General features: G+C 41.3%; 1 protein-coding gene across 6 annotated transcripts; it reads right to left on the minus strand.

Annotated features, from left to right (window-relative positions):
* Positions 1–84080: 84080 nt before the first annotated feature.
* On the minus strand, positions 84081–196395 carry CHRDL1 (chordin like 1). Of its 6 annotated transcripts, none has more exons than XM_061177666.1 (12): positions 195971–196395; positions 192295–192443; positions 172369–172481; positions 169704–169797; positions 133655–133800; positions 132122–132215; positions 108706–108773; positions 102220–102388; positions 98561–98770; positions 91785–91952; positions 88960–89049; positions 84081–85814 (listed from the first exon to the last, which is right to left on the minus strand). In XM_061177666.1, the coding sequence occupies exons 1-12, from the start codon at positions 196120–196122 to the stop codon at positions 85684–85686; spliced, it is 1584 nt and encodes a 527-aa protein (XP_061033649.1). In that variant the 5' UTR covers positions 196123–196395; the 3' UTR covers positions 84081–85683. The 6 variants fall into 6 exon arrangements, with proteins under 6 accessions (XP_061033649.1, XP_061033648.1, XP_061033645.1 ...); XM_061177665.1 differs by having other exon boundaries at positions 98576–98770; positions 133655–133797; positions 195971–196339; XM_061177662.1 differs by having other exon boundaries at positions 91785–91949; positions 133655–133797; positions 195971–196339.
* Positions 196396–210241: the final 13846 nt, after the last annotated feature.

A 210241-nucleotide genomic window follows, 5' to 3' on the forward strand; every position in this document is an offset into this window, starting at 1 on the left:
ATTTGAAAAGGCTCAGCGTTTCTAAATTGTCCCAGCTTATTCAGATGGCCCCATAAACCAACAGAGTAGAATTTCTAGTTCTCTGCCATTGAGGGGTCACGGTCCTGGGTTAATGAATTGGAGTCACCGATTTTCCATCATGTCTGATTCATGAGCTCTGTCTAGATTCTGTTTAAAGCCTTTCTTATTCACCAGGGAGACTGTCTTCTGCTCACACAGCAAAAGAGAGAAAACCTAATGAGAACTAAGTGGAAAATGAAGAGTTCATTCTTCTTCAGATTCATTTTGGCTCCAGAGTGAACACACATGCTCGAGGGTGTGTTTTTGTAAACCTCCCTTCCCCCTCCCCCTAAGTTACTTAGTTGGCTTACCCCATAGTTGTGACTAAGTTGGAACAGTCCTCCTGGGTGTGCCTTTCTCTTTCTGGAGAGAGTTCAGAAGAAGCAAGATCAGATCGTTTTGACCTGGAGCAGACTAAGTTTGGGGTTGGGATAACAAATCTTTTGTCTTCTAAGTGCCTTTCACCTTTGAGTATCTGCTAAGATGTCAGAAGACACAGTGAGAAATAGGGGTTTTTATTCCCATGGGGACTATTGTTGGATTCTACAAAATTTGGCTATGTGTCTAGGATCCAGTTGTTATTTGCAGGGCACAGTTGAGAAAAATGTCCCAATAGACTATCTCGAAGCATATATACAAGTTGCTTCACCCGAATAAATCTATTTTGCATTATACGTGTAGTTCGGAGTTGGTTTGCACACTTATTAGTACCGGAGAGCCCTGGAGGACAAAGTGTAACATTTGTACACTCAAAGCAGTTCAAGAAAAATTCAACAGTCCAATTCAGACCTCAAGAAGAGTTCTTTTAATGACTGCTAGTTACTCCTTTAACTGCTATAACTATGACCTGCATTTTCAAATCTCCCCATAGGCCTCACGGCCCTATGCCAGGGTCCTAGGCACTCTCAGACTTTTTCTTGCCTAAGCTGTTTGAATAAGAAAAAGTCAGGCTTCTTTATTCCCAAGCTCCCTTGAGTTTACTTTCCTCCTTCACTTTTCTTTCACCTACATTTTGTCCATTCCAGAATTGGCCATGTGGACAAATAGAGGAAGTAGTTGTGTGCTGTGATTTCAGAGGCACCACCAGAGAGCACCACGCAAGGATTTCCACTGCTCAAACTCAGTGTCTCTTCTAAGAGCCAGACCTACTTTCTGAAATCCTTTCTTCCCTTGTAGCAGCAGGACCCGAAGTCTCTGTTAATTTCCCTTCTTCCATGGCTGCCCAGCTTGGACTTTTTCCCCCTAAGCCTGGTTGCAGAGTTGATGGCAATCGCGCTGGCCCCTCACCTCTGCTGATGCTTCTGGCCCCTCACCCTCCGCCATTTGAGGGTCTAGAGCTGTGGTTGGCAAACTATAGTCCCCTGTCCAAATCTGGGCATTCTGTAAATAAAGTCTTTCTGTAAATAAAGTTTTATTGGAACACGGCCACGCCCACTGGTTTACGTATTGGCTATGACAGCTTTTGCACTATAATGGCAGAGGTGAGTAGTTGTGACAAGAGACTACAGCTGGCCTGCAAGGCTTGAGATATTTACTATCTGATAATTTATAGAAAAAGTTTGCTGCTCGACAGGTTTGAAGGCTAATCACTACAAGAGAACAAGCACAAATAGCAAACGTGGAGCCAAGTTGTAAAATTTACGATTTCTTATGTAATAGTTTCTGGTCAACTGTTTCTGACTCCTCAAATGGAAAACCCAAGTCCAGATGGACTTCAGGTGGTTGCTTTCAATTCTGTGGGTGGGCCTTACTCTCTGCTCCATGCCTTCTTTTTCTCTCGGATGTAGGGGTGGGCAAGTGGATTCAACTCTATAAAGGTCCATCTTCCCAGCATATAGTCTCAAGATGCAATCCAGGCAAAAAATTCAGATGCCTCCTTTATATAAAATAGGCAATTTGTATCTCTGGGACACCTAGACCACGTGACATTTAGGTCCACTAGGTTTCTTCCTGCACTCTGCACTCCCTACCACCAACTCCATCCAGAAATATATTTACATGGGCACTCTACTTATTTCTTATCTTGGATTAAAATATAAATGTGCTCTGGAAAAGGATGACACAGTTAGCCAATAAAACCTTGGTTGGATTCTTTTTATTAGCTTCCTATCAGATGGCAGGACTCTGAGTATCAAATGCTCTCTGCTTCGGAGACTCTATATTCTCCTTTTCCCAGAGCTGAGGCTACTTGCTTTCCTCCTGTAGGCTTCGGCTCCATCTGTTCTCAAGGACCATTCCCAGCCTTGGTCAGGAAGGATTAACAGCCTCCTAGTCTGATACTCTGGGAAAGGGCATTAGGTTAACCTTGTTTTAGGCGAGACCCGACTTTGTGTTCCAGCTCTAACTGCCCTGCAGCCTTATTTCCTGATTACTCATTTTGTCTTGTTTAACTATCTAGTACCTCTAGTTCTACTCTGTCTATGTGCTCTTGGGACAGGAATCCTGTCATAAACCCCTAACCCAGTGGTTGGGGCCCAGCTATCTGCCAACATATATCCTGGATATTGGTTTTCTACCTGGATTTCCAAGTGTCATTCACCTCTGGATAACCAGTTTTTAATATTCTTTCCAGCTGTGGGGCACCCATGATCTCATTTTAGATCCCCCAGTGCCTACGATGGGACCATTAAACAAATGATTACTGAGTCTCTGCAGAAGATTCCTTCTCCTGTTCTTAGAGACTAACATTGATTCAATTAAGGGGTTTCCAGCTCCCTAATGGTTACCCCTGGGCCTTCCCACAATGGATTAGAGCCTTGGAGGTCCAAGGACACCAGCCTTGGCTGTGGAAAGAAGTATCATATAGTCTATGAAAGTTCATGGAACATTTGACTCATCTGACCTTTTTGAGGCTGACTAATGTGATTTTCATGGCTATTTTTTGTTCCCCCTATTTACATTCTTAGTATCATTTTTGCTTGCTTTTCTCACGTTCTTTTTAATGTGTCTCTTTTTAATATTTGTGCACCTTGTCTCTGATGACTGAGAAATCTGATGAAGACTGCAGTGTGAGGGTTTACCCTCTAGGATGGGTTACCCTGGTATGAGTTGTGAGGTTTTGACTTAGAGTTCCAAGGAGGTCAAACTACAGCCCTAATCTCTCCAGCATCTTAACCATGGCATCCAGGAGAGGCGGTCAGAATGGGAGACAGGATTCTGGATGGAGAAGGAGAACCTTACTTTGTCCTCTCCTGAAGCAGCACGTAGCACAACTCCTGACAGAGTATCTACTCATGAAAACATTTGTTAAATGAATAACAGTATGAATTTTTAAAATGCTGACTTAACCCGTTCATTCCGTTAACATTTTCTGTAGGTTGTCGGTAGTGTCTTTTTTTGGCCTCAATACTCTTTGTCTGACTAAAGTAATTAACCTTCATCTCTCTGTTCCCCCAACACAGTGATAAAACACAGCCTATGCAATTGAAGAGCATTTGAATTTCTCCCTAAAAGAGAAGTGTTGCAAGCAACACCAAACCTGAAAACTTTGAAGTGGGGTGACAGCTTATATTTATGGCATTCAGTAAAATTTCTTGCTTGAAAAGAACATCCCCTTCCATGAGAGACTTGGATGACATGCGGGTGAACTGAGATAGTGATAAACACTGGCTTGGCTTTCAACACAGCTTGGGTTCATAAGGCACAGTACGCCTGGCCTTGTCAGATGGATGAACTCTACAGCAGCGGACAGCTCCCGATGCTTATCAGCTACACCTAGTGTGCTGTAACTGTGGTGCGGCCCAGAATTGGCAAAGAAAATGTCCTGCTGTTTGTTTGTTTGTCTGCTCAGACCTTGTCTCAGCCAGTTTTAAGATGTGGTGACTCTTATCTTCTTACAGTCTTTTTGGGATATTTGTCATCTTTTTATAGATGAGGAAACTCAGACTCAAAGAGGTAAAGGGCCCAATTCATCAATCACCCAGCTAGATTTGAGACTAAACTCAAACTTGGCTTTCCTGATTCCCTGGTTCAGGGTTCTTTTGATCTCCCCATGCTGCCATCCTGGCTGTGGTGACACTGGGCTAGCTTGGCTCTATGGCTATCTCCCCATTGAGGTTATATCTGACATTTTAACCACTGATTGAAAAGTAGAAAATAATAGTTCATAAACCCCAGTCACTTAACTAATTATTCAACCAAAATACTACATGTACATGTAAAAACAGAAGTCGTCACTCTCCCTCAAAGTAGCCACCTCTCCACAAATTCTCCATGTAGGGTGAATCAATTTAGCTAATTGTGTTGGAATATTATTTATCAGCCATGGAAACAATCTGATATGTTTTGTTTCTTTAAGTTTGCCTCAGAACAATTCTGAGGACTTTGCTTTCATTAAAAGACATACTCAAGACACTTTATTGACTTCCCACTGACACATAGATAATTAACAAACATTTATTGTTTGCTTCGTACAAGATGCTCTTATAGACACTGTGTGTGTATTGAAAGATAGTATTTCATGAACAACATAACATATGTGGTTCCTGCCTTTGAGGATCTTAGAATCCATTTAGGGAGAAAGGGCTAATACTTATGAAACGGGCACAGAACAATACAAGAGGTACACAGCCAAGTGCTAGTGTAGGTGTTACTGATTATGAAAAGGGAGAGATGTCCTTAGTCTGGGGGCAGTCAAGGAAGACTTTTCAGAAGATATTGGACTTGATCTAGGCTTCAAAAACCTATTAAGATTTTGATAGGCAAAGGAAACAGAGGAAAGTATTTCCAGGTAGAGAAATAGCATGGGAAATATAGTAATGAGAAACATAGAAGTTAGGATGACAATGAGATAATCAGTATAAATGGAGTAGAGAGTGTCTGTGGGAGGGTAAGCTCAGCCCAAACTCCTCTGCTTAGTATTCAAACCCAACATTAACTGCCCTTGTGTAATCGTGCTACAATCCAATGACTTTTCTTCTTCCCAAAGAGCAGGCTAGAGGACCATTATCCTGATAAAATCTAATGTCTTAGTGGTGTCACCTTCCTCCACACCCAGTTGGGACCAAAACCAATTGCATTTCAAAAATTGAGAGGTAACTCCACCAAAGCCTATTAAATCAGTGTGAGCATACAAAAAGCAGATGTAGAACATTGCTCCTTAAATGAATGTTTTGTCCTAGGATGAGCAATGTTGTTAGGGATCATAGGGAAGGTCATGGAAACGGTTTTGGAAATGTTGGATGCTAGAATTAATTGCCTTCAGTTTCAAAAGAGCCTATTTATCTTTCTCATTTACAGTCAAGATATGGTGAAAGGGAAAAGTTGCTCCTAAATAACGGCAGGAAAATACCTAATGTTTTAGAGAATGAGCTGGCTCTTGATGGAATTGATCTACCTCTTGGGCAAGCTGTGTGTGGTGTAAGGTCTGAGACATTCTTTTCCCCAGTGCTCCCATTACAGCTTCAGATTCCTCGTTAAGCCAACAGTTTGGGAGTTTTCTTCAAACAACGCTCCTGTGCGTATTCACAAATAAGCCCCAACTCAGTTCCCTGGTATTTCATCTGAAGATGACCCATCTCACGTGTATTTGAATACATTTCCCACAATTACCCCAAACAGCTGCATTTTGATGATCTGCCTGGGGAATAACTGTAAATTGATAAAATACAGTCAGCTCATCTCACCAGTGAATAATGTGCTCTCTGGTTCCACCAAGTGAAAATGAGCATCTCAGATCCTTTTTGTCTGGAATGATTTCCAGGGAAAGAATGAGTGACTGAGACTGCTGACACTTTGGGGAAGAACTGTCTTTGACAGTTGCTCCAACTGGCTTGTTTAGGGATAGGCTTGTATACCATGTAAAGCGACTGATTCCACAATCATCCAACCACTGTTCCCTTGTCCTCCTGTTTACACACATCAGTGTTGTTGGTGTTTGGAAGCTCCTAGCAGGCAAGGAACATGTTCTTCAGAATTCTTCTCTTCAGACTTCCCAAGACAAGAGCAAAGGATCTTTTCTCATTGTCAAAATGGCCATAGAGTTGCTACAAGACAGATTTGGGGCAATGTGGTTGGCTGTGTCAGGCTCCCAATTCCAGATAGAACTGGAGTGGGTTAGCTAAATAGGAGATGAGGTTAAAAGGAGTAGTAAATGTCCAGATATTTTTATTGGTTTATTTGCCAAATTCTATCCATAACCAATTAGGAAAATGGTAACCTTTTTTTTTATGTAACTAGAGGAAGATTTGGAGAGCAGTTGAGTTTCAAACAGAAGTAGTGCTTACATCCAATGGCAAAATGGTGTTTATGTATTTAGGGGTAGGAATTAAGGTTGCTTTTCCTCTAAAACAAGGATTCTCAACCTCTCCCAGAGGAGGAATTTCTGTGGATAGAATCCCCAATTTCTCTCGTGGTGTGTGCCCTGTGGGAGTGTTGGAGACGTCCTGCTCTGGGTTCTCACCACATAGAGATTTAGGGAACAAGTCACACATGGGACAGGTCCTTGGAAAGCCTATGTTTGAAACTCTGAGGAATGCATATGCTGTATCAATGCAATCTCACTTCTTCAGTGAGGAAGTTCCTTCCTGACTGGCTGACGCAGTCTGGAGAGAATCCTTCCCTGGTGCTCTCCTGATTACAAATTGGTTATTTATTCAGTTGATGCATTCACCACAGCCATTCTCTTTCATTTCTGTAATTTACTGTTGGACATTGTGGTATAGTAATGGTCTCAACTTGTTCATATCTCCCTGTTCCATGCCCTTGTATAATCTCCTTCCACACTCACTCTGGGGTTGGTTGTGTGACTTGTTTTGGCCATTGGAACAAGTAGCAGATGTAATGCAAACAGAGACTTGAAAATTGCTCACACATTGGGACTCGCTCTCCTTCACTGCTTACAGGAATCTGTAAAGGACAGCAGGTGAAGAAGCTTGTGCTAGCCTGCCTAATGAAGAGAAATATGGGGCCCAGTCACCCCTATTGCCCCTGTCAATAGGCTACCAAATGCCAGGCATGTGAGTGAAGCTATTTTAGATCACCTAGCTGTTAGCCGACTCACAACCTGACCACTATACCACAGCATGAAAGAACCCAGCAGAGATCACCCCAGCTGGCTTAGATCAGAAGAATCATCAAGGGCAGGCACTAGGGTGAGGCAAGTGAAGTGCCTAGAGCACAAATTTTAAGGAGGCACTCACTCTTAGGATCATGCAAGTACAGAGTTGACAATTGCACAACCCTATGAGTGGGTGCCTCCTTAAATGTTGTGCCTTAGGCATTTCACTTGCCTCCCTCTAATCCCAGCCCAGTGAACCACTCAGGTGACCCACAAAATTATGAGCCAAATAAGTGATTGTTGTTTTAAGTCATCAAGTTTTGGGGTGATCTGTTACACAGCAATAGATAACTGGTATACGTTGGCTATCTCCAACATTCTCCCCCTCCACTCTCTCTCAAACGGCAGAAACCACCCTGAAGGAATTGAACTGCAAGTCCAACCAAGTTACTGAGATCCTAGAGAGAAGATCTCCTGAAGCAATAGATGAGCAGAAAGTTTTCCATATGAGCTATGGATTTCAAGTCATCACTTGTTCTCGGCATGACTTAGTCTAGAAGTTGATGGCACACCATTCTTCACAAAGTTGGTATTCACTGACTTATTGCTGGCAGGGTGTAGCTGGTTCCTTTTTCTTCTTCTTCTACACCTGGCTCAATCTAATGAGCCCATACTCACACCCTTGTTCTCCTCCACAGCACTCATCAACCTCCCGAGCAAAATTGACCCCTTTGTCTGCTTAGATCCATGGTAATGACAAGGTTTTTTGGCTTAGGTGAATATTTGGGTCTTGTGTGCCCACTCCATGGTCATCTTCTAATGTGAAACTAAGAGCAGCTAGATTAACATAACCCACTACCTTTTTATCTTATGAAAGAAAACCTCTTATTAAAATAACAGCATCAATTATTATCTCTAAATATTCTGTCTTTTTGAGAAAAGATAATATAAAGTAATTTTTTAAAAAACATAAATTCTGCCATACGCTTAGTTCTCTTTCTCACAATAAACTTCAAATAATCTACCCCAGATAGTACTTACCCTGATAGAGAATCTTTCTCACACACATCAGATGTCAGAAAGCTGACCCACAGTTACCTGTTTGCGTATTTCAAGCAGTTCAAGCAACTTTCATGCTCTGATAGCTTTGCTCTGCTTGCACTTCATCAAGTGCTTTGCTTTTATTTCTAATTGCGTTAGTGAAAGTACCTAATGAATAAGCACATCATTACTAATTTCAGGGACTTCAATGTTTCTCAGTTTTTTTAATGGGAAGATTGTATTCTTTTCACATGGCTCTTTCCACCTTTTCCATTTTAGGTGCTTTCTTATATCTTATACTTTTTAGATCCTAACAGAAATACTAAAGAAAAGTCAGCATCCATGACTTGACCTTTATACATGTTGAGATGGTCTCTTTCCAATCAAGCCTTCTCTGGACCTAAAACAGTTGTCTTCCCCAGGCAGGACAGGGGGCTCCTCATACATGCTCCCAAGCACTCCTGGCTCCTGGTGTATATTACATTGTCATACTACATTACTTACTTATGGTCGCTTACTTATATCCTATGCCAGAATGTAAGTTTGTCATGAGTAGAATGGTATCTCACTTTTCTCTGTATCCCCAGCACAATGGCTTACACATAGTAGATGCTCAGTAAATTTGGTAGAATTATTCTATGAATGAATGACTGAATAGGACTAAAAGCTGTGGCCCTTTAAGGCATATAACAAAGAGGATGAGAGCAAAGCCTTTTGAATCAGACTGGTTTCATTCTCTAGCTCCAAATTATACCAGCTGCATGGCCTTAGGCAAGTTACTTAACCCCCTGGTGACTCAGTTTCTTTGTCACTTGACACAATGTCTGGCACATGGTGAATAGGCACTCAGAATGGTAGCCTCTCCAATTTTATACTCTTCCCCCCAAATAAAAAGTTAAAGAATATTCTTTTAGCTTTTTAAGAATTATCTAGTAAGAGATTCATGCTATATAGTTAAAGAATGATTCTCTCTCTAAAAAAATGGTAGCCTCTCTCAATACTGGTGGTAGTAGAAGTAGTAACCACCGAACCCTTTGGGCTTTCAAAATGAGGTCGGCTTTCACTATGCAGGGCTCAGGACCCTGAGAGTGCATTGACAACAGGATAGCTCTGCAATAAGTCACACGAAACAAATGGAGCAATTCCCATAAAGGTTGAATTAAATGGTGCAAATATCCATGGTTAGGTAGTTATTGCACTTAGCAGAATTGGTGGGGCCGTAAAATGAGACTGCCCTTTTGTTGTGTTTTTTATATCAACAGACCAGAACATTTTACACTAACAGATGGGACTCACTTTGAAGTGATTGTGTTGTCCTTCCAAATAACAACCTTGGGGAAACATGCTTACACCAAAGCAGCCACTAGAGTCCAAATATTTTGGACTTTTTGGGGGGAAATGCCTTTAGAATTAGCCTATGTGACACATAAGAAACAAGGTTTTTATATTTTGGTTGTAGTCACACATCCTGTGCGATGAACATACACTCCGGGCATCAGCACTGGCCTCTGGCCCTGATTCCACAGCATAGTTTCCCAAGAGCCCAGCTTCCACTGTGACAGAACTTCTAATCAGTGGGGAGAAAGGATTCTTTCTCTTGGATTTTCACAGAATGGTTCTAGGAACGGGAAAGTGTCATCTGTTGTTTCCTACTAGACCTTGGAGTATTGGGATAAAGTATTTTAAAAGTCAAAAATGCCTTAAGTATTTTCACTTTAATTTTTGCTAACTAAAAAAGGTGATGTTTCCTTCATTATATTAATAAAAATGCTAATATTTTCTACTTCAGAAATGTAATATATTCCACTGTAACAAAAAGTAAAGCATTGTATGAGGAAAAAAATAGTTGTTTCCCCTCTTCCTTCTCCAGTTCTATCTTCCTAATGAAATACGTATTATCAGTTTGATGTATGTATTTCCATACTTTTCTATATGTACAGGCACACGTAAATGCATAGGCTTCCCCCCTTTTTTGGTTTGCAAAAATGAAAGCACACTATATACATTATTCTTTTTTTAAATTTAATTTAATTTTTAAAATTTATTTTTTTAATTGAAGTATAGTTGATTTACAATGTTGTGTTAGTGTCAGGTGTATAGCAGTGATTCAGTTATATATATGTATAATAAAATATTGAGTATAGTTCCCTGTTCTATACGGTAGGTCCTTGTTGTTTATCTATTTTATATATAGTAGTGTGTTATATACATTATTCTATAACCTATTTTTACTTACCAATATGTCATGGACATTCCTCCAAGTGAGTAGTATAGAACTAACTGATTAAAAAAATCTGAAGAATATTCTGTTAAATGGATGTACCTTAATTTAGTCTACCATCCCCTTATTGATGGATATTATGTTGTTTCCATTTTTTTGTGCTATTATATATATATATATATATATGTATATATATAAAATGCTGCTTTACATTCCATATATACTTATGCTTTTAATTCTGCAGAATATATTCCCCACAGTAAGAATGCTGGATCAAAGTATACCTGTATTTAAGATTTTTATAACTACTGCCAGAACAGAAAAAAGTTGAAATAATTCACATTCTCACCAGCAATGTAAGGAGGTGCTCACCAATATTGAATACTAACAATCTTCTACGTTTTTATTTTTACAATCTGAAGGGTAAAAAGTATTTCCTTGTTATATTAATGTGCATTTCCCTGACTGCTAGTAAGTTTGAGTATTTCGTATTGTTGTATATGGCTTTGCCATTTGCATTCTGAGATACTCTGCTGTGATTCTAAGTTAGCAAGTAGAGATTTTCTGCAATGATTAACCTGTTCATCATCTTTGCTGTTTTCTATTGCATGGGTTGTCTTTTTCATATCAGATTGTAAGAGCCTTTAAAAATATGAGGGATATCAACTCTTAATCTGTCCTACATGTTGCAAATATTTTCTCCTGCTTTGTTTCTCTACTGAAAATTTTCCATTGTTTTTTGCTTGTGAATTCCTTTCAAAGGAGCTATTTAGACATCCCTTTATTGTCAAAAAACTTTCCCTGACATTTAACCTAAATTCTTTGTGTTGCAATTTACCTCTCTTTTCCTGGGTCATGGGTCTCATTATTGCTGTCTATATCCCCAGAGACAACTGAGCTGTATCTATTGGAGCTTTCCTATGGACTGAGTGACTAGATTGAATCGACTGACCAGTTTAGTCAAGCATCTCCTTTGACTTACATTTTTTCTTTCCATTAAATTGACTGGTTGTTTGACTGAATTGACCTCATTAGTCAGTGCCTCTTTTGGTACGGTACATCCGTGTGTGTACACATGTGTGTTCATGCACACCCAGTGACAGAACCACTATCCAGTGGTTTCAAATGCTGCTTTCAGTTGAACTGACCCTATGTGATCCATTTACCTGGCATTGCAATCAGCAGCAGGCCCGCAGTGGATCTATATCACTCCAGTTGCCCCACTGGGTAGAGAGAAGACAAGTTTGATTGATTCAACTGAGAATTCTGTTCTGATTCTTCCTCTGAGCATGTAGAGCAAAAGTGTGAAACAGGCCTGTTTGGTTGGTGATGTCTCATCTTTCTGGTTCCCTTCCTGGCACAGTGCTGATATTCTCTACACCTTTCTCTCTCCTCCTGTAACCAAATATCTGTCTTATTTTCCAGTGTGTAAGTTCTTTGCTCAGTGGTTGAAAGTAACCCATTTTCTGGGTGATTCTGGGTGTTGAAAGATGAAGCAGTGAGAACAAGGCAAGGTTATAGTTAAGAGGTTGGTGAATGGGGGAACTACCTTCCCAAAATTGATTCTGCAAGAGACTAGTTCTGTGGGATATAAAGAGGGCTTGTGGGCAGAAAATTTTTGTGGCCAAATATTGCATAGAATCAAATGGCTGGGTTTAAGAACCTTCCTGGTCATGTTCCCACTGCGTGAACTTGGGCAAGTCACCTGGGCCTTGGTTTTGTCATTGGTAAAATGAGAATAAGCACAGCACAGAGGTCATAAGAATGTTTGGTGGATAGAATAAGCTACTGCATGTAAAATACTTAGCACAAGGCCTGGAACAGTACTCAATTAATGTGAACTCTTCTTATTCATAAATACTTTTTGGAAACTCTGAGTTATACAGATTACGTCTCAGAGCCTCTAACATGTTTATGTGCCTAGTGTATCACCACAAGGGGAGTAGAAAAAGAAGAAAATACGTATTATATCATGGAATTCCTCTTTCTGCCAACATGATTCTCAATGAACTTATGCTCTGTGGAGAAAACTTTGGGAAATACCAATGTAGAGAAGGAAGACAGGGTTTGGAGACAGAACACTTGGGTTCCAGTTTGATTTGACAATTACCTCTATTGCTTTTGTGACTTTGGGCAAGTCACTTAATCTGTCTGGGCCACAGGTTTCCCACTTGTAAAATGAGAAGCATAAGACTATATCTTCTACCTGTCTTACAAGGTACAGGGAGAGAGTTTTGTAAGCTGTACCCCACTATACTAACCCCAGGGACCAGGAACAGGAGTGACTGCTGTGAATCCAGGTGCAGAAAGAGGTGAAGAGAGGACTCTTTGTGTGACAAGTTCAAGGGCATGACCAGTGACACCTCTGGATGGCAGTGATTAGGATTAAAGCATGCACACAACAGAGCTCCCTGGAGCTTGCAGTATGAGGCAGGATTTCTAGGCCCCATCCAAGTCTCTGGGACATTTTTTTACTGCAGTTAATCTTCAAAGCAGGGGTACTTTCTCTAGATGGACAGGAGAGTTCTAAAGAAATCCAAACACCCCATGATCTTTGGTCAGGCCCCTGGCTTACATTATTCACTGCTTTCCTCAATGTGAATTGATAAAACCTCTGTAAATCAAATATATGCCTAGTTCATACTAAGATTTCAGTGGCTGGAAACAGTCTTTAGTGTTTTTTTCCAAGGCTCTTTTAAAGGCAACCTCAAAGAAAGGTAATACTTACCTGGAATAGCAGGCTGATGGGAAGATCATCTGAGGCAGGAGAGCCTCTTCAGCACTCCTCAAACCAGATCACAAAGGTGACTGTCTCCTTCCTCTACAAAGTGGACCAGACACAGGCTCAAATTAATTTTTCTTCTGTATTTTGTTTCCAGATACACACAATCCAGTGGAAAGACCATACAAGGAAAGCATGTGACTGACCCTTGTCTGTAACATTTTGGCCAGATGTTAAGCTTCCCTGCCTTGGAACCACCCACCATTTCCTTCATCAGTAACTTTCAGCATGCTTCTTCCAACTGGTCTAGATGTCTGATGAGTACAGTTGAAAGAACACTGAGCTGGGAGTTGAGACCTAGAGGTCCTGTCTGTGCTATGGACTCACTCTGTGACATGGGGGCAAACCATGACCTCTCCTTGAACCTGTTTTCTCATCTGTTGCACAAAGCATTCGAACTGGATGATCTCAAAGTTCCCTTCCAGTTCAGTCTACAGTTTTACTTGTTTTTCTACACCCACAGATCAGAGTCACCCTCATTCCATCTTTCTGTGTGGAGCGTATCCATTTAAGGCTAATTGCAGGATATTGGAGAGCTGTCCAAGAACATATAAAGCATTGTAATATTTGTTTGAAATTAATCAGATACAAAAAAACATGCGGGTGGTTTCTCTTTCCCTTGGACTCCTGGCCCCTGGGATCTTGCCTCCTGACTCCTGGGATCTTGCCTCCTGGAAGGTGTTCACAGGCTCCAGCTGCAGAGCACAGCCTGCAGATTATTGCCCAGAAAAGCAATTTCTGTGAATGGGAGGGGACTTGGTGGTGATGACAAGGCCACTCATTGGGCTCCTTTTCCAGTGGGTAGGGGTGAGAATGTTGAGGGATGGGGTGCAGGATAGGAGTCAGGGAATCCAGACTTACTAACAGCAAGAATTGAGGTCACAGCCTTCATTTTTTGGCCCCTGTCTTGTCTGGGAACTGGCTTGGGTTGACATCATGAAGGAGACTGTCTCATGCTAACCCACACAAACCTCCATATATTTCCGAATATACTGATGCTTGGGATCACATAGACAAAGAGTAGCTTGGCAGTTTTTTCATTTCTCATCAGTGCTTGAATCCCCATGGACCTCCCGCAATCCCATTGCCTCTACTTTTCAGCCATACTCAAGTTGAGTTCTCTCATTGCGGAGGCCTTAGCATATGCTGCCCTCAACTTGACTCACTGTCTCCTGTGGGGAATCCCCTTCAAGACTCATCTCAAATGTTACAGTCTATGAAGTCTTCTGCTATTGCCCTAGACCAAGTTGGTCATTCCCTCCTCTATGTTTCCATAGAATATTGGACACTCCTCTACAGTATTCCCACTAGGCTGCAATCTCCGTGGACCTTGATTTAATTCAAACTCCGGTAAGAGATAAATCTCCAAATCTTAATCTCAACGGCATAACAAAGTAGAAATTATTTCTCACTCCTTTAAAGTCCAGGTAGTGATGGCAGGGTGGGTGTTAATGTTGTGTATTCTGTCCCATGAAGTCAGTCAGGATGCAGGCTGATGGAGGTGCTAGCATCTTTAACATGTGGCTTCTAATGTCCTCTTGAGAACCCATATCCAGCCCATTAATGGGAGAGGAGAGAGAAGATCATACACCTAAAGTGGTTTTTATGGGACAGGTCTGTTAAATGGCACACATCACTTCTGTTCACTTTCTATTGGCTGAAACTCTGTCACAAAACCACATCTAACTGTAAAGAAGGTTGGGAAATATAGTCTAGTTATGTACATGGCAAGAAGAAGGAAAGGATTTTGGTAAACACATAGCTGTCTCTAGAGGCCATAATGCTTTATTCACTATTGAATCCCTAGGACTGAGCACAGTGACTGGGAGAGGGTTACTATACTGGATTGTGACCTCATGATCTAGTATCTTAGTACCTCAATCAAGCATGGACACATAATAGAAGTTTATTAAATATTGGCTGGTCATTATTGGAATTGCAGTATCCAGGGGGTTCAAGGCGATCTTTTGGTATAACTCACCTCCTAAGGACAATTCATTCTCTAGGAGAGAGCTCCTGATCAGGATGGCTCTTCTGCCATTGGTCTTTAACCCAACTGTCTCTAATCACCAGATTTATCTGCTCCTCAAACTTCTTGGAACCAAGATGTCAATTCCTGTCTAGCTAGAGACAGTTTCTGAAGCCCCGAGCCTCTTTCTATGTGATGGCCTGTCTTATTCCCTCTCTTCTCCCTGCCTTTCCCACAAGCATGCACTCCATTTCTGCAATTTTAGTTTTTTCTTTGCCAGCTACAAGTGTGTTTAGCTACTTCCTGCCCCCGTTATTTCCATAATTGGAGGGATAGAGGTGAACGGGTTGGAGGAGATGCTGATATCCTAACCAACCTTAGTGTTATGAATACCTCATAATGCTTGTCTCTGCTCTAGCCTAGTCTAGTCCATCTCAGTCCAGACTAGCTATTGTGGTTTAGCCAATAGGCATATTTTGTTACTTGGAGATACATGTTGCTGTTTCTTAGGGACCTCTTCTCTGTGAGAAAAATAGAATCCACAGTATGTAGGATGGGCAGGATACACCAGTACTTCTGAACAGGTCTGTAGAATCACTTGGACATGACACAGAGAAGTATTTGGCCAAGGAGGGCACAAGATTTGGGATTATAGCCTGCCTAGGGGTGAGCCTGGAGCAATTTTGTGATATAGCCACAGTAGTCTTTTGCCTCAATTTTCACCCACCCCTTACAGGGACCCAGAGCCCTGCACCCCTAGGCTCTCTCCCCTGCTACCCTTGGCCACACCTACTCAGGTTATTTCCATCCCTAGGAAAAGTACTGTCAATATGCCTCCCCCTTTCCCCATACTTTCCTTGTCATGACCTTGTGATTGGGAAAGAAAGGGAGCTAAAGGTCTGACTCAATGACTAATAGGGGATAGTGGTTATTAGTGCCTGGAAGGCAGCTATTCCCTGAATGGCAGCTCTGGCCTGACCCAATTATTTTTCCAGAAAGGAGTCCCTTCACCTCCACAGAATTTGGATCACAGACAACTGGACATGGGACCCTGATTTATTTATTTTTCTTAATTCTGCTTTAGAGAAATATGTGAGAGTTTGTTCAACTGACAGAGGCCCTCAGATACAGAGGTGAAAATTGAGGAGATAGCTCAAGGAAGTCCAAGAAACCAAATAAAGGAAATACCTCAGTCTTTGGGCTCATTGGAGGAAAAAGCCAAGAAATGACCCCCTTCTCTGATACCTTGAGGATGAAATGGCCACATACTGCTATGGATTGGTTGTGGGGTGGTAGTCATAGGGTTTGAGGGGAAGGGAGCTAAGTACAAAACTTGAGTCTACTGAGCAAGATAGCACAAGGTATAGTCATTGGAGCCATTTTTTGAGAAATAAGAACTGGAGAAGCTGGAACATGCGCCTTTCCCTGAAATTTCTATCTGAAAGTAAAAAATAAAAAAACCCAACAAAACAAAACCAGAATTGAGTTAGGGGAGCTTGTGGAGGAAGAGATACCATGAGATGCAGGAGGTAGGGGTCAAGGGTTTGGGAGGGGAGAGAGAGAGAGAGAGAGAGAGGATCTGAAAAAGTTGGCCCCAGATACTTTTTTCCTTTAAAAGAGGAGGGAAATGTTTATCTGGATTAACCAATAAAACAAAGGGAAATCTAATAAACACTGCAAATTCTGCTCCCAAAGTGTTTGCGTCAAACATCTTCCTTCTCTGTGGTATAGTAATAAGGAGACTAGAGAGAAAAAAAATCCTGGGGTTGTTTATTTAAAAAAGTGAAAAAGAAACCCAACAACAGGGAAAAATGTTTAATTTAATCATTTGCGGAAAACAATTGCATGAAGTAGCTTTTCTTACTCTGCTGTGAAAACCCCTTCTGAGTCACCAGAGAGTCCATGATTCCAGTGTGTCACTAAAGGAGAATGTCAGATGGATTTTACACACACATGAATCCTTTTAAGGGTAGCTTGATGAGCAGTATCACTTCTGGGACAGGAGGCTCTGACAGCCACACTTAGAATGTTGATCTTGGAACTTAGACTAATAAGGATTGATCATTACACCCTCTTCTACCTCCACCCACTCCATGGTTCTCAAGGCATTTCCAAGAGCTTTGGCTCTGATTCAATAATCGGTTTTGATGACTTCTGGGAAAGAGACTGTTGTTCAAGTACAAGGACAGGAGAGAGAGAATCCTAATCTTTGTTAAAAGCCTACTTGTTATAGTCAAGTTCCCCTATTTATTTATACAATGATAGAAGCTCATATGCTAAGGAGTTTCTGGTCAGCACCTGAAGGGCGGGTAGCAGACTGAAAAGACATGAGAAATGGTGTGAATCAGTCCCGGGTTCAATTCTCAGATTTGCCCCATACTGACTGTGTGACTTTAGGCAAGTCACTTAACCTCTCTGAGTTTGTTTTTTCATTTGTACAATCAGGCTGATAATAATAATACACATTTAATGTGGACTTTGCAAGAATTAAATGAGAAACAGATGTAAGTGTTCAGTAGCTATTAGGTATAATAATTATAAAATTACTACATTCAAAAATCAATCTATGTAATCCATCATGTCATCAAAGTAAAGAAGAAAATCATATAATCATATCAATGCAGAAAAAGCATTTGACAAAATCCAACCCTAACTCATGGTAAAAGCTCTCAGCAAGTTAGGAATAAAAGAGAATTGCCTCAACCTGATAAGGAGCATCTACAAAACAAAAAAACAAACCCCCCAAAACTCCAGCTAACATCATACTTAATAGTGAAAAACTGAATGTTTTCCCTCTAAGTTTGGGGACAAAGCAAAGATTTCTACACTCATCACTCTTATTCACCATCACAATAGAAGTTCTAGCTACTGCAATAAAACAAGAAAAAGGAATCAAAGGCATACATATTGGAAAGAAATAAAATTGTCTTAATTTACAGATGACAGAACTGTCTATGCAGAAAATCCCAAGTAATCTACAAAAAAACTCCTTAGAACTAAAAAGTGAATTTGGCAAGATTGCAGGAAACAAACACCCACAAATCATTTGCTTTTCTATATACTAACGAACACACAGAAAATGAAATTAAAAACACAAACTATTTACAATCATTCCAAAGAAAATGAATTACTAAGGCATAAATTTAACAAAACATGTACAGGATCTGTATGCTGAAATTACAAGACACTGATGAAAGAAAAAAAGAAGACCTAAATAAATGGAGAGGCACTCTGTGTTCATGGGTCAGAAAATAACAAAGTGAAAATGGCAATTCTCCTCAAATTTGTGTATAGTTTAATACAATTCTTATCAAAATCCCACCAAGATTTTTTGTAGACATAGACAAACTTATTTTAAAATTTATATGGAAAGGCAAAGGCCCTAGAATAGTTAAAACAATTTTGAAAAAGAGAATAAAGTGGAAGGAATTACTCTACCCAATATTAAGGCCTCTATATGGCTATAGTAATCAAAACAGTATAGTATGATACATAGATAGGTGGAATATAGATCAATGGAACAGAATAGGCAACCCACACAATTATGCTCAATATACTGTTCACAAATATGCAAAAGCAATTCAATGGAAGAAGGATAGTCTTTTCAACAAATGGTGCCAGAGCAACTGGGCATCCAGCCCAGCACCCAGAGAACCATTTGCATGGGCACACTTTCACTAGGATCCTAATTGTGGGAATGAAAGGGTGATTTCATGTCAGCCTGACACAAACCTAGCCACCCTGTGAGATATAAGAGGAGGGCAAAGGGAAGACTTTTTCCCCTATGCATTTTAGAGGCTGCATGGCTAAGAATTGTAGGGCTACATGGAGCTCTTTATCTTACTGAGCTAATGTATTCATTGCAGGTACAGTCAACTCCCAGTTATCCTCAGGTAAAATTTCCAAATTACAGCAAATAATTAGACACATTAGTAGACAATGAAGCACTTCATGAGTACTGTCTACTAGTTTCTGCTTCTTTTTAGTCCCTCATGAGGCCTGCAATCCAGCCAAAATGATTATTTACCTCTTTCAAACCAGAGAAGATATATATTAGAAATTCAATAGGTCGAGAGAAAGAAAGAGGACTTTTAAAGAGATCTTTGCCCCAGTCAACCCAACCTCCCTCTCCTTGAAGCCTCAGATGCTATCAAACTTCTTGATTGCTCAGAAGGAAAAGGAACATATCTAGGTGCACAACAAATACATCTCCAAAATCGATCTCAAGTCCCTCCCCTTCCTACTCTTCCTCTCCATCTCTGTTGTCTCCACCTTAACCCAAGTCACCAATCTCTATCTTGCCTGGACCACTGCAGTAGACTCTGAACAGGTAAACTAATACTTTGCTCAGTGCCTTTTGTTGTTGTTGTTGTTGTTTGGCATTCCGATTGCAACTTTATTGTGATTGTCTAATATTTGCAGTTTTTCAAATTGAAAAGCCCAATAAAGTATGGGTAATAAGAGGTTAAGACTGAGGAAAGCTTTACAGAATATTCTGGACAGTTAAGATGCATTAGTTATATGTATAAAATAGTTGCCATTAAGATGTTTTGTTGTCTTAATAGCTAAAACTCCCTTTTCTATCTTCTGTATACAATTCATTGGCTTAGAAATATCTGTGGTCCTTGGATGGGGAAAGGTTAACCTATAATTCTTTCAAAAAGCTAGTGCTTCCTATTTCTTTTCTCTTTGTGACAGAGTATCTTTTAAGAATGTAAATGCAGAAAGGGGTCCAAGATGGTGGCATAGGAAGACCCTGAGCTCACCTCTTCCCATGGACACATTGAATCTACACCTACATATAGAGCAATTCCTCCTAAAGAAGACATGAGGGCTGATTGAACAACTACTGCACATAGAAGGACCACATAGAAATGAGTAGGAAAAGCAGAGACACCGTATCCATGTGAACCCCACTCCTGACTCAGTGACCTGCAGTAAGAAGGAACATTGCTGAGGGACCTGAGTGCAGACTTGCCTGTCCTGGGACACAGCAAAAAAATTCCCAGCAGTTTAAAGGGTACCTATATTACATGAGAAGGAAGTCCATTTAATAATGCTAGAGCTTCTGCCACATGGACAGGGAACTGTTGGAGTCCTCACCAAGATTGAAGGCTCTCTGCCGCTCCCCCACCCCGGCCCCTGCTTGCTCCAGCTCCAGCCATCCCACCAAAGTGGCCTAAGGTGCAGTGCTCCCCAGACTCCCCTGGCCCAAATCCACTTCAGCTCCAGCCAGCTTGCAAAAGCCACCAAGGCCAAGCAATCTACACAGGAAATACTTCCACAGAAGGCCACTCCTTCAAAACCAGGAGAGGTAGTTGTTACACCTAATTCATAGAAACAAAAAATGAAAGTCAAATAAAATGAGGAGACAGAGCAATATGTCTCAAATTAAAGAACGAAATAAAACCCCAGAAAAAGAACCCTAATGAAATGGATACTTATATCCATTTATATCCAAGTAATTTACCTGATAGTATACAAAGAAATGGTCATAAGGTTGCTCATTGAACTAGGGAGAAGAATAGAAAAACTCAGTGAGAACTTCAGCAAAGACTTAGAAAATATAAGAAAGACCAATCAGAGCTGAAGAATATAATAATTGAAAAAAAATACACTAGAGGGAATCAACAGCAGATTAGATGATACAGAAGAATGGATAAGTGATCTAGAAGACAGAAGAGTGGAAAATCAGCCAATTAGAATAACAAAAAGAAGAAAGAAATTTTTTAAAATTCAAGAGAGTTTAAGCGACCTCTGGGACAACATCAAGCGTATTAACATTTGCATTATAGGGGTCCCAGAAGGAGAAAAGAGAGAGAAAGGGGCAGAAAACTTATTTGAAGAAATAATGGCTGAAAACTTCCCTAACCTGGGGAAGGAAACAGACATCCAGGTCCAGGAAGCAAACAGACTCTCAAGGAAGAGGAACCCAAAGAGATTCACACTAAGACATCTTATAATTAAAGTGGCAAAAGTTAAGGAGAATCTTAAAGGTAACAAGAGAAAAACAACTGATCACATACAAGGAAAACCCCATAAGGCTATCAGCTGATTTTTTTTCAGCAGAAACTTTGCAGGCCAGAAGGGAGTAGCAAGATATCCACAAAGGGCTGAAGGGAAAAAAAAATTTATAACCTATAATACTCTACCCATTAAGGTTATCATTCAGTATTGAAGGAGAGATAAAGAGCTTCCCAGGTAAGAAAAAACTAAAGGAATTTATCACCACTAAACTGGCCTTGCAAGAAATGTTAAAGGGTCTTTAAGTGGAAAAGAAAAGGCCACAACTAGAAATAAGAAAATATATGAAAGAAAAAAAGACAAATATATAGTAAAGTGGATCAGCCACTTAAAAGCTAGTATGAAGCTACTACTTAAGTAGTATGATCAACTATAACTATAATAAGTAGTTCAGGGATACACAAAATAAAAAGATGTAAAATATGTTGTCAAAAAATAAAAAGTTGAGGCGGGGGAGTAAAAATGTAGCAAATTTAGAATACCTTCAAACTTAAGTGACTACCAGCTTAAATAGATGGCTATATATAGAGGTCAATATATATGAACCTTATGGTAACCACAAACCAAAAACCTCCAATGGATATACAAAAAATAAAGAGAAAGGAATCCAAACATAACACTAAAGGAATCCACCAAACCACAAGGGAAAAAAACCAAGAGAAGAAGACAGGAACATAGAAGAGCTACAAAAACAACCAGAAAAAGTTAACAAAATGGCAGTAAGTACATACCTATCAATAACTACTTTAAATGCAAATGGACTAAATGCTCCAATCAAAAGACATAGAGTGGGGAATGGATAAATAAACAAGACCAATCTATATGCCTACAAGAGACTCTCCACAGATCTAGAGACACACATAGACTGAAAGTGAAGGGATGGAAAGAGATATTCCATGCAAGTGCAAAAGAAAAGAAAGCGGAGGTAGCAATACACATAACAGGCAAAATGGACTTTAAAATGAAGACTGTAACAAAAAACAAAGAAGGTCATTACATAATGATAAAGGGGTCAATCCAATAAGAGGATATAACATTTGTAAACATTTATGCACCCAACATAAGACCACCTAAATATGTAAAGCAAATATTAACAGACATAAAAGGGAGAAACAAAGAGGAATACAATAATAGTAGGGGACTTTAACACTCCACTTACATCAATGGATAGATTATCTAGACAGAAAATCAATAAGGAAACACTGGCTTTGAATGACACAGGTGAATTCTACCAAACATTTAAAGAAGAGTTAATACCTCTCCTTCTCAAATTATTCCAAAAATTAGAAGAGGAAGGAACATGTCCAAATTTGTTTTATGAGACCAGCATTACTGTGATGTCAAAACCAGACACCACAAAAAAGAGACAATTACAGGCAAATGTCCCTGATTAACATAGATACAAAAATCCACAGCAAGACATTAACAAACCAAATTCAACAATACATTAGAAGGATCATACACCATGATGAAGTGGGATTAATTCCAGGGATGCAAGGACGGTTTAACATCTGTAAATCAATCAATGTGATACACCATGTTAACAAAAGGATAAAAATCATTTGAATATCTCAATAGATGCAGAAAAGTCATTTGACAAAATTCAACATCCATTTATGATAAAAACTCTGAACAAAGTGGGTATAGAGAGAACACACCTTAACATAATAAAGACCATATATGACAAACCCACAGCTAACATCGTAATCAGTGGTGAAAAGCTGAAAGCTTTTCTTCTAAGATCAGGAACAAGACAAGGATGCCTAGCCTCACCACTTTTATTCTACATAGTACTAGAAGTCCTAGCCACAGCAACTAGACAAGAAAAAGAAATAAAAGGCATCCAAGTTGGAAAGGAAGAAGTAAAACTGTCACTATTTGCATATGACATGACACTATATATAAAAACCCCAAAGACTCTATCAAAAAACTATTAGAACTGATGAATGAATTCCATACAGTTGCAGGATACAAAATTAATATACGTAAAATAGTTGCATTTCTGTACACTAATAACGAACTATCAGAAAGAGAAATGAAGAAAATCCCATTTACAATTGCATCAAAAAGAATAAAATAATTTTAACCAAAGAGATTGAAAGACCTGTACTCTAAAAACTATAAGATGTGTACTATCCATTATGGCTTTTAAATATCATTTTCCTGATGAGTTATCCACTATTTAGCACACAGAGCTAAGAGTCAGCCAGTGTAATCCATCCTGGCAGACTTTATAATTCAATAATCCCATAATCAAACAAGGGTACCAGTAGCCATTGGCAGAAGCCTGATTGATTGGCAGGTCAGATTCCACTGACAGGTGTCTTCTAGAAGAAATTTCTCCAAGTCCTTGGAGATGACTCTGGGGAATCAGATAGGTTCTCCTCCTCATCTAAAAGAACACCATCTAATCCCAGGTGCAGATTAAGAAAGAGTTGGCTCTGGGAAGAACTGTGTTGTAGGCAAAACCTGTTGTTGGGATTTCCTCTTTCAGCAGATTTCTTCTGTCTCATGGGGTGCAAACCATTCCCTCACCCCATGTACCTGGTGTCCTTCTGCTGTCCCACTTAATTTCTTTCTCCAGGTGGTACCCTAAGTGGTGGACTTTCCCTTGGCATTCGTTATGACTTCCTGGACTAGTTTTGTGACCATGGGCAAGTCATGACCTTTTGCATTATCTTTATTTTTTTTAACTTTATTTATTTATTCATTTTTGGCTGTGCTGGGTCTTCGTTGCTGTGCGTGGGCTTTCTCCTGTTGTGGCGAGCGGGAGCCACTCTTCGTTGCAGTGCATGGGCTTCTCACTGCAGTGGCTTCTCTTGTTGTGGAGCACAGGCTCTAGGTGCGCAGGCTTCAGTAGGTGTGGTGCGTGGGCTCAGTAGTTGTGGCATACGGGCTTAGTTGCTCCACGGCATGTGGATCCTCCCAGACCAGGGCTCGAACCTGTGTCCCCTGCCTTGGCAGGTGGATTCTTAACCACTGTGCCACCAGGGAAGTCCTGCATTATCTTTAAACTGCAATTGGCACAGGCAGAAAGTGCTATATAGTATGTGAAATAGCCTAGCATAGTGCCTGGCATATACTAGGTATTAAATAAAATATCTCAGGGTGTGTTCCCTGCTTCTGATGATAGCAGCCTGCTGTAGGACAACTAATCTGAATGCTGTAGGACACCTAATCTGAATACTATATTAATTTGGTATAGTTTAGTGTGTTGTCCCACCCCAGGCATTTTCTCTTTGACAACCAATGACTTCTGGTAGTCTTTGTCTGTTGTTTTAACTCCATGGGATGAATCTTCAATGGTAGATTCTGAAACAGTAGCCAGATAATTGGCAGTGGATATTTTCATGGTCACTACCTAGATCTTTGTGTTTGGAGAGCACCTATTATGTAATCTATTCAAGGTTTAACACATATTTTTTATGTCTTCTCTGGTAGACTATATATATTTCAATCATATTTGGTGTTCCTCCCTGCAGTGTCTCTACCTACAGAAGGATAATACTTTTCCACCCTTCTAAAATCAGGCTCTGACATAAGACTTGCCTTGGCCAATGAAATATGAATAGAAGTGGTATGTGTCACTTCTAGGTGGAAGTTGGAAGAACCAGTGCTTGCTTTGTTGCTTTCCCTTTTCTATATGATGTGCTACCTGGCAACATCCCACATGGCTCCTTCTCTATTAGCCAGTATCCCAGAGTAAGGACAACTAAGATCTACTTAAAAATAGAGCTCTCCCCACTGCCCTCCCACCAACCTATTTTGGACATGTAGTATGAGCAAAAAATAAATGTTTACTATAAGTGACTAGAATTTTGAGATTGCTTCTTATTGCAGCATAACCTAGCTTACACTAGCTTGTATAGCCTCCAAGGATGTCGGAAGAGTGACTATAAACAAGTCATGTGCCGTTTTTACACGACAACTGTTCCTTGAACTTGGACTGAAGGGCCAACTTACTTCTTGCTTCAATTCTAGTATAAATATTGAAAAAGTCCAGGCGTGAGAGGTGGCCCTCTAAAAGACAAAGCCTGTTCTGTGACTAAGCACTTTGCCCTCTCTCCCTGGATAATGAGGTAGAACCTCTGGGCAGCACCAGAGGTCCCAGCTCAATGGCTGTCACGACTTTATGGAAAGCATATTATAAATCTTCACTTTCTCTCATCATAAACCAGTGTGAGAATGGGCATCTGTGTTGCAAGTGGAATTTTCTGCTTTTAGTGACTTGACACTTTGGTCCTTTTGTTACAAACCCAGTTTTAATTTTCTTAACATAGTCCAGGCATAGCACATAAACCTCTGCACCCTGGGGAGGCCTATATAGTCAGTTCCATTAGGGGCTAAGCTTTTGATTTTTTTTACTTTGCTTGAATTGATTACAAGTGTTCCAACAAGTAGCCAGGTGATTTCCTTGTCTGAGAGGCTCAGGGGCAAGAGGGAAACCAAGGTGTTGGAGCACACAGAATAATTGGTGAACTTGAGGAAGGTATATTAGTGACCAGATGGGTGGAAAACAAGGCACTGTCAATGCTTTTTCTAGCTTTCAGGTTTGATATCTTTAGAGTCCTTTGTGTCCAGAAAATTGCAAGTGAGAATCAGGTATTCAATAAATATTCAGTGGGCACTTGTCTTCTTATATTACTTGATCTCTCAATCTTCAGCATTTCAGAGAGTTGACCTCTCCCCCCTTGAAATATCCTCTTCTTTTGGCTTCTATGACACTTCTGGTTCTCATCATATCTCTCTAGTTCCTCCTTGATCTCTTTTGCTGGACCTCTACCTCTGCCTAGTTGTTAAATTTTGGCATTCACCATGGCTCTGTCCTAGCACCTATTCTTATTTGACACATTATTCCTGAGCAATTTCACCCATTTCTTTTACTTCAGCTACCATCTCTATATCACCAACAAATTCTCCTTCTAGAACATCATATCTATATATTCAAATGCTACTGAACATCTTCATTTGGATGTCCCATGGGTATCTGAAAATCAACATGTCCAAAGGACCATATGATCTCCTCCTCCTATGCTCCTCCTCCTATATGTTCTTTATATCAATGAAGGCACCATTATCGACCAAGCTGCACAAACAAGAAACACAAATGTTACTCAAGATCACTCTCTCTCTCTCTCTCATCATATCTAGCCAATACTTATATACTGATGACTTCCAAATCTTTCCATATCTATGTTCCCATTGGTTTATAACATCCAAAGTTCCATAGGCATCTTAAAGTCAACATTTTCCAAATATAATTCACTACCTAGTCTACTTCATTTGCTTTACCTCTCACCATGCATAAATATCATCCTCACCATACATGCCATGTGATTTTATGCCTCCATGAATTTACTTATGCTGTCCCCTCTGCTTAAAATGCTCTCCTTTTCTACATCTGGAAATTTCCTGTTTATCCTTCAAAGTCCAGTACTAATGTCACCTCCTCTGTGAAGTCTTTCATAACATCCCTTAGAATAAATCTTATACTCATCTATATTCCCATAACATAACTATATCTGTCCCAAAACACTTACCATGTTATAACACATTTATATTTCATGTTTTTCTCTCTATTAGACTTTAAACTTCTTGGTGGCAGGGACAATGCTTTATTAATCTTTGTTCTCCCAGCACCTAATAGTGTGCTTGACACGAAGTAGGCCCTCAATTCATGTCTGTGAAATGAATGAATGAATTAAATAATATTTTACTTATCTTCATATTTTCAGAAGAATATGAAGAGGATTAGAGATTAATTAGTCTTGGATAGAGATGTTTAAGAGATAATTTCATACATTTCTTCAGGTAATTATTAATCCCTTACATTTATAGACACTGTAAACTATCAAACAATATCAGGCACATTAAACAGTCCTCCCAACAACCTTGGGAGGTGGGTGGGGTAGGGTTGGAGTTATTATCCTCTTATGGAAAGCACAAAATAAAATACTAAAAAGCATCCTGTTAGGTGGTCGTGGAGATGTGACTAGAACCCAGACTTCTACCTAGTCCAATGCTCTTGAAGTGTTAACGTGAGGATGATAAACATGTTCTTCAGTTCTACAATGGTCCAAACTAGAGTAAATAGGCTTCACTATTGTAAAGAGAAAGCATTTAATTGGATGAGAAACTAGATACTGGATTTAGCTACTAGGAGAGGTTGTAGTTCTAGATCCTTGAACAATTTGAGAGCCCATTCAGCTCCATCAGTCTCTGATAATAACAATAGTTACTATCATACTATGTGCCAGACACTGTGTAGGTACTAACTTATTTAATTCTCACAGCAACCCTATGAGGCATCTTCATTTACAAAATAAGAAAATTTAGGCTCAAGGAGGTTAAGCAAGTTGTCCAAGGTCACACTGCTAGTATTTAGCTGAGCTGGAATTCTAGGCCTATCTGATTCTAAAGCCTTTAACTCTTTTCTCTGTATATGTGTGTATGTGTGTGTGTGTGTGTGTGTGTGTGTGTGTGTGTGTGTGTGTGTGTATTTATTTATTTATTTATTTATTTATTTATTTATTTATTTATTGGCTGTGCCAGGTCTTAGTTGCAGCATGTGAACTCTTAGTTGCGGCATGTATGCAGGATCTAGTTCCCAGACGAGGGATTGAATATGGGCCCCCTGCATTGGGAGCATGGAGTCTTACCCACTGGACCACCAGGGAAGTCCCTTCTCTGTATTTTTAAAAGTTGGTGGGTTTTTTTTTGTTTTTTGTGTCTTGTTGTTGTTGTTGTTTTTGTTTTGTTTTACAAATAGGTCTTTTTTTTAAGAGCAGTTTTAGGTTCACAGCAAAATTGAGTGTTAATTACAGAGAGTTCCCATATACCCCCTTCCCCCCCACATACACACAGCCTCTCCCACTATCAACATCTTCCACCACAGTGGTACATTTGTTACAATCGATGACCCTACATTGACACTTCATTATCCAAAGTCCCATAGTTTACATTAAGGTTTGCTCTGTATTGTACATTCTATAGGTTTGGATAAATGTATAATGACATGAACCCACTATTATAATATTTTATGGAATAGTTTCACTGCCTTAAAAATACTCTGTGTTCCACTGATTCATCCCTCCCTTTCTTCAACCACTGGCAACCACTGATCCTTTTATTGTTTCTGTAGTTTTGCCTTTTTCAGAATGTCATATAGTTGGAATCATACAGTATGCAGTCTTTTCAGATTGGCTTCTTTCACTTAGTAATATGCATTTAAGATTCATCCATGTCTTTTCATGGCTTGATAGCTCATTTCTTCTTAGTGCTGAATAATATTCCATTGTCTGGGATGTACCACAGTTTATTTATCTACTTACCTACTGAAGGACATCTTGGTTGCTTCCAGGTTTAGGCAATTATGAATAAAGGTGTTATAAGAATCTGTGTGTAGATTTTTGTGTGGACATAAGCTTTCAACTCATTTGGATAAATACCAAGTAGAGTGAGTGCTGGATTGTATGGTAAGAGTATGTTTAGTTTTGTAAGAAACTGCCAAACTGTCTTTCAAAGTAGCTGTACCATTTTGCATTTCTACCAGCAATGAGTTCCTGTTGGTCCACACTGTTGCTACATTTAGTGTTGTCAGTGTTTTGTATTTTGGCCATTCTAGTAGGTGTGTATCTCACTGCTGTTTTAATTTGCAATTCTGTATTGACATATGATGTTGAGCATCTTTTCATATGCTTATTTGTCATCGCTATATCTTCTTTGTTGAGATGTCTGTTTAGATCTTTTGTCCATTTTTAAATTGGGTTGTTGTTGTCTTATTGTTGAGTTTTAAGAGTTCTTTGTATACTGTGGATAACAGTTCTTTATCAGATAGATCTTTTGGAAATATTTTCTCCAAGTCTATGGTTTCTCTTCTCATTCTTTTAAACTTGTAATTTTTTAGAAGCAGGAAAAAAATGGAAATCTTCAGAGAAGTATATAGATAATAGAATATTTGTGTATGTACCATGAAGAATTTACAAATGCTATATTTTGTGTCATATTTCCCTATCTTTATATACATTAAGCAAATATTACTTTAAAAGTTGATGTTCCTCTTTTCCTCCTTTCATTGTAATCCTCTCCCTTTCTAAATGCAACCACTGTCATAACTCTGGTGTATAGCTTCATAGTCTGATTTTATACATTTACTACAATGTACTTGTACACACAAATAATATGTAATCTCATTTTGTGGATTTAATTTTTTGTGTGTAGGTTAAATACCCAAAAATGGCAGAAGAGAACTTCTGGGCTCTATCCACTCCACTCCACTCCAAAACAAAACAAAACAAAAACTCATGAGCTGGCAAAAACTGTTATAATCAACTTTGCAGAACTCTGGAATCTGGTCAAAAACTTAAACAACCGGGGGAGAACTTAACAAAGAAAGAAGCTGCTGCACTGTGGCATTTAAAATTACCTGCCTATTATCCCTCTTTCCGGAGTGTAGCAGCAGCCATGAAAATGGCAGCTCACACTCCTGGTTCAGGTTGCTAGTACCAGAGAGAGCAATACAGACCTTATTCTCAAAGAACTGTGTTTGTTTCTTGTGACATGATTGGAGGCATCTTCAAAGATCAGTGCAAGGACTTACCTTTGTTTTGCTGACTTGGAGCGTTCCCAGGACTGGGACAGCTTTTATTGGGTGACATCTGCTGAAAGAATTTACAGGAAAAAGTATTGCAGCATCCTGGGGCAAGGGAGAACAGTCTGGACTAGCAATAGACCAAAAAGACTGGGAAAGGTGATAGAAAGAGGTAAAATGGGGTTTTTAAATCTCTCATGTAAGGTGGAGAATCAAGAGGACCATGTGCAAGCCCAGGGCTGGATGCCTGCTCATAAAAGGACTGAGAAGACCCTAAGCTTTCACCTCTAGCTGACCTTCAGGCTCCATGCAAGCAGGAAGTGAAGGCTAAGGCAGAGCTGTAAACAGTCTGGTTAACCATTGAAGGAATGCCCCAAGACAGAACCAATTTGCAAAAAATAGGAAAGTAGTGTTTTTTCCTTTTTCTTTTTTTCCTTGGCTCCAGGCATTTAAGAAAATTCTGTCAAAACACTACCTGATTACTAAGGTAAGAGAACACAGACTTCAGTGGTCACACATGACAAAGTATATAGATTTTACAAAAATAGTTTAGCAAAGACGTTAAACAAACAACAGCAAAGAATCAAGAACAACATACAGCAAGCAGCAACAACAAATCCCAAGTAGAGGGGGAGAGTCTCATTTCCAGAATCTGATATCTAGAGTTGCCACATTATAATATTAATATTTTCCAAGTTTTAACAAAAATTGTGAGGCATGCAAAAAACAAGAAAGTATGCTCATTCACAGGAAGATAAGAAATTAATAGAAACTGTTCCAGTGGAGGCCCAGACAATGGGCTTAACAGACAAAGACTTTAAGTCAAATGTCTTAAGTAAGCTCCAAGAGCTTAACGAAATAATTGGAAAAGGAAACCAAGAGAACAATGTCTCACAAAATAGAGAATATCAATAAAGAGATAAAAATTATTTTAAATAACCAATAGAAATTTTAGAGCTGAAAACCAGAATAAGAGACATGAAAAATTATTAGAGGGGTTCAACATCAGACTTGAAGAGGCAGAAGAAAGAATCAGCCAAGTTGAAGATAAGCCAATTGAGGTTATCCAGCATGAGAAAAAGAATGAAGAAAAATGAACAGAGGGCTTCCCTGGTGGCGCAGTGGTTGAGAGTCTGCCTGCTAATGCGGGGGACGCAGGTTCGAGCCCTGGTCTGGAAGGATCCCACATGCTGCGGAGCGACTGGGCCCGTGAGCCACAACTGCTGAGCCTGCACGTCTGGAGCCTGTGCTCCACAACGGGAGGGGCCGTGATGGTGAGGGGCCCTATTGTAAACACTACTGCAATGAACATTGGGGTGCATGTGTCTTTTTGAATTATGGTTTTCTCTGGGTATATGCCCAGTAGGGGGATTTCTGGTTCATATGGCAGTTCTATTTTTAGTTTTTTAAGGAACCTCCATACTGTTCTCCATAGTAGCTGTATCAATTTACAATCCCAGCAACAGTGCAAGAGGGTTCCCTTTTCTCCACACCCTCACTAGCATTTGTTGTTTGTAGATTTTCTGATGATGCCCATTCTAACTGGTCTGAGGTGATACCTCATTGTAGTTTTAATTTGCATTTCTCTAATGATTAGTGATGTTGAGCATCCTTTCATGTGTTTGTTGGCAGCCATCCATCTTCTTTGGAGAAATGTCTGTTTAGGTCTTCTGCCCATTTTTGGATTGGGTTGTTTTTTTTTTAATATTGAGCTGCATGAACTGTTTATATATTTTGGAGATTAATCCTTTGTCCATTGATTCGTTTGCAAATATTTTCTCCCATTCTGAGGGTTGTCTTTTCGTCTTGTTTATAGTTTCCTTTGCTGTGGAAAGGCTTTTAAGTTTCATTAGGTCCCATTTGTTTATTTTTGTTTTTATTTCCATTACTCTAGGAGGTGGGTCAAAAAAGATATTGCTGTGATTTATGTCAAAGAGTGTTCTTCCTATGTTTTCCTCTAAGAGTTTTATACTGTCCAGTCTTACATTTAAGTCTTTAATCCATTTTGAGTTTATTTTTTTGCATGGTGTTAGGGAGTGTTCTAATTTCATTCTTTTACATGTTGCTGTCCAGTTTCCCCAGCACCACTTATTGAAGAGGCTGTCTTTTCTCCATTGTATATCCTTGCCTCCTTTGTCATAGATTAGTTGACCATAGGTGCGTGGGTTTATCTCTGGGCTTTCTATCCTGTTCCATTGATCTATATTTCTGTTTTTGTGCCAGTACCATATTGTCTTGATTACTGTAGCTTTGTAGTATAATCTGAAGTCAGGGAGACTGAGTCCTCCGCTCCGTTTTTTTCCCTCAAGATTGCTTTGGCTATTCAGGGTCTTTTGTGTCTCTATACAACTTTTAAGATTTTTTTGTATTAGTTCTGTAAAAAAGTGTCATTGGTAACTTGATACGGATTGCATTGAATCTGTAGATTGCTTTGGGTAGTACAGTCATTTTCACAACATTGATTCTTCCAATCCAAGAATATGGTATATCTCTCCATCTGTTTGTGTCAGCTTTGATTTCTTTCATCAGTGTCATAGTTTTCTGAGTACAGGTCTTTTACCTCCTTAGGTAGGTTTATTCCCAGGTATTTTATTCTTTTTGTTGCAATGGTGAATGGGATTGTTTCCTTAATTTCTCTATCTGAACTTTTGTCGTTAGTGTATACGAATGCAAGAGATTTCTGTGCATTAATCTTGTATCCTGCAACTTTACCAAATTCATTGATTAGCTCTAGTCATTTTCTGGTGGCATCTTTAGGGTTATCAATGTATAGTACCATGTCATCTGCAAACAGTGACAGTTTACTTCTTCTTTTCCAATTTGGATTCCTTTTATTTCTTTTTCTTCTCAGATTGCTATGGCTAGGACTTCCAAAACTATGTGGAATAATAGTGGTGAGAGTAGAATCCTTGTCTTGTTTCTGATCTTAGAGGAAATGCTTTCAGTTTTCCACCATTGAGAATGATGTTTGCTGTGGGTTTGTCATATATGGCCTTTATTATGTTGAGGTAGGTTCCCTCTATGCCCACTTTCTGGAGAGTTTTTATCATAAATGGGTGTTGAATTTTGTCAAACGCTTTCCCTGCATCTATTGAGATGATAGTATGGTTTTTATTCTTCAATTTGTTAATATGGTGTATCACATTGATTGATTTGCATATATTGAAGAATCCTTGCATCCCTCGGATAAATCTCACTTGATCATGGTGTATGATCCTTTTAATGTGTTGTTGGATTCTGTTTGCTAGTATTTTGTTGAGCAGTTTTGCATCTATATTCATCAGTGATATTGGTCTGCAATTTTATTTTTTTTTGTAGTATCTTTGTCTGGTTTTGGTATCAGGGTGATGGTGGCCTTGTAGAATGAGTTTGGGTGTGTTCCTTCCCCTGTAATTTTTTGGAAGAGTTTGAGAAGAATGGGTGTGAGCTCTTCTCTAAATGTTTCATAGAATTCACCTGTGAAGCCATCTGATCCTGGACTTTTGTTTGTTGGAAGATTTTTAATCACAGCTTCAATTTCATTACTTATGATTGGACTGTTCATATTTTCTATTTCTTCCTGGTTCAGTCTTGGAAGGTTATACCTTTCTAAGAATTTGTCCATTTCTTCCAGGTTGTCCATTTTATTGGCATAGAGTTGCTTCTAGTAGTCTCTTATGATGTTTTGTATTTCTTTGGTGTCCATTGTAACTTCTCCTTTTTCATTTCTAATTTTATTGATTTGAGTCCTCTTCTTCTTTTTCTTGATGAGCCTGGCTAAAGGTTTATCAATTTTGTTTATCTTTTCAAAGAATCAGCTTTTAGTTTTATTGATCTTTGCTATTGTTTTCTTTGTTTCTATTTCATTTATTTCTGCTCTGATCTTGATGATTTCTTTCCTTCTACTGACTTTGGGTTTTGTTTGTTCTTCTTTCTCTAGTTCCTTTAGGTGTAAGGTTAGATTGTTTATTTGAGATGTTTTTTGTTTCTTGAGGTAGGATTGTATTGCTATAAACTTCCCTCTTAGAACTGCTTTTGCTGCATCCCATAGGTTTTGGATTGTCGTGTTTTCATTGTAGTTTGTCTCTAGGTATTTTTTGATTTCCTCTTTGATTTCTTCAGTGATCTCTTGGTTATTTAGTAATGTATTGTTTAGCCTCCACGTGTGTTTGTGTTTTTTACAGTTTTTTTCCCTGTATTTGATTTCTAATCTCGTAGCATTGTGGTCGGAAAAGATGCTTGATGTGACTTCAATTTTCTTAAATTTACCGAGGCTTGATTTGTGACCCAAGATGTGATCTATCCTGGAGAATGTTCCATGTGCACTTGAGAAGAAAGTGTAATCTGCTGTTTTTGGATGGAATGTCCTATAAATATCAATTAAATCTATCCGGTCTATTGTGTCATTTAAAGCTTGTGTTTCCTTATTAATTTTTTGTCAGGATGATCTGTCCATTGGTGTAAGTGAGGTGTTAAAGTCCCCCACTATTATCGTGTTACTGTTGATTTCCTCTTTTATAGCTGTAGCAGTTGCCTTATGTATTGAGGTGCTCTTATGTTGGGTGCATATATATTTATAATTGTTATATCTTCTTCTTGGATTGATCCCCTGATCAGTATGTAGTATCCTTCCTTGTCTCTTGTAACATTCTTTATTTTAAAGTCTATTTTATCTGGTATGAGTCTTGCTACTCCAGCTTTCTTTTGATTTCCATTTGCATGGAATATCTTTTTCCATCCCCTCACTTTCAGTCTGTATGTATCCCTAAGTCTGAAGTGGGTCTCTTGTAGACAGCATATATATGGGTCTTGTTTTTGTATCCATTCAGTGGGCCTGTGTCTTTTGGTTGGAGCATTTAATCCATTCACATTTAAGGTAATTATCAATATGTATGTTCCTATTACCATTTTCTTAATTGTTTTGGGTTTGTTTTAGTAGGTCCTTTTCTTCTCTTTTGTTTCCCACTTAGAGAAGTTCCTTTAGCATTTGTTGTAGGGGTGGTTTTGTGGTGCTGAATTCTCTTAGCTTTTGCTTGTCTGTAAAACTTTTGATTTCTCCATTGAAAGAGATCCTTGTCAGGCAGAGTAATCTTGGTTGTAGGTTCTTCCCTTTCATCACTTTAAATATATTGTGCCACTCCCTTCTGACTTGCAGAGTTTCTGCTGAGAAATCAGCTGTTAACCTTATGGGAGTTCCCTTGTATGTTATTTGTCATTTTTCCCTTGTTGCTCTTAATAATTTTTCCTTGTATTTAGTTTTTGTCAATTTGATTACTATGTGTCTCGGTGTGTTTCTCCTTGGGTTTCTCCTGCCTGGGACTCTCTGTGCTTCCTGGACTTGGGTGGCTATTTCCTTTCCCATGTTAGGGAAGTTTTCAACTATAATCTCTTCAAATATTTTCTTGGGTCCTTTCTCTCTCTCTTCTCCTTCTGGGACCCCTATAATTTGAATGTCGGTGCGTTTAATGTTGTCTCAGAGGTCTCTTAGGCTGTCTTCATTTCTTTTCATTCTTTTTTCTTTATTCTGTCCACGGCAGTGAATTCCACCATTCTGTCTTCCAGGTCACTTATCTGTTCTGCCTCAGTTATTCTGCTATTGATTCCTTCTAGTGTAGTTTTCATTTCAGTTATTGTATTGTTCATCTCTGTTTGTTTGTTCTTTAATTCTTCTAGGTCTTTGTTAAACATTTCTTGCATCTTCTCAAACTTTGCCTCCATTCTTTTTCCAAGGTCCTGGATCATCTTCACTATCATTATTCTGAATTCTTTTTCTGGAAGGTTGCCTATCTACACTTCATTTAGTTGTTTTTCTGGGGTTTTATCTTGTTCCTTCATCTGGTACATAGACCTCTGCCTTTTCCTTTTGTCTGTCTTTCTGTGAATGTGCTCTTCGTTCCACAGGCTGCAGGATTGTAGTTCTTCTTGCTTCCACTGTCTGCCTCCTCTCAGGGTGACTTTTTTTCCACCTATGACTTAGGGCAGAGACCACATAATTGCTGTCTTCAGGCCATCAATTAGATTTTTTTCAAAGAAGACAGCTTTTCCGTTTCTCTGCTTTCCCCCTTCCCCAGGTATATCAGCTTTAACTCTCTGCCTTACATGGAACTTGCAGCCCTGACTCTTAGTCTCTTTTAAGCATTAAAATTCCAGATCCTAAGAACTATATCTGGTTCACTTATCCCTTTGAGCCTCAAGTCTTCAAATCCTACTCACCATTTTGGGTATTTTCTTTGTTTCTTGCACCTGGATGTTTCTTTTCTTCCTTTCAAGATCAAGTCTACATTTACACTTTAAATTCTGGCACTTCTACATATCTGGAATGTGTGAGTTTGTGGAGTGTGTGTGTGTGTGTGTGTCTGTGTGTATTGGTGGGAACTTGGATTACTTCCTACATTAGCCTAGGCTTTGATCTTGACTGAAAACAAGCCTGTGCTTTTAACCACTAGGCTCTACTGCCTCCCAGTGTTGTTTTTCCTCTTAGGTTTCCATTATTACCCTTGATGCTTCTGTGCATTGTATAAATAAGGAGACAGAATTTGTGACGTGCACTTTCTGTGTACAAGATAAATAGACATATCTGTCACACTTGAAGTTATCAAATATGGAAAACAATTTAGCAAGTTAATTATCCTTTGTTTACTTTCTACATGAACCAATTATTTTCTTAATTAGCTACAGTTTGGCTTTGATTCAGGACCTTAATAAATGAAAATATTATTTGCCTATTTTAGTTGTATACCACATTTCACTGGACCAGGGAGCCAAATTCAGATAGTTTCTTCTTATGAAAGCAAGGTTTAAAGTTTAATGAAGAAACTAAAAATTGGTTCTTGGAACTGAAGTGTAAGCAGGATCCTATATAGATATGCTGACTGTTTTTTCCCATTCCAGACATTCTGCTTTGACTAATATATTTAGAAGATTGAAGATCAACACCTGTTCCTCCAGTAGTTCTCTCTTGTACAGTGACCTTTGCCTCACCCTGTATAAATACACAGGGTGATTAAGCTGTCAGATATCATAGGGGACTTTTTCAGGGGTGAGGACAATGAATCACTCCTGGAATTTCTCACTGTTTATCCCCCAGATGTCTGCCATTCACCTTGCCACTTATTTCTTTGCCCACTTTTAAAAATTAAGCCAGAGTCTCCAAAAAAGTCACCAATGTTGTGGCATTTGAGAATTCTCTATGAAGTTATAGGGCTTGGGCTAGATGATCTATTACTAAGAGCCCTCCCAATTCTGGCATTTTATGGGCTCAAATTTCATTGCCAACTACCACGATTGAGGACAGATCACATGACATTAAGTTTGTGCTTAAGAAAGTGTCAATGCTCATGTTTATTGCTACAACAGGACTTCACACAAAGCCATTTGTAGTATAGAACTCTCCAATGTCCCAGGGCTTTTTTAATTGGTGGGGAAAAAAGGAAGGAAACTAACATTTATTGAGTTATCACATAGCATGTATCATCTGAGTTAAAACTTACTGCCTATGAAAGAAGTTCTATTTCACCCATTTTTAAAGTTGAGTTTGAGAGAATTTAATCAATTTGCTCAATGTTGCATATCTAGTAATTAGTGGAGGTGAGATTTGAATCCAAGTCCTGGTTTCAAAGTCTTTCCACAACTCATGCTTCCTGTCTATCTATCCATCAATTTATTCATTTATCATATATTTATTGAGCACCTACTATGTGCCAGATAGGCACTGTGAATACAGTGGAGAATAAGACAAGGTCCTTGCTCTCCATCAGGGTTCATTTACAGCATGAAATTATCCTGAATATGGTAGACCACAGGACAATGAGCATCCCCATGGCTGCAGAAAGATTCAAAACAGATGACTTGATTGCAAAGATCCTGGAGGGCCATGGTGAGATCTGGTTAACATTGGTCAGGAGAGGGACCAATTTTGATCTGATCATCCTCTTATTAGAACCCCAAAAAGACCCCATCGCTTTTGACCAAAACAGATGACAAGTGGTATGAGGGGAACTTAATCCTTCTTATGTATATAAGCCTCTGAAAAAAACAACTTCATTAAGGTATAATATATATACCATAAGATTCACCCATTTTAAGTATATGATCCAATGGTTTTTAGTACATTTATAGAATTGCACAACCATCACCACAATCTAATTTTAGAACACTTTCATCACCTCAAAAGAGAAACCACATAAACATTAGCAGTCATTCTCCATTCCTGCTGTCCCTCCCTCTCTGCTCCAGCCTCAGGAAACCACTAATCTACTTTCTGTCTCTATGGATTTTCCTATTTTGGACATTTCACATAAATGGAATCATGTAATATATGATGCTTTGTGACTGGCTTCTTTTACTTAGCATAACGTTTTCAAGGTTTATCCATGTTTTAGCTGTATCAGTACTTCATTCTGTTTTATGGCCAAATAAAATAGTATACTACATTTTATCTATCCATTCATCAGTTCACTGACATTTGGTTGTTTCCACCTATTAAGAATGATGTTGCTGTGAACCTTTGTGTCAAGTTTTGTTTAGGCATCCATTTTTAATTCTTTTGAATATATATTGAGTGGAATTGCTGAGTTCTATGGTAATTTTTAATGCTTAAAATATTAAGGAACTAACAAACAGTTTTTCAGCAGAGGCTGCACCATTTTACATTCCCATCAACAATGTATGAAGGTTCCTGTTTCTCCACATCCTCACCAATGTTTTAAAAGCCTCTTTAAAGTACACCATGTAGCACTTTAATAATAATAAGATTATTAATATTAATAATAACGACAACATTAATAGCCAACACTTACTTTGTGTCAGGTACTTTTCTAAGCATTTTACATAAATTAACTCATTGAATCTTCATAGAAACCCTATGATGTAGGTACTATTATTTCAGATGAGGAAATTGAGGCACAGAGAAGATAAATAAATTGCCCGAGTTCACACAACTAAAAAGTTTCAGGGCCAAGATTTGAATATAGGAAGTCTGACTCCAAAATCTGTGCATTTGACAAATAGGTAACATTGTTTTTCTAATGAATATAGCTTGCATTCTAAGTGTTTTACACCCATCTTTTCATCTCACCTCACAAAATGCTATTTTATCACCACCATCTTATACGTGAAGTGACTATGTCAAAGAGAGGTTAAGTAACTTACTCAAGGTCACATGGCTTGTATTTGTGAAACCAAGATGAAAACCCAGGTCAGGCATGATGAGCTCTTTGGAACAAGGCTGGAGTTCAAGCAGCTTCAGTGGTAAAAGTGGAAGGGAAAACAATACCTATAAGCAGTTCCCATGCTTAGGGGTAAAAGCTACAAGAAACAGAATCACCTCAACCCTACTAAATTCTCATTGACCCCTGTTTGCAAATATTTTCAAGTAAAAAGTGAATGCAAAATTAACTGAGAGGTTCAGGTGAGACTCTGTGACATGGGGACCTTTTTGGGTAAAGAAGTGGAACATTGTCCAAATAAGAATGCGTTTCCACTGGACTGTCAACCAGCAGTGTCACTGGTGCCAAAGCAGAAGCACTGGCTATCCTTTAGAATGGTTTTCAATTACACTTTTCTTTAAAAAAAATTAACAGTTTTACATTTAGTATTTTATCTTTCCAGGTAAGAAATCAGTGGCAGGCTCCTTGGATAAGGTACTTGTTCTGATGAATGAAAGGTGGGGGATGTCTTGGTGAGGAAAAATTTGGAAAACATTGGGAAATACCTATAACTCCATCTGTGGGCTACAACTTAAAAGCCTAAGGTTGATTGTTTGCTTTATCAAATTGACAAAGGCTGTGTGGTGGTGAGGATTATAGGCTACTGTCCTTCTGAGTTCTATTCTGGACTCTGCCACTTGCCTCACATGTAACTTTAATCGAGTTACTTAACTTCTCTCTACCTTGGTTTCCCCACCTGTAAAATGGGCATCATAGCACCTATCACATAGAATCATGGGGAGTATTAAATAGGTTAATACATATAAAATGCTTAGAACTGTTTCTGGCATACAGTAAGATCTATTAAGTGTTTACTGCTTGTATAATAGTAGTAATAATAATATTATTATTGTATGTTGTCAAGAAGAGGTAATATTATAAATCTTAAAATGTAAATACCCTGAAATCTCACTTTTAGAGAATTATCCTAAATAAATAATTACATAATCAATTACAAGTATGTTCACCGCAACCATGTTTACATAGTGGAAAACCAGAAACCATCTATTAATAATGTAAACCTTCATGCCTTGACAAGGAATGATCTTTACAACATAAGGCTAAGTGAAAAAAATCAGGCCATAAAATAGTACATTATAATTTTTTATTTCGAAAAATATGTGTATACACACGCTTGGAGAAAGGTCTGGAATATCGATATATTAAACAGTAGCTATGCCTGGTTGTTGGTCATTTTTATGCCCTCCTGGCTATTTATATTCTACTCATCTTTTCTCAATGAGCAAGTATTTGTGTAATTTTAAACAGTCATCTTAAAAAGTCGAAGGCTGCAACGTCTGATCTGCCGCACCCGGCAGCGGGTTTGGACAGTTAATAGATGCAGCCCGGGTTGCATATGAGGTACTTTACATTCTCCACAGCCATCCGGGGACAGAATCTCAATTAGGACATCAAGGTCTGGCTTCTGCGGCCCCTTGCTGTGTCAGTTCCACCTAGGAGCTGCTGTGGATTTGCATAAATTAAACGCCCGCTGGATAGCTGCCATCATCTTGAAAAATGGAATGCGATCAGCATGGGGGAGGGAAGGAAAGGGAAAATTCGCCTTTGTTTCATGGCACCCTCTTCTTGTTAATGCTCATTCAAGACTGCTTTGACCGCAGCTCAGTTGTGGTTTGGTAATTTCCATGGCTTTTTTTTTACGATGGGGGAAACAATTTGAGCAGCATTTTCTTCCGTGAGAGGCACTCCTTAGGGAAGAGATCTTGTACAGCCGGATCACATGCCATGGCATGTGCGTGGGCTTAGAATCATAGAATTTTCAACAGAGAGGTGTCCTACGGACTGTCAGTCTAGTGCTGCCCGCAACCATTATAAGGCCATGCTGACCTTTCAAGAGACAAAAACTCGTGTTCTGTTTGTATTTTGTATCATGAAAGCAATCCTTCTTTTTTTATATTTTCTCTTTGTAATTTTTTTTTTTGGCCACGCCGCAAAGCATGTGGGATCTTTAGTTCCCTGACCAGGGATCGAACCCGCGCCCCCTGCAGTGGAATCACGGAGTCTTAACCACTGGACTGCCAGGGAAGTCCCCTCTCTGTGATTTTTAAAAATTTGTAAATAATTTTTAAACTTGAACTGCATATTTGTAATGATAAAAGTGCTTTTTAAGAGATTCTGATTTTGATATTCTACCCGGGGTTGGGGGAAGGAGGGTTTGTCCACAATGCCCTCACACATAGCAAGAATCATTGGTCTAAGCCAAGCCTCCCTCCCCATAGCCATCTCTCGCTTTCATTCAGTTCATTGAGTCACTACCATGTTCCAGGGAATGTGCCAGCTCATGTTATGTGCCTTCCCATGAAAAGAGAAGCTCCATAGATTTCAGGAGTAAGTCTGTGGTTCAGTGTGAATTAGATTCATTCATCCATCCTTCTATCCATTCGTTGAACAAGTGTTTATTGAGCATCTATTACATCCTAGGCAATGGTCTAGGTTCTGCAGGTAATGATAGTGAGCTGGAACTTACATTCTAGTGGGGAGAGAGGCAATAACTAAATAATATAAAGTCAGGCAATAGTAAGTGCTATGAAGAAAAGAAAGTAGGATATGGGAGTACTCCTTTAGATGGGATGGTCAGGGAAGGCTTCTCTGAGGAGGTGACATTTGAGCAGATAGCTGAATGGAAGAGACTGGAGCAGGATCAGAGGCATTCCTAGGGTTGAAGTCTGTTTTAAACAGTTATTTAGCATCTACTTCCAGAATTTGTTGAGACTCGGGGCAGAAAGTTTCCCCTGATTACAGAATAAGAGATGACCAGGTTCAGGCAAGCAGTGGGAAGCATTCAACAGCCCATATCAGAGTCCTAGCATTAGCCAGGCCACGGTTCACAGAGGAGGACTGTGATGCCCATCACGATGGCCTGTATCAGGAGCAATAATCAGCAGTTGGAACTCTCAGTTCCTTAGGCTCTCAGGCTCTCCGCTTCTGTGATGGGTAAGTAAGTCATGGGTCCCTGCTAACCTCCTCTACTCTCCCTCTATACCCTCACCCCACCCACCCTGGAGGGTAACTGAAAGGTCTGGAGGAGCTCCTAGTTCCACAGAACAAAGTCTTAGAACCATTGGGATTGACATGTACACACTGCTATATTTAAAATAGATAACCAACAAGGACCTACTGTATAGCACAGGGAACTCTACTCAATGCTCTGTAATGACCTAAATGGGAAAAGAATTTGAAAAAGAATAGATACATGTATATGTATAACTGAATCACTTTCCTGTACACCTGAAACTAACCCAACATTGTTAATCCACTCTACTCCAATATAAAATAAAAATTTTTTTTAAAAATAAAAATTTCAGAACACCAAAAAATATATATATAATTAAAAAAAAAAAAACCCATAGGAGTAGATGCTCTGAAAGCCTGCCCCAGGAAGGAACAGGCCCGGTTGTCAGGGCATCCAGGCAGCATGTAACTGAGAGCCTGGGAGGAGCAAACCAGAAGGCCATTTCCGTTCTTGGGAGCAGGGTCACAAGCAATTGTGGGGAGAAAGGGAGAGAAAGCAGGTAAACCCAGACAGGCTTCAGGGAAGACAGTACCAGCAGTAGCTGTGTTTGTAACCTCCCGTCTTTCCTTTTGGTGCCCCGTCTCTGTTTCCAGCACCCCTGATTTAGCTTCCATCCAGATGCTGAGGTTGTTCTCAATTAACTGCCCACTAATCTCCCCAGAAAGGGTAACTTGGAACATCTCTAAGCACTGGGTTATAAACTAATTATCCCAGAGCCCAGGGTTCTGAGGCAGTGCTTTGGGGGCCACTGTGGGAAATGAGTGAGGTTGGCTGAGCATGTGGGCTTTGGGGTCCCCAGCCCCTAAACGGATATTTGTATCTGCTATACATACTGGCTGCTATTAAAAGGTCCAAATTCTTTTTTAAAACCCCATAAAAACAAAACTAAAACTGTCACCTTAAGGTGTTACTTCTTCTGGGAGGTAAGTAGAGTCTAATAGCTAAGAGTTAGGGTCCAGGATAAGGCAACCTGCATTGGATCCCAGTTTCATCATGGCAGTGATCTTGGGCAAATTACTGAAAACTCTCTGAATTGGGGATTTCAGTCATTCTCAAATTACTGGAAATACTTAGTTTCATAAGGTTGTCATGAGGATCAGACACAGTGATAGTGTATGGAGGGTTTTGTACAATGCCACATAATAAGGACATGGTAAAGGTTAGCAATTCTTAGCTACATTTATTAAGGTGTTCTAGAGCCTTGCTACTCAAAGTGTGGTCCATGGACCAGCAATACCAACATCTCCTGGGATCATGTTAGAAATACAGAATCTCAGGCCCCACTGCAGACCTACAGCACCAGAATCTGCAGCTTAACAAGATCTGCTGGTGATTCATATGCACATTACAGTTTGAGAAGCACTGGTCCAGAAGACATTCAAGACCAAAAGGATTGATCTTTAATGGTGGTATTTGGGAGCTATCTGGGAGCCATTAGAGGTCCTTCCTGGTACCCTTCAAATCATACCATGTAGACTGCTACTTTCTCGAACAACAAAGTTGATTTTTCAAGTGAAGTGCCTGACTGCCTCTGGAAAACTCACTCATCTTTCAAGGCACAGCTCAAGCGTTCCCTTCTCAGCACAGCCTTTCCTGACACACCTGTCCCACCACGCACACCCTCATGGAACCAAACACTCCTCCCTTTGTCCTCTTCTTGACTCTGAACTGACTTCTATATCATATTGCCAAAACACATACAGCAGTTATGGAATGTATACTCAGCAACTCAGATGTGCAAAAATGTTCTCTAGAATTGAACCAAACTACCCCCAGGAACTTCCCATCCTGCTGGGTAGCGGGAGAGGAAGTGCAGACACACAATTCATTGTGCCAATTGAAAGAAATCTGCCTCTTTGGATAAATGCTGAGTCTTGCATGTTTTAACTTCATTTCCCCTCCCCTTACATGGGAGGAGTCTAGGAGCTGTGGGGTTGGGGACAATAGAGCCTTGGATCTGTGCTCATTCTTTTGGGTGCTCACTATTTTCTGCTAGGGAGTAGCTGGTCCGGAATAATCCTTCCTCTCCTGTGCCAATGGATGCTGAAGTGCAGTGGGTCCCTTCTGGTCTTTTAGGGACTTCGTTGGTTGCACCTGTTGTTGAAAGCCATAGTCCTAGCTATTTGTTCCTGGTTGCAAAGCCCCCCTGATTTTGTATCTTCATTCCAAACACAGGTCTCTGGTGGCCCACTGGTCCTCTCTACCCCTTTAATTTTGGATTTTCTGCATGCCAGTGGCAGGTTGTGAAGAAACAGAAGTGTTACATCAGGCCCATGAACTTTGAGACCTCCCTCCCCTATCACCCAGATGCCAGATTGTTCCAGCACCAAGGTGAATGCAGGTCTTCTCCAAGGGGGCTTCATATCTTTCTAGTCTGTTCCAGTTAAGAAACAGTCCTCACTGCTTTGGTGGTGTCTACCAGGCTCCTCTGGTATCTGTCCACTTGCTCCTCTCCTTGGTGGCAACTTTCTTTATATCCTAGACTGAGTTCTCTTTACTCTTGGCCTATAGTAAAACCCCAAGCTTTGCTTTGAATATATAAAGGGAGCTTCTGGTGTTTGAAAATTCTTTTCTTCCTTGATAAAACCTCATTTTTAATGACTTTTTTATATTTATTTTTAATTTTATATTGGAGTATAGTTAATTTACAATATTATGTTAGTTTCAGGTGTACAGCAAAGTGATTCAGTGATACATACACATATATCCATTCTTTTTCAGATTATTTTCCCATATAGGTTATTACAGAATATTGAGTAGAGTTCCCTGTGCTATATATAGGCCCTTGCTGATTATCTATTTTATATATAGTAGTGTATATATGTTAATCCCAAATTCCTAATTTATCCCTCCCGCCCACATTTCCCCTTTGGTAAACCTAAGTTTGTTTTCAAAGTCTGTGAGTCTGTTTCTGTTTTGTAAATAAGTTCATTTGTATCATTTTTTAGATTCCACATATAAGTAATATCATATGATATTTGTCTTTGACTGACTTCACTTAGTATGATAATCTCTAGGTCCATCCATGTTGCTGTAAATGGCATTATTTCATTCTTTTTTATGGCTGAGTAATATTCCATTGTATATATGTACCACATCTTCTTTATCCACTCCTTTGTCGATGGACATTTAGGTAGTAAAACCTCATTCTTAAGACTATGGTCTAACAAGGGTTCTTAACCATTTTCTAACATGGTGGCCTTCTGTAGCAGTCTGATGGTGCCTATGGATCCCTTCTCAGAAAAATGTTTTAAATAGATTAAATAAAGTACATAGGATTACCAAGGAAGCCAATTATATTGAAATATAGTTATAAAATATTAGAAAACCATGATAGAATGATATTTGTGCTTCTTTATCAATGCATTTAATGATAAGATCTAATTGCAGGTCTAGTAACCACCACAATTTTGAAGTAATGATGAGGGTAAATAATATTTTGAGATAGCTACAGCATTATTAATTTGGTATGAAAATGTGATTTTTATTGATGACAAAGTCATAGGTGTGGCTAAAATTACTGTGGTTTGTTGCCTACAGTCATAATGAAAGTAAGTGCTGATTTTTGATGAGAGATGTGTGAAAGTTAAAGTGCACTTTGTCCTTTGTGTACTTTTTGTAACTTTAGATCACATGTTTTAAAAAACAACCACACGACTCATCTATAGACTAAAAAAAAAACCCCAAATCTAATCTGACAGCCAAAGCTAAGCAATGACTTACAGTACTATTCTAGTTGGTATCCACTCTTCCCCGAAGAGTGGAAACCTATAGATTCGGTGAACCCCAGGGCATCAAGACTTACAGGGGATGAAAGATCCATTTGCGTAATAGTTTAAAAATGATTATAGCCATTACATTATTTATTGGCACTGATTTGTTTTCCTATCTGTCTCCTTCATTAGACAGGACACTAGTCTTTGAGATCCGGGATTGTGTTTTAGTCATCTTTGTCTCTTAGGAGCTAGCCGGACACATGGCAGAAGATCAATAACTGTCTAACATATGAATGAGCAAATCAACTAGCTTTGCCAGAAAATCGGCAGGACCTATCAGCCTGCTGAGCCATTCATTATTCACCATTCAGCTCCTCTTCGCACTCCAACCATTGCAAGCTCACCCTCAAAGTCTTGCTCACTCATCTCAACTTCAACGCACTCCAACCCTCAGCTTTTAGTCCCTCTTCCCTCCAACACACGTACACAAGCACACACACACATCACAGGAGGATGAGTCACTTAACCAACAGCAAATGCCACAAAACACTGCTACCACCTATTCATTCAATACATGATTATGATGCTCTTACTATGTGCCAGGCTCAGAACACAGAGCTAAGGGTACGGAGCCAGACATGGTCCACACTCCTCCATCTTGAAGTTTATAGTCAAGGGCAGTGACCTTTGAATTGTGTTCTGTAACTTCTTGGGTTCATGGAGAGTCCTTAGAGGCTGATATAGGGAGACAAAACTGTCAGAGATCTGGGTCCCCTTCCCTACTTCATCCAGAGTAGCTACACTTTTTGCCTATTTTACATATTGAGTTTAATTTTTAGAAAGAGTTTCATAGCTAAAAAATATTTGAAAACCACTGCCCTAGTGGAAGTCCCTGGCCATAGCAGTGGCTTGAGGCTCAACTTTTCTAAAACCACCTTCTTGAAATGGTAAAGGAAGAGCTTGTGTGTTCAGGATTTAGCCCAAACAAAGAAAAGTTCCTCTCATCCTAAAAGTCTTCAGGGAAAGAGATTCTAGAAGACAAAGTCCCTGTCCCCTTGGATATCTGGTCATCAGAACCTTTCTGCCTTTGATAAGGGCAGGGGAAGGGGCTACAGGGAGAGCAGCCATGTGGCCTCTGTCCCTAGCTGTGGGCCCCAGCCACAGGACCTACAGGAAGGAGATGTGGATTTTGCAGAGAATGGAATTTCCTGAGTGGTCATGCCACAGACGCCAAGCTGATGCCTTCTCCCTGGCACCCCTCTTCCCTTCTCTGCCTTTATAAGTGAGATGGCAGAGAGAATCAGGAATGCAAACTCACCAAGGCCAAAATGTGGTTAATTCCACTGATGGCTGGAAGTCAAGACCAAAAGTTTTAATACAGAATGGTGCCCGTTTTAGACTGCTTTGTTTAGATGGGGAGTGCAAATTAGAAAAAAATAAAAGGGGTCTGTGGAGACTGTGTTTGGAAGCATATGAAGCACGTGGTGGGAAAACATCTCCCCCAAGAGCTGCCTTCTCCAAGATTGCGTTACTTTGTTTGCTCTTAAGGGCAAATGTGGGAACAAAGAATTTGAATGTGATTGGCTAAGCAACTGCCTCCTTCCACGGCCATCTCACCCTAAGCCTTGGAAAAGGTCAGACTGTGATAGTGGTCCAGTCTGAGTGGTGAGGGATAAGATAGGTGAGGATATAATAGGAGTGAGGCACAATGGTTGGCACATAGTAAGAAAAGAAGCAATGGCTTGCTCATTCATTCATTCATTCATTCATTTCCTGAGAATCAATTATGTGTCAGGTACTGTGTGAGGTGTTGGAAATACAAAGACACAGGCACAGTCTGCCATCTTGGAGCATGGAGAAGTTATCATAGCTCTGTAAATTTTAGTTTACTCATTTATAAAGTCAGGTTAATCTGAGTAGCTCCCTCATGGGGCTGTTAACAAGGACATAGTGGGTTAAAGCTCAAGTATGCTCAACTGAAATATTTTGTAGATTTTATATTAAGAACAGATTTTTCTCTACTCACCTGCTTAAGAGTTTATAAATATTCCAGAAAAAAAGATGAATATGAGGAAATGAGGCAGGAGAGGTCCAGAAATTGTTACTATGGCTATGGAATCTCTCCGTAAGGATTTGCCTCTAGGCTTCAACCTGTGAATTTGGTCAGATTGTGGCCAGGGATCTACTGCCCCAGTTTGTTAGGGGGCCTGAATTTCACAACTCCAGCTGCCTTCTGAACTGATGAAATTCCAGCAGAGTTAGTAGTTTGTTTCCTAATTGATTTTGATCCTCAGGGGCATCATGTCTATGTAATAACTCAAGTCCTGGCTCTACCCAGAAGCTGCAATATTAGTGGTATTTTTCCCAAGAATAAGGACCCTCTGATCCTAAGGTTCCTGGGTCCTCCTTTAGTCAGAGTTTTCCCAATAAGTGTCTCTGTTTTAGTGCCCTTACCTGCCCTGTTGAACTCAGGCATGGCCATGCAACTTGGTTTGACCAATGAAATTTGAGTAAAAATGGCACCTGTCACATTCAGGCAGAGGCTTTAAGAGCCAGTGTGAGGGCTTCCATGGTGGCGCAGTGGTTGAGAATCTGCCTGCGAATGCAGGGGACACGGGTTCAAGCCCTGGTCTGGGAAGATCCCACATGCCGCGGAGCAACTAGGCCCGTGAGCCACAACTACTGAGCCTGCGCGTCTGGAGCCTGTGCTCCGCAACAAGAGAGGCCGCGATAGTGAGAGGCCCGCACACCGCGATGAATAGTGGCCCCCACTTGCCACAACTAGAGAAAGCCCTCACACAGAAACGAAGACCCAACACAGCCAAAAATAAATAAATAAATTAAAAAAAAAAAAAAAAGAGCCAGTGTGAGGTTTGCCACATTCCCTTATCCATCTTCCATGTCAACTGCAATGTTCCAGATAGAGGCTGATCTATTAGCCCAGGTCCTGGAGTGAAGATAACATGGACCAGAGGGTCAGCCAAGCCATGATGGACACATAGCATGAGTGAGAAATAAACCTTTGTGGTTCACAAGTGAGATTATGGAGTTATTTGTTACTACAACATAACCTCACCTATTCTGACTGATATAAGAAGTGCTGAGTAGGTGTTAATTCTTATTATTAAGCAGAAGCTCACTCTTTCTCATTTTACATGAAATCACAATACATCATGATAGTGAAAAATTTAGTAATTCAACTGGTTGCTTTATCTCCACCAATAGTTTTCTGTTTATTAATGAAGGCCCCTTTTCAAATAAAGTTCTATACAGGACTTCAATATATAAAACAGATAAAGGCAGTAGTTTATTAATATAAATTTGATAACCCAAATACATATTTACTTATTATAAAGAAAAAGTAACAGATATGACTTTTTTGATAAACACAAACATTTGAAATAGGAAATTATGATGCAGTTGTATCAATTCATTTGTACAAATGAATTTGTTTTGGCTGTACAGTAGTAAGAATATTCTGACCCATAATGATAAATATTTGCAGATGGTTGTTTGTATTCCCTCATTCAACAGCATGCTATGGACTTATATTCTTTGATTAAACTGGATGGGAAATGAAGTCTATTTTGAGCTCTGCAAAAAAATGAATCACCGAGCAGCTCAAGTAGATGCACTGTTGGTCTTCAATGTGTCATGTGTCAAAATTTGGCATATATAACATTTTTGAATGTGTGTTGTTTTTAGTTACAAATTTTAAGCTGTTTACAATTATCTTTAAACGATATTCAGATTGATGTTAGAATTCCTGGGCCATTTCTTCAGAATCCTTGGAAGGAAACAAAAATATTTACCTACATCAGTATTTTCCAAGCATCACTCATTTATATGCCACCTTCACTATGTTTGCTATTTCCATAAACCACCTGTCCTATTATTCACTTAATATCTTTCATCAAACTGACCCACTTTAAAACAAATGACCTCATCCTAAGCAATAATATTTCTGAAATAATGAGTCTAATATAATATTTGTATTTTTCAAACATATATAAGAATAAATACACAAATTTGAAAAAAAAGTGTCTGTTTACCAGCTTTCACTTTGCATTTGCTATTGGCAATAAATACCACACTTACAGAAATACTGACCACAATCTAAAGCAATCTATTTGACTGTGGGTTTTTTCATATGATTTTGTGACCATTTTTTAAAACAATACTGAATTACTCTGATCTACATCTTGATTTAGTACCACGTAGAAACAGCCTAATATGTTATATTTCATTCAAACTTTTCCTGAAAAAGAACCAGAGTGTAGAACCAGTTTTCACCGGAGTGCAAAAAGAACCAGGGGAACAGATTTTGTGTGTGGAATGGGGCATGAGAATTGTTAGGGTAACTGAGGGATGCCTACTAGGCTTTAGGCTACACATCTAAAAGGAATTCACAAAGTATGTGGTAGCAGTAAAGGACTTAATCTAAGAAAGTAAGCATGTCTTAAGAATTTAAACTGTAGTTTTTTTCAGACCAGCCACAATGCAAGGATGTCATCTGTAGATAAAAGAGTTGCGTTGGTTCCTTGGGTTTTTAAGGACAGCGGCATCAGATACTTTTGAAATAGAGGATGTAATGAATAGAGGCCAAAAAGTAGAAAGTATCTCCATTATAAATTGACTTCAATGATAATATCCACTGATGCTTCAAGACTTTTTTTGCCTGCTTCAAACCCTGACAATTGACAGGCTCTAGGAGTAGCTCTATAAAGGGGGCAGGTGTAAACACATTGAGAAACAGAAAATCTTTGGGAAATGTTCTGAGAGAAAATAAAAACAAACAAAATGGTCCACATTAATGTCCAAACTGGCAAGTTTCTCACTGACTTACAGCCTGAGTCCTCCTCAGAAGAAACTCATAAACATCAGATGCTCTTTTGTCCAGCTCTATAACAGGGCAACAGCAGGAAACACCTGGAGAACAACTTGGAAATACAGGGGTTGGCTAACTTTTCGATTACCTTCTGCCTTTGCACTGCAAGACAGCCTGGGTTTGACTCTACCATCTGAAAGTCTCCTGCCACATGTAATACTTGATGGAATGACATTGCAACCTTTTAGTGTTTTGGTCACTGGGTCTTCCAGGAGGGGACTTTGTTCTTCTACATGTGCCATTCTTATATAGAGTGGAGTTCTATGAACATTGGTGTAGGAGCTGAGCAAAATAGCCGTATTAAATCTCTCACATATGGCACCAGGAGACTGAACCAAAATGTTCATTGCAGCATTGTTTGAAATAGTGTAAAATTGGAATCAGCCTAAGAAATCATTGATCAGTGACTGCATAAATAAAGTGTGGTATATTCTTATAATGGAAGAATATATAGTAGTACAAATGAATGAACTTGAAGTACATGTGTCAACTATGGATCCAACTTGAAAAAAAATTCATAGTATCATGTCATTGATACAAAGGTTATCAACATGCAAAGCAATACTATATATTGTTTAGGAATATGTTCATATGTATACATTCATATGTAGTAAAAGTACAAAGAAAGAACATGATCATCTTCAAGATAAAGGTTACTTCTGGGAACAAAGGGAGGAAAATGAGATCAGGGAAGAGTATACAAAGGGCTTTGACTATGTCTATAATATTTTATTTATTAAGCTAGGTGAGTTCATTACATTTTTCTCTACATCTTTTTAATGTCTCATATCTTCATAAATAAAAAGCATTTTTCAAATATGCTCATTGCAACAGTTCATCTGACAGAGATCCACCAACTTCTAAGGATCACTCATGTGAGCTGAACTGTTCTATGTACTTAGAACTGGAAAATTGTACCAACAAACTTGTGCTGATCCCAGAAAAGGACAGGCTATTTGGTGCTGCTTCCTCAAAAGTGGGCTTTGGATTGTAAACTTTCTGGGAGGGGGAAGCCGTTAACAACATATAACTGGATTAGACAGCCACCTGGCAGGGCCCTGAGGGGGATAAGACCTGAGACATGTTGGTTGGCTTGGAGAGGACAGAGACAATTCTAGAGCAGTGGCTAATCACTTTTTTAAAAAAATGAGGGTCATTTCAGGAAAAATTAAGATGCTTATGAGCCACCTTTGTTTCCCCTTATTTGAAATGAAAAGAGCTTTATTGAGTTCTGACTTGGATTATTCACTTTGTAGAGTAAAACAATGCCAATGAGACCATTGGTTCTGCCACTAGAACATTAATATCCAGTCATATTGAGGAATAGCTACCCGGAGATGCCTTTCTAATATTTCACCTTGAAATTAGGTTGTGTGTTACAAGGTTGGATAGCCGTGTGAGGCCTGTGGGTAACTCATCACAAGTCTAGAGTTCAGGGGATGACAAACTGCAGCTCATGAGCCAAATCAGGTCATGGTCCACTTTTGAAAAGAGTTTTATTGGAGCACAGCTATGCTCATTAATTTCTGTACTGTCTATGACTGTTTTTGCACTAGAATGGCAGAGTTGAGTAGCTGCAACAAGACCAACTGGTCCACAAAGCCTAAAATATTTATTATCTGGCTCTTTACAGAAAGTTTATCAACTAGACTAGACATGAGAAACTGACCAAGCAGGATGGAGCTGAGGGGAGCAGCGGAGGCCCTGGGTTGCAGGCAGCAGAAGGGAGAGGCAGAAGAAGGGTAGCTCAGGACCAGCTGGGTCTATTTCCCCAAACCACTGCCAACCAGCTGTATCTGCAACTGCACTGAGGTCGTTCTAATTTTCCTCTGTGACTCATCCAGTGCAGCCACCAGTGACTACCTTTTCTCCTAGTGCCTCCAGACCTGGGCAAACGAAAATCCAATAATTATCGAACTCTGATGTCCTCCCACCTCTCAAATCTGCTCCTCTACTTGTCTTCCCCATCTCAGTGCTGGCAATTTGATCCTGCCAATTTCTTAGGCCAAAAACATTACAGTCATTCTTGACCTCTAACTTTCTTTACATCATCCACATACAATCCATCAGCAAATGCAGTCAGCTCTACTTTTGCAAGGGTATCAGAATTTTGACCACTTCTCATCTTTCTACCACTACTTCAGTGGCCCAATTCACCATACTCCCCTGCCTGGATCACTACAGTCTCTCCCTAATGATCTTCCCACTTCCACCCTTGCTTCCTTAGAGTCTATCCTCCAAGTAGCAGCCAGAATTTTATTATTTTTTTTATTGAGGTATAGTAGATTTATGATGTTGTGTTAATTTCTGCTGTACAGCAAAGTGATTCAGTTATACATACATATATGTTATTTTTCATATTATTTTTCATTATAGGTTATTACGGGATATTGAATATAGTTCCCTGTGCTATACAGTAGGACCTTGTTGATTATCTATTTTATACAGAGTAGTTTGTATCTACTAATCCCAAACTCCTAATTTATCCCCCACACCTTTCCCTTTGGTAACCATCAGTTTGTTTTCTCTGCCTGTGAGTCTGTTTCTGTTTTTAAAATAAGTTCATTTGTAACATATTTTAGATTCCACATATAAGTGATATAATATGATATTTGTCTATCTCTGTCTGACTTATTTCACTTAGTATGATAATCTCTAGGTCCATCCATGTTGCTGCAAATGACATTATTTCCTTCTTTTTTATGGCTGAGTAATATTCCGTTGTATGTATACACATCTTCTTTATTCATTCATCTGTTGATGGACATTTAGGCTGATTCCATGTCTTGAATACTGTAAATAGTGCTGCTATGAACATTGGGGTGCATGCATCTTTTCAAATTAGAGCTTTCTCTGGATATATGCCCAGGAGTGGGATTGCAGGGTCATATGGTAACTCTATTTTCAGTTTTTTAAGGAACTTCCATACTGTTCTCCATAGTGGCTGCACCAATTTACATTCCTACCAACAGTGCTGGAGGGTTCCCTTTTCTCCAAATCCTCTCCAGCATTTATTGTTTGTGGACTTTTTTTTTTAAGATTTATTTTATTATTTATTTATTTATTTTATTTATTTGTGGCCACGTTGGGTCTTGGTTGCGGCACGCGGGATCTTTGTTGAGGCATGTGGGATCTTTCACTGCAGCACGCGGGCTTCTCGATAGTTGTGGCGTGCGGGTTTTCTCTCTCTAGTTGTGGCGCACAGGCTCCAGAGTGCATGGGCTCTGTGGTTTGTGGCACGCAGGCTCTCTAGTTGAGGCGTGCGAGCTCAGTAGTTGTGGTGCGCGGGCTTAGTTGCCCCACAGCACATGGGATCCTAGTTCCCTGACCAGGGATCGAACCTGTGTCCCCTGCATTGAAAGGCAGATTCTTTACCACTGGACCACCAGGGAAGTCCCGTGGACTTCTTAATGATAGCCATTCTGACTGGTGTGAGGTGATACCTCATTATGGTTTTCACAGAGTTATTTTTTAAGACATAAATACAATTATGATATTCATTTACTGAAAACCTTCCAGTGGCTTCCCATCTCACTCATAATAAAATTCAATCCTTAGTTTATAGGAAAGCCCACCATTTGGCCCCCTGTTACCTCTTCAACCACTCTCTCCTCCATTTCATCATTTCAACCACTCTAGCCTCCTTGCTATTCTTCAGCCACGCCAGGCCTTAGCTCATGGTCTTCCCTCTGCCTGGAACAATCGTCCCACAGATATTCCCATGACTCTTTGCCTCACTTCCTTCAAGTCTCAGCTCAAATATTCCCATCTCTATGAGGCCTTCCTTGATCTAAAATGGTGAACCCCCTACTACCAACTCTGGTATTTCCCATCCTTCCAAACTCTGCTTTTCATTTCTTCATTCATCATCATTTGGCACAGTATTTATTTAATAAGTTATCTTGTTTGTGGTCTGTCACCCCCTATTAGGGTTTAAACTCCATGAGGGTAGAGATGTTTGTTTTGTTCATGGTTACATTCAATCGGCCTAAGAAAGTTCCCGGCATATAGTAGGCAAATTTTTTTGTTGTTGAATGAGTTACTGGGAACTAGTTTCTAGTAGGGATCCATGGGCCTTGAAAATCTCTGAGAACCTTTGCTGACATTAATTACTATGTTTTTCCAAGATAGTTTCTTATCCTACACACCTGTAAAAGTGAGCATCCAAGAAGAAAGGCCCAGGACTTCAGATCTCTGAGCCTAAGGTGTGATGAACCTTTGGTATTAGATACCTCTGGTCAAATGTGACACCTTGCTTTGCTTCTGGAAAGATTAATTAGCTTTGGAGGGACCCTATCATCCTTATTCTCTACTCTCCTTCTCTCCAAGCAGGGAGGTTAGGACTTAGTTTTCTTACTTGATACCCCTCTGCCTTGTTCAGAGTACCCAGGGCAGTTGCCTTCTTTTTCTTTTTTTTTAATAAATTTATTTATTTTATTTATTTATTTTTGTCTGCGTTAGGTCTTCGTTGCTGCACGCGGCCCTCTCCAGTTGTGGCGAGTGGGGGCCACTCCTCGTTGCGGTGCACGGGCTTCTCATTGTGGTGGCCTCTCGTTGTGGAGCACAGGCTCTAGGCACATGGGCTCAGTAGTTGTGGCATGCAGGCTCAGTAGTTGTGGCTCGCGGGCTCAGTAGTTGTGGCACACGGGCTCAGCCGCTCAGCAGCATGTGGGATCTTCCCAGACCAGGGCTCAAACCCGTGTCCCCCGCACTGGCAGGCGGACTCCCAACCACTGCACCACCAGGGAAGTCCCAGTTGCTTTCTTTTTGATTCTATGTGAGCATGCCCCATCAAGTCAGCTGCCTGAGAACAGGAACAGCATATGGGCAGCTGTGGTGGCAAAGCAGTGACAGCAGCACCTCAGGCAGCTCATTAGGTCCAACAAACCCTTTCCCCTGCAACCCCATCTTTCAGCCCCAGGTCCTCCTCTCTCCAAAGGAGCAGGCTCTCTTTTGTTCAGCCCAAGCCACAGTTCCTGGGGGATAAAAGAATCTGTGGCAGCTTGAAGTCGAGGCCAGCATCAAGCAATGGAACAGGCTTAAAATAGCTCTATAAGGCCATAAACTCTTAATGATCCAATCTTTCAGCAGCCCTGGGATGCTGGAGCAAATCCAGCTCTAAAACCCCACTCGCTGGTTGCCAACCCCACCCACAGTGGTCTCTTTGTTCCTCTTATCAGCCTGCAAAATTACACTGTGGCAATTGGGCCATTTCACTATTTCCTTCCTTTAAAGGGCTCCTCAGAGAATGAGTAGGTCAGATGGGCATGAAGTGTCCTCTCACCCTTTTCCGCCTCAGACCTGGCCTTGCCTTTCAGGAATGATTGATTTCCCACGATAGAGGCTCTGCTCAGGAGATGCTCTAGAGGCACTGGTCTCTCTCTAGCTGAAGTTTTCTAGTCCCACGCTCATCACCACCACTTGCCTAGGAGATTGGTTGGAGAGACTAATATCTTTGAACCCTGAGACCCAGAGAAAACATCAAGATACCATGCTGGCCATTCTCCTGCTTCCAGACCAAGGCAAGCCAGATGGGTAAGAATTTCTGTTATTTAGTAAAATTAAAAAAAAAACAAACCTGTTTTGGCAAAAGTGATTGTACAGCCTGCTCTACCCCTGTGTTGATAATCAAAATGGTGTTTCCCTCCAAGAACAAGAATTTCAAGCCCATTAGATACAGCTGGCAGCGATGCTGTCCACTCTTCTCTAAACAAGTCAAGTATGAGGTCAGTTCCAAGCACGTGAATGTCTTTTTTTCCAATGAAATTTAACATTTATCACTGCCCCCCCCCAGTTTTACTGAGCTGTAATTGACATATAGTATTGTATAAGTTTAGGTTGTACAGCATAAAGATTTGATATTTGTATATATTACAAAATGATTACCACAGTAAGTTTAGTTAACATTCATCACCTTACATAGTCATAATTTTTCTTGTGTGAGAACGTTTAAAATCTACTCACTCAGAAATCTTCAAATATATAATAGATTATTGTTAACTATAGTCACCATGCTGTATATTACATCCCCAGAACTTATTTGTCTTATAACTAGAAGTTTGTACCTTTTGACCACCTTCACTCATTTCCCCTACCCTCCACCTGCTACCTCTGGCAACCATCAATCTGTTCTCTGCTTCTATGAGTTAAGTTTCTTTAAATTCTACATAGAAGTTAGATCATATAGTACTTGTCTTTCTCTGTCTGACTTACTTCACTTAGCATAATTCCCTCAGGGTTCATTCATGTTGTCATAAATGGCAAAATTTCCCCTTTTTATGGCTGAATAATATTACATTATATATAATACATATATATGTTAGAGAGAGAGAGAGGTAACATTTTCTTTATCCATTCATCTATTGATGGACACATAGGTTGTTTTCGTGTCTTGCCTATTATAAATAATGCTGCAATGAATATGGGGATGCAGATATCAATTTGAGATAGTGATTTTATCTCCTTCTGATATATACCCAGAAATAGAATTGCTGGATCATATGGTAGTTCTATTTCTAAATTTTTGAGGAAACGCCATACTGTTTTTCCATAATGGCTGTACCAATTTACTGTCCCACCAACAGTGTACAAGGCTTCTTTTTCTCTACATCTTTGCCAACACTTGTTATCTCTTGTCTTTTTGATAATAGTCATTCTAACAGGTGTGAGATGGTATCTCATTGTGGTTTTGATTTGCATTTCCCTGATGATTAGTGATGTTGAGCACCTTTTCATGTACCTGTTGGCCATTTGAATATCTTCTTTGGAAAAATGTCTATTCAAGTTCTTTGCCCATTTTTAATTGGATTTTTTGGGGTTTTTATTTTCCTTTTTTTTTTTTTTTGTTATTGAGCTGTATGTGGTCATTATATATTTTGGACATTAACCCCTTAACAAATACGTGATTTGCAAATATTTTTTCCCATTCTATGGGTTGCCTTTTCATTTTGTTGATCATTTCTTTTACTGTGCAGAAGCTTTTTAGTTTGATGTAGTTCCACTTGTTTATTTTCCCTTTTGTTGCTTTTGTTTTAGTCAGTATATTCAAAAAATCATTGCCAAGACCAATGTCAAAGAGCTTTCTTCCACGTTTTCTTCTAGGAGTTTTATTGTTTCAGGTCTTACATTTAAGTCTTCAACACATTTCAAGTTAATTTTTGTGAGTAGTATAAGATAAGGGTCTACTTTCATTCTTTTGCATGTGAATATCCAATTTTCCTAACACCACTTATTAAGAAGAGATTTATTAAGAAGAGATTGTCTTTTCTCCATTGAGTATTCTTGACTCTCTCGTCAAGTATTAGTTGACAGTATATGCATGGATTTACTTCTGGGTTCTTGATTCCGTTCCATTGGTCTACGTGTAAATATCTTAATTAAAAGCCTGAGTTCTGAACACTGTTGGATGACAATCATATAACAAAGTGAACTTGAAAGCAGATCCTCCCTCAGTTGAACCTTGAGATGACTGCAATTCCTACTAGCATCTTGATTGCAGCCTCAGGAGAAACCCTGAATCAGAACCACCCAGATAAGCTTCTCTCTTGGATTCCTAACCCCCAGAAATTGTAAGGTAACAAACTTGTTGTTTACAGCCAAAAAGTTTTGGGGTAATTTGCTATTTAGCAATGGACTAATTCATGAGTTGAACAGGTAAGGACTTACAGGCAACAATAAGGAGAAATTCTCTAGATGTGAGGTTGTAGATACTACCTCTTGTCCAGTAGGGAAGGTGCAAATTTGGCTGATAGTAGGATGTGGGTATCATCTGCCTTCTGGCTCCACTTGACTTTAGGTTGGTGTTATAAATGTTTATAGTACCATTAGGAAGTAATATGGTCAAGAGGAGATAGCTTGTCCAGGCTCTGGAAGTTTGGAATTGGTGTGTTGGGTTTTAGAAGGCAGCACATTGTTCCTAAGTTTTTCTCAGTCTTCTAAACTATTGTTTCTGGATAGTCCTCAAGACTTTGCAGATGACTTCATCAGATAATGCTGACATCTCATCATGTCAATAAATATATGGTCATTTTATTCCCTTTGGTTTCAATTAAATAGGGTGATTGATTTAACAAGAATTATGAACCATAAATAAAGCTTTTCTATGAAGTCTCTTGGTATAGCCATATAGATCTACATCCAATATCAAAATTCCTGATTTTTTTAGGCCATTTTTAGGTAACTCAGAGGTCTTTTGGGTCACAGAGCAGATGGAAACCAAATCATAGTACATGCAAATGACTGCAAAAGGACACCAGCTGCACCCATAACTATATCACAGAGCCCCCAGCCTGAGCATTGTTCTTCAGATTTTTATCATTATCTTTGCCTCTTCTAAATTCTTTACTCAAGAGTTTGCTTTTTACAAAAAACACATAAAACACAAGCCTTGGTTTAACAATATAAAATCACCTGTGAAAAAGATTTTTTTAAAATGCTTTCTCCCAAAGCAATCTACAGATCCAATGCAATCCCCGAAACGTTTTTTGCAGAAATAGAAAAAAATCCTAAAATTCATATGGAATCTCAAGAGACCCCCAAATATCCAAAATAATCTTGAAAAAGATGAACAAAGTTGGATGTCTCATACTTCCTGATTTCAAAGTTAGTTACAAACCTACAGTAGTCAAATTAGTGTGATACTGGCAGAAAAAGAAACATACAAACCAATGCCATATAATAGACAACCCAGAAATAAACCCTAGTACTTATGGTCAAATGATATTTGACAAGGGTGCTGAGACCATTTAATGGGGAAAGAACAATCTCTTTAACTAATGGTGCTAGGAAAACTGGATAGTCACATGCAAAAGAATGAAGATGGAGTCTTACCTTACACAATATACAAAAATTAACTTAAAATCAATCAAAGACCTAACATAAGAGCTAACAATATAAAACTGTTGGAAGAAAACATAAGAGAAACGTTTCATGACATTGGATTTGGTAATGTTTTCTTGGATATAATAGCAAAAACACAGACAACAAAAGAAAAAATGAATTTGACTTCATCAAAATTAAAAAACTTTTACTACAAAGAACAGAGTGAAAGGGCAACCCATGAAATAAGAGAAAATATTTGCAAATCATATATCTCATAAGGGGTTAATATTCAGAATATATAAAGAACTCCAACAACTTAACAACAAAAAACAAACAACCCAATTCAAAAACGGGCAAAGGATGTCAATAGATATTTCTCTGAAGAAATTATAACGATGGCCAATGAACACATGAAAAGATGCTCAACACCCCTAATTATTAGAGTAATGGAAACCAAATCATGAGTTTCCACTTAACACCCATTAGAAAGGCTCTTTAAAAAAAAAAAACAAAAATAGAAAAAAAAGCCAAAACAGGTGTTGGCAAGTATGTGGAGAGATTGGAACCATTGTGCCTTGCTGGTGGGGATGTAAAATGGTGCAGCCATTGTGGAAAATAGTATAGTGGCTCCTCAAAAAAATTAAATATAGAATTACCATATGATGCAGCAATTCCACTTCCAAGCATATACCTAAAATAATTGAAAGCAAGGACTCGAACAGATATTTGTACATTAGTGTTCTTAGTAGCGTTATTCACGCTAGCCAAAAGGTAGAAGCCACCTAAATGTCCATCAATGGATGAATGGCTAAACAAAATGTAGTATATACATACAATGGAGTATTATTCATATAGCCTGAAAAAGGAATGAAAATCTGATAATGCTACAACATGGATGAACCCTGAAGACATTATGCTAAGTGAAATAAGCCAAACACAAAAGAACAAATAATGTATGATTCCACTTATATAAGATACCTAGAAGAGTCAAATTCATAGAGACAGAAAGTAGAATAGTGGGTGCCAGGGTCTAGGGGGAGGGGTAATGAGGCTTTGTTGTTTAACGGATACAGAGTTTCAGTTTAGGATAGTGAAGTAATTCTGGAGATGGCTATTGGTGCTGGTTGCTTAGCAATGTGAATGTACTTAATGCCACTGAACTGTACATTTTAAAATGTTTAAAATGGTAAATTTTATGTTATATATATTTTACCACAATAAAAAACAAATTTAAAAATGCTTTCTGTCTACAAAAATGTTTCCCAGCCTGCCACATTTACACTGGCCTCATCCCAATTTCCCACTGCCCAGGATTAAGCAGCCTTCCTCCAAATCCCCCACCCCTGGCCCAAATCTGCTAAATCGCCATGACACCAACCCACTGGAAATAATTTCTTTGTTGGGATAAGTTTCCCAGAGATTGGAATGTCCCTGGTGATGCCACCGTGAATCAGACAGAGCTCTGCAGTTGCTCTGCAGGCCAAATAAGTCCTGAATGTCCCCGGACAAATCTCCCCTCCTCCCTACATCCATTTTTTTCCCCACGAAAATATTTATTATTACCATTTATTTGGCATTTTAAAATTTACATCATACCTTCTCACGTAAACTCTTACTTTTGATAAAACCATCTTGACTTGCCCAAATTCTCATAGCTACTAAGTGGTAGAACCGGGACTTCCTGAACCCAGACCTCTCTCATGAGACTCCTCCCTCCTTGACTGTCTCACAGGCATGTGGCAACATGTTCGAAACTGAGCTCATCAGCTCCTCCTCCAACCTGCTTCCCCTCCTGTGCTTCTCATCTTAGTGAACGGTACCACCATTCTGTCCAAGGCAGAAACCTTGGAGTCATCACTGATATCTTCCTCTGCCTCACCCCCTCAGCCAATCTGCCACCGAGTCAGTGGACTCTATCTCCTAAATAATCTTTAAATACATATTCACTCTCTCCACCCCACTGCCATCTCCCTAGTCCAATTCACCATCTTCTCTCATCTGGACTCCTGCAATAGCATCCTAAATGAGCTCCTTGCCTTCAGTCTTGCCTCTTCACAATTCATTTTCCAAAGAGTATCCAGAGCAATCTTTCTCAAGTCAAGTCTGATCATGATTCATCTGGGCGTTTTGTTCATTTTTGTTATTGTTGGCAGCGGAGCTTTTTAAAAAAGGAAATATTTAAATGAACCCAGATAGATTGATAGATAGATAATAGATAGATAGATGATAGATAGATAGATGATAGATAGATAGATAGATAGATGATAGATAGACGATAGATAGATGATAGATAGATAGATAAAAGCGGAAGTATCTTGTTAAAGTGAAGGTCAGAGGCCTGAATCCCTGAATATTTTATGTCTCCTACCTTCCCTGAGGCACCAAGGATTCTGCAGAGCAGGAGTTAACAACCACTAAACCACAAATTCTACAGGATAAAGAAGTTCATCAGATGAGGCTGTTGTTTACCTGTCTAGTTTCATTCCTCATTTCCGCTACTCTTCTCTTCTGTATTAATTAGGATAGGCTAGGTTATGCCACATAACAAACAAACCCCAAATCTTAGTGGTATAAAATAACAAAAGTTATCTCTCACTCATCCTACTTGTCTGATGCAGGTCATCAGGGACTCTGCTCCACCTCATCTTTATTCTGGGACAAACGCTGATGGAGCCTCCACCACCTGGAGCATTGCCTGTCACCATGGTAAAGGGAAGATAGCCTGGTGGCTCTTACTCTGCAAATTAAATGCTGAACCTGGAAACGACAGGCATCACTTCTGCTCACAATTCATTGGTCATCCCTGGACACAAGGGGAGCTAGGAAGTGCTATCTTACCATGTACTCATGACAATAGGGTAGGAGACAACTGTATTATTTGGCAAAAAGCACCAATGTCTACCATACCTTCATACCCTTACTCTAAGTCAGAGTGGGATATCTAAAAGTTTTTAGAATGTATACATGCTGTTCTTTTTGACCTCCTCCCCCCAATCCTTCTGGGAAGATTCTACTTGATCTTGTAGTTTCAGTTCAAGCAATATGCCTCTGGGGAGCCTTCTTTCTGTCTTATCTGCTTCTGTTTCTCCCTTCCCAGTCCAGGGCAAGTGCCCTTTGGTTGCACTCTCCAAAGCTCCTTGTTTCCTTCCAGCATAAATCTTATCACATTCTCTGAATGAGACTGTTTATATAATGTGTTTCTTTACCCACAAAATTGTACATTGCCTGATGTCAAGAACTGTATCCCCAGTGCCTAGAGTGCTTTCTGGCACATTGTAGCTTCTCAATAAAGGTGGAATGAATGAATGTTTAGAGCTTTATCTCCTTGGTCCTAAGCCTTTGCCCATTTGGCACACCAAGCTGCCTGGATCAGAGGAGGAGATGAAGCTGAAAACTGCTTTCCACTGTGAGTTGAGCGGATCCGGAACTGGTCTAGAAAGTAAGGGTATGGCATTTGAAACTTGAGCTTCATTTATGAGCTAATCCTGGGACACACACTTCCTTGGGTGTGTTAACTGGGGTTAATGAGGAAAAATTGGCTATTCAGACAATTTTATGTTCACTAAGTGAAGAGTGTCATGGAATTTAGACTTCTTCCACAACAGACTCTGTTAAGGAGTTTCTAGCAGCCAAAAGATACATGATTTGGGAGGTAGAGTTGAAGCTGATGTTCTGAACTCTTGTTGTTTTGGGTTTTAGAGTCTTCTTTGCAAATTAGACATTAGACATCCTGACTGTGCTTGCTCTTAGCTAGGGATATGGATGTGCAGCTCAGGTCATTTGTTTGAAAATCTTTACTAGAACTCGATTGGCCTCTTTAGTAACAAAGAGCTCACCTCCAAGGGCAGTACTTAGATAAAATAAAATCTTTGAAGACGTGCTCAAACTCATTAGTAATTAGAGAAATACAAGTTTAACTAAGCAGCTCTCAGACTGGCAAACATTAAAAAGCTGATAATGTGTTGATGAAGATATGGGGTTATAAGAGCCCTTACGTTCTGCATAATGCAGGTTGGTTCGGCTATTCTGGCAAAACACCTCTCACTCAATGAATATTTACTGAGCACCATCCATGTGTCAAGTGCTGTTCCAGGTGCTTAGAATATAAGCAGTGAACAAAACAGACAAAAATCTGTTAAAATCTTATGATAATCACTATTTATTATAAGATAATAAAATAATACATAAATTATTTAATTTATTAGATAGTTATAAGTGCTAAGCCGAGAAGTTCAAGCAGGAAAGAGGGATATGAAATGCTACATGGGGATTGAAAATTGAAGAAAAGGTGGCCAAGAGAGGCCTCACTGGCTTGGGGGCATCATATAGCTAACTTAGTCATATTAAATATACACATATAATATGACCCAACAATTCTGCTCCTGAGTATATATATCTAGGAAAATCCCCACACAAGCCCATAGGGGGATATATATGAAGATGTTTGTGGAAGTGTTATTTGTGGTGGTGAAAGGTTAGCAGAATCGTAGTGGGAGCCCTTGACTGAGAGAGTGGCAGGTAGAATATGGTGGATGCATGCCATAAAATATTAGGCAACAGTTTAAGTAACAGGATAATATATGCATGGCAACATAGATTGATCTAGAGCATGATGCTGAATGAAAAAAGTAAGAAACAGAATGAGGTATATAACATAGGATTGCTTATGTAGATTAAGAATCCATGCACACAATACAATACACAGTTTGAAAGAATAGATTCAAACAAAAAAGCAACATGTTAAACATGTTAGAATGGCTATGGGGATGAGGAGAAAAAGGGGAATGGAAATGGGTTATGGGGTTTAAAAATAAGATAAAATGAACACAACTCAATACGTTGATTTGGTGTTTAGAGAACCCAGATTTCTACAGCCTGAGAGTCAGGTGTCTAATTCACTTGCCTCATCTGAGCTTTCATTTCCTCAGCTATACGGGAACAGTATTTCCAGTCTAAGCTACCTTCTGGGGTTGTCGCAAGACTAGTTTGCTGATGTAGGAAGGGACTTAGACAAGTTTAAAGTGAACACACTTATCTCACACAAACAATCATTATTGTTGCACGGAATGAGCATTTGCTGTTTGCCTTCCTATCATGCATTTCTACTTTGTCCCTTCCCACCAATCCTGATTCCTATTTGGGGAATACATGTAGTTTTGAGGCAGCTGACTATTCCCAGGTGGAACACGTGGCTTAGGATAAGCCAGTCACTCATTCCATCCCCTGGCCACAGTGATTGATTTGGGGTGGGCATTTGACCCAAGCTATTGAAATCCCATTGAATCTCAAGACTTTGGCTGGAAATACTGGGCGTCTTCCTTGTTTGGCATGAATGGGGTAGTATGGGGCTCTGGAAGTAGCAGCTTGGACATGAAACTTCTTAAAATACTGCAAAGCACAAAGAAAAATGGATGGGTCCTGAGGTTGGGTTGGTACATATCTCTACACCAGATGGAAATGTTCCCCAGAAAGTGCCGTGAAATGGATTGTTCAAGGTTTTCAGCAGTTCCACACTGCAACTGATGTCAGCTGCTCCTACTTGGAATGAGGAAAAAAGATATCCGCTTTCATACATTTGTTTCCTGATCTGTAATTGACAAGAGAAAGAATCCTGGAAATAAAATTGTTGCAGGTGCCTGATGATTCCAATCCTTTTGCTACACGTGATGAAATAGAGACCTTGGTTTGTAAAGAATGCCCCTCCAGAGGATCGTGGGCTTCAGAACTGCTGCTTCCCTTCAGTGGCCTTGCCTTCTAGACAGAGGACTTTGACACCCCCAAGCATTCTTCGTACAGTTGGTTTCCCAGATTTGGGGTAGCCAGGCAGGAAAAGGGAAGAATAAGCCTCCAGAATGGCAGCTCTTGCTTGTCACACATAACATCAGACTTGTCCAGGACACCTATCATGCTTACTGGGCATGATGGAGAGTACAGAAGTTTGAGACATGGGTTATGCCCTCATTCAACAGTGTGCTTAGTTAGCAAGACAGGAAATACAGAGTCACTCATCATGCTCCTTCCAAAAACATAGATTTTTTTTGGCCTAATTTACTCCTACTTATCCTCAGCTCAAATATCACTTCCTCAGAGATGCTTTCTCTGGTCAAATCCCTGTAATAAAAACTCTCATAGCTCCATGTAAATCTCCTTTGTAGCACTGATCACACTTACATTTTACATTTACTTGTTTTTACAGTTGCTTTTTTATTTTTTATTTTTTTTTAGATTAAAGGCAGTCTCTCTCACTAGACTCTAAGTTTCTTAAGAGCAGAGATGGTCTACGTCTTTGTTGTTTAACGAGCACATATACAACTTTTACTATGTGTCAGGCAATTTTCTCAATAGTTTACAAATATTAATTTATTTAATTCTCATAGTAAGTCCATCAGGCATTATTATTGTTATACATACGGAGGAAACTGAGACCCAGAGAGGCAGGGTAGCTTGCCCAAGCTCACAAAACTAAGAAATAACAGAGCCAGGATTCAAACCCAGGGAGGCTGGTTCCAGAGTCAATGCTCTTAACCAGCGGTCCCCAACCTTTCTGGCACCAGGGACCGGTTTCACGGAAGACAATTTTTCCACGGACAGGGTTGGGGGCGTGGTTCAGGCAGTAATGAGAGTGATGGGGAGCGCAGATGAAGCTTTGCTCGCTCACCCCACCGCTCACCTCCTGCTGTGCAGCCTGGTTCCTAACAGCCTGCAGACAGGTACCCGTCCTTGGCCCGGCGGTTGGAGACCCCTGCTCTTAACCATTATGCTCTAGCCATTTTGCTCATCATTGTATCTCCAGTACCTAGTGCAATGCCTGATTCATATATGCTCAATAAACATTTGTTGGATGAATCAATGGATCTTGTCCTTTGTAACCCTAAGTCAGGCAACCCCCAAAATTAGCCTAATAATCACACATTGATCTATAACTCATATACGTCAAACTTACATTTCAGTATGACAAGATGATCCAGCCCCCTTTGTGATTTTTCGGCATTAGTTTGGGGTTTTTTATCTTTTTCTTCTTTAAATTTTATTAATTTGAATTTCTTTCTATTTAGCCAATTAACATGGAGTATCTGAAAATTAATTAACTAAAACAGAAAATATTATATAAAGAAGTTTCAACTACTGGTATGGTCAAGTAAGCTCCTGTTAGACTTGGCCCTCTTGCAAATTACAGACTAGGGTTTGGCAAACTATGGCCCATAGGTGAAATACAGTCTACCACTTGTCTTTGTAGATGTAGTTTTATTGGAACACAGCCACATCCATTGGTTTATGTATATTCTATTTCTGCTTTCATGCTGTAATGGCAGAACTGATTAGTTGTGATAGACTATATGGCCCACAAAGCTTAAAATATTTATTATCTGGCCCTTTATAGAAAAAGTTTGCCACCACCTGCTCTGGAAAAAATACAACAAATAATGACAGGAAGGCACTGAAGAGTAAGCAAAATGTTTTGATGCTTGGAAAGAGGGAAGGTAGGGAGCATATTTCCCATTTTTTTACTCCTTTTAACCTGAGGGTGGACTAAAGGTGGGATTGTGAGTAAGTTAACACTCTAATAGAAGGCCAGCAGCCTTTCTGGTATGAAGAATTGAAGGACAGAGTTCTGGGCAACCATAACCATTGGAAAGTGAGGGGGAAATTCCAGAAAGGACAGAGTCAGAGATGAGGAACATCAAATTATGCCCAAGTCTCTGACTTACCCCTGAAGCATGCATGTGTAGGACAGATGCAAAACAGCCCAGCTAAAAAACCTGAGTTGGCAGTTTGAGTTAATTTACTGCCAACACAAAAGTATCCATACTCTTCAGGGAAATATATCAGAATCTCAGAGCCTCCATAATTTAGCATTCAGAATCTTGAGGTTATAATACAAAACCGCTTGACATACATATGAAGAAACAGGAAAATGTGATCCAATCTCAAAAAAAAAAAGACAACAGTGGAAACCAGCCAAGAGATAACCACAATATTGGAACTAGTGGACAAGGATTATAAAACAACTATTATAACTATGCTTAATGAAGTGAAGAAACATATGCTTGCAATCAATGAAATGTTACAAAATATCAGCAGAAAATTGATATTATCATTTTTTTAAAGAACAAAAAGGAAATTCTAGAATTGAGAAATACAATATACGAAATAAAAACTCACTGGAGGGGCTTAACAGCAGAATGGAGATGACAGGGGAAAGAATCTGTAAACTTGAAGACAGAATAATAAGAATTCTTTAATCTGAAGAGAAGAGAGAAATAAGATTGAAGAAACTCTACAGAGTTTTAGAGAACTATAGAGCAATACCTGAAAGGTCTAACACAAATGTAATTGGAGTCCTAGGAAGAGAGAAGAGAATGGAGTGCCCTACATTCTTAGTATCCATTTCCACACATGATCCTCAGATACTTGTCTGTACTAATTAGAAGAAACTCAAGTAGTTCTTTTGGAGTGTAGTATATCTCCACATGGGTCACACATTGTGCCTCTGTTTACAGACCCAGAACCCCTTGAGGAAGAACCCCAGTATAATACCGAAAATGTATACTGCTAATTTTTCTCCCAACCTTGTGCAAAGGGACCTATGACATTTTACCAGGGTAACTATACATTGAGGAAAGGAAACAATCAGACTTTTCAGAGACTACTAGATACTAGTTCTGAACTGACACTAATTCCAGGAGACCCAAAACATCACTGTGGTTCACCAGTCAGAGTAGAGGCTTATAGAAGTCTGGTGGTCAATGGAGTTTTAGCTCCAGTCCATCTCGCAGTGAGTCCAGTGGGTCCCTGAATCCATCCTGTGGTTAGTTCTCTCGTTCCAGAATGCATAATTGGAATAGTCATTTTAAGCAGCTGGCAGAATCTCTCCCATTGGTTCCTTGAGGGCTATTATGGTGGGAAAGGCCAAGTAGAAGCCACTAGAACTGCCTGTAGATAGTTTTAGAAAAATAGTAAATCAAAATCAATATCACATTCCTGGAGGAATTGCAGAGATTAGCGCCACCATCAAGGACTTGAAAGATGCAGGGGTGATGATTCCCACCACATCCCCATTCAACTCTCCTATTTGGCTTATGCAGATGACAGATGGATCTTTGAGAATGGCAGTGGATTATTGTAGGCTTAACCAGGTGGTGACTCCAATTACATCTGCTGCACCAGATATGGTTTCTTTGCTTGAGTAAATCAACCCTTCCCCTGGTGCCTGGTATGCAGCTATTGACTGACAAATGCCGTTTTCTCCATCCCTGTCAATAAGGCCCACCAGAAGTAGTTTGCTCTCAGCTGGCAAGGCCAGCAGTACACCCTCATTGTCCTACCTCAGGGGTATATCAACTCTTCAGTTCTATTTCATAATTTACTGCATAGGGATCTTGATCAATTTTCACGAGATATCACATTGGTCCGTTACATTGATATTATGCTGATTGTACCTAATGAGCAAGAAGTGGCAACTACTTTAGCCTTATTGGTAAGACATTTGCATGTCAGAGGATGGGAAATAAATTGATTAAAATTCAGTGCCTTCTACCTCAGTGAAATTCCTAAGGGTCCAGTGATAAGGAGCATTTTGAGATATTCCTTCCAAGGTGAAGGATAAGTTGTGGCATCTGGCCCCTCCTACAATCAAGAAAGAGATATGATGCCTAGTCCTCTTCAGATTTTCGAAGAAACATATTTCTCATTTGTAGATTACTCTGTCCCACTTGCCGAGTGTCCCAAAAAGCTGGTAGTTTTGAATGAGGGACCCAGAACAAGAGAAGGCTCTGCAACAGGTCCAGAGTGCTAGGCACACTGCTCTACCACTTGGACCATATGATCCAGCAAATCCAGTGGTGCTTGAAGGGGCAGTGGTAAGTAGGGATGCTGTTTGGAGCCTTTGACAGGTCCCTATATGTGAATGGCAGTGCAGGTCCTTAGGATTTTGAAGCAAAGCCTTTCCAGCCTGCGGATAACTGCTCCTCTTTTGAGAAACAGCTCGTGGCCTGCTACTGGGCCTTAGTAGAGACTGAATGATTAACCATGAGCCGTCAAGTCCCCATGCGACCTGAGATGCCAATAATGAGTTGGGTGTTGTCTGACCCACCAAGCCATAAAGCTGGGCATGCACAGCAGCACTTTACACAGAAGTGATACATGCATGATCAGGTCCAAGCAGGCCCTGAAGGCACAAGTAAATTACACAAAGAAGTAGCCCAAATGCCAATGGTCCTACTGCTCCTACTCTGCCTTTTCTTCCCAGCCTGCACCTATGATCTCATGGGGAAAAGAAGACTTGGGCTTGGTTTACAGACGGTTCTGTATGATGTGCAAGCACCACCCAAAAGTGGACAGCTGTAGCACTACAGTCCCTCTCTGGGACATCCCTGAAGGACAGTGGTGAAGGGGAATCCACACAGTGGGCAGAACGTCAAGCAGTGCATCTGGTTGTTCACTTTGCCTGGAAAGAGAAATGGCCAGAAAAGCGATTGTATACCAATTAATGGGCTGTGGTCAATGGTTTAGCTGGATAGTCAGGGACTTGGAAGGAACATGATCAGAAAATTAATAAGAAAGAAATTTGGGGAAGAGGTATATAGATAGATCACTCTGAATGGGCAAAAAACATGAAGATATTTGCGTCCCATGTGAATGCTCACCAGTGACCTCAACAGTGGAGGATTTTAATAATCAAGTAATAGAATGACCTGTTCTGTGGACACGAGTCAGCCTCTTTCCCCAGCTACTTTTGCCATGGCCATTTGGGCTCAAGAACAAAGTGGCCATAGTAGCAGGGATGGAGGTTATGCACAGGCTCCGCAACATGGACTTCCACACACCAAGGTCGATCTGGTTATGACCACAGCTGAGTGCCCCATCTGCTAGCAGTAGAGATCAACCCTGAGCCCCCAATATGGCACCATTCTCTGGGGTGATCAGCCAGCTACCTGGCAGCAAGTTGATTACATTGGACCACTTCCATCATGGAAAGGGGAGCATTTTGTTTTTACTGGAATAGACACTTACTCTGGATACAGATTTGCTTCCCCTGCATGCAAAGCTTCCACCAAGACTACCATCCGTGGACTTATGAAATGCCTTATGCACCATGATGGTATGTCACACAGCATTGCTTCTGATCCAGGAACTCACTTCACAGCAAAAGAAGTACAGCAATGGGCCCATGCTCATGAAATTCACTGGTCTTAGCATGTCCCTCCTCCCCGATCCTGAAGCAGCTGACTTGATAGAACAGTGGAATGGCCTTTTGTCGACGCAGATACAGTGCCAGCTAGGTGGCAATATCTTGCAGGGCTGTGACAAGGTTCTCCCGAAGGCTGTATATGCTCTGAATCAGCATCCAATATATGGTGCAATTTTTCTGATAGCTAGGATTCACAGGTTCAGGAATCAGGGGGTAGAAATGGGAGTGGCACCGTTTACTATTACCCCTAGTGATCCACTAGCAAAATTTTTGCTTCCTGTTCCCCAAATTTTATGCTCTGCTAGCCGAGAAGACATAGTTCCAGAGGGAAATGCTTCCACCAGGAGACACAACAATGAATCCATTGAACAGAAAGTGAAGGCTGCTGCCCTGCCACTTTGGGTTCCTCGTGCCTCTGGGTCAACAGGCAAAGAAGAGAGTTATGGTGTTGGCTGAGGTGACTGATCCTGACTACCAGGGCGAAATTGGACTACTACTCCACAATGGAGGTAAGGAAGAGTATGTCTGGAGTATAGGAGATCCCTTAGGGTGTCTCTTAGTATAACCATGCCTTGTGATTAAGGTCAATGGAAAACTACAACTCAGTCCCGGCAGGACTACAGTACTAATGGTCTGAACACTTCAGGAATGAAGGTTTGGGTCACCTCATGATGTAAAGAACCATGACCAACTGAGGTGCTTGCTGAAGGCAAAGGTACAGAATGGGTCGTGGGAGGAGGTAGTTATAAGTACAAGCTAGGACCACGTGGCTAATTACAGAAACAAGGGCTGTAACTGTCATGAATATTTTCTCCTTATATCAAGGAGAAGAGCTAACATCACTCAAGGACTTTACCTCCTCTTCTGGGGAAGGAATTAGTGTATCTTCAGTTGTGTGCAGGATGGTTGTTTCATGTTAGGCAGAATTACGACTTTGTTATTGTCTTTATTTGGAGATTAAGTATGGTTAAAGGAGATGCATATGGATACCAAGTTGACAAAAGGTAGACTTGTGATGGTTAATTTTATGCATTAGCTTGACTGGCCATTGGTGCTCAGATTAAACATTATTTCTGGGTGTGTCTGTGAGGGTGTTTCCACATGTGGTTAGTGTTTGAATCAGTGGACTCAGTAAACTGCCCTTCCCAGTGTGAATGGGCATCATCTGATGCGGAGAAGGCCTGAATGAAACAAAAGGTGAAGGAAGGAGGAATTTGCCCCTTTTTTCTTGCCTCACTGTTTGAGGTGGGTCATTTCATCTCATCTTCTCTGGCCCTTGGACTGGGTTATACATAATCAGCTCCCCTGGTTCTCAGGCCTTCAAGCTCAGACTGAATTATACCACCAGCTTTCCTGGGTCTCCAGTTTGCAGATACAGATTCTGGGATTCCTCTGCCTCCATAATTTCATGAGCCAATTCCTCATAATAAATACATATTATTTTATATATAATATAAATTATATAATACATAATATGTGTATTAAATATATATTAAATATAATGCCTGCCTATCATCTATCTATCTATCTATCATCTATCTATCTATCATCTCTCTATCTATCTATAGCTGTCTATCTATCTCTATATCCTATTGGTTTTATTTCTCTGGAGAAGCCTGACTAATATATCAACTATATGCTGTCTGTATGAAACCCACTTTAAGTATAAAGGCACACATAGGTTAAAGAGTTAAAGGATGGAAAATGATATACCATGAAAACACTAAACAAAAGAAAGCTGGAATAGCTATATTAATATCAGATAAAGTAGACTTCAGAACAAGGAACATTACCAGAGATACTGAAAGACATTCCATAATTATAAAGGAGTCAATTCTCCATGAACATATAACATTTAAAAATATGTATGTATCTAACAACAGAGCTTCAAATATTTGAGCAAAAATTAATAGAAGTAATGAGAAATAGACAAACTAACAATTATTGTTGGAGCCTTCAACACTTCTCTCATAGAACAAGTATGTAGAAAATCATTAAGGACACAGAAGACCAGAATAACATTATCAACAACTTGACCCAATTTCCATTTATAAAACACTTCACCCAACAACAGGAAAATAAAAATTCTTTTCGAGTGCATAAGGAACATACACCAAAAGAGAGCATATTCTGGGCCACAACACAAACCTTAGGAAATTTAAAAGAAAAGAAATAATGCAATGATGATTCTAACAGAACCAATATAAAATTCAATAGCAAAGATATCTAGAAAATCTCCAAATATTTGGAAATGAGAGAACATACTTCTACATAACCCACAGGTCAAAGAGGAAGTTTCAAGGGAAATTTTTAAAAATATTCTGAACTGAATGGACAAAAATAAAAATACAACATGGCATAGCTGTGGGATGCAATTAAAGCAACGCTTAGAGGTAAATTTATAGCAATTAATGTTTATATTAGAAATAGATAAGATCTAAAATCAGTAATCTGAACTTCTTCCTTGTGAAACTAGAAAAAAAAGTGCAAATTAAACCAAAGCAAGCAGAAGAAGGAAATAATAAAAACAAGAGCAGCAAGAGGGAAGAGATATGGGAACATATGTATATGTATAACTGATTCACTTTGTTATAAAGCAGAAACTAACACACCAATGTAAAGCAATTATACTCCAATAAAGATGTTAAAAAAAAAAAAAGAAAGTAGACAGGAGGTGAAAAGTTGTTAACAATATAGGAAAAGTAATTAATGGAATTTATGAACACTGTTTTTATTTGCACTTCCGTCCATGTATAATAAATAACTTACACTCACCTTCAAAAAAAACAAGAGCAGAAATCAATGAAACTAAAAACAGAAAAGCAAGAGAAAAATCAGTGAAGTCAAATTCTGGTTCTTTTAAAAGATCAATAGAATTGACAAAACTCTGGACAGGTTGACCAATACAAAAAAAGACATAAATTACCAATATCAGTAATGAAAGAGGGGATATCACTACAGAACCCACAGGCATGAAAAAGAAAATAAAGGAACACCACAAAGAACTCTCTGCTCATAATTCTGCAATGTAGAGAGGATGGACCTTGAAGGGTTCTATATGTGTTAAAGAATTGAGTATACAGTTAAGAGTGCATAGACCAGAGTGGCCAGAGATAATTTATTCAAAAGGATTACACTACAGAGGTGGCAACTAAAAGCCATTAGTCCTTCTATTGATATCTCACTCAAGAACTGACATTTTGCTAACTAGCAGATTGCATGTCAAATCTTTTCTATCGGTGAAACTAATGTTCCAGTATGATGAATGTTAGAAATGGGCTCTTCTTTGTAAAGTGAAAGGTATTCAATATATGTGGATTAGCTATAATAAATTGAAGACACTCCCTATCCTTGCACGAACAGAGTATAAGAATCCACGAAGGCTTTTACCCTATTAAAACCTCCATAGGCTGACATGAATGACTTAATCTCAAATGCGTCCTGTGCTCAGCCATTAGGTGAGGAGGATTTCTGACCGCATGGTGTCAACTAGAGGATATGTGCTGCGTCTTTCATAAGGGTGTGCTCAGAGCACTTAAAAGGACAGAGACCTGGGGCTTCATCAAGTTTATGGAACAGGTTTCATGATGTGTTGTGCCTACTGTGCTAATAAATAAGGTCTGTATGAGGCAGAATTTTATCTAAGCCCTTGTTTTATTAAAATCTGGCATGGAGAGCGTAGAGGAATAGCTCGACTTCTCTGCCTCAAACTTCTTTGCCAGCTATCACTATTTACCAAATAATAGTCGTGCATTACCAAGCGACATAGGTCAGTTTGCATCAGCTAGGTAGTATTCTAACCATTTTGTGTTCATTAACTCTTTTATTTCTCAAAGCAATGTTAGGAGACGGGAGCAAATAATATGATAAAACAGTAAGATGAGACGCAGAGAGATGAAATGACTTACCCAAGGTCATACAGCAAGGCCAGGGACCCAGGCTGTCTGATTTCAGTGCTGGTGTTTGAACCACTTCATTCCACTTCACTACCTGTTGTTTTTTTGTCATCATCTTGTAAGAATATACCAAGTCAGATAAATGATATCAATAGGAGTCAGCTTTCTGTGGAGCTGAGGACAGCTTAAATTCATAGGCTCTGGGTATTAGAGGTATAAGGGGCTCAGATATGGGGAGCTTAATATGGCAACTGTATTGACCTCAATACTCCTGATGACATTTGTGGTTATTTTTTTTCAAATAACACCTTTATTGAGACATAATTCACATACCATAAAATTCACCTTTTAAAGTGTACAATTAAATAGTTTCTAGTATATTCTGAGTTGTGTGTCTCTTTTCTGTTAGCTGTGTTTGGGGAATTTGGTTCTTTTGTGTTTGTGACAGTAGTCAAACTTTGATTCACAGCCTATTGTTTGGCCATCTTCGCTCCCAAAAGTCAAACCCTGGGTGTTCCACCAGCTTCCTCAAGCATTGATCTTTGTGGAAGTCATCCAAATGAGCATTTAGGGTGACTCCCGGAAACATGAGCATTTAAAATTTTTTTCTTTTGTCAGCTATTAACTAGCCCTACCCAGACCTCCTACGGAAGACACATCTGTGAGGTAGATGGGAGAAGCTCCACCCTACCTTACTGGCCCAAAAATATCTTTGGTATGAAAGTTTTAAAGAGATTAAACTTCCTGTTTCAATCATTTCTTCTGATTCAGACAGTGGTTCTTAATCTGAGGCCACAATCCTTAAGTGAACCAGGGAGTTATCATGAGGGACCTGAAAATCTACCTGTGGATGAGGCATTGTCTTTATTTTGGATAAATATGTGTTACATGTATATTTACTACTTATTTATAAAACACACATGGCTGCTGTTGTGATTAATAAAGCACAGAACCTTCTAAACATGTAGCTGAATTCCTAGTAACTTTTCATTGTATAGTTTCTCAATCAGCAGATATGAAAGTACAACCACCATCATGGGGATAATCAGAGAGTTTTGAGCCACAAAAGAAGTCATGTAGACTCAAAAGAGTTGAGGAATCACTGAGTTAAATAATGAACCTACTTCATAGGATACCAAGTTTTCACTTAGTAGGACATCAACTTATCAGCAGTCATTAGTACGGTAGTCTGAATTCATTGGATTGCTTCAGGGTAGGCAACTGAACAATTCCACCCTAAAATCAGAGTGGGGATCAAAAAACACCCCAAGCAGGTCTAGTGGGCTAAAAAGGTCAGCCTTCAGGGTGCCATATGTGCTTGGGGAAATTGATTCTTTTTGTATTTATGACGGTAGTCAAACTTTGATGGATTATTGTTTGGCTGGTATCACTCTAAAAAGCCAAACCCCAAATGTTCTCCAGCTTCTTCCAGTGTTGGAAGACACTCAAGGGGAAACAAAAGGATGCTGAGCACCAAGGGTGGAAGCTAAAAGGGAGGAGGGAGCTGCCAAATACGTGACCAAGACCAAATCTGCCCGCTTAGTTTGTTGGGAGTGCCAGGAGATAGTAGTGTCTACCCCAAAACCTTAGCAGACTACTTGAGACTTCTTTTGAACTTCTCCTTTCCCTTTTCTTTCCCAGAATCTCCTTCCCCTATACTTGCTTACAAACCTTTCCCATCCCATCCAACGCAGAGTCCCACTTTCTCTCCAAAGCTGTTTAATGAGGTCGAATTGTCTCGTGTTTTTCTGGAGGGGTTCCCTCTTCAACATTGCCAGAATGTCTCAATATTCTTGGAGCTTGTCCTCAGTTTCCAAAACTTCAGGGCATCCGATAGGCCACAGCTCTGACTTCAAATGCACACTGACCTTTTCCTTTCAACCAAACATCCTTCTCCTTCCCCGTTGCATTGCATTAGAGCCCCCTGAAGCCTGTTGTCTTACTCCAGGCATCCCCCTGCCTGCGGCTTGGGGTTAATATCTGGTCCTTTCCAATCCCACCCCATGTGACTGTGTCTTTGTTTCAGATCCAGGAGAGTAATCATCCTCAGACTGGGTCTCCACTAGCCAAAGCAAAAGAGACATTTGAGGAAAGAGTTGGCCAGTTCCTGCAGAAGGGGGTTTTGGGTTGCCTGACAACCAACAGATTGCCTCAATTCTCCTTTCTGCCTGACATGACCTCAGGGCCATAAATGGCTACTTTCCTTGGTGCTAACAAGGCAAGTGTACAATGACTTCAGTTGCTTGAGAAGAGGCCGTATCCCAAGAGGTACTCCTGAGAACTTATTTTCTTAGAATTGCAGAGTAAAAGGTTCCTGAGAACCGGGTTGAAAACTTTGTGTCTGCCTCTCTCCAACCTCTGTCTGACTGCCACCTAGTGGCATATGAGGGCGGGGGGTGAGGGGGTAGGAGTGGGAGTGGTCCACAGGGTGCAGTCAATAAGTGGGTGTTTTGTCTCTGGAGAATTTGAAAACAATAATAGAATCGACTAAAAATTAGACTTATTATCACCATGCTCCAGCAATTCTAAACAATGTTAGTGATAAAATACGTCTCACTTTGGTATGTCACTTCCCCCACTCCAGCACCTAAGCAGTCCCCTTCTCCCCCCTGGAGAGCCATACTTAATGCTGACTTTTCAGGTAATCCTTCAGATTCACATGTATTCCCTTCATCAAAATTTTCCTGTCTTGATGAAGGGAATAGATGTGAATCTGAAGGATTACCTGAAAAGTCAGCATTACACGTAAAACTAACACAACATTGTAAATCAACTATACTTCAATAAAAATAAATAAATAAAAATTAAAAAAAATTTTTCCCTCTCTTGTGTTCCATCCCTTTAGGGCTCTGCTATCTACTTTCCTTGGTGGAATTTCTTTATAGGGGAGGACTTCCAGTGGCTACCCTGCTCTCCCTACCAGGAGCGCCTACATTATAACAGGAGTCACCTGAAGAATCAGTGCTTTAGTTCAACGCTTATTCAAATTCTTTTAAAGCAGTGAAACCTTGTTTGCAAACAAAATACTGTGTGGAACTCCAACTCCTAAGTCTTCTTTAAGCCTGTCCTTTAATGTCATTTCCTCAGGGAAATTTTCTTTGCTCCTCCATGATAAGGACAAGCCCCCATGATCTACATTCTCGTAGCACCTTGGACTGATTCTTTCATCCCACCCATCACACCTGGAATTACGTGTTCTCAGGTAGACCTTAACCTCAGTGCGTGCAAATGCCAGGTTTCTCTTGTTCACTGTTGAAACCCCAGAACCAAGCATAGCACCTGGCCCTCTGCAGGTGTTCCATAAAGAGCTGATGAAAGAAGGAAGCCTTCCTATTACTATAGCCTATAAGTGAATGAACACTGGAAATGGCCAAGTCACATGTCACACTGTGGCTTTTATCAACATCATGGTCAACAACAACCTCCAGATAATTTTTCAGAAGCAAAAAAGTGGTCAACCACGTTTTCCTACCTTGTAGTCATGTGATGACATTTTAAAACTAAATGCAGCAGCCCCAGCTCTCAGTTTCTAGTGGGTAAATTTATTCCTCCCCTCCTTGGCACTAAAATCAGGTTCTTGCTCTTACTAAGTCCTGGCTGAAGTCCTGTGGGGACATGCCCTCTCCTTTTCTATACCAGGACCTCCTTTTAGCAATCCCAGGTTGGCATTTCCTTTAAAACCAGGCTCCGATTCCACTTTCTGCCTGAAACAACCCAAGCCTAGACTGTTTTCCCCTTTCTCTGAACTACTAGAGTTCAAGAACAAATGGTTCATCTAACTTTAAAAACCCTGGAATTTACTGTGCACTTGTTACATGCCAGTCACCATCATGAGCACTTTACATGATCTCATTCAAATGTCACCACAACCCTATGAGGTGAGGATTATTCTTCTCCCCATTGTACAGATAAGGAAACTGAGAGTAAGAGGTGTAGGAAGCAAGGAGAAAGGGAAAGAAATGTGAATCGTTTGCATGTATTAGCTCCCTGTCTCCTCCTGGTTTCCTGATGGGAGTGGACTCCCTGCAAGGTTTGACCCCAAAATTCTTATTTTATTTTTCATTTTGCTGAGCCTTTAAACAGAGGTGAACATCTTGATCACAGGACTGAAAATGGCTAAAGCCCTTCTGCAGTGTTTCCTCGGGCAGCTATTCCTCCAGTCCCCCCCAAATATCAACCCTCCCAACACACACACCCCTCCCTCCTACTGTCTCCATTGTCAGAAGGTTTTCGCTCACCCCAGCCCTCTGCCTGTCATCTTGTAATTGGGGAATTCATTTCAGGGTAATAAAGAGTAGTAAAGTCTTTAAAAGTGAAAAGGTACCTGAGGGTTAAGCAACTCTCCTTCACTTCACTGAACCTGCTTCCTTCTGAAGGCCCAGACAGCTGCCCTGAAGGAACTCAGGTTCTGACTGTTGAGTGAGGTAGCTAATGGTGGAGTCCAAGGTTCTTTGAGGAGCGAGGCAAGCCTGGGTCTGGGACGGCGGGATGTGAAGAGGGGATGACAGCACGGGGGACCCGGAGAGCATGTGTGATGAAATGGAGAGACGAGGCTGGCAAGTACAAGCTTTGCCTTCTTTGAGATTTTTGCCTGGAGCCTGCTTTTCACCCCCCTGTCACCCGCCCCACCCAGAAAAGTGAAAGGAAACTCCCTGCTTGCTCATCTCTCCACCCCCCTGCCCGTGCCCCCAGGACCGAGCTTAAGCAGGTACTAATTAGTGCTCTATATAATTTGGCTACGTTCAAAGTTCAAGAGGCTTGTGTGGACTGGCCTGGAGATCTGAGCATCAAATAGAATGTTTCTATAAGAAAATGCATGCTGGATTCCAAATTTTGGGCCAATATTTCATTCCTAGATTGGGGACTGCTTATACTTGGAGGCAACTCAGAACTCCTCTTGTCTACATTAACTTGAAGCCAGGCCTTGGGTCTTTTGTACTGTCCATTTTGTGAAGGCTCTAGATACACCATGTGGGAGTCTAATTATTCACTCATACACATATAGACATGTAAGTTTTGTAATATGTACTGTAGCTATTCTAAATCTTGCACTACGATATAGATAGTATATATAGAAATATAGACGCTATACTTGTCATCCACAATATTGAAGTCTAAGCAAGAATCCTTCACAGCTGTGAGGCTGATACCACAAATGCAGGGACATCTTGCTTTAAGCACTAAAAAAAAACTCTATGTGTAAATCCAATATTTATCAGTGATTTTAAAAGACACCTTATGCCATAATGGAAAAGAATATAAATATATATATATATATATATACCTGAATCACTTTGCTGTACAGCAGAAGTTAACACAACATTGTAAATCCACTATACTTCAATAAAAAAATATATATATATAAAATAAATAAAAGACACCTTATGGAAGATCATTTTTCAAGGCAAACAAACACTTTTTCATTTGTATTTGTTAACCCAGATTTTATTTGTTTTCCTTAGGTACAAAGAAAATGTCCTGAAGGCTGGCCTCACCCTTGGATATTTAAGTAATCCCTGGACTGCTTTCTTTCCCAGCTGGAGAAAGAATCTCATCACATTGACTATTCACTTGGCAAATATTTATTGAATGTCTGGAAGTGCTGGGCACTGAGTCCCTGCCCTCTCAGAGCTTTCCAGACTTATCAGGGAGACTGTGGCTGGGCAAATGCTTTAAATTTTAACACATGAAGGCATGTAAAAGGTGAATGCACTCAATGTCCTCATCTCTAAAATAGGTTAATAATGGGACCTATCACATTGGGCTGTGGTGAGGATTAACTGGGAAAACATACATGTCAATCGATGACTACAGTGGCTGGCACAGGGTAAGTGTTTTGGTTGTTATTTCCTAGGAGAAGAACGAACTGTGCCTGAAAGAGGTGGACAGTCTGAGATGAGCAACGTGAGTTTTAAAAAATGAGTATGTGTTCATGAAGGAGAGACATCAGAGGATGAATGTTCTAGGCAAATGGAGCTGTGTGCAAAGGCACAGAAGTACTAAGGACACAGTAGGTACCTGGAGAATGGATTTGGCATGTTGGAGGATAGAGTGCATAGGGAGAAATGGAAAATGGTGGCAAACTCCAGGGAGGAGCAGGCAAGGCTCCAGAGAGGAGGTGACATTTGGACTGGGTCTTGAAGGATGAGTAGGAGTTTGCCAGGCAAAGAAGAGGGAAGAACATACTAGTGGTGGGAAAACATACACAAAGGCACAAACTTGTAAATGTGTATGAAATATTTGGGAGACTTCATGCTGTAGCTGGGGCTCTGCATTGAAGGACTTCTCTCTTCCGCTTGGAGGTTTCAGAGGTATCTGAACTTGTTTGGCAGACTGGTGGGGTTGGGCCCCCTGAAGTCAATTTGCACGAGGGATTCATTGGGGAATAAAAGCAGTACATGTGCACCAAAGGAAAGAGGGATGAGGGGAACAGACTCACATCTGTCTTACAGGCTTATACATGCAGACCTCAGAGATATTGCAGGTTCAGTTCCAGACCACTGCAATAAAGCAAAAATGACAATAAAGCATATTACACAAATTTTTTGCTTCCCTAGTGCATATGAAAGTTATGTTTACACTATACTGTACTCTATTAAGTGTGCAACACCATTATGTCTAAAAAACCAATGTGCATACCTTAATTTAAAAAGACTTTATTGCTAAAAAATGCTAACGACCCTCTGAGCCTTTGGTGTGTTGTAATCTTTTTACAATAGTAACATCAAAGATCACTGATCACAGATCACCATCACAAATAGAATAATGAAAAAGCTTGAAATATCGCGAGAATTACCAAAATGTGACACAGAGACAAGGCACGAGCAAACGCTGTTGGAAAAGTGGCACTGAGAGACATGCGTGAGACAGGGTGGCCACAAACCTTTAATTTATAAAATACGCAATAGCTGCAAAGCACAATAAAATGAGGGTGCCTGTGTTCAGCAGGACCTCTCCATATTGGCAACTGAGCCCTGAGAAGAGCTGAAAGTGGAACCTAAAGGGCTTGTTAAAGGCTTGTTTCCTTGAGAAACTCCAGGAGACTCTGAAGCACAAGAAGACTGTGCTTTGGTCCACATAATATGTACTCATCAACTACGTGTTAACTGTTTAATGTAAGGTGGCAAAGTTTCACATCGCAGGGGGAGGGAGGAGGGCCTTCTCTCCACTTGTGCACGGGATACGGTGCCACTGTGGAACACTGAGGACTCCAGAGCAGCACCAATGTGGTGGCACTTCTAGGCCAGCAGAAGGCGCACCCTCGGACAATATCACAGTTGGCGGCTGTGGTGACCGTCAAGGAGACGTGTTCTGATGAAGGCAGTGGATGGCCATTTTTTCCAGCAGTACCTCTCACAGAGGAGGACCAAAGCAAGAATGAACTAAAAGGGTGGGTAATGTGGTCGCAGGCAGGACTTGTCCTTGTGCCCTTATGAGATGATCTTGAGGGCTTTCTGGGAATTCCTTTTGGGCTTGGGTAAAGACTATAGGGAGGAAAAGACCCTGCGAGAGGAAGATAAGAGCAAAAAGCAAGAAACATGGGCTACATTTAGGAGACCAATTTGATAGGACTTGCTGAAATTTGGATGTGGGCGATCAGGAAAAGGGAAGCGTGCCAGATGGAGCCAAGGTGTCTGGTTTACATGGGGTTCCCCCAACGGAGGCGGAGCAATATTGGGATTTACAGCCCATCATTCCAGAAGAAAGTATGTCAGGTATAAAGAGAGACCAAGCCAACAGAGATGACGGGAACGAGGTGTAGCTAATTCGCAGTAAGGGGATGGCAACCAAAGGCTAAAAAGCTGTCCAGGCTGTGGGTCAGGAATTGAGTTTCGAGGGCTCCTCGTGGGGGCGTGGCTCCTCATGGGGGCGTGGCTTCTCATGTAACCCACACAGCAGGCTCACCCTCCTTTCCCATCACCTTCCACCTTTTCCTCTCTATAGGACCCCTCCCTGCAGTATTCACACATGGCCAAATATCTCCCATATTTAAGACAAAAACTTTCCTTTGACCTCATATCCTTCTCCAGCTACTTCCTTCACCTTTTCTCTCCACTCTCCGTAATTGAGCTTCTCTAAATTGTGACCCTGAGCTGCTGTCTCCAATTCCTCATCTCCCCACTCACTTCTGGCCTCTGCTCCTCTCACTTCTCCAATATTTCACCACCAATGACTTCTGTGTTGCTAACACCAATGCGTCCTTTTCTGTCCTTACATTGTTTGACACTGCAGCTCTCTAATATCTTGGCTTCTGTGATGGCAGAGATTTAGCTGGTGTTAGGGGTTTGAGGGACTTTAGTTTGGATCAACATATGCGACAACACTTTTACCCTGCTCCCTATGCAAATTTGCCACTGAGCAGCAGACCCAAAGTGAGGCCCTCTTTTTTTTTTTTTTTAAACATCTTTACTGGAGTATAATTGCTTTACAAGGGTGTGTTAGTTTCTGCTTTATAACAAAGTGAATCAGTTATACATATACATATGTTCCCATATCTCTTCCCTCTTGCATCTCCCTCCCTCCCACCCTCCCTATCCCACCCCTCTAGGTGGGCCCTCTTGAAGCCCAAGTCAATGGCCTTCTGTCCCCAAGCTCTTAAAGTCTTAACCTAAATAGAAGCCATAAATCAATGGCTGTTTTCAGTGCCATGCCATTTTTGAACATCCACGGTCATGAATGAATGCTCACTGCACACAAGACACTGGTCTGATCACTTCACATGAACTGACCAAATTAAATCTCACTGCAAGACTGCAGGCAAAGGGCGACAGTACTACTATTATCCCCATTTTATAGTTGGGGAGACTGACACAGCTGCTAAGTGCAGAGCTGGGATTAAAAACCAAGGTCGGCTGACTGCAAAGTTCTCACTCCTAACCACAAGGCGGTAGTGTGAGAGGGGCGTCAAGCTGAGTGTGCAAAAGCCGGGCCTGCCCCTCACCTGTTACCCAGTCCAAGGTCAGTGCTGCCCAGACTCAATCACTCACACAACACTCCTGCACAGGATTTTTCCAAATTAAGTTTTTTATTAATTTAAAAATCCAGAAATACAGTGACTACATAAATAAGTACCATATTTAGGTACATGTCTTGTGAGAAGAGTGAAAGGGTAATACTGGTATGTTACTCTTACTTGTTTACATGAGTTAACTAGAAAATGGCTACAACTGCTAAATGGTGCTTATGGGCTTTGTTGTTCCAAGTGTTTATGGTATAAATAAATACACAAGAAGAACCACATCCATTCCTCTCTACTAACTGCAGGCGGCTTGGCCTCTTCTCTCTCGGTCCTACTCTGTACGCAACACTGAACATTGGAGGGATTCTAAGTTGGCCTCGCACAGCGCCCCAGCTCCTGCTTCACACAGAACTTGACAAAGGTGTGTCCCAGCGCCTGGGGGAAGAAGTCTATCTAGGGAAGCTCCCTGGGTGTTCCCTTAAGGCTGAGCTTTCAGAGAACACCTGGGTGGGAAGGCTTTGCGGTGAGTCATCCGCAAGGGGAAATCACCGCTTTGCTTCAGGATCCGGTGACTCGTTTCCACACTACGGGGATACTGCCACCTCTGGGAGGGAGGCAGCAGCTACTTAACCACGCCACCAACCCCTCCCCCACCAATAATGCTCTGTGGCCTTTCAGCCCTGGATGTCCTCCTTCCTTCCCTCGCCACCCCCCACCCCCCAGCCCCAGGAGAATGTGTCTAAGAGGCTCGTCCCCTGAAGCCCTGACCACCAGGCCCCTGTGTCTCTTTTATGAGAATAGACTCCTTTATGCCAGCTTGCCATAAAGACTGGACCTTTTACATTTTTCCCTATTGGTGTCAACTAAGGAAAAAATGTTCCTCTTACCTATGGTCACAAAGTAGGAAATACAGGATTTCTCGGTCCTTAATATTTAAGTACTCACTAGAGTTCATCCATGCCCCCTCAGAGGAGATAAATCTAGAAGGCAGGCTTGAGATCCCTGCTGTGGAGAATTTATAGTTTTCCCACAAAGATGATTTCTAAAGCCAGGCCTCAGAATGGATCATCTGGGCTCTGGTATTAGGCTGCAAAGAGACATTTTCAGAGCAGCCTTCTCTGGGATCCATGATTCAGATCCATGCTTGGTGCATGAGAGGAGAATGGTAGGAAGGTTTAGATCATTATCGGAATCCCCATTTCCCCAGATGAGCAATAATTCTCCTAACTGAAGCTCATGAGGACAGAACCCCTCTGCCAAGTAAAAACCAACTCCCATAACTGGAGAAGAAGGGAAACCACCCTCTTAAGAAGCTTCTAGAATTTTATCATCTAACCGAAATTTTTGGACTAGAGAACTATGACCTCAAGAGAACAAGCGAGGACTGAGCTGTTAATTGGTGAGTTTTGTTGACTTGAAAACATACGGCTGGCCTTGCTGACTTCTATCAACTCCTCTCTTCAATAACTATTTTGTCTTATATGGATTCAGTTTCTGAAAATTTTACCCAATTCTAACTTCTTTATGGAGGCCCCATAGGTTCAAGGGAGAAAAGAGAAGTGTGTCATTATGGAAAAGTTCTTTCCCACCTCAAAGTGAAGGCAGCCAGGAAATGGTGTTCCTGTTCTTTCCCAGGGTTGGTGCCATCAACAGTCATACCACAGACCCAAGGGCACAGCCTTCTGTTCACAATTCCTTATTCATCCTCCTGGGTACCAACCGCCTCCAAGCTACTTGAGAGCCAGGCAAGGGAAAGAAGGGGAGAGTCTACACTGGCCTTGCCTCAGAATGAAAGCTGTAGTTCACTGTGTGTGCGTGCGTGTGTGTGCGTGTGTGTGTGTACATGTGTGTGTGAAGATGGGGAGTTAATTTTTTTAAAACACAAGACATTCTAAAATTTGAAGAGCAGAATTTCATACAAATATTTTCTCTGTACTAAAAAACTCCTACTAAGCAATTCCCTTCTCTTTCTTTCACTGGAATAACTTTCTAGATAGAAACCCGGGGGTTTTGTTTACTCTTTAACCCGTAAAGAAATGTGATTCTCCCAGAAACTAGAGCAGGGTTGTGGCGTTCTAGCCCTCTTCCTACCACAGAGAATTCAAGACGCTTCTAGTCTCTTTGGAGGAGACATTTAAGGGCTGACACACCACTCCAATAAAGGAGCAAGTTATGCTGTGCATGGCGTGAATAATTGACTGCATTTGAGTTTGGGGTTTTAGGGCACTGTTGACTTAAGCAAAGTAAGCCTGCAGTCCAGCCGCAGCTTGAGTTTTCTTGCTTTACTCTATCCAGTACTGTCTGTCTCATCTAACAGTGGCCCTTTTCAGACCTTTCCAGGTACAAAACCTTGACCAAATCTTCAAGCTCCGTTCGGCACACACGACTTGAACACATCTGGCTGATCTGGGCTTCTCCTTCAGTGAAGATCTTCCACTGGCCTAAAAGGCAAACACAAAGTGGCCCAGAGACGTGAGAGGAGGGCAGAGCCGATGAGGTGTAGAACCGATATACCCCACCCTTCCCCACGCACTCACGGACCTGCCAGGGGAGCTGGAAGACGAGCATCACGTGATTTCAGCAAAACAGCCCCTGAAACACTTTTCTTGGGACAGTTACGGAAAATGGGCCATGGAGTCTTCATTTCAACAGACAGCATTTGTAAGAATCCCAAGAATAATACAGAACCGCCTCCTCAGGAGTAAAACCTAAGTATTGGGGTGGCCAAAAAGTTTGTTCGGGTCTTCGTAAGATGTTACGGAAAAACCCGAACAAACTTTTTCGCCAGCCCAATATTGTTCTTGGGATTTTTACAGTTTACTTAGTATTTGCGAATTGCTCCGCTATCAGGTCGTTAGCTATTAGGTGGCTCACTTGGCAGCAGGTCAAATAAGGCACTTCGGAGACCAGTACTTGGTGCATTACTGGGGCTTTGCTTACTCTTTGAGGCCCGAACATTAGTTTGGGTTGCTTGATTATTTACTGCTCTTTTCTCTATTCCTGCCGCCCTTTGTTAAAAACTGCTCCCCTCTGCTTTGTCTTACGCCCACACGCTGGCCTCACACCACCTTTAGCAGCCCTTCCAGCCTCCCATGGCTCCGCAGAGAGTTCCAGCCTCACATCCGCCACGCGATCCCTCTCTGCTCTGGGTGAACACGGCCGCATCCCTTCCGTTCCTTGTCAACCGTGCTCCTGTCCCCCTCCACTCCCTGCTGTCTCTTCCCCCGCCCCCTGGAACTGTCCATACATCCAGTGTGTCCTCACCAACTTCTCTATCCCCCCTCCTGCCATGCTAACTGAGCAAGCGGTTTTGACTGCACACCCGTGCTGAGCGCTGGAAACCACCCGATGTCTCTGGACCATCCCTTTCTAACTTTCCTGGTCCCTCCGTGGTAAGATCTTCCTTCCCCTGCTATCATCTTGCTCTGTCGAGTAGCGTTCCTAACAAAATGTCTACCCTGGATGCCCTCTTCAGTCTTTTCAATCCTGTGCTCATGGTGTTGCAACCTGGAAAATTCCGCGAGTCCAAGGTCGGCAAGCGCCTCTTAATCCAGAACCGTTGTTGAAACTCTTTTGTTTCTCTCGCCACAGGAGAACATGCCCCGCTTCCTTACAGCCTCCCTTTCTCTGCTCCTTTCTCCCTTGGATTCTTCACTTTTCCCTATTCTCTCGGATTCGATGGGAAAGGAGAGATGGGTCGGGCAAGGAAGCAGCTTCTACCAAAGACCTACGGTGTGCCAGGATCTGACAGGCACACTATATACAGGAGTCAGGCTTGCTCTTCTCTGTCCCCAGGTGACCCTGCGGGATCATCTCATTACCTATGTCCTTCAGAGGCACACATCATCTACCTCCATTATGTACCCTAAATCCTAACTGTGACGGGAAGACTTTGTTTAAATCATCTTTCAAGTGCCCCCGTGCCTAGCACAGTGCCTGGCCCACAGTATGAACAAAAATATGTTCTTTGAAATTAATTGGTAATTTCAAAAGTCACATTATTGATCCTATAGACTCTGCCTCTTTATTCCTTACAAGAACTCCCAGCTCCTCCATTTGACTTCTCCTACTGTCCAGTTAGTTGTCTACCTGTCTCCTGCAGAATGAACAATTGACCTCATCGACCCTATGTCCAGCTGCCTATTGGATAATGCTGCTCATATGGACTTCAAGCACCTTAATCTAAACGTGTTCCAAGTAAAACCCATTTCTGTCACCAATGCCTGCTCATTCTCCAGAGTTTCCCACTGGTGAATGGTATTACTATTCACCCAGTCCATAAAGTTGTTAATATTGGAGTCATTCTAAACTCATTTCTCTCTTTGATCCAGATCTTGATGGTTTAACCTCAGCCCCTCACAGGGACCCCTCCTCCCCTGTCTAACCGACTTAATACAGCCTAACAGCTTCCTACAGACTATCACCAGCTCTCTCACTAAAAGCCCACCTGCCACTCCATTCAACAAGTACCACTTTCTAAAAAACAGATCTGAATGCATCATTCGCTTACTCAAAACCCCCCACTGCGGTTCTTTGATCTGGAGACCAAGTTCAACTTCTCAGCATGGCATACTGGGCTCTTTAGAATATGGCTTCTCAAAGTAGGTGCTTAATAAATGCACCTGACAGCCAAGAGACATCTTTCCAAAGCCCCATTTTGACACCACTACACTGTGTGTAAGTTTGCAGCAAGCATCCACGCTCCTTGCCTCCTATCTGCACTTCTCACCAGCTCCTTCCAGGCCCTCTAACTACTTCCTACCTCCAACTCTTCTCATCTTCCTGTGCACCCTATGTGGCCTTTGTAATCCTTCCTCACCCACACCCACCCACCCACCTCCACATTTCTTGTTTGCTCCTGTCGAGTCTTCTCTTAGGCTGCCCCTTCTCCCTAGACTGATTTCCTGACCTGTTGCCCAGTCACACCCTTCTCTTTCAAAACCCACCTCCTCCCTGAAGCCTTCCCCGACTAAGCCCACCTGGCTCTCGTCTCATTGTTCTTTGCAGATTCCCCTGAGCACTTAGGTATTTAACCCTTCAGAAGTATACTAATTCATAATGAAGGCATTTTCATGTTCTGTCTCGCCCATTAGAATTCCCTGTGGATAGAAATTCTGTGCCTTTTATTCCTTCAGAAGTGCTTACCCCCCCGCCCCTCCCCACGCAGTGCCTAGTAGGATCTAGTCCCAGGCTCCATCTAGCGTAGAAAGTGGGAGAGCCGCAAGTATGCTTGAGTGTCTGAGTGCTTTTAAAGAAACACGACCAGCCGGGGCAGTTCCAAACAGTCAAACAGAGCTTTGTTACAACACAAGAATCGATATGCAGTCATCTTCTCTCTTTCTCTCTCATCCCCACCACTGAGGACGTAGCCTTCCAGATGTGAAGTCTCCACAGATAGACCAGACCTCCCACCCTCTTGAGACTCTGGGTTTAGTCACCCACAGGAGAGAGAGAGAACATCCTCTAATGCTGACATGGACCATTGCTCCTGTTCAGTGAGAGCACAGTGGGTACTTTATTTGGGGCTATGTGACATCGACAACTGGATGTGTTTTCCAGGGAGCAGTAAAGAGAGTCACGACTTACTCAGGGTTGTCCTGGTCACCAGCTTGAAGTGATGGAGCTCCTCAAACATCCTCTTGGAGATCTTCTCAATATGGAAGTGCTGGAGGATGCCTGGGGCCAAGCACAAAGTGGGGCAGGTGGTCAGGCGCTCTCTATCTGGAACCACCAACCCCTTTTTCTGCTTGGGCTGAGCATATCATCTCACTACTGGGGCTGAGGAGTCTCGAGCTGGGCTGTGTAATGTGCTTAACCAGGAACTTGGACGGCTCGAGGGTTATAATTGACTCCATTTGTTTCCTTGGCTCACTGACCTCCCCCCGGTTCTCCAGAGGACAGAGATAAGGGAGACAGAGCTGCTGACTGTGGGGCCCGCTCCTGGGGAAAGCCACAGAGAATCCAGCATGGGTGCTGGTTGGAGTTTCTGCAGCCAAAGGCAGTATTAGACATTCTGCCCTTGCCCCTGGTCTGGGTAGACTATGTTCCTGCCAAGCCACCGGGCTACCCTCCTGGCTCGGCAGCGAGAACCAGCAGCGGGTCTTGCAGACAGGTTGTTTGTGTAAATGGAGAAGCCATCCTTACTCCTGAACTCACCAGAAAGCAGCTCCTTTCACTTTCCCTTATAAAAATGGGCAGAGTGAAAATAAGGGGGCTCCCACAGTCTCAACCTTGCCTGAACAGCTTTCATCAGAATAACACGTGAACAACTGAAAACTGCCTTGCAGTTAAGGAGCAATGTCACCAGCCCACTTAAACAATCCTCAAGAGGTCTACAGGGGGCAACGGACATAGAGCCTGGGTTTTCCTCTGTCCACTATGCACAGATCTTGATTACCCAGTGCTGTGAACAGGAGCTTATTTAGAGGCGACACTAGCAAGTTGAAAAACATGCATGCATTTCTGTGAGGCGAGAGATGTGGGGCGATGGATGCATAGTGAGGTCACCGCTAGGGAAGCCAACAGAACAGTGCTTAGTCCTGGTGACCAGTTACAGAGGAGCTAGGGAGTTAGAGATGGCAAATCAACATTCCTGGGTCTAGAGCAAAAATAAACAGGGATGAGCCTTATATGTGTGTTCTAGCATATTTTTAAAGGGGTAGAGAGGACCTAGAGTCTGTCATACAGAGTGAAGTAAGTCAGAAAGAGAAAAACAAATACCGTATGCTAACACATATATATGGAATCTAAGAAAAAAAAAAAAGGTCATGAAGAACCTAGGGGTAAGACGGGAATAAAGACACAGACCTACTAGAGAATGGACTTGAGGATATGGGGAGGGGGAAGGGTAAGCTGGGACAAAGTGAGAGAGTGGCATGGACATATATACACTACCAAACGTAAAATAGATAGCTAGTGGGAAGCAGCCGCATAGCACAGGGAGATCAGCTCGGTGCTTTGTGACCACCTAGAGGGGTGGGATAGGGAGGGTGGGAGGGAGGGAGATGCAAGAGGGAAGAGATATGGGAACATATGTATATGTATAACTGATTCACTTTGTTAAAAAGCAGAAACTAACACACCATTGTAAAGCAATTATACTCCAATAAAGATGTTAAAAAAAAAAGAAAGAAAGAAAGAAAGAAGGGAGAGAAAAAAGGCCCACAAAGTACTAGAGCAGTTGTTTCTCAAAGGATGGGTCCAAGTGCCACCTGTATCAGCATCACCTGGCTATTTGTTAGAAACACAAATGTTTAGACCCTACCGGAGGCTGACTGAATTCACACTTCTTGGATGGGGCCAGGTAACTGTTGTTTTTTTTTTTTAAATAAATAAATTTATTTATTTATCTATCTTGGTTGCGTTGGGTCTTCATTGCTGTGCGCGAGCTTTCTCTAGTTGCGGTGAGCGGGGGCTACTCTTTGTTGCAGTGTGTGGGCTTCTCATTGTGGTGGCTTCTCATTGCAGAGCATGAGCTCTAGGCGCGCAGGCTTCAGTAGTTGTGGCACAGTGGGCTCTAGAGCGCAGGTTCAGTAGTTGTGGTGCACGGGCTTAGTTGCTCCATGGCATGTGGGATCTTCCCAGACCAGGGATCGAACCCATGTCCCCTGCATTGGCAGGCGGATTCTTAACCACTGTGCCACCAGGGAAGTCCCGGTAACTGTGTTTTAAACCAGCTCCTTGTGTGATGCTGAAACTTACTCAAGTTCGAGCACTCTCGAGCCTTATGCGGGAGCCAATTGAAAAAGGATGTGCATTATTTCCCAATTGAAACCTCACCTCTACACTCGGATTCCTAGAAAACTTGACCAGACTAGATCAGCCCTAGTCTCGTAGCTATGGGATGGTTTGAATAGCTGCAGGGATATTGTTTTAAATTTGTCTTACTGCAGAGTCCCCAGCATGATTTGAGAGACTCAGCTGTGCACTGAATGAATGCATTTTCGTGTTTGTTGAGCTTCCTCTGGGAAACGATGGTAGACTACAGTTTGGGAGTTTACAACCCTGGCTGTACATCAGAATCACCTGCGGAGCTTTCGGAACAAACCCTTAAGCCTAAGCCCCACTTGGCCAATTAGTAAGACTCTCTGCAGGTAGGCTCAGGGATTTGGTATTTAAAAACCTTCCCAGATGATTCTGATGTGCAGCCAGGGTTAAGAAGCACTCCTCCAGCCTTGGTTGTGAGAAAGACAACAAAACCCAACAGTCAATACTTACTTTTTAGCCCAGGTCCTGGTTAAAGCTAAAGGCCACAATAGCAACGGTGGGAGTCATATGTTAGTTTCTAAGCAATCGGGAAATCTTCTGACCCAGAGGAACAAGTTGAAGCAAAATGAAGGTGAGTCTTCCATTCCTTCCCTGTGTCCCCCTTACAAAAAAAATTGACAAGAAATTAATGTCGTCTGGCTCACCCTTTCGAATGGTCCAAACGTGGACCTCTACCTGAGGCGGTCTCTCTGTCTCCAGTGCTATTTTTCTGGTGGTCTCCCCATCCTCCATGAACACAGACTCATACACGGGCATGGTTTCTTCTCCACAGAAGTAGCCTTTGCTGTCAAAGCTTTGGCCAGGAAGTTCTTCTGGAATCAGGAAGCAAGTAGAGATTTGTCATGGTTTTCCAAAACTAGGAGCAAACCTCTGCATTTATGCATCTCTTTGTTCATAGCACCACACAAGCATCAAAAGTGGACAATCTACAAGAACGTTCCTACAGAGATAGAAAGCCCACCCATATTTCACTGGCTCAGCTGAGGCTGCCCCTGTAACAGCCACCAAATCACAAAGAAGCACATGACTTTTAAGTCTGCGTGATGACAGAACACTGGCCCCAAAGCTACACTGGATCCACCACCACCACATGAGAATTGGATCTTCACAAAGTGGAAGAATGTGACGAGGTACAAATCTGCCGGGCGCTTAAGGGAACATCGGATTTTCGATGCTGGGTCAGGATCATGGTTGGGCTAGCTCAATGTTGCCAACAGAGACCCAAGGAATGGGCTGACAGAAGGCCTCGGTTAGCTTCCCTGACGTCAATTAGGTATACTTAGAAAACATTTATGACACTCATTTATGTGCATATACTTGCCCAAAGGATCTATCCAAATTGGCTTGACATTTCTGAACGCTCTTTGATTTGTTTGTAAGCGGAATGCTAATACCGGATCAACACCAGTGCCAAAACCTAGATGTCAGATTAGTCATATGTATGCTATGCCAAATGAACGGTTGGAAGACACAAAAAAATTGGTCAAATCCCTCAACTATGGATCATTTAAAGTATAAACTAACTTGTTGGATTTCAGCTTCCAGGCATAAAGGTACCAGCCCCCTCTTACTCCCCATCCTGCTCCACCCTCCTCTTTCCTCAGCCCCCTACTGAAAGAAGTTTCCCTTGGTTGGTTATCCGTGACTTAACTTGCTTTGCTGGCCTCGTAGTCAGCACCCTCTTCAGCTGTGTACTGAAAGTGTAACGCTCAAATAGGGAACAACAAAGACAAGCTGAGGACACCCTGAAAAATTCTGGATATGTGCAGAAGCCATCTGTCAGAACATCTGATGTAAGCGTTGGGTGTTGAGTGCTTTGGGCCCGTGACTCTAATTAGGGGGACTCACTGTTAGCCAATCCGAGGCACTTGGACTAGAGGTTGTAATCATATGGCTGTTGCATGTCTCTTGCTGACCTGATTAGCTCTCCCATCCCCACCACCATTTTGGCACCGTAAGGACAAAATCCTAGTCTTCTCTGGATGATTCCAGGTTGGATTACTCAATTCGTAGATTATCCTAGAGTCAAGCTTTCTTTCTCCTCTTGTCTTTCTTTTTAGTTATTTAATTACTCGGTGGGCTGGTCTTTTTTGGAGATGCATTAGGTGATGAAGGGACGTGCACTAGCACTTTTCAGTAGGTGGAGGGGGGAGGAGGTCATGGAGTATACAGGAACCTCTATGTATTTAATTACCACCTTTAGAATGAGAGCCGGGTTCATGTGTTAAATCTTGCTCACCAGCTTAATACTAGCTATAGCTATCACAGCCATATGAAATCCATGATGGCACTGGAAGTACCTATCATACACTAAAAGTTCTCCCAGGGTCCTGAAGAGTCATCCTGCCCCACCACCCCTCCCCTCCAAGAGCTTAATTTACTCACCAGAAGGGATCTAAAAACAACAAAATCCATTCGTGACTCAACCCTGGCTGGCACATGAAAATATTAAGAGTAAATAAACAGAGCGTGTCTTTCGAACTACCCACTCGGCAACCTCTTCATGCCACATCCTCCACTTCAAGGTGCTTCCTGATCACTGCATGTGAACCTACTTTCATTTCCTTCTGGGGAAGTATGCCATGCCTGAAGTAATTTCTGGGCATTCCCACTTCCCATGAGAATGCTCCTGTCCTGAGCCCTCCAGAACTAAGAAATTGAGAAACCACTCCGTATGGAAGTGGGGATGACTGATGCAGGAGATGTATTATCCCAGCCCAGGAAACAAACTTGAAGTCTTACCAGGGGCTTTTTATGCTGTAACCCAAAAGGAGTGTGTCATTACGGGAATTCCAGGTATATTGGGGTGGTATGGTGGGGTTGAGAGGTGAGTTGGGGAAGCTTCAGGGAGTAGAAGTCCTACACAACCCTGCAGATGGCCACTGACACATGAAGCAAGGCCAGCCTCCACCAGAGCAAAGACAAGAGAGAGAGAGAGAGGTGAAACTCACATCCTTTATTTTGGCCTTAGTCTGTTACTGGAGGGGCCTGCAATCATTTGTTCTAATGAAACTTTTGGCTGGATCATCAGTGAATTTTATTTGTCTCTTTTCCCTTCTCAACGTGAATAACTGAATTTACCGTTCTTTTTTTCTGTCGATCTTCTTCTCCTCTCACTCCTTTATTCCTTTTCCTCTGTGTCCTGTGTCATTTTCTAAGAGGCTGAGGATGTCATGATCTTCCCTTTCTCACCCCTTCACATCACTCAGAGCTCTACTCAAACATCGTTCTTCAGAGAAGCCAACCCTGACCAGCCTTTTGAAAGCACTTCACCCTGCCTGTGCCATTCACTATCACCTGATCCTGTCTGTTTTTTTCTTCCCAGTACTCATCACCACTGAAAATTACCTTATCGGTTTGTGTTCATTGCCTTTCTTCTCCCACTAGAATGTAAGGAGCATTAGTGGCAAGTAGCCTGAGTCTGTCTGCTTTATCTCCCTATTCTCAACGCCTAGAACAGTGTCTTGCACACAGAAGGCACATAATATGTGTTTCCAGATTGCATGCTGCATGAACAAGTGCATGTCCCTTGAGGATCTGAAGCTGCTGAGTACCCGGGCCTCCGTGTAGTGACTCTTGTAGGGCAACGTGACTATTGGGAGACTTTCAATTTGCAGACATCCATGTGTGGCTTGCTGAAGGCAGGTGACAGAATGGGACAGACACTCTCTCCTTCCATGTTGCCCAGTAAGTCTTCTATCTCTACACGTCTGAGCAGCACGGGAAAGCGGGAAAAGCCACTCTTCCAGAGAAACAGATTGTCAATGAGGCTCTTCAATATATTGCCAATTGGGATTCTGAGGGCAGTTTTTAAAATAATAGCCTCTATTACTTTTTCTAATTACAAAAGTCATACACGTTTAGTGTTGAAAATTTAGAAAATACAGATAAACAAAAAGAAGAAAATAAGAACTACCCATCATTCAGTCACCCAAAGATGGCCACTGTTACATTTTACCATATGCCCTTCCAGTCTTTTTTTTTTGGCTAAGCATATTATCAACGCTTTCTCTATTAAAGAGAAGAAAACTGAGGTGTATAAAGTGAAGTGACTTGCCCAGAGTCACAGAAATAGATAATAAAACCAAGGTTTGGAACCTAGGTCACTTCCAGCCCATTGTTTTTTCCAGGCTAGCAGAAAATGTTGACTGATTAAAAAAAAAAAGGCAAATCAGTTACTTAAGTGTCGGTTTTGACACACGAGCTTGAGAAAAATACAGTCTGTAGTATTGGGGTGACAGAGTACTGGATTGATGATCAAGCATTCTAGCCCTGGCTCTGCCACTGGTTTTCTGTGTGACCTAGATCATAATATACATATTGTTTTCTAGCTTGCAGATTTTATACTTAACAGATATATTGCAAATATGTTTCTGTGCCATTAAATCTTGTTCTATAGTGATTTTTAATGGCTATATATTACGCCACAGTACAGATATACCATAATTCATTTAACCATTTCCATACTGGTGGACTTTCAGTTTGTTTCCAATAATTCGCTATTGTAAACAGCACTGCAGCAAAAATCCTTGTTTGTATATCTCTGTACGTCTCTGATCACTTTCTTTGGATTTCTAGGAGTAGAACTGCTTAGCCAAAGAGTATGAACATAAAGGTTTTAATAAATGCCACCGCCTGAAAGGCAACCCCTGTCCTGTGTCCTGTGCTCACACCTTTTTGATTCCTTCACTCTTATTTGAATCACGTACAGCAGTACAATCCTAACCACACAAAGAAATGGGATGTGGTCTGAAGGTGTGAGATTCAAATTGGAATATTATATAGTGGGAGGGTTTATCTTACCTGAGTAGTTTAGGTAACTATTAGTTTGTGTCTGAAATTATCTTGTTGTATTACTTTTATGATGATAGGCATTAGACCCTTGACAGGAGAGAAAATTGTGCTGATAGAACTACTTCCAAGTGACACTAAAAGGCTTGGGGATCCAGTGAGGTGGCAGACTTGGAAGTTACAATAGGTCATCGAGGCTGGGTGGCTGCCATGTCCATATCCTCAGAATGTGCTCTCTCCGTGCCCCTAGTGAGTACATTTCCTCAACAATTTTAATGCCCCAATTCTCCACTTCATATCAGATAGCTCCTATCCCTCCTACCCACACCCTGCCCCTACTCTGGAAGATGAAGGTTGTTACATTAAGAAAGATTTTGTTTGTGCCATAAATCAGTGCTTCTCAAACTTTAATGTGCATTGCAATCACCTGGGGGACCTTGTTAAAATGCAGATTCTGATGCAGCAGGTCTCGGGTGGGACCTGAGAGTCTGGTTTTCTCACTAGCTCCCAGGTGCCGCTGGTCCATAAACCACACTTTGATTAGCAAAACCATAAACTACCCTGGGCCTACAGCAGTGGTTCCCAAACTTGTCTGCAAATTAATATTGTGTGGGGATCTTCTAAAATTCCAAACCCCAGGCCACAACTCAAATCAATTAAATCATAATCTCTGGGGATGACACAGGTTTTTTTTTTTTTTTTTTTTTTTAGTTTTAAGAGTTTATTTGAGCAAAAATTGGTTCAAATTGGGCAGCATCTAGTCTAACAGATAGAAAGGAGCTCCAAGGAGCTGTACACAATGAAAGACTTTTACAGGCAGAAGGGAACAGGAACAAGGAAGTTATATTTGGAAAATAAGCGGATTGGTTATTGCCAGGGCACTTTCCTTTAAGGGATGGCATGGGTCTATCAGGCAGGCGACCTCACTAGTGCTGATCAGGTGACTCCTGATTGACTGGCGTAGGATTTCATTTCTGGGAGAGTGAAAATTAATTGTCTCGATTTGGTGACATGGGGCTTAGCAAAATTGACTCCATGTTGGGCCTGTTGTCTTGTTTTTAGCAGACGAGACCACCTGGTCCTAGTTTCCGTCCTCTGTCCATCCTGGCATCCTTCCACACTGCCCTCTGGTCCTTGGTGGTCCAGCCACACTGACGGCCTACTCATCCCTGGGCCTGTCTAGTCCTCGGTTGTTGGTCCAAGAGACACAGGTATTTTTAGAAGCTCTCTGGGGGATTCCAATGTGCAGAGAAGTTTGGGAACCATTGGCCTACATGAAGATGCTCAAAATACATATATACTGAATACACTGACAAAGTTCATGTCTGTCTGCTACTCATGAGGAACTGCCTAAATTGAATAAATGATTTAGCTCTCTGCCTACACTTAAAAACATTTGTTTTTTTTTTTAAAAATATTTATTTATTTGGCTGTGCCGGGTCTTAGTTGTGGCACGCGGGATCTAGTTCCCTGACCAGGGATCAAACCCGGGGCCCCTGCCTTGGGAGCGTGGAGTCTTAACCACTGGACCACCAGGGCAGTCCCTAAAAACATTTGGTTTTTCATCTGTGTTTACAACAGTGCTTTGCAGGTAGATATAAGAAATGATAAACTCATGTGCCTGGAAGTGATTAATTCATTCAGTCCTAGAATGTTAGAGCTGGAAAGACCCTAAGAAATCTACTCTAACCCTCTTGTTTTGCAGAGAAGGAAACTGAGGCTCAGAGAGGTGAAGTGACTTGTTCTAGGTCACACAGGAAACCAGTGGCAGAGCCAGGGCTAGAATGCTTAATTATCAATCCAGTACTCTGTCACCCCAATACTACAGACTGTATTTTTCTCTAGCTCGTGTGTCAAAACCAACATTTAAGTAACTGATTTGCCTTTTTTTTTTTTTCAGTCAACATTTTCTGCTAGCCTGGAAAAAACAATGGGCTGGAAGTGACCTGGGTTCCAAACCTTGGTTTTATTATCTATTTCTGTGACTCTGGGCAAGTCACTTCACTTTATACACCTCCGTTTTCTTGTCTTTAATAGAGAAATGATAATATCATTATAGGATTTTAGAATTGGAAGGAAGCTTAAATATCAACTATTCCAAACTTTTCATTGTATAGATGAGGATGATGCAGCCTAGAGAAGATCTGGCACATTTCCAAGGTCACCCAGCAAGTTAGTTATTAGGACCAGAACCCACTCTCCTTCCACTATGCCTCACCTGTCTCTAGTCCTATCTGAAAGAGAAAATGAAGGTGATTGTGCTTTGATGAGTTAAACGGCGATATAAACAAAGGGTGCTATTGTCCTTCCTAATAATCACGATAACCTAATTTCTCTACTATTTAGAAAAGCAAGGCTTAAATTCGGCCCTTAGGGCTACGTGGGACCAAAGGTGTGGTAGACACAAGCAAATCCCCAGCCTGTTTCTGAGAAGTCACTTTCTTCCAAGCAACCATCTTATCAGCCCTTCAAGAGAGGAGCGAACGTAGCTTGTTGTCAGTTATTAGTAGAACTATTACCATTACAATTATATGGCAGGTTGTGGTTAAGTTTCTGATACTCAAAGAACATTGAGAATGACTATGTGGGGATCTCAGTCAACCAAAGGCAGGGCTTCCAACCAACGCACCTTTTGCCTTTTTACCTGGACACACCTTGCAGCACTTTCCATCTATTTTTTGAGGATACTTGCAGGGGTATCGACTGGGGCAGTGGATTTTCTTGCACTCTTGCTTGGTGACATTACAGGTGCACAGCACACACTCCACAATGCCAAATGCCCGGAGGTTTGGGTGCCAGGACTCGCCGTGGGAATAGGTCTTTCCATTGGAAACACACACTGGAAGAGAACACAGGACTGGAAATTAAAGGCTGGGGAGTTGAAATGGGCCCCGGTGCTCAGAGCCCAAGCCCTGAACCCCTTAAGACATCAAGCATCCTTTGTTCTTGTTGTGCCCGTGGAGATGTGTTTACAGAGCAGCCTCTGTAACCAAAAAACAGCTTGTGCCTTGCTCTCCTGTCAGCAACTATTCAGGATCTTCAACAGAGGCCTCTGGATGCCCACAAGGGCCTGACACATAGTAGGCCATCGAATAGTATGTTTTAAATGGAGGAATGAATGGATGCATGAAAACAGAGCTCTAGCTGTCCAGGGTGTCTGATAAGGAACCTCTGCTAGAATGTAGTGTTCAGACCTGTAGTTCCATAGAGGATTGGGATGGCCCAAGTGGATGTGCTTCTAGGCATGAAAATCTCCCAGGAAGGTTTGCTGTCCAGGGAGACTAGATGCAAAAACTACTGGTCTTCTCAAAGGGCCAAGTTTTTCCAGATCCTGAAGCAAATCCATTCAGAACGTCAAATGCTATGAGAATCTGATCTACTAACACAGATGGGTACGGAGCTCAGTGGTGCTGGCTTACTCTCTGGAGTGGGAAGGAAGGTGCTGAGACAAGATTGAGAAGGAAAGGACCCACCCCTCCCGGGTAAGTGGTGAAAGGTAGCCTTTTACGCCTCTAATCTTCTGGCAATGTCCTGTATCCTCATAGTAGCTGTAGAGATTTGGCTACAGCAAATCACTGACTGCTCTAGAGATACCCTTTGGTGGTCTCACATTTGCTGAGTGGAAGAGAAGTCACCGGCTCCATGTTTTCTGGGGGTGGGGGGCAGTTTGCAAGAGCAAGCATCTGGGCTGCAGGCTGAGGGGCCTATGAAGGGAAGGAGTCACAGGAACATCCTTCAGTGCAAACCAACCAAAACATATCCGGCTTTGACTGTAAGGCACGGAGCTAAGCTCCAGTATAAGACCTGCACAGAGCCGCAAATAGGGAGGTCTGAGAATGAGTTCTCTCTTTTTTGAAAGTGCTGAGACATTCTGGAGATTTCCAGCCATGACGGGGACTGGGTGTGTTTCTCATTATTCCCATCACCTCATCATACCCAGGGAGACCTGTCGGCATCCCAATCAACAACATCTCTAGGGTGGGTTGTATCACTTAAGGCGGGGCGAGGGTGGGAAAAGTAGCCCCACTTGGGGCGTTTCTTAGGAACTGACTGATTTGGCTGCAAGACAATGGCCTCAGAAGGATGAATCATTGGGCTATTTCTCTCATCAAATCCACTGGGTCACATTAGGAAATATGGACGATGTCGGCTGCCTTTTCCTGTCCTCTGCAAGAGCTGCTAGAGTACTAGGCACTCTAACAGGTCAATCCATGTAAAGATTTCCAAGAACCTAAGCCAGAGAAGCTCCTAATCGTACAGTGAGATAGAATAGGGGCTTGAAATCTAAACTGTTGATGGAATCACAGGGCAAGATGGACCAGATGTGTTGTTCTCTCTCCCGCCAACCCCTCTTCTCTCTCCTCCCCAGACAGTGACACACCCTTCTAGACAACGAGATCATGTGGGTGCAGACTCTGCTTCAAGAAAATTTAGGCTGGACTCAAGTTAAGAATGGTGGGGTCCTACTGCTTCTCCTCTTGAACTCTAGCAAGGGACAAAGTAGATGTATCTCAGAGGAACACATTGTTAGCAGGAGGGCTAAGGAGCGGGGCAGGCAGGACCCCCAGGGTTATATAGCCGGGTCCCCTCTCCCCTAAACATTTGGACTAAGGGAATAATCCAGACTGGGCAAGAGCCTACACTCTGAAGTGCAATAGGGCGAGATCAACTCTCTAGGGGGAAACACAGCCTTCTCCCCACCAACAAATTCTCAAGATGATTTCAATCATCCAGCTGGGGCGTTGGGAGTTGGAGATAGGGACAAGTGACTCTCCAACGAACTATAATAGAGAAAGGTCAGGAGAGAACGGCTGCATCCAAATCAATGGGGTCAATGAATAAATGTAAACCAGCTGGGGCTTTTGTAGGACATGGAGAAATCAAGGGATGAGCCTCTGCCCTGAAAATGAAGAGGCCTGTGGAAATTATGGGATTTAGGATTTTCAAAGACCATTTCCCCACACGTTTTTTAAGGCTTTAAAATACTTTCAGAGCAAATGGAATCTATTGAAGGCAATTTAGGATTGAAAATCAAACTGCATCTTTACCTAACTCCTCCTCCTCATTTCATAAATTCATATCAGAATGCCTTGGAATTTAAAAATAATAAATTTCAAATCAAACCCAGATCAATAGTAAATATTTCCAATTCTTCTAATACCTCACCATTTTTTATTAAGAGTTTTATTCTGAATGTTCTTTTTTTAAGCCTGTTAGTTTCAAAAGCAATTTAATTTTTTTATCTGTAATCTGAAATTTACATCTAACTAGTAACAGATGTGATCAACTAGCTTTGGCCTGACCAGCTTTGTTGAGATTTATAGTAGGAGTTCTTTGTAACGGATTGTTTTTCACCCATGTTATTCAATCATTTGGTTTAATGATTTATTACTTTTAACCCATTCAGAGAACTGCCTTTGATTTGTTTTTCCTTTAAAGGAAACAAAACATGTTTGTGGTTTCATAAAAAGGAACCAGCTGAGCTTTTGCTCTGAAGAGCTGGTTGACAGGATGCCTAAAAGAGTAAGAAGCAGTCAATTGTTTGATCGAATTTCTCCACACACCCCCCCACCCCGACCCCCGCTACTGGCCGGGAGGCGGTGGGGGTGGGGTGCACGGCGGTGGCTGGAGAACTCTGTGCAGGAAGGAACGGGCCGTGGACGTGTGTGCTTGGCCGAGTGGGCTGTACGGTGGTACTGACCTGCTCAGCCAGGAGGTTTCTGGATTTCTCACTGGATTACTCACTTCTAAGCATAATCTCCTCCTATGAATTAGAATCTCTGAGTGGGGAGCCTGGAATAAGTGCCTTTAACAAGAGCGCCAGGAGAAGCTGGGGCAATGACGGGTGAGAATTGCTATCTCTATGGTTCAGATGAGAGCTTTAGAGGCGTTCAGAGCCGCCTACCTCTGAATATTGGGTGTCCTGCTGGAAAACAAACCGCCTTTCATTTTGTTAAAGCCCCAGCAAACTTTCCCAAATGACCTTCAACCCCCAGAGGCAACGGAGAAAATGCTGGAGGGTGCATCAGGTTCACTGCTTTCTCACCTTTGGTCCTTAATAAGGACAGATACTCCTGAAATATAAACTATGGTCTTTGGACTGTATTTAGGAAAGTCCTAACAGTCCTCTGGAGTCACTTGTCCACACTCGCTTGGTAGACCGCATGGTGAGTGATCCACATGGGAATGTCTGATATGCATGGGAGAAAGGGTCCTTTCCCAGCTCTCCAAAGACCAGCGCTGCTGAAGCCCCGACAGGGTGCAGTACCAAAGAAGCACGTCCCTTACCCTGTCCATGCTTGTGTTTGTTATTGATGACGATCTGCACGATGGTTCCTGACGCTTGCTGCGAATCCATGAGCGCTCCCCGGTGACTTCTGGCCCCGGGAAAGCGGGGCAGACCTCCAGCCTGTCGGCTTGGTGGGGGATCATAGTGCGAGCGGTGGTAAGAATGTCTCTGTGAAATGACAAAGGACAAATTCAGCCCCCCGAATCTACCAATGAGACGACTGAGATGGACTTAGCTGCCTTAGAAGCTGTTTGATCGTTTTTAGTGATGAGCTCTGATCTTAAATGCATGTCCACCGAAACCAACAGAGAAATTGGGATGTGGCGGAAGAACAGTGCTGGCAGCATGCTGAGATTTCCCTCTCTTCTGGTAGGGACTGGCCTAGATTCACAGACAAGCTCCTGAGGGAGAAAAATAGGCCAAAAGGGTGAAGTACCTTTCCTGCTCCCAAGAATCTCACCTTCAGGTTTAAGAATTTACATAGTCACCTGCAAGGCAAGGCAGAGTGTGATAGAGGCCACAGAAGAAGGATAAAATGCTGTGCAAATTAGGACGAGACAGAGAGCTTCTATTTGGGAAGGGTTTGTGACCTGGGCCGTGAAGCATGAGTAGACTTTTTACAGGCAGACTTGGTGAGGAATATTCCAGGCAGAGATTTCCAAGTTGAGAAGGTGTAGCAGAGAACAGAGAGTCCATAAAAGGGAACAGCCGAAGGATAACATTCCAAAAGTGGGTTAGAGCCAGATCACGGAGGACTTGCAATGACAGGCTAAGGGGCGAGGACTTTATTTGGTAGGCAATAGAGGTGAGGGTGTAGAAGCCTTTCAGGGATTTATTTTTTTTTTAAGTATGTAAAAAAATCAGAACTGTGTTTCAAAAGCATTGAGCCCTGACAATGTGTACGGTGAACCGGATAGGGGGAAGAGGTGGGAGGCGAGTCTGGTCTGGATAACAGGTACTGAGACTCCAAACGCAGGCAACGGCATGAGGGCACAGAGCAGGGCACAGATACCCCAGACGTTTTATAGACAGAAGAATGGACTGTGCAGGATGGCACTAGAATGTACGCTTCACAGAGGCGAGAACTTTTGTTGTGTTCACTGCTGTATCTCCAGCGCCTAGAACAGTGTCCAGCATCTAGAAGGTGCTCATCAAAGCCTTGTTGAATGGACGAAGGAAAGCTGCGGTCCCTCATGAAAGTTTAGAGTCTTGTAGTACAGACAACCCCATCATTGCTCTTTCAGCAAGGGTTCAAGACACACGATGAGCCCACTATTCTGCTACCCACCCCTCGCCCAGGAGATGAAGTAGAATGGGGTTAGAGGAGAACGGAACAGATGAAGAACAGAACCTTAAGGCTTAAAGCCCAGTAACACTGTGTTTTAGGGGTAATTGTCAGGGGTAAGGGAAGGGGGTGGGTCCCACGAAAGAAGCTTTTGCAGGCAATTACAAAGGAATATCCTTATATTCAGTGATAGAAATAGCAAGGAGAAAACATTGAGAAGGTAGTTATGGGATCCCCTGACCCCACCATCCCCTAAAACATTTATTTTAGTTATGTTCCATAGACACACATGTTGCAAACTTAGCTTTGGGAATTATTATTACTCTCCTGGTTAGGGGGTGGGGAGGCATGGGTGAGAGAAGGCGAGAGCGAACAGGAGCTGGAGTAAGAGAAAGAGAACATTATCCTATATCTAAGAAGAGCCCATGCTGGTGCATTGCTATAAAAACTCACACAAATAAGAGTTTGCGTCAATTTATTATCATGCGCACAGACAGGATTCTCAGTGCAAATATTTTTCATTCCCACAATGGCTCATATGTCTCTTTCTGCCACAATCACTCACATTCCACAAAGGCCATTACAGATTGTTCTGTCCTTTCTGGAGTTTGGCAAAGTTTTGCCAAAGGAACACAGAGAGGACAGTTTGGCTGGTGGGTGTCCTACTGATGCTGAAAGGAGGGGGTTCGACGGGGCTAGAATTTGAAAGGGTAGGTCGCTGACCCAGGATAAGCTGCAAGTACAAGGAGTTCTCTGATTCATGAGGGTGAACACGAATTGAAAAGCTGTTCTTCGGTACCAGGGACTCTGATCCTGGACATATGATAAGGGGAGAAAAATGATTCAAGACACACAAAAAAGGAACTCAGGGCTTTTGATCAGAGGCCAACCCAGCCCTCCCCAAACCTCATCTAAGTCTTTTATTTTACAGACAGAGAAACTGAGGCCAAGAAGAAGAGGGGTTTTATTTGGGGTGAGAGTGATAGTTGAGCTTTTGAAGACGGCAGGAGAGTGGGAGAGCGGGAAAGGAGAGAGGAAGAGGAAGAGGAGGAGGACGTGGGAGAGATCACATCTGCTTAAGCTCAGGGATCCCCAAACATTTGCTTAAAAGCTGCTCCAAAGAAAAATTCTCTCCCATATAGAAGTCTGCTACAGTGTTCACAATCACACACGCCACTGGTCTCCATCTCGGCTGCACACAGAATCACCTGGGGAGCCGTAAAAACACTAATCCCACCCCCAGGGATTCCGATGGAATTGGTCTGGGGTAAGGCCTGGGCATCAGGATTTTTATATACTCCTCAGGGGACCCTAATTTGAAGCCAAGGTTGAGAATAACTGACATATAGGATCTTCTGTTTCGGCCCCCCGGGGTTGGGGTGGTGATGTGTGATTTTGATTTAGGAGTAATGGCTCTTTCAGAGTCGCTCCCCTGAACAAATGAAAGAGGCTTACCAGGGGCTGTTCTGACCTTGGAACTTATAGCGAAGGAGAAAAAGGCATTAACGCCTTGGAGTTGTAAGTGAAATTGGAGCTTATCTTTAAAACCAGCTGTGAACAGGCTGTTTGAGAGAGCAGGTCAAAACCAGTTAGGTAGAAGCAATCATATGTCTAGGCTTTGTTTTCTTCTGCTCAAAATTTTGGTATTATTTGATTTACTGACTTGAAGGACTGACAAATATCTCGGGCTTCTGAGATGGCTGTTACACAATTCTATCCTGGTGTTGGAAAATCTCCACCATTGAAGAAGTTACCCAGGAGTTTCTTCTTTACTTGTTCTAAGGTCTAAGATGTAAGGGTTTTATCGGCAGAAACAGGAAAACATGAAAGTTTAGAAATGGCCTCAGAAGTGCCTTCCTCGTTCTGATCCTGTGATACAGTTTTGCAAGATGTTACCATTGGGGGAAACTGGGTAAAGGGTACAGGCCATCTCTCTGTGTTCTCTCTTACAATTGCAAGTGAATCTACATTTAATCACAAAATTAAAAGTTTAATTTAAAAAATGTCTTCAGAATTCATTCTAATCCACACAGCCATGAGCACGTTACACCTTAGTCATGAGTAACCTGGGACTATCCCTGTCTGGGAGACACTTAGGCCAGTTTCCTATCCAGAGCATTGTTCTGAAAATGTGAATGAGACATGGATTTTTATGTGTTTCATATTGTTTCTATGCCAAATTCTTTCACTTTTCTAATGGTAAATCTCTGAGTAATCTATTGGGGGCAAAATCGGAGTTTGGCTGTTGTCCAAAACAAAATTATGCTTGCTTTCATGTTTTGGCTTTCCACCCTGTGCCTATTTCTCTCTCCTCACATTCTTCCCCCCAACACACACACAAACACACTTCCCCCGATGGTACAGGGACCAGTTCATATGAAGTTATGATCTGGAAATCAAACAGAAACCATTTCAGGTTTTTACAAAGGAGTCATCATTAAACCACTGGTTCTCCTTTTTGTGCACTTCGTAAAACTTGGTTAAACTGATGGTTTTGAGCCCACTTGGCAAAATAAACCAATCAGCTGTGTTTCTGTTGACCCGAGGTTGTGATGGTTCTCTAGGAATAGGAACAGTCTACTAAAAGGGACACTCTACTGAATCAGAAATGTGTTTTTTTCTCCCATGTGGAAAGTTGGGCCTGCAAATGCTATTCAGAAGGGATTCTCCTACCTTCTAATAAGTTTGAAGAATTTCTCTCTGATTTGGGACAAAGTCCTATGCATTAACATTAAGGAAAAGCCCCCCCGCCCCCTGCCTTTGCAACACACACACATACATTTCACTCTACCTTCCACGCCCATTCATTCAACACATATTTATTGGGTGCCAACTATGTGCCAGGTACATACTTCTCTGTTACTACAGATGCTATTTATTATTTAAATCATATCCCGCAATATCTATCCCTTGTAGAACAAAGGAAAATATTTATTTATAATAAAGTGGAACCATCTGGACATTTTGGCCTACCAGGCGCAAATGTTCATTTCTAAAGATAAGTCTTGAACTCCTTTGAAAATCTATAACTCTTTCAAGGCCCTGCCTTCTATATCTGACCTCTTTTGCTACGGCAAGTATCGGATTAAGTCCAGCCCTATGACCAGCAGTTTAGGAAGAACAATGAGGCTGAAAGACAATGATGGCGGTGGGGGCAGCATGAGACAAAGTCAAGAAGAAAGACTAATTAATGGCATCACCAGCAAGACCACTGAGGGGGCCATAGTGCTTAGTGTTGGGGGCTAAGGCACCCAGCTTAAGGTGACTGAGACCTAAGTTTGGCTTAGAATGGCATCTGGTTGACAGCTACTAATTTAGCCACTCTCGACTTCCTACCATGATTAAAAACAAAAAATTGGGGCTAAGGAAAAGAGGAAATTCACAACACAGAACAGGGAGACTGACATCATCTCCCGTCAGGATCTGGAAGGAATCTCACTTAGTATAAAGCAGATACACTGCTGGATGGAGAAAGTCCTTCCTCGGGGTCTATGTTAACCCACAAACCGGGAAGCCCACGCTCTCTTGCAGGAGTGCTGCTTTTTTGAGATATCCAGAGTATTATTCTCCACTCCATTCACAAATCCTTCTCCATTCATTTGGAAACAAGAATGTCTAGAAAAGAATATGACTAGACAATAAAACAAATACAAATCCTTTCATCTCCTTGCTGAGGGTGTTGGCAAGCTGGGGGCATGCAGGTCAGAAGTGGCACATGTGATGGCCTTAGCCACACTGTGATGTTGGTACTGATCATTTTATTAGGCCCTGGATCAACACCTTCTTCCATACCCTCATGATTCTTGGGCCTGACCTATAATTCCATAGACTCTTGCCCTAATATCCAATGTTTGTTGAGAACTAATTTCCGAGGTTTTAAAAATCATTTAAATTTGATTTATTACAAAACTAATTCATGCTCATTGAAAAATATCAAATAATACAGAAGATACAAAATAAAAAATCAAACGCTACCTTTCCTCCTGCCCACTTGCACCCCTCTGAGAGTATCACAATTAATATATTGGTATGTGACCTTCTAGATCTTTTCATATGCATTTACTCACATGCACACACAATTTTAACATAAGGAAATGATAGTATAAATTGTATCCTGCACCTTGTTTTGTTTACATACTATATCTTGGCGATCCCTCCACTTTACTACATTTTGACGTACCACATTCTTTTTAACAAATGTATGGTGTCCTATAGATTGGGTGTGTTTAACCAAACCCCTATAGATAGCATTTAGGTTGTCTCCATTTGTCTTGCTTTCATGAAAATAATTCTACGTTGAATGCTCTGTATACTTCTTTTGTATGAGGGTATGATGAATACCCATTTATTTGCAACGAATGCCTTGGTACATTTTGTACTTTTTGTACACTTTTTTTATTGGATGAAAGATTCTTTAAATTCTATAGTGTTTTACCATTTTCAAAAGTTTCACACTCATGATTTCATACAATCCCGTATGGACTCATATAAAGTCCTTTAATATGATAGATCCTTTGAACTGGAACATATTCTTTTCTGATTTTTAGAGGCTTGAAGTGTTGCTCTACTTAGACATATATTTCTTGGAGGGATTCTCTTTTGTTAATTACTTCAAAATAAAAAGGAATAAGAGACGCTACTACTATACATAGAGAGATGCCCACTCGTCTTATTCTGAGATTAGCACCAAGAATAGAAATGAGAAGATGTTGCAGGTTGAGAAAGGGAATCTGGCTGCTACCTCCTTTCTTCCAGCTGTATGACTGAGAGCCTAAGGCTGAGGGGAGGTTTCTATGGACATGTCCAAGGTACCTGTGCCCAAAGGATGGGCTGACCTACCTAACGATCCCACAGAAGGTCCTCACTGTTGAGGCTGGGGGTGGTGACTTGCCTTCCTTACAGAAGACAAAGATTTGGCAAGTCATCCCGAAAGGGTACCAACTTCTAATCTAGATGAAGGGTGCCTAAGGGCTGGGCTATGATTTCTTCATGTTCATGTCCTGGCCCCAGTTACCAATTATACAATGCACTTAAATGGTTCCAGGTTGGTGATGATGGCATTCACACTTCTGAGGAAAGGGAAGAAAAATGGTGTTAGAGATGGGCCCTTTTATGGCATTGCTGGGACAGTACCCATGGAGGGAGGGAAGTCTGGCCTGATGCTGTGAAGGATTGAATTATTTGAGCTATTCACACTTACTGCTTCTCTGTTGGCAGGTTGCCTGAAGATATCACCATCAGAATGTTCCCACGACAATTCTCCATCCCCTGTTTATTAAAAAGAAATAAAGAATTATACATACATAGAAGGGGAAAATATCAACCTGTGACCCAGTAACATTTTGGGTTCTATGATCCCAAGTTTCTTTACACATTTTAGCTGTTGTGGCTGTCCTTCAAACAGCAATGTTGAAAGATTTCTCCCTGGGTGTGCCTCATTTTTCAAGACAACTCCGAAAAAAGTTGCCACTTTCTAAAACAGACCATCCAGCAATATTACACAGAATTTGGAAAATAAAAGGGAAAATAATCACTTTCCACTGTAATATAGCCATCATTGTCACATTTGCTTATTTTATTCTGAAGATAGTTAAGTCTTTTACAGGTCATATTCAACTTGTGTTTAAACTACCCTTCAAAAGTGAGAGTTTTGAGGATTCGGTCTGTCATGGTTTGTTAAATTCACCATTATGCCTCTGAGAAGTTATGACTTGATCTGAAAGTTAAGGTAAAACTTGCTGTGGTTAGAGTGTTTACGTAACCCATATCTTCTATTTTTGCCTGAGACACCTTTCTCTGGGTCTCCACAACCCACTTTTTGAACAGTGAATCCCTATCATTGCTGTCTTCCAGGCTAACTGCTTTTAGGGGGAAGATTTTACTTTCAGCCTTGAGAAAAGCAAACTCACAACAGATATGGCTATTCCTCAGCTGATTAAAGATAAAAAATAAGAGGATAATCTCCAAAAATACTGCCTTGTATTATCTATGACCGAACAAGCAGATGGGAAGAGCTCAGTCTTAGAGATATTTGCACCACTCTAAATGAGTACTATTTATGTGTGTGTGTGTGTGTGTGTGTGTGTACCTGGTTGAGGATAACCCAGTATCTATTCAACCATATATTTCATGGGATAACACGGAATACAAAAATGTATAAACAGTAAGAATTTTCTATTCTAATTCATCTCCCAAGCTTTCAAAACCTAACTCTAACTAGTAACACGTTACTGGTTCAAGTACTGTTACTGGTTTAGGGCTGGAAAAAGACCTCAAGATTAATTTGGTACCAATATTATCATCGGGTAGCGACATAAAACATAGCATGGCTTTAACCTCCATGATTCAAAGATCATCTTATGGAAAAAATTATGAATTTTGAAGATTTAACTATGATTGCTACATTCATCTTCCTAAAACACCACTTTGATTATATAATCGTATCATTTCCTGATCAAAAAAACCCTCAGTGGGTCCCCATCTAAGACTCTCTATTATCAGCCCCCACCTCATCTTTACTGAGCACCTACCTCCGACCCAACTATCTTAGCTACTCTACAATGGGAACCCTTTGACCTCTTTACTCTTCATTGAAACTGTGGCCCCCATTCTTGCTTCCATGTTTTTGCTCATGTTATTTTTCTTCTGAAATTACTTTCCCAGTTCCCACACTCCGTAGCTCCTGTATGACTATAAAAACCATGAAGGTTTTCCTCCTCTACAAAGTCTTCCTCAAGTTTTCTCACATATTTCTGATTGCCTAAAGGACTTAGCATTCTGTAGCCTTAGAGATGTACAGGACTCCAGGCATAATTTTGTCCAACTGTTCCATGTAACAGGTGGAGAAACCAAGGCTCAGAGAGAGCAAGGAGCCATTTACTCACATAGCGAGTTGATGAGAGCTTACAACACAAATCTCAGATTTCCTGGCTCCCAAATAAGTATGTCTATTCTATAAGAGCAGGGTTTATTATTTGTGTTATTAACGGCTGTATCACCATGATCTATAACGGTGCCTGACACATAATAGTCACTCAATAAATACTCATCAAATGATAGAATTGGGAGGTCTTCTCTTATCACCTATCTAAAATTTCAAATCCCCTCTGATACTTCTTATCCCGCCTCTTTGCTTTTTGATCTTAGGACTCAACAGTATCTTACAGTTTATATATTTTATTTGTTGTCTGCTTTCTCCCACTAGAATTCTCCTATGAAAACGAGGATTTTTGTCTATATCATGTTCACTGATGTAACCCGCAGCACCTAGAACAGTGCTGGGCGCATAGTTAGTACTTATTCAAAACTTCTTGAATGAATGAATACTAAACCAGTTTACAATATTTTCCTCTGTTAAATGTTTCTTGAGCCTGCCTTGTCTCCCTAAAGAGACTGTAAATCCCTTGAAACCAGAGACCATGTCTTAGACCTCCCTCTGTGTCACCTACATCACTGGTTCTCAAAGTGTGGTCTCCGGACCAGCAACATCAGCATTAATTGGGAACTTGTTAGAAATGCAAAATTCTGGACCCCACCCCATACCTAGTAAGTCAGAAACTCTGGGGTGGGGGGTCAGTGATCTGGGTACACATCAGGTGCTCAGTATATGTACTGAGTTGAACTTCAGTAAAAAATACAGAATTAAGTACTTAGCCAATAGCATACTTGCCTCTTCCTGGTTATTCCATGTCTGAGTAAAGATGGTAGACAAAGATTACACTCAGACTATCTGGAAACCCTGACTAACTTTGTAAGAGTGAAGATGCTTTCACCTTTGTTTATGTCAAAAAATAATGCCCAAGTCATAATGGCCATCATTAAAAAGTCCACAAATACTAAATGTTGGAGAGGGTGTGGAGAAAAGGGAACCCTCTTACACTGTTGATGGGGAATGTAAATTGGTGTAGCCACTATGGAGAACAGTATGGAGGTTCCTTAAGAAACTAAAAATAGAATTACCGTACGGCTCAGCAATCCTACTCTTGAGCATATACCCAGACAAAACTATAATTCGAAAAGACACATGCACCTCAATGTTCACAGCAGGACTATTTACAATAGCCAAGACATGGAAACAGCCTAAATGTCCATCAACAGACGAATGGATAAAGAAGATGTGGTACATATATACAATGGAATATTACTCAGCCATAAAAAAGAAGGAAATTTGCAGCAACATGGATGGACCTAGAGATTATCATACTAAGTGAAGTAAGTCAGAAAGAGAAGTCTAGACAAATGCCATATGATATCACTTATATGTGGAACCTAAAATACAACACGAAACAGAAACAGACTCACAGACATAGAGGACAGACTTGTGGTTGCCAAGAGGGAGATGAGGTGGGGGAGGGAAAGATTGGGAGTTTGGGATTAGCAGATGCAAAACAGTATACACAGGATGGATAAACAACAAGGTCCTACTGTATAGCACAGGGAACCATATTCAATATCCTGTGATAAACCATAATGGAAAGGAGTATGAAAAATAATATATATATATCTATAACTGAATTGCTTTGCTGCACAGCAGAAATTAACACAACATTGTAAATCAACTATACTTCAATAAAATTTTTTTAAAAGAAAATAATAATGCCCAAAAGTCAGTTAACATACATTGAACACTTTTTGGGTGGAAAACCTGATACTAAGGCAGAAGGAGAAGAGAAATCACAGCTGGACCCTTGCCCTCAAGACATTTACAACTTGTTTGGGGGTGACAGGAAATCAATATAGAAAAGAGCCTAAAAACACACACACACAGAGTAGCAACTGGAAACACAAATGGAATATACGTGCTTAGGAGATATTGAATGTGTGGAGTGAGCAGTCAGATGTAATCGTGGAAAGCATCCCCAAAGAATTGTTAAGTCATGTTTTTAGAAGTAGATACTGCAGGGTATAAACAGTCATATGGGCAGAAGGTATCGCCAACTGGAGGGAACGGCATTTGCAAAGGACCAGAGCTTTGGAAATAGCAAGTCACATAGTGGACACAGCAAGCAAGGTGTGGCTTGAGTGGAAACTTCAGAAGTGAAACAAGAGAAAGGGGGCTGGTGGAGAGATAGAAAGGAAAGGAAGGAGGGTGGGAGGGAGCAAGGGAGGGGGACGGGTTGTTGAGATAACAGGGTGGTAAATAATTCCTGTATGGACTTCGAAAAGAGGCTGAAGACTTCATATTTGATCCCGTTACCAATTTTTAGGTAGAGGTGCCTATGGTATAAATGATATTTGTGGAAGCTTATCCCGGCAAGGGAGTGCTGACTGGTTGGGGAGCAATTGGAATCTGGGAGGCCAACCAGGAAGCTATTGTAGTAACACGTGATAGGCCATGAGAATCTAGATGGAGAAGAAGGGGTGAATCACGCTACTGCAGATAACAAGAAAATGATAAGACCCTGATGGAAGATTTGATAAAGGAGGAGGAAGGCAAAGGAGAAAGTATAAAATGACTCTAGGGTTGCAATCTGGAGAGCTGGGGAATGGCGCTGCCCTCGACAGTGACTGAGTGGGTATGGACTTCGATTTATTTGTTCCGTTTTAGCTGGCAGTGGTGGGTCTAAGCTATGTCCTGAGCCAAATGAAAATATGGGACCAGAGAGAAGATTTGAAACCAGAAAAGATTTGCCAGCAAAATGGCAAAACAAAATGTAAATGCTATAGTGTGTGGTTTCAAGCCTAATCGAAGTAGCCAAAGGAGAACAAATAACAAAAGAAAAATGAGAGAATAGCTCTCCTCATCAAATGCCCTTTTTAAATGTAGATTTAATGATTGGTATTGACATGAAATGTTTATTCAGCATGATCTTCTAAGAAGTTCAATTTATTGCATTTAGACCCTAGAGTCTTAAAAGGGCTTTTAAAGAGTATCTTTAAATACTTAATAGTCCAGACAGAATCTTAAAGCAATATAGAAGCATACAGTCCCTGTTAAATAAGCAGAGAGGCAAGATAGCAAAGCAACGAGGCAAGTCAGTTACCACACAGACTATTAAATACCCTGTAATACAAGTTCAGATGAATGTGTCATAACCACCTAAGCATTTGCAGACAGTTATGTGTACCTAAATTTGAACTATTTCACTTCACCAAAAACTACTGGAGCCATTACTTCGTGTGTGTGTGTGTGTGTATTCTCAAGTAGGAACTACTAGTATTTTCATTGCCTTTGAGCTTTCAAAGTCTTCAAAATGGCATTCTCTAAGCTTGCACGTTCTATAAGTAGCTGCTAAAGGTTTCAACATTTTAGTTATTTTATACATGAACCATAGTTAAACTTGAATTATCTTCTTAGATGTTCACATTAGTGGTTCTTTAGACTGGGGCAGGGTCTATCTGGAGAGCTGAAAATAGGTCTGTCCATTTACAATCTTATACCTTATACCTTAGATATTGTAACTTAGATATACATACATAAAATACATAAAAGAAGAAAGTAGGCACCAAAGCCCTAAAAAAAAAACCTGTTTCTGTGCTTTTTTTCCCGATTCACTGGACAAATTATCTTGAGTGAGAGGAAGCCTCTTTTTTCAGCCAAGTCATTAAAAAAAAAAAAAGAAAAACAATGATTCTAATGGAGACAGATGGATTCTAGTTAATTCCGAGAAGCAACAAGATGTAATTTTAACCAATTTTTAAAACCAAAATGAAAAACAACTCTAGTGTACTGTATGTCAAACAATATTCATTTAACCTTAAAAGCCACATGTGTTGTTTATTCAAACCTCAATTATACTCTGAGTGGTACCCTATGGAGATGGAATGGCTTGGCTTTCTGGTAATAGGAGAAATGGAGAACAAGTATTTGAAAAATGGTCAAGAGCTCGGCTAGAATTCAGACTGTTTATAACTCCCATTGCTCCCATTAATCTCTGGTTGGCCGGAGCAGGTCACAGAAGTAAACCCTGTTCTCTCAAAAGGACTAAGTGTACAATGAGATTATGAGATACCATGAAGATAAACCTCAGACAGCAAAACTACGCCAGCATGTGGCCACTTCTGAACCACAGACAACATCATAAATAGGGTGCCCATAGGTCCCGATTTATCTGGGACAGCCCAGTTTTATGCCTGTTTCTCTGGCAGGCATAATTATTAAGATTGCCTCTCTCACTTTCAAAAGTGTCTCGGTTTGGAGGATAAATTATATGGTTACTCTAATCATAAGGCAGAGAGAAATTTTAAATGAATCCCCGAGACACGGGAAGTGATCTCCGTGACAAGGGAAACTGATCTCTGTATTTTCAGAGGAACAAGTTGAAATCAGCAGAATCAAGGCAAATGGTTAAGGGTTTTTGAGGAAAAGTGGGAGAGGGCAGAGAGGAAGAAACTGATGGTGAAATCTCCACCTACTACGTGCCAGGTTCCCTGGTGGGCCACTTTACGGCCAGTACTCAATACCCAAGCTGGAGATGAAAGAGGGAATAGAAGCAGATGACTCTGGGGAGGCTTCCATCAAATATCTATTTCTACAAATTCTGTGCAGAGGGAGCAAGCATGCTGAAATTTGAGGGAAGCTTTAAAGAACACTGGTATAAGGATTCGCCATTGGTAGACACGTGAGCTCCCAATAATGATATATAGTATTGAAGAAGCCCTCCAGTGTCTCACAAAGTGGACAGTCATTTTTTTTAGAAAATACCTTGTTGTCAAATAAAGCACTTTATTGCCTGGGCTGTCAATACAAGCTCTTAGCATTTTAAACAAAATATCTGCTTGAGAAATACTAAGACACAGACAAGGGAGGTGGGGGGACTCCTGCCCACAGTGGCAAGCCAAATCCAAAGAAGAGTACTAAAGTATCTAGAAAAATCAGAAATGTGTGTTTTTTTAAAAGTGCATTGTGAGAGTGCCTATGTTTGCAGGAAGGCATCATGGGAGAGGGAATAAAGAAACTTAGACAGTGCCCACGACCCACATTCTGCTCTTTCAATGGAGATGTGGTTAAACAGATCCAAGTTCATGGTTAGAAATGGGGTCTTTGCGTCCCGGAGTGGTCCCAATGAATCTGCTGGAAGTGTTAGCATATCTGGCCCCCGGGAGCACAGTCATCACAAAGTCTGCTCCTCCCAGTAGCCTCAGAGTTAAGAGTGCCGGAGGTTGCTTCACATCCCCAAGATGAGAGGCATCATAGTAATAACGGCGAAGAAAACAGCCTGGAGCCAGACTGCGTGGGTCCAAATCCTGGCTCTGCCCCTTCTCACCTGTGTGACTTGGGGCAAGTGAATGGACCTCTCTGTGCCTCAGTTGATAAAATGGAGACAGGAATACCTATCCCATAGGGTTGTGAAGATAAAATGAATTAGTATATGCAAAGAGCTTAGAACAGCGCCTGGTACACTGTTATGTCAGCGTTAGCTATTATTCCCCCTCCCTCTTCTTCCCATCCTTTCCCCCCACTTCTTCCTTCTTCTCAAGAGTAGCTTACATAGGGGAAAACCCAACTTAAGGGACCCTCACAAGGGTACTATGCATTTAACAAAGGAAAGCGTCTGTATTAAACAAACAAGTGAAGCCTAGCAGAAAGAGAAAATTTATGCCCACACCTAGAAAAGGAATAATATCATTTCTAAAGTCAGGGTCCTGGAGATAGCAAAAAAATTAAAATGGCTGCAGAGATTCCTTCAGCTCATTCCTTCTAAACTAATGATTAGATTTCTCATCATTATGCTAGTCCTCTCCTCCTTTTCATCTTTATTTAGAAAAGGAGTTTGCGTTTTAATTAAACCTCTTTTCCTCTCTTGGCTTAAAGTAATGCTTGAGAGGACAGATATCTGCTTCTTTGGGAGGCAGTGCAATTTACATACTCATAAAGTGGAGTGGTAAAAATCCAAGTACCCAAATAAAGTACAGTCCTGTGCTACCACGTTCATAAATGGAAAATAGCAAGCAGGATGGAAAAGGGAAACTCAGTGATCCACCAGTGTTTACTATCTTGTCAACCTGGAAATGAAAAGCCATCAGTTTAAGGTCCTTCTTCTTTCCCCTTTGGCTTCCTGGCCCCATCCAAAGAGGACTGGACTACTTGGTGGGAGCAGGAGACGTGGGTCTGGTTTTAATAGCCAAAGCTAAGGGGAAAGTGGATGTAGCTATTCCAGCAATTTGCTTAAACCAACTGGATAGTTATATCAATTTTCCACTTTGCCTGCGCCATGGAGACCTGGACTTTGTAAGTTCTTACCGTTATAATGTAGATAATATTCAAATATGATTCCTCTGCCTGACATCACTCTTCTTTCTCATGTTTCTTTTTCCTCTGTTTCTACTGTCAGTCAAGAAATCAGATTAATTTCCATAAATGTTGAAGTCTAATTTCATGAAAACTATTCTAATAAGAGTAATGGGCATACCCAGCGGTGTGTTTCTGGGCAGTCATGGCATCCCTTGAAGTAGTTAGAAGGACAAGGCTGAAAGAAGAGTGTCTTTAACCACCCGTGAAGAAATAATTGCTCTGAAATGCTTCACTGGGAATTTCTTATTTTTATTGTAGAGCCAGACCCATATACACATGAAAAACCCTCCAACCCAGCAACAGGATGGGGCATTATTGACCTTGACAGGATATCCCAGATGGCCAGTTAGGAATCATCACTCTTAATTTGTTAAACTCAGTATGAAAGTCAATGCTGTCCCATCCACCATCTGAGGGGTTTTCTGTCCAAGAAGAAACATTCTAGACATAAAAGACATGCCAAGGAGGAACATGATGACCTCAGAGGGGTGGAAGTCCTGTGATAGTCAGCAAGCATGTGGAGGTGAATTCTGAGTGCAAAGGATGGAAAGAGAACAAAAACCACCTGAAAGTTTCCATAGAAGGAGAAAGCTTCCAGTTGGGGTTTAGAAAAAGAGGAGAGGTAGACAAGGATAGAAAATCCCTAAGATGGTCCCTAAGATGAACATGAATGATTCACTTTTGAAAAGGAAATTACTAGTGGTAGTCAGACTCTTCTATAGCTATGAAAAGATTGGAGTGTTTCAATACATTTTGAAGTTTAGGTGACACATACAAAGTAGTGTTTCTCATTAGCAATGTTTCCTTCCTATCATTATGACCAGGAGATGGTAGTGTTTCTGTAGAAAATGTGGGCAAAAACAAAAAGAGCTCTAGACTGATACGTGAGGATCTATATTTGGAGTGTTATTTTCTCTAGTTTCCTGTGATTTTGAAAACTTTGAAAAATTTGGTAGATTTTTGTGATGTTAAAAAAATATCTCACATACCACTTCCCTCGAGATCTCTGGGTTCCAGCCAAGATGGCGTCTGAGGTGTAATTTTGCTGCTTTTTGGAAAGAGAAATCAAGAGTCTTACGTAAAATGGCAGTTGTCTTGAACACTGACAAATTGCTTTTAAACAGTTGCTTCCAGTTTCAGTCACCTTGAAGGAGTTAGCAAAAATATCTCAATTTCATAAAAAGAGATTCAATTTTCATGCTGGGCTCACTGGAGATGTTTTGGATAAATGGGCTTGGGATGAGTAAATTGTGAGGTCAGTTATTTCTCCTGCCTCCCTAGCCAGGACTGCACTTGGAGTGCTTGTCAAAAGCTTTTCATAACTGTGGCTCTCTTTCCTTTTAACAAATCCATCACAAGCTATATACTTAATACTATGCTAGGGGAAACAGAGGAAGAAGATGGTCCTTTCCTTATAGAGCTTCCCAGTTGAGGAGCCAAGATCCATAAAACAGTGAACAATACAAGAAATATTTTTAAATGCTGTATTCTACAATCAGACCAAGCCCTGAAAGTGGTCTAACAAGGAGACCAATGAGGACTAGAGTGATCAGGTAAGGCTATTTAGAAGAGGTGCAATGTCAGCTGGGGTCTTGAAAGTAGGGTAGGATCCTAATTGGTAAAAGAGAGGTGGGAAACTATTCCAAGCTTGTGGGGAGTAAGAGTCAAGAGAGGCACATAACAGGAGGTAGGATCAAGATGGCAGCATAAGAAGATCCTGAACTCTCCTCCCATGGGCATACCAAAATTACAGCTACTTACAGAGCAACCATCTCTGAGAGTGACCTGAAGACTAGTAGAAAAGATTTTCCACAACTAAAGATATAAAGAAGGAACCACAACGAGACAGGTAAGGGGGTGGAGCTGCTGTCTAGTTGGGACCCACGCTCCTGGCAAGGTGACCCATAAGTGGGAGGGATATAAACACAAATGTCCTACCCAAGGAGTGAGGGCTCCACATTGGACTCCCCAGCCCAGGGTTCCCACACCAGGAAGACAAGCACTCAAAACATCTGGTTTTGAAAACCAGTGGGGCTTACATCTAGGAGAGCTGGAGGGCTGAAGGAAACTGAGACTCCACTCTTAAAGGGTGTGTGCAAAAATTCATTCACTCCAAGTACCAGCACAGAGGCAGCAATTTGAAAGGCACCTGGGTCAGACCAACTTGCTGATCTTGGAGAGCCTCCCAGAGAGGCAGGAGGCAACTGGGACTCCCCTGGAGACGTAGATGCTGGTGGCAGCCCTTACTGTAAGCTCATTCTACTGTGCTGATACTGGCACTGGCAGATACCATTTTGGAATCCTCCCTTTAGCCTCTTAGCGCTGGGGACTGCCCAACCCACCGGTGCACCCATAGCAGTCGTGAGCCGCCAGGTTGCACAACCAGCCATGCCTGAGGCCTGCCCTACCCACCAGTGTACCTGCAGCATTAAACACCACCAGATTGCACAGCCAGCCAGGCCAGGGGCCAACCATGCCTACCAGCGCACCGGTAGCAGTTAGCCTTGCCACAACTGCATGTGGCCCATACAGGGGACACCCCTGGATCATCTGGCTCTGGTGACCAGAGAGAACCATGCTGTTGGGTTCCATAAGACATCTTTTACATAAGGCCATTTCTCCAAGATCAGGAGACATAAAGTCCCTACCTAATACATAGAAATAAACACAGATAATTAGGCAAAATGAGGAGACAAAGGAATACGTTTCAAACAAAAGAACAAGACAGAAACTCAGAAAAAGAGTTAAATAAAATAGAGATAAACAATCTACCTGATAAAGAGTTCAAGGTAATAATCATAAAGATGTGCACTGAACTTGGGAAAAGAATGGAAGAACACAGTGAGAACGTCAACAAAGAGTTATAAAATATAAAAAAAAACAAAAACAATCAGAGCTCAAAAATACAACAACTGAAATGAAAAATACGCTAGAGGAAATCAAGGGTAAATTAGATGATACAGAAGGATCAGTGACCTGGAAGAAAGAGCAGTGGTAATCAACCTAGCAGAACAAAAAAAGAAAAAACAATTTTTAAAAATGAGGATAGTTTAAGGGACCTTTGTTACAGCTTTAAGTGTACTAAAATTCACATTAGAGGGGTCCCAGAAGGAGAAGAGAGTGAGAAAGGGGCAGAAAACTTATTTGAAGACATAATGGCTGAAAACTTCCCTAACCTGGGGAAGGAAACAGATATCCTGGTCCAGGAATCACAGAGAATCCCAAAAAAGATGAATCCAAAGAGATCTACACCAAGACATATCATAATTAAAATGGAAAAAGTTAAAGAGAAAATTTTAAAGGTAGCAAAAGAAAAACAACTAGTCCCATACAAGGGAAAGTTATCAGCTGAAGTTTTAGCAAAATTTGCAACCCAGAAGCGGATGGCAAGATATATTTAAAGTGCTGAAAGGAAAAACTTTACCACCAAGAATACTCTTCCTGGCAAGGTTATCATTCAGAATTGAGAGATAAAGCATTTCCCAGACAAGCAAAAACTAAGAGTTCATCATCACTAAACTGGATTTACAAGAAATGTTAGAGTCTTCTTTAAGTGGAAAAGAAAAGGCCACAACTAGAAATAAGAAAATACATAAAAGAAAAAAAATCTCACTGGTAAAAGCAAATATATAGTAAAGACAGTGGATCAGCCACTTAGAAAGCTAGTATGAAGGTTAAAAGACAAAAGTTATAAAATCAACTATAACTAAAATAAGTAGTTAATGGATACACAAAGTAAAAAGGTATAAAATATGACATCAAGAACATAAAACATGGGGGGGGCAGTAAAAATGTATTGCTTTTAGAATGCATTGAAACTTAAGTGATTATCAGCTTAAAACAATCTGCTATATATCTAGATCAATATATAAACCTCATAGTAATGACAAACCAAAAACCTACACTAGATACACAAAAAATAAAGAAAAAGGAACCCAAACACCACACTAAAGAAAATCATCAAAGCACAAGGGAAGAGATTAAAAGAAGAAAGGAACAGAGAGAACTACAAAAGCAACCAAAAAAACAATTAACAAAATGGCAATTAAGTACGTACCTATCGATAATTCCTTTAAATGTAAATGGTTTAAATGCTCCAATCAAAATACATAGGGTGGCTGAATGGATGAGAAAATAGAACTCATCTATATGCTTCCTATAAGAGACTCACTTCAAACCTAAAAACACATAGGCTGAAAGTGAAAGAATGGAAAAAAGATATTCCACCCAAATGGAAACAAAAAGAAAGCTGGGGTAGCAATACTCATATAAGATAAAATAGCCTTTAAAACAAAGACTGTAAGAAAAGACAGAAAAGGCATTATGTATTGATAAAGGGGTCAATCCAACAAGAGGATATAACACCCACCAATATTTATGCTCCCAACATAGGAGCATCTGAACATGTAAAACAAATATTAACAGACAAAAAAGGGAGAAATTGACAGTAATACAATAATAGTAGAGGACTTTAACACCCAACTTACATCAATGGATAGATCATCCAGACAGAAAATCAATAATGAAACACTAGTCTTAAATAACACTTTAGTCCAGATGCACCTAATAGATATATACAGAACATTTTATCCCACACCAGCAGAATACACGTTATTTTCAAGTGCACATGGAACATTCTCCAAGAGTGATCACATGCTAGGTCACAAAACAAGTCTCAATAAATTTAAGAAGACTGAAATCATACCAAGCATCTTTTCTGACTAAGCGGTATGAAACTAGAAATCAATTAGACAAAGAAAAGTGGAAAAAAAAACACGAACATGTCAAGGCTAGACAACATGCTACTAAACAAAGAAAATCAAAGAGGAAATTTAAAAATACCTTGAGACAAATGAAATTGACAACACAACTTTCCAAAATCTATGGGACACTTCAAAAGAAGTTCTAATAGGGAACTTTATAGTGATACAGGCCTACCTCAAGAAACAAGAAAAATGTCAAACAAACAATCTAACCTTACACCTAAAGGAACTAGAAAAAGAGGAACAAAGCCCAAAATGAGTAGAAGGAACGAATAAAGATCAGAGTGGAAATAAATGAAATAGAGACTTAAAAAATAATAGAAAAGATCAATGAAACTAAGAGCTGGTTCGTTGAAAAGATAAACAAAATTAATAAATCTTCAGCCAGACTCATCAAGGAAAAAAAAGAGAGGGCCCAAATAAATAAAATAAGAAAGAAAGAGGCGAAGTTACAATTGACACCACAGAAATACAAAAGATCGTAAGAGATTACTATGAACAATTATATGCCAGCAAATTGGACAACCTAGAAAAAATGGATAAATTCCTAGAGACACAAATCTCCCAAGGCTGAATCCGGAAGAAACGGAAAATCTGAACAGACCAATCACTAGCAGTGAAACTGAATCAGTAATCAAAAAACTCCCAACAAACAAAAGTCCAGGACCAGACAGTTTCACAGATGAATTCTACCAAACATGTAAAGAAGACTTAATACCTATCTTCCTCAAACTATTCCAAAAAACTGAAGAGGAAGGAACACTCCCAAATTCATTCTATGAGGCTAGCATTAACCTGACACCAAAACCAGACAAAGACACCACAAAAAAAGAAAATTACAGGCCAATATCCCTGAAGAGCATAGATACAAAAATCCTCAACAAAATACAAAATGCCCACTCTTGCCGCTTTTATTCAACATAGTAATGGAAGTCCTAACCACAGCAATAAGACAAGGAAGGGAGACTAAAAACATCCAAATTGGAAGGGAAGAAGTAAAACCGTCACTATTTCCAGATGACATGATACTATAAATAGAAAACCTTAAAGACTCCACCCAGAAACTCTTAGAACTATGGCATTTTTCACAGAACTAGAAAAAATAATCCTAAAACTTGTATGGAACCACAAAAGACCCAGTATAACCAAAGCAATCTTGAGAAAGAAGAAAAAAGCTGCAGGCACCACACTCCCAGACTTGAGACTATACTACAAAGCTATAAGTAATCAAAATAGTATGGTACTGGCACAAAAACAGACACATAGATCAATGGGAAAAATAAAGAGTGCAGAAATAAACCCACACTTATATGGGCAATTAGTTTATGACAAAGGAGCCAAGAATATACAGTGGGGAAAGACAGTCTCTTCAATAAATGATGTTGGGAAAACTGGACAGCTACATGCATGAGAATGAAACTGGACCACTTTCTCACACCATATACAAAAGTAAACTCAAAATATATTAAAGACTTAAATGTAAGACCTGATACCATAAAACTCTTAGAAGAAAACATAGGCAGTATGCTCTTTGACATCAGTCTTAGCAATATTTTTTGGATCAGTCTCATCAGGCAAGGGCAACAAAAGCAAAAATAAACAAATGGGACTACACCAAACTAAAAAGCTTTTGCATAGAGAAGGGAACCATCAACAAAAAGAAAAGGCAGCCTACTGAATGGGAGAAGATATTTGCAAATGATCTATCTGATATGGGTTTAATATCCAAAATATATAAAGAACTCACATATCTCAATATCAAAAAAAATAATCTGATTGAGAAATGAGCAAGGGACCTAAACAGGCATTTTTCCAAGGAAGACATACAGAAGGCCAACAGACACAGGAAAAGATGCTCAACATCACTAATCATCAGGGAAATGCAAATCAAACCACAACGAGCTATTACCTGACACCTGTCAGAATGACTGTTATCAAGAAGACAAGAAACAGTATGTGTCGGTGAGGATGTGGAGAAAAGGAAACCCTTGTGCACTGTTGGTGGGAACGTAAATTGGTGCAGCCACTATGGAAAACATATGGAGGTTCCTCCAAAAATTAAAAATAGAACTACCATACAATCCTGCAATTCCACTTGTGGGTATTTATCAGAAGAAAATGAAAACACTAATTAGAAAAGATACATGCCCCCTTATGTTCATTGCAGCATTATTTACAATAGCCAAGATATGGAAACAACTCAAATGTCCATCGACAAGTGAAGAGATAATGAAAACATGATACACACACACACACAATGGAATATTATTCAGCCATAAAAAAGAATGAAATCTTGCCATTTGTGACAACACAGATGGACCTTGAGGGCATTATGCCAAGTGAAACAAGCCAGACAGAGAAAGACAAATGCCGTATGATCTCTTCTATGTGGAATCTAAAACACAAAACAAACAAACAAACAAACAAAACAAAACAAAACAGAAGCTGACCCATAGATACAGAGAACAAACTAGTGGTCACCAGAGTGGAGGGGGGGTATGGGTGAAATGGACGAAAGGGATGAAGGGGTACAAACTTCCAGTTATAAAATAAATAAGTCACGGAGATATAATATACAACATAGGGAATATAGTCAATAATATTGTAATAACTTTGTATGGTGATAGATGGTTACTAAACTTATTGTGGTGATCAATTCATAAGGTACATAAATGTTGAATCGCTATGTTGTACACTTGAAACATATAATATTGCATGTGAAAAAAAAAAGAGAGGCACATAACAGGGCTGAAGGTGGGGAGGAACATGGCATATTATAAAAAGAGAAGTGTCAGCCTAGTGGAGAAGGTGTGTGTGTTGGTGTCAGAGAAATGAGGATGGGTAGTGGGTTAAAGAAGGGTCCGATTGTTTGACAGAGGGCCTTTAAAAACAAGCTGCAGAACTGAGATTGGATAACATGGTAAGAAATGGTAGACACCGGCCAACATGATCAAGTAGTTCCTTAAGAAGTGAAGTCTGAACTTGAGTATATGCAGCAGGTACAGTGCAGGAAGGACAGTATAGATACTCCTACAACATAGGGTGGCTGGTTTCATGGTGGGACCAGAAGTCAAGGATCCTGGGAGGATAGGACTGCCACCAGTTATCCCCCCAGCTTTTGAGTCAATCCTCCCACAGCCTGCGATGCAGAGAGCAAAGAGGAATATGGTGTGAGTTGAGGCCGGAGAGATGGTCTTTAGAGTCTTCCTTCACCTCTCTGAGTAGATCCACCCCTGTCCATTACTGGCTTTTGTAACACCTTTCCTTTGCAGCATGTGGCACAGTTGCGATTTTATATTTACTTGTCTCGACATTTGATAAATGTCTGTCTTCCCCACTAAACTCCGCAAGGACCGGTTCCAGTCCTGGACTGTTTTGTTTACCACTGTATCTCCAGTACCAGCACAGTGCCAGGTACTCAATGGTTGCTCGACAAATGTTTGCTGAATGAAGGAAGGTAGACATTTACACTCGGGCCTCTCTGAGCCTAGAAAGAGAGAGTGTTCCCCTGTGGTTGGGAATGGGTAGGTTGAGGCCTTGATGGGGAAAGATGGGTAGTGTGGTTACTCTCTTGGGATTATCTGCCTATACCAGTGTGCCACGCATGTCCTCTCTTTCCCTTTACCCCCCTGCAGGAGGAGGGGCTCTTGTCACACTCCTCTGGATGGCTCCCACCAAACAGCATGAGAACCTGGGACTCCAGAGCCAGGCCAACAATGTTAAAATTCTAGCTCTGCCACTTATTACCACGTATCCTTGGGCAAATCACTTAACTTCTCTGCCTCAGTTTCCTCACCTGTAAAATGAGGAAAATAATAGTCCCTACTTTGTTGTGAGGAGCAAATGAGCTGTTACACACATAAGTGCTTAGACCACTGCCTGGCACAGAGTAAGTGCCACATATGTACACTGTCTACCAAATGCAGGCTTGGCTCTCAATACAGCCGATAGCTTACCCGAAATATGTCTCCCTTGCCTAGAGTCCAAGAACACAGCCTTCCCCTTTGCTTTGGCAAGATAGGAAGAAGACAAGAAGCAGAAATGATCAACGGTGGAGGGAAGCTGGGTGTGGGTTTGGGTGTGAGGCCTGCCTGCCCAGAATGTGGCCGTGGTACAGTCTCTGAAGAGATTTTCTTCTTCTGATAAAGTTTCCCTTAAGGTTCCAGTGGCTGTTTGCACTATGCCTCCAGTCCAGATGAGGTTTGCTGAAATGCCAGCAATGACACACATCCTGCCAACACTCTCCTGACTGTCCTAGCCTCAAAGACATGTCTAAACAACTGAGGCTAGGGTTGAGATTCAATCCATGGCTAAGATTGCTGCCTGACCCAGGAAGAAAGGCACACATTAGTGTTTGGTGACAGTGCAGAGAGCCTGCTTCAAGGGGGCCCTTTATATGAAGGTTTGCAAGTTCAGCACTCAAAAAGGTTATTTCTTCTGCAGTATTTTGCCTGCAATTAGGGCAGCCAGCATAGGGGAGAAGTGTGTCTGGGTTGCCTGCTGTATGAGTAATATGCTTATACAAGGTATACCTTTGTTAAAAACGTCATTTCAACAGAAAAAAAAAATAACTAGGTGCTTCAGAAATAAGGACTTCAAAGGAGATTCAATCACATTATATACAACTGAAACATATAAAGAAATTAAAGACAGAGAAAAAAGCATCAATTGTATGAAAGTGTAGGATTTAGTCTTTAGAGGGAAAGATGAAAGAGAATGGTTTATTTAGGCTGGAGAAGAGAAGGCAAAGAGAGAACTTAATGAATTGTCAAGTATGTGAAGGGGCAATACACGATCAATAATAACTAGCTTTTACCCGTTGCTTCTGAGGACATAACAAAAAGAAAAGAAATTTAAATTGTGACAAGAGAACCGTTGAGAAGACGGTTAGTCCCAGGATGTGTTGCCATGAGAAGGACTGGAAATATAGTTCTGTATATGGAGATTAAGTAAATAAAAAGGCAAGACTATCAGAGATAGAGAAGGTACAATTCTACTTAACCCCAGGGTAATAAATAGAGTCATTATTATGTAAAATATAATAATGATCACTTGTTAAGCAATAACTCTGTATTGGACTTTCTCCTAGCTTCTATGTCATCTCAGCTATTTTTTACCACCTTTCCATAGGTTGTAGATATTATAATTATCATCTTCACACCTGAGAGAACCGAGGTCCTGAATGGTTAAGTGTCTTGCCCAAGGTCACATCACTAGCGGACAGTAGTTCTGCCAGGTCAAATCTATGTCCTTCTGGCTTCAGAGCCTAGCTCTTTTGCACTATATTGCCGACTGGATGCAATAATATGTCTTTTTGCAGTTTCCTTTCTTTTATTAATTGTTCTTCAGTTTAGATTTCACATTATTTTTCCCCAAACAAAATCACCTTAGCCCAACAAATGGATTGTAGCGATTAGCTGGTTATATTAGTAACCACGTGTACACCTCTGCTAAGAATGAACTCTCCTGGGTGTGGAGAAAAGGGAACCCTCGTGTACTGTGGATGGGAATGTAAATTGGTGCAGCCACTATGGAGAACAGTATGGAGGTTCCTTAAAAATCTAAAATTAGAGCTACCATATGATTTAGCAATCCCACTCCTTGGTATATATCTGGAAAAGACAAAAACTCTAATTCGAAAAGATATATGCACTCCAATAGCCAAGACATGGAAACAACCCATGTGCCCATCAACAGAGGACTGGTTTAAGAATATGTGGCATATATATATACACACACACACATATATATACAATTCCATTACGTATATATAACAGAATATTACCCAGCCATAAAAAAGAATGAAATATTGCCATTTGCAGCAACATGGATGGACCTAGAGATTATCATACTAAGTGAAGTAAGTCAGACAGAGAAAGACAAATATTATATGATATCACTGATCTGCAGAATCTAAAAAAATAATACAAATGAATCTATATACAAAACAGAAACAGAATCACAGACATAGAAAACAAACTTACGGTTACCAGAGGGGAAAGGGGGTGGGGAGGAATAAATTAGGAGTATGAGATTAACAGATACAAACTACTAACATAAAATAGATAATCAACAAGGATTTACTATATAGCACAGGAAGCTATATTCAATATATTTAATAATAACCTATAATGGAAAATAATCTAAAAATCATATATATATATAACTGAATCACTTTGTTGTACACCCGAAACTAACGCAATATCGTAAATCAACTATACTTCAATTTTAAAAAATGGACTCTCTTCCTTTTGGAGCAGACTCAAATTAAGTTGGGGCAAAGATGAGAAAGGAGGCGAGGAACAAAATACCCAGCTTTACTGGCAGAAATGTCCCAGCTGTACTGAGGGACAGTACACACACTGTGAGAAACAGGTATGGAAAGATCCAGGCCTTATTGAAGCATAAATCAAATTAGGCTGCAACTAAATCCATAGTGACTTGTGAGGGCTGGTACAAACAGCATAGTAAAAAGGATGCATGTGCGGGTACTACGAATAAGGTAATTTCTTTGTAAAAGAAATATTAATTCCAGTGTGCTAAAGTGAGGTAGGGAAGAAAAAACAATGTGGAGGATCGGGAATGACAACAGGTAATTTCCTACTGACCATGAACCAATGTATAGCCAGTACCATCTACCACAGTCAATCAGTAATTCAGAGGAAGAAAAAACACAAATAATATCCTATTTGAGTAGCATCTAATTCAAACCATGACTAACTTTCTGGCAATATTTCCAAGCTAGTGTGCATTCATTCAAATAACACCTACTCTGTGCCCGGTGCAGTGGGGGGAAAAAAGATGAGCCCAAAATAGTTTCTGCCTTAAGGAGCTTACACATTAGTAGCGATGATAAGACATGGGCACACATAATAAAAGACAAAATGTGCCCGGGTGATAAACTCTACTGGAGAAGCACAGGTGAGGCCCTGAAGAGTCCGAGAGATGAGGGAGTTTACTCCTAAATGATAGGATTAAAAAAAAAAAAGCTTCCTGGAGGAGGTGGCATTCGAACTGGCCTCTGAAGGAGAAGCAGGATTTAGGGGTGGAGAAACTGGAATGAAGGTGGGAAGGCAGAGAAGAGACAAAGGCCTTCCCGCTAGTATTTATTCAAATGTAACCTGAGGACTACCTGTGTTAGAATCTGAGGAGGCTGCATCTGAGCTAGGTCGTCAAGAACTGGCAGGATTTCCACAGGCAGAGATGGAGGAAAAGGATTTTCCAGAGAAAGGCAACATTCCCTCCTCTCAGGGTTACTGTACATGTTAGATATAACCTAGGAAGCCGTTTTGTCTCCTTTTCCTCCCAGCCTTATCATGAAGTGGCTGCTGTTCATTCACCCCAAACTGGCTTGCCATATGGTTGGAATTAGATGCTCTGACCAATCAGAGATTGACATTGGTTACTCTTCTATTGGCTTACTCAGGTTTCAGACTTTTAATAGGCTCAATTTAAGTGTACTAAATTCAGATGTAAAACCATCATTTCAGGCCACTCCCAGTCATCTATGTGGTCTTAGGAATGGTTTCTCAAAGTGAAAGTCTATTGGCCACCTGCCTCAGAATGGACAATGGGCCCTGTTTAAATGCACCTCCCAGGGCCCCTTCCCAAGGCCACCAAAACAGAATCTCTGCAGCTGTGCTCCAGGGATCTGAATTTCAACAAGTTCTCCAGGTGATTCTGAAGCACACTAAAGTTTGAGAGATACTGAGGGGCGGAGGAGAGAGTAAAGGCACAAAGGTAAGAGAACACAAGAGCAATGTGGGTAGAACCTGCGGTGCAAGAATGGAAGAATGTGGGCCTATAAAGGTAACTTGAGGCTAGAGCATGAAAGGCCTTCACTGTCAGAGTCGGGGGTTGACAAGTATGCTGCTGGCAACAGGGAACCATTCATTTTAGTGGCAGAGTGGAGTGGTTAAGAGCCTGGAGTCTGGAGCCAGACTTCCAGGCTTCAAATCTTAGCTCTTTGCCTCACCGGCTATATGACCTTGAACAAGGATCTTAACCTCTTTCTGCTTCAGTTTCATCATCTATAAAAAATGCGGATAAGAATCACACTCCCCACACAGGGTTGTCATGGGATTAAATGAGTTCATATCTGTAAAGTGCACAGAATTGTGACTGGCATAGAGTAAGCACAATATGTGTCAGCATAAAGACTTCTGAGTAGGAGTGTAGCACGCTTAAGGCTATCTCTTTGAAAGATTAAGCTGGCAGCAATGTATAGGAGTCAATTACCTATTTGCTACCAGCAAATCCTATAATCTTTTCCCTCTAACTCAGTGGCTCTCAACCTTGGCTGCACATTGGAATCACCTCCCTCACCACCACCCCCATCCCCAGTCTGGACATAAATTTACCAAAATAATTCCAATATGCACCCATAGCCGAGAACCAATGCTCTAAATGTACAGTCATCCCTGAGTATCTGCAAGGAGTTGGTTCCAGGACCTTCATGGATACCAAAATTTAAGGATGTTCAGTCTCTTATATAAAGTTGCATAGCATTTTCATATAGCTTACATGCATCCTCCCACATACTTAAATCATCTCTAGATTACTTATAATACCTAATAGAATGTTAATGCTATATGCATAGTTGGGAATACAATGTAAACACCATGTAAATAGTTGCCAGCACATGGCAAATTCAAGTTCTGCTTTTTGGAACTCTCTGGATTTATTTTTTTCTCCAATATGTTGGAACCATGGTTAGTTGAATCTGCGGATGCGGCACTTGCAGATATGGAGAGCCTACTGTATTTCAAATTTGTCCAATTTTCGTTATTAGTTCTCACTATATGCGAGACAGTGTCCTAGGTCCTTTTCCTGCATTATCTCATTTAAACCTCACAACCATTTGGAGGTAGGTGCTAACATTATTGTCACCGTAAAGATTGTTAGAAAGGTGAGTACATCCTGGCTCATGATCACCCAGCTAGAAAGTAGCAGGGCTGGGATTAGAATCAAGGCAGCCTGGTTCCAGAGGCCCCCAGTCTGAACCACTACTCTACACTGTGTCCCCAGACCAGAATCCCACTCTCTCATACCAGAGAGACTGCTAAACCCATCCTCCTGGTCTCTCCACTTGTCTTATTTCCTCCCTCCAATCTAGTCTGGACACAAGAACAAGTGAGATCTTTTAACACATCAACTAGATCATGTCATGCCCTGTGCACAACCTTCCAGTGGGTTCCCAATGCACTTAAAAATGGAAATCCAAACTCCTTCCCATGGCCTTGAAGGTCCTGCATGGTCTGACTCCTTCCTGTTCACCTCTCCAGTCTCATCGCATGCCAGTTATGATCACAATCACTATATTCCTACCACACTGGTCCCTAGGCTCCTTGAATGCTATAAGCTCTTCCCTGCCTGGGCCTTTGAACTTTCTTTTCTTTCTGCCTGGAATGCTCTCCTCCCAGGACCTTTGCATGGATGACTCCTTTTCATCTTTCAAGTCTGAGCTTAAATGTCATCTCAGAGAGGCCTTTCCGACAATTCAACCTAAATGCCTTCACCTCTTATTTTCTATCTTGGTCCTTTGTTTATTTCCTTCACAGTACTCACACTGTTTATATTTAGGTATTTGTTTGCTTGTTCGTTTATTATTTGTCTTCTCAGGTAAAATGTGAGTTCCATAAGAGCAAAGAACATATCCTGGCTGCTGTGTATGCCACATACGGTTGCACAGGTTGTGTCCTGCACAAGGGTGCCTCAGCTAAGGAGGTATATTCACAAGGATTTTCTGGCGAATGGCAGTCAAGTATCTTAAGTAAGGGGATCCTTTTTTGTAATTCACATAAAGATGCCATATAGTCTAGCAGTGCCCTGTATGTCTACTATATTTACCATTATGTATCCAGCTTCTAGCACAGTGCCAAGCATATAGTAGACATTCAATAAGCACATTGGATGGAAGGAAAGAAGACAAAATTAGGAGGGAAAGCGGGAAAAGGGGGGGATATAGAGGACTGCTGATAGATTTGGTAATTTGAGAAAAGGCAATAAAAGAGAAATTAAAGGTGACTATGTTTGATCTTGGAAACCTAAAGAAAAAAAAATTGGTACTGTCATCAAAGAAATGAAACCCAAAGAAGAAAAAACTGGCTTGAGAAGATGATGATTCCATTTTGGATATAATTTGAGAAGACGATGCCTTCCATTTTGCTTTTATTAAGTCTGTCACCACTTTACTGTGGGATTTAAAAAATACACCTACATCTGCCCTGCCTAATCTTCAAAATGCTCACATCAGTGCTTTGAGAGGCCCATTCTTCCTTTTAAGGCTGTGTATGGAGATGCCCTGTGTTTTACAATACAATAATGTAGGGGCCAAGCTAGGAGGGATTAAGGAAGGAGAGACAAAGATACTCACTTTCACATTAGATGACTCTCACCCCTCTCCCCCTGCTGCACTCCAGCCCAGCGCAGTTTCTTTCAGGGAGTGACCCTTAAAAGCAGTGCTTTTATTTTTTCCTTTTGTGATTGAAAGCACCCTTAGAATCTAAGGCTACCATAGAAAATTCCCTTTCCCTAGGACACTGGACAGGTATTTTCCTCTTCTAAATCTTGCTACTCAGGATGGCGGCACCTGGGGCCTTGGGAAACAGGATACCTACCTCTGCACACCCGGCAGCAGGAATCAGGAACAGAGACTGGGAATGCACAGGTTAACTTGGGGCAAGTCTTGAGACCACAGTACACATTGCCCTCCTGCCAAAGAGAAACAGAATTAAGGTCAGAAGGAGCTGGAGTACGTGTAAAGGCTTTAGCTCAGTACCTGGGATGAGTAGGGGCTCAAACGTCCTTCCCCCATGCTCGTCCATAGTCAGTTATATGCACTTCCTAACTTTTATGATGCGTTATATTTTTTCTATTTACTATTTCTCCATGCCAGAGACTAAGTCACAGAAGAGATGGCGATTCTCATCAGGCATGCTGGTCTAAGATGAAACAAAGTAGTCAGTGTGAGGGCTGCCGTGAGCCTCCAAACCACCAAATACAGTCTTGCCCCTCTCTTCTCTGTCCATTCTGGTCCCTATCGTGCTTCAGCTGGATGTTGGGGTTTTGGGGGAATGCAGATTTGCACAATAGCTGCCTTCTGTAACACTCACTAGAATCTCCCTTCCAAAACAAGTAGACAAGCTATTTGGGGTGATACAAAACTATAAAAGATCATCTGAATGGACAGCTCAGTCCGGCACAAGGCAAGGGAGAGGATCAGATGCACTTGCTGGTTATGTTTGTCCTTGCATAATGTTCATTCCCTAAAATTCTATGTTCCAGACATCATTCCTTGAACCTTGATCTTAGTTCTTAGAAGCATACTGTTCTGGAGCTAGAAGCGTTCCTGAAAGGTCATTAGGGAAGCATGGCTGCAACCAACTTCTCCCAAACTACTGAGATGCTATATTTTTACTAAAAATCCCTAAGCAAAGAGATTCTTTAGCTTCCCTTGTCAATCCAGTGTTTCATACCCTTTATAGGCAGAAAAGTTGTTTCTACATCTAACTTCATCCCCTCATACTTCAGCTTAAACACCCATTTTACTCCATTTTTCTGGTTCTATTTATTACATTCTCTGGGCCACACAATTAGATGATGATGTAACCAGTATACCTTATTCATGAAGTATACAATTCTTTTGACAGATAATGTCACAGGAATCATCATGATCAAGCATTTGTCGAGAGACTTTTCTCATTGCAGGGCACCAGGAACTGACTGGTTAGTGGAATATTTCAGAGATGGGAACCAAGAGACACCCCATTTTCTTGTGAATTGGACTGAGTGGCCCCAGATGGTGCCAGTGGCTTTTCCACCCATGGCATTGCCAAGGCTTATCAAATAACTGAGTTCTTCAGATGAAGGCTCTGGTGGTGTAATTATTGTGAAAAGAAGTACAGATCAAGATTATCAGCTCATTTTTGTCCTTTTAAGCAGTCCTAAAGTTTTAAGACCGGGATATGACTGGGTCTGACCTCTTCAACAGAGTTGATCAGGGTTGATTAAGATCAGGAAGGCTCATGATTTAGATGCGATTCATCTTCCAATCAAGCACCCTACAGTGTAAGCTTAAACTAAAAGTACAAGTATGGAAGCGCTCTTATTTGGGTAGGGGAGAGCAGGGACATTAAGATACAGGGTCTTACCGAACAGCTGCACTGTGTGCACTGGTTGGGTTGCCGGTTCTGAAAGAGCCCTTCAGCCATGAACAGCTCACCGTGTTGGTAAGTGGTCCCGTTGTACTCACACGACTTGCTGGTCACCTTATTGTTCACTGGGGGTAAGGAGTCTTCTGGGACAGGGTGGAGAAAAACCACACCGAGTATTGGCATCATTGCAAAGAATTTCACAAATCCCAACAGCAGATGGGGCTGTACCACACAGAGGGAGTTAAAAATAGTCCCTAATTCAGTGGCTGATGACGTAGATAATATTAAAGCAGCCAGACAGGAATAACAAGTGACACGTGACTATCCATCCATTCCTTCAATTTGGGGGCATTTATTGAGCACCTACTACGTACCAGGCACTGTGACAGGCACTAGAGAGAGATCAGTGAAGAAGGACAAGGCCCTGCCTTGATGGAGCTAACAGTGTTAGATGAATAAGGTATTAACTTGCCTGGAAAGAGGGAGTCTTTTCTGATGAGGAACCACCTATTATAACTACCCTGGTAACTGTACCCCCTCCCATGTTTTATAACACTTGGTGTATGCTTGTATGCTTGCTCTAGCCTCTGGAGTCTTTGCTTCTTTTTAATCCCTCCACCAAGATTGCCCCCTCCTTGCCACTCTTTTCCACCTATTGAAGTCCTGTCTGATTCTGAAGGCTCAGCAAAAGTCCACTTTCCTCCATGAAGCAGTCCCTAACAGCTCCAGCCCACGATCTGCACCTCTCAAAGCATCTGATGTCTGAAGCACACCATTTGGCACTTGAATACTATTGTAACTCATATTTGTGAATTATAGTCACCTAGCCAACAATTTACAAAGAGCTTTCACATACATTATTACAATGGAGCCTCATAAGAACACTGTGAAGCAAGTAAGGCAGATTCTTATCTTCATTTTTCATTTGAGGGTGACAAGTCTCTGATGTTGAATGACTTATCTGAAGTCACAAAGGTAGGGAGTGATGAAAAAGGGAATTGATATCTGGTCCTCTGTCTCTAAATTCCATTTTTTCCTACCAACCCATATATACATTTGTATATATTGCTTTTTGAAGACTTGGGACTCTGCCTTACACGTGTCTTTCTCCATGGAGTCTGGCACAGGGTTGCCATGTAGCAAAAAGGTCAATGCACTTGGTGAGTTGACTCTAAGTGAATGGTTTTGAGAAGTCTTTTCACTGGGCTTCCTTAAAGTACATGCTGTGCACACACATACACACACATATACACACACCAAATATCAATGAACAAGTGCCCAGGTTAAACTAACCAACAGTGTACAAATTAACAATAGATACAAGCAGAGCTTCGAAAGTACGTGCTGTGGGATACTGGAAGAACAGAAATTAGCGGAGTTGTGTGTTTCATTAGAGGGAGGCTTAAAAAGTTAGACCATCCTGGTAACTCTTATATATTGTTGGTGGGAATGTAAATTGGTGCAGCCACTAGGGAAAACAGTATGGCGGTTCCTTAAAAAATTAAAAATAGAGTTATCATATGATCCTGCAATCCCACTCCTGGGCAGATATCCGGAGAAAACTCTAATTTGAAAAGATACATGCACCCCAATGTTCATAGCAGCACTATTTACAATAACCAAGACATGGAAACAACCCAAGTGCCCATCAACAGACAATTGGTTCAAGAAGATGTAGTATAGGGACTTCCTTGGTGGTGCAGTGGTTAAGAATCCGCCTGATGGGTTCGAGCCCTAGCCCGGGAAGATCCCACATGCCGCAGAGCTACTAAGCCCATGCGCCACAACTACTGAGCCTGGACTCTAGAGCCCACGAGCCACAACTACTGAGCCCGCGTGCCACAACTACTGAAGCCCATGCACCTAGTGCCCGTGCTCCGCAACAAGAGAAGCCACTGCAATGAGAAGCCCGCTCACCACAATGAAGAGTAGCCCCCGCTCGCCGCAACTTAGAGAAAGCCGGTGTGCAGCAATGAAGACCCAATGCAGCCAAAAATTAATTAATTAATAATTAATTAATTTTAAAAAGATGTGGTATATATTTGCAATGGAATATTACTCAGCCATAAAAAAGAATGAAATATTGCCATTTGCAGCAAGATGGATGGACCTAGAGATTATCATACTAACTGAAGTAAGTCAGGCAGAGAAAGACAAATATTATATGGTATGTAATATGTGGAATCTAAAAAAAAAATTACTGTACAAATGAATCTATATACAAAATAGAAACAGACTAACAGACATAGAAAACAAATTTATGGTTACCAAAGGGGAAAGGTGGGGGGGAGGGATAAATTAGGAATGTGGGATTAACAGATACAAACTACTATACATAAAGTAGATAAGCAACAAGGATTTATGGTATAACACAAGGAACTATGTTCAATATCTTGTAATAACCTATAATGGAAAATAACCTGAAATATAAATATATATATATATATACACACACACACACACACATATAACTGAATCAATTTGCTGTATACCTGAAAATAACACAATATTGTAAATCAACTATACTTCAAAAAAAATTTTTTTTAAAAAGAGACCATTCTTTCTTTCCCATCACTCAAAACTATAATGAAAATGAGTCCATTTTATGGTGGGTAAATTATACCTCAGTACAACTGTTTGAAAAAAAACAATGAAATTGTTCTCAGGATCTCATTGGAGTGCATTAATGTACTCAACAAGAGATGGAGAGAAAGCAAAAAAGAAGAAGACAAAACAGAATCAAAGAAAAGGAAACCAATTATGGTTCTGCTTAATGCTAATTTTACACAAGAAATTTATCTTAACTTCTTCCTATTTATTATTATTTCATTCTTCTAAGATCCCTAATGGGGTGAGGGGAGAATTATGAAAATGAGGCTACTGACACCTTAAAAGGTTTGGTCCATGTCACACAGCTATTAATAGAAGAGCCAACTAAGAAATATAGTTTTCCTGCCTTGAAGTTTCCTGTTTTTTTCACACAGTGGGTGTCAAAACTGGAGGGCAGAAAGGAAATGAAATCAGTCCCTGGAAGAGATATCTGCATTCTCATGTTTATTGTATCCTATGTTTATTGCAGCATTATTCACAGTAGCCAAGATATGGAGACAACTTAAGTGTCCATCCCATACCCCATATTCGTGGACGAATGGATTAAAAAATTGTGAGATATATATATATAAATAAAATTCAGCCCTTAAAAGGAGATCCTGCCATTTGCAACAACATGGTTGAACCTGAAGGACATTATGCTAAGTGAAGTAAGCCAGTTACAGAAAGAAAAAAAACCTGCATAATCTCACTTAAATGTGAAATCTAAAAAAATTTGAATATATAGAAGCAGAGATTAGAATGGTGGTTACTGGGGCAGGGAGGTGTGAGAAATGGGGAGATATTGGTCAAAGGGTACAAGGTTGCAGTTATGTAGGATGAGTAAGTCTAGAGATCTAAAGTATAGCATGATGGCTATAGTTAATAATACTGCATTGTATACTGGAAATTTGCTAAGACAGTAGACTTCAGGTGCTCTCATCACAAAAATAGATGGTAACCAGGCGAGGAGGAGATGATGTTAATTAGCTTAACTGTAGTAATCGTTTCAATCTGTGTATGTATATCAAATCAGCATGTTGTATACCTTAAATATATACAATTTTTACTAAAGAAAAGAAAGTTTTTAAAAACTGATGGGGGCAGGATCACTGAGTCATAATCCCAGCTTGGGTACCCACTTCCCATAACCTTGAACAAGTCACTTTACCTCTTTGGGCCTTGACTTTTCTATCTAAGAATAGGATATGGAACTCATATCTCCCCTTGCATCTTTGGAGGGCTAACACAGCATGCAAGGAACTCCAGAGGCAAGAAAAGCCACCTCGGACTCGACGCGCTCCCTTCCCAGATTTTCTAAGGTGGCTGGGCTTCTAACCAACAATCCTTGGAACACATTCTGTGTTCCTGGCCGAAAACTGGCAGAAAATCAGTCTGAAGCAAGGCTGGCTTCAGGACCCCTCAGGGGAATGCTACAACAGAAGTGACCAGGCTGCATGGCTTCTAGCCTCTGCCATTTCCCGTTTCCCATCAAATCCCACACAGCACTCCGAGGAGAAGTGGAGGAAGGACACTGTCGGGTAAGCAGACCAGCACTCTGCCATCTGACTACAGTTGTGTTGCCGAAAGGAACTGTTCCTTCTCCCCCATGAGGGATGATCTTATATGTAAGCAGAACTATAATTTCTGGGGTGCTCAGAAAACACTCCCTTATCCTAAATGTCTCTTACCACCTTTTCTCTCACGGATGCCTAAAATGCCATCATTAGAAGTTCATTCTTTTGGATTAGTGATTGCCTTTTGGCAATCAGATTTTATAATCCCAAAACTTCTCTGAGAGGATACACATTGTCAGTAACATCTCAGTGTGAATAACCTTGTGACAGGCTTTTTTTCCCCCTTCAGAGCAACTGGCAAGTTTTACCAAAAAGTCTGTGGTCCTTTCCCACTTCCTTTGATACACCATTCTCTCCCCTCCTAGTACTACCCCTCCTCCCACCCTCTGGAACCCAACGTCCTCATGCTGGTGGCTCTCTTCTCCACTCTCCCTACCCTCAAATTTCTACTTCCTTAGTGCGCCAGTTCTTGGCTAGTCACAAAGGCCACTTGTAAGTCAGCTCCCAGTTGAGATAAATGCAAACCTGTCCAGAGCTCCCAAGTATGGTTGCTAACCTCCTTGACTCCGAGCCCTCCCTTCTTTTGCCATTGCTATTGTTACTCAGGTTCCTATTTTATTCTTGATGGCTGAGCCTGATGCCAGTGTTTCCAGTCTGGTTCTCTCTCATTCTAGTGGTGTAGTCCCAGCACAGCCACAGTCCCTTCTGGAGGTGGTGGTGGAGAGGGTAATATGGACATGAAGGTAAAGGGCTTGGAAGAAGAGGTTATGTTCCCTTTAATTCCCTTGAGACAGACAGACAGACAGACACACACACACACACGAATACTATTCAGCCATAAAAAAAAAAGAATGAAATCTTGCCATTTGCGACAACATGGATGGACCTTGAGGGCATTATGCTAAGTGAAATAAGTCAGACAGAGAAAGACAAATACTATATGATCTCATTTATACACGGAATCTTAAAAAAAAAAAACCAAACAAGCTTGTAGATACAGAGAACAGATTGGTGATTGCCAGATGCAGGGGGGTTGGGGGGTGTTGGGAATGGAATGTACATCATGGTGAGTATACTTAGTAATATTGTACTGCATATTTTAAAGTTGCTAAGAGAATAAATCTTAAAAGTCCTCATCACAAGAAAAAAATTTGTAACTATATATGGGGACAGATGTTAAGTAGACTTATTGAGTTGATCATTTTGCAATATAAACAGATATTGAACCATTATGTTGTACACCTGAAACGAATATGTCAATTATACCTCAATTAAAAAAAAACTACACCAAGATAACCATTTTTCTTACCAGATTTGCAAAAATCCAAAAGTTTGATTAATAAACTCTCTCAGCAAGGCTGTGGAGAATTGATACAAACATTATGGAGGTAATTTAGCAATATCATTCAATTTTAAAATATATGTATTTTCTGAATGTACATGTATATAACAAAAATTAAAAGGAGGTCCAAGGAAGAGTGTGAGGGATACACGTGTCTTTTAAGTAAATGTTTCCAAAGCTTATCATTTCATCTAAAGTGAAAGTAAAATAGTTACTCTTTTGACATGGATTCTGTCATAAATATGGCTTTAATATTCTCTCTGCTCGTTATATGTAGATATGTTTTACTTCTCCAAACCATTTATAAACTATTTGAGGTTGTAGTTTATGGGCTCTGTTCTTTTGTTCATACCATAGTACCCAGCACAAAGCTAGGTGGAAAGAAGATATTTAACATGAGCCTTAAGAAGAACTAAGGTTTTGAAAACTAATCTACTTTTCATGCTTATACCTGAATTCTATGGGAGAAAATAAAGTTGTTGATGTGGCAAATAAAAAATATATATATGTGTATTTTTGACCCAGCAATCCTACTTTTAAGAATTCGCGTTACAGATATACTTGCGTGTGTGTGAAAAATCTAAAAGTTATTCACTGCACCATTGTTCGTGATGGCAAAAGATTGGAAACAACTTCTGTGTCCATCAATAGACATCTGGTTAAATATGCGGTGGCTCATTAATACAATGAAATAGTGTGTAGTTGTATAAAAGAATGCGTAAGCTCTCTATGCACTAATACAGAAAAATAGATTATTAAATGAAAAAAATCACAAAGTGCAAAATGATTCGGATAATATACTGCCTTTTATGTAAAGAGAATATAATTTTTTTAAGAGTATGTATTCATATTTGCTTATATTTTCATAAAGAAAATCTGGAAGGATACATAGGAAAATACTAAAAGTTATAAGGGGGGACTACGTTTTGAGGAGAAAGGTAAGAATTGAATGGATGTGGGACAGGGGTGAATTAGACATCTTACTGCATACTTTTACATATACCTTTATGAACATAAACATATATAATCATATATACACGTATGCATTCATATTCTTGAACGGTACAAATGTATTTCCCACTGAAAAATTAAATTTGAAGAGTTTATGTTTTAAAAAAACTCTAACTCAAGGGCCAGGGGCTAAACTTGATGACCATTCTGGGTCCCTTCCAACCATAGAAAATCAATCCTACAGAGCTGGTCACAGAAGCCAGCTCTATTCCTACTAGTGGGACAGAACCTAGCTAGGACTCTTGTGTTCCCAGTGAGACTACAATGAGATGGTTCTCTCCTACAGACACGATTTAGCCCCTTTGGGGAGAATGGGGGGCTATTACACTGCTCTCTGAAACAAATTGTTTTAAATAAAGTGTGTAAATTTGAGCTGACATCTGAGCCTTGGCCCAGCTAGGAAGAAAGCAGGCAAAGAAGGGTGCTAATGGGAAACTTCCTGTGCTCCTCCAAGGAGGGAAGAACAGCTGGGCACGGCATCCTGGTCAAGCTAGGTCAGAGCATACAGCAAGGATGTGACACATCTTGCAGAATTAATGCATCCCAAACAGTGGGTATCTATAGTTTCCCTCCAAGAACCTTGCTCACCCTCTGAGGTCAAGTGGGTTCAGGTGAGTTCTTCTTTGGGATGCTCACTGAAATCAAAGGTATTGCTTCAAATGGGTCCATGAGCTAAAGCAATGATGCCTACCATTTAGATTTCTTCCTGTCAGCGCTCCAAACACTATCACTTCTTTTTGCCCTGGGTTGCTCAGAATGATGACTTATCTAGACCTGCTATCCTTAGGCAGAGACCTATGATTTTTTCATATCTTCCCCAAACTCTCCTCCTCCATAAAAACTTAACTCTTCTGTGTCCCATCACATTGAGGCCTTGCTAGGGGGGCTTAGTACTCATCTTATTGACTAATTCATATCACGGTGAGAATGGAAGACAATGTTTGAAAATAGGTTCTTTTTCTAGATAATTAAATTGTAACTTAGGCCTTTGATGCTTTATCTATACTGAGGTTGTAGAGCACAGGGCAAGGAGTGTGAAACATTCCAGAACTTAAGGCTCAGTGTAGGGGCGTTTACTGAAAATACAGCCTCTAAGAGCTGTCCTAGTGGGAGGAAAGGCCTTATTTCAGGGTGTCCAAATTGTGTTCAAATTCCACCTCCACTATTAATTAGATCCCACTTATTAGCTGAGCAAGTCATTTAACATTCTTGAGCCTCGGTTCACACGTCGATAAAATGGGGCTGATAATAGTACCTACCTCACAGGTTGTTGTGAGGATCAAATGAGGTGAGACCCATAACATGCTCAGCATAGTACCAGACGCATATTAGTGCTCAATGAATGCTGTTATTGTTACATTACTATTAGCTGTAAATGATAGGGTTTCTGGAAGGCAGAAAGCAGGTTGGGGCTGCCTAGTCTTTACAGTGCCTGTTAGAGGCTGAATGTTTGTGTCCCCTTCACCAAATTCATATGTTGCAAACCTAATCCCCAGTGTGATGGTACTTTGAGGTGGGGGTCTTTGGGAGTTGGGGCCCTCATGAATGGGACTAATGCCCTTATAAGAAGAGACAACGGGGAGATGATCTCTGCTCTCAGCCATATGAGGACACAGGATGAAGATGACTATCCACAAGCCAGGAAGTGGTCTCTCACCAGATACCAGATCTGCTGGCACCTTGATCTTGGACTTTCCAGCCCCTAGAACTGTGAGAAATAAATGTTTGTTGTTTAAGCCATTAGTCTATGATATTTTTGTTATAGCAGCCCAAACTGACTAAGACAACTGTCTTTCACTATCCTGTAGAACTTCTCAAATATTGCCAGATTCTGAGTGGTGACTAGAGAGTCACTTCTGAGCCCATCACGTTCACTAAGAATCCTTATATGGCTCAACTTCCAGCTGACTCCATTTGCCCTATCCCCCTATCTCAGTGGGGAGCCCACCAGGAGTGATTTCTTCAGCCAAGCAGCTGAGTTCTGGCCAGAGCCATCTATCAAACCTATAGTCTCTGCTTTGGATTTCCTGAGGGTCCCAGAGAGGTGAATTTATGAGTCAGAAGGGTCACGAGTGTATTTGTGACTGAGTGATCTTGAAGGGCAAAGAAGCCAACTTTCCCACTGCATCTTGGCCATCATTTCCAGCCTCCTCTCCTGCTGCATGCTTTCTAGAGCTGCTAAACAAAAGTCACTGTTGATTGGTTTGAGTTCCACCTTTGTTTTGGTTCAGTATCTGAGCTGTTCTTTGGAAAGTAGCTCATATTTTTCAGTTTAGAATGCCTCTCCCTTTCCCCCCTTCATCCATTTTCCTTCTGTCCACACTTCACGGCCCAGCTGCAGTCTCACCTCTTCAGGGAAAAGCCTTGTCTAACTACTTCTGCACTCAAAGGTCGCTTTGGGGGAAGGGAAAATGATTGGTAGAGCAGACTGCTCGTGCCATGCTAGAGCTTCCAAAGGTGGCAAGTTCACTCTGTCCCTAAACTCTCCTCTGCTCTGCCAGAGTGCCTGACATGGCCCCAACTTCAAGCATTAGTTAGAGTAGGGCCCTGCCTTTCCCAGAGGTTTAATAAGTTCATAGTAATGAATACTGAAGATTGGAGCAGTTCCCCAATAAAGAGCAAACTCTTGGGGGCGGGAAGGAGAACAAAAACCACAGTGAGACACCACTTTGCACCCACCAGGACAGTTATACTAAAAAAGAAAATAATAATAAGTGTTGGCAAGGATGTGGAGAAAATGGAACCTTTGTACACTGCTGGTAGGAATGTAAAAATGTCAAATGGTACAGCTGCTGTGCAAGAAAGCTTGGCAGTTCCTCCGAAGTTAAACCTAGAGTTACCATATGAACCAGTAATCCCACTTCTAGTATATACTCAAGAGAACTGAAAGCAGAGACTCAAGCAGATCCTTGTACACGAATCTTCAGAGCAGCATTATTCACAATCGTCAAAAGGCAGAAAGCACCCAGTGTCCATTAGTGGAAGAACTGATAAACAAAATGTGGTGTATCATACAATGCAATATAATTCAGTTAGAATGGATGAACCTTGAAAACATTATGCTTAGTGAAAGAAGCCAGACACAAAAGGTCACATACTGTATGATTCCATATTTATGAAATATCCACAATAGGCAAATCCCATAGAGACAGAAAGTAGCTCAGCGCATGCCAGGAGCTGAGAGGAGGGGAAAATGGGGAGTTGACTCCTAGCAGGTATGGGACTTCTTTTTGGGGTGATGAAAATATTCTGGAATTAGATAGTGGTGGTAATGGCAATATCTTGCAAATGCACTAAAACCAATTTAACCGTACTATTTAAAAGGATAAATAGGACGCGAATTATATCTCAAATAAAGCTGTTGCCAAAAATCCTGAACGACTAAACATCCTACCATGCAGGCACAAAGGCTGAGTATCAGTGTGGGGCAGACCTGGACAAAATGAAGGTGCTGGGTACCCTGGTGACAGGGAGGCAGGTGACAAATAGAAAGGTAAATGACAAAGGGAGAACCACAGAGGGGTGGAGGGGGTCGACCCCAATTCATAATCCTGTCCATGGGGTACCCGCCCTGGGAGATGGGGTAGGCCTGCCAGACAGCTGAGCTAAAGGCGGGGGCGATGGGGGGAGGACTTTCCCGTTTGGAATCTTCAAGGAGACTCTTCAGCACGACTAGTGGCCTCCCTACTCCGACCCCCGGCCCAACCCCTGGTGGGGTCCCAGGCCAGGAAATTCCTGCAGCAGATTCAACAGATCACTCTGCAGCTCGACAGACAGACACAACACTCTGTCCCAACCCAGAAGGTGCCGAGTGAGAGGAAACAGTCATCTGCCGGTCCAGCTGGACAGAAGAGAGGGGAAGAGGGCACTGAAAGCTCACACCCCCGGTGTGATCCCAGCTCGTCCCCTCCTCATCCAGAACCCCTCTGCAGGCTGTTTTTCATCCCACTTCCTTTCACGTTTCAGCTGCTGTCAGTCAGTAGCTGACCCTGCCTGAAAATGCCACCTTGTCAGGCAGATGAGGAGAAGGATGGCTTGAGGAGAGGCTTTGTGCAAGAGGTGAGCATCCCTCCGTGAGGCAAGGGGTGACAGCAGGCCGGGCACTCTATCTGGGGGAGAAAGGGAGCACGTGTATTCTTGGCTGGGTTGGACCACTGACTTGCTGTGTGATGGGACCGCTGTCCCTTTGCATCTCTGGGCCTCGGTTCCTAAAGAACTTTCTGCATTCGTGAGTACGGTAAGTACATGTGTGTATGTTGGGGGTAATCATTTCACTTGCTTCTACTTTACAGGGATATGGAAGGAACAAACCAGATTCTATTTTTTGAAAAGGTCTGGGGAGAAAAGAAGCTACATGCGACGTGGACAATTGATTCTGATTATCTCCAGCTTACCAAGTGCAGTCCGTCTGAAGGCAAAAAGAGATGTATAACTGAGTCTGCTCCAGCGGTCCAGCGTCCAGAGCCTAAACATCCCATGAGGGTTCTGCCAACTCAGAAAAGACCCCTCAGCCTTTCAGGTAGGAGTTCTAGCCTGGCTGTGTCAGTCACCTGCCTGTGGGCGAGCACCCAGAGCTGAAGCTCTGGGTACGAAGCAGCGTCACAGCACGGCCCGGCCAGGGTGATGAAGCACATCTCAGAGACGCATCCCCTCGGCTAAAGAACACTCTACTTCAGACCAGCCGGTCCCCATCCCCACTGTGTCCCTTGCCAGCTCTGCCCTGACTCATGCTAGACCCAACCACGCCCACAGACTACCCTCTGCTTACTCACATCCTACCCAGCCCTCACTATCCGTCAAACACACTCTGATTTCTTGCAGCAACTCCAATGGTCTGCCTGTCTGTACCCTACAGCCTAGCACCTGCTAACAGGTAGACTGCTTGCCGAGTGATCACCAAGTACAAAGCAGGTGGGGCTTCTGTCTTGACCTGTCTATCTCCTCCTGGCTCTAGCACTGGAACAAAGGGACAAACACCCAAATAGTGACATGTACTCGAATACTGAGGGTCTATTATTAATTTTGTTAAGCGATAAGTGTGCACCTCCAGGAGTGAGGTCCTTCTTCATTTAAGTCCTAGAGAGCTGGAGAGAAATAAATAGGATTCTCGAAAGTGATTCTGAAGTGCATTTTGAGTGTATGAGGGTACGTGCATTCTTCTGGCAGGAGGGTCCGCGGGTCCCATTAGATTCTCAAAGCATTCCATGACCCAAAAGAGGTGCCCCCACTACTTTAATACAAAGCGAGGAGCCTGTGGGTTTCACCTCAGCAGCGCCGGATCTCTGCAGGCAACTCAGTCCAGTTTCTAGGGCTCTAGGGCTAGGCACGCTTATTTTCAGCTTTCTGTGGGCTGAGAGCTGTTACTGGTGAAAGCTTCCCATAATCCAATCTTCATAGGGAACCTCTATGTTCTTTCCTGTCAAAATGTCTTCTTCCACTTTACTGAACAGCTTTATCATCAGCTCCATCATTCAGCTCATGGACCATTCCAATCTCATTACATAAGCCTTCTAGGGTTTCCCATGTATATCTCCAAGAGGAAACTGGAAATGGCCTTCTCTCTTGAGAGATGGAAATGAGGCCTAGAGCTTCCAAGGGGACACCGTTATTTAGTGCCAAAGCCAGGATTCAAACTTAGGTTTCCTAATTTTACACAGAGCCACAAAACCTGAGGGCAAGAGAAGCCTGCTAAAATCAAGTCCAACAATTGAGGAAGAAGATAAAACACAAATCCCTTTGTTTTCAGGGGCTAATTCCCAAATCTCATATGTTCATCTGAACTTGGGTGTGTAGCCCAACAAAAAGAACCCCCCTTCTGCAGTGGATCTGATAGGTTTCTCTTATTCTTTTGCTACTACATGATTTTTTTTTTAATTTTTAATTATCCATCGGTGTCATAAATGGACTTGCAGTTGAGATGAAAATGTTAAATCAATTCTTCTGCATGACGCCTAATTGTTAATGACAGGTTTTGTGGTAGCATGTGTGTCACTCACTGCCTTCCTCTTCTCCCTAAATAAAGAATGAGTTCTACTATTACTTGGTTAGTTCTAATCCTTTGGGAACCAGGCTTTTTTTTTTCTTTTTGAAGGTCAATGACCCTTTGAAATGGACAAATTAGTCACTACCCTCAAGCAGCATTTACAGAAACAATGTGAGGCATCTGGCTGAGACAGTGGGGAGTGCGGTCAAGCATTCCTTTGTATTGCCTACACCAGCATTTCCCAAGTCCGCTCTGCAGAGCACTACTTGTCCACAAGACGCTCTGTGAAAACAAAATTCTGTGCTTCAGATAAAGCTGGGAAAAGATCCATAGTCTCTGTTCACAGTATTCCTTTCGGCATGTTAAAGGATCTCAGAAATCCCACAGTAAAGAAACCCGTTTAACTCCAACCCAGCATTTTCTCCAACTGACTCTCCTGAGCCACCAGACCTCTTTCTTCTCATCTGTTTAACAGCTATGAACATCCCAGGAACACCCTTTGGGAAGCACTGTCCTATACCACATCTAATAACTAGATATTTAGAGAATCTGGATATTTGCCATCTCGTGGACACTCTAAAGTACTGAATTCAGGACCCCTCTCCCACTTCCGGTCACTCAACCTTCAGCTGAGACCTAGCTGAATGTTTCTCCTACCCGGCTGCATAGCATCTCCTGCATCTTTTGTTTTCTTTCTTTCTTTCACGTGTGAGCGCTGCAAACCAAGAGAAAACGCCCTGTGTGAAATACTGTAGAGTGCTATTAACTTGAAACATACAGTCTGGCCCTAGGAGTTGGGATTGTTCCTGTATACGAGGAGAAGCCAGAAGCCAGTGAAGTGATCTGAGCAGTGCAGTTATTCGATGAGATTTACATTTCTGGAAGACTGTTCTGGGATGACTGGAGGAGAGGCCGTGAGCTTGGAGGCAGGACCTGTCAGGAGGCTAGTGAAAGAGCCTATTGCCATCACATTACAGACTAAAGGAAGAAAAGAGGCATTCAGTACTTGAGGATTAATTGAGAAAACTTATCCCCAAACACGCTTTTTGTTGTGTTTGGAAAAGTGTTAGCAGCAGGCTTCAGAAAGTGGTCCCTGGAGGCCATTGGCAGAGGCTGCAGGGAAGGCGGTGGCAGATGAAGCCTCGGGGCTGCTGGAACATCTGCCGTGTCACCGAACTACTAGAGGAAAACAGAAAAGAGCATGTTTCTCCGCCTAGGAAATCCTTTAAGAGCCAAAGCCAAAGTCCCTGCTGGGCAAAGAGGAACTTAGGTAAGCGTACACAATACAGAGAACAGAAAGGACATGTTAGGGAATCTAGATTCAAAAGGACTCCACTGCTGATTGCCATAAGGTGGTGACTGTCCCTCAGGAAACGGAGGCACGAATAGTAAAGAAATGTCAAGGATTCATGCAAATTTCCAGTTTGAAATTGGGATTCTTCTTTTGGCAGCCAGGTGCTCATACGATGGCCCCTCTCCTCACTGTAAAGTTATTAGAGGGGAAGGTGATCGTAGGGGTCAGGGATTAAAAAGTAAATAAGGTTTGTTACCATCTTTGGATCTACCAAGGCTAGAGAAGCAGTATGAGGCTGAATCATTGCTTTGGATCAATAATTCTCAAAAAGGGACCTCAATTCTCAAGCGGACCACGGTCTCTGGTGGGAGTAATTTCAAGCTCCACCCATCGGCCCGCCCTAGACTGGGAATCACTGAACAGAGTGAGAAACGTCATGGATGGGAGTGAGGCATATGTGGACAATTTAGAGGCAGAAAAGAATTGACAGCCACAGTTCCAATAGCTGCAGTAATAGCACCAATAACATTAGCAACTGATCATTAACGACTTGTGCTTAACACTGTATGTTCACGTTCGTTAGCTCTTTTCTCCCTACGGCCACCCTGTGAGGTAGGGATTGTTATTATCTCCCTTTACAGATGAGGAAACTGTTAGGAAGTGGTCAAACCAGAAGTGGAGCCAAGGTCTTGGGCCCAAGACGTGGAGCTACATGGCACTGCTCTCAAAATCTAGGTTGCATTGTCTGAAACTACAACTGGGATAAAATGGCCCCCCACACAAAATCTTTTTGGTCACTCTAATTGCTTTTCCTAAGTTCTTCTCACTGTTGCCTCTGAAAAGGAAACCACTCTCTCTCTCGATCGCACATTCAGGCACACAGAAGGTCTAAAAAAAATAGAAGGTGGCTGATCAAAAGGAAGTACATGACCACCTCACCTCATGTTAGCCTCAAACGGTTGGGGACGGTGAGAGAAAGGGTGGGTGGGTGGGTGGCACTGTAACCTTGGGGTGTGTCTTCTTGAGAATGGTAGAGAAAGGGGATGTTTAAAAACTGCAGGTGACCTTATTAGTTACCGGGCCAATGAAATCATCTTGGAACAGAACAATTCCCTCTACAGAACCTGAAAATGGCATCGGACGGCCAGCTCCTCTTCTCACAGACCACCAACCCTCTACTGAGATGTGGTATGGGTACCAGCAGCATTAGTGTCACCTGAGAGCTAGTTAGAAATACAGAATCTCAGACCCCCCCGCCCAGACCTCCTTAATCAGCATCTGCAAATTCCCAGGGATTCACGTGTACATTAAAGTTTGAGAGGCACCGCTTTAGGGCTTCTGGTCCTAGAGCTCATTTTCTTCAGAACCTTCAATAACGCCCTAGAAATGAGTTGCCTTCTCAAAGGTTAATGAGTATTGAGAAGGCTTTTCACTCCCACTTCTGAATGTTTGCGGACGGTGCTTGTTCCACGCTGCCTCAATCTACGGCCCATGGGGGTACAAATGCAAGCGATCTTAGAACTGTGTTCCCTGCCAACCATAACCTTTGTCTCCAAAACCCATGTCTACAAGAAATGGCAAAATACATATAATTAAAGACCAGGATCCTAAGGAAGTGAAGGTATCTATGCAAAATCACAAATACTTTGGGACTACAGCAGTGGTTCTCAACTGAGGGTGATTTCATGTTAGCCCATAATGTTGCATTAATATCGCCTACTCTCACTTCCTACAATTCACTTTCCACCTCCCTCTTCCATCTTGACAACTGCTCTCCATAGCACGAAGGGCAGGAACTGCCCACAGTCAATATGCCGAGAACTTCCTCTCAGATTCAAATTCCCATTAAAAGCAAACCGAAGTAAAATCAACCCCAGAGGCCTGAGAGGCCCAACTGTTCTCAGACCTGCTGCCCAAGGGCAATCAGTCCTTGGATCCAAAGGCCTGAAGAACCTGTCCTGACTTCATGCTTATGGCTGGTCTCCACAGCCTTTTAAGGAATGATTACTGTCCCAATGCTTTAGTTCCTAAGCTATCTCCCCATGTGTCAGTGCCAATGACCAGCAGGATGGAGGGAAGCCAGGCAGGGTTGGGCAAAAGAGACCTTAGGCCAGATCACCTAAGGGCTAGGCAAGGAAGGACGTGAAGAAGAAACCCGGGAAGGAGTTCCTGGAGTGTGTGGTAGACATTAGGGCCAGTCATCAATATTCCAGCTCTCCTCCTGCCAGGCACACGGCAGCACTGTACTTCCCTGTGCCCTAGAAGTCAAAGCGTGGCCACGTGGCTTGCTCCAGCCAATGATCCATGAGCAGAAGTAATCTGTTGTCACTTTTGAGCAGAAGTCCTTAAGATCCAGGGCACAACTTGCTCTGTTCCCTTCCCATGCCACTGGAACTAATCTCCAGATGGCAAGGCTCTGTCAGCCAGGGTCTTCGGATGAGAATGACATGTGCTAAGCTGAGACAGACATACAGTGTGAGTAGGAATAAACCTTTGTTGGTTCAAGCCACTGAGATCTGTAGGGTGTGACTGCATCATAATTCAGCCTATTCTGATTGTTATAGGGTATCCAACATTTGATCAAGAATGGACTTTCATATTCAAACTGGGAAAGATGAAAAATACTCTGATTTTTATATCTCTTCCCCCAAAGAATTGAGGACAAAACAGGAGTCACTTCCCCAAAGTGATACTCATAGGCCCTCAAGCAGCTGAAACCAGGTCTCCCCTACTAACTGGACTTAGAGTAGGTCTCTCCCCTACTAACTGGACTTGGCCCATTGTGTCTAGAACAGGGATCATGGGCCAAATCTGACCTGCAATTTGTCTTGTAAATAAAGTTTTAGTGGACCATAGCCATTCATTTATATACTGTTTGTGGCTGCTTTCACACTACAGTGGAAGAGTTGCTGTAACAGAGACTGTATGGTCTGCAAAGCCTAAAATATTTATTATCTGGCCCTTTGCAGAAAAAAAAAATTCCCGACCCCTGGTCTAGAAGAAGTCAAAAGAAAACGGATCCATGGAGTGTCTGGAAAAGAAATCCAACATGCATTGCCACTCGGAGTAAAGAGTACATACTCTTGGTAGCTATGTAGCCATGAGCATACACAGATCAAGAGTTGGTACTGGCAGGATTGTAATGAGTGCTTCAGGCCTTTTTGGAGATAGAGAAGCAAAGGGAGCCCTGATACAAATGACTTCCAATAAGCACGTCTTTATAGTTCTGTTGTTTAGTACCCCCTCTCCCTAGCATTGGGGTGGGGACAGGATCAGAACAAAGGATATACACAGTATATGTCAGGATTAGTGAACCTGACAGTCCTCAGGATGACTCAGTGGAAAGTTGCTTAAGTGCTGGCTCAAAATGATTCACTGCCTAGAGATTCCATGGCAAGTGAGATGCTTAGGCTAAACTGGGCGGTACGGTTTGTCCACCTCCCTGAACTCAGCACAGGGCAAGCAGGCCGGCCCTAAGTGAAGGAGCAGGCTCTTGGAGGGGTTGATGAGGGTCTCAGCCCACTGGACGCAGCGTCTGCCGTGGCCACTGGCTGCCCTCTGGGGGTGGGGGTGTATATGGTGTGGCTGGAATGCTAGGAATTCTGGGCTGGCTTAGCAGGCACTCTAACTGGCTTGGTGTTCTACATGCTCCAAAGACTTTCTCCAGTGTCCTTGGCATCCAATGACTATACTTGGGCTTAAGATTTTTAGGGCTGGGCGGGTCCCTGGAAGCCTTCTGTCTCAGCACTGGATCACTCCTTCTTTAGGTGGTACCAGTAAACGAGCTGGCCATTCCACTGCAGATGGGACGCAGGCCATTTGCTCCCTTCCTTGGCCTGGCTCTGGGCAGGGCTGCCTGGAGGAGCCAGCTGCTTAGCTGAAACTCAGCTTTAGGTGGCTGTGAACAGGTTTTGCTTCAGTTCAGCTATTGCTGAGTTACTGTTGGTGGCTCTGGGTTGGGGGTAAAGGCCTGGGCTGGGAAATAGGGAGAGAAGAAGGGAGATGAGCAGATACTTTGCTTGGACCTATGAGTTAAATTGTCTTCCTTTTCAGCAGTTGATTCTGAAGTTAGTTTGGAGGGGTGTTTTCTCGCCATTTCTAAGGTGACCAGTAAGATATGGGGCCCAAGTCCTACTTGTGGTACCTTTAGCTCTTAGGTGATTGTGTTTGGCCAGAGGAAAAGTGGAGAAGGGACGGAGTCATGCCCGATGTTCCTGGTTACCATGAAGTCTAGAGAATTCAGAATGCAGATGGGGCCTGGAGTGCAAGAGCTACATCATTTTCATCAGCCTGCTAGGCAGCTTTGCAAGGTTCTCTGGTCTATACCCGAACACCTGCATAAGCCATGGCCACATCTGCAGAGCAGAGGCCCCGTCTCCCTCGGCTGAGACAACGCGAGCTCTGGCTAACTCAAACACACTGACTGAGACAACAGATTTTCTTGGAAAATATAACATAAAAGATAATACATAACAGGAAAGGCTTAGAGAATTAATTCATTCCCCAAACATTTGTCCAGAGCCTACACTGTGCCTTGGCACATGAGGAGATCAAGATACTTGGGTTCCAGATTATTTTCAGTTATCAGGGGATTCATCTCAGTTACAAGCAGTGAAGAGAGTGGAAAGGAAGAGGTTATTTGTTCTTTTGAAACTTCTCTGCAAGGGAGATGGCGCAGAAGCACAGTCTGGGAAGCAGGGAGACCTGGGTTCCAGTCTCCCCTAATTATAATGAGCACCGTGGCTTCGGGTAAGTTATAGAGTCTTTCTCAGTCTCCCCATTTGTCCAATATGAGGGGAGGGGGCTGGACAAAAAAACCCTTCAAGATATAATTTTCTGTGGTCATAGAATATGATTCCTGCCCTCAAGAGGTTTAGCTGCAAGACACTGAACAGACAAATGGAAGGTACAAACTTAAATTTAATGCAGCAGAAAAGTATGCAATAAATGGTCTAGAGCCATGCCATCTACTACAGAAGCCACTGGTCACATGTGTCTACTTACATTTAAACTCCCTGACATTAAATAAAATTTAAAATGCAGTTCCTCAGTCATACCAGTCACATTTCAAGGGTCCAACAACCAAATGTGCCAGTGGCTGCCATATTGGACAGTGCAGATGTAGAATATTTCCATCATTGCAAAAAGTTTTACTGAACAGCACTGGCATAGACAACATGCCCCAAGGATGTCCGGAGAACACAGAACTTCCCCTCCACGACTCCTAGGCCTGGGCTCATTGCGTCTGTTTAGCTATGAGAAACGCTGACCATCGCAGACAGTGGGACTCTGCTCTGGCCACCATGATTGCCCCACTCAGGGTGCGCAGCCACGCCACACTTCCTCCACCAACTGCTCCTGTGATCTTTCCCCAGGGCCTCTGGGAAAGCCAGAGCCTCCCAGTCCTCTCATGAAAAATTCCCTATTAAACAGACCTATGAATAATCTAGATAATCCAGCAATTCATGCATCTTTTAGAGCTCCCTGGGCTATTTGCCCAAGAGGTATGGTATGCAGAGTCCGACAGAGCCAGTGTGATTGATCAGTGAAAGTCAGTATTGTATTTATTAGTTGGGAGAAGCAAGCAAGGCCAGCACTGAGGAGAAAGTCCTTACATGCTCCCTCCACAGCACTACTAACAACATGAAAAAAATTATCCAATTTAATCCCAAAGACTGATTTCAAATCAAAACAAAGCAAATAAAGCAAAGCAAAACAAAAGGAACAGTGAGAGAGGCACAAGGGCTCCCCAGGGCTCCTCTAGCTCGTGCGATGGGTGAGGGTGTGAGTGAGCGAGTGCGGTGTTGTGTGTACATGAGGGTCACTGCGGTGTGAGTGGGGATGGCGGGGAGGGCAGGCAGGCTTGGAGGCTCTGGGGGTGAGGGCTAGGCGAATGTGCTCTGACTCAGAGGAGGGCTCTCCCTCAGCTTGCTTCTCTCAGCGGGGAGAGGAGAATTTCCCTTGTGTCAAACAACCTCATGCCCAATTCCTCCGAAGGGGGGCAGGGAGGACAGTGTCATAACACAGAGAGTGTTAATGGCTGCTATTTTAACAATCTAAACTCACTGCCCCAGGGCGCCAGGAGAAACTAAACAGTCTTAACTGCAAAGGGTGCGATTTTAAAAAAATCAAATAAATAGCTGAAGGCACACTCACACTGAACTTGTGCCCAACTCGGTGTCAATCAACAAGTTTCCACTGAATGCTGGACAAGCCACCCCCTCTTCCAAAAAGAACACAGAAAACATTGGAAGTTCAGTTTGGGGGCAGCTGGATGATCTTATGTATCCTGTCCTTCCCAGTTTTTTTTCCCCCCTTTTGCTCATTCCTTCTTCAGCTAAGACTTTTGTTCCCTCATCCAGCCCCTCCCAAGTTAATTTCTTTCTAATGCATCTCCCTGGCTCTGGCCCTCAGTGCCGTGCTGCTTCTATTTCATGTTCCCACACATGAGGACAGACCTGCTGACCTGGGCCTCCAGGCAGGGCTGCCCCGTCTGCACAACAACAGCTTCCCACCCGCCATGTGCCCCAAGTGGAGACCGAGAAAACAAACCCAAATGGACACCAAATTATGGCTCCATTTGCCAAAATTTACATTTTGATAACCCACATGCTGAAAAATTCTATTGTTCTAGGCTTAGGATGTGGTCTAGGCACCTATTTGAAACTAGCCAAACACGCCCACTAAGTCTTAGCATAAAAGCCTCATCTCCATCTTGGCCAGTGTGTTCCTACTTCCCCAGACTGAACCCTGGCCCTGTATTCTAAGATAATGATGAGAGCTTGCATTTATGGAGGGCTTACTATGGGCTGCGCCCCGTGCTAAGCGCCTTACATGTACTAATTCGTCTAATCCTCACAACAGTCCCTTGAGGCGGGAACTACTATTATTCCCTTACCTACCCGCTCGCACACACACACAATCTCACCCACTCAGACACGCCCCTCACACACGCGCACACTGGCACTGAGCACGTGTCCACTGAAGGAAGCCTCTCTGCCGTCTCCTCAGCGCTCGGTTCTTCAAAGTCCCCTCCCCAAAGTCTCTCCACTGACATCTAGAACTCTATGGGTTGTGATTTCTTTTAGTTAAGCATTCACCTTATCTGTTGATAAGGAGCGAAGCCCCCCGGAAGGGGTAACCCAGCCTCCTTCCCACCAGGTGACAGTGACAATGGGAGAGCTGAGTGGCTGGGAGAGAGGGGAGGATGTGGAGGACTGAGAGAGAGGAAAGGGGGTGCAAAAAGATGTCTGGGAGTACTAAACATAAATGTCTCCTCCTCCCAATGTCTGCAGTGGGCTGGGTGTACAGAGTAATGTCAAACTCTAGGACGTATGAGGTCCTTTGAGACTAGGCCTCCATCAACCTGACCTTTCCAGCCTCTTCCTTCCTGCACAGTCCATACTCACTCCAGTCACGCCCCCCCCCCCACATGCCTTTGTGCATGCCCTCCCCTTCCCCCTTCTCCAACTGGCAAAGTCCCATTCATCTCTCAGAACCCAGCTTGGATGTCAAATGTGGACTCCTCTCTTAGGAGCCTGGCTTCCGGCTCTTGTACAGGGTCTCTCTCTCCTGTCTCTGCCTGATGGGCCTTCATCCATACCTCTACTGGGGTACTCATCACATTATGCTGTAATGATCTCTTTATGCCTGTCTCCTCCACTAGATTGTGAGCTCCTTGAGGCAGGGACTCTGAAACCTCAGCACCATACATGGGACCTGGCCCCAAGCTTCTACTCAGTGAAATGAATGAATGAAGGAGTAAATGAATGAATGAGTAGACGTGCACCATCAACTCTGGTTGGCAGGAGACTCCCTTTTCTGGGCTTCTCTGGGTGAGGCTGCTATCCAGTGTTTCTCAATAGGGTCACCACTGGAATTTCGGTGTTCCTACTCCTTCACTGCACTGTGTTCCTACTCACTGTGAAACATTTAGCATCCCTGGTTCCCGCCCACTAAATGCCAAGGACATTCCCCAATCACTGTGATGACCAAAACAGTTCCTCAACATTTCCAAAGCCACGAGGGTGGTAGGGTGATCCTCCCTGGTTGGGAAGCAGCGCTACAGCCATGGTTTCTGCCCCTGATCCCGGTGGTCTGAGAGGCCCCCTGCAGTACGGTCATGCTGTGCTCCTGCACAAGGTGCTGGAGGACGGGCTCCAGCCAGAATGTGAATTAGTAAGCAAGTCGGGAGTGAAGCAGCCCTGGCCTGCTAACAGGAATTATGGCAGCCTAATCAGCACACAACAGTACAAAGAATCCTGCTCAATGTTTTTATGACTGGGGGCAGCGGGAGGGGTCAGACCTAACCACACACACACACAAAAAAAAAAACCCTTAAAGCTTTCAAGGCAGCCCAGAGATTGTTACTTTGTCTCTGAGTGCATTCTCAGCATTGCCCCCATGTTTCTGGCAAGGCTCACTCTACTTTGAAAACATCAGCATTACTGGGCATCACCCTCACTCAGGGCACCTCTGAAAATCTAATTAGAAAGAAACAGAAAAGAAAGGCAGAGGTGATGCCATTTATTTTACCCTTCTGCCTGACACTCATTAAACCTGTCACCTGTTTCCTTTAGACACCCCACAGCTTTCTTTTTTTACTTTTTTTTTTTAGTTTTATTTTATAACCATTTAAAAAAAATTGAAGTGTAGTTAATTTACAATGTTGTGCTAGTTTCAGGTGTACAGCAAAGTGATTCAGTTTATATATATATATTCTTTTTCAGATTCTTTTCCCTGAGGCCGGAGACATATGGTCAGTGCCTGGGCACGCGGCCGCTGTCATTGGGCTCTACGGGAACAAGTACCGAGTTTCAGGCTTTGCCCGCATTCTCTCTTAGCGATGCAATCTGGGGACTCAGGATTTAAGTTCTTTCTCTCCCCTGCTGTACACTGCCTTGCATATATATATATATATATATACCTCTTCATACTTTTCAAAGCAATTTCACACATCCACTTGGTTTTCACTGTCAATGCAAACCTTCAGAGAAGGTAGGAATTATCACTCTCATTTTGCAAGTTGAGAAAACAGGCACAAAGACGCTAACCGGCTCTGTGAAAGTCCCACACTGAATTAGGGGGAGAGCAGGGTTAGACCCCATCTCTTCACTGGCTGTGTGCCTTCCTGCCTCCCCCACCTTGATAGCACAGTACAGCCTCACCTGGGGGGAGGGAATGCCGTACCCATACAACCGGAGCTCTCTCTCCATCCCAAATGTGGTCCTGATTCTGGAAGCCAAATGGGCCCTCTAGTCAGTGATACAGACCTGAAGCCAGATGGCTTCATCCAGATGCCAACACACTGGTGCACTCTGCAGCTTGGAAGTCAAAGCCCCAAATGCCCCCAAATGCCTTCTTCCTAGTTCCAAGGGCATACCTGAAGGACAGAGGGCACACCCTTCTCCAGACTTTGGTATTCCTCTGCTTTGTGCAAAAACAAGCAGACAAAACCCATACCAAACCAAACCACACAACAAGAAGACCAAAATAATATAGACAAGTAAACAAAAATAGTAGTTCCCAAACAGCCATAGGCACATACACAGTCTTCTGCTCGATTGCAACATTTAAAGGTCTTCTGGTCACCTTTTGCCTCCAATCATAATCACCAAAACAAATGAAAATGTAGTGCCATTTAAAAATATGTTATGCTGGGAAATACAACTGACACACCTAAAACATAAATGTACAGTTGAATTGAGGATTATAAAGCCAACACCCTTGTAACTACCACACAGGTCAAGAAGGCTCCATCCCTCCCCACTGGAGGTAACCACAATCCTGACTTTTGGGACAATCACTGCCTTGCTTTTCATTATAGTTTTATTACATTTATGCACCTCCCTCAACAATATAGTTTAGTTTTGTCTGTTTTGAACCTCATGTTAACTGAATCTCATTACACGCATTTGTGCATGTCGGGGCATCTTGTTCTTACTCAGCGTTAAGCTTGAGGTATAATCTACTGACTTTCAAAAGACTTCTGCTCTCCTTATTTAAGCCTGGAAATCCTTCCTTGTACCTAACTTTTTATGCTGAAGCTCATTTTTGCCCACTCTCCCCGTTTGGAGATGGAAGGAGAAAGCTGATCAGCATCCTCTAAGACCCATTTATCTTTCTGAAATTTGTTGAAGTCCCTTTAGTCTTTCTTTCACCAGGCTCAGTAATCACACTTTTCCTTCAACATTGCCTCATAGGTTTGATACTCTAATCCTCTAATAATCTTTCTAATAAAACCATACTGTATAGCTCCAGACATGATTGCCCTCAGAAAGCAATCTCAGAGGAGGCCCTTTCGGAGATGTACTTCTCCAGGTAAAGGGAAACAGGGATACAGTTCTACCCCTAAGGATTTCTCCAAAAGATAACAAACCTGCCAGTAATCAGCTCCTAATACGTGATGCTCTCTGAAGTTCCCTGGGAAACATTAATAATGAATATGTCTGTCTTGCAAAACCCAGCATTTCACACAGTCATTACTGGCAGTTACTGCTTGTCAGACCTGTCATTGTCAAAGACAATGCGGTCTCTGCAGTCTTCCTAATCCTATGAAAAATATTCTCAGAAAACCATTTGCTAGATTCTTCTAAGACCCCTTGGTTATCTCCTGACTTTGCTTTCTCATCTCTACCACCAGCCTCTTCTCAAATTTCTTTTCCATTCTTGTCCCCATTTAAAAAAGAGACATGCTACAACATGGATAAACCTGGAAGACATTCTGCTAAGTGAAATGAGCCAGGCACAAAAGGAAATATACTGTATGATTCCACTTATATGAGGTTCCTAGAGGAGTCAAATTCACAGAGACAGAAAGTAGAATGGTGGTGGCCAGGAGCTGGGGGAGGGGGAAATGGGGAGTGGTTTATAAGAACGGAGTTTCAGTTTGGGAAGATGAAAAAATTCCCGAGATGGATAGTGGTGATGGTTGTACAACAATGTATGTGTATTTAATGCCACAGAACTGTACAATTGAAAGTGATTAAAATGGGAAATTTTGTTATATATACTTTGTGACCATAAAATTTTTCAAAAATAAAAAAGAGATTTTTTAAAAAGAAGGAAGGAAGAGGGGGAGGGAAGAGGGAGGAAGGGAAATAGAGAAAGAAAGCGAGGAAAAAAGCAAGCCACATTCTCCTGGCCCTCTTGCTCCCTAACCCTAACCCCCATTTCTCTCCTATTAAAATACTAAAGGAATACCGCTTATAAAAGGTAGGGTGGTGAGCGTGGACTCTGGTTTGGCCTTAGATCCCTGAAGGCAGGATCTTGTGAATGTGAAGAATTCAAAGCTGCATGAATTTGCTAAAGGAAAGAAAATCGAGCTTGCAGGGACACTCACCTTATCTCTCTGTTTTAAAAGTAACCTCTACTCCCAAGTTTGATGTCTTTCCTTTTCTCCCCAATTAAAAAAAAATCCAACCAACCTTCTTCCTCCCCCTCCTGCAGACAACTTTGATTTATCCCTTTCTTTAAAGATACAGTACATACACTTCATAGACTCTCTCCAATTCAGGGAGTACAGCCCTAAAAAAAACAGAAAAAAACCCCTGTTTCAGCAGTCACATATCTATTGCTGGACCACTTCCCACTCTCTGGGTCTTAACGTGTATGTGGCGAAGACAAAAGACAACACATCAAGATATCTCTCAAATAGACTACTTCATGGCCAAAAACATGGAGTCCTGTGAGGAGGTAGATTTTGGAACAGATTTTAATAACTGTTACCCTCAATCTGCCAGTTTCTACAATCACTTTTAGGGAATAGCTGACGGTGTAAAAAATCTAGATACAAAAATCAGAGGAAAATCAGTCTAATAAAGGCTGCTATTTATCTTAGTGGCTGCAAATAATCTGGTAAATCTTTTGGGCTATAGTTATTTTGCATCCAAAACCCTGAAGTGAAACCCTTTGGCTCTAGACAACAGATAGCAAGGATATTTGGTTACTTCTGAAACATATTGGTTTTAAGTTAAGAACCCCAAAGTGAAAAACTTGAGAGTTAGCAACTCATCCTAGAAACCACTGTGTCTTCTGCCACGAATAAAGAACTTATCCTTGATATTACAGAGAGGCTTGGTCTCTGCAGGGCTATGGGGAAGGTAAAGCCTGATTCCCTAGGCTCCTCCTTCACCCCTAACCCCCACCCCCACCCCAGCCCCTGCCCCTGCATAACTCTTCCAGGTACCCAGGTTAGTGGCCTCAGGATCTTCCCCCACTCACCCACCCATTCACTACCATCAGATTCTGCTTTCTAGATCCTGTGTGCTAGTTAAATTAAAAATGATTAATAAGAGTTATCACCTCCAAAGATAGATGAATTTATCAAGAATCAAAGTCTGAATTCAGAAGATGAAGCTGTAAGATTTTAATAGCATTTCAGGTTATCAGGCAACTTGGCAGGGAAGTAGGGTGGGGTGGGAGAGGGGGAGCCTGACACAATGCTGGCTGGACAGGTCACGGGAAACCAAGGTAATCATCTCCTGCTCTGCTTACTCAGAAAGCAGGCCCTGGTTTCTGGATCAGCCCTGCAACCAGGAAGAAAGCTCACTAAAGGACATTTTACTAATCCTTTCCTTAAAATACCCTAGATGTGACTCTTATTTCAAACTAAGTTGAAAACAGACTAAGCTGAAAACACTGATTTTATTTCAAACTATGTTGATTGCTTTTCCCTTTGAGAGTTTCATTTGTTTATCAACAGAAATTCCTGGGCTAATTCCGAGAAATGCCATTCATTTCTCGCCAACAACAAGTCACGGACAATGGGTGGGGTAGAGGGGTGAGCTCCCCACGGAGGGTCCTTCTTTCTGGACCTGACAGCCAGGGGCTCTGAATGTGGAAGATGGCAGAAGAGAAAGGCTCTGGGTGGGAGCTCTGGGAAAGCAGGGAGACCAGCCAGAGGGAACAGTGAGTACATGTTACTGCGGGGTTGGTCCTGGAGGAGTGTCACATAGGCAAAGTATGTTTCTGGGGGTGCCTGTGCTCCCCATTATCAGAGAAACAATGTTGTCAAGTTGCCCCCAGCTCTCTGCAGATGCACAGGGCCTTGCCCAGGATCTTGCCCAGGACTGCTCTCTGCAGGCAGTGCTCTCACCTCAAGATCTCCCCTGGGCCCTGTTACCATAGTGCCGTCCCCCATCCAAGTGTAACAGAATTACTTGAGGTGCTTGTTTAAAATGCAGAATACCCACTACAGCTCAACTGAATCAGAATTTTTAGTGTAGGGCCCGGCAGTCTGCATTTTATTAAATCCCTTTAAGTACACTAAAGTTTAAGTAACATTAATTTAGGGTCTTGTTCTAAAACGGCTTGCTACTCTAATGAACTTCTCCAAACTAAGATACTGTATTTACCAAAGCTTATTGCTATAATATAAACAACTTTTAGAAATTGAATGGCATAATCCAAGACTTCCTAAAACATATAATAAAGAACACTAATCCTGCTAATAAGTACTCTACAAAAAACAGGTCCCATGGCTCAATAAGTTTGGAAAATACTTCATCCCATACACTCACTTACAGATTCATAGTGCATATTAACATACTAAAGGCTTTGAGAAGCCCTGCATTAAAAGAAACCTGTCTAACTTTCTCTAATCCAGAAACCCTCAAGTTTATTTGACCATATAAATGTTTTCTCTAGTTAACCCTATTAATTGTCCCATAAAATTGTGTTCCTTGCAGCAAACTTTGGGAAACAATGTCTTAACCCAGAAGAATGATTGTAATGGTGGAGGTTTCTTAAATATAGCAAGCACGTGGGAGATTTATTTGGGACAAATGGGGCTTTTCAGTATCCCTCAATGATGTGCCACCTTCTTCACCTTTACGTGGGGCCAGCTTTGATTAACGTCCATTGAAAGAAATAGAAGAGTTCTGCTCCACCATGACAGAAAGCCATAGTTTTCCTAAATGTCTTGTTCTTGTATGGCATAAGAGCTTCTGGAATGCTAACAGGAAATCACATTCTTTTTAAAAAAGGAACTAAATCCCCAGGGTTTACCAGAGACAAAAATCACCTCACCTGGCAGAAGGCAAGTGGGATGCCACTTTCCTGGAGAAGTTTTAACCCTTTATACCCTGCAGTGTTCAAAGACCAAGTGTATGAGGAAAACAATGGAAATAAACCATGGAAGACAGTGAAAGAGGTCTAAGAGGTAAGACGGCAGTCAGTATAGACATGGAGGATCTACTCATCAACAGTGAACATCTCTGTGGCCACCTCTCAATAATCAGTATAAGAATGCTAACAGTGATAATAATAATAATAAAGTAAAACCTCTGCTATCCAGAGACCAACATTCCAGAATCCTCAGGCTTTTGGATAGCTCTAGACCCAGAAAGAGTTTTTATTAATATACCAACCTTTTGGGAATTCCCTGGCAGTCCAGTGGTTAGGACTCTGCACTCTCACTGCCAAGGGCCTGGGTTCAATCCCTGGTCGGGGAACTAAGATCACTCAAGCCATGTGGCACAGCCAAAAAAAAATACCAATCTTTTGCAGGCAAAGAAATGACCCTTGATCAATCATCTTGTATACTATGGCTTTTGTAGTTCCCTTACAAAAAAGGGAAAAGAATATGCTAATTAGCTGTTACTATGTAAAAGGAATTGATCTTTTTCAATCAAACCCAGGAGGCAAGTGAATACAGAATTCAGAAAAGAGCAAAAGGAACGAGCAGAGCACAGTGGAGATTAGACATGGATGATGGCAACAGCAGCAATCAGAAGCAACCATGAGGATGGCAGCAGATACTCAAAGAGATGAATCAAAAGAAGATGGGATAGCTTTAAAATTTGGGAGAGATTTCTCAATAAGTTAAACATAAAATTACCATATGACTCAGCAATTCCACTCCTAGGTATATACCCAAAATAATCGAAAACATATGCCACACAAAAACTTGTACATGAATGTTCATAGCACTATTCACAATAGCCAGAAGGTGGAAACAACTCAAATGCCCATCAACTGATGGATAAACAAAATGTGGTATATCCACACAATGAAATATTATTCAATCATAAAAAGGAATAAATTACTAATACGTGCTACAACATGGATAAATCTTAAAAACATTATGCTAAGTGAAAGAAGCCAGATGCAAAAGACCACATATTTTATGGTTTCATTTATATGAAATGTCCAGAATAGTAAAATCCATAGAAACAGAAAGCAAATTAGTGGTTGCCAGAGGGCTGGAGCAGAACGGGTAATGGGGAATGACTGTTTCACAGGCACAGGGTTTTGTTCTGGGGTGGTAAAAAAATTTCAGGAACTAGGCTAGTGGTGATGATTGCAGCAACATTGTGACTGTTCTTAATGCCACTGAATTGTACACTTTAAAATCATAAATTTTATGTTATGTGTACTTTACCACAGCTAAAAATAGATAACCCTCCCCCTTGAACTTTTGCCCTTAAAAAAAACAAACAACTGGAGGGAGCAAAAAAGGCCTGTCTACCTGATTCCTAAAACACTGGAAGTCACAGACATGGAGACAGACATAGTCCTAAAAGTAGACTCCCTTTTTATATAAATGCACCAGAACACAATGTGCAGACAGGCCAGCGATTACAGACCAAAAAACAGATTCAGAGTGGCTGAGTGACTTGCAACCCTCACTCTAAACTGTCCAAGGCCAAATGCCATATAGCTACCTCCTATCTTATGTAGTCTGTTTCTGCTATAGTATAGATTTGTGTAATCCAAACTTGTTCATGTGCGAGTGGTAGATAAGAGAATGATGTTGATATAAAACAGAAATTGCATTGGTTCATACATAATTTTTCTTAGCAAATTCATATTTTGTACCATCAAGTGACAGCAACTGAATGCCAAGTACACTAACACAACTGAAATCAGCGAACCATGAAGGAACACAGTAGTCTATCCTATTCCTGTTCACCTCACATTCTCCCTCTTGGCTCAGTTTGGCCGTATGCTTGGTCTTCTAAATGCTTATCACATGATTCTTTCTGATCTTGTGCATTTTTCTCTTGTCTCTGTAACTCAGCGGCCTCAACCTTTCCTTATACCCCCTTCCTTCAAGCTAAAGTCACCATTTTAAAGGATGAAGTCTCTACTGACTGTAACATTCTTTTTTTTTTTTTTTTTTTTTTTTTTAATTTTTATTTATTTAATTATTTACGGCTGTGTTGGGTCTTCGTTTCTGCGTGAGGGCTTTCTCTAGTTGCGGCAAGTGGGGGCCACTCTTCATCGCGGTGCGCAGGCCTCTCACTATCGCGGCCTCTCTTGTTGCGGAGCACAGGCTCCAGATGCGCAGGCTCAGTAGTTGTGGCTCACAGGCCCAGCCGCTCTGCGGCATGTGGGATCCTCCCAGACCAGGGCTCGAACCCGTGTCCCCTGCATTGGCAGGCAGATTCTCAACCACTGCGCCACCAGGGAAGCCCTGTAACATTCTTTATTAGAAATCTAAGATGACTTTTTAAACCACGCTAGTATTTTATTAGTACAGTTGTTTTATTAGTACTCTAGTTACAAACTTGCATAAGTTTAGAGTTGTTTGCTCCAATCCTGTTTTTTCCTTAAGCTTGTTATTTTTCAGTGTACAGTTTTGCAGAATGGGAGGATTTTCAGAAAAGCACATATTGCATTATAGCAGAAATGCCTGTATTCACTAGCTAGCTCACTACCCAACTCCTGCTGAGAGAGAAATGGCATAGGGCTTCCAGCATCTCCTTATGGGAGCACACAGACTATAGTGCATCTGTGGAAAGCTTATTTCCTTACCCTGCCTGGAATGTGAAAGACTGGGGTGAGGAGTGCCTCTCTTGGCAAAACCACACTGTCACTCTCTCTATTAAAACCATATCATAGAACTAAACCTCTTCATACCTAGCCGAAAAGGAAACACTGGATTAGGTCTCTGGTAACAGATCAAATCAGATATTTTGGCAAATTTATAACAGCTCTTTAATGACCTGGGAATGTTGGAATACCTCTAAGGGAACCCAAGTTTATTCATTCTGAATAGCAAATTCTTAATGGAATGGCCATTTCAGAAAACTGTTAGTGGGGCTTCCCTGGTGGCACAGTGGATAAGAATCTGCCTGCCAATGCAGGGGACACAGGTTCGATCCCTGGTCCGGGAAGATCCCACATGCCGCGGAGCAACTAAGCCCGTGCACCACAACTACTGAGCCTGTGCTCTAAAGCCCACGTGCCACAACTACTGAGCCCACGAGCCACAACTACTGAAGCCCACAGCCTAGAGCCCATGCTCTGCAACAAGAGAAGCCACCGCAATGAGAAGCCCGCACACTGCAACGAAGAGTAGCCCCCCGCTCACCGCAGCTAGAGAAAGCCCGCATGCAGCAACGAAGACCCAACACAGCCAAAAATAAATAAAATAAGAATAAAAATAAATTTTAAAAATAGAAAGAAAACTGTTAGATAATATCGTGATTTAGGCTCCTGGTCACTATAAAAGTCGTCTTTTGGTGATAAAAATTATACATAAAGAACAGAAGGAAGCAAGTCATATTCTTTCTCTCCCCCTTCCCCCTTTACCATTCAACTCCCCCAAAAGAGAAGATATGGAATTCCATTCCTACAAATCTTTCATCAGGGACAACAGAGAGTCCTGCTTAGAGACTGGGATGAATTTAATGACCTTTCTAACTCCTGTGCAGTCTTGACTTTTTCATTATGAATGTTCTACCTTCCGTGTAGCGCCAGCCTCTGGACCCAGTAGACCCCTGTGGTATGTGACCAAGACTTGATCTCTGCCATGGAGGCCTGGGAAAGTGCTGGAGAAAAAGTTTTCACTTGCTCTTCATGGGAATCGGTATCGATTTCTCTCTGGTAATTCTGGAAAAGCAGTCTGCATACTCTGATTTCCACGGTTCAGCAGGAACTACAGGAAACAACCTCAAATGCAGGTGAGAACCTTGGAAATTTCAGGGGGTTAAGAAGTTTAGAAAGCAAGAGCCCTGGGACACACAGAAACAGATAGGGGGTGAAGTCTCCTCTGTTCCCTCCAATGGAAGATGGGCTCTAGGCATGGCAGGTAGACCCTTCCCACAAAGTCCATCACTACCCAGTAAACACTCCCTGAAGTTGCTACTGCTGTAGGATAGTATGTAAAACCTTGCATATATGCCTTCCTTGTTTGTTTTCCCTTTTTGATATAGAACTTGTTCATCATCTTGGCTTTAAATATTCTATTTTTCAGTGAAGACGTTTTCATCACAGTGCCTTCCATTGGCTTAAGACAGAAAACTAGAGCCCCTTCCTTTGACCAAACATTCCTGTGGCCCTGAAGGCATGAGTTTCCTCATGTCTAATAATCATTGGAGTGGAAGGAATACAGAGGACTCATCACATGCATTGCCCTGTCTCAAAGCAAAACTGTGCCAACTCTCTCAGATGGGTGGGTAGCTTTTTATTTCCAGAAATATGCAGTAAAGAGACTAAAATTCTCTTTAGTCATTTATTCTAGGATTTAACAACCACTGTGTCCCAAAGTTCTTTCTTTTATCAAACTCCATTCTTCTCTGCTATGGTTTAAACCTGTTTATTCTTGTTTTATCTTCAACAGAAAAAAAAATAGCTGGTTTGCATTCCAGTTCCATATGGCATAGAGAGCACATGAGAAAAGGCCCTGCTATTTTCTGAACAAAGAAGAGTGAGAGACGAAATATAAAAGTAAACATAAATAAATAAATAAATAAAACTTTAAAACTGCAAAATCATCCTCAGAAACAAAAGGAAACTCTCTATGAAATAAAACACAGGCAAAAGTACAGCAATAAATGGGGGCCAAAGTGATATGGTCCACTGGCAGCTGGGACCAGATATAGACAGTTATATCCAGACAGCTGGGTAAGAACTATGGCCTATAAATGGCTTCCTATGTAAAGCTGGGGACTAGAGTCACACTCCTCACATGTAAACAGGGGCTGACATAGCTCTGCCCACCCAAGGTGGTTCCCTCACATGGACAGATTGCCCAAGATGGGCAACTGCAGCTGAGGTCCCAATCCAAGATCATTATCAGGGACTAGCCCTGCATAAGAAAACAGAGGTAGAAATAGACCATCTAGATATGAGGAAGCCCAAGGTGGGACACCAGCTTATGACCTGGTTTAGTGCTAAGTGAACTACAAGGCCTGAAACAATGCTACCACAAGAAAGGAAGGACTTATGCAAGAGAAAAACCCCACGGATGATGAGTTTTTAAACAAAAATTTTAGAAAACAAGGGGAAATCTGGAACTAAGAAAAGCTATCAAGAAACCCAATGAAAGTGAGAATTCACAGCTGAAACAAAATGGACATTTGAACAATCAGAAATGGACTTTAAATAAATATTTAAATACCTTAAAGAAACAAATAAGAGAATAAGACCCCAAGAAACAATAACAGGGGTTTATAAAATGGCAATTTGTAGATTTTTATATATCAATAATTCAAAATACAGTTATTGGGGAAAATACAGTTATTAAAAATAAAACAACAAATAAAACCCAACAGATAGTCTATATAGTAGGCATGAAAAAGCTGGAGAAAGAATTCATGAATTGGAGGACAGAGTTGAAGTAATATATCATTATAGGGAGTATTCCAATATATCATTAGGGGGAAAAATAAAGGAGACATTAAGAGACTCAGAGTGTAAATTAAATGAGCTGCAATGACATATACCAAAGACAAGATTAAGAATGAACAAACAGAGAGAAGGAGAGGTAATTTTCACAAAAATAATGACTTAAAATTGAAGAGAAATTTGAGTCCTTTGGCTGAAAAAAAAATCATGTGCTGAGCAGGCTAAATAAAAATAAATCATACATCAACACACCTCATTGTGTGCATCAAAGAAAACAGAATATTTAAAAGCTAGAAGAAGAAGAAGACAGATTACCTATGAAAGAACTATAATCAAAGAGCAGACTTCTTATCCACAAACAAAGGAAGTCAAGAAACCATTTATTAATATCTTCAAAGTGCTGAGGGAAAATAAACGTGCACCTATAATTTTATACCCAGCCAAATTATCATTCAAAAATGAGGGCAAGGGACTTCCCTGGCGGTCCAGTGGTTAAGACTCTGCACTCCCAATTCAGGGGGCCCAGTTTCGATCCCTGATCGGGGAACTAGATCCCACATGCATGCCACAGCTAAGAGTTCACATGCCACAACTAAGAAGTCTGCATGCCACAACTAAAAAAAAAGATCCTGCCTGCTGCAACTAAAGATCCCGTGTGCCACAACTAAGACCCAGCACAGCCTAAATAAATAAATAAATATTTTAAAAACATGAGGGCCAAATAAAAACATTTTTGCATATAAGGATTAGGGAACTTCAGTATCACTACCCACAGAAAGAACTGTTAAAGGTTACAGTTAACAAGAAAAATGAACTCACAAGGAAGTGACCTGCAAGAACAAGAAGGCAAAGGAAAGGAACAGCTGGTTTCTATACTCCATAAAATGGGCTTTTAAAGTCTTAAAGATAATGGTGTTTATTTCTTTCCATTTTATCTTTTCTGGGACTTATGACCTCAATTCTTTTAATACTTTCTTTTTCTCTCAAAAGAACTGCTAGCTTATACTTTCCCTTTTTCTCAGTAATTGCTTCCTGTTATGCAGCTGGGGTAGATGACAGCCATCTTCCACTCTGTGCGCTTCCACCCTATGCTCTGTGTCTGGGCCCTGCCCCAACCTCCTTCCCAGGAAAGAACAATTTCTGCACAGCCATTTAGATCAATTCCTATGACATTAGACCACTTTTAGAGACTTCTGGGATAAGAAGCTTTTATAAGGCTATTTGACAGGCAACCTGCCAGATGAAAAAAAAGAAAGAATCCTCCCATACTACACCCTTGTAATCCAGTTTAAATAGAAGAAGCAAATAAACACACACAAGAATGGTAAACTTCATTTAGGGATTTATTTTATTTCAAAGGACAACTTTTAGGTTGATGATATGCCAAGTCAGTCTCTCATATCCTGAAGCATATACTATGGTCACCAATACTCAGAATGATAAACCTGTGACATGGCATGATCTTTTGCCATCTGGGAAAGAATCCCAAAGAATCAGAGTGTATTTACCAATGTAAGAAAGTATAAGTTATAAAGGTGGTGACAAAAAGGGCTTGGGGGTTTCTTCTCTATTCAACAAAATCTCCATCCCTGTAACATTTCAGTTAACCGAGTTGTCACTGAACCTCATTCCTAGCCTCATTCCTACCATTTTTGCCCTGACACTTTTGGTTTCTCTCTTGTAAGTTCTGGAAGTTCCTCACTACTTTTAAAAAGCACCATTTATGCCAGAGGCTAGTGGTTCTTCATGTTTTTAGGGTCATGAACACCCCTTTAGGAATACCAATAAAGCTATGGATCTTCTCTAAAGGAATTTACACACATACATTGTTAAACCAAAAACTGCAAACAATTTTAAAAGGTTTGCTAACCCCCCCCAAAGTCCACCCATGGACCCCAACTCTGTCCTCAAGGGAAACAGAATCAACTCACAGGACTACAAAGCTTCTACTACCTAGATGGCAAGATGATCACTTACCTAGGACTGCTGTCAGGCCCATGGGCATTCTCTGAATCATTCCGTGCTTGCATGCCTCTGGTGTGGGAGCCAGGCCCCAGACGTGAACAAAGTGTCACTGAGACAGCCCCTGCCTCAAACACCCTAGCCACAAACCATGAAGGTAGACGTCCTAATAGCCTTGGGAAAAAGTCTGCCTGCCTTCCCCTTAGCCTTGCTCTGAACAATGTATACATAATAACTGTACAGTCTGGAGCAGGCAGGCAGCTTTATACTGTCATAAACCCCACTGGTTCAGCTCCTTTGATTTTTTGAATAGCCCCTCATCATTTAGAAGCTATGCTCAAATGCAATTCCAGCACTAATTGTGTAGGACACGTGCCTCCATGCTACAACTCCCCTGGTGTCTGCTGCCCACGGCAGGAAGAGGCTGTTTATGGAAGAAAAATCTCTGGGCCACAATTCCCTTCCCCCAGTTGACATCCACCTTCAAATGATTAAAAGCCTAATGAAAATCTGTTACTGGGTACCCAATAACTTATTAGAGCCTTGAATAGCCCACTTGGGCTATAAACAGTATTTAGAGGCTGGTGCACGCGCTGCCTGAAAGTGTCCTATTGTTATTCCTGTCTGGAAGTTTCCCCTTCTGGGGAATTAGGGAAAAGGGGTGGGTTGGTGGAAGAGGGAGAGCCAGGAAAGAAAGAGGCAAACTGGTTTACCTGGGCAGCGAGGGCAGCAAAGATGAGGAATATGCACGGGAGAGAGGCAATGAAGGCTTGGACATCTAACTCGGCTGCAAAGCACATTCCCGTTCTGAAAGAGAGAGGCAACAACAATAACAAAATAAGTGTTTTTCAAGGTCACTGGGATCATGCCAGTTTGGGAAACAGTCATGCAGGGACTCACCCAGACAGTGAATAACACATTCCCGAGAAACTGAATGAAATCAGCATTTTCTTTCCTTTTCTCATCACTAGCACCTCCGCTGGGTTGGTTGATAGCTTACGGGCATAATTTTCTAAGGATCACTACTGCCCCAGTTTTCAAAGCCTCCCACAATTACTGGGAGGCTTCTTCTGACTTGGCTCTGTGACGTTTCTACCATTCCCCAGTTCTTCACGTCTTTTCCAAGAGCCTAGTGTGATTTCATAATCACCTGCCCAATGTCATGGAAGGAAGGGATTAATGAGCAATGGGTCCCTTGAGCTGCTACCCACCCCTGGGCAAGGAGGTAGCCCTAGCACATGGATCCTGGATTCCACATAACTCTGCCTTGGTCCCGAAGACTGAGAACAAGCTAGAGTTTGGAATTGAACTGATTAGCTACTATGACTGGGGGAGGGGGCGACTGGGTCCCTGCCTGATTTACAATGACAAGATCCCTAGCTCTGACAGCTTTCAGCCATTGCTAGAACAAAGGAAGACTTTGGAAATCAATTTTGCATGAACATTTTCCATCTATAATTCATTTGAAGTATGGGTTACTTGTATCCATCAGGCTCTTGTGGGGGGGAGAGGGTAATGAAGAGGATGTAGAGAGAAGACGCCTAGCACTTGAGCCATTGGCATTGGGATCACAGTAACATTTTCACTGCCCTGCAGATAGCAAAGCCTCAGCCCCCAAGGGTTAGCTGTCCATTTCCAATGCGCTGGGCCAAGAATCTGACACAATCATGCCATACCAGGCAGTTAATCAGTCTCCAGATGCTCTATTTAATAACTGCCCTAGCTATTTAAAGAGGCAGGCTTCTTTTACCCAAATTTGAATCACCTTATCACAAATCTTTTTCTTTTCTCATGTATTTTCTAGAATAAATTTTTGGAGCATTGCGTTTGGAAACACCACGGAGCCTCCTTACATGTCACAGTCCTCAGAGCCAGGTGGTGTCATCTTGAAGCGAGACCACCAAAGCATATCAGAAATCACTGCACCTGGCTGAGGTCCCAACTGATTCCTCCTTAATGCCTTATACTGATTTCTGTTCTAGAGTTAATAGATTAATAAAAATAATAACCATAATGATAGTGATGTTATGCAGTTAGCATTTCTCGAATATTGACTGTGACCAAGCACTGTTTTAGGTGACTGAGATGGATTAGTGAATTTAATCCTTACCATAACCCTATGAAATAGGTAATACCATTATACCATTTTAAAGGAGAAGAAGTTGAAGGAATCTCAGAGAGGTTACATAACTTGCTGAACATAACACAGCTCAGAAGTGGCAGAGCCAGGCTTGGAAACTTGGTCTGTCTTGATTCTAGAGCCCTGTGGCCTGTTGAGACCACCTAATGTTGCCTGAAGGTTAGGTTTCCACAGGCTCAAAATTCTGAAAGCCCAAGTTTCTATTCAAATGGCAAAAGAATCAGGCTTGCAAGTGAATGCTCCTGTTCTACCTGGGCACTAGCGAGGAGTTGCAGTTCATCCATGAGGTCTCAAGTGAGAGGCTAGTCTTGAAAATTCTTTCTATATGTTCAGAATTCTCAATCCTCAAGGCCTAGTACAAGGCCTCCTTTCCCAATTGGCTTAATGCATTGGTTCTCTACCAGGGGCCATTTTGCTCCCCAAGTAACTTTGGCTATGTCTGGAGACATTTTTGGTTGTCACAACTGGGGTTGGTGCTACTGGCTCCTAGTGGATAGAGGCCAGGGGTGCTGCTAAATATCCTACAATGCACAGGACAGCTCCCGACAACAAGAAATGATCTGTCCCCAAGAGCCAACAGGGCTGAGGCTGAGAAACCCTGGCCTAGTATATGATGGTAGAGGCTTGTTTGGAAAGATGCACCATAGCTGTGGTCCTGGGTCAGGGCCATGGAACGATGGGACTACCTGCTTTGTCTATTGCAAAGATGGCATTTAAGCTGTCCAAATGCCTCTTTGAGTGACTGGACTGGAGCCAAGGCCAAGTCAAGAGAACTCAAATCCTCACAAGGTACAGGCCAAGGTTTCACAACCTCAATCCTAATTACAGTCATTGGCTGAAATAACATAAAATACACTCTCCATATGAACCAGTTTATAATCTGTCCTAATCTCTTCTCTAAAGGCCAGTCTTGAAAGTGGTATTCAAAAATGATACTGTCTCACAATCCAGGCATTATATTGAGCTTTTTCCTCCACTCCACTTTTTCCATGTCCTATATCATTTGGCTAAGAGACCATTAAGTATCCATCTATAGCAAATACTCATCGAGATCCCATGAAAATCAAGCCAAAAGGCAACAGAAGAAAAAGACAGGAGATGTGTATTTTTCCTTACAATCTGCTTCCTAACTTCTTTTACGTTTTTATCACTCATGCTCCCTGGCCATCTAGGCACTTGAAAGCATCTCTGCATGCTGAGGAGCAAAGTAGGAAATCAAATGCCATCGGAGATTGTACCTCAGAGCAGATGCAGTTCACGCAGTAAACCAACCCATAAGGTTCCAGGTAAGGATGCCATCTCTCACCCACTCTGTACTTCTTGTCTTGAAACACACAATATGTCTCTGAATCTGTGAGGGAGGAGATAGAATATGCCGGTTAGAAAACATGGACCAATCACAAAATCCAAAGGCAATCACAGGTTCCATCCATTTTAGTGTACATCAAGAGAAGAGGCATAGGGAATATTTATAGAACCCCTATGATGGCTCAGTATTTTACATGCTTTCCTTATTTGATTCTACAATGACCCAGTAAGGTAGGCACTATTAGTCTCATTTTATAGGTGAAGGAAATCAGGAGTCATATAACTAGTTAGTAACTGACATGAGACTCAAACTCAGGTTTGCCTGACAGTGAAGCCAAAATCTTGACTACTGCTATTATAATGGTAAGATAAGGGAGCATGCCGTGTGTCATTTTGGAAAAGGTTGTGCTCCTTTGCTTTGGAAATGGAAGCTAAGGTCTGAAATGCTGATCTATCAGAACATTCTCAGAGCTGCCTGGTGGTGGTGTAGAGTGATGAACTAAACACATTGTGTTAGGTCCCTATAAAAGGCTTTGCTCACACATGCTAACATCATTCCATCATTAAACAAATATTTGGGCACTTGATCTTTGTTAGGCACTATGCTAAGTGCTGGGGATAAAACGCTGAGCAGAAACACACACAGTCCTTGTTCTCATTCAACGTATAGACTTCTTGCTTAAACAATTCTCAATTAACTAAAAGTAATGTCTCCTTCCCCTTTGCTGGAATATAATCTTTGATAGCCACAGCTTATCTTGTACCATAGTTACTTGAGCACATACTGTGTTACTTGTCTTATTTTACATCTCTCATTTCTCCATTAAGGTAAAATGTCCTCGAATGTAGAAAACATTTATTCTTCACTCTCCATCTATCACATGGCCCAGCACACTGTGGCCAATAAATGTAAGCAACTGACAAATGACTAGTAAATGAATTTCCAAATCATGTGGTTTGTCTTCCAATCCCATCCTTTTCTACCTCCTGCTTCCCATCCTCCTTCCCATCATACAAGGTCAAAATAAACTGAGACATCTCTTGTTGCAAACAAATTAATTTCCCCACACACTCCCCAGTAGATACTGCCTTGATGATCAAAATTGAAAGAATAAAGAAAAGACAGATAAGCAAGAAACAGGAAGAAGATATTTCCAACAAATAAATTATTAATATAAATACAGTGTTAGCATCTGGAATATTTTCCAATCATTCAAATCAATAAGTAAAGGACCAACCAATCCAATAGAAAAATGATCTAAGCACATGAAGAGCAATTTAGAGAAGAAATGAGAGCAGGCAATAAACAGGAAAATATGTTCAACCTCATTAGTAATCAGAGATTCAAATTAAAACTACACTGAGATAAATGCCTCAAGTGTCACTTATTGCTTCAAAGACCCTCTGTGATTCTTTCCAGCTTCCCACAAGATAAATTCAAATTTACTTTTCAAATCTTTATTTCCAACTTCTTCAGGATGATGAACTGGGAGTCAGAAAATCTGGGTCTGAATCCTAACTAGCTCTAGTTGTGTGGCATCGAGCAAGTCATTTAACTCTGTCAATCTCAATTTTCAGCATCTATGAAATACGGATTATATGTTTCTCAAGCAAATGTTGGAGAATTAGATAAAGCTCTTTGTAAATTATAAAGTGCTACAAAACGTAGAGTGTTATTCTATAATAATTGATTATTTTCTAATTAGAAAGGTAATGCCTGCTCAGTGTAGAAAATTGGAAAACACAGAAAAAGAAAAAATAAAAACGTAAAAGTATATAGAAAAAAAAGAAACATTCCATACACACAATTCCAGCACAATAAGAAACCACTTTTAATATGTTGGTAATTCATAAATAGCCTGTGGATTGAAGGAAAATATCAAAAGAGAAATTAGAAAGTATCTGTACTAAAAGAAAATAAAAACACAGCATATCAAAATTAGTGGGATTCAACTAAAGAAGTACTTAGAGGGAAATTTATATCACTAAGTACCTATATTAGAAAAGGGGAACAATCTCAAATCAATGCCTTAAGAAACTAGAAAAACGCAGAACAAAATAAACCAAAAGAAAATAGAAGGAATGAATAATAAAAAACAGAAGTCAATGAAATTGAAAACAAAATCAATAGAAAAAAATGAATGAAACCAAAACCTGGTTCTCTAAGACAATCAATAAAATTGATAAACTTCTAGCAAGACTAACAAAGATAAAAAGAGAGAAGATGCAAATTACTAATATAGGGACAAAAGAGAGGTTTTTATTATAGATGCTACAGATATTAAAAGGATAAAAGGGAGATATTATGAATAATTTTACACCAGTTAACATCTTAGATGAAATAGATGAATTATTTGAAAGACACAATTACCAAAGCTTACTCAAGGAAAGATAGATAATCTGAATAGTCCTACATCTTCTAAAGAAAGGCAAAGGAAGCAGCATAGCCAAAACAATTTTGAAAAAGAAAGATGTTGGAAGACACACACTATGTGATTTCAAGGCAATATAAAACTATAGTTTTCAAGATAGTGTGGTGCTGGAAAAAGGTTAGACCAATATGCCAATGGAATAGGATGGAGAGTCAAAACACAGACAAGGACCCACACTTATGGGTCTATTGATTTTCAACAGAGGCTTACCAAAAAACTGAGTAGAAAGTATGCAAAGTTCCCATATAGACCCTCTTCACCTCACCCCCACTTTTTCCTGGCATTAACGTCTTGCATTAGTGTGGTACATTTGTTACAATTAATGAACCGATACTGATATATTAATATTAAAGTACATAGTTTACATGAGAACTCACTCTTTGCATAGTTCTATGTGTTATGACAAATGTATAATGACATATATCCACCATTATAGTATCATACAGAATAGTTTCACTGCCCTAAATATCTCCTACTCTGCCTATTCATCTTTCCCCCACTCCACTCCCACAACTCCCGAAAACCACTGACTTTTTACTGTCTCTATAGTTTTGTCTTTTCCAAGATGTCATATAGTTGGAATCATAGGGTATGCAGTCTTTTTAGACTGGCTTCTTTCACTTAGCAATATGCATTTAAGATTCCTCTAAGTCTTTTCATGGCTTGACAGCTCATTTATCATTGAATAATATTCCATTGTATGGATGTACAGCTTGTTTCTCAATTCACCTGTTGAAGGACATCTCGGTTGCTTCCAATTTTTGGAAATTGTGAATAAAGCTGCTAAAAACACTTGTGTGCAGGTTTCTGTGTGGCATAAGTTTTCAACTCATTTGCATAATACCTGGGAGTGTGGTGGCTTTTCAAAGAACCAGTTTTTGGTTTCATTGATTTTTCTCTATTGTTTTCCTGGTTCACTTTCATTGATTTCTGCTTTAATTTTTTAAAATTTCTTTTCTTCTGCTTACTTTGGGTTTGATTTGCTCTTCTTTTTCTAGTTTTCTAAGGTGGAAGCTTAGATTATTGACATTAGGTCTTCTTTTTCCCTAATATATTAATTCTATGCTATAAATTTCCCTCTAAGCACTGCTTTCACTATATCCCATGAATTTTTATGAATTATATTTTTATTTTCATATAATACAAAATATTTTGAAACTTCACTTGAGACTTCTTTGACCTATGTGCTATTTGGAAGTATATTGTTTAATCTCTAAATATTTTGAGATTTTACAGGTATCTTCCTGTTACTGATTTTTAGTTTAATTCCAGTGTGTTCTGAGAGCATACTTTGTATAATTTATATTCTTATAAATTTGTTAAGGTGTGTTTTATGACCCATGAATGTGGTCTATTTTGGTGAATGTTTCATGTGAGCTTGAGAAGAATATGTATTCTACCGTTGTTGGATGAAATACTCTGTAGATGACAATTAGATCCAGTTGATTGATGGTGTGGTTCAGTTTAACTATACCATTACTGATTTTCTGCCTGCTGGATCCTGTTAATTACTAATAGAGGGGTGTAAAAGTTTCTAATTATAATAGTGGATTTGTCTGTATCTTCTTGCAGTTGTGTCAGTTTTTGCGTCACATATTTTAATGCTCTGTTAGGTATACACATAATTTTCCTTGCTCTGAAGTCTACTTTGTCTGAAAGTAATATAGTTACTCCCACTTTCTTTTGATTAGTATGTGTTAGCATGCTATATCTTTTTCCATCCCTTTACTTTTAATCTATATATATCTTTACATTTAAAGTGTGTTTCTTGTAGACAACATATAGTTGGGTCTTGTTTTTTTATAATCCACTTTGATAGTCTGTCTTTTAATTGGTGTATGTAGACCATTCACATTTAAAGTGATTATTGATACAGTTGGATTAAAACTGACCATATTTGTAATTATTTTCTATTCATTTCCCTTGATTTTTTTTTCTTTGTGTGTGTGTGTATTCCACGCTTTTCCTGCTTTCTCTGGCTTTATTTGAGTATTTTCTATTATTCCATTTTCTCTCTTCTCTTAGCGTATCAATAATACTTATTTTTTAAATTTAGTAGTAGTCCTAGAGTTTACAGTACACATTTACACTAATCTAAATCCACTTCCAAATAACACTATACTGCTTCACAGCTACTGCAGGTACTTTATAGTAGAGTATTCCCAATTCCTCTCTCCCATTCTTTATAAAATCGTTGTCATTCATTTCACATTTCCATCAACTATAATCACTCAGTACACTGTTGCTATTATTATTTTGAACAAACTTTATTCTGTTAGATGAATTAAGAATAAGAAAAATAAAAGATTTTTTCTTACCTTCATTTATTCCTTCTCTAACGCTCTTCCTTTCTTTATATAGATCTGAGTTTCTAACGTATATTATTTTCCTTTTTCCTGAAGAATTTCTTTTAACATTTCTTGCAAGGCAAGTTGATTGGTGAAAATTTCCTTCAATTTCTGTTTGTCTGAGAAAATCTGTATTTCTCATACACTTTTGAAGGACAGTTTTGCTGGATACAGAATTCTAGGTTGGTGGATTTTTTCTTTCAACGATTTATTATTTATTTATTTATTTACTTACTTACTTACTTATTTATTGCTGTGTTGGGTCTATAGTTTTCTACAGTTTTAGACGTTTTAGCCACAGCAATCAGGGAAGAAAAAGAAATAAAAGGAATCCAAATTGGAAAAGAAGAAGTAAAGCTGTCACTGTTTGCAAATGACATGATAATACATATAGAGAATCCTAAAGATGCTACCAGAAAACTACTAGAGCTAATCAATGAATTTGGTAAAGTAGCAGGATACAAAATTAATGCACAGAAATCTCTTGCATTCCTATACACGAATGATGAAAAATCTGAAAGAGAAATTAAGGAAACACTCCCATTTACCACTGCAACAAAAAGAATACAATACCTAGAAATAAACCTACCTAAGGAGACAAAAGACCTGTATGCAGAAAATTATAAGACACTGATGAAAGAAATTAAAGATGATACAAACAGATGGAGAGATATACCATGCTCTTGGATTGGAAGAATCAACATTGTGAAAATGACTATACTACCCAAAGCAACCTACAGATTCAACGCAATCCCTATCAAACTACCAATGGCATTTTTCTCAGAACTAGAACCAAAAATTTCACAATTTGTATGGAAACACAAAAGACCCCGAATAGCCAAAGCAATCTTGAGAAAGAAAAACGGAGCTGGAGGAATCAGGTTCCCGGACTTCAGACTATACTACAAAGCTACAGTCATCAAGACAGTATGGTACTGGAACAAAAACAGAAATATAGACCAATGGAACAGGATAGAAAGCCCAGAGATAAACCCACGCACATATGGTCCCCTTATTTTTGATAAAGGAGGCAAGAATATACAATGGAGAAAAGACAGCCTCTTCAATAAGTGGTGATGGGAAAACTGGACAACTACATGTAAAAGAATGAAATTAGAACACTCCCTAACACCATACACAAAAATAAACTCAAAATGGATTAAAGATCTAAATGTAAGGCCAGACACTATAAAACTCTTAGAGGGAAACAAAGGCAGAACACTCTATGACATAAATTCTCTGGCATCTTTCAAGATGTTCTCCTTGTCTTTGATTTTCTGTAGTTTAAGTATGATATGCCTAGGTGTAGGTTTTCTCATATTTATCTTGCTTTGTGTTCTCTGAGCTCCCTGGATCTGTGCTTTGCTGTTTGTCATTGCTTTTGGAAAATTCTCAGCCATTATTACTTCAAATATTTCTTTTGCTCCTTTCTCCTCTCCTTCTGGTATTCCTGTTACATACACGTTACACCTTTTGTAATTTTCCCACAGTTCTTGACTATTCTGTTGAATTTTTTAAATTTTTTTTTTCAGCTTGGGAAGTTTCTCTTGGCATATCTTTAGCTCACTGATTCTTTCTTCAATCATGGCCAGTGTACTGATGAGCTCATCAAAAGAATTCTTCATTTCTGTTACAGTGTTTTTGATTTCTCATATTTCCTTTTGATTGTTTCTTAGAGTTTTCATCTCTCTCTTTACATTGCCCATGTACTCTTACATTTTGCCTACTTCTTTCATTAGAGTTCTTAGTACCTTAATCTTATTTATTTTAAATTCCAAGCCTGATAATTTCAAAATATCTGCCATATCTGAGCCTGGTTCTGATGCTTGATTTTTCTCTTCAGATTGATTTTTTTGTCTTTTAGCATGGCTCGTAATTTTTTGTTGCAAGTCAGACACGATGTACTGGGGAAAAGTAACTGAGGTAAGTAGAGCATTAGTGTGAGATTCTATGTTAATCTAGTCAGGAGTTAGGCTAATTTTACTGTTTTTTTGTAGCCATGGTGTCAGAGGCTAAAATTTGCCTAGTGTCTTTGTTTATCCCCCCCCCCCCACTGTTTTTGGGATTCCCTAGTTCTCCTTCTTAAATAGTGTCTAAGGCTTGCAGTCCTTTCAATCTCCTGTTATTATACAGGACTCCAACTGATGTGGTAGTAAATTGTGGGGGAAGGAGAAGTGTTCTATAATTGTATAATTAGCTCTCAGTCTTTTAGTGATCCATGTCCCTGAGCTGTGACCTTCAAAAGTGCTAATTAACTTTGCTCCTCCCCATCAATGTAGGTGAGACAGGACAGTTAGTGGAGTTGGGTATATATTCCTTCTTCCAGGTTGGTTAGGCTCTGATAAAACCCAAATCAGGGACTTCGCTGGTGGCGCAGTGATTAAGAATCCGCCTGCCAATGCAGGGGACATGGGTTCAAGCCCTGGGCTGGGAAGATCCCACATGCCACGGAGCAACTAAGCCTGTGCACCACAACTACTGAGCCTGTGCTCTAGAGCCCACGAGACACAACTACTGAGCCCACATGCCACAACTACTGAAGCCCATGTGCCTAGAGCCCATGCTCTGCAACAAGAGAAGCCACTGCAAGGAGAAGCCCATGCACCAGAACAAAGAGTAGCCCCCGCTTGCCGCAGATAGAGAAAGCCCCCGTGCAGCAACAAAGACCCAACACAGTCAAAAAAAAAATAAAAATAAATAAATAAATAAATTTATTAAAAAAAAATCAGTTAGGCTCTGGTAAAATCACTTCCCTTGAGGCCAGGCCTTAGTTATGGAGAACAAAGAGCTCTGGGCTTATTTCAAAATGGTTACCTTTTCCCTCCTCTACCTGAAACAGTTAGGAATTTTTCACCAAACCTGAGAACCTGGTGGGGATCCTGGAAGTAAAACTCATGAAGAAAGAGTTTTTCTCTCCGAAGCTAGAACATGCTCCTTTGCCAGCAATTAGTCAATTACCTGCTAAGTGCTCCTACCAGGATCCATCAGTGGTAACTGTATTAGCCTGTCTTTCCAGTTTTCAGAGTAAAAAACACAAGGCAGTTTGCCCTGTGACCTCAGTTTTCTGATTCATTTAAGAGGAGTTGTTGATTTTCACTTCCTTAAGCTTTTTGCTTATGGGAGTGACAACTTCGAAGCTCTTTACATGTCAGACCAAAAACTGGAAGTTCTTTCTAGTCTCTAGTCTCTTTTCTGTGCGTAAAGGTGTATAAAGTTTTTTATTATAAAATTAACAGCATATACAATATATTGGGTTGGCCAAAAAGTTCGTTCCGTTTTCCCATTACAGTTTTCCCATTATGGGAAAACCTGAACAAACTATTTGGCCAACCCAATACATTTTGTAAACTACATTCTAAAATTAACACATTGTGGACGTTTTTGTGCCATTAAATATTTCCCCCATACCACATGCCTAGTAACATGATTCTCCACTAACACAGTTGAACCATAATTTCTTAACCCATCCCCTATTTCTTAACCCCTAAATAGGGGATGGGTTAAGAAATTATGGTTCAACTGTGTTAGTGGAGAATATCTAATTGTTTCCTTCTCTTTCTTTTTAAAAAAATTCCATGAAACATATCCTCGTATATAAGGACTTCCCTGGCAGTCCAGTGGTTAAGGCTCTGCACTTCCACTGCAGGGGGCCCGGGTTCGATCCCTGGTCAGGGAACTAAGATCCCACATGCCATGCGGTGTGGCCAAAATATAAATAAATTAAAAATATATATATTCTTGGATATAAACCAGTGTATGCAATACTGGTTATTTTCTTAATATAAATCCTTAGAAGTAGATTTATTGGGTCAAAGGTTTTCAATGCTTTTAAACTCCTGATCTACATTGTCAAGCTGCCTTCCAGAGAAGCTACACTAATTTATTTTCCAATTGCAGTGTGTCAAAATGTCCAACACAGGATATTTTAATTGCTTAAAACTTTGCAAATTTGGTGAGGGAAGTGGAAACAATATTTCTTTTTTTCTTTATCAGGAAGGTTGAATACATATTCATTTCTAGTAACTATTTTTATTTCCCCTTTTATGATATTACCATTATTATTATTAATATTGTTATATTAAGCTATATTCCTGGACTAAATGCAAGTGCTCAAAGCCATTTATTAATTAAAAGAACTCAGAAAAATCAAAATTACTTTGTAGACATAACTTGTATATTTTTCAGCCAAGTCTTAGGAATACAATTTTCTTGGTACACACACAAATTAGACTTCTGCTCCATGGTGTTCTAGAATGGAGTAGGAAAGATTTTTAACAATCCCTGCATCTTTAACTGAGGAGAGACAATCACGAATTTCCCAAAACAAACATCTAAATGAGGCACCTTTTGCAAACTTCCACATGTTGGTGAGAGGAGAATGACTGTTTCTCTATAATAAATTTATAATCTAAATGACAAACACCTAAGTTATTTGTATTTCATATATACAACTTATCTAGACATTTCAAAAAGAATCTGAGTATATACTTAGAAGCAAATCCATGAAGGAGCCTACTTAAGTGGCATTATTAGGCTAGCATAAATTGTCTTACTTGTATGGTTCTTCAGCCACTTACCTTGGATGGAGGTAAGCTAGAAATTACTTTGTCGATTTAAATCCGCATCGCAAATTAAGATGGAAGCTTGTGTATTGTGTATTTGATTCTGGATTATTCTGTCAGAAATAATTAGCTCACTCAGAAGTTGACATCAGATCTACCTACTAAAATATGAAATTGGATGAGCTTTCATTATCAGCGATGTGATCTACATGGCTGTGTGATTTATTCCTTTCTTGACGAAAAAGAAATGGGATAATAAAAGATAAGGACCCCTGAAAGATTAAGCAAGCACTAAAATAAGACATGCTATCAAAAAATGGGTTTCAAGTGCATTTACATATTTTTAATACTCACATCCAAATTGTTAAAGATTCTAACTTGCAGGAAAGTCTGTTTCCAAAGGAACAGTATACAGCGATGCCACAAGGAGGGTATTCTTTACATATACCTTTTAAGCAAGTTGCTATCATTTCTCTGAAATATCTTTAAGACAGGTTATTTCATGGACACTATTAAATGGATCCTTTCAGTATACCTGAGCTCACCACTATTCATGAAAACCACAGATAATTCAAATAACTTGCTTCAACCAATAGATTCTGTTTGTCCCAAATTCAGCCTCTAAAGAGTATTGCTAGACAATGTGTGAAACTGAGTGATCTAAATTTTCCTGCTCCAAATTTGGCTCAAAGGCTAAGGAAGTAGATGATAAATGTAAAAAGGAGCCAAGGAACCAGGTCCTGAAAAACATAGAGCCAGATGAGAATGATGATAATAGTAATAACAAAAACAACAACAAAATTTGTTGAACACTTCCTATGAGCCAGGCTCTGTTCTAAGGGTTTTACATCCATAAATTCACTAAATTCTCACCACAACCCTACAAGGTAGATCACATTATTAGCCCCATTTTACAGATGTGGAATCTGAGGCACAGGGAGGTTTGGTAACTTGCTTAAGTTGACATGACTAGTCAATGTATGGAGCTGGAATTCAAACCTAAATAGTCTGGCCTCAGAGCCAAGGATTGGAACCACTATAGCATTTTGCCTGCCCTGCTACATGGTTGTAAGGTGCGTGTCATCCACTTTTAGAACTTGAAAAATAATGGGCTTCCACACATTCTTGCCTAACTTTTTCTCAAAATACCCTTCCACCCTACCTTTGAGACACAGCTTTGCTCACCTTTTAAAGAATCAGGTGTTGTCTGTAGTGAAGTCAAGTCATGCTCAAATAGATTATATGAGATGGTACAGCTGGCAGACTTCATTTTGCATTTTTTTGGTATCCATCTCAATGATAAATCATAAAGTATGAAATAGTGCCCATGCTTTCAAAGGCTATGAAATCTAGTTGGGAAGACAAGAGTACCCCAGCTAAAGGTTCTTTTTCATTCTCTTTATACCTATCAGCACTTTCCTCATAATACTCACATGGCATTTATCTCATATTACGATACTAGTGTCTTACAAGCTATGCATCTTGAGGATGAAAATACCTTACTCAAACACTAACTTTGGAGAGAAACCCGACCATAAATGCAAATATAATGGTCTTCATCAAGTACCTTGGTCCTATTACCTCAGAAACATGGGATTTTGCCAATTATGCCCCAGACAGAAATCCACTTATTCCTGGAAGGAGCAAATTCAGGAACTGAAGGCAGAGACAAGGAGCTAAACAGTAACGTCACTAGTGCTATTAAACAATGCTTCTGTAATTACTGACACTGATTTTTTTTCAATTACATAGCAATTACATTCATTACATATAATCTTTAAGACATTTTTTTACCATGGCTGTCCAAGATTGAGCGGTTAGCACAATTATAGCTGATCTCTCCATGAGTACACCGAACAATGATCAATTTTCATAAACTACGATAAAGTCCATTTCAGCACATACTTATAAGTCTGAACTTTTAAAAACTTTTTGCCGTCACCAAGGAGTGAATTTCATGAGTTACACAGCATCACTGACCACACCTAAAGTTCCAGTATATCATCTTGTACAAGAAGCACAAGTGCGTTGATTTTATTGAAACAATGATGCCTCGCCAACTTCTAGGAGATATAGGCAAGAAAAGTAAGCTTATCACTTGCCAGTACCTGAGAGATACCAGCTGGAGAATTCACGACTTACCACTAACTCATGGTATCTGTTGAGTAGAACTTGATCCCAAAGGAATTCCAACTAACATTTGAGATGGACCTTCAACCTGCATCATCATAGCTATTTTTCAAATGGTTCAGCTGGCCCTAATTAAAAGTGGCAATCCCTGCTACTTTAGGGGCCCCTGTTAACAGAAACAATGATGACAAAAAGTAAACAACAGAGATGTGCCACTATGCCATCAATGTTTTGCCCAATCATTACTGTCTAGCACCCAGGACTAGGTCAAAAGGTCAATAACTTCATCACCAGTCTAAAGGCAAGAAAATATTCCCACGAGCTATTCGATAAGAGCTATTACCGTAGACTCATCATCATGTAAGTATTACAATAATATTTATTTTATTATAACACATACAGTCAGTAGAAAGGGAGAGATGAATCTTTGCTGTTCATTATATGAGAGGACAAATCAAGTAAACAAATTCCTTAAGAATTTATTTTTTTTAAAAAAGACTACTATAATAGTGAAGGAAAAATTAAAAGCCCAAGTACTTTCCTTCTGTCATTCATCAAACTTGAAGCAGAATGGAGGAAGGGCAGGATGTAGTAGTTACTACAGAAAAAAAGGGTTCTATTTCTCTGGAAATTGGGTTTCTAGAATTGAAGTCTCAGTCAGATTTCCTCAGGGCTTTAAGACTTCATGTCCAGGCTGTGGAAGCCAATGAAAAAGGAAAGCCAGGAAAAAGCCAAGTTCTTCACTTTGAGTATACAGCTTATTCTTCTTTATCTGGGGGTTAATTATCTTATTCCTATTTGTTGGCTCATTCGTCCAAAATCAATTCAACTTAATATATATTGAGTGGCCTATGCACAGCATGGCCTTCCCACTACCAGCCTTTTCTACTAGCTTTTCTATTAGCAGGTGGGCAGACTCAGTGAGAAGAAAAGGGTCCATATTTCAAAGAGGTTTGACAGTTGAACAAGGCGACATTATTGGCTAAGTTGAGAAATGGAGATTTTCCATGAAATTTCAATTCATTGTGCCCTTCTATCTCCCATTAACATGGATAACTGGGACTTGATGGTATTCTCATTAGTCTTTACTATGAGGCCATGGGAGATCCTTTTACAGAAAGGCTGTTCAGCTGGTGAAACCTGATCTGAATAATTTTTCCGGCTAAAATCATCTCTTACTTGTCATCTGGCATAGGGCTTTGGGCAAAAATCAAAGCTCTTCTTCGAAAAAAACAAATTGTTTTTTCTATCAGCACCTCAGCTGCACAAGTCTCTGTTAAAAGGGGTTTACTTTCTGCTTGGTCAAGAATTCAAGTTGTGCTCTTGAACTTTTCACAACAGAATCGATTTTGCATGTTCTGCAACTGGCATCTAAAATATTCAGCTTTCGCTTTAGACAACATGAGTTATATCTCCACTACAGGTGCATTTTAGAGAATCAGTCATTAATTGGCATAATAAACCAAATTCACTACAAGATAGTGCTTCATTTTTATAAAATAATATGTATGTACAGCTGAGCATAGAAAAAAAGACTAGAAGTCTATATGCCAATTAACCATGATTAACGTAAATGTTGAGATTACCAATGACTTTTGTTTTCCTAATACTTTTATGTACTTCTGAATGTTAAAAAATGAGCATATGGGCCTTCCCTGGTGGTGCCATGTTTAAGAATCTGCCTGCCAATGCAGGGAACACGGGTTCGAGCCCTGGTCCGGGAAGATCGCACATGCCGTGGAGCAGCTAAGCCCGTATGCCACAACTACTGAGCCTGTGCTCTAGAGCCCGCGAGCCAAAACTACTGAAGGCCACGCACCACAACTACTGAAGCCCGCGCGCCTAGAGCCTGTGCTCCACAACAAGAGAAGCCACCGCAATGAGAAGGCCGCGCCCCGCAAGGAAGAGTAGCCCCTGCTCGCCACAACCAGAGAAAGCCCACGTGCAGCAACAAAGACCCAACAGCCAAAAACAAATAAATAAAGAGTTGCCTCAGGTATATATTTTTTTTTAAATGAGCATCTGTTTTTAAATAGAAAAAATCACGTTAATATAAACTTTGCTTAGGGCATCTGATAATTGACAATCCAGTCTACTAGACATATTAAACAACCATTTGTATAACATTTACATGTTCTAGCCTTCAATTAACTTATATCATCCGAAGTTAAAATATCTGGACCACTTTTCCTTAGCACTTACAGAAAGACTTTTACTGAGTTAAAATTTAATACTTGCCCTCTTCCTTTACAGAGGGTTAATAAAGAAATGCCGAACACAATTCTTCTCTCTTCTATGAAATTAAGGTTGCAGTTGGTGTCTTTGTACCACCCAGAATGTGCTTCATGCAAACATCCCATCATTAATACTGTTTGAGTAAGTGGGAGGTGGGAAATAAATCTCTATAGATGAAACTGCAGTTTTCTCTTGCCCACCAATGGAAAGTTTCTCTTTTTATCTTTTCAGGAATCATAAGCCAATTTAGAATGTGAATAATGTACCAAAGCAGGTGTTCAGAACATCTACCCTTTCTACTTTCCTCAGATTGCCTCCATTTTTTTTTTCATCTTTTAAAAAGTCATCTTGCAACTATTCTTTCATATATAACCTGTATCTAATCTTTTTAGAAGTAGGCAGGCTATAAATCTTAAATGAATAAAATACTCTTTGCAATAATCTTGTGTCAATGATAAAAGTCCGGGTGTGCTCCAAGTATCTAAAACCAGAGCCTTGGTTTCCCTTGTCCCACCTCCCCAACCCCTATTCCGGCATCCTTTAGTGTGCTGTCCAGAAAGCAAGAATTCCTCTCAGTTAGAGAGTAGAGAATCTTTAGTTCAGAGAGAGCATGAATGACTCAACCAATACCACACAGCAAGCAACAGAACTGACCAGAAACCAGGTCCCCTGACTTAAAGCACTGTCCACTCGCCATTAGACTATGAGGACATTCCAATCCTACTGAGAAGTCAGGGAAATCTAAGACGCGTGGACATAAAGGCACATATTTTTAACCTTCCTCACAAATTTCCTTTGGCTTAGCTTATTTAGGTTCCAGAATAACTTTAGCCCTAGTCTCTGTCTTTGAACTCCCCAAAAGTATACTGCCTCTCTTAGGAATTCTGGTTACAGAGTTCTTTATTCATTTACTCGGTTCATCTCATGTGTTAAGTGGCGGCCATGTGCAAAGGACTGGGCTTCTATTCAAGAGAATGCACTGGCTTCCTCAGAGAACTGCTAGACACAAACCGGTGTAGTGAACAGAACACTGAATTTGGAGACCTGGGTTTTCATTCTGGCGCTGCCTTGGACTTGCTGTCTGGCCTTGTACAAAGTCACTTGACCTCACTGGGTTTCAAGTTTCTCATCTGAAAATTAAGGGGATCATATCATTTGGCTTGCAAAAGAGTTACTTGAATCGCTACCACTTTTTCAAGACTGTGTGCCAGCCACTGTCGCAAAGCACTCCGTGTGAGCAGTCTCACCAGTTCTTCAAATGACCATGTTGACGGTCAATGCGCTATTATTTCCCCAACTGTACTGATAAGACCACTAAAGCTGGAAAGATTAAGCAACGTTCCCAAGGGAAGTAAGAAAGTCATGGAGCTGGGGTTTGGATCTACGTGGACTCCAGAGCTTCCATACCCAACCCCACTGGTCCCCCCCCCCAATATAAAAAATAATTATGAACATACTTTGAAAAGCATTAAGCTGTCTAATTTTAAGGTATTCTTCATCTATTCTCCTTCCATCTCTTTAAACCCCTAAGATGTCAACGGGTCTACTCTTCTGCTAGCTTCTTTCTCTTGTCAAAAAATCACCTCGAACGTCCAAGTGAGAATCTAGAGGTGGAAAACTCAAGCCTTTCTGGTTGGCTTTCACAATAAAGAGGCTGGGTAGGCTCCATAAGGCCATGGTCCCCATGGACCCAAGTATCCTCTTCCTTCCCTTCACTCTTGTGGGGCCTCGCCCTTCCTGGGAAGTTCAGAGGCCCATTTTCAAGCAAATACAAATGTTGGAAGCTTTTCTCCTGAGGAGAAAAATGAATGAGAATCTAGTCCCTTGGAAGATCCAGCTAACTCACCTTATAAAGCAGGAATGGACGCCATGAAATACACGAACAATTTCTCTCCCCAGGACGACTGCCAGCCTTGGCACAGGCTGGTCCATTTGAAATACGTAATTGAATATTCTTAACAACTCAATTCTTCTACCTCACTTTGATCAATAGTTCATTACCTAAGTCAGAATTGCCAAAAGAGGCAAACCCTTCAGCCTGTTTGTCCTATATTTGCATGAATATTAAGCACTGAATGTTATGCTTCTTTGAACTTCAAAAGAGCTTCCTGGCCTCTTTTGACTACAACTTTAACAACAGAGCATAATGGAGTTACACAAAGACCTTATCCCGGCTAAAGACCTCAAACCTTGCTGCTTCTGGACAGTAACAAACTTTTATATAAGCCATAAATGGCTCATTCATCCACTGTGATGCACCGTCAGTATTTCCTGGGTTCCTGAACCTGTTTTCCCTCCTGTGAGAGCAAGGGAATTCTGGCTAATTAGCTACTAGCAAGTGGTAGCACCCACTTCTACTTTTCCTTGTGCAAACAGCTTTCTGCAATTAAAGCATTTTCTCCAGACCTCCTCAGATTCTACACCAATTGAGTGAGCATCTTTGACCATAACAGCATCCCCCCTCATTCCACCCCGATGCCTAAAACAGGAGAGCAAACAGGCTACAGAGCATCTGCCTTGACCTAGAAACTTACACTCGAACCAGCCCGTGAAAAATCAAAAACCTTGGCTTCCTTGCGTAAAATGGTACCAGGGAACAAAGAGAGACGGGAAGCTTTATTAACCTTACACTTACATGTTTCCTGAAGTTTTTCTAGTTTTTTTTTTAATTAAAAAAAAAAAAAACCTCTTTTTACTCCTTCCACTCCCATACCTATACCCTTCTCTAGAACTCGACGGTAGAAATATGGGAAACAAGATGTCCTTTTACTTTAAAGGACTTTTACCTGTTGTAAAAGAAGTATTTGCCAATTGTGGAAACTTTGTAATAAAGAGAAGTACAAAAATGAACAAAAGTAACAGTCGTGCACCTACCACCCAGAGATAAAAAATTAGTTCCCTATTGCACACCATGCATGAATATAAATTTCAGATAGAACAGAGAATTATGGGTAAAACCCCAAATTATGGAAGCAGTAGAAGAAAATACAAGAATATGGAGTGGGAGGGAATTCCCTCATGGTCCAGTGGTTAGGACTCCTCGCTTCCACTGCAGGGGGCACGGGTTCAATCCCTGGTCAGGGAACTAAGATCCCGCATGCCGCACAGGGCAGCCATAAAGGAAATGAATGACAGATCTGACTACAAGAAAATTTAAAACTTCTGTATGGGAAAGTACAACTTATACAAAGTTTAAATCAAATGGCAGACTGGGAAAATAATATGTGAAATACAAAAGTTAATAAAAACATTTGATGTTATGTTAATAAATAAGCTTTTGCAAATCAATAAGACATGCACCCAAATGAAAGCCAATTCAGTGAAGAAATACAATTGAATTAAAAATAATTGAAAAGATACTCCAGTAATAGGAAAATATCACAACAAAACTGAAATATTATTTCCCCTATTAAACTGGCCCTAAAATACAAAGATTAATAATACTTTCAGTGAAGGAATTAGAAATGGACATGCATACAAAGATGGTGGAAGCATAAATTGATACAACTTTTTCTGAAGGAAATTTGACAGTTCTTACCAAGATTAAAATTGAACATACACTTTGACCTAACAGTTACTCACAAATACTTGCCTAAGTGCCTTAAGGCATCCATTAATGCCTTACTTATAATAATAGCAAAAACTGGAAACAACCTAAATATCTACAAATAGGGACCGGTTAAACAAACCATGGCACACTCATATAATTGGGAACTATGTAGACATTAGAAAGAATATGGTACTGTTACACTGCAATGTTCTGACATGGAAGGATGTCCTGGACACACTGCTGAATAAAAGCAGGTTACAGAAAAAAATACATATAATATCCAATTTTTGTAAAAGAAAAAACGCTACAGACATGTATATATGTTTTTATAACACACAGAGAAAAGAGTTTGGAAGAACACACAGCAAACTATTGGTAACGGTCATCCCTGGGGAGTGGGATAGGTGTTGAGAGATACAGGTTCTTTATGAAGTTCAGATACTTTCATATCATTTTGTACAATGAGTATTATTAATTTTATAATTTAAGACATTTTAAAATAAGTTAATATAAGCATTTTCCCGGGCTATCAAATTTTCAATAAGCAGTGTTTGAATGGTAGCATAATAGTACATTACATGGACCATTTATGTAACCATTCCCCACTGCTTCTAACTTCTCTTAGAACTGTAATATAAATCTCTGTGCATGTAGTGTATGTGTGTGTGTGTGTGTGTGTGTGTGTGTGTGTGTGTGTGTGTGTATCAAGGCAACATACCTAGGGCATATGCTTTGAGAGTTTCCTTTTAGTGGAGGTAACTTTGCACATGTCTTCGAGACGGTTAGCTTGGGTGTGGCCACAAAGAATGATGCTGAGTGGCTCATTCAGGGAATGACCATGACCTTAGCCACATTATCTGACTATAAGCCTGAAACACTAGACCAGAACTGGTCCCCTAGGCCATCTGTTACATAATCATTTTGACACCAACTGACTATCAAAGGGGCTTGGGACAGACTCATAAGCAGTAGGAAATGTCAGAGAGTGATAGTTTTGGCGGTCTGTCAATCGTTTTTCAATCATATTTTTCTTTGGTTTGTCAGTTAAGCTCTAAGTTGCATGGACAGTATTCCTCAATTCTTCATGAATATGGAAGGCTTCCCAGAAGAGATGGTCTTCTAACAGTTGCAAGCTTCCCCATGCTGCCAATAAGTCCAGAAGGGAAGTTTCTTCCTAAGAGAGGAAGGATTTTTAAGTCCAGCTGCTTGTGAGCTTAGCTGAGAATGGATGGACAACTTTTCTATCATATCCACTTAAATCAAGGAGGACTTCTGGAAGAGGAGGGTTCTGAGGTCGACTACATATTCAAGTAGAAGGAGAAGGAGGTCGGTTGAGGACTGCAAGAGAAGAGGCTGATCCAAGCTTCCTTGCTGATCCTGTGTCCTGCTAAACTTCCTTCTGTGCCTCGATCATACTAGATATCACCACGGATTACTCAAGTTTAAAAGCCTAATCAAAAGCACTATTTCTCCCAGGAAGGAGACTCACTTTACTATGAAAATCGTAGTGGGGCAGAAACACAGGTAACAATGGAACAGGTTTGGCACTGTTCTCCCTGTCAGCAAGCCTCATGCCTGATATATTTAACTTATGCTGATAAAGGAGATAAATGTTTAAGTGATGGGCTTCAGATGCTGTTTCAGCTCCTACCAAGCATATTTGCACAGTTCCTTCTCATGAATAAGTTCAGTGGAGCAGAGAATGCCCCTCTTGGACCAGTTCCACTTTGTGCTTCTTTTGATGCAGCCAAAAAGGGGAACTAGAGCGATGGCTTTTCCTTCAAATTTAGGGCCAGGGTCCACCTCAGAGGTGACTGCAAGTGGCCCAAAGAAGGTGAGGCTCACAGTGGGCGAAGGCAAACAGAAAGCTCCTAACAAGAGCAGAGGTGTCAACGGTTACTCGTAAATCTCCCAAATGTGGCTGCGAGGAGGGTTAATTACCCCCCTTTCCTGCCACTCTGCTTTCTCCAATGTGTCAGCCCATCACACGGATCGCTGACTTTCTAGAAATATTCCCTGGCTTTGCGGGGACGTTCCTTTCAATAAATGGCATCCAATTTGCTCACGGTCCCTGGAATCTCAATTTCCTCAAAGGATTTTTCATCTCAACCCAGTTCATGTGAAGGTTTTTTCCTTCTTCGTTTTTCAGCAGAAGGGAAGAGGCAGAGCCTGCTTTACTTTTTTCTTTTTTTTTTCTTTTTCTTTTCGGTGTTATTCTTTTTCACAAACTGAAAACCTTTGCTGAAGAGTCTGAAATTTGGGAAAAAATCCAGCTCATCTGTCAGATATTTCAAGAATTACATAAAATGGAATGAGATTTGTACAGTTTAGAACAGGAAAAGGAAAATAGGCTAATGTGTCATGTGTTCTATGAGATGAAAACTATATGATAATCAGAAAAACAGCCCCAAATTTAGTTAGCCCGATTCAAAGCTCTCATTCTTTTACCAACTCAGGCATAAACCAGTAACATTCACTTTCTTCTCTTAGAATAATGGCATGGCCACATTTGGGCTAAATCACAATCACTTCAGATTATAATCACATTTTCAAAGAAATTACAAGAAAGTATCTTGTTTTTTAAACTCAAGACACTTACGTTTTACTTGCTCTGTTTTGCTTCCTTCTAGGAAAAGAAAGAACAGCAACAAGGAGAAGATGTATCTCATGCCTCCCATCTTCCACTTTTTTCTCATTCTGGCCACTGCAAAAGGCAACTTGAAACTTTCAGGGCCCTGTGTACTCAAGCTGTTGGGAAGAAAGCAGAAAAAAAGACTTAGAACAGATCCTCTGGAACTGATGGAGATCTCTGATGCTTAGGCTCCTAACTTGCTGGGGAAAAAGTGCTGGAGAATTTACATAAGTGCAAGCATTGTTTTTCTGCTAAGAAAAGAGAACTTGCCTCTCCTGTCTTGCAAAGACTGTGGGGAGAAATTCAAGTGGATGAACATACATTCCTATCCAACGCTGAGGCTAAATCCTTGCAGGCAAGTCATAGGAAAGTAAAAATAAATTTTGAAATCCTCATTTCTAAGGGAATTAAAGTTGATTTCTCAAGAGATTTTCTTTGGGAGAAAAGGGAAACTGGGGTTTGCAAAATGGCCATTTTGGCAAACAAAAATAATAGGCAGTGACCCAAACAATTTCTGAAATGAAAGTTAACTGATCTTAGCTTCAAGACTACCGTTATTATTAATCCTTCAGGGATGAGGCACGAGTGATCAATGTTTCTCCTGTGTCTCCTATGAGATCTATAAGGATCTTCAGTTTGGGTACTTATGTTAGAAAAAATAGATGTAATTAGCAAATGGATGCAATTTAAATATCTGAATGGTTTAGGCATATTCCTCTCACATGAAGTCCCTTGTGAAATGGAAATTTAAAATGGGCCATTTTTAAGGGATAGTGGGCAAACTTAAACAGGTAATGTGTTCACATTGCATCACCATGCAAAAGACCATCAAAAAAGCACCTACAATTCTTAAAAATTGGAGACATGCATTTCCAGTCTAAGGGGTGGAAATCTTAAACCTTTTGAGCCTCAGAACACAGAAGGTTTGCTATAGCTCATATCCAAACACAGGTCATTTCCATAGACTTTAGAGTTGGCAAAACTCTTCCAATGGGTGATTTGAAAATATTTAAATAATTCAGGAAACACCACATTTCAATCTGGGGTTAACATTGGATGGGAACTGAGCTCAACGATCTTTTCAGAGGGTCCAACCTAAATATTGAGTATAGCGAGCTGGATGGAATGCAAGATGATCATTCCGGAGAGCTGAATTGTCTTTGGGCCATGATGTGGATGCCACAGCTCTTACTTTAAATGCTATGAAGTTGGCCAGGTAATTTAAAATCCATTGTTTCAAATTACAAGTATGCAACCAAAGAAAAACTGTCCATAGAGAATAAGTTATGCTATCAGCCAGGATTTGCAGAACTGGTCTGCCTCTCTACGTCCTCCCTGCTCCTTAAACAAGGATAAGTTCTCCTGGGACATGTTCCTAGCCTTCCAAAGACTTGGGTTCTCATGTCTTGGTCCCCTCTGTGAGCTTTTGGCCCAGCTTCAATCACTGGAATGTCTACCTCTGTCCTCTGAGAGTTACCAGGTTCCACTGAAGCAAATCATTTCCACGAACGCTTTAACACAGCTACTCATCCCAGTGAGGCTCTTCCTGAGCCTACTTTAATAAGCTTATCCCCCAAGCCTCCAAATGAGAAAGATTTTTTTTTTTAACCGCTGAAATCCAATTTATCACAATCGCATATGGGTCTCAGGGGGGATTTCTGAAACCACGGTTTTCGGGTCTCCCCATGCAAGAACCAACCGGGTTGTTTTTCTTGTACAATAGTTGGGTGATTTGGTGAACAGTAGCATTGCCTCATAATTCAAGCTGGCAAGAAAACGGCTCTTAGAATTTTTTTTGCTTTTCTTGGGTCTCAACTAATGGTATGAGCAAAGAGAAAAGTTGGTGACTAGAGAGCAATTAATCTCTTTTGGTGTTCCTGTCATCTGTGTGGCCTCCCCGGCTGGGATGTAGAACATCAGAAAAGGAATCTCTTTATAAATAATCACTTCTGATTTACAAGATCCTAAGTCCTGCCTTTGTATTCTGTGCAGAGCTATAAACCTGGAAGAGTTCCCTCCCCAGGTCTCCGTTCAATTTCTCTTTATCGCTTTAACTTTTTCTTTTGGGGGAGGGGGGCAGTTCAAGACATTTGTTGGGTCTGCAGCAATAAACACCAGCAAGCATTGCTCAGCAAGCATGCCGACTCTTACACTTGCAAAGAGCCAAACTGTCCTTAATTTTTCAAATTACACTTTGACCCAGTTAACTGGAGTTATTTCGGTATTAACTCTCTGTCTGCTTCACACAGGCCGTTGTGCCGTTGAACTTGCACTGGCTCTTTTACAGGTTACTTAGAAATGTAGCCATTGACATATTTTGGGGGCATCCAGGCCCCAACAAGAAAACAACAAAGAAAACAAAACTCTGGGACTAACACTGCAGAGTGGGAGAGGGTGAGTGGGCTTTACAAGAGAAAAAGAAACAGGTCAGAACCTAAAGGAATGTATCCATTAAGGTGCCTCCGTGAAACAAGCATTCACAAAGTTCATTTGCATCAAGCAAAGGGACCAAGGGCTCCTTGCCAGGCTGGGGCTGCAAGGCAATCTGGGCCATCAAGTGTCAGGGGTCTGTCGGTTCACAGGAGAGGTCTCCTGGGTAGAACAGAACCAGAGACGTTCCCAAAGGAAGGCTAAGGGATGAGCACATCGGCCAGCTCTTCAGGACCCACAGTGTTTCTTTAATCCTGCCGAAAGGCTTCAATGCCCTTGCAATCTCACATTCACTATCATCTGTGGGACAGCCTCCAGTGTAGCAATTCTCTTTCCAACAAACAGTATGAAGACACTGGATTCTCAGGCCCGTGTACATCAGCTAAAATCCTCTCCCCGGTCTACCACCCAACAAGAAAAGCTCGGTTCACTGGTGGTAGGTTGTCACTGAAAAATGGCAGCTTCAGGCCAGGGTGTCTCTCTGGTCTGAGTCGAGATGCCTTCATCGCTGCTATGACTGAAGAACAATGCCCCGCCATTTGGCTTGCAAAACACCTTTGCTATCTATCATTTCATTTTATTCCCCACAACAACTCCACCTTCAAAATGGGCATCCTGGAGCCCAGAGAACTCAATTGCCCATTCTCATAAAGTTAGTGGCAGGGCCGGCAGGGACCAGAAGGCAGGCTTTCCAGGCCCTAAGTTCTGGCAACACTGCGTTGCTCCCCGAGCCTAGCGTCTCCAACCCAGAGCCCAGTGGTCCGGGCCGGAAAATGAGGCAGATGTCCAGAGGGAGCATAGAGGAGCCTCTCGCCCAGTCCGCCCTGTCTGGTTAACTTGAGCACGTATGAACTACCTACGGGTCCAGGGCACCTCAGCAAGCCAGCAAAAGGCTTGAGACACATGCGATCACTAAGGGGACCGTAGAAACCCGTTAGTTAGCTACCCAAGTGGCCTCCCCGCAGCTCCAGAGCCTGGAACTACGCAGGTCGAGCGAGAGTGGCGAGTGGTGAGTTCGAATCCGGGGCCCTCCGACCTGCCTTGGTCTGGCGCCCTGGGCTCCACCTCCAGCCGGGCCGCGGGCAGCTGCGGCGGAGAGCGGGTTAGGGTGGCAGGTCGGGGAAGTTCTGGGCGCCCTGGGGGAAGACGGCCCACCTGTGCAAAGGCTGGAAAGGAAGGGAGGGGAAACGGGCGCCGGACACCGCTCACTGACCTGGCCACCGGCCTCCTCCGTCTTCCACGCGTGCAAGCGCTCCGAGCTCCCCGGGGCGCTCCTCCGAGGACGGGGACTCGCAGGTTGTGGCGAGAGCTGGAGTGCGCGCGAGGGGGGAGGGGGGACTCAAAAGTGGGTGGGAGGAAAAACATCACCGCCCTCACACCACGAGGGAACAGCGGCTCGCTCGGCTCCCGGGGGCAGAGCCAAGGCGCGGGCGCGGCGGCCCGGGGCCACCTGCCCGCCCGCCGCCCGCTCCCCACTTGGCCCGAGAGGCCGGCCGCTCGGCGCGGGCGGGAATTCCGCGAGCAAGCAGCCGCTGCAAGCCCGCACCCCTTCTCCGCCCCGGCACCGCCGCTCTCTCCCCACTCCCCCGACCCGAAAGTTAAGAAATCGGGAGAAAGTGTGAGGCTCAGCCGGCGACTTTCCCATCACGCAGCGCCCACACGGCACCCCCCTCCTCTGGCTAAGCGAGCGTTGGGGTCTTAAAGGGACCGCACATCTCCTCCCGCCCCTCCACCCCCTCTGCGCTGGATGCACCTAGGAGCTCCCCGCCGCTCGCGCGCGGCCTGAAGACCCCGGCTACCCTCTGACTTCCCCGCTGGAAGCCCGCAACCCCCTCTCCTCCCGCACGACGGCCTCTCTGCGTGCACCTGGCCTGGTCCTGAGCCGGTGCGCGGGACGCAGGATGAGTTGGCCTCGAAAATTATGCCCTAGCAGGCTGCTTATCATTTCCGGGCGTCTCCCAAATCTACGTCGCGGCTAATGAAGTGACCAAGCGTTGGTGCCCTTAAAGGCAGGATGGAGATGGGTGTGTGTGTGGAGGAACAAGGGACGACTTAGAAACCTGCTTTCGCCCACAGAGGGCTCCTAAGCCCCACGGAAAGGGCCTCCACTAACTGTTAGGTGTCTTGAAGAAAACTTAAGAGTGGCTCACCACAGCCATCACTGTTCTAACAGTCCTTAGGATTTTGAGTTGGGTCAAGAACCCATCCTTGAAATCACAATAGCGCTGCTGATGCCTTGGTGAGCCTGGGACAGACTAGCCCAAATTTGTGTTTATTCGATGAAGTATAGTTACAAAGAATTACCAGAATCCTCTAAGGGCCTGAAAGCGTTGCCTTGAGAGACAGTACCCATTTATATTTAAGCCCCTAAATTTAGAGGAGAGCTGCAGGGCTTTTTTCGATGTGGAACTGCATAATATGGATACTCCTAACATCTACATGCCACGTTATGGCTTACAGAGCACTTTCATATACATCTTCATTACTTCTTTTTTTAATTAATTTTTTATTGGAGTATAGTTGATTTACAATGTTGTGTTACTTTCAGATGTACAGCAAAGTGAATCAGTTATACGTATACATATATCCACTCTTTTTTAGATTCTTTTCCCATATAGACCATTACAGAGTACTGAATAGAGTTCCCTGTGCTGTACAGTAGGACTTTATTAGTTATCTATTTTATATATAGTAGTGTGTATATGTCAATCCCAATCTCCCAACTTATCCCTCCCCCCACTTACCCTCTGGTAACTGTAAGTTTGTTTTCTACATCTGTAACTCTATTTCTGTTTTGTAGACAAGTTTATTTGTACCCTTTTTTTAGATTCCACATATAAGCAATGTCATATGATATTTGTCTTTCTCTGTCTGACTTACTTCACTCAGTATGACAATCTCTAGGTCCATCCATGTTGCTTCATTACTTTTTAAACTCTCACAACAAACTGAATGATCTCTGTGTGGCCTCAAATGTTAGAGTTGGTGGGGACCTTCTGGACCATTCAGCTCAACCTCTTCCTGTCACAGAAGAAGAAATTGACGGAGGAGGGGGCCGGAGAGGTAATGTATCCAAGGTCACACAGCTAGTAAATGATAGATTTGAGATTCCAGTTCAGATTTCCTGACTTTCAATCTACTACTCTCTGGCTGTTATCTCCAGTCTATAGATGAGGAAACTGAAGCTCAGGGAAACTTTAGCTTGCCAAAAAAATCATACATCAGGAAGAGAGAACAAAGGAAATTTAAGACAAGAATAATTGTCCCTGGAAGTTACTTCCTTTTTCTTCCTTCACAAGTGTTAATATCACCCAACTAGCCCCTGAATTGCTGGAGATGATTATTTCACTGTTAACAAAGAAAGGGGGGCCCTTTCTGAAATGTTGCCTTCAGGGCCCAAAATGTCTAGCTCCATCCTGCTGCTTGGGTAGCCATACATTTACATTGCCACATGCATTCAATCTGTGCTGTACTATATTAGTTTGAACTTGCTGATTTGTTGCCTTATAACTGTTCTCAAGCCATTTAAGGCACTGATGTTTTGTCTCACTACACTGAGTTCTTCAAGGCCAAGGACTGGTTGTTCAATTTCCTTTGTATCTACATCCCCCAACCCCCACCATCACTCTCAACATGCTGAGAGAGTATTCAGGAAAATGGGTTTCAGGGAACAGCCTGGGACAAACATGGATCTTAGCATTTAAAATCAGTAGACTCACTGAGATTTAAGAGCTCATCTATTTGGCTACAACCACTGGCTCCCCTTGCTTGATGTAGTACTCTGATTACTGCATAACAAACCATCCCAAAACCTTAAAAGCTTAAAGTGATTTATTATGATCGAATGGTTCTTTTCAACTGGGCAGTTTTTGCTCAGGATCTCTTGTACACTTGGCAACTGTATAAGGGGGGTGCTGGAATTCTCTAAAAGGTTCTTCATTAGTGTAAATGCTGATGGTTCTTGTATTAGTTCCAGTCTTGATTTCTGAATTGGGAACTCCAACATGGGTCCTAACCTAGACTTCCTACCAGATCTTATTCAAGCTAAACTGATGATTATCTCTATGCCTTATTTTTCTCTACTTATTAAATGGAGATTAGAGCATAGATCATCTCATATTCATTCTTAAAAAATGTTTTATTTTGAGATAATCATAGATTTATATGCAACTGTAAGAAATAGTTCAGAGGGATCTCAAATACCCTTCACTCCCAGTGGTAACATCATGCATAACTATAGTACAATATTACAAACAGGAAATTGACATCAATACCATCCATCCACCTTATTCCAATTTCACCAGTTTTATATGCACCCATCTGCCTGTGTGTATAGCTCTGTGAAATTTTATCACATGTGTAGGTTGATGTGATCATCACCATAGTCAAGATGCTAAACAGTGCCAACACCACAAGGGGCTCCAGTGTTACTCATCTTCTCTCCTCTTCTTCCTACTCCCTGGCAACCACCAAACTGTTCTCCATTTCTATAATTTTGTCATTTAAGAATATTACATGGAATCATACATAGGTAACCTTTTGAAATTGGTTTTTTTCACTCAACATAAGTCTCTGGAGATCCATTCAAGATGTTCCAGTATCAAGAGTTTGTTCCTTTTGCTGCTGAGTAGTATTCCATGGCATGGCTGTATCACAGCTTATTTAACCATTCATCTATTGCAGGACATCTGGATTGATTCCAGATTTCGGCAGTTACAAATAAAGGGGCTATGAACATTTGTCTACTGATTTTGCATGAACCTAAGTTTTCATTTCTCTGGAATAAATGCCCTAGAGTATAGTTCCTGGATTGTATGGTAAGTGCATGTTTAGTTTTGTAAGGACCGCCATATGCTTTTCAGAGTGGCTGTACTATTTATATTCCCACCAGGAATGAATGAGAGATCCAGTTTCTCTACATACTTGTCTGCATTTCTTGTTGTCATTATTTTTTATTTTAGCCGTTCTGATAGGGGTATAGCGATATATCATTGTGGTTCTAAACTGTATTTCCCTAATGCTTAATGATAGCTACCATCTTTTCATGTGTTTATTTAACATCTGTATATCCTTTTCAGTGAAATGTCTCTTCATGTATTTTGACATCGTCTAATTGGATAGTTTTCTTACAGTTGAATTTTAGGAGTTCTTTATATATTTTAGGTACTAATCCTCTGTTGCATACATGGTTTGCAAATACTTTCCCCCAGATTGCAGTTTGTCTTTTCATGCTCTTCCCATAGGCTTTTTTTTTAAAACATCTTTATTGGAGTATAATTGCTTTACAATGGTGTGTTAGTTTCTGCTTTACAACAAAGTGAATCAGCTATACATATACATATGTTCCCATATCTCCTCCCTCTTGCATCTCCCTCCCTCCCACCCTCCCCATCCCGCCCCTCTAGGTGGTCACACAGCACCGAGCTGATCTCCTTGTGCTATGCGGCTGCTTCCCACTAGCTATCTATTTTACATTTGGTAGTGTATATATGTCCATGCCACTCTCTCACCCTGTCACATCTTACCCCTCCCCCTCCCCATATCCTCAAGTCCATTCTCTAGTAGGTCTGTGTCTTTATTCCCATCTTGCCACTAGGTTCTTCATGACCTTTTTTTTTTTTTCCCTTAGATTCCATATATATGTGTTAGCATACTGTATTTGTCCATAGGCTTTTATAGAACAAAGTTTTCAATTTTGATGAGGTCCAATTTGTCAGTTTTTCCTCCTATGGATTCTGTTTTGACATTAAATCTAAGGACGCTTGGCTTAGCCCTAGATCCAATTTTTTTCCTATATTTTATAGTGCTATAGTTTTAAGTTTTACATTTAAACCTATGATCCATTTGGAGTTAATTTTTATATAAGGTGTGAGATTTAGATCGAGGTTCACTTTTTGCCTATGGATGTCCAATTGCTTCAGCATCGTTTTTTAAAAAACTATTCTTCCCTCATTGAACTGCTTTTACACCTTGGTCAAACATCAGTTGGGTATTGTATGGGTCTATTTCTGGTTTCTCTCTTTTGTTTCATCGACCTCTGTGTCTATCCCTCCATCAACAGCACCCAGTTTTTATCATTATAGACATTAGTAGGATTAATATCAAGTAGAGTGGTTCCCCCCACTTTATTCTTCCTTTTCAAGATTGTTTTAGCTATTCTGGGTCCCATACCTTTCTGTATAAATATTAGAATAAGCTCGTCTATGTCTACAATACACCCTTCTCAGATTTAGGTAGGAATTGCATTAAACCTATAGATCAAGTTAGGAAGAATTGACAGCTCTAATCTGTCGAGTCTTCCAATCCATGAACACAATATGTTTCTCCATTTCTGTAGGTCTTTTTTGATTTCATATAGCAATGCTTTCTAGTTTTCAGCATATAGATTCTGTATGTGTTTTGTTAGATTCATACCTATGTATTTCATTTTCTTTGGAGCAATTGCAAATGTTATCGTGTTTTTAATTTTGGTTTCCAGGGTTCACTGCTAGTATATATTAATGCAATTGATTGTTGTGTGTTGATCTTGTATACAGCGTGTTGCAGAACACAGTCATTTTATTTTTTTCCAGCTTTATTGTGATTTAATTGACATAGAACATTGTGTGAGTTTAAGATGTACAACATGATGATTTGATATATGTGTATATTGTGAAATGATTACCACAATAATGTTAGTTAACACGTCTATCACCTCACATAATTACATTTTTTTTTTTGGTCTGTGGAGAGAACATTTAAGATCTACTCTCTCAGCAACTTTTAAGTATATAATACAGTTATATTATATATTTAACTATATGCTAACTATAGTCACCATGCTGTGCGTTAGATCCCCAGAACCTATTTATCTTATAACTGGAAGTTTGTACCCTTTGACCAGCATCTCCTCATTTCCCTCATCCCCCAGCTCCTGGCAACCACCATTCTACTCTCTGTTTCAAAGTTTGGCTTTTTTTTTTTTTTTTTTTTTTTTTTTTTTAAAAGATACCACATAGGGCTTCCCTGGTGGCGCAGTGGTTGAGAATCTGCCTGCCAATGCAGGGCACACGGGTTCGAGCCCTGGTCTGGGAAGATCCCACATGCCGCGGAGCAGCTGGGCCCGTGAGCCACAACTACTGAGCCTGCGCGTCTGGAGCCTGTGCTCCGCAACAAGAGAGGCCGCAACAGTGAGAGGCCCGCGCACCGCGATGAAGAGTGGCCCCCGCTTGCCGCAACTAGAGAAAGCCCTCGCACAGAAACGAAGACCCAACACAGCCAAAAATAAATAAATAAATAAATAAATAAGCTTTCATTTAAAAAAAAAAAAAAGATACCACATATAAGTGAGATCATACAGTATTTGTCTTTCTCTATCTGACTTATTTCACTTAGCATAATGCCCTCAAGGTCCATCCATGTTGTCAAAAGTGGCAGAAATGAATGTGAAAATGGAGGTATTACAGAATGATTAGTGCTGAACAATGTTCTGAGAATACATATTTTAGCCTTTTTAAATGCTTCTTATCCCGTTTGAACCTGGAAAACTCTGGTTATTTGATTAACTTTCAAATAAAATAGCAGGACACATAAAGATTAATGAGGAGTATATTATGGTGTATGTTTATTTCTTTATACGGAAAATCAGACCAACCTAAAGTTCGTATTAATCAAATATTTGATTCAATATTTAGAAGTTGACCTTTTAGGACCCTTAAGCTGTATTTAATATGAGCCCCTTTATCACTTGTATGTATTCATGTTTGTTACTGAGTTTTTGTCTTTGTTGTATTTTCTTCCTGTTGATCATTTCTAAAAAGTGCTATAACACAGAATTGGTTGTCATTAGTGCGGTTCATCTAATAGTTCCGTCTTTCTTCCTTTCAAGTTCATGGTAGAACTTTACCCCCCTTCCTGCTATGGGATTGAGCATAACCATCTGATTTGCTTTGGCCATTGAAATCTTAGGAAAAGCGATGTGTTACTTCAGGATGGAAACCAAGAGCTAGTGCATAACAACTTGCCCCATTCCCTGCCCACTACCACAGGAATCATGAATGCATATATTGAAATGAAGCCTGAGTTTCTGAGTGACTAAGATGAGCAAAGCCCCCATCAGAATTATTTTGGGAGTCTACAGTGAGTGATAAATGGAACTTCTTTGTGTGTTAAGCTTGTGAGATTTGGAGGTTGCTTCTTTTTGCAGCATAATCTGCCCAATCCTGACTGCTGATACCACCAGTAAAGACAATTCTGTTTCCTCATACTTTATGAAAACCAGAAAAGAAAACAGAGCAGCTTATAGAATCTTGGAAATAGAATTAATAGAAGCCATTATTTTTTGGTTCAATGTGTTCTTCTTAGTTAAGCTGTCATTTTCCATTTATGCCTTTCAGTTACTGTATCAAACAAAAATAACCCAAGATATTTTTTATTTGTGCTTTGTGTTATATCTGAATAGTATTTTAAGGAAATGATTTTCCTTTGAACTGATTTTAAGATATTTGTGGGAGCATTTTATGTGATTCTCTTCCCAAAGGAGCACATCTCCAGATTTATCATAAAGGCCAATGAAAAAGCAAAATTTGGTTTATGGAAAATTTCGGGAACATATTTATTTTAAAAACTGAGGTAAACTCATCATACTGTGCAGGATTATAGTAAATATCTAAAAGATGAAAGGGAGTGTATTCCTTGATTCAAAATTGTAGCGTGCCCACAATAACCATGAATGAGTCAAATGGGCAGAGCATAAAACACATTCACTTCTGACTGAGGATTTTTCACGTAGTTTAACTACATTTTCAAGCAGTCTCACAAAGGTATGTAAACCTTGTTAACTAGGGACGTTGTAAAAACAAACTGGAGATCTAGTATGTCCAAGTGTTATACTGTGCATAGAAAATGCAATATGGCGGAATAGAAACTGCTTCCCTAGAAGCTCTATTGCTATAGAGCATTTAATCACTTTAAATTGCATCTGCTTAGATAGCTTACTATAGGACCTCAAGGTACCCACAGTTCTTTAGAACTGCCATGAACCTCCCACAGTATTTGCCTTTATTCCAAAGCTAGGTAGCAGAGCATCCACTATTATTCTTCAGCAGAACCAACAGAAGTGCCTATCTCATTGTCTTAACCATGGTTTTAGAATCAAGCATTCCTGAGTTTGAGTCCCAACAAGTCATATAACTTTTCTGAGTCTGTTTCCTTCTATGTAAAAAGAGGATGATAATAATGCTGCTGTGGAGGTTCAGTGGCCTAATATATGTGGAGGGTCTGGCTCAGTGCCTGACATATAGTAGATGCCTGTTAGTTCTTTCCATCCTCACTTTTCCTCCCTGCCCCCATTCCTTAGGCCAAATGTGAGAGCTATTCCACACTCCTTTAAATAAAGTCCTTTATTAGCTACTCAAGCGTCAGTTTCCCTGTCTTTAGAAGAGAGTGGAGAGAAAAGCAGGAAGAGAAAACCAATAACTAGCCCAATTTTCCACCCTTTTCTTCTAGGCAGGGAGTAAGTTGGGGAGTTGGGGAGTAGAGTGCCAACCTGCCTTTAAGTGGAACAGTCAAGAGACTGATGCCAAAATGGAAATCTGTTTTCACACACAGGTGCATCAGCACTGGGTAAGGTCCTGGTGCCGGGAGAACATCATAAAATATTAGATGCAGATTTGGGCCTAACAAACATCCTCTTCTCCATCTTCATGGCACATGGACTAGAAAACAAGACACAAGCCAGAGTAGAATCGTGAGAAGCCACCTGGATATTCTCACATTCAAATTCCCTGATCTTTCAGTTCTCAAGGAAAGAAAGTTTGTTTCTCATTAGGAAATGATGCTGACAACTCAGCATCAGCGTTATAACCCAGGGAATAAGAGCAGGAAACAGAGGATCTAGAGAGCAAAGATGGCAAACTGCTGACCCAAAGGCTGACAAGAGCCTGCACACATGTTTTGCTTGGACTGAACAGGGATTTTTTTTTCAAAATTTGAATTGGTTCCAAACAATCTTTAATGTTTATTATTAGGAGATTTCACACAAAAACCTTGATTTCCAGTTCCTCTTGAAAAATTAGAATTGCTGGCAACACTGGGCTGACATCTCTGCCTAGTAACATAGGCTGGAACAGAGGAGTGGCTGCTGCTTTTACATAGCATATGTGCTCATCAATTGCCACAGTCCCCACCACTCCTTATTGTGTCCCTTTTGTTACCCTCAGGCCTGCTTTACTCATTCAGATTACCTTTCTAGCTTCTAGGGCCATTTGAATTTGAACCATGGTGTACAGTCATAACTGTCTAACAAGTGGCTCTCTAGGGAGAAAAATAATCCTGATTCATAGCAATTTCCAATTTCTGATATATAAATATCCCCAGCATGGCCGATTTCAAACTACCAGTATGTTGTCACTTAATGCAGAGCTGGTAAGAGATGCGCGCAATTGCCTCTCCCAAGCTGATGAGTCCTGGCACCAGAACACCACTCGAATCCACTTTAAAAAGCTTCAGCAAAGTAAGTGGGATGGTCAGGGTTGTGAGCCAGGAGATCTTATTCACAGGCTAAGAGTCAGAAATCAACGAGAAAAAGTCAGATTCAACACCTGACATGGAACCCATCATTAAGTCAACACTACTTCCTTGTTCCCTACCTCTTTTTAAAAATCCCACAGGCCAATTATCCAGTTTGGGGGCATGGGTAATGTGCGAGGGAGGTGTGGACTGATGAAGGGTTGGCACTAGCTTGACGAGGTCAGATGACAAAGTACAGGCCCCCTGACCGTGCTGCTGAGTCCTGCCTGTCAGCCGAATACTACACTCCTTTTCTCCTTATGAGAAGGGAGGGGACCAGGGAGAGCAGTGAGCTGCCTATTTAGAAGCCAAGTTGGGAGTGAAATGGAAATAGGCTGTGAATTACATCCAGAAATCTCTTCTCACACTAGGACTGCGGGGCTGCTGACCTCAAATGCAGATGGCAAAGACCACAAGTAGGGACATCCTCTTCTTACATCCCATACTGGAAAATGACTGAGTGTGCATAGAACAGTATTCTAGAAGGTGAAAACTCTACAGCACCTTTGGGACAACTTAGTCCAAACCTGATTAACTTAACACGGGGAGAAACTGAGGCCTGGGAGGGGGCAGGGGGTGGGTAAGTGGCTCAACTGGGTCTGGAAGCCTGGCTTTCTGACAGCCAGTCTCAGACATTTTTTTCTACCTCATACTGCCTCTCAAGGAGTTAAAAAGTGGACGCTTCAGTCCACAAATGGGTTGTGTTGGCAAACCAGCAACATGAATAATATTTTTTGACTGAATCAACTGTCTGTTTAGGCATCATGTAGACACAGTCAAACACTCATCTCCAGTTTTCCCTGTGTTTGGATGGTTTTAAAACCTAACAGAGAATCTGCACGCCCAGGGAGTTTTGCCAAGAAAATCTGAACATCTAAACAGCCACTCTCACATTGGCCCTGTAACCAAGTGTCCGAATCTTTTTTTTTTTCCTTTTTCATATTAGAGAAAATATGTTCTTGCCACAAGAGAAGCAGCATCAGGACCTGGTCCTGACTTTGCTTTGGATGGGTCACATCCTGACCTCCCTGTGGGCCTCAGTTTCCCCATCTGTTCCTTCAAGCTCTAGCAGTCTTTGATTGTAAAATCATATTCCAGGTGCCCAGTCACTCAGCTTGTTGGCCCCTTCCAACCTGTGTTTCTGTGGCCACAGAGCATTCTAGAACCCAAGTGCCAGAGACATTGCCGAGCCTCTGAAATCCTGCAAGACTTGCTTGTTGGGCTTATTCTCCACAGCAGCTAATTTACATAGGCAGCCCCAATGTCTGTACTCATTAGGGACCCCTCGTCTCGCTGCCTTTGAATTTTCCTGGTAACCTCTCAGTTATAAAAGCTGCCTGTAATCGAAAAAAAAAAATCTCCAAGAATCATATCTTTAAAAATAAAAAGCCTAAACCCAAATGAACCTTTTACTAGATTATGGGCTCCAGTGCTTATTCCTCGGGGGACTCTTGTGAAATCAGAGACAAAAACTTGAGAACAATCAGACAAAGAGAAATGTCAAACGAAGGTTTGGGTTTATTTAATTTTAGTGTTTTCAAATCCACCCTGGGTTGAGGGGAGGGTGGAAGAAACACAGAGAAACCCCCTCCCAGCTGCAAAGTCCGCGCGCTCAGCCATGCTTTTCTGTCACTTAGAGTTCAGCTTTCCCCAATATTAATGGAACTTAAGCCAAACAAGAGTTCCTTTTATGCTTTCTCCCCCCGCTCCGTGCTTGCTAAGTCCTGTGCAAACTTGCCACAGTTCCCAAGCACAGAGCTGTGAAATGATCAGGGCTGGAATAATGCCAGTACAAACCAATTTATTGGGGTCCTGAAATTAACTAAAACCTAGAAAGCCTGATTAATGGTGGCACAGCACAGCAAGGAGCATTCGGGGGGGGGGGGGAGGCCAGCAGGCCTGAGCACACACGGGGACTCTGTCCTGCCCCTTGATTGACACAACGCGTAAAGAAGACTTCCTTCTGTGGACGGGGCTGCGCTGCTCTTACTACTTACTCATCCATAACCAAAATGTCATTGAGTCCAGCAGGGAAAATGGTAGTTAGTGGGTCTTAGCTACCTATGGAATCAGCCAATCCCATAATGGTAGTGCTTGGGATTAATTGCATTTAATTTAATTATCATCTTCGGGCCACCCATTTGACAAGCTAGACTTTTTTCAAAACAACAGGGACTAAATATGCCTTCGGAGAGTCATCGTTGAGAGCTAGTGCTACCGCCATTTCTTGGAACACCTTACCACATAAGACAAGGAGAAGGAGAGTGAATCTAGGGCAGATCATCAGGGTCAAAAAAGATATTGGTGTCCCCTACAGACCAGTGCTTTTCTTCTCAGTTCCTATGCAAAACAACAGCAGACCAATGCATTGCAAAAAAAGAGTCCTCCTCTATTGGGGAGGGGGGATAAATTAGGAGTTTGGGGTGAGCAGATACAAACTACTATATATCAAATACATAAACAACAAGTATCTTGTAATAAACTATAATGGAAAAGAATCTGAAAAAATATATATATACACATACATAACTGAATATATATATTTTATATATATAACTGAATCGCTTTACTGTACAGTAGAAACTAACACAGTATTATAAACCAACTTCAATTAAAGTTGATTTAAATATAAAGTTCAATTAAATATATCACAATTAAAAAATAAAAATAAAAAAAGACTCCTCATCTAAAAGTAGTAAGTACAATGTCTAAAGACTCCTGAGGTGTTTGCCAGTGGAAGCTCTCGAAGGCGGAGGCAGTGGCAGCAAGGAGACTTCTCAACCTTGGGGACAAGGCATTGCTGTAAAGTGCTCACGTGTCAGCAGGTAGGGGGTTTCCCCTTCTGCCCAGATGTCTTAGAGCCCTGGTGTGGGCACAGCTGTCTAACATGTAAGCTTCTAGAGTGCCAGCCCCACCTCTGGCTGGTTCTCTTTGTCAGCCCCAGGCCTAAAGCCTGCCCTGAGTACCTCCAGGCTGACTGAACAGAACGCTCTGATGCAGCTGTACCATTGTTAAAGCACTGAAAGAGTTCCTTGCTGCTGGGTAAAGTGCTGCTGTCTCAAGCTTCCCCGGGTGTCCCCTGCAGCCTCCACTGCTCCTGCCCCTCCCCTGGGACCCTCGAGCGTTCCCCACGATCCACAGCTAAAGAGTTCATGGCTGGCACAGCAGAAGGCCTTCAGTACCCTGTGCCCATGGGCCTCTGGCATCTTTTCTAGTTGGTTATTACCCAAGCTGGACCAGAAAGTAACTATTTTGGAAATCACCCTAAGTACATCACAAAATGATACCTTCATTGCTGGTGGTGATGAGGAGAAACTTACTGATAAAAGCACCCCAGGATCTTCATGAGAAAGACACCAAGAATCTGTTTCCTTCCTCATGGCAGCCCTGAAACCGTGAGCACCAGCATTGCCACAGGTTCCGTGGGTAGAGAGCACGGCATCTAGTACAAGGGCTGGCAGGAAGTGGGGGTGCAGGAAGTGGGCAGGGAAGCAGGTAATTCTGGCTGCTCTTGCCACTCTCATTGGCCGTGACCTTCCTTAAGGATAGGCCAGCTCTGGGAGATTGAAATCTCCCCCACATAGGAACCACCTAGGCTTTTGATTTGGACCAGAATGGGGAAAGGATGGGTGGAAGGACACAAAGGACCAAAGTGACCCTCGTCACAATTCTGCCAAATTATGTATGTGGGGTGAAAGGGGTAAAAGGTCTTAGGAACCCACTTCAGGAGACCGGAACTAGTCCTGGTGCTGTCGTTAGCTGTCTGACTTCAGACACGTGCCTTCATTTCTCTGGGTCTTGGCTTCTCCATCTGTACCATCAAATGACTGAGTTAAGTGACCTCAGGTGTTCCTTCTAGCTTTGCAATTCTATGGAATAATCATTATTATTAATAATCAGAACACTACCTACCATTTATTAGGTACTCACTGTGTGTTGGGCATGATGCTAAGTACCTTTCCATGTATTCTTTTGAATGTATTCAAAATGGATTTTGAATGATTTACATGGATTCGTTTACATGTATTATAAATGGCCTCAGAGGGCTTCCCTGGTGGCGCAGTGGTTGAGAATCTGCCTGCCAATGCAGGGGACACGGGTTCGAGCCCTGGTCTGGGAGGATCCCACATGCCGCGGAGCAACTAGGCCCGTGAGCCACAACTACTGAGCCTGCGCATCTGGAGCCTGTGCTCCCCAACAAGAGAGGCCGCGACAGTGAGAGGCCCGCGCACCGCGATGAAGAGTGGCCCCCACTCGCCGCAACTGGAGAAAGCCCTCGCACAGAAACGAAGACCCAACACAGCCATAAAATAAATAAATAAAATAAAATAAAATAAAAACTGTTAAAAAAATAAAATGGCCTCAGAACAACACTATGAGGTAGGTATTATTATTGTCATCCCATCTTTTACAAATCGGAAGGTCACATACATAGTAAGGAGTACAGCCAGGACTCAGATTCACGGCTGCTGAATCTAAGACCCACGCCCTTACCCGCTCACTATCCCACCAATCTGTGGCTCCATGTGTTCAAGACTGCAGGCCATATGCCTACACAGGTCTTGGTTTGAACTACTGCCTCTATTTTCCTTTTCCCCACACTCTCTGATAGTGAATCCTCTGGCTCGCCTATCCCTAGATTCCTCACTCAACACCTCCCCATCTTCATGGTGTTTCACAGGCAAATAAATAGAATAGGCAGGGAGCCAAAAATTATACACTGACTCCTAAAAGAAATAAATAGACCCACCTTCTCTCTTTAGAGGTTGGATTAGAAGAAGAGGGCTGTCTGATTATATTCATGACCCTAGAAACCATTCTCAAGCAGAGACAGCCAAGCCAATAATATTTAGAAAAATAACAAAAATTGACTGTATTTAGCTCTGCAGAGGAATCCTGCTGCTTATTCATGGTTAAATATTAACATCTCAGCTGT

This window comes from Eubalaena glacialis, chromosome X (assembly GCF_028564815.1).
Source record: "Eubalaena glacialis isolate mEubGla1 chromosome X, mEubGla1.1.hap2.+ XY, whole genome shotgun sequence".
Classification (NCBI taxonomy): Eukaryota; Metazoa; Chordata; class Mammalia; order Artiodactyla; family Balaenidae; genus Eubalaena; species Eubalaena glacialis.

Coding starts and splice junctions, on each gene's coding strand:
- CHRDL1 (XM_061177666.1), bottom strand. CDS start 196,122: ATGTTTTTCCTCCCACCCACTTTTGAGTCCCCCCTCCCCCCTCGCGCG. Junction 172,482..192,294: donor CAAAACAGAGCAAGTAAAAC/GTAAGTGTCTTG, acceptor CCTCCCTCACAG/ATTCAGAGACATATTGTGTG. Junction 132,216..133,654: donor GCACACAGTGCAGCTGTTCG/GTAAGACCCTGT, acceptor TCTCTTTGGCAG/GAGGGCAATGTGTACTGTGG.